The 280,310-nt window shown below is 44.0% G+C and overlaps 2 protein-coding genes and 1 pseudogene across 10 annotated transcripts; 2 read left to right on the forward strand and 1 right to left on the reverse strand.

Annotated features, from left to right (window-relative positions):
• The first annotated feature begins 30,083 nt into the window (after positions 1-30,083).
• On the forward strand, positions 30,084-194,690 carry MAP4K4 (mitogen-activated protein kinase kinase kinase kinase 4). 9 transcript variants are annotated; one of them, XM_064439168.1, is made up of 32 exons: positions 30,084-30,961; positions 31,355-31,420; positions 106,429-106,485; positions 134,169-134,294; positions 135,095-135,205; positions 138,068-138,158; positions 139,702-139,832; positions 142,149-142,203; positions 144,628-144,706; positions 146,690-146,865; positions 147,554-147,626; positions 148,086-148,296; positions 155,600-155,761; positions 157,867-157,953; positions 158,615-158,839; positions 162,131-162,292; positions 164,334-164,564; positions 165,507-165,613; positions 166,561-166,712; positions 167,415-167,512; positions 168,833-169,008; positions 169,419-169,539; positions 170,739-170,930; positions 173,390-173,507; positions 173,779-173,946; positions 177,995-178,138; positions 183,467-183,601; positions 186,542-186,642; positions 187,407-187,556; positions 188,324-188,483; positions 190,570-190,709; positions 191,466-194,690. In XM_064439168.1, exons 1-32 carry the CDS (start codon positions 30,905-30,907, stop codon positions 191,547-191,549), a joined length of 4,146 nt encoding a protein of 1,381 aa, XP_064295238.1. In that variant the 5' UTR covers positions 30,084-30,904; the 3' UTR covers positions 191,550-194,690. The 9 variants fall into 9 exon arrangements, with proteins under 9 accessions (XP_064295238.1, XP_064295247.1, XP_064295230.1 ...); XM_064439177.1 differs by having other exon boundaries at positions 30,085-30,961; positions 164,340-164,564; positions 173,776-173,946; XM_064439160.1 differs by having other exon boundaries at positions 30,086-30,961; positions 173,776-173,946.
• A 25,943-nt stretch (positions 194,691-220,633) lies between these two features.
• On the forward strand, positions 220,634-234,591 carry IL1R2 (interleukin 1 receptor type 2). Its single transcript, XM_064439246.1, has 9 exons — positions 220,634-220,664; positions 222,281-222,408; positions 222,505-222,763; positions 225,015-225,189; positions 226,625-226,799; positions 227,608-227,673; positions 228,906-229,041; positions 231,470-231,615; positions 232,922-234,591. The coding sequence occupies exons 1-9, from the start codon at positions 220,639-220,641 to the stop codon at positions 233,047-233,049; spliced, it is 1,239 nt and encodes a 412-aa protein (XP_064295316.1). The 5' UTR covers positions 220,634-220,638; the 3' UTR covers positions 233,050-234,591.
• A 5,581-nt stretch (positions 234,592-240,172) lies between these two features.
• On the reverse strand, positions 240,173-240,682 carry LOC104041319 (protein N-lysine methyltransferase METTL21D-like; annotated as a pseudogene).
• Positions 240,683-280,310: the final 39,628 nt, after the last annotated feature.

Genomic DNA, 280,310 nt, shown 5'->3' on the forward strand with positions numbered 1-280,310 from the left:
ACTTAAAATCTAAACTGTTTCTATCCTACATCTTGTCCTGAATCCAGACTGGGACATAGTTAGGATCCAACTTCTATCAGATGAGCCTGTAAATGGCTTCCGACTACTTTAATTTGTTCAGGCATGAAAATCTTGATGCTCTGCATTAGGTGAAAAGAAAGGACGTATGCAGAGGTGACTATGCTACTGTGTGCTTGAAGGGCAAAGCAAGGTTTCTTTTGCAGTACTGCAAGTACTGCATTGCCAGTCTTGGTTGTCAGTAATGCCAGTTCTCCTTCAGCTGTAGGAGGAGACAGGGAGAAGGACCAAAGCTTTATAAAACTACCAGGCTTCACTACTGCTTCCAGTGGGGCTGGTGGTGTGCAAGGCTGGCTGGAATCGGTTCCCGTAGCTCCAGTGACCAAGGACCAGGGGAAGCTGGCCCTAAAAAGCAGTCACACAAAGAGAGAAAATCAGTAGGAGCCACACAATGCCTGCTACTATGGAGTGAAATCAAACTTCAGCATGCTTGTTGTGCCTGGGAGCCATCCTTGAGGAAAAAAAAACGCATTCGCACATCATATTGGACATTTTCAAGCTGGATTTGTCACGGCACCCATGAAGTAAAGTGGCACTACTTGTCGAACACAAGAAATATAACAGGTAAGCGATCAAAACTTGCGGCCTACAGAAAAGTGCATTAGTTAAGCTGTGCTTCCTGAAGGAATCAAATGAGCATGTAGTTCCAACACGAGGGTGTAATCAAAGGGGTACCATGGTGGTACTGCTATCTTCACATCCACACAGCCATCTTCAGAGAGAGCTTTTTCAGCTGGGATTTCAACCTCAGTCTCAACTTGTTATTAATTCCCAAAAGGGATGACAACTAGCAGCAGCACTGCAGGATGCTAAGTGATCTCCTGTGACCATTAGATGAAATTATTTTTTCTGATGGTTATCATAAATAACATTTACTATTAAAACACATGACAAAAGCTCTATTACATTTTTTGTTCTTTTTTGGAAGAAATGCATTTCTATAGTTCGTGATCAAATCTGGCTCCATTCTGGAACGGAGCTTTTGTGATCAGACTGTTTTGCTGTAAATTGGAAAAGAAAAAAAAAAAGAAATATCTTCTTCATCAAGGGGGTTTAAAGCTGCCACAGTCAAAAGTCGAAACTTCTGCATAATCTGAAATGACCAAGAATATTTTTACAATGACAAAAACACTTCAGAAAAGTCATGTCACCAGACAAAATTAATTCAAAAGTGGTCACAATAATTTTCCTTTATTCTAGATGTCAGCTTCTTTCATAAATAAACAGATATGTAACTTGCTGGATGAATACACCAAGTCCTGCAAGTTCTAAAAATAGGCAGTAAATCAATACAGTAAAGATTTGGTTTTTTTAAATACAATATTTGGCTGACACAGTGAAATTTGCCCCTCCACTTCAGCCCCTATCTGCACCACCACACTTCAGCTCACGGGTGTGCCATCACATGTGCTTATTAAAATCAGTGCTGGTCACTGAAATGATCCAGCTTAGCCCCAAATCACGTAAGTGATTGCGCTGGTGCAGAGGAGAGGACGCTAACCTGCAAGGAAGGGATAAGAATGAGCCCAGTGCATGTATGTAATGTGTAATGTCCTAGCCCAGTGCACAGATGAGGATGGTGTTTTGTGGAATTACCCCTCTTCTTGTATTAATTAATTAGAGGGTGACAAGGACACTCGCAGCTGCTGGCCCTGGTCGTCAACACTGCCTGGCCTGGGAGTTTGGCCCAGGGTGACTTACGCTCTTGCAGCAGATTTGGGAGCTAGCACAGTTGAGGTTCACTTCCCAGTAGATACCCTGCTTTAGAAGTAAAGGGGGTTGAATATAATGGGTGTGGGCTGCTTCATCCCAGCTGGCCTTACCGACACAGAACAGTCCTGGATGGTGCTCATTTGTGAGGATGTCTGCCTACATACTTGTTCATCCACCTCTTGCCCATACTACATGATTTATAAAGGCAAAATTATTATCCACTGGCCCTCTGCGAACCCTCACTGGAGCTTAATCACCTCTAGAGGGGACACAGAGGCCCACAGCAGCCCTGCTAGGCTTAAGTTTGGCCACTCTTCAGCATCGAGCTGAATTTGACCCTCAGTCATTGAATGCAACTGAAATGGAAGCTGCAAAATAATCAGTTCTAGGCCTGGAAAGAGATCTTCTGGGAAATATTTCTGCATTGTTTGGGTGTAGTACCACCATCTTTCTTACTTAATACTGGTTTTTGCAATGAAACTGCTCTGCTTTGGGTAGAACTCAGAACTTCTCTGCTTAGAAAGACAAAATTGTGCTGATTTGTGGGTTTTCCTTATGCAAGCTGCCTTTGTTTGCACACAAGATACGAGTAATGAAGGAGTCTACAAAATTCAGTTGGTGAAATTCTATCAGAGTTTGCAAAAAAACAAAACAAACACAAAAACAGCCCATCAAGTAAAAATGGCTGATTGATGCAAAAGGCAACACAGATGGAGGTAATGGGGTTTCAAAAGAGGAATTAGAAGAGATCTGAACTGAGGCTCATAAATCTGCAGCAATTCAGCTTTGCCAAGAATTGCAGTGGGAAATCCTCATTACAGGAGATATTTCTGCGCTGTGCTTACCCATAAGAGCTTTGCTAGGGCAACCGCGGGGAAAGCATGATCTAATGGTGACTGCGAGACCCGCAATCAGCATTCCTGAGCCCTGCCAGGCTGTGCTGCTGACTCACGAGGCGGCCTTGAGTTAGTCACTCATTGCTAGATGCTTCGACCTGACCTTGTCAAGGTGCTGCAAACAAGGAAGCAAAACAGACCTACCTTTGGCGACTCTGGAAAACAGGTTTTATCATGTCGTACTTCAGCTTCCCCCATGCCACTAAGCTCTGGGCCACACCGGGCCATTTTGGGGGCTGGGGACGGTTGCCCTGGTGTGGCAAAGATGCTGTTTGTATCAGAGGAGGATGAGGAAGGCTCTGTGGTTGCAAAGAAAACATGAGGGCTGGTGGAAAGCTCTTTGTATGTAGGAAGTAGAGAACCTGGCTGGTGGAATGCTCTTTGTACATAGGCAGCAGAGAAGCTTGTGGCTCAGCAGATCCCATGGGAAAGACTGGTGAGACAGGAGGATGCAGAGCCCCAGGGACGGAGCGATGTGCATGTATGAAATAGCTTCATACCATGCCAGCTCAGCTGAAGGACTTGTCTACCTCTGGCTAGAGGCTGGCCTTAAGTCTTCCACTAAATGGGGAAAAGATCACCTGTCCTAAGAGCGGGCCGATGAATCTGGGAGGCCTGCAGAATTTGGGGATTTTTCTGGTTTATTCCACCAGTGTCTCACCAAAGGGCATGTCGCATTGCTAGTCTGGGAAGGGCAGTCCTTGGTGTGACAGTCTCTCTGCCTCGAGGCAATTGCTGTGACATCCTCTTTCTCTGCTGTGGGATCAGATGAGAGGTGCCTGATCTATGTTAGAAAAAGATTGTCAGGAGTTTCTGAAACGCTTCACTCAGTGTTGGTTTTTTCCTGAGGGTTTCTCTCTATAGTGCCTCTCTGTAGCGTGTCTTGTACCACCACCTCCAACCACTAATGCTGGGTCGGACTAACAGAGATTTGGCTTAAACCTGACTGGCAACACCTAAAAGAAGAGCTGAGACCTGAGTAGTGCTTGGTCAGACCTGCAAGCTCAGGGGAGAAGGACCTGTAATGGCCTTTCTCCCTTCCTGAGCTTCAGCTCCCCTCACCTCCCAGTGCTGGCGCTGGACCAAACTTCCCTGTTTCATCACAGGAGATAACTTTGTCATTAATCACATTGCTGCATCCAGTATTTATACATAGAAAATTCAACCTGCATTCCAGATTATTGAAAATCCCTCCTAAGTGCCAGCAGAGGGTTAGTTTTTGGCTGCAGCTGCCCAGATCCCATTAATGATCCTTACCTGTAGGCTGCAGGAGAAGGTTTTTAAGGAGGGGTAAATGAGAGGCTACACTGCAGAGCTGTAATCGGGGGTTTGGAGCCAGCCTACAACTCATAGAGAGCCTTATGTAAGTACCATTAAAGTCAGTCCAGGAGCTCCTGCTGCAGTAGGCAGCTTAGAGACAAGCAAGGGCAACAAGTCATGTCCTGAGCACCCCCATCCAGCTCCCTGAGGGCTCTGTGAGGGCTGTGAAATGTGGGAGGATTTGGGGTTGGTCTCAGCTCTGCTCTTCAGGGCTGAGGAGGGAAAGCCATTGTGAGTAAGCCATATGGTCCCTATTTTCTGTTACTGTGACCCTTCAGTGACATCTGAAAAGCTTCAGGGAGTGATTCATAAAACCGCATTTACAACATGCTAGCTGTGCTAATGGGGCTGTAGGAAGAGGTGGCTGGAAATCTTCATAGGTGCAGGCTAAGCCTAGCTATGTACCCCAGGCAACTCAGAAAGCCGTCCTTGTACCAATCCACAAGTCAGGTTTTATTCCAGGAGGTAGGCCTGGACCAGACTGAAGAGCCTCCTCCGCACTCCAGTAGTCGCCCAGGGAGGTGGTGGACATCCCACTACGTGAGGTCTCACCCTGCCACCACAAGGTGCTCTGTAAGGAGCAAGCCTTCATTCAGAGAGGGAGATACCTCGGTGCAGTAAGTGCCTCTCTTGTTTCTGCTCTGTGACTCTGTTGGAAAACCAGGCTAGTGAAACATGTTTGCCAATTTTAATCCCAGGATTGCAGAGAGAAGCCTTGTGTCCTTTATGCTGCTTCCAGCTACAGCATTGCTTTGCTAAACATATTAAGTGTTAGAACTTTTGTACTCTCTTGGTAGAAACAGATAAAAATAATACTTATGCTGGAGCTGGCCTATTGGAGTTAGGGAAATGTTGAAAACTCCCAGTTGTCTTTTAATAGATACATTTCAAAGTATTGCCCAAATACTTTGGAACAATATTCAAACCACGGTTTGTTTGTGAAATATTTTATTTGATGTTTGCAAAATATTTGACATCTGCAAGCTATTGGATTTGACTAGCAGTTCATGTTGAGTGCTAAGCCACATGTTTCATGATTGTAGGATGAAAGCTTCCCTGCTGACAAACAGTGACTTGCGCACCACTGTGTGGTTTTGGGTTTTTTTTTTTACTTTTCTGCAGGTAATGCATGCTAAATTCAGGAAGCATTTGCAGAATGGCTTCTGATCACCAATAGATAAACCATTATGTTATCCTAGAAATTGCAGTAAATTAAATTATACGGTTTTATTTGCTGTGCACCTAAACGCTTTATTTGCTCTTTGAAAAGAGCTGTAAGCTAAATTCCTCCTTCTAAAACTATTAATGGGTATATTTTCTGTTGCAGATGGAGTTGCATATGTATTACGTGACAAGCTGTCTTGTTAAATTCCTTTGACCAAACCTTCATTTAAGTGCCACACATGCAAATTCTTCTGGAGCCAGTGGGAGCAGCGAGTGCATATCGGAGAGCTGCATTTTGTCCGTTGAATCAAACTGCGCAGACCGTCAGATGACCAAAGGGGATGAGGGGAAAGATGCGAGCGATAACTTGTGGTACAGTGATGTGCTGGTATGCTGGAAGGATATGGAGGGACGTGCCTTTCTGGACACATAACCACTTTCCAGCGATGAGGAAAGCTGGGGAAAGTGAGGACATTTGAGAAGCCAGGAAAGAGATGTGGCAACTGAAGCTAGTGGGAGAGCATGACTGTACCCACTGTCAGAGTTTCAGTGCGCCAAAGCCAGGGTGCCTCACCCCATAATGACACAGCTAAATGGAAAGATTTTGTTTCTTTTGTGTCTCCACCCAGTTAGATAAAGGTATAGGTAACGAAAGCCAGGTCACACCTGTCTACTGGCACCTTTTCCTCCCTCATTATGTGTGTTACCTTCACAGATAGATTTATCTCAGCATAAAGATAAAGGGGGTTCTTTTTGTTTGTTTTCTGTTTTTTCTTTTAATTTTAGAGAAAGCTGTTCATACGTGAAAGGTACAGATTACAGCTGCTTTTACTTTCTCTGAGCTTAAGTCAGGCAGGATGGGAGCTGCTGAATCTGTTATGCTTGATCCACTTAAGAATTAACATGTAAATAAAAAGTTGGGGCAGCACAGATTATAGCCCTCTGACAATAGTCCATTAAAAGCCATGAAGTAAAACCAGCAACATCTTAAGTAATTTCATGGAATGAAAAATGTTTCTGGTTTTGTTTTTAATATTTTCACATCTTTTTATCTTTTTGCATATTATGATTTGAAGGAATTATATTTCACCTCAGAATACCTGTTAATGCAATGGAAATGCTTCAATGTCTAGTGCAATTGGTTCTAGACCTGCATCTTTCATCAATACCTTCTGTGGAGAAATCCTCCTTATTTCTAATAGATGACCCATATCAGGATAACAGAATTTGATCTACAATGAATTAGAGATGCAGACATGGCTCAGCTGAGAAAGCACAGGTTTCAGTTAATCGTGGATTATCTGTCCTGAAGCAAAAATCTTTCCTGAATGTACTGTGTGTTCAGATGATAGAATATTTTTTCAACTTCAAGCCTCCAGCAGAATGATAAAAGTCCTCATGTTGAAACTTTTACAGGTGCTTCCCACAACATTGAGTAAATTACTCCGGAGTGAGTTTGGCTGGGGAGAAGTGACAGTACTTTTATTCATTGCACAAACACCTCAGTCAGTCAGTCTGCTCAGGTTTCTGGAAACCTCTGTGGTCTGATTCACTATTTCCTTACTGTTTGTTCTGGGACTGGGAGTAACTATGCAAACATGACGTTGATGTAATATTGTAGGGAGTATCTAGGCTAATCCCTGCATTCAACTTCTGAACATGTTTGTTGAGAGCAAGGGGTTGGATTCCTTACTGTCATCTATCCTTTGCTGTCTGTAAACCTGTGGAGCTATAGCCACACGAAGAGTTTTACATTTATTTTCTAACTGTAAATCACCATGTACAAGCCAGTGAAAGAGGTAATTTCTAGTACCTAGTGGACATGTTCTGACAGTTGGCATAAGGACAAAGCTAGCACAAGAAATGTATTACCACACTCAAAATCTTTTTACAAATTGTCAGTTTCTGAGAAATCATCCTCGTCCTCAAAATCACCTAAGGTAGTCAGGCTAACACCTTGGTTTTGGTATTAATGGCTAGGCACTTTCAGGGAAGAATTAGAATTTGCTTCCCTCCAGATTTGCTCTAATACATCCAAAGATTCAGTTGTTCTACAAGGACTCTTCTGGTGACTCTGAGTTTAGTTGGAGGGCCAGTATAGGAGCCAGGAACAGGCTTTTAGAGATCTGTGACGCTTTTTAATATGCATTTCAGGCAGCATCCATCTCAGCTGACACTGAGCACTTTCACTGTAGACATCTACACCTAAGCTGGTCCTCTGTGTCCTGCTCCAGTAACGGTGAGAAACATCTGGCCTGGTTTAGATATCTACCGTGTGAGGAAAGGTAGGAAAGCCTGATTCCCTCCATTGGCTGCGAAGGGGTCCATGCAACGCACTCAGGTGTAGAAATCTGCAGCTAGTTTGGCCATGGGACATCCCACCCTTTGTGGCTGAGCAAGAAGCAGGATTTGGTATAAGAAGTAGCTTATTTACAGTAGCAGAATGTGCAAAAGAAGAAAAACCAGCAGACCTTCCAGACCTGCTTTCCAGTTCCTGATTCTCCAGGGAGTGTTGTGTTGTTTTTGGAGACGTTTATGAAGGAGGAGGGTTTAATTTTTCCTTTAAGGACTACAAAGTTTCTAAGAGTAGGGTGGATGGTGGTTGCACGCCTTTTTAGGAAAGAAAAGGTTGGCTTATGTCTCTCTGCAGACACTGCCACTTTTAGTTGCAAAGCAGCAGTATGGAGATCAGAAAGGTTTTCTGTTTAATCTCCCAGGCCAGAACTACAAAGATATGAAAGATGCTCTATAAAAACACAGCTAGAAGATTGCACTTCCTGGCAGTGACTGCCTAACATGCAATTGTATGCGGATGTGGTGTTTTGGTATTGTAAGATGTACATGGTCTGAAGACAGGCAGGACATAAGTCCATTGGACTTGTTGGGATGCATCTGAGGTTGCTGAGGGAGACAGTCATGGCTTTCTGCCATCTTTGAAAGGTTGTGGACATTGGGGAAGGTCTCCAACAACTGGAAGAAGGCAAATGTCACACCTGAAGGGTGAGAAAGGATCCAGGGCATTGAAGGCTGGTTGGCCTAATCTCAGTCTCTGGAAAGATTATGAGCATATCTTCTGGAAGCTGTGACTAGAAACATGAAGGACAAGCAGGTAACTGGGAACAGCGAGCATGGGCTTAGCAAGGACAGATCATGCCTGACCACTCTGCCTGCCTTCTGTGCTGAGGTGACTGGCTCTGTGAACAAAGGGAGAGCAATGCTCATTAACAAAGACGTTAAATGGCTCCGCCCCAGTACTAACCCCTGAAGGACACTAGCAACCAGCTGCCAGCTGGACTTTGTACCTCTGATCACAAACCTTTAAGCCCAGCAATCCAGCCATCTTTCCACCCACCATATAGCCCACTCATCCACTTCAGCAGCTTGGCTCTAAGGATGCTATGAGAGACTACAGTGAATGCCAAGCTCAAGTCAAGAGGCAACTGGCACAGGCTGCAACAAAGGCAATCCCATTCAGATAAAAGGGAAACCAAACCTCACAGCGGGGTTGCTTGCCCCTGAGATTCTGGAACCCCCCTCCTTGGAGGTGCTCACAACACAGGTACCCAAGGCCCTGAGCAACCTGATCTGAAAGAGCCCTGTTCTAGTGAAGGGGTGAACCAGTGGGATGAGAGGCACCTAGTAGGTCCCTTCTAAACTGAATTGTTCTGTGATCTATTCTGTGGCATATGTGTTTATATGTAGGCGTGCAGGAGACTTTCAGCACCATCTCTGGCCTTGTGTGGGAGGCTGTTTTGTACCTTAATCCAAAACAGTCATGTCTAGCTAACCTCAAGAGAAGAGACAACCTTCTGAGAGCTGATATTTTTGTTTCCACTTCTGTTATGGAGATGTCAGGATCACCAAAGTGCAGGATCACCTGCACTGTGTGCAGGACTAATTACCACCTATTTAGGAAAAGTAATATGGGGGTGTATTGCCCTCTTACAAGGTCAAGTGTGGAAGCTGTCTGGGCAATGGGAGAGGGCCTGTGCTTTCCGACAGAGGAAGGGTTCCAGGACAGAGCTGTCAGTCTACTGCTTATCACCCCCAATACCAATCTCTGGTTTGTGCGTGAGTTTGTTGTTTGTTCTCCCCTGCCCCTGCTATAAAATTAAAGATATCAGAAATCTGTAACAATATTTCAACATGGCCTTGCCACACAGAGGCAGCTAAAAAGGAATAACGGCAAGGATTGACCGATGGGGAACAGCAGGGAGGGGCAGTACCTACCTTCTCTGTCCTCTGGGTAGGACATGGAATAACCTTTAAGGACTCAGCCAACAGTAAACATTTTCATGACATTATCAGTATTTAATCTAATAAATTTATGTTAATATTGCCTCCAATATAATGAAAGAGATAATGCCTGTGAATGGATAGGAAGGCTCCACATTATGGGGCTACGTCCACGTATACTTATTGCCACCTGTGCTCATTCTGGGTCTTCTTAAAGGTACCTCTGGCAGGGCTCCTCTGACCCATTTTACAGCAAACTTATCTACACTGAGATTCTCTTTGTGGTCAGAGGAGAGATATAGGTATTTCCAGGGTGTTATTTCTCTCTTTCAATAGCATATCTTCACAATAGATGGTACAGCTTACTGGCAGCACCTGCTTCCTTCCAGCTACTGGAGGGGAAGCGTGGGTGACAGACTCAAATGCAGATATCTGCACTGTAAACATCAACGGTGAGGATTCAGCTCACCCTGATTTTAGAGTGTTAAGGCCCTGCGTGCCCTATAAGGGGTTTTAATTGTGCTGAGCAGCCTCCTACAGGGCCCCCAGACATGCACACTGTACGCCGTGTGCCAGGGGCTGCGTGTGAGCTCAGACCCTGGTGCCCAGTCCTTGCCCCAGCTATGTTGTAGGTGGACCTGTGCCCTCCCCTCCATCCCCTGCTGATCCTGCCTTGCTCCCTGGACTCCCCACACTGACTTCAAACCTGACTTCTTGCCTGCTGCTCCCCTCTGAAGGGCTTGATTCAGTCACATCAGCTCTGTGCCATTTGATGTTGGATATCCTGCTTAGCCTTGAGCTTCTGCTCCAGTAGTCTCCCAAAGGTCCTCCGCCAGCCTCAAGGGGATGTCACAGACACCCAAAACAGTCTGAAAAGGTGCCAGACACTGATGGGCAGGCAGCTGGACCGTGCCTCAGGTGTCTAAAGCATAAGTGTCTGCCTGGGAACAAGGCATCTAAGCTCTTGGTACAGTCGGTAAGGATCTAGACCATACAGTTAGTGGAGTCTGGAGAGCAATTTGGCTGACCAAGTGTTGGGGTTTACCTAAGGAGGAGGAGAGTAGCTTGCTAAGCTCCACTGACCATATCGGCTCAGTCTTCCTTGGCTGCCATGGGAGTTTAGGCTGTGTCTGTCATCCAGGCACTATAATTTAGGCAAGCTAAATCCCACCCATGATGACTAAAAAGAGAAGAAATAAATACATTTATGAGAAAAATATGAAAATGATCGCTCTTTGTGTTAAACATTATGATTTTCATCTGAGACGTACAGAAAGGCAAAAGCTTTGTGGATATTTAAGGTTCAGTCTCTGTGTCTGTACATGCAATCACACACTCCCAGTGTATTATACTATATTATATACACTCTCATAAAACATATCCTTTCTTTGTAGTCATATGGATTTTTCAAACACTCCCTGGAAGAGCAAGGAAACACTCATTGTATACAAGATATTTTTTGCTTCTGTAAAATATAAACATGGAAACATAAATAATAATTTTGGATATTTTGTGTATGGTTTTCTGCATTTTGTGATTCTATCTCTACAATGAGTAAATAAAAATATTAGTAGTCTCTAATGATTATCTCTTTTTGCCCAGTCTCCTCTGCTCAGTTCTACGGTATTGTTATATCCTCCTCTGTTGCCATAGAAATGATTGATATGTCCAATCACAGCATTCTTGCCATACCCTTGCCTCTACATACTATGTGTCTTGCTCTTTAAACCAGACTCTTCCCTAGCTTTTTGATATTTTGGTTTATGATGTTCTGCAGAGAAAAAAAAATATGAATGGAAACTTTGGCTTTTAGAAGGCTGAAACTAATCCAAAAGATAAAGTAACATATATTAATATTGTGAATCTCTATGATTTTACTGTAAGTCTTGTGGCATTGGTGCTTTTATTAACCCCTGACTCTGGCAAGCGATGACTTTGTGAGAATCTTAGCATATTCTCACACAAAACAAGTATTTGCATTGTTTAAAGCTTCATAGCCATGGAACTTGAAAAGGCAGAAGCAAATTTAAAGAGCTGCCTTCTTTTGGTGCGTGCTTATTTTAGGGGGAATGAATTATGATTTTTGCAGGTTTGGATTTCCTTCTTGAGAGAGCAGGAGAGAAAAATAACTACTCAATCTCATTCTTTGACATGACGCAATGAGTAGCGGCCAGATTGACCAATTTAATTTTGCTTCACATGTTTCAAAACTTAGTAATGCAGGCTGGCTACTTCCAGACTCGGATGTTCATTCCACAGCAGTTTATCAGCCTAAGAAACATCCTGGGGCGACCTGGGCTTCCTTTCTCCCGGCTCCCCCTTTGCCACCAGCAGTGCCTTAAGGGATATGGCACCAGGCAGACCTTCCCTTCCCCTGCCTCTGGACAATAAGCCTGGTTTTTTTCTTGTCATTCCTTTGCCCAGAGCCCCATGAAGGCCCCTCCGCAGTCTCCCATGCATCCTCTACATAGGCGAGAGGGCTTTCTGTTCATCTAAGGCATTTGCAACATGTGAGTGCTTTCAGCTCCAAGCGAGGGAAACCAACACAAGCTGGGTCTTGGGAAAGGGGCTGCATGGCTTTGCACCCCCTGCTACCTTCCTTTGAGATACTTAGCATTTGGTCCATGCCCTGAAGGATGCTTTAGGAACAGGGCAACCCAGCCGGCACCAGAAAGGGCTTTCACTGCAATTTGGACAAGACATGGAAGGACCACAGAGCTGCCATTAAACCTCTTTCTCAACCTCTTGCCTTTTTTGGGGGGGGCTTGTGGCCTGATGTTGCCTGTAATATCTATTTCTAGCAAATGCCACTAGGTGGCTCAGGACGGAATCCGCTACAGGCAACAGCTTTCAGTGGGATGTGCGTGTGTGTGGGGGAGGAATTTGGGAATTATCCTTGGGCGGTGAGCACCACCCTCATCGCTTCTGTAATTTTCTGATCTTGGTTGCAGATGCTGGAGGAGGGAAAGGGGCATCCCAGCAAACCCTCTGAAATGGGAACGAGCTTATTCTCATTTCTCACGTGAAATGAAACACTGGGAATTTTCTTTTGATTTATTCCTTGAGAATCGGGACATGGGATAGCCTGGAGCCTAGTAGTCCTCCCTGGAATACCAGTCACGCTTCCCCCCCACTAAAAGAAAAAAATATGTGTATTATTCTTCTCTTTTCAGGTCTATCAAAGGCAATTGTTACCATCATTAGTGGCTTATTTTGACCTGAATTTGCCTTGAGAACATACCATGGGTCAGAGGCCTGAGTCCGATGTTCTGAGGGAGAGAAGAGCTTTCAGAGGCCCAGCACATGACAAGGGTGATCCCCACAAGGATCACTTTTATGCCTGCCACCCTTCTGACCTCTCTTCCAGGGGTGCCCTGAAGGAATTGATTACCCCGTTTCTCACTTCCCTCCATACTAAACTTCTGTGTTTTCCTCCCATTCCTGTTTGCCCTTATTCCAGGGCATTCCTTGAGTTGCCCCTCCCTCTGCACACGGGGCTTTATGTGTTTTCCTGTAGCAGGAGCTCTGCAGGCATCTCTTTTCCTCCTCTCCCAGACAGTGCAGTTCTACTTCCCAGGAGGGCTGTGGTCCCCCTTCCCTTTCCCTCCACGATATTTGTCTGGGCATCAAATCTGCAGTTTGGTGCACACTCCCTGTGGTGGTAGTGGCAGCCCCAGCATCTCCCGCCACCCTGTCCTGCCTGTCACCCTGAGCTGCTCCAGCTGCCCGGGGGCAGGGGGCATGTGAGAGGATGCTGTGGGAAAGAGATGGGAAGAGCAGGGAAGCCGGGATGCACAGCTCAGCCCTCCCTGGAAAACCTCGCCCTGCTCCCTGGGGAGGCCAGGGCTGAGCTTGTCAGGGTGTCAACACCTCAAAGGCAAGGAGGAGGAGGGGGAGAGAGGAGATAGAGGCATTGTTGAGCAAGAAGGTGCAAGTGGGTGCCATCAGCCAGTTGTTTGAACTATAAACAATTGCAGAGATGCTGGAAGCTGTGGCTATGCTAAACAGTTGGCCCATCCCCCTCTTGTGGTGTTTCCATTCCCCTCTCCCTTCTCCATAGTCAACAGGGTTTTGGCCAGCGATACCTTCCCTGACATTTTGGATTTGATTTTAAAGCAACATATATCCTATGACACGCAGGAGGGCGAGCACAGAAATGCTATCAAGTCAAGCGTGTGGTCTCACAAGCCCTGAAGGCAAGTCGAACATCTTCCCCACCCCCTTATGGGCCTTAAAAATTCCTCATTTAGGGCCTGAGACAGCAAAGGTGGAAAACACCAAAACGCTCACCCAGCTCTGTTGTAGGCTGTGGAGAGATTTGATTTGGCTTCTGCACAGCTTCTACCAGGGCTCCCGCTAACCATCGACAAATTAGGTGCTTGTTTTAAAGTGTAAAAATATACTTCTTCTGAACTTTGTTTTTATTGAGAGAAAAAAAGGAATGGAAAATGAATTCATAAGCCCCACCTAAAGCCTCTTCCCCAGAGCTGGCTCTGCCACAGCTTCTCTCCCCACAAACACTACCTACCTCCCCCCCAGAGGCCTCCTCCTGTCTTCCTCATTTTTAGGGTGGAGGCTAATAAGCCTCCCCAGCCCTGGTAAGTCAGGATTAATTAACCTGCAGATCCCTGCAGGCTTCCAACACCTGCTAACTGAGAGAATCCAGCCAGTCTCTCACGGTGCTTTTTTTTTTTGCACACATGCAAGCTTTAGCACCTGGAATAAGGGAAGGTTACTATCTCTGGCTTTGCCTGGGTGCTTTACAATGAAGGGGGTGGGGGGGGTAAGAATATTTTCTAGGGTCTGTTTTCTTTCTTTCCCTTTTTTAAATTTAGACCAGCAACCTCTTTTGCATGGGAGGGGCATCCACTAGCAAGCAGCTCTGTTTCATGCCATTACCACCTTTCTGAGGCTGGGGGAGGCACTTTTAGCTGAGTTCTGCCTCTCTGCTAATGGGCACCCCTCTCTCCTGGCTGGTAGCTGCCATCTGTGGCAAATGTCGTAGAGCGTGTAGTCAGTCACTGTGGGATGCAGTTATTTGATGCAACGGCTCTCTAGGGACTGATTTAGGACCACTATAGTAAGGACAGTTGGGGCTAATTGGATTTCTTTTTCCCCCAACCTGGATTTCCAGACGTGACAGGGCAGTATTGCTTTATTAACCCAGCCATGTTCATCCACACTCCCTGTTACAGAGGAAGGGATCTCTTTTTTTTTTTTTTTTTCTCTTGGTGTTGAATCACAGCTTGGTGGGGGTTGTTTCCTGCCAGTTCCTGAACAAGAGCCAAGTGGCCTTCCTTGCCTGCTGGAATTTTACAGCAGGCACTGAGCAGGGGTGCCACCCTGCTGAACACTGGTGTTTTTTGTTTCAGCAAACACTTTTCGTTATCTCCACTAGTAACTGACTCACTTCAGTGGACCGGGCAAACCAGAAAAAAAAAAAATGGGTTCGGGCAATATTCATTCAGGTGGGTAAAGCTTTTACAAATTTCCCCTTATAGCTAACACAACAGTGGCAAATAGCTTGTGTGCAGAAGAATTAAGATGGTGTTTTGCTGGTTCCCCTCCTGCAAGAGCCTCGACCGCTCTGCCTGTGAACTGCCACCACCCAGCCCTTCCCTGCCTAGGTGCTTGGCTTGGTGCCAGCTTTGGTGCTCTCTGGGTCCTTGCCACAGCTACTTCATCATCCTAACCAGATGGAAACAGCGAGCTGTTTTCTGCTAGCACTTTGGCCCAACACCTGCCAGGCCATGAGGGAGGAGATGGGCCCACCAGGTTGGGAAGACATTAGATCTCTGTGGAGCAGCAGCCTCGGTTCGTCTGCCAATGCTGCCCACTGGCCATGTGTTCCTTTTCACAGCACCTTTCTGAGAGACCTGCTGAAGGTTGTAATACAACAAAAAGAGCTTCTCTCACAAGTTTTACTAGTGTGTTGTATCAAAAAATCCATAAAATTACTTGTATGCTATATTTGTTTAGATAATCCTATGCTTTAGATAATGGACAGCTTGGGCCCTATGCACTGTGATCCACTCATAGAGCAAAGGAGTGTGTTTCAGAGAGCAGAAATTATTTTCTGTCATGGCCATTGATCCTTTCTATTCTGCAGTTTTCCCCTGAGGATCTCTGCAGGAATAAGTGCTCCATCTTTATCTGTCCTGAAGATCTTTAAGAGAGGCTGAAGGCTTGCTAGTACTGTGCACAATATCACTTCAAAGCCATAATGGAGAACACCCTTCAGATCAGCATGGTAAATCTGTCTTCTTCATAGCCCAGGCAAGGGTGGTGGGGGCCACTTCCAACCCACATGTCTCCGGCAGGGTCCTATTCTTGAAAGGCCTCTCCAGCCACTTGCAAACAACCATGGAAGCAGCCCTGATAAATGTGGCTCTGGGTCAAGGACCACAGGCAATGCCATCTGCATAAATGTCATGTCTGCTCCATCCCATTGGAGACCCTGTACCTGTGGACACACCTGCTTGTGCCTGGCCACCACTCACACTTTACCTCTCTTCTTTTTCTTTTCACCCCATCTGCGAGCAACAGGGCAAATCTCCTTTTGTATGGAGAGCAGCTGCCCTTTCCTTACCACCCACCCATCAACCACAAGATCTTTTCCAACCTAAATGGTTCTATAATTCTATATAGCTCTTCTTTCAGTAGCAACTGAAGGCTGGTAGCAGAATAGTGGTTCTCCTTATGCGCTCCCTACCTGCCCTCCCACACACAGTTTCCCCGTGAAGCATCCGTCCTAGCGTGCTGTACTTGGCTTGCCTAAAGGCTGCAGCTCTTTAACTAGAAGACATGCTTCTGGCATTCCTGGGAAGCAAATTACAGTATTGCTGGCAGCTGTCCTCTGCCCTTGTCTATTGCAATAGCTCAAGATGATGCCAGCAGCCCCTGGGCTGCATTAGGAAGAGGGTCACCAGCAGGTGGAGGGAGGTGATTCCCATCTGTTCAACACTGGTAGGCACATCAGGGGTGTGGGTCCAGTTCTGGGCTCCCCAGTACAAAACAGACAGGAACTTAACTGAAGCAAGTCAGCGAAGGGCCATGAAGATGATGAAAGGACTGGAGCATCCGACATATGAGGAGAGGCTGAGAGAGCTGGGAGTGTTCAGTGTGGAGAAGAGAAGACTCAAGGGGGACCTGATCCATGTGTGTGAATACCCAATGGGGTGACTAACGAAGATGAAGTCAGACTCTAAGTGGTGCTCAGTAAAAGGACAAGAGGCAGTTGGCATAAATGGAAATACAGGAAATACTATTTCGACATTAAAATCCCCCAACTTCTTTACTAAAAGGGTGACCACCCAGACAGGTTGTGGAGTCTCCATCCCTGGAGATATTCAAAAGCCGACTGTATGCAGTCCTCAGCAACCTGCACTAGCTGATGTTGCTCTGAGCAGGGGTTGGACTAGACAATTCCCAGAGGCGCCTCCCACCCTTAACCATTCTATGATCCTGCTTGCTGATCCCCATGTCCTGTGGTCCAGTCCCACTACCCTTTATTTTCCCTCAACCATCTTGATGGAGTGGTGTTTGGCACTGCTGGATAAAGGGACAAATTAGCTCTTCTGCAGCAGATACTCAGAGACACCTGAGCAGCTGTCTAATGCACACCTGATATGGGAGTAGATGAGGAAAAAAGTCTTTCCATAGAGTGTTAAGTCCAGACAAGGCATGTGGGATTCGTCCCATCTAACTCTGGACATTTGCAGTATAACCATTTATGCCTGGGTTATGTATCTAGACTCCCTTCAGAGTCAATACAGAGAAATAGGCAGTGATTCATGTGACCTATTTTACATGAGATGAATCATGCCCAAGAAGTGCCTTTCTTTCTCTGCTGACTATTATGAAGAGAGATGTGAAGAGGTCAAGTTTGGACTTCTACACTGTAGACATCTTACAGCATTTAGGATGATTCCCACCTCTGATACTTGTTCAGAAGTCTATCTGTTATTGCCTAGAGTAAATTTTTACACACCATAAAATGCAGTCAAATTTGATGAACATCTCTTCGCCTACAAATAGGACTAAACAAACAGACAGCTGAAAAGGACAGGCAAACCCCAGAGCGCTGGAGATTAAATATTCATACAAGCAATCTAGGGGCAGCTTTATTATTCCAACCATGAGTATTTTAGGGGTACAGCTCAGGGGCACTTTGAGTCAGGGGACCTCATCTACCTCTCTAGGCCAAAGTCAAGGGCCTCAAACCCTACAGATTCCTTGTGTGGCTAGGCTCCTCAGCCCTGAGTCCAGGGGAGTCTAGGGAACTGGTTACTACTTGGTCAGCCCATGCTACCGTCTCTAGGGTTAACAGAGGAGAGCTGTGGAAAACTGCAGCCCGGACAAGATGGCGCAGTAGGAGATATCTTAGGTCCTCCTATGCAATTGTTAGTCCAGATTCCTTTGCATACATCCAACAACAGGACCTTACTGGGGCAGAAGAACTTCATCTCATTATGCTGTTGATTGAACTTTCTTAAATATAAACCATCCTTGGGCTGCAATGACAAGCAGCAAGGAGGTAATGTATGTCCTTGGCAGTGATAGGCCCTATGCTGGAGTGTCAAATGCTTGAAGGGCACTGCAAGATGACACGAGCTGTCTTGTTTCGTCTTTTGAAATATGATGAGGCAACATAGCGCAAAACTGTTATCCCTTTTTGCACAGGCTGGCACGCATCTGGACAGCATCTGGACAGAAGACTGATCAAACTTGGCAGAGGTGGTTTGGCCATGCATCATGATGCCTGTACGTGCGATAGGAAGCCAGATTGCTTAAACACACTATGGTTGCATGGGTGCTGGGGTGCAGTGTGGTCCTGGGCGCCTTAGACAGTCAGTCTAGGGAGCTTGACCTTAATGTTGCTGCAAGGGTTCTGTGAAAAGGCAGTACGGCTGCAGATTTCATCAGGCAAGTCATCTTTGGGCAAGATGCTTAGCCCCAGGACTTTTCAAGGGAATTTTTAGACATCTGCACACATTTGGGATGTTAGGATTGTAGAAAAAGAAAGGATTGAGAAAGAGTATATAAAGTCAACTGCCAAGAAAAGTGATGTACAAATGGGAAAGGAAATAGTTTGTCTGAAGTTAGGTACCCCAAATTATAAAGATATAAAAATAATGTTTTTATTATTTTAGTAATTAGTATAAAATATTCTGATGTATAGATATATATGTATCTATAATTTGATCTATAGATACATTACTATCTAACATTCCTATATTAGAATAAAAGAACCTGTGGCCTCCAACTTCTCAGCATTTTGATAAAGACAATAATCTATTTTATCTGAAGTGCTCAGAGATGTCAGATAGCTATATAAAATATAAGTGAAATTAAATGTAGATATTAGCTGTTGTCCTGTAAAATTTAGTATGTGAACATAACGGAAATTGCTGTGTGATGCAAGAAGAAGGTTGATGTCTAAATATAATTTTACACCTTGCAGTATAAAATTTTCATGATCAAAAACCATAAAGTGTTTCCATCCTATGTTATTTTGGTAGTGAGAGGAAAGTGACTAACTGTAACAAAATCCTTGGAATGCCAGACACTAAGGTAACTGGCCCTTATTTAAAACCCAGTAATTTCACCCACTTGGCATTGCATTTTCAGTGGTATGAAAATACATCTACATGTTATTTCCCAGCAGAGCTGAGGGAACACCAAGACTGGGCCTTTTTTTCTCTGCTGCACAAGTGTGCACCTTGGTGGAGATGCATGATCTCCACCACTTCTTGTGCTGGTGTGATTCCGTGGAGGTCAAGAGCCTTCCAGCTGCAGAAGTTTTTACCCCCAGCCTTGTCAAGATCCAAGTGCAAGGGAAAACTAGTTTGGTCAGAAGAATTTCAGATCCCAGCACTAGTGTAAAGATATCCTTTCTCTTCCGGAGGAAATCAAGGACTTGATCAGCAAGGGAATGCAGGCAGGGTTTTAGTATATCTGGCAGTGTCCTGGGGAACTCTGCAAAGTGCTCTTGCCAAGTACTTAGGATCTGATCTGGGGGAACGCCCTTATTCAGAAGTGCGCATTTGCATGCCATTAACGTCCCACCGCCTTCAGTACTTAAGCTGTCTTCTGAACTGGGACTTTATCCTGTAGTGTACGCCTTCATCTCATAATTTGTCCCTATGTATTTACACCTAGCTCAAGTAACGGCTCCAGTCTGGTCTTGTGAGAGAAGGGAACAATAGCGATCAAAGCAGCAGAAAAAATTTTCAAGTGCTGTTGGGAAATCATGTGCTGTTTTTCTAGTCTTTGTATAAATTTTCCTGCTTTTTCCATTTCAGAGCTAATTGAGCTGAGGGCAAATTGCCTATTCACCACTGCCTAAGAGCATACTTGTTTCTGACAATGACTGCTTATAGTAAATACACTAGTCTTAAATGGGAGAAGTTGGTCAACAGAGCTTCCATGCAGTTTCACAAGAAGAGGTACACTAATTCAGCAGTTAAGTATCTGTCCCTTTGCCTCCATTTCGCTAGTCAAATGGGTAAAAAACTACCAAAGCATGCAGGATTGCACAGCTGAAAATCTTAAAAACTGGTATTACATGAAAGAGCGTTGACTGGGACGGGATGCATGGGATTTGTTGCACCAGCCCGAGATGTCTTCGGCACAGGCTTCGGTGTCCAAACTCACCATGCCTTCTTTTTAGCCAGTGCTAAGATACCGTTCCTCTGAACCACTTTGTCTGTTTCAGGATGAGATGAACTGTCCCCTGAAGGTGCTTACTTCTTTGTGTAAACTGTTACAGGAAGCTTAGGTGATCAGCTTAGATATAGGCATGCAAAATGGACAGGTGAATCCCATGTTTTATCCAGAGATGATAGCTCTCTGCAGACCCTCTTTTATTCAGTGTTTCTGTTATGACCAGAAGACCCCTAAAAGCCTCCACAATTCAGAAGATTACAAATCAATACAAATCATTGTATTGCTTAGGAAGGTCTTCACTAATGGTCACGCTGAGGAGCTTTACCAAACTGCTGTGTCACAGCATCCCTGATAATTCACTTACATCATAGAGGGTAAATGTATCATACGGAGGAGTCACCTGGTAAATCAACAAGATCTAGAAGAAAAGGACAGAAAATGCCTTTTCAAGCCAAGCTGTAGCGACAATACTTTGCCCCACATCAAAACCCAGCAATGCCCCATAACATTCAACCTTTTACTATATTTTGATGACAACATTTTCTTTAAAAAAAATACCTGGAGGATTACTTTGTGTCAATCACCAGCCCAAGGGTGACTAATACTTTTCATTTGAGCCCTCTATTATGACCAGTGGGTGTCTTTTGTTAAATTATATGCTGCATGATAATGCCTAAAGGCTTTGTCTCTTCCCACAGACCTTCCCCTGGCATTTCTATTGACATGTCAGCAGCAGCTCCATGAGATCTTGGCTTTGCTGTCAGAGCTAACTTAAGAAGTTGCCAATGCCATTTCACCATTTCAGCCTCCCATGTGCTCCTCTTTGCCGTCACGGCCTCCTCAGTGATGCCACTGCAGTCCTCTGTGGGGTCATGCCAGAAATCAGAACTGATTCATGGTAAAAATCACTTCTTCTGAGGGAGTGTTATTTTAAAGGCCGTGTGTGGCTCAGCCCTGCAAACCCTTGTTCTGGCAACAGGAGCTGCCCATGGAGAGGGCAGTGCTCTGCGGTGTGAAGCCAGGTATGAGGTGCCAGGGAATGGAGGAGAAGGAACGTTTTAAGTTAGCTTCATTGTCAAAGCCAGAGTTTCATGAAATTATGGCCTCTGTGGACCTCATGCTGTATAAAATGAAAGGGAAACTTAAACCAATTAAGCCTGGGTATTAACTGTAGAAATCCTTATGTGGTATCATTTTTGTTCTAAGTTTCCTTCAGCAGCACTGGAGTTTTTAATTTTTCATTTGAAAGGGCAGTTAATTCTCACCTATGCTTTTTTTTTTTCTCCTTCCTTTTGCATTTTGGTGATAATTCACTCTTCATTTTTAGAGTTACTTTCAAAACATAACTCCCTACTCATTGTAAAATATAACACAAAATGAAAATCCCTTCAACATTCAAATAAAAGTCACTTGGAAACTGAAGAAGAAAGCTTTCAAAGGGCAGGCTTCAGAAGCCTTAATGTTTGATTAAAATATATGCTTTACACTTTAATTTTGATTTCTATAATTTACCTCACTTAAGCCACAGTCCTTAAAGATTTATGAATTCACAGGGAGTTTGCACAATACATGAAGTTCAACACAGGGATAAATTCACAGGATTAAAGGCAGCTGTAGTCAGACCAGGGACTATGGGAATTTATGCTTTCACAGCTTTCTTGCAGAAGCCCAGTGTTGGTAGAACCGCATTGGTTTAATTCTGGTAATGCAATGACTTTTGTACCATCTCAGGCCATGGTTACATGTTGGTTATTACTGGACCTGTGGGCTTTTAGGGATCAGCTTGCTCTGAATCATATGTAAGCACACAAGAATCTTCTTTCTGTTCAGTTAGCCCAAGTATGCAGAAATATTTCTGTGCCAGCTTTATGTTTTTTTTTTTTACCAGGTTTAAGATGGCTACAGAAGTACTGACAGTACCTGCTCCATCAGAAGATCTTTTGGGACAAAATGACTCCTTGATGGCTTTGCAACCTGCCACTGTGGCATTTCTGACTCAAATTAAGACTATCTTCAGGGCCATGCCAAAACAAAGACTAAGTTCTTCAAAAGTAATCCCACCTATCTCCTCAAGAGCCTGGTAGGCTTGCAGACTCAACTTGAACTGTGTTTATATAAGCTGGAGGCTTATGAAAGAGCAACCCAACCACCTCCATGCTTTCTGCTTTGCTTGTTTCTGCTCTTTCACCTCACTGTGAACATAACTGAGCTGGATAAAACAAACCAAAATTTGAAAACAAGGTCTATTTCTAATTCTGATCTGTTTGATCATCCCGTAAAGGCACCAGCACAACCACAAAGACAGCTCAGTGACAGGAACTGAAGACTAGGAGGAAGAGCAGAGGACACGTGCACATGTGCTCGGTGGAGAAGGGTTGGGAGGTCCTACAGGCAGGCAAGCACTGCCTGTAGAGAAACACCAGCAGAGCCACAGCCACCATCACGTTGGCAGAGCAGCTTTTCTTATTCCAGGGCACAAACGTGGTGTGAGCAGGTTGTCTCTCTGCCTTGCTTGTCACCCCAAAGCACGGATCTCAGAAACTCCAGGTGAGCAACCCCAGGTGCCCCGGGGTGAGACAAGGCACACCAAGACAAACGTGTTGTTTCCTCCCCAAGGAGTTCTGACTCACATGGGGGTGGGGAGAGGGGGAAAGTTTGGTCATAGTTACTAGAGATATGGCTCAGGTTCGCCTGTATAAGAGGCAAAATAAATGTCACAGTTAGGTCATGGGAAGATAACTACAAGCCAGCTTAGCTGCAAGCAGAGATAGCTTGTGACAGCCAGCCACACTCAGTCATTGCATGCTTTGTGTGATAGATAGCAGGACCAGAAACAGCTAGCTTGTTAAAACTTAGAGCACAGGCAGTGTCTGAAAATATACCCAGGATCTTCTCAATTAGCCCAAGCACGCAACAGTATTTTTATGCCAGGTTTAGGCATTTTTGCCATCTTTAAGCCTGGCTGCAGGACTGACAATTCCCTGTCTGATGAGAAGTGTGAGATCCTGGACTGTGCTGCGAATTCAGTCTGGGAAGATCAGTTATGGATGTGGAGTCAGAGAAAGACCATGGCAACGTGAAATCACCACCCCCTTGTCCTGTTCTGTTCCATGGATGGGAGCAGCCTCCTCAGAGAGGCTGTGGCTCCACAGATGTAAATCCTGTGCGGGTATGTTCAGAACCAGATTCAAAATGCCCCAGTTAGGTGATGCAAATTGCTGAACTTTACTCTGCTGGTTTGGATTTATTCACAGATTTGTCTGGGAGCACACTGTCCTGGCAAACTCCATACAATTTCAGCTATCAGCTTTCCATGTCCTACAGCTTTAGATGGATGAGGTACCCTCTCTCTTCACCACAGCCACCATAAAAGCATAAAGGTGAAATAAACACCCTATTATGTTATTTTCATAAGAACCTTGCATATGTTCATTTGTGACCTGGATCAGCTTAGAACTGCTGATGCTCCAGTACTGCACAGGTGTCACATTAATTATTGCAGGACTCAGGTTAACTTAACTTGCCTCCCTAGGCTGTACTGCAACCACAGAATCACAGAATCACAGAATCACAGAATGGCAGGGGCTGGAAGGGACCTCTGGAGATCACCTTGTCCAACCCCCTGCTTGAGCCGGGACATCCAGAGCAGGGGGCACAGGAACGCGTCCAGGCGGGTTTTGAATGTCTCCAGGGAAGGAGACTCCACACCCTCCCTGGGCAGCCTGTGCCACTGCGCTGGCACCCGCACAGGGAAGGAGTTTTTCCTCATATTTAAGCGGAACTTCCTCTGTTCCAGCTTGTGCCCATTGCCCCTTGTCCTGTCACTGGGTGCTATTGAAAAGAGTCCAGTCCATCATCCTGACACCCACCCTTTAGATATTTATAGGCAATGATGAAATCCTCCCTCAGTCTTCTCTTGTTCAGGCTGAACAAACCCAGGTCTCTCAGCCTTTCCTCATAAGGGAGATGCTCCAGCCCCCTGATCATCTTGGTAGCTCTCTGCTGGACTTGCTTGAGCAGTTCCCTGACCTTCTTAAACTGGAGGCCCAAAAATGGACACAGTACTCCAGATGTGGCCTCACCGGGGCAGAGTAGAGGGGGAGGATAACCTCTCTCGACCTGCTGGCCATCCTCCTTTTAGTGCAGCCCAGGACACTGTTGGCCTTCTTGGCCCCAAGGGCACAGTGCTGGCTCAGGGTCAGCTTGTTGTCCACCAGCACTCCCAGGTCCTTCTCAACAGAGCTGCTTTCTTTCCAGTAGTTCAGCCCCCAGCCTGTCCTGGTGCCTGGGGTTGTTCCTCCCCAGGTGCAGGACCTTGCACTTGCTCCTGTTGAATTTCATGAGGTTCCCCTTGGCCCAGCTCTCCAGCCTGTCCAGGTCTCATTGGATGGCAGCACAGCCTTCTGGTGTATCAGCCACTCCTCCCAGCTTGGTATCGTCAGTGAACTTGCTGAGGTTACACTCTATCCCTTCATCCAGGTCATCGAGGAATATGTTGAACAGGACTGGATCCAACACAGACCCCTGGGGAACACCGCTAGTGACAGGTCTCCAACCAGACTCTGCCCCATTGATCATGACCCTCTGAGCTCTGTTGTTGAGCCAGTTCTCAATCCACCTCACTGACCACTCATCCAACTCACACTTCCTTAGCTTGTCTATGAAGATGTTATGGGAGACAGTGTCAAATGCCTTACTGAAGTCAAGATAGACAACATCCACTGCTCTCTGTTTGTCAACCCAGCCAGTCACGCCATCATAGAAGGCTATCGGGTTGGTCAAGCATGATCTTCCCTTGATGAATCCATATTGACTACTTCTGATAACTTTCTTTTCCTCTACGTGCCTGGAGATGACCTCCAGGATGAATTGTTCCATCACCTTTCCAGGGATGGAGGTGAGGCTGACTGGCCTATAGTTTCCTGGGTCCTCCTTCTTGCCCTTTTTGAAGATTGGAGTGACATTTGCTGTCCTCCAGTCCTCCGGCACCTCTCCTGTCCTCCACGACCTTTGAAAGATGATGGAGAGTGGCTTGGCAAGAACATCTGCCAGCTCCTTCAGCACTTGTGGGTACATCGTATTGGGGCCCATGGATTTGTGAGGATCCAGTTTACCTAGGTGATCTCTGACCCAATCCTCCTCAACGAAGAGGAAGTCCTCCTTTCTCCAGATTTTCTCTCTCCTCTCGGGGCTGGGCAACAGACAATGCCATTTGAGGTAACTCTTTTGTGCCAAAATGACTTTTAGGACATAGTTTCACGATACCTAAATCTCTGTGCAATAACAACTTGAGGAATTCCTGGTCTCATATTACTGCCCACCACTCCTTCAATGGAGGGACTTAGTAAGAGGTTTGCAGGCACAACATAAAGAAAAAAGGTGTTTTCTTTCTTGCCATCATCAGTCCCACTATCTCACCACAGCGCAGGGCAGCTGTACCAGCACAGGTGAAAGAACGGCACAGATGTGGAGCCTGGCAGGGGATAGGGAAAGCTGAGCACCTCTAAAATGCTGAGAGTGCTGATAGTACTGTGCCTTTCTGCCTGGTACAGAGCAGCCATGGAAAGTGCTCTGCCCCTCTTTGCCGCTCTTCCTGTGCCAGCAGGATTGCTATATTTAGGCAGCCCCTGTTTTTCAGGAGTCCTTTCAATCCAGTCCCTGATCTGTTAACAGAGGAAGTCAGGGGGTGGACAGGGATGGCCTCAAAGCGTTCAGCTGGTGGAAAGCTGCTCCTTTTGGGCCCTGCGCAACTTGGTGCTGCCTACAGCAACATCTACACATGCTTCCCTCTGCTTAGGTCCAGCTCCTTGCCTGAGCCTTGGCTGCATGTCAGGGTGAGGGTAACGCATCTGTCCAGAAGGCAGTGCACTATCCTGGGGAGGGGGAAGCAGCGGCAGGATGTCACCAGCAGCAGTGCGTGCACAACTGGGCCACCAGAGCTGCAGGTACATGTCCATCTATATGACATTCATATGCAGCATATAAGAGCCTGGATGTGCTGGCAGTGCTCGCGTAGAGCAGCCCTCACATGGAGGTGTGAGATAGCGGTAGTGGAAGCAGCAGAGGAGGAGAGGAGCGTAAGGTGGAGGAAGGCTGATTATGTTGCATGCTCCTGTACACAATCTGCTCCCAGCACGTGTTGTATTCACCAGCATGAGGAGAACTCATCAGCACAAGGACAGCAGGCAGTCTTTAAAGCCTCCTAACCTTCCTCTGGTCTTGGGAGCCCACTTGCAGCAGGAGAGCTGGGCTGTGCAAAGCCTCACTCAGCCTCCTCGCTACTCTGTGCTCTGGTATTCCTCACCATAGCTTGAGCCTCCCTCATGGACTTCTCTGGCCAAGGCAAGAACCATTTCCCTAAACAGTACAACTTCACACTATCAAGTAGGTCAAAATCACTCCCATTTTCCACATAGGGAATGGGAGTGGAGGCAGGAAATGAGATGCCCCAAGGCTATGGGATGAATCAGTAGCAGAAACAAAATGAAAATTCAGAACTTCCTGTCTCTTTACTCATCTCCTTAGACATTGTTGATGATTAAGCTCTTAAAAAGTTAGTGCAGTTGATGACCTCTACATCTCTGGTCAGTGATTAGGGCCCCAGTGTATTAAATGCGGAAAAGAATGAAACAAAGACAATTTCAAAGAACTGGGGAAAAAAAATAGATGTCAAGGAATTTCTTTTGTGGCCAGAACATAAATGTTGGGTTCCCATTGCTCCCACAGTGCCGCTTCCAGTAAGGAAGGAAATTGCTGCAGTTCTACCCCTGTGGGTCCACAGAGAGTTGAAATTGGCTTTAGCCACCGCTACCACCAAGAGGCAATGCCTTGGTTACACTTCCTCCCCTGCATGCAGTTTCTGTCCTGCCTCCCTCTTGTCAACGCAAGTGCTCAATAGGCAGGCAGTGAATCAGCCTGGGGAACGGATCAATAGTAAAATTAAAAATTCTTTTCCTTTCCTAGGCTAGCTTTGCTATGAGTAAGTCCTGGCTCACTGCACAGCTGTACGAATGCTTATGCTGACATAAGGGATGTGGTGCCAGAGGATAGGAACAAATGGCCGGAGAAAGGGAGGCTCAGCCTCCCTCTTTCAGCGATGCTGAAACTGCTCGGGAAGCTATAGCTCATCTGTTCCCTCCGCTGCTGCGGACACAGAGAGCAGGAGTGGGTGCAACTGTGTCTGAGGGTGACAGAAAGCAGCATGCTGGCCCCGCAGCTTTCTTCTGCTTTGTTCCCGAACAGATGGAGCTGACTCAGATTTTTTGATGCTTGTACTTAGTGTGTCATTAGAAGACACAGTCATTTACTGCTCTGTGTGTGGGGCGACTATCCACAGGGCTGAAATTGCCTTTCCTTGCATTTCATCTGCAGTATGATTTTCGATGGCCATCTTGCTTTGTCTCCTTTGGGGTGCTGGTTCCACTCTGTGAGGAAGAGTTAAAACAGACCGCTCATCCTCTTTTCAGTGGTTTTATGTTTGGTCTTTTAACCTTTAGACTTTCCAAACTGGGCAAGCATGCTGTGCTGGTGGAGAGCATGATGAACACGTGAACAGAGTGGGTTTGGCCACAGCCAGAGAGACTTCTTCCTCAAGAAAGCAACCTCTTCATCCCTCTGCTTGTGTAGGAAGAAAAAGGCAGGTGAGGCAGCATGGTGCTTCATGCCAGGAACTAGCAGGAAGCTCTCCTGTGGCACTTACTGCTTTATGAAAACTATTTTTTCCCCTAAAGTTAGCGGATGCACCAGTTTTCAAGGATTCACAATCTTGTTGTTAGCACTTGTGCTTCTTTAGCAGTCTTCTGGTATAATACTAAATCAAACCAACGAATAAAACTCACTAGAATAAAATATAAGCTTAAAGCAGAGAGGGGAGACTATGGTGTCAGCATCAGAGCTATAATGGTGAAAACATGTATCCAAACATATGAGGCTCAGAGCCTCAGCTCTAAAAAACTCAAGACTATTTTTCAGGGGCACGAGAAAGGCGTTACATATTTGGTGTTACATATTGGGTTTGGAAAACTTGCAGTTCACAAAGTTTGGGCTTGAAAATCTTTGCAGTGCTCAGAAATGCACCGCCACAGTCTCTGAGCAGAAAAGCTCAATGAAGGGTGGGTATGGAATGGCTTCCATTCATGGTATCACTAAAAAGACCAGAACTTGCTAGCTGGGAAAAAGTGAGGGGGAACCCAAGAGAAGACGGTAAAAAAATTAATGTAGTGGACAAAATGAATAGGAAATGATTGTTGTGTCTTCCAACACAAGAACGAGCAGGGGCTTCTTGCAAACTAGCAGATGTTGGTTCAAGGCCAATGAACAGAGGTGGTCTTCACTCAACAAGCAGCTGGTTCGTCTGTGGAACTCCCTGTCAAAGGACACTGTAAGAGCCAGAAGCATGTACAAATCCATAAAGTAAATAGGCAACCTAATGGAAGGAAAAAATCACCAGAGAGTATGAAATGTGGTGACACCAAATGCTGCTGAAGAACTCCCTGAGCTGCAGAGGGCTGGGGGGATGCCCCAGGGAAGTATCACGGGATGGTTAAAACATCCCTCTGCTCTTCCCTCAGCCTTCACCACTGGCCACATCTGGAGCCCGGACACTGGCCTAGATGGGTGATGGCTTTGACTTACCAAGGCTGGTCTTACGCATAGAAAGGCAGTTATGTGTAATGCTTACCATACTGTTGATAATAAATCCTTTGTGGAAATCCACATTTCATAACTTACTGCATCTTCAGACCTGATTCTACTACTGTGTGCGTGCACTCAGACGGACCCAGCACCGAGCCCATTTGAAATCATTTGCCTTCTTAGGACTGTAGGCTCTTGCACAGACAAAAACAGTTGCCCAGTCCAGACCTGAGTTTCCTTTCTTTGTAACTACACTTTAAGTGAAAATGAAGTACACCATTAAGCTGTTATGGTAATTTATTCTTACACTTTCTGCTCAACAGGTTTGTTTCGTTTTAAAAGTATGTTTCTGTAATACTTATAGCTATGTATATGTAATTTTGTGGTTAAAATAGAAGAGACAGGAAAACCTTGGTTCCCACACAAAACGTAACTCGACCTCTTGCAAACAGGTAACGTTTTTGCCATATCAGTGTGATAAAGAACTTCAATGAGAGGCAAATCCTGCCAAGGTTCACACCTGTGTGCAACTGCCTGATGTGACTAGCTCCAAAGAGATTTTTCTATGCAATTCAGATTCTGCTGGAGGATGCTTCTGGGCGGGAGCGGGGACCGAGACAGTTCTGCCTGTCAGTAAACGATGCATTAAAATGCCCTCTCCTGACCTTGCTGGATCTGGTTCTGGAGGCCAGTATTTGTGTACACAGAGGTCTCGGATGGGGCAGGAACGTTTTTCCTATGGGCCTGGGGGTCGGGGAAGAGAAAACGAGTCTGCCGGTCGTCTCACCGGGGATGGAAAGGGAAAGCACCCCCGCGCTCCCCACCCCACGGGCAGCTCCAACCACCCTTGCGCACCATTATTATTTCCAACAAGCGCCTGGCGATGCCGGCCGTGGCCGCCTAGCGCTGACCGCGCCGTCCCCGCAGGGGCAGGGGCAGGGGCAGGGGCAGGGTGGGCTGCCCGCAGCAGCCTGCCCGGCGGCCCGGCAGAGACCCCCACCCCGCCCCGCAGCCCCGCCGCGGACACGCGTGGGCCTCCCCGCCGGCCAGGCCCCGCGGCGTCGTTCGCGGTGGGGCGGGGGCGAGCGAGGGCAGCCCCCCCCCCGCCCCATCGTCCCCCCGCCCCATCGGGGCTGCTGTTGGGCGGCGGCGGTGGGGCCGGCCGGGCTGCCGGGGCCGGTCCTTTCGCCGTCCTCCCTCTCTCTTTTCTCTCCACGCGAGTTTACCCAGCAGTGCTTTGGTGCGGGCGCGTTTCCGCCGGCTTTTCCTGTTGGAGAAGGGAAGGGGGAGCTGTTTTCTCTCTCCCCGCTCGCAGTATATTTTGTATCCCTTTTCTCCTCCTCCTTCTCCTCCTCCTCCTCCTCCTCCCCGGCTATCTTTGTCTGGCTCGCAGCACCCCGCTCCAGCCCCGCGCCCCTGCCCCGCCGCCGCCGCCGGGACGCGCAGCCCCTGCCCGCCGGTGTCCGGCGCCGTTTCATGCGAGGGCAGCGCCGCGGGGAGGGCTCGGAGGCGGCGGGGGCTCCGCCGCGGCGCTGGGCGTGAGCCCCCTCCATGCGAGAGCGGGGCCGCGGCTGCCGCTGCCGGCTCCCGGCGTGAGCGCCGCCCCGGGCCGGGCCCGGCCGGGCCGAGCCGAGCCGAGCTGAGCCGGGCCGAGCCGTGCCATGCCCGGGCGCGGGGCGCACCGCGAGGCTGCCGGAGGCTGCCGGACCCGGCGCCGCTCCTGCCGCCGCCGCCGCGACATGGTGTGAGCCCGCTGCCGCCGGGGACCCACCGACCCACGCACCCACCCACGGACCAACCCACCGGCCGGCCAGGGCACCGCCGCCCGCCTCGGGGGGACCCAGCCCCGCACCGCTCCGCTCCGCGGGGAGACAGACGGACCGCAGCACCCCCTCTCCTTCATTCCTCCCTCCCTCCCTCCTTCCCTTCCTTCACCTCCCTCTCCCCCCTCCTCCTCCTCCCACCATCCATCTATCTATCCATCATCCCCCCCGCCAACCCCTCCCAATGCTGAAGAGTTTCAACCCGGCGGGGCTGGAGTGAAGAAGGGAAGGGCGGAAGGGAGGAGAGGAGCTCCGCGCAATTCACGGCCGCTTCGGGGAGGGGGCGGCGGCGGCGGCGGCCTCGCTATTATTTAACAGAGAAGAAAAATAAAAAGGAAAAAAAAAAAAAAAAAAAAAAAAGAGACGGGGAAAATGGCGAACGATTCTCCTGCAAAAAGTCTGGTGGACATCGACCTTTCCTCCCTGCGGGTGAGTGCCGGGGCCGGGGGCCGGGGCGGCGGGGCGGGGGCCGGCGCGCCCCTCGCCGGGGCGGGCGGGGGTGGGAGCGGCCGGGTCGGGGCCGGGGTCGGGGCCGGTGCCGGGGCTTGGGGGTCCGGCGGCTGCGTGGGGGGAGCCCCGCAGGGGCGGGCGGGCGCGGGGGGGGGAGCGCGGCCCTGGGCTGCTTTTCCTTTGTTTGCATGTATTGGCATGTGCGTGGAAAAACAGGGCGCAACAGCTGCACGACGCCAGCAGCCGGGCTCGCTCGCCGGGCTCTGCCAGCAGCCATCGCCTGACAAAAATGTAACCCCGCTTCTCTTCTTCCCCCCACCCCCCCCCGCCCCCTCTCACCCCCTTCCCCTCCCCACCCACCCCCCCCACCAGGACCCCGCTGGGATTTTTGAGCTGGTGGAAGTGGTTGGCAATGGCACGTACGGGCAAGTCTACAAGGTTTGTGGCAGAATTTCTTTTCCTTTTATCGTTGTCATTTTTCTAGAGGTGTCTCTGCGGGGCTGAGCAGACGGCTGATGGCGAGCCACCCACTGTGGCAAGCGGAACAGTTGGGGATGATAAAAATGTTGTCCTTGTCATTGTTGCTGCCCGTGACAAGTTTGTCAGCCTCTTGGCCTCTGCTTTTCCAGAGGGGCACAAATTACTCTCCCAAGTACCCATCCTGAAATGATGAAATAGTCCTTTATTGTCCTTATTCCCCTCTACCCACCCCCTTCACCCCCGAGAAATGACCAAACCGAATGGACGCTGTCCGAGTGTGTCTGGGCTATACAAATAAATCCACGGGCTTATGCAAAATTGCTGCTGGAAGTCCTTATGGAAGTTGCTGCAGTGACTTTAGACAAAGGCATTGGCCTTCTGTTAAAATTGTCACCCGGTTTCCGTGTTGGAAACCCTTCAAAGTGCAGAAGCTGTCGAGTCGGGGGTGAATGGTGCTGCATCCGATCCCGCTGTGCTGCGCTCTGCAATGATGGGGGGGCCAGGGTGACAACAAAAAGCGATCGAAGAAGGCAAGCTTATTTTGTGAAAATCAGAATTCCCAGAATAACCTGTTTGACAAGTGGGTGACTTTAAAAAATAGAAATCGGAGAGTGCCCATGTGGGTGTGAAGCTAGCCTACTTTTTTTTTTTCCTCCCCATTTCCAGTGTGCAGTCAGTGGAACGAACAAATCTCGAGATTGCATGACTTTGCAGTGAGTGCTACCTACCAGGATGACTAATTATTCACACAGTCTTAATACTTGGCTAAAGACGGAAGGCTCTAGCCTTATATTCTATAGAAATGCAAGGCATATTTGCAGAGGGAAGGAGAGATAACTGAAAGTAACCGAGTATGCCTAGCTGCTTGCGTTTTTTTTTTTTCTCTTTTTTTGCTTATAAACAAGGCAGTATAATTAGTGAGTTTCCCTGATGGCAAGGTACTGCTGCTTGGAGCTCCAGTAACTAAATAAAGCGCCTTGGTGCCTCTTCTGCAAATCGAACACATGTCAGTTTGTTTTGAGGGCGCGAACCTCAGCTTTCGCGATGGAGAAGTAGCCTGCGCAGCGTGCGAGTTGCGTTTTAAGACTAGAAGTGGAATAACCAGGCTGCTGCTGTTGGCAGAAAGCTGGAAAAAATGGTGTGGCTCAAAAGGCCAGGAGAGGGGGGAGATGAGTGAGGAGCTGCACTTTGACACCACTGTGACCGTTTAATTTTTTTCGGACAAATTAAATGACACCTTTTTTTTTTTTTCTGTAATCCTTCTGCTCCCAGAGCTTGCACCACCTGAACCCTTTTTACAAAAACAAAAAAAAAAAGTAGAGTGTGAATGTTTGACTTGAAACTCTCCTGTTAATTATTGCAATTTGGTGCGTTGTCTCTCAGCTTACTTGTTAATGCTTTGACTTAATGAGCAAAGTCCTTGGTGGTTTAAAAGTCTTGGCATTAGAAATTTTAAAGTTCATTTTCCTTAAGTATGCTAGAACGCTCCCAGAATAGTTAGCATTAGAAATGAAACTCAGCGCATGCATTTATTGACTTGGAAGAGTGAACGAACACCTGAGCTCTAAGGACATCGATGTCACTCTGATAACAGGGGGAGCAGCAGACGGTTTCTGTCAGGGCAGTAGTTTTAGTGCGCGTCTGATGAGATTTCCCTGCCCTTCCTTGCTGGTTAGACAACGGTGGCAATGTTTCCTCTTGCCTGGTAACAGAGGGCATGGTGGTTTGGGTGCCAAGAATAAAGGACATGGGTAAATACTGCTTTGCTGTAGAGCCTTTCAGACAGCAGTGGGTTGACAGGTGTGTAAGTTTGGATTTACACTACTGCTTCTTAGGTATTTGTCCACATTTGTGTACACAGTCTTAAAATGTGGACACCTAACAGGGTTTTATGTCAACAAAAGATACCAAAACAAAAAATTTCCTTGCTGTGGTTAAGCCTCGGCTTTCTTCTTAAAAGACTGCAGTTATGTAAAAAAAAAAATAATCAGTGCAATATCAGTGTGATAGTATTTAACTTTTCTCAGCCGCTCTTTTGTTTGGAAGAATGCTTCAGGGACACCCAAAGATGGAACGGTGTGTGTATGTTTTCAGGGCTTTCTGAGGAACTGCATAACCGAGGCGAGCACAGCGTAACCACGTTTTGCCTTGTTGCCTTCCACTTTCTTCCTGGCCAGCAACCCCTCCTTGAAATCCCTCTTCCCAAATGGCTTTATTTCCCTTTTAACCGGTCTGTCACCCCAAGGGACTGGTGGCAGGTACGTTGTCTTTGAAGAGCCGTGCCCCAAGATCTCTGGGGCAGCGCTAGTTTGATGTACTTCCACGTTTGTGTATCGGCATCAGCGATGATGTCACCAGGCTGCGGGGAGCGGGATTGGCTGGCTACCTGCCACTGCGGGGAGGACGGAGGGAGCGGGAGAGGGCATGACGTTATCTCTTTGTCTAGCTCATACACCCTGGCGATGATACCGAAGGTCGTTTGCCTTGCTGGGGAGTCTTCTCTCTAGCAGTGGGAAGGAGACTGCGCCGACCTGTTGAAAAGTAGAAAATAGTCCTGATTTTCTCCTCTTTGCCTTAGCTGAGCTTGCTGGAAATAGCTCAGATCTATCTAACTAGTGGTATTTCTGTAGGTAGTTCTACCGTAGCTATTTATTTAGCTATATATAGGTGTATAGATGTGTATAGACGTATATACATGCATGAAATATGAGGGCAGCCCTTGGTTGTTTGGTACCTACATGCAAGCGGAGTTACTCCCTGTAGCTGAGCAGTGTGGATCTTCCTGGGTTTTTATGCCATTAAATGTGTTGGCTTATGTGGAGTGTACTCTGGGCCTGGGACCTCGGCGATGAGATATTAAAAAATACGAAGTTTTCAGCCGCTCTGCTTAAAGTCTGTAGAGTTTACATTATTTTCATCTTCATAACCTCACTTACACCTCTCCTTACGATGTAAAGGAGCCTTGACTTTCAAGAAGAGCTTGTTACACAGAGGAGATTGGGGAAGAAATCGAGCCTGAGGTTTCCTGGGCCCTGGGCGCTGAAAAGAAAAGGGATGGTTTTGGGAAATCTTTGCCCAGCGCAGGGGAAGGGGTGGAGGCAGAGGGGTGGCTCGTCTGTCCTGGGGCAAAGCAGAGCTCCTCTGCTGGTCATCTGAAATCCTGGGGAATGACAGGCCAGCCTGGAAGTTGTTCGCCCTTTTGCAGTTAGTTAAAAATCGATGAGTGATGGCATGGAAGGAAGGGAGACGCTTTTGCAAGTTGCATCGCTTGTGAGTTAGAAAGCAAAGGGTTAAACCTTGCAAAGTAGAGGGAGCAGAATTCCCTCTGAGCTGAGGGCCGGGGAACCCACCCGAGTCTGTAGTTTTACACTTTTAAGGAGCCCCACGGCCTCTGCTGGGGTTTAGAGAGAAATTTCCCTTCAACAGGTTGGTATCAGCTGATGGGAGCCGAGAGGCATGTGCGGGCTTGTCCGCCGCAGCGCCCTGCCTGCCCGCAGCAGGCAGAGCTGGCAGGGGAGCACCCCTTCCTGGGGCGCAGCGCCCCAAAGCCCTCTTCTGAGCACCAGAGGAGCGATGTGCTACCTTTAAGGAGCGAGGTGGAGCAAGGAATGATGTGAACGGCACAGAACTCGGCAGAAAAATGGTGTTAGCCTGTAATTGTGCTTTTTTTGTGTGCATGCTGCTGTTGTGTGGGAAGGCTGCACCTCTGGTCTCCTTTCCTCCTGAAGCCAATCCTGCTTTATCAGAGCACTTCGCTGTAACTGGAAATTGTAGCCAGCTTACCAAACGATTAGCTGCCGTAAAGACCTTTTTTGATCTTTTGCAAAAAGTGGAGAAGCATTTTTAGCATTGCTGCGATTAGATTTTACTTTTTCACATCCAGTGATAAGCTAAATTTGAAGTTTGGCTCGCACAAAATGAAAAGACTCCCGAAATTTGCCTCGAGATAAGATTCAAACTGGGTGTTTGCTTCCCTTTTTTTTTCTTTTTTTTTTTGTTAATGCAAACCTGTGAACTAAAGGCATTAGTTAATATTTGGCACATTTTAAAACCTCTACCATCTGATCCTTCGTAGAGGCATAAGGCAGATTAACTTCGCTATTGAGACTGAGCTGTGTCAACTTGTTCCCTCACTTTCTCTTTGGGTTTTTTTTTGGGTGTGTGTGCGTGTGTGTTTAAAGACAGCTAACACTTTAAAATAGCTGTTGTGAGCGCGCTGTTACGTCTCACAGATAGACATCGTAATTCCCTCATAGCAGCAATGACTGGGGGGAAGGATGTTTTTGTGCGAGTGAGTTCTGAGAGCACACCAGAAAGATGAGAATTAGGGATGATACTCCTAATTGCCCTCAGCACAGGCTGGTGTGACTTTCTAAGAGCCTTGTAATAGTTAATTCATAGTGAAGGCTTCTTTTGTTGATTTATGTTGCAGCCTTCCAAAACTGCATGTAAATGATGTGTATTGTCTAACTGCTGGCTCATAAAAGGAAATGATGCAAGATGTGATCGTTTAAATGCTGATTTGAAAATAAATTAAAACTTGGATAAATGTTTTCCCACGCTAAGGATACTCTACTTTTGTCTTAAAGGACTTTCTATCTTACAAGGTGACTGTGTTGGGGGATAGGAAGAGGAGACAGTGCTTGGTATTCTCTACTAACTCAGCTGAATTTCCCCCCCCCGCCCCTTTCTTTCTCTCTCTGCTAAAGGGACATCATTGTGGATTCTAATGAGTTTGTTAAACATGAATACAATTCCAGTCTTATCGCTATAAAGACAAACTGTGCTGAGGATCAGTGAGGTCACTGGCTTTCAGGAACTGGTCCAGACCAGCTCTCTTAAGTATGAACTGTCCTTCTTCCCTTCCTCCTCTGATTTTTTGTGTATTACTTTGCAAAGGGAGAGTTTGCTGTTGGGGAAATCGGGAAGGACCAGGCAGCGGCTGAAATACTGTCATTTCTCTGGTTCTGTGGCTAGATGTAGCCCTTAGCGTTGTTTGCACCCCTGTGCCCCCCCATCCTCCCCCAAATTGGCTGAACTTTTGACCAGTTCTCCATCACCCAAATCCTTCTTAATTAAATATACAAAAGCTAGGCAGGTGGCCAGTGGGGATTACTGATATTTATTTTTATTAAAAAAAAAAAAAAAAAAGAGAAAAGAAAGCAACCTGCCAATTGTGGGTAACCACATGTCCCCTCTCGTTCTTCCTCCCCCAGTCCATCTGTCTGTTTGTAAAAATGTCTTCTTTTTGTATCTTGTCTTAAATCAAATTGCAGCCTCCTGAAGCAGGGACTCCTTATTCCTGGAATAATTAGAAGAGGGCCCGGCACTCTGGGACCCGGGTGTGTGCAGGGCTTCAAGGTGATGGATGTAAAAAAATACAGCCCAGAGTCTTATGCTGAGTCCTAGGTAATTTTTTTATCATTCTGTAGAAAGATTTTTTTAACTGATGGGGGTAAAAATTCAGTTGAAATCGTCTCATACTCTCATTGCTTTTTGTGTGCGCGTGCTCTCTCCTTGTTGGTAATGGTAGGGGTCATTTCCCCAGGCTTGCAAAGGTAGGTGGTTTTGCCCATGAAGGTCTCTGCACCTCGCTCCAGGCATTGGGAAGGTGAGCTTTATTCATAAGGACCTGGATAGGGATTTTTAGTAGTTTAGGGATGTTAAAGAAAGAAGGGGAGAAACCCAGAAACATACACCTTCCCTTTCCTTGCTTTATTTTCGCTCTCTCCTGGTAGTGGAATTTTTAGTGATGTATTATCAACTTCCAGGCACCAGGGCCTCGTTGGTAGTGTGCAGAGGAGCTTTTTTTGGCCTCTGTGATGATGGCAGGTCTGCGCCTCCCACCCTAGGGGATGATGTAGAGGAATGTCCCCAAAGGGAATCCAGCATTACAAGAGGTGTTCACTGTTTGCATTTCCCTGCCTTCAGCGTATACATTTTTTAGTATAAATTTTTGGACTAGAATGCCAGCTGACTTTTCTCATGTGGTCTAGTGTGTGTTTGTGTATACACATTGTGTTCTAGTCATCTTCTTTTCAAGTGGTACGTTCTGTTGCAAGTGTGATTTCAGCTGGGTAGGTTGTGTACCTACCTTCTCGAGATCTGTTTTCCTTGGAGGAAGGTGGTATTTTTGCTTTTCCCATTTTACATTTCTGACTGTACGCTCTGGCTCCGCCAGAAGTATTTCTCCCTGCCTTTGGATGACGTTGATGTTTAAGCTCAATAGCATTGACTTGCACAATGTGAGCTTGACTGTAGTCAAAAGTTACAGTAAGATCCTTATCTGCGGCGTTATTTTAGGTCCCAGTCCAACTCCCACTGGAGTTGGTGGAAAAAATTCAACTCGCTTGAACAAGAGGTGGATTTGGGAGGGGATCTCATAGCTTTGCTCAACAGTTTTCTTACCAAATATCTTACATTTGTAGCATTATGGGTCCCTGATTGTTTCTCAGGTTGGCGCAGGCTCCAGAAAAGGTACTGTCGGCTCTAAAATCAGGCAATTATGGCAAGGGGGTGGAAAAATCCCCACAACTGGGCATACTTCTTAGGAACCTTGAGGTAGCTTTGAATGTAGAGGACTTGGAGATTTTGACATTCCATCTCAGTATTACTTCCAAAGTGTATTTTCTGCCTCAGATGTGGTGTGAAGCACTTGCACAGAGGCACAAAGTATGACAGTGATTACAAACTGCAGAGTGCTGCCAAATGATCAGTACGCTGTTGTGAAGTTCATGACGCCTCCACCTAACCCTCGTTCCTGGTCCCCTGTCCTTTTCCGAGCAAAGCCTGATGTATCTCCTGGGTGGCCACAGGGCCCAGCAGTCCTAACTTCTGTGGTGTCTAGTTCAGTGTTAGAAAAAGGAGGGAGCAGCTTTCCACAAAAGAAGCGAATACAGACTGGAGACACAATAGTCCTGCAGGCAGAGCAGTTCCTTGTTCTGCCGGGCTTTGCCATCCTGCAACAGAATGAAATCTGCTGTTCTCAATGTCATGAATAACTACAACTTGACCTCAGTGATGGTGATTTTAATTTACTGCTGATTGGGAAACCTGTGAGAAACACCAATGTAGAAGGATGAAATCCTACAGACTGGGGAATGGGGATGCCCACCCGTACAGAGGACTGGTACTTCCAAAGCACGTAGGGATCAGGTGGGCATATGGGTGGAGTGGGCTTCTCCCACTTTATTTAGAAATTGGTGCTACTAACTCCTATCTCAAGTGCCCTGTGCAACTCACTGTAGGAGGCATGAAGGGTGTTGCCGCCTTCTTCCTGGGTTTTTCCCATCTCCTCCTGCTTGATCTTGCATCATACTGACAAACGAAGGACCAAATCTATAGGAAGATGTGGAGTTAGGGAGAGATAGTGGGACAGCTCAGAGAAAAGCAGCCTAGTAAAGGTGAATTTACAGAGGGAATCAGAGGGTGAAGAAGAAGCTGGTTTAAATGTTGAGAATGAATTAGTGCATGATTCATAGTTGTAGGAAACAAAAAGTAGTGTGGAGTCAGGGAAGTGCTTAATATAAGAAGAAGGGACAGCTTAATTGTCAGTAGAAATACATCAGCATATATAATTTATATAATATATATGTGTGTTTCTGTATTATGAAAGATACTAGCTTTTAGCCATGGCAGTTCACCAGTTTTCACCAGCCAGCCAGGCTTTGGGCTTATGCACACCAGAGGAAGGTATAGTGACACAAGCTTTTGTGCTGATTTCAGCATGGCCCGGGCTGACAAGACCTCCCTCAGCCCACCTAGCTGTGTTGTGACTTCGTGCCAGAATAAGTGATGTATTTTGGGGGAGATTGTTTTAACATTCTTGGCAAAACGCTTCTTTCCCACCGAAGCTGCGCCTCCTTGGGTTGCTCCGCCACTGTAACTGTCATTATCGCCATACAAACAGGACATTACAAGTGCCAACAGGCCCTGATCAGCCTGTCTAGTAATAAAACAGCTAATGTGGTAAAACTCCTAATGTGGATGCAGTTATACTGGTATTGTAGTGCTTATCTGGTATGTCTCCGTCACCTCCCTTTGGAGCTGTCGCATGGTGCGTTGATAAGAGCTGCTCTCTGTGCAGGGATCGCAGTGACTCATGGATCGGTACCTGAGGCTGAAGGAGCCACGTGGGCTGTAGGCACGTGCTTCCTGGAGCAAGGTGGCACTGCCCCTGGAGAAGGTCTGCTCTGGGCTGGGATCAGCAGCGTGGCTGCAGGGGCTGTTGGTGCTGTGCCGTGGCTGCTCGTCTGCTTCCTCCCCTGCCCCTGTGGGCCTGGAGTGCCCCATTAACTTCCTGGCTCTCGGGCTGCTGGTGAGGCCCACTTCCCAATCCTCTTCCTGCCAGCTTGGCTGGAGATGTCCTAAAAGATCCCTCTGGGCGCCTTGCATTTGCAGCTTTGGAGGTGCAGGCGCTGCCCCACTCCTTACCTGCCTCCAAAGCCTTTCTTTCTAGTGCTGCGCTCCACATGGAAATGCTGGTCCTCACATCCATCCATATCACTCATCTGCCTGGTCTTTGGCTCCTCACTCTGTGTTGTATTATCCCCAAAAGTGGCTTTTCTTTTTGGTCTGTATGTAGAGTTCCCCTTAGCTTCACTGCATGTTTTAAGGCTCTGAAAATGGGGCTGGTTTTAGGTTTGAATGTTTGAATTATCATCTTTGTGTGGTATCAGCCCATGGTACTGGCTTATTGGCTGTGGTTGCTGTATCTGGCAGCTTCACCAGAGGACAGAAGTGAAATGGAAGGACATTACTTAGGTAAAAGAATGACAGCAGCTTGAAATATTCGGTTGCACCAAATCTGAGTTTTATTAACTTTCTGAGGACTACCAAGGCAATAGCTTACTCCTGCTGGTTTACCTGAAAGCTGATGTACTTTGTTTGGGATTTTTGCATTTGGAACTGTTAAAAATTACTTGAAGTCTTAAAAACACTGCAGTCAATTGCAGTTAAGCTCTGGTAGTTTCAATTGCATCTTCCCAGGATTTTATGAGAGTAGCTTTAGGGGATGACAGTGGGCAAGAGTTCATGATTCTGATTTAAGCAGTAAGCTTAAACCAAAATAAACTTGTCTCAAAGACTGCTCCCTATACTTGGAGCTATCTAATGGTACTGGGTTGTTTTGTTTTCAGACCCAGGGAATAAAAACTTAAGGTCAATAAGCCTTAATCTGTTATAGTAAATTGTACAGTGCCTCACTTGGTTTTATGTATCTTAAAAACAGAGACCCCCCCCAACATCATTGCAATTCGTTATTTTTCTTAATTTTTGTGTTTCACAAGGAAAATTCTGTAGAATATTGAAAAGGAAGCACAAATGTGCCATCTTACAAGGCTGTCATCAAGAGGGAATATTTGTAGCTGAGTTATAAGCTCTTGCGGGTAGGGGTATGAAATGCTGACGGACCCTTAGCTGTAGTGCCTCTAGCATATGCTGTTGCAATAATCAAAATCATTCCTGGGGGAACTGGTGCAGCACTGTTTGCATATAACGATGAGGTATTTGCTGACTGGAAGCCCTAATTGAGTTTGCTTTGTGCTTCTCAAAAAAACTGATAGCACTCTATCTCCAGTTATCTTATGGTGGCCTGATAGGTGAAAAATGCATTTTGTAGTGAGAGCTGCAGATATGCCCATCGGGTCAGTAATTTACAGCTTGTTTCTATGCAGTGGGCTGGGATGGTGCTTTTGAAAGGTGCTTAACTAGATGGGCTGCCTACTGTCTAAATCTGAGATGTGTGCTCTAGGACTCACAGTGGCGAGAAATAGGACAGGGGAGTGGCCTCTGGAGGTAGCTACCCTAAGATGAGGTAAATTGCTCTCTACCCGAGTCTTTGTCTGTTAAATTTAATGGGTACTTAGGGTGAACATCTCAGTTGTGTGTCTTCTAGACGTCTAAGGTTGGACAGGTTGACCCCATTGTGTACCATGTGTGTAATAGCTCATACAGTCTGTCTTTGTGGGATATATATCAGGAGTAAAGTGGATGTGTGAAGATGAATGACATGTAGGACCCCTCTTGCCCATCACTGGGAGGGAAGCATCCCATTTTGTGAAAGACTCATAAATAAATCACCTGGTTTTGCATCTATATACCAAGAGGTGAATGTGCTTGCCCTCAGTTAGTATCTCCACACTCTTATATGAAGGCTGGGAACTTAGATATAGACAGGTTTACTTCTGCAGAACTTCTGAGGGATCTGGTTGAGAAGAACTATGTGTGAAAAGCAGTCAATGCCTTGTGCCTTCTCTCTGTGCCCCCAGCAATAAGCTCTGGGGTCTTTCCTGTTCAGCTAAATTCTACTTCTACAGAGAATGCATTTATTCTTGGTTACTGTTTTTCAGTAGAGAATTATAGAAATACAGAAATACTTTAACTCTTTTGATGATGTTGATAAGGGTTATAATTAAGTGCCTGACATTCAAGCTGTTTTTTTCAAAGCTGTGCTTCTCTGCAAGGAGGTATACTTTCCCATCAAACCTGTTTGGGTTTTTGTTATTTTTTTTTTTTCCCCCCAGCCACGTCGTCGTGTTGCTTCTCTGTAGCTATAAGCTCAGCTACTAGAATTCAATCTGGTTGTGAATCTAATTTTTAAATCTCAATCTGTTGTAAAGCCAAGTATATTTTGTCTAACTAACACTTGGGGTTTTTTTTGAGGCAATATACTTCATGTTCCTTCAGCAGCTACAGCGGACGTTCCTGAAGTACTTGAAGTTTCATATTCTGCACCATTTGTTAAACTGAATTATCGATTGCATGGTAATCTCCCGTATCAACACAGAAGGAAGTGGAGCTCTTGTGTGCTGCTTCTCTGATACCCAAGTTATCCACTGTGCTTTACTTTGGAGTGAGGACGTGGGAGGGAAGTACGGCAGGGAACTGATGTAATTTATTCCCAGCCACCCTGGAAATATGAGACAGAGGTATAATCCAAATCTCTAGATGCGAAGTTCTGTTCTTTAATCGAAAGAAATATTTTCTTTGCCTTAGTGATAGCTGGGATCAGTTTTCACGCTTACCCAAGCCAAAGAGAGGGAAGACTTTGCATGTTGACCCTCTGTTCTCTTAAGAGCCGCCCAGAGAAATGAGCTAAATGTCCTTGGGCAGCTGGGCAGGAGGATCTCATAGGGCGAGCCTCATGGTACCTCTGCTTGTTTGACTTGTGTTTGCGGTGGAATTGTTATGTGCTCTCTTGCAGTTAGTGAGGTTTCTGTGTTTAAATTAATTTTGCAGAAAGCCCTGAACTGAGTTGCTCATGTTTAACTGTTGTTGCTCTCTGTAACAGAGGTGGGGCAGGTATTAGGATATTTTACCACACCTAAATAGCAGTGTTAAATCCTTTAAAATTGGTATATTGATGTTTATGAGCAGATATCACATTACAGTGATAGCTTCAGGGGCCTTTTGCTGCCTATGAGAGCTCGTGGTTGATTTAGAAAGCAAATAAATAAAATTTTAAAGCTACCCTAACACAATCAAGCATGTTAAACCAAAAATGCAAGGTGATGCTATATCGTTAGTTTATCCTGCAATCTGCTGTTATTTTGGCAGATTAAGTTAATGATGCACTGTTGCAGGAGAAGAACAAAAGATGCAGTGATGAGAACTATGGGGATGTCTTAGATGTAAAGGACCTCCCTGATTTCATGGCAGGTGTTGTGTACACCAGCGCCGTACCTTGCACCTGATGTGCTCACCCAGGGATGGGCTTGGAGGAGTCCCTGTGCCGCAGGGGCTGGGGCTTTGGCAGAGCTGGCGCGCCTCCAGACTCCCTGAAATTGTCACCTTCGCCTGTGTTTCTGGTGTGGTCTTGCAGGGGAAGAAAGAATGTCAGCCTATTAATAGTGACGGTGCAGGCTTTCTCCTCTTCATCTGTTAAAAATCGCTGGAATGCTTTGAATAACGAATTACTGAAAAATCTTTTTTTTTTTTTTTTAATTCAAGTGTTTGAAGGGTGCGCTTCGTTCCTTCCTTTCCCCCACATGAAGCACAGTGAAATTCTCTGATCTGACTTGTCCTTGGGGACTATGGAGAACACTTTATGAAGCCCCCCCTGTGCGCTTTAGGTTTTGGCCAAGAGTTAAATTCTGGAGCGATGACAAATGAATATGGAGAAAATGTTTCAAGTCATGTGAAAGAAATGTTACTTGCTAAATAACTTGAGTGTTAAAAGAAGGGATGGGAAAAGCTTTTCTTAGTCTTTGTGGAAGTCTTATATGGCAAGGAATGAAAATCTTTAATATTGACCTAATTTTATTTGCATTTAAGATCAAAGAGCTCCTGTGAATGAGTTGCTTGTCTTATATGTCACTGGCTTTATGGTTTTCTGAATGGCTTGAGGCAGTAAATCAGTCCTGAGTAATGCTACCTTTCCTTAGGTTTCCTCTGAGGTAATGGAAGAGCGTTCTGGTTTCCTCTTTAGGAATAGAAACGTATGAGTTCTTGAGCAGACTTCTTTCCGGCTAAATTGCTGAGTTTGGAGGTGCCTCCTCAAGGACCGAGTATTGTGGCAGCACTTGCACTGGGCTTTGGGAAAGGAAGAGAGAAACAGGCAGTGAAACTGCTGTCGTTGACACCGCCGCTTGGGTTGCAGATCAAGTCCTTGCTGCGACCGGGGTTTGACTTTGGAGCGTCCTCTTCTGCTGCTGCTCCGCACCTCTTTGCTTTTTGATAACAAAGCGTGTAGTCAGCGTGTACTGTTGTTGTAAGGAAATATGTTTTGTATACACGTGGTGTGGTTGCACTGGGCTGTATGGGAAAGGGGAAGGTTTTATTTTGTGCTCCCCACCAGTAGGATTTCCTATTGCAGAAAGGAGAAGGGAAGGTTAAGCAGACAGCTGAAACACCTTGGGTGGTATCTGGTTACTTTATTCCAGCAGGGAGAGGGGTCCTGTTTGCTTACACAGTACAGAGCTGTGCTGAAAGCACCGCGTCTTGGAGATACCTCGACCCACTGGAGAATCTACAGACCCAGTAGCACCGCAATGTAGGTTTTAATCTTTCTCTGTAACTTGGATAGGAGGAGATGGGAAAAGGGAATGTGAACAGCATTTCAAATCTGAAAAAGGTGGCAGCAACTTACTTTACAGATCCTTGGGAGTTTGGAAACAAAGCCAGTAGCCTTGGGTGTTAGTGTCGCGTTACTGTTGATATCTGTTCGCCCTGCAGGATCAACATGCTTAGGAGAAGAGGAGATGAAACTCTTTTTGTGGGTGCCATCATCTGAACTGTTGGCTGATGTGAAACTGCACATGTACATGAAAACCCATTGAAGAGGGTGTGGGTGGTACAGTACCTCTGAGGTGGTGGTTTGGTCTGCCGAGCCTTGGCTGCTCGTGAGTCTGTGTCAGTGGTGCTGACTTGGCAGGGCCTCTTCTCACCTCCTCTGCTCAGAGCCGGTGCTCGTGAGAGAGAGAGGTGCCCAATAAACGGGGAATCTTGTAAAGCCCTTGCGTTGCTGAACTTTACCAAAACCTGGCTTTTTGTCAAGGTTAGCTGAAAAGTTGGGAGCGTGTTTTACTTCCAAGAACTTTTGGTTTAAAGCTCCATTAATTGTATGTCAGTTACCATATGTGTTATGATAATAACCAAGAGTGGAAAGGACTGGATTTATTTCGGTAAACATTTCACCTAGTAAAAATTTACTAGCTTGTCCACCTTCAAAGGCCATTCCTTTTTTCCTGTGCAGACTGTGCACCCCGCAGCAGCGTTTCCCTGAGAGCTGTGTTTATAACCTGACCTTGAGAGGCTGCTCTTCCCAAGAGGCAGACAGGGCTGCCCCAAGGATGCTCAGTCCCGAGTTTCCTTGCAGTGTGCAGTTTGGGTTCACCTCTGCTGCGCTGAATTCTGTGTGTTTCTTGTAACAGTGGCTATGGTCAGCTTTGAAGGATGATAAAAAAAAACACGCTGAAATGACTAGAGACTCGCGTCTGAATCACAACCGTCAGCAAAACCACCTAGTTTCAGGAACCATTCTGTGTGACGGTAGAAAAAGTCTTGTGAGTGCCTGAGCCAAGCTTCTCTTCAACAAATACATTATTTTATGATTTGAATGTTTTGAGGGAAATGTTCTGAATGTCTTTGCTGCCTTAGGCTGGCAGGAGTAATGTCCTTAACAGATTATGCAGACTGCCTGTATATTTATAATTTAAGAGGCATAAATGTCATTTGAGAGAAAAGGAAGTGCAGTGGAATAAGACATGGTAGAGGTAATCCTTCTTACTGCAGTGTTCAGGTATATATTTGTTTAGTTTAGATTATTTTTCTAAAGCTGGAGGTACTTTGGCAGTCCAGGATCAGGCCCCACCTGCTGAAGTCAGTGCAAGTAAACTGGGTATCAGCCTGGCTCTGCAGCTTGGGGTTAGAGCCACGGACAAAGGTTTGTACATTTTTTGGTTCTAGGCAATGTTCCTTTGTCAGACTTGGGAGAAAAAGTATTCTTTCTAGTAATACCACTTTTTGGAAGTGCCTTGTGTCTTAAACAACTTTGACTTACTCTTTAATCTTTTCTCGTAGAATGAGTTTTCTATTTTTGCCCTTTTTTTAGTGGTGGTACGTTTTTCTCTCTCTGTGGTTTGTTTTGCCCTTCTCGCTCTCTTCCCTCGTACTCATCTGATGTGGGTGAATTCCTCCTGCCGCTCTCCCTTCCTCTAAACTCTGCATTCATCATCCTTTTCATTTCTTCCTCTAGGCTTGTCTGTGGCTTTTTTTCTCTTTCTTTTTTTTTTTTTTGGGGGGGGGGGGAGGGGGGAATAAAAGTAACTAACAAATAGAAGGGATATGGTTAAGTCCATGTGACCTCTGGTATTGGCTGTAGTTCTGCCAAGGTGAGTGAGGTTTGTTTGTTTTTTCATTAATGTGTTTCTCCACATGCATTCTGTACCTTCTTTAGATCTTTTTTTGTGGTCTCTTTTTACCTTGGCTTTCCAAAGAAATGAGGCTCCATCCGTTTTACCCTGTCCTCAACACTTTTTTCAACCTCACGTCTGATTTCATCTATGTTTTGGTTTGGGGTATGGATCTAAAATCCTTACAAGTGTCATGAAAAATAGATGACTACATAGATGGGAGTGAGAGAGCCTGAATGCTCTTCTCCTACCCTCTGCGTCCCCATGAGGAAAGCCTATTAAAGTCCCTCTTTATTGGGCATTGGTAAGACCTGTGCCCAAGATGAAGGCTTCAACCTTACCTCTGCTTGCAGCACTGTTTGCCTGCGAGGTGGAGGTGGGGGGTCACAGTCGTTACCTGTCAGCTGAGCAAAAAAAGAGAAGGAAGTGGTCTCTGGTCTGTCTTTTGCTCCACTGGGGTGAGATGGCAGGTGGCTATCACAAAATTTATTTATTTTCTTTCCCCCTGTCTTTCGGACAAAACTGTGGTGCCATCTCCTGAAGTTAGGGGCTTCCCTGCTGGTGGAGGTGGCAGTCGGAGGAGCTCTGCGGGGATGCTCTCTGCCAGGGCTGCTCTCAGCCGGGATTGAAGGTGTGAGGTTTGTATATGCTAACTAAAGTGCATTGAAAGGCTTTGTCTAGACAAGGCACACTGCCCTTGACACATGCTAAGTCCATATAGTTAAAGCCACGGGTACTTAGTGTGTGCTAACCTCGGATGGTAAATCCAGGGCCAGACAAGCCCCCTGAGGAGGTGGTGGATGAGATGGGGATTTCTTTGCATTAGTCTTCGCTGCAACCTCAGCGAGTGCCTGCATGCAAAACTGCTAATAAACAGTTGTAAAGCGTGGATGCTTTTTCTCCTGTCGGCTCCTGTCTGAATAGGGGCTTTTTTTTGTGACACGTGCTTGTTTGCTCATGTTTTTCTTTTAAGGAAAGCAGTTAAACTAGGCAATAACCACCAGTAATTCAGTGCTCTGTTAAGCATGTAATAAACCAAGCCCCAGATCCCTCAGTCGTGAGCCATTAGAGACTGCTGCCCTTTGTTTCTTTTGGGGGAGGAGGGAAGAAATGGGGCGCAACCAGTTTACTTGGCGTGGGCAGGACAAAGGGGTGGCTGGACGGGGAGAGGCACAACGGTGCGGGGCTCCCAGGATGGGGATCGCCGTCCTTCCCAAAAACTGCAGGATCGAAACCTGGCTTTTGCTCTGTGCCTGTGATGGCGAACTGTCCTGGTGTCTGCTGCAAAGTTGTTTGAAAAAGGGATTACAGCTCCTTGTGGCTGGTGCTGGACAAAGCACCGGGTCTCTGCTCACCCTCCTGAGCAAAGTGGGCACCTCTACTTGACTGCAAGGCTTGCTATTGTTTTGTTGAGGTTTTTTTTTAATCCAGGTGTGGCCCAGCTGTGAGATAGGCAGTAGCTGATTCAGTTCTGCACCGTTTGTATCCATTGCCAAAATACAGCCTTCTACTCCATTACCAAATAGACTTTGTTGGGATTTTTTTTTTTCTTGTTTGGGACCAGTTTTTCTTACAAAGCTACTTGGTGCAAGTGTTGGTAGAGAACGGAAAGAAAGCTAAGTCTTTACCCAGTTTGTGGGTAAATATTTAGGACAGGTATTTCACTGAGTTCTGAGAAACTTATCTCTGAATTGCCCCTTTAAGCCTCAAACCCAGCCTCTGCAAATCAGTTTGCTCTTTTACAAAGAGAATGGCTTCATGCTATTTCTCTGCATGATTTTGCAAAATGCATTTCCAGAGGGGAGCTTTCTTACACATATGCAGAACAAATCTTAGCAAAACATTTCACTTTCTTCTTCTTCAGACTTATGAAAATGAACTCCATCATGACTTCTCAAAGTGTGGGTTTAAGCAAAAGCTCTCAAGGCATTTCAGTGCTGATTCTGATGCAGCTGTTAGGTTAAGGAATCTCTTCTTAAACTGGAGGTGGCTGTTGATTATATTCAGGCGAGGAAAAGGCAGTATTGAGCTGGATAAACTGTAGTTTAGCTGATACTTAATTTGAGGTTGGGTGTGGCAGGTAAAAAAACCACACTGTGAGAAAGATAAAAGGAGAAGGAATGGTTTAAAAATTTAACACAACTGATTTTTAACACTCTTCTCTAAAATTTTTTCCTTCTGCCACATGTTTTACCAGCAATACTATCAGGGAGAGCACCACCCCACTTTGACTCCTTGGTTTTAAACCATTGCAACACTTCTGGCTTTCCAAAATTTGGTGTGACTTCTAGATGCTCAGTGCAATTCACCGTAGGACATTTAGTATACATGAATTTTGTTTCCTGGTTCTTTAGGTATAAGGAGGTGCCTAGTGGCTCTGTAAATGCCAAATGGCGGTATTGAAGACTGTAAGTGTTAGGCAGCTGGTAGAGAGAGAGCGGGGAAATGGATGGGGGGAGAGCAGGTCGTCCCTGGGGGTCTGACCTCAGCATGTTGGCTTGCAGCTTCCACGTGGACCGCCACCACATCCTGTCTCTGGTTCTGTGGGTTAGCCTGTGCGATCGTCCCCCTGAGACTGTGTGGGCATCACGGCCTTATGAAATGGTTCGTTTGATTCCTTGGGATGATAATAACATTTGGTGGGGGAACTTTAGATGTGGAGTGGCTGACTGCCCTTTGAGCCTGGAGCTTAGTCACTTTTCTTTGCCAGTTGTGCTTCTGCTTCCTGAATGTGGCTGGGCTGTCGGCTCCCTGCGCAGGAGTGATGCTCTCCCCTTGGGAGCTTCCTGCCCCTCTGCTTTGATTCAGACCATACTGCCCAGGAACTGCTTCCCTGCCCTCCCCAGGCGCATGGTGGGTGGGAGAGCTGCGGGACGTGCCAGGCTTCTTATACTCAGAGTTTCCCAGCCTGCCAGGTTTACCAGGTCAAGTAAAATTAGTTATCTATTCAAATTTTTCCCACCTTATGGATGAATTGAGGCATGCGTGCGAGCGTCTGTGGCCTTACGCCATATTGTGAGCAGCGGGGGACGAAGAAGGAGCTGACGTACGTCTCTCCAGCATTATGCACGCTGCTTGCCGCTGTATCCTTATTCGGTTTTTCAGGTGCTGGATAACAATGCAGTGGTCTTTCTGGTAGTGGCAGGCAACAAATTATGAAGATCAAAACTCTCCCACTCAGATATCTGTGATTTTGAATATACTCACATAGTGTTTTCTCCAGGAAAACTACAATTGAATCTATTGCTCAAATGTTTTTTTTAAGATTCCGTCCTTCACCCCGCCTCTCCTGACTCCCTTGATCTGTAAGGAGGCGACAGTTGTGGAAGGATTGAGCCAAGTCTGTTTTTTTAGGTATTAGGAGGTACTTAGAGGAGTTTCTGCTGAGACCACCATCTGGACAGAGATTCATTTGGTGAGGAGCTGCTCTGATTCCAGGGGAAAACGGTTCAGGTGGGGTACTGAACAGTACGGTACTAGCAGGCTGAAAAGGCATAAGGGAAGGTTTAGGCTGCTATCTGGTTACTTTAGGACTGTGTGTTTCTTGAAGATTTAACTGGATGAAAAATACCGGGAAGTCTGGGCAAATGGGCAGATCTGTTTCTTAGAGGGATTGGTGCTGACCTCTGTAATGCACTGGGTAGGCAAAAGGCTCTAATCACTGTTAATTGCTCCTATATGGCAAATTCAATAATAATAATATAGGTGCCGGAATACTTGGGAAGCACTCACTTCCCTCCATTGATCTGGACCCCTCCCATACAGGAAAGCGGGTTACATTCTTGGGAAGAATTGATTTTGCAGCAGATTTCCAACTTGACCCCTTGAAGTGTTTGGATTGCTAGAACAAAGTCGGGAGAGAGATGCTCTTGTGTGGACATGGATCCTGTTTGTCGTGCTCTGCTGAATTTAACCTGTGTGTTTCATGCTCTCCATGCTGGCACTGACTGAAGATTAGAGCCAGGGTGGGGTGGACAACACACATGTCCCACTCTGGGGACATTGCACTGCTGGAGCTTCACATTGAGGCACCAGAAGGATTAAAGGGCATGCTTTGAAAAGATACTCCTTCATCTCAGTGATAAGCAGTCCTGAACAGGCGGAGGGAGAGGAGGTTACTGCCCCTTTTACCTGGGTTCTGTTTAAAGAAAGGCAGTTGTTTAGCTAAAATATACATCCACAGTTCATGTCTGTTTAAACTGAAATTACTGAGTAAAGAAAGGCATCCTGGGAACAGATTAAGCCATATGCTAGGAAAGGAGCACATTTCTCTCGAGCTCGGTTGACAGTGGCACGCTTAAGGGTTTTCTGTATTAAATATTTGATAAATCTGTAGTAGACTTGGCTTCTGTGTGGTTTTAATTTTGATTTTTTCCTGCCTGCAGGATTCTGAGATTTTTTCTTCATCTTCCCTTTTATTCTGCCCCACGCCCGCCGCCCCCACGATGGTCCTGTTTCATAGTGGAATGAGCACTTGGGCATAATCGGCCACAGTCACATCCCAGTGATGGGCAGAGTGATCCCTGTGGAGCTGGCCATAAGGCTACGTTTCCAACTCTGGGAGGTCCAGAAAGCTCTGGTCCTGAAATTTATTGCTTCAGAAATATTTGATTAACTTTATTGTATTAGCGTGAGGTTGGTTTTATTGATATATCATATACTTTATTAAAAATCTATTATTTAAAGTGCAAACATGGGTATTTGCTTCTAATGACCCCTTTCTTTCTCTGCCATTGGCAGCAATTTGCTGGAGTGTTGTTACAGTGCATCCAGGGATGGTAGCGTTGGGAGGCAGGGGTGCTAGGAGGGCATTTGCCCCTCCTATTTTCTTTGAGATACTTTATTTTACGTTATGTTATTTGATAACTGGTTAGAAAATATTTAGGTAGATTTTGTTCTGGGCTGGAGAAAAGCTGATTCTCCATGTGCATTTTAAAGCAGGGTTCCAGATCTTCCTCTCCCGTTGAGTTATATCTGGAGGCTGTCTGTGGGCTGTGAGCATGTAGGTGCCACTGGCCGCTGTGCCTGTTTGCTTTCTCCCTCCCAGCTCCCAGCTGAGCAAAGGTCGGACCTTTCACCTGCTCCTCGCTTTGCATTTCCAGCATTTGGATAAACTTGTCTTGCTGGGGAGCTACAGGCACAGGCAATTTCTGCTAAGCAGATATACCCACATTATCTCCCCATGCGATTTGTGTTAGGCAGTGCAGTGGTGTTCCCAAAACACTGAATGGAGAGGGAGGTCAAGGGGAAAAAAAAAACCACCCCAGCCATAAGCAGTTGCTTGTAGCTGTTTCAGATAGTCTATTCTTGCTGCTGCGTTATCACTCACGTGTCTTGGGTCGCAGACTCTGGACTGCAGAGGGGAAAAAAAAATCCACCACAGAGAGAGCTTGGTTTGCTTATTCACAGTGCAGGTATCTTTCCTAGCAAGAACACAAATCATTAAGGGAAAAGCACTGGTCTTATATAAGGAATTGCGATATTTTGTTGTGAGGAATCAACAAGTTCCCGTGCAAAGCAGAGCTGCTAAAAATACTTTAACCTGGTTAGGGGTGCAGGCCGGTGATCAAGTTGACTGTCTTTCCCCATTCCTCCTTATTTTGACCAGGTCTGCAGTTGTTTGTCTCTTGAGAGACCCTTCCGGAGATGTTTTCTGTGATTTACCACCCCCACAATGGTATCTTCTTGGTCTCTGAGTTTTGCATTCTCCATCCTTCGGAATATTCAGTACTTGGAAAATTAATCTTTCTTCAGTCTGTTCTCCATACGGTTGTAGGTATTTAAGAAATGCCGGAGACAGCTGAAACAGAAGACCTTCCAGACAAAAAACATAATACAAGGCACCTGAGTAGCTTGATCTTCTCCGGCTGCCTGCTAGCAATCTTCCTTTTCCCTCAGCCTTAGGGCTTCCATGAAGTCTCTCCCCTCCAGATTTGCCAAGCACTCAGCTGCGTGTTAATCACCAGTAATAAAAAGCATGCTTAAGACTAGACAAGTGTCTAAAGATACTGGTTAAGGCTAAACGTCTCCTCAGTCTCTGCAGCTCTTCCCAGTAGTGGCTGTGGATGGAGTGATTTGTACCCCTCAGATGCAGCTGAGTGGGCAGCTCACCTGTGGGCACTGGCTCGGCCATTTCCCTCTTCTGCCTCAGGCAAAGAGGGGTAATTGGGCAGATCCTCATTTCTCAGGAAGCATCAGGGAGGTTATGTATAGTTAGGTAGAGGATGTGTTTGCTGTGTGCAAAACACTGGTGAAACTCCTACTGAAGGGCTCTGGTTCACCCCGCTCCTTACTCTGAGACCAGATTTGTTTTAAGAGGACTCTGCTACTATGGACAACGATGGTAAAGATGCTCCCAGTGTGGCTACAGGTCCCAGGGGCACGGTCACTTAGCTAATTAGGCTATATCTGTGTCAGGGCTTACATTAGCCAGAAATGACCCTCTGGCTGACTGCAGGTTTAAATGCTTATTAAGCTGAGGTGGGAGAGCCTGATGGTGCTGTCTTCCTCCATCACCTGCCTCTGCCTTGGCTTGCCAGCACCATGGCGTTGCCCAACGCCGGTTTAACTCCTTGTCAATTCATCTCTGTTATACAAGTCATTTGCTGACAAAACAGAGATCTGGGTCACTGCTCTTAAAATAGATTTCAGCATTAAGCAAATTGCTCAAGCAAGCTCTCCTTTCCTCTGAGAAGGCAATGTCAACCCAACCTCATAGGGATACCCCTAACAAGCACAGCACCCTTCCGCAGAGGCCCTGTCAATTTAGTGACGCTTGCCTAATGCGCATTTAAAATGCAATGTCCAGCTGTTTGCACAATTTTTGACTTGTGCCCAAGGGAGTAAGTTTGTTTTTTTTTTTCTTTATAGTAATGCAGATATACGCATCAATATGAACTGGTTTTTGAGGTGGTCTTTGCAAATTTTGTCTTTCTTTGTGCTTTGGTGCCTGGAAGTCTGATTGACACGTTTAACTTTCATCCGTAAGAGCCATGATAAATGATATCTGTAGAAGTTGATTGTTGCCCTTGCTCATAGGTAGAGTTTAGCAGTGCATTTCTTCTTGATAATAGTCATCCAGTAACCGCTTTAAACACGCTGTGCCAAGCCCATGTAGGGGTGCGCAACCGGTCAAGGTTGAATTACTCATGAAATCCATTTTTAAGGTCACAGACAGGCCTCCGCAGACTCTGATCCTGAGTTTATGGGACTTTCTGTGCCACGTGCCTTTCTGCCACAGTCCTGCAGACTTCCTGGGCCTGGGCTGCAGAACGTGCTGCCTGGAAGTTTCTTCTGCTGGTCCAGGGGATTTCTTCTACTCTGCAGAGGGCTACCGTCACTGGGAGTAGGGCTGGAAAATACACTGATTAAAAAGGAGGAACTGGAAAGTAGGATGTTGGTGGTTCTTGCTCATCAGAGTCCACCTCTCTCTGTGTTTATTGACTTCACTGTGGGCATGGGAAGCACGGTAGCCAGTCATTTGGTAAACTGGGAAGTCTGGGTGGAATTTCCAGTTGTGAGGCAAATGGAGTGAAATATGGTTTGGTGTCCCATGAATGGGTTCCCTGCTTGACCCCATGCCAGCGTGGGTTGGCAGTAGCAGAAAAGTCCCTCTGATGATAGGGGAAGTGGCAGTTTTCTACTAATTAGGCTGTAGAGAACATGGTATGTTTTTGAGGGAGGCACGACTGGGCAGCATGAACCCTCACGGTTCTTTCCCCACCCTTTTCTTAATGTTATGTTCGTAATATCTGTTCCATTTTTGAGTTAGACCCTAGGTAGACTCCAGGCAAAGTTACGAGCAGCGCCTTGCTACCATGTGAAACCATCACCACAAATTGTGCACCCCTACAAGGCTCTGAGGGAACAGATGCCTTACAGGTGGATTTAACAAAACCAGCCTGCTGACTGGGGAGCCGTGTACGCAGGCAAGTAAAATGCTGGTCAGAATTGTGTGCAACAGGGTTGTAACTGGAGTTTAAGACTTACCTTTGGGCTACAGAGAATCACTGTGCAAGGACTCTGCAACCGTGAAAGCAGCGTCACGAGCACTCACAAAACAGAGGGAATGCTGGTAGTGCTTCTGTAGTGTGTTAGAAAGAACACTTGGCTAGCTGGGAATTGGGATGCAAGCTCTTCCTCTGGGATGTGATCCCTTATCTCCTGCCCCCTAAAGGCTATTCCAGCCACTCTGCGTAGGAAAGTCTTGGTAGAATCCATCCCTTTCTTATTAAAATTTTACTACTTTGCATGAATAAATGTTTGGTTGGTTTGGGAAGGAGATGGTGTGATGCAAACAGCTTTGTGTGATGTATTATCACATACAACGTTTTCTAAGAAGTCCCAGATCTGTGCATCTAAGAATACCAAAATACTCTTCAGGTGAAAGAGAAGATGAAGGGTTGGTTGTTCATGGTAGTTCTTCCACCTGGAAGAGAGGAGATGGGGATGTTAGTACCTACTACAGCCCCTTCCTGGTGGTGTACTTTCAGGAAAAAAAGAGTGCCTCAGCACGGCCAAGGGGTGAGAGGGGAGGCCGAACAGAGGAGTTGCTGTTGATAATGTTTCTCTACTTGCCCATGATGAAGTGTTGCTTTGTTTGTGTTTTTTTTTTTTTTTGTTGTGTGTTGTTTTGTTTTTTTTTTTCCCTTGATGATGAGAAAACAGAAGTGGCAGCCAGTGCCTTTAAACTGCCTGCACCAAGGGAGGTTGCTACTTTGGAAACTTTCCTTTACCTCGCTATGCTGCCATTGGGGTTAATCCTGACCTGGAGCCTAGCGTTTGCCTTTTCATCTCAGATTCTTCCCACTCCCAAATCACAAATCTAATCAACTTAAACAGAAATTAAAAATGCTAAACTGGGAGAAGGCTTCGTAACTGTTTTCCTAAGGAGGCTAGTGCTTGCCCTGGCTTAGCTTTTGTCAGTGATGTGTTACAAGCGTAAAACTCTGTTAGTTGTTGTTTGCCCCAAATCATTAAGTCAGGAAGATGGACTGAATGAGGACCAGAAATTGGTTCAGGTTATTGTCACTCTCTTTATTTCAGCTGTTCTCAAGTTTTGCTGTACTGAGCCCAGCACTAAACCTGAGTGACTCTCAGCTGCTGCTGAACCTTGAACATTTGGTTCAGAAAGGTTGAGGGTTAGGACAGAGAAGGGTTGGCTGGCACTTGGGTGTACTTGTAAGATCAGGCCCAACGTCATTCACGTGACAATATCAAAATACTACAATGCAGAGTAGGGTTTTGCAGTGGGCTGATGCTTGGTTGCTCTACACTTCAGTTGCTTGCTGTATCTTTAGAAAACAGTTATCTCTGTTCAGCATTCCGTTTGCAAAATTACAGTAAATCGGGCTCAAAACGGTTTCTTTCTAAATCTGTGAGTGAAATACTCATGTGGGCTAGAAAGTAGCAAAAAGCAAATTAAAGTTTGCTGGAATGGTCTTGTTGCTTGTGCTGTGCTTTTAGGTATTCTTCTCTTTGCTGGAAATCTTGAGCAAAATCTTCACCAGGGTTTGAATGATAAAATCGCATGAAGTGCTAATTTTGACTCAAATTTTGTCTCTCCACAAAAGCTAAGACAACAAAAGGAAGACATAAAGATTAGAAAGATGGACATAATACAAAGAGGTTGAATTATTATGTTGAATTGAAGCCATATGTGGAATATTCCTATTCAAGCATTTAATGCAGTTTCTAAGAGCTCTCACTGCTGTGTTGTTGCTTGGTCTCCTCTGTGTCGTTCCCATGAATTTTTTAGTGTATGAGAGAACTGTGTGTGTACTGCACATCAGAATAATATAAATCATGCATGTTAACATACTGAAGAGATAATGCTAACTGCTCTGGCAGGCTGCTAGCTTCTTTAAAATCAGGACTTCTAAATCAATGCCCTCCCATTGACGTCTGGAGCTGTGACAGCTGTCCCTTGGACATACGTGTATGTGTATTCATTTTTATTTCCTGTATCAATCAGTAGCTTTATGCAAGGCTCGATCAGGTTGATAAAAGGCAAGAAAGGATCCTGTCTAATACAGCATATGATGAAAGTGGCACAGTAAGTTCCTCCTGCATGAACAGCAGTCCCCTGATGTATCAAGGAGACCTGATTATACAACAGGACTAATCAGCTCTGGATGCTGCCATGAATTATGGGTTGGCTTAAGTGCTGCGGCACGCATTTCTGCCTTAAATTGATGGCAGAAGCAAAACAGAAAACCCATACAGAAAGCCCAAATGTTGACAAGGCTTATCTTCTTTAGGTCTTTATCAGGGTTAAAGAAGAGGTTTGTTAACGTAATTATAACCTGTCTCTTCTATCCAGGCTAGCAAGACTAAACCGGGTTATATTGGAACTTCACTGCATAATGTTACACAGCTGTGCTTATTTAAATGTGACTATTTTTGTAATTTGCACTGTGCCTTGGTGGGGGTAATGGATAAAGAGTGTTGACCCCACTGAAACATAGCTGAATATAGAATTACAACATTTATGGAAGTTACAGTGAAATTTGGCAATTTTCCAATGTGCTTGCACTCAGGGCAGAGAGAAAGGTGGAAAAAATAATGAATGTTGAAAAAGAAAAATCATGTCTGCCTGGTGTGTTTGTATGCCTTTTCATTCTGTGAAGAGCCAATGAGTTATTTCCCTGTCCCTCTCTTTCTTTGCTTTCCATTTTTATTTTGCTAAATGCAGTGGTGTGATTTTGGCACCTTATGCACAGAGCCTCCTCGCTTTTGAATTTCGGACACCTGCAATTAATGTCCAAGGCTTACCTACTTATTCAGACTTGGTTGCATCTATGGTTGAGAGAGGACTAGGTGCTTCCAGGTGATTCATCTGACCTGTCTTAGACCCTGATCAAAAGGTGACTAGCTGAAACTATCAGTTAGATGCCCTGAATTAGGACAGATGTGTTCCTTCCTTGCACCCCCGTAATTTCCCCAGCTCAGATCACTTCGTGAAGAGGATGAGGAGGGTGACGTAGGTCTACCCCCAGTAATTCCTGAAACAAGTGCACAGCTGTTAGGTGAGTTCGGAGGAGAAATGTGCTTGGAAGGTGGAGGTTCAGACCAAGTGGCTTTTGGAAATAGGGTACAATACTGGCTCTCAAGTACTCAGCTGTTTCTTAGGTATGCTAATCCTCTCCCTCTGATTTGGCTGGGAGAGCTGGGTGTCTGCATCTCCTCATGATGAGATTGTTTATCTGTGTGGGGTTTTCAACATTATAAATTCAGACTGTACTGATAATAATAGATGGTATGGTTATTTCACAAACAGTGTTCCCTCTGCCATAATCGGCTACTGCACTCAAGGGCCTACGTGCCCATCCACAGCTTCCTGCCCTCTCACCATCTTTGTATTCCAGTTCCAGCTTTCCCCTCCTTGAAAACAGCGTTTTCCAAATATTTTTTTAAAAAAATAAAAAGGAATGCTGAGAACATCATCTAGTAAGGAGGAAATTATTAACACATTTGTAAGAGGCAGCACTCTGTTGCCTTATTTTTGTGCAGGCTGGGAGTAGTGAGCGACACAGCCCCGGTGACGTTCTAGGTGCGTCTGTGGAGGAAAGCTGGCACTTACCCTGCAGAAAATTACAGTCTAGGCAAGCTTGGAAAAGGGGCGGAGTGTGGGGAATAATACAGTTTGTGAGGGATTTATTGTTCAATGAAGTCGGCGTCATTTGGGTTCACATTTAGTTTTTCTTCTAGGGTTTTACCCTTGCAGGGTTCACGTCACAAAATAAGGGGACACTGCCACTCTTACGCTCCTCTTTAGAGGGGAGTCTCATAATTTAAACCCCAAAATTTAAATGCGGCTGTTTCTCAGGCATGTCTTTCAGCAGCAGCGTTGGCTGGGAGAGCTTGGCCCTTCCCTGCCGTCGTCCCCTCAGCTGGGCTGGCACAGCTCTGGCAGCGAACTGAACTGCAGCTGCGCAAAGCGGCACCAGCCGGAGCGGTGGGGAGGGAGGGAGGGCAGGAGGGATGCTGGGCTTGGCCCGCTGTCGAAACAAGTGCTTGGGAAACTGTGGCTGGAGATTGACAGTTTCTGAAAGCTGGTTTTAGGGCCTTTTAAAGCCAGATCAGAAGTGCTGAATCTTCACAATGCAAACTCACTCTGCTGGTTCAAGTCTGTTCGTGTTCGTATATATATATATTTTTTTAAACAGGTTATTTCCCACTGATGGGGCTTTGTGCCCCTTTGTGCCTCTTCTCCCGCAGCCAGTGGAAAGCTGGCAGGGAGTCTGAGCTCTGGCTACTGAAAGAGAAACATGGCCAGTCGGCTCCCGGCTTCTTGCTGGCATTTTGGGGTGGAGAGGTGGCAGGCTTTTTCCCTGTGTGGGGAAAGGTAGAGTCCCCAGCTAGCACGGGCACGCTGGCACAGCCTCAGCCACACAGTGCTGCTTGCATGGCTCGCCTCGCCCAGGGACAGCCGTGATGGCACGTACCCATCTCAAGGAGGGTTTTGCCCACCTCTAAGAGCATGTTGGGGATGCAGCACGTCGGGCTGGCTGACCTGGCAAAAAGCCACTCGTGCGGATGAGGCCTCCATTGCCTTCGCTGGGGCTCTGTGTTGGCTGGAAACTTAGCTTTGGAGTCAGAGCACTTGCAAGGACAGAAAACCTGGATTAAAAATGTCAGGCTGGAGTGTTGAAGGGAGGTCCCTCAAGTCTCACCTATGCCGTGAGGATAAACATCTAGGTCTCCTTCCCTGGAGTACAGCTCAGCCTGAATAAATGGTTGTTAATATTGCTGATCAGGAACACCCTGCAGCCATCTCGTCTACCTCCGGTCAGCTCAGGACTGCGCTCATAGACGCTTTCAGCTTTGTCTTGAAGAGTTTCAATTGTACGTTACTGTTCCTGAAGGAATGTTGCGTGGGCCATGTCAGAGTGAGGCGAAACCAAAATCCTCTTTACTTGATACTTTCTCTAGCCTCTTCCCCAAAGAGTGGCAGGAAAACCTGCACCCCTTCTCTTCCCTCCTCCGCCCAGTCCCTGTGTCTGTGGGATAGCGGATATACTGGCCATTATCATACCAAATCCACTCTTTTTTTGTTATTGTCGTCGTTTCTTGATGGTTGATTAAATCAAGATGCAAACCTCACATCAGAAAACTGGTATATCAGTTTTACCCTGAGGCTGTAGTAAGAGTATGCAACTTTCTTGATAGGATTTTCCCCGAGATTGTATTTTGTCTTTATAGCCCTTTTATTTGTTTGAACCAGGGATGCTCTCTCCTTCTGTTTACTGCCTTTTTTTTTTTTCCCCCTTTGCAAGCCAAACATCCCTCAGGTGCGCAGCTGAGCCAGCCTCGGGTGGGTGGGACTGAAGGCAAGAGGAGGACAAGCATATGCAGGAAGAGACATATTCTGGATTCCTGCTGTGGAGATGAGTAATAGCTGGAGGTTAAAGCAAAACAGGAGAGTTACAGATAGAGTTTTGTCTTTTCCTTTCCCCATCGGAAAGCTACGTACCTTTTAGTGACTAAGGTCCAAACAGCTGAGCTCCAGGGTTGTAGAAAAAGATGTGGGCTATCTTTTTTGATGGTATTGGGAAAACCTTGCAAATTTTCTTACTATTTTTCTCTTTTTACTTTGAACTTTGAAAACAAGATGTATAGCCAAATGCCAAATACTGGATTATCTGTGAGGGGGATTGTATAATTGTTACAGAGGACGTGAGGGTACTTGTGTACTATCTGGGTATGAGGATATCAAAAAAATCATAATTTGTTTTGGTAAGACTAAATTTGACTATGTAGTGCTTTGGGAAACACAAGGCAGAACTGGAGCCTACCAGCACAGTTTCTCAGCCTGGCCGTGGTAAGGGTTTTGTGTACAAGGCCATGAACAATGGCTCTAAATGTGATACTATTGATTTTCTTCCCTGCAGTGTTTCATAAATACTGTGTAGTTTAACTCAGCTTTTAACCTTGGATACAGGTTGAAGCATGAGGCTTCTCACCCGGCATCAGATGGCTCACCCAGTGAAAAATAAAAACTGCCCTACAGCCCCAATCCCATCAGCAGTTGAAAATGTGCCTGTTTTGCCATCTGATTCCCAGTGAAAGCACCTGAGTGGTGGCAGCCCTCCGGTGTGGTCCCTGGGAGGTCTTGCAGAGCTCACTGAGAGGAACATGAGTGCTGCAGCCTTGGCACTGCCTGGAGCCTCAGGCTGTAATCTTAGATGCCTTTGTTTCTTGCCTGGATCAGTACAGCATCTGTTTGGACCTAACAGGGCTTTGTAGCATGGCCTGACTCTGCTTGCTGAGTTTTAGAGTGCTTGTGGTACCCAGTGCTCACCTTGAAAAGGTGGCCATAGGGTGTTCTGAATAGAAATCTTTTAGCTAACTGAGATTTTTTTTTTTCACCATATGGTTACTATTTACTGAATATTGCATTTGCATATTCATTAAACAAAGTCCAGTTGGGGAGCTTCATACTTTTTAAATATTTGTAGTGTTCCCATTTTTCTGGATGTGCAGGTGTCTCATTTACATTCCTAGAAACACAGCCTTCGTGTTTACTTTAAAGTCAAGGTTTCTGATCTGCTGTACTTAGCTTAAGGCATCCTTGGCATTGCTCAGAAACACCTTTGAGAGGGGATTGTTTCACAACACGGTAACTGCAGGTGGTGACGTCGTGGAAATGCGAGCAAAAGAAAAATGATCAGAAGTGTCATTGAGCTGGGTTTCTCCTGTGCCGTGCCATCCATGAATGTGTCTTCTTCTGTGTTGAGTTTCTGTCGCAGCATGTCTTGGTTCACACCCATATGTTGGCGTGAATGCCTCTTGTACGGCCAAACTTATGGGCAGGTTCCTGTGCAGTTTCTGCTCCTGGTTGCGCAGATCTGGATTTGGTTAGTGCTACACTCCCCTATCTGACTTATTAATTGCTGTTTCATATGGTGGATCAGCAAATACTGTTGAAAGATGTGCTTGATGGCAATAGTAGGAGAAAAGCCAGTGCCAATCTTGTCTGTAGGTGGAGTGACTACCCCTTGTAAATAAGATGATTAACACACATGCACGCACCAGAAAAAACCCTCAACAAAAAAAGTCTTGAAATGTTCCCTTTTCCCTTTACACATCACTCTGGAGTTGCTTGGGGAAATGATCCTGTGGTACGAGTCTCAGATGGGTGACTCAGAAGGGGAGCTGAAGACAAAACACCTGCTTGGAGTTTCTGGTTACCAGACAAGCATCCTGGCCACTTCTCGCCTGCTTAGCCATCTGGCAGCTGGAGATGGTAGTTGTGATGCTTGCGTGTATCTGTGCTAATAAATGCCTAAACTTACCCCAAAAATGAAGTATATGCTGGACAATCAGTGGAAATGTAAACATATTTGTTTCCTGGAGTAGCCCTCTTTAAACTTCGGTGAAGAAGAAGGAGTGGTGGAAAAGGGACTGTATTACAAAGGTAGTACAGGGAAGGTTTTGCTGTAGGATTGGCAAAAGGTGGAAAGGTCTGACCCATAGCTGGTTGAAACGAGTGTTGGTTAAAATTAATGGCTGGAGGTTTACTTTCCTGTGTTTGTTAATAACCCTCCCCAATGCAACACTAGAAGAGAGAACATTTTTTTAAGGAAATGTTTTGGGTTGCCGAATCCTGGGCTAATCTGTAATTAGAGGTATCTCACAATGGTACACCTCAAAGTGTAATCAGTGTGTATGTGTGGGGGTGGTTGGGACATACGGGACCTGTGCACTCTGCGGATTGACCCATGTAAAGCAACTACAAAAAAATCCACAATGGGCAACTTTATGTCTTTCTGTTTTACACCTCTGCCTGTTTATACTACTGCTTAAGCTCACACAAAGCGTCTAATTGCAGGCATTGCTAAAAGACTCTGATACTGAATTGGTTGTAATGGAGAACTCCTCCAGGAACCAAATTCTTTCATTTTATGGTGGAAAGATTTTGCATGAGGGCAAGTGCTAGGTATCACTGCTAGGGTAAGTTAATTGCAGCCATTAGGGTGCTGATAGGTTGCTCCCGTGCTTCCAGACAGCATTGCTGTGGTCGAACCATCGCACTTGAATTCTTTGCATTATGGCAGCACTTGCAGTTTAGCTGTTGGGATCCTTCGGTGTACAGAAATCCCCATGGTGGGAAGGCACACAAGCAGGCTCTCTGCTGAAAAATCATTCGATTGATCCCCCCTCACCCCTCCTATGGAAAAGTACAAACATGTGCATGCGCTTTTGATGGCTATTTATTTGCCTTGCAGAGGGTTGACTGCAAAACCCTTTCTGAAATTATGGTCCTTGAAAGCCTCCTGAAAAATGGTGGGCTCGATCCAGAAAGGTCTTGTTTTACAGCTCTGCTGCCATGAAGGTAATCTAAGTGTAGAAAAAATACAGCTTAAATGCCTCAGATATTTATTTTGACCTTTCATTACACAAGCCTCCCCTCCCTCCTTACGCTGGGAGGTCAGGGCATGTGTGTGTGTGTGGCTGTGCTTTAGGGGGGAACCCTGCTGCACAGGCACTTGTGGGCCTCCTCTGGTTTCTGGCCCCCTTATTGTTTTAACAATTAATCTTTCACCCGTTTATAATTTAAAACACTAATAAATACACCCTTTTCTCCCCCCCAAATTCTCAGGAATCTCTGCAGTCTGCTGCTTGATTACAGATCTCTGAGCTTGCACAAATAAGTCCTCCAGTGGTGTCTAGCCAAATGAAACCTTGGAGGGATGTATTTGACCTTGGTTTGTTCAGCGACTGTACCTTACCCACTTGTAGTGAGGACAGAAAAGAATGTTGACATTCACAATGTGAAAATAAATATTTGAAGGTAGGTTTTGGTCTGCTCAATTTGTTCTGTCAGTATAAACAAAATCCTTCTCTTGTTCGCGTTTTAAGGGTCCATATTGTAGCCTTCATAATACTAGCCTGTATAATCCAAAAGCCTTTCATAGGAGGCATTCTAAATTGGAAGTTAAAAACCAAAGTTAAAATACCGATTTGTAGTTCCATGTGTGTGCATTTGCTCCCAGAAACTTGAGGATGAGACAAATTTGAGATTCAAATAAACCTGGTTGGTAGTTTTGTTCTTGCATGTTCCTAGGTGTGGTTCAGCCTTCCTCTCCTTTCTTTCTCTGTATTATTGAAAAAGTGTAAAGCCCTTGTCTTAGACCATTCCCTCATCCATTAGGGCCACCTGAGAAAGTAAGGAATGACATCCTGAATTTGGACTGGGCCGGGTTTGTTTGCCTGAGACCAAATCGGGAATTGGGTAGTGGGCTCTAGAGGAGTAACCTCTTGCAGGGAAAATGGTTCCTCAAAGGGTGGTGCTAATTTCCCAAAAATGTAGCTTGCAGGAGGTGAGGATGTCTGTACCACTGAGATGCAGTGCCTCCCAGGTGTCCTGGAAGAGTTGTGCCAGCGGGAATGGGCTCCTACTGATAGAGATGTGGCAGTGCCTCCCAAAACTCTCCAACTAATATTGCAAAATTTCTTCTGGAGTTTTGCTTTAAAGGCTAAAGGGGACCAGAAACATTTGGCATGGGGTCATAATGTTAAAATTATTGTTCTCCTGCTTGCTGTGCTTTTATATTTCTAAAGCCAATGTGAGATTGGTAGCAGTCTGTAGTATGTTTTGACTTGTTTTCAGGGTAGTTCTGGCAGTAGTGTGCCTGCTAGCACTATTGCAGACCGTCAGGATTTTGTTAGCTCCAGAGAAGACCATAGAAGAGCAATTGATAGTATCAGTTTCTGCGCTGAGAGTTGTCTGACAGTCTGTGATGCGTGCAATGACCAGAACTGGTTTTGATCTGATTAGCTCGATTATAGCTTGAAGTAGAAGAGCTGGAAACTGCCTGGAAGCCACTTTGCCATCCTTGTTTTCCCTGGCTGCTTCAAAATGCTGTTGCTTTTTCTCTGAGTTTTTCTCCTTATTGGGCACCCTTCCCACCCCACTGAAGAGGGACTGCCACGTTTGGTACAGTATTTGTAGAAGATCTAAAGTTGACAGGCAGTAATACATTTAAACAACTTTCCTTGAACCCTCTTTGTCATCTTTGGACTTTCTGGCAGGCTGATTGTATTCTGCAGAGCAGAGGTGTGGAGTCAGATTTCATGTTTTGGTTAATTTGCAGGTCATTTAGAGCTAAGGGTATTGCAGGGAGAAGACAGAAGAGCTGTGTGAAAAACATGGGGTTTATCACTTGCCTATGTTTTTTTCTTTTAGCTTACCAGGAGGAATTAGTTTTCCTGCCTTTACAGTTCATGCCCTAAAAATCACTGAACTTTCAATGAAGAAGTAAACCTGAAGTCAACAGATCGGCTTGTTTGTGTGTGTTTGTTTGAAAGAAAGTTCTAATTTTTCAAGGTTTAAGATGTGGAAGTGTAAGCAACCCTCAGTAATGGTACTTCCAGTGCCTCACCAATGCCCTTTACCTGGTGGCATCCCACCTGGAGGTGGTGCCCTGATGGGACTGAGACCTTGGCAGTGGTCCTTAAGGCAAAGAAAACTCTGTGTAGGACTACATCTGTCCTATAGCTTTTATGGTCTCTGCTGTAGCTCTGCTCTGGCAATGGTAAATGACAAATGTGATTCTTGATGGTGTGGGAGGTCAAAGAGGGCACCAGCTACTTGCTTTTTGGGGTGCAGATCACTGAGCTCCTGAGAGAAATATAAAATAGCTCCTTAAACTCACACCTTGTCTTTTGCTTATTCTTCTCACTATCAAGGTGGAAGTAAGGCAAAATAAGGTAAACATCAAATAAAGTTAGAGTTGTGATTCAGGAGAGGTTCTCTGTTCCTTCCAGTGCAATACTAACCTTGTAATGGTCTTTCAGGTAAACAAGTGCTGGGAACGATTCAGGAGCCTGAAGTCTGATCACTTTAGCCAAATCCGTGGTTGGAAACAATGACTGACGAGGGGATGGAGCTGGGGCTTGCTAAGCTGCTTTGCTTCTCTGGAGAATGATGGCTGGTTAATCTATCACTGCTTTGGGGTGCCTGGGTGTCCCCCAGTGGGACTGTGGACCAGGTGCAGGGAGTTTGTGTGGATCACCAGGCAGAATGGCTAAAGCAGGATGGACGGATCTGAGGCAGGAAAGTCCCAGCTCAGTACAGACAGCTTTGGAAACAGTGACATCAGTCACTGTCAGTGCCTGGTCAGAGCTGCATTGGTGACTTACTGATGTAGATAGAACATGCTCCCTTTGAGCAAGGGGAGGCCTACGTGACTGAGTGCCAGAGGCAGCCATTAGGAAGGAAAGACTGATAAATTTGCCTTTAGTCAGTCAGCGGTGGGGAAAAAGCCCTTATTAATTAAGAGAGAGAGAAGCAACCGGTTCTGAACTGCGTCCGTGCAATAGACCTTTTCTGAGGCACCGGCAGCTCAGCCTGCTGGCACTGGGAGATTGCATCTCACTTCAGCAGTGATGGAGTGCAATCCATTTTCCTACTGCTCTTGGGTTTTTCTGTATCGGTGTGACAGGCAAAACCTGGGAGAAGTTGAAAACCAGTTGTTGGCCTGTGAGATCTTACTTGGAGTCATTTGTGCTGATGGCTTTCATCTGCACAGGTTTGGGGGCTCTGATTAGACTTGGGGAATTGAATCAGCCTGTGTGCCTCTTAAAGTGCTTTTGTGTGTGGTTGTAATTTGCTTTACCAGAAGAATAAGTGTTTGTCCTTTTTAGCCTGCTAATTTTTTCTCCTTTAGTGTGGTGTTGGCCTGAGTTTTCCAGAACTAGTCCACTGAGAGGAAAAAAAAAATGGATGCGTTTAGGCAAATGAAGGCTTCAGAAGCTTAGTGCTTGTCTACATGGGGAAGTTAGTGCGCAGTAAGCTAGGGTGTGAATTTACAGCACGCTAGCTGCTCTGCACTAACTCCCCCTGTGGATGCTGAGTGTGCACTAAGAGCGCCTGTTGTGCAGGTTAATTTAGTCCACTGAAAGAAAGTGTGCTGAAAATTCACACTGTTGCTTCCTTCACCCTGACTTTCCCATGTAGACAAGCCCTTAGTAAGTCTAGGATAAAAAGTCCTTGTTCAGAGGTCTGGCTTAAATTCTTATTCTTTCCTCCTTATTCTTTCTTTCCTCCTTATTCTTTCTTTCCTCCTTATTCTTTCTTTCCTCCTTATTCTTTCTTTCCTCCTTATTCTTTCTTTCCTCCTTATTCTTTCTTTCCTCCTTATTCTTTCTTTCCTCCTTATTCTTTCTTTCCTCCTTATTCTTTCTTTCCTCCTTATTCTTTTCTCCCTTCAGCACAGATTAAATATTACTGGGGCTTTGTCATCCTAGTGAAGACTCTCTGTACATGTAAATTTGGGGGGAATGAGGGAATCACTTCAGAGGGAGACCTGAAGGTGTATCATGTGCAAGTGTAAAATGCTTCTGGAGCAGGTGCAGAAGGGAGCATATCCTCCAAAGCATAAGATGGGTTTGACTCAGTCTAAACAGCATAACCAAAAGCTACAGGAGCATCGTGATTTGGAGGAATGTACTTCCCCTTGCTTGGAAGATGAGGAGCGATTTATACAGTAAACTGTAGGTTTTGTAGATTTATTATTAAATGTGTTTAAACTTCAACAGTTAGGGACCCCATTAAAAAATTCTTGGACAAGTAGAGGCAGTAATTCTCTTACTGATTCCTGAGTTATCGGGGTAGATTAATGTTGTGGAAATTATGGAAACAAATTAATTTTTTTATATGTTGTACTCAGTGATGGTTATTTCCCTTATCACATCTCACTGCCTATTATCTGTTTATTTCCTCCTGGGAGGTATGAAGTATGAGAAGGAAAATTGTGTGATCTGGTACAAAATGTAGAGCCCTCAGTCATTTCGGTTTTAGGTATCGTCTAGCATATGAAATTTTGGCTGTCTAACTGCTTTTTTCCAGCCTACATTTTAGAGAAATAGGTGGTTCTGATGACTTAAGTGATGGAATGAAAATTTCTTCCTCGTAACTGGGAGGGTGAGAAGGCATGGTTACATACATGTGTGAAAATGAACAACTCTTTTCCAGCTCATCCCAGTGTGCTAAAATAAGCCCAGTCAAATGGGTGAAATGGGCCAGGTACAGCGTTACACCACACTGGCTCTTCGGATGTGTATCCTGGTTCATGGTGGAGCTTCACACAAAGCCTTTCCAACTTGCCTACCCCAGTCCCTCTTTTCGTACGCATGTGCTCACATACAATGAATGCACGTGTGGTTATGCTGGCTGCAGTCCATTTCATCCAGTGTTTCCAAATGCGAAGGAGGATGAGCAATTTGGGGGTAAAAAAGTAACTCCAGGGCTGGCTTTGATGCAGAGACCTTGTTTTAAGGATGTGCACAAACACTTGCTGAGCTGTAGAAAGCATAGGCTGGGTTCAGGGCTTGGTGTGGTGTGTTATAGATCCTCCCCATAGGCCCCGTCTACACTGTCTGAATGGTCCACCACTGTCTTTAATGGTCCACCACTGTAATGGCTTAGAGGCATCCCCGCAGGGCATGGAGGATTTGTGTTGCTCATCTTTCCCATTGCTGTTTGTGCAGTGCTTAAAATCAAAACAATTGTATCAGCCTCCTCTCTTCAACAGAGCATGTGTTGTTGATGTAGTTTGTCTTTAAAGAACAGAAATTACGGTGGTGGCTTCTGCTTGGTGTCGTGGCTGATGTGGCAGTGAGTTTCTGAAGTATGCCTTGGCCTCCTGTAGCATGAGCGTGATCATGAGCAGTAAATGTGGATCCGCTACTGCTTTGGGGTGTTTTGACTTAATTCTTCCTATTGCTGTTTCTTGTCTGCTGCAATATATCAGCTGGTAGTTTGTCAGCCTGTAAACATGTATTTCTTTATTTTATAGAGAGTTTATAAAACACAGGAAGAAGTTCCTGTAGGGTTTGGGAAGCATAAATAAACCCCCAATGTTATCTGTGCAAAGGAACAGGAGTTGTGCCTTATGTTATAATTGTAACATATTGTTGATGGCTGTCTTTTATTTAAACAAGAAAAAAAAAAAAAAAAAGACCTGCAACCTGGTAGATGCTTCTGTTGCCGTTTCTCTTTGAAATTAAACTGATCTATGCCCTTTTTTCCTTGCCTGGTATAACCTCGCTTAAATTGCTCTGAGCATTTTTTTTTTCCAATCCATCTGGTCATTTCCTTTCTTTTCTGGCATCCGTGGTGGGAATATGTCTCTGTTTAGCCGCTCCTCCCCTCCTCTCCATTTTTGGGAGACCCTTCTATAAATGTTCCCTGTGCCGGCCTCCCTGGGCTGCTGCTCCCGGCCGTGCCAAGCATCGAACAAAGCTGAACTTTAGCAGTCTCTTGGCTTTCCAGTCGCCTGCCAGCTTCTGAATAGCGGCTGGGGAGACTGACGAGGCACTGTTAGCCTCCTGCTTTGCTGCTCTTTGGCAAGACAAGGCTGGCCACCGGGACCGTGCCCTCCACGGGCTTATGAAGACATTACTCGCCTTCTTTTAGCCTGGGTTTGGGTTTGAGTGACTCCCTTCATAGCTAGCCTGGCACAGAGGTGGGATTGTGCCGTGGCTGAAAGCTCGGGCTCTGCTGAGGTTGGGGCGCTTGCACCGGGGTCCTTCCTGTTTTTTATGGGCGATAAGAGTCATTCAGAGTATTGCTTTTTCCCTTTGAGCATCAAATGCCTGAACGCAATTAAGCAGGACGAGAAAAAGGGACCCTCAGCCTCCACAGCTTTCCTGCATGGAGCTGGGAGGTGCAGGGGACACGGTGCAGCAGGAGCCACGGCAAAGCCTCGCGGTGTGGGGGACAGCCAGCTCTGCACGCTGGCCAGCCGGCTGGCGTGCCTGGGAGGACTTGAACGTGGCAGAGATAAGGCTTGGATCCTAGTAACCTGACTAATAAAAGACTTATTGCAACCTTAATAAGCTCCTTGGACAGATGGATTCTGTTGGACAGATGGATTTAATCTGGGAAAATGATTACATGGCTTTTGTACTCTTTAGTATGTTTGGTCTTGTATCTGTGCATTAATATTCTTGCAGTAGGTTGGTGAAAATAGGGTTGTGTAAACCTGCGCTGCTTTCTGCTTGCAGCAGTGAGCCAAGGTGCTTTTATGCTTCCCTTCTCACCCAGTACCTGGTGAACACATGTGCTTGTCTATGTAGACACTCAATATTCCGAGGATTCTTGCATGACTGAGGTGCAAACTTTTATTTTGATACGGCTGTGAAACCCTGTGTCCCCTGAAGGTGCAGCTGTAAGTGATTTTCCAAGCAGGAATATTCTGCCCCATGACTCGTGTGCAGCTACCTTTTTGAAGGAGGCTTGGCAGCTCTTCTAGATAGTGAGGGAGATCAAAGTTGGGACTGTTGGGTTCTCCTCGTCCCCAGTAACATGACAGACAGCAGGGTGGACCAGATGGTAGCTAAATAGTTTTGCAGTCTTCATGTAACAGAGGAAAGCACTTGCACTGGAGTGGGTGCATAATAGGAGATGGTTTGAGAATAATTAATGTTAGGATAGAGGACGCTAGTAAGCATCACCTCTTCCTAAGGTTTGTTGAAACAAGAAGCTATGGAAAAGAAGCTATGGAAGCACAGAGTGAGAAAGAACGTACCAAACATTTTGTGTTTGGACTTACTATTTTCATTGACCTAAGTGAGAAGTGCTTAATTTTAAGCTCTTAATTTTCCCATTATGGGTAGGTGTCATTTGCAGCTCTGGACTGGCTGGGGATGTTTGAAATAGCTGGAGCGTGATGAAATTTTAAATAAAGTCAGAAACTGAAACTTACAGTGGAAACTTTCTTCATATATTTAATTTACTACTTCCAGAGCTAGTGGAAAAGGGTTGGGGGCAGAGGGAAAGGGAAGAATGATATTAATGAATTGTTCCCTGAGTGTGTGAGTGGGTGTTTTAATGGGGGGTGGGAAACCAACCAACCAGAAAAAGTTACTTTCACAGGGTTTGTAAACCTACTCTGCTATAAACTGAAGTGGTGTTTGCCAAATATTTATTTTCTTCCTTCTCAGCACTTCATTTTCTTTTAAGTGCTTTACTAACGCTACCTCTCACGGAGGATTAGCTTGGCAGTTGTGACCGCCATTTCGCAGGCTTTGGAGGAAAGGCCATTCGCGTGGTGGGGAGGCGGCGAGTTTCGTGGCCTGCTGTGGAAGTCTGGGCCGGGTGGCTGGCTGTGCGAGGATGCGGGGTTGAGTGACGGCCGCCCTGTTGCTTCCCTGATGCAGGGTTATCCCGTGGGATAGGCAGCCTCCTGCTTCTGGTGTTGTCCGGGGGGATCCCCTTTGAAATACCTTTCCCTGTGGAGGCACCTGCACTTTTGGTTTTCATACAGAGCGTGCTAAGGCTAAAGTACTAGTATTTAAAATGTTTCCCTGCTTTCTCAGATGTAGCGTGCCCCTTATCTTTTCCTGCGAGTAGACGAGAATAGGTGAGCTGGGTGTCAGAGGTCCCTTGTTCATCCCTTTCCTCATGCTCCCGCAAGCTGCGGGGTGTGCTGTGGAAAGCAAAGACGGGGTGCTGGCAGCACTGGGTGCATGGCCCGGCAGAGCCGGGTGCTCTGCAGCTGAAGCACAGGGTGCAGATTGTGTTGGTGCTTACATAGCTTCCCTGCCCCTCCTTGCCATACTAATGCAGGTTAAGTGTTAAAATAACACAGACTTTTGGGTGGAAGGTGTGCATATTCGATGCTCTGATTTTGTGTGTGTGTGTCTCTGATGACTTGTTCAGCACTTATATGTCTAGACTTTCTTGTTGCTGGAAAAAAAAAAAACTGAATAAAAGACTCCAAAAATGATGTGCTCATGTTTCAGGGACCTCAGGGCTGTTGTGGGGAGATGCGCAAGACCTGGTTGCTGTGGGAGGGGGATGGGGTTGTCAAGCAAAGAGCAATTAAGGAGTTCTTCAGGGAACAGATGATCCCAGCTGTGTAATTAAAAATAGTGACCTGCTGCTGTCAGTGCTGTTTGGGTTTGCAGCTAGCAACGGAGCTGAGGAGGGCAGCAGGCTGCTGCTGCCTCTCCCAGAGCCTGGCTGTGGGATGCAAAGGCCCGGCTGCTCAGTCCTTCCCTCTGGCACCTTCTTTCCCCGCTGCTTTCCGAGTGCACCCATAGGGAAGCCCCACCGGTCAGGGGAGTAAGGGCTGGTGCCGATTGCTGTGCGTGCGCTGGGATGCGTGTTTCGGTGCAGCCTGCTTCAAAGCACCAGGCGTCCCCATGTGTAGAAAAACTTGTTCTCTCTATGTTCGACTGGATGCTTCGTGGGTTTCTCTGAAAAAAAGTGCTAACACAAGTCTTCACTTACAAATAAGAAACCACAGGAAAACGACAGCTGTGGAGCATCATCATTTATACTGGCTGGCATTGAGTCTTAGAAATTTATTTTCTCCCAAGTTATGGAGTTTACTTTTCTTTTTTGCCTTTTTTTTGTTCACTGCTGTGGGACTGTCAACCATGCAAGCGATTTTCCAGTATGGTGTACTGTGTTATAGATTGTGTTAATAAAGCACCTCCTAGATAAATGCCTTTATTTAGGGGAACTGTCCCCTTGGCTTCTCTCCTTTATCTTTTTAATGATGGTTTCGCTCTGATTTCTGACTGGTGCCATGAATCATGTGGGTGTTAATAGATCTCTGTTAAGGTCTACCTGCTCACAGGATTCAGAAGGGGAACAAATGATTAGATGTCTTGTAGATGAAGAACTGCGGTAGCTGTATTAGAGGTTGAAAACAAACAGAAAAAAAAACCCGAACCTGCTAGCATGAGGTTATTTTTCTGTGAGGAATGGTGATTGAAAAGACAATAGAAAAGCAAGTCTGGCATAACTGTGACCCTCCGATTCTTTTACTCTCATTTAGTCCAAGTGTGTAAAGGGATGCAGATGGCATTGGCCTTTTGACCAACCTTTTCTTTGCTTGCTTGTTACGGTTCTTCAAGGCTATTTGCATCCTTTGCCTGCTGCAAACCAGAATTTGCTTTTCTGGTGAGATTTGAATGACCCAAGGGAATTTCTGCCATAGTTTTATTTAAATTCAAAACACCTTCCGATTAATTGCATGAAGGGGGATCATGTGGCCAGTATCCTCTGTTTTGGTAGGAAAATCAATGCGCTTCCCATATTCAGCTTGCAAGGAGCGGTTGCTGGTGTGTTGAGCTGCTGGTACTCAGCTGTGACGGATGGTTCCGGGCTGCAAGATAAAGTCCTTGGACTCCTGACTAAATTCCTGAGCTCAACTTGTTGGCAAAGCAGCTAACCAAGCTAGCATTTGTGAGTGTCTTTTTAATTCACTTACAATGCACTAGGAAACTGAAATGTGAGGGGACAGCCAGGCACCTCTGTGAATGCTTGCAGATGAGCCCTGAGGGATGTTGCTGTGCTGCTGGAAGCACTTCCTTGGTGGCAGCTGGGAAGAGGGGAAGGAGTGCCTGCCCCGCAGTGCTCCAGTTTGTATTATCACACAGCTGTGGACAGAAGCAGCTGGAGCTCAGATGTCGCTCTGATGCAGAGCAGGCAAAGTATGCATGTAGGTGGGCTTCAGTAGGTGAGTTTTGCCACAGAGGCAGGGATGGACGGCCGGACACTTGTGATGAGGGAGGCCTTCATCTATGACCAGCCAGAGCTTATCTGCCTGGGCTCTGTTAATAAATGTGTTTGGGTAACATTGAGGGAAATGAGAAATTATCCCCCACCCCACAAAAATACACAAACCCCAAGTTAGTATGTCAGGTTTCTTTGTTCAGAAGTTATGGAATGGTAGATGCACAATTATTCTTGGAACAGCTTTTTTGCATCCTCCCTTTGTGTAGCCTAAAACATGGGCAAGTGGAGTGTGATGGTACTTTATCATAATACCAGTTTGCAGGGAGGCTGAATGAAAGCTTGTGTGGATAAAAGAACAGTCTCTGCAGGGCCAAAATTTGGGTTCAAGTATTGGATAGCTCCAGCACAAAGAAAAATGTTTCTGCTGTAGGTTTAGGGTAGGGGATGGTGAGGTTGTTTCATTTTTCAGCAGCTGTAAATCTGTCTGGCTTTGGCATTCCATGAAAAGTACTGTTCTTTCACAGCATAGCTGTCATACGCTTCCATTTTCTTCTGGTCTTTTAGAAATAATAATTCTTTAGGCTAATCTTGCTCTGAAGGGTAGGTATGCCTCTACTCTCCGACTCCGCTCTGGACTGTGCTGGCCAAATCCCAAATAATTCCCAGATTTACTGAGATCAGAATCCCAGCCCTGCAATTCAGCAGTGGGTTACAGGTCATGTGTGAATGCGCCATATATTGGATGGAGCTGGAAGCTGCTCTTTTTGAAATGTCTGTGCTTAATGTTGGTAAGCTCTTTGCCCCCCGACCCCTGTTCGCTGTTTCAGGGATGACTGTACGTTATCACTCTCCTTGGAGATTATTTACAGTGGTTTAAGCTATGCTGATTGCCACAAGTTGAGGCTGTATTATTTGGGGTGCCTTTGTAGCTTAAAAATGAATAAAAAGAAATATTTTTATCCTAGTCTGTATTCTTGGGAACTGCATGCACACATTAACCAGTCCCTTGGAAACACCTTCTTGTGGCAGGCACTACTGGGTAAATACTATAATTTCTGTTTAAAAGTGGCAATTTTAGTCTCTTGCTCCTTCTCCCTTATATTTCTTTTCCTGATATTTGTTCAGCTTGATTGATAGGGAGCATGCCTTTAGGCTGGTGTATGTAGACGGCTGCTATATGAAGAGTTATCTTTAGTTTTGGATGGATGTGATACTGAGGAAAATACAGGCATGCTCTCAAGTTTACGTTCACAAATCATTTCATTGACTAGGGGCCTAAAGGGACAAATTATTCCAATTTATTCATTACAATTTTGTAATCCTAGGATTGAAGAGTTTCCTGTTTGATTTAGATGCATTGCAAATGGCAGAAACCTGCATCTAGTTTATTTTGTGTACAGGAGAACTAGAAATGGTTGGATTTGGATTAGTTAGAGGAGCACTAATAGATTGTTTTACCTGTAGCTCTCAGACTTCATCTTGAAGAGCAGATTCATCACTGTGATTGGAGGTGACATGAGAACTGAGTCATGGATTCAGCCCCATCCAACACTTGCATATAATACATTTTAATTACCTTTAAATTCAGAATAAAAGCCCATCTTCTGAAGGCCTTTATTTTTATGCTAAGAGCACGTTTTGTGTTTTTATAGTATGACTGCATTTTGGGTGATCGCTGCATTGCATTTTAAGATAGTTTTTACTGAGGGTTTTTTCTAAAGAAGCTTGGCTTTGCATTTTTATTAACAAAATTAAAGTCTCTTACTTGTAGACTAACCTAAGAAATATTAAACGGAGAGATAATTTGCCTTGTCTTTTTTATGTGGTGTTCTTATGCCCTATCTTGGCTTTGAAGAATGTTACCTTTGGGTACACGGTGAAGTCGATGACAGGTCGATGAAGTATGACGACAAAGTCAGGCTTAATTTTAGTATATTTTAGACTCAGAAAGTTCACAAAGTTCTTTTACAGTCTGATTTAAATGCGTCTGTGAGTTGCTTAACCCATGTTTGAAGTGGAAACTTTTCAGCCGGGCAGAACGTGTAATCATGGAAAGTGAATAACAGCTTGTGATTATGGAATTGAAACTACTGGTGAGAATTTTTATAGTGGCATGTAGTTTATATAACTAACTGAATTAAAATTTAACCATATGCGAATATCTTTCCTCTTACAGAATATGTTTACTTAAAAAAAAAAAAAAAAAAGAAAAAAGAAAACAAACCCCAAAGGAATCCAGCAATTACATGGATTGCATTGCATTTGATCTCTTACCAATCTTTTGCTAATAGCATTTTAAAATATAAATTTAATCTTAATGCATACATAATTCTCTCCTATTTCCACTTGTTTGATTTGGACTGCAAGAACAGAACAGCAGCTAATATCTCTGTTTATCAATACCTGCTTCCATGTTGCCATCTCCTCAGGGTAGAGCTTTTGCTTTCAGGGCAATGTTTCAGAAGAACTTTTCTAAGCTCAGAGCCAAGCTCCGCTCCCAGAAGCTGGCAGGCTGGCTGCTCCTGAGGGGGTTGGAGGACCTTTTTAATTTACCTGCTGCTTCTTCCATAAGGAAGAAGACATCTGAAAAGGGGAGAGGAGTAGGGGAAAAGAAATCTGCTTTTTCCATTGAGCTGTACAACTCTACTTAGCCAACTTGATACTAAATCCCAATAAAGAGAAAACAGGAACTTTCTCCTTGGTTAGTTGCTTTACATCAGCGTTACATCCACTCAGCTGCACTTAGAGCTGGGACCCACTTTTTAGGGTGCCAATGAGCTGCCATTCTTGATGTAAAAGCCTGTTTCCAAGATCTTAAGCTTTTTCTACACAAAAATCTAAGTATATTTGGACTAGCCTAAGAGCTTCCATGTGAGATCAGACTACAGGTCTGTTATGCCTAGGCTGCTGTCTCTAAAACTTGGCAGTGATGGAGAAAAGGATTAAAATATATATACACAGAGAAAGAGAGAGACCTCCCGTAGGATATACCAGCCTTTGGCAGCTGATGCTGGGGGTGTGGGGTGGGTGCTTTCTCTTTTTTTTCTTTTTTTTCTTTTTTGACCTAGGTTGCACCTGGTTCATCCTCACTTAATAGCCCGTATAGTATAAACCATGTTTCCACCTTTGGCTTTGCTGGCATCCTGTGGCAAGGAGCCTGGCAGTATGAAAATGTACTGGTTGAACTTGCTGCCCAGTAAACAGTGGTAGAAGTGCAGTGGTGTGGCTTTTCTGGGTGGATTTCTCTGCCTGGGGAGGAGCACCAAAGAGCTCTCTACAGCTGGCACAGCCTCATCTTTTCAAGATAGCAAAGCTACACCTACACCTCGGCAGCTTGGTGACCTGTGTGTTGTGTTGCACGCACTCGCAGCCGGCTTCCATCTGCCAGGCGTAATTAATGATACGTGTGTCTCTGTCTATTAGAGTATCAGGCTAGTGTAAACAGTCCTTTTTCCTTTGGAAACACGGCTGCTCAAAAGCATGCTATCACCAAATTGGTATTTGTTTTAATCTACAAGTTGGAAAAATATGTTTTCCTGATTTATTAGGCTGTCATGAGGGCTCCGAAAGTCAGGCCTGAAGCTTGCTATCTCCTGCAATCTCAGCTGGGACTCCCTTCCAAAACTGCTATGAATCCCATTTTTGCTGAAACACTTGCACGTGTTCTGCAGTTAGAAGAAGAGTACTTTGGATGAGAATTTGTACATTAACAATGAATTCGGGTTTATGAAAATTATTTCAGCCTTAAAAATGTTCTTTTTAGCTGTGAAAGAAATCTTGCTCCTGAATTTCTGCAGTTCCTTTCACGCTTCTGAAGGAAGTATAGGATGAGTTTTATGGTGAATCAAAGTAAGTTTTAGGCATTGCTTGCTACATAGCGTTTGATGGATATAGTTTCTTAGCTGTAGAGTTCATCTGCTGTCATTTTCTAATTTGGTTTTCCAGCCTTTATTCTGAGCTTATGGATTTACTTGTAGATATACTTTCAAAATTTCATGTATAGAGTTTGGTGCTTTAAACCATTCTTTTCCTTTGTGTTATGTATAGAGGGAAGGAAGAACAAAGCAAAAATTGCACAAATAAACATTTCACGGTATATTTCTTATGTACACAAACTCAGATGTTCATCAGATCCATGGGGAGCAGGACTACTTCTAATTATGGTGTCCACCAAGAAATAGCCCAGCAAATTTGAATAGCCCAGGAAGACAGGAACAAAAGGATGTGACTCATGCAGTGTATGTCTTCCAGGGAGACCAATGAAAATGTGAAGAAAGACTGTGAAATTTTGTGTATGTTGTTTTTGGCATCTCTTTGTCCGGCAAAAAACTGCCATTTTTATAAGGAAAAATGCTTTTGGATATCTGTTTTTGTCTTCTAAATATTTTCAGCAGCCTCAGAAACCAGCATTTCGCTGAAAAAAAGTGTGGGTTATGATTCCTTTGCTCTTTGTTAGTAAAGAGTGAGTATTATGTTTTACTGTAATAAATATTTTCAGAATATAATAATCTGAAATGAAATATGGGATGCACTGAAGGTTTCCCAAAATATGGAATGCATTTTTCATATTTTTCAGAGAGTATGTAATCTTAGGGCTTTTTTTTTTTTCCCTGGATGGAGATTATTAAAAAAAGGCTTTTTTTTTTCCACACCAGCAGTTGGTGACATAGTTCGCCGAGCATGCAGTATATAAACAGATGAAAGCTATTTTTGATGTGTCATTGTCTCAGCAAGATGGGAATTGGCAGCACCGATGAAATGACAAGTACTTGGCGATGTCGACTTTACCACATGGCTGTCAGTCTAGCGATTAAAAAGAACTGGCAGGCGAGGATTGCTGTGGTTTAAGCAGAGGAGCTGATTTTCTACTTTAGAGCCTGATTCTGCACATTTTGACTCATTTTATAGCTCTGAAATCAGGTGACTGAGCTCAAGTGAGGCAGGGGTTGCATGAGCATCTTGCAGGATTGAGCTCCTCAGGACCAGGTCTGCCTCTCTGCAGACCCTCCTGGTGTACTGCAGGGCTTGCTAGCACACACGTACGCTCGGACACATGGACAGACATGTGCACACTTGCTGTCAGGGTGTGGCGTTTTGAGCCAGAAGGGTTCAGGCCTTGCATTGATCCTTGTGCAAAAATCCTCTGTGCATGTTTCAGCTCTGAACTCTGGGCTGAAGTTGTGTTTGCTTTTTAAAGCAGCTAGCATTGGACTAAGGAGGAGAAGTTTTTTTTTCACTGCTTTCTCTGAAGCGGGGATCTAAAATGACTGACTGTCCTCTTCAAGGAGCCATGGAGGAGTAATTTCATCCCTTAAATTAGCAAATTAGCTGAACACCATTAATGAAGAGCTTGATCTGTTGATACATACAGGGGGGCAGACAACGTGCCTAAATTTAGGAATTTTCTCTGCTGGTGGGTGTGGGTGTATGTGCCCCAGCCATGTCACTTTTTGTGGTATGGTGAAGGAGTAACATTGTTGCATAAAAGGTTTTTTTAATTTATTTTTTTTTTTTAATTTTAGTGTCACAGTTTAAAGGCTACTTGGAAGGATACTTGAGGCTGTGCAGAAATGCTTAAAGGGCTCCTTGTGGACAGCCCAGCAAAGGCCCTTTGTTTCGTGTGCAGGCTCCGGCTCGGCTCACGTGATGGCGGCGAGGGGATAAATAACTACAAGACATGTGCAAAGCAAAGGATTTACTTATCTCTATAGCCCCCCCCCCCCCCCGCCATCTCCCCCACCCTCACCCTGCTGCTGGCCCTTGGCTAATTTTTTTTGTTGAGCACTATCCAGTTCTCTCTTCTGCGGTTAAATTCGGTGCGGGGTGGGGTGGAAGGAGGATGGGGAAATCTCCGTCCGAGTTAAGACAAAATTGCCAATGACTTAATGCTGCAGAAAGGGCAATTCTCCAGATGTCTTTAGGGTTTTAATGAGCGTAGCTGATGGTTTGGTTAGGGCTTTTCTTTCCTTTTTTGACAGATTGCTGATACCCATCCAGGAAACCTAAATGCAAAAATCATTCATGGCCGCACCATTGTCCTCCTCCTCTGTTTCCCTGCGTCCAGACGTGCTGGCTGTGGCAGCAGGCATGGGTGGGCTGTTGGTAGAGGTCGGTGGGAGCTGGGTTTTCTGAACCAGTAAGGTGCTGCACACTGGTCCTGGTCACAGCCCCGCTTTCTGCTGATGGGCGTCTACCTCTGCCAGCAGATACCTGGGTGATGGGTGCTGGTGCCTGGGTTTCAGAGGAGCATGCTTCTGCCAACCCTCTGCATGAGCCATCTGTCTTTAATGACCTCTCTGGTGGGGTTCATTTTCCCCCCCTCCAGCCCCTTAGGGAAAATTTTCAGTATTGTGCCTGGCGGTTTCACGTTACAAATCCTCTCAGCTGGCTTCTCATTTTATTGGCCATTTTTCTGGCCACCTTGTACCGACTGTAGGGAATGGGGGAAAGCCGCCCTCAGGAGCTGAGGCTCGACTGCTGCCCTTGCGTTTTTAGTCTTTCCTACTTCTCCTCCTGTCTTTCAAGCTCAGTTTTAAGTCTCTGTTGCCAAACAAGATGGCTAGACCTATTCAAACCTGAACTAAGCTTATCAGAACTGTATTATGGGATTTAAACCACATTGCGATTTCAGAAGTGCAGCAGGTATTAATTCCCTGAGCTCCATCATTAATCTTTACGGAGGGAGCTGGACCACTGCACGTTTTTGACCTATGTTCCCTATATCTGATGAAAGGAAGAGGAGGTAAAGTACAACAGTTGTTTAGTGCCGGTCTTTTTTTTGCTTTGCTTTGTGGGGCATAAGGAAAGAAATGGGGGGTGGCACAGTGTTATCTGAAGCTTTTGAACTCTCTTGGAGGGAGGGAACAATACATATTATGTGAAGGGAGTATGAATTCTTGGCATCGGTGGTCTCAGTCTGGTTATCCAGGAGAGCTTACAGCAGCGTCAGAAAGCTGCAAAAGTACATGCTTTAGGTTGTACGTGTTTGGGTTTGTTGTTTTTTTTTTCATCCTCCTTCTAGGAGTTTAGGGCATGTCTTTGCTTTGTTTAAGGAAAAAATGAGTAGGCATCAGTGATTAGCCTTTCCCATGTTGCATACTTAACCAGATATTATGTAAAGCTCCTAGTTACTGTCTTTTCATTCAAATGTGAGATCCAACTTTTCCTCCTACCCCTGGCCTATAAGTTTTCCAGGTGTTTGAAAAGTAGCAGTCTTTTGGGTACAAGCTGGACTTACTGCTGTGCTCATGGAGTATCGTGGTTATTTTGCCCAGCACATCCATATTCTCCGGGTGGCTGGGCTTCTTGGGATGTCCTGAGGTTGCACAGCTCTGTGGATCCTCTCAACGGGTTAGGCCTGCCATGGGTTTTGGAGAAAACAGGCCTCTTTCACAGTGTTTTATACTGAAGTTTACCCAGACCTTCTTGTAACTTACGCTTTCAAAGCTTTCGGTTCTTATGGGAAGGTTTATGTTTTGGGGGTGAAAGCAGGCTACAGACCCTGGATGTTTTATAGGAGTTCCATCAGAAGAGAAAATACTCTGTGTAATCGTTAGTGTCTGATATTGCCAGTTTTTACAAATGCAGTATTACATGTTGCTATCCCTTGATGCCCTGTAGTTGTTACTGAAAGTGCCGCTGACACTGGGGGGGGGGCTTGAAATAGCTCCGGGTGATCCATTTTTGCCGCCGTCGAACGGCACTGCTGAGGTTGGCAGCTGTTGGCATGTATGGTTGCCTGCGTCCAGAGGAGGCTTGAAGAAGCGGCTGTGTTCAGGGCTGAACCCCGATGGGTAGGAGCAAGCTGAGTTTTTCTCCTCCTCCAGCTGCCCCAAGCTGGTGTTTGGTAGGCCTTGGCTTTCATTATGGGTGAATGGCATTAAACACGCTGTCTTCGTCGCTGCCCTTGTGTGAGAGGAACACATTCGTGCCAGATAAAATACCTGGCCGGTATTTTGGCCGGGCATGGAGGAGGCAGACTGAAGGAAGGGCATTTTTTTTGTGCATGTGCATGGCTTGGACAAGAAACCTTTGAGTCTGTCATGTAGGTTTTTAAATTCATTCCCCAAGGGTGTGGGGCCTGCGGCTCAAACTTTCAGATGTGACAAGTGTGAATTTTCACGTGCCCTCACTTTCTGGGACGGATTGAAGAAACTTCTTTTTTCTTTTTGGAGTGCACACAGTATCTGTCTTCTGAAAATCACTGACCACTTTTTTTTTTTTTAAACGTTTGAAGTAACATTGAGTGTTACCATTTAATCTTCAGCAGTGCTGATGCTGCCAAAATGCCACTGCCAGTGTGATACCATTCCTGCTGCTGTGCAAAGGGGCAGCGAGGTTTTGGGGGCAGCAGCTTACTCTCTTGGTTTCCCACCCTTCCTGCTGTGTGCTTCCTGGGGCACATTTACCTCTCCTGCCATCGAGAGGCCCCTTCGCTCCAGGCCTTAAGAAGGTGAAGTTGGTGGAGCTTTTGGGATGCCATTAAGGGTGGCGGAAGCCCAGAGGGGTGGCTCCTGCAGAGCTGGCACACGCAGTTCACCTCCAAGTACCCCATAGTCCTAAGGCCCTGGTGTCCTTCTGTGCTCTGGCATCGCCTCCAGCGAGGTTGCTGATGGCGCTGTGGTATCAACACATCTCCCATTGTGCTTGCAGTCACTGGTCTGTCTTGAAAATACCAGACTTCCTCTCCTGACTTGAGCAAATGTCAGCCTTTGTTACTAATCAGTTTTTTCTTTTTTTCCCCCTCTACTCTTCCTGTGAGAAGTCCCTGTGCTAGCCTTGAGAAGTGGATCAGTGCTTGAATTTTCATTCCTGTAGACATGGTATTCCCATGCACTGACTTACAAATCCCATTGAAGCTCCTGATGCTGTTATTTGGTTTTGAAATATTTTAGATAGGCTCTCATTGTCTCTGGCAGCATCCTTATTTATTTACTTACTTATCCAGGGTGCCCTTTGGCCGGCTGAAGGGCTTCAGTCATTTTTGGCTGCGCTTTGGTAGGTCTTTTAAGCCTGGTTAGCAAGCATGCTTAAGCACGGTTTAAAATTCTTACGGCTGAGCAAAATTACAGCACGCTTCTGCCAGCGTTGTGGTGGGAGCCAACTGGTGTCAGGGCTGTCTGAAAAAACATGCTTCGAGATTAGGGAGAGCTGTGGTGGAGATAGAGATGCTCTGCTGGACTGACCTGTGTTACAACCTGGGTCGGCCACAGCAGTATCTGAGCTCCACTCAAGCCTTCCAGCCTTCTGCACCATCGATAGCCGCTGACAGCTGCTCTGCCTCCCTTCATGGAGAAGGATGCTTTGGAGATGAGATGCAAGTCGATGGAGGATGATGGTTGATGGAGGGGAGGCAGGAGGAAGGAGCAGAGGGGCTTTGGGATCGCCGAGCGCAGTGTGATTCACGGAGCTGGACACAAACCGGCTTGCTCGAGCTGGCTGGCAGGAGGCATCTGTATTTGTCTGTGTCATCCTGCGCTTTCAGTAGGCACTTTCCATAAGTGTTTTTTATAATAGGAGGTTAACCTTCCTGAGGGGAAAAAAATTGCCTAGTGGTTTAAGAGTAAAAGTCTGGCTATTGTAAAAGAAAACATGTTTGTAGCGCAAATGGGTAATTATCTCCCAGAGTGTGGTCTTATCTATTCTCTATTCTCAAAGGATCTGATGATACCATCTCAGTGGCATTTCCTCAGGAAAGTTTGTAGCTCAGATCCCCGACGCCACCCTGGCCCAGCTGGTAATGCAAGCCCGAGCCACTGGGAAGGGAAGGGGTGGGGGGGAGAAGGGAGCACAAAACGGGCATGTTTTCTGAGGGGGACGGGAGACAACACAGGATTCATTGCCTCCTTCACCTCCGCCTCGCTCCCGAGTGCCCCATTGAGCCCGTCAGGCGTCATGGGGTATAAGCAGAGGATGGCGCACGCGTTCCCCTCGGCGCCTTTGCGGGGCACCACTAGCCGTCGCGTTCATGCGTATGCAGCGTGCTAATCTCACGCATGTGATCAGGTCTCCTTTCCATGTCTGGCCTCAGTTACTTAACAACCAGCAGATTAACGTTAGGAAGATTTCCCTTGGCTTGAGGGAGAAGCCTGTTCTTTTCTCCCTGAACAGGGAACTCAAGCCTTATGTAAGAGCCCAAAGGTTTTGGCCACAGTCGTTAGGTATGGGACGCGTGGCACTGTCTTGCTTTTTAAAGGTGTAAGTCATTTGAAGAGGGTTTGGACTTTTTTTTTTTTCTTTTCCTCCCAGGCAAGATCAGTCAGCTGCAAACTGAATTAAGGAAATTAAGCATGACATTGTCCCTTGCCTCCAAATCAACAATTTATCTGTGTTTGTGTATATACATGTGTGTATATATATGTTCACATATATGCATGCACAGATGTACAATCCATTCATATAAATCAATCCAGTCATATAACAGTAGAGGCAGAAAGAGTCTCAGATCATCCAGTCCTTCCCTGTGCCCTAAGACTGTCAAGTTTTTCCTGGGTAAACAGGGTATTTTGTGTAGCCTGTAGTCTCATAGTGCAGCATCCTCAGGCAACCTATTTCCGTGTTGTACTAGCTCTTACTGTTGAGGGTTTTTCTAGTACCACACCTGAATCTCTCCTGCTCAGTTCCTGATTTCTGGAGTTACTTCTGCCAATAAGCAGGACCCTGTAGCCTGTAGCAGCAGGCTCACGGATTTCCAGCTGATAAATGAAAACCAGCAGAAGTTTGTGTCTTATCCTCAGAAGAGACACTGTTTTTGGTAGGAATGCTGTCCTCGTTCACCCCCTCTTTTCAGCAAGCCCTGACCCTGCCTGCTTGCCTGCTGACAGCAAGCACTCAACAGCCTCTGAGCAATGGATGTTCATTTTCTTTTTCTTTACCTGCTCCTTGAGACTCCAAAGAAGTGATAGGAGTTTTCTGCTGGTTTAGCTCTCTGAACCAGCAGCTGCTGCTGCTGCTGTGTCCGAGCCTGGAGACTGGAGGTGCGGGGAGGGGAGCTGTCAGGCCGCTGCTCCTGGTGGCAGCCGTTTGCCCTTAGATTGGTTTTTATCCATATCCTTAAGTCACACCCACAGACATCTGCTCAGGTCTCATCCAAGCGAGGTGTTAACCACTGGTGCACTGGCGGTGGGGCGAAACATGGGTCTGGGCTGTGACTTGCAGCAGTACGGTCCGCCCAAGGTAGATGGGCTTATTTTGACAGCGGGGCCCTCATGAGGTGTTGGTGTACATACGTGAACTTCCCATCTCCACTGCTTCCACACCCTGCTTTCTATTTCCGTTCTCAGATGCTTTCTTACCCTTGGCTTTTGCCCATTTTTTTGCCTCTTCCCTCTTGCTCACGTAGCGGTTTCCCTGCTTTGCCTCCTTTACCTCCAAACAAGGATGGAAACTAACTTCAGGCGGCTTGGCTGAAGCTGCAAGCAAAACAGCCTTCTCTTAAACACCCACTTTTTTTTGGTGGACAAGGCTCTTTGAAAGAGCATTTTCACCACTCCTGCTTTGCTTTCTGGGAATCGATACTTTTTTTTCCCCCAAAAATCTGCTTTTGATAACTACTGAAAGTGATCAAATCACCCGTGTTTTTTTGCAAGTGATTCTGTCGTTTACGTTTAGAGAAGTAACTCCTGGCAAACTAGACCTTTTGGATTCCTTATGCACTAAAAAAAGGGGACTTGCTGTGCCCATAAACTGTACCAACCCTTCTATTTCCCCAGCTTTAACTAAAAGGTTGAAGTCAAACTAGAAGAAATAGTCCTGCGTTCATCTGGCTAACGTTAGAGAGCCTGCTTTCATAGCGGCATGTTTTGAAAAGGCTTAAGTTACTCTTATGTTGTCCTCAAAAAACAGAATTTGTTTTCATAGCTGAGGACAGAATAAATGGATTTCTTTAAATGACAGTATTTTTAGTAAAAATGCAGGGACTAGAGTTGTAATAAAACTGTCTGCAGCTGAGATAACATTTTATTTTATTACTTATCTGGTTTTTTTACTGGTCGAGAGCTAACAGAAGGCATTGTCGCTTCATGTGCACAGCAAAGAGGTGAGGTGCTAATTGCTGTTCTCCAAGAAAGGGACAAGAGCTGGAGAAATTCCACCTCGCTGGTGAGCTCCTGGTCTTTATTAGCAGCCTGTGATCTAATCTGCTTGCTCCTCTTGGTGACATGGTTTTCTTCCTCCCTACCGTGTTACAAGATTGGCCGGCCAGTCATCCATCCAGCCATCTTTGAAGTCCATAGATGTGGTAACAGAAGCAAAAGTCATGGGACCAGGAGTCTGCCTCAGCCTTTCCAAATTACTTCTCAGTTCCTTGGCACCTCACTGAATAGCCCCTGAGACACGCCTGGGGAAAGGTAGATATTCTTCTCCTGGCAAGGTTCATCACAGCTTCAGTCACACAGCACAGTGGTAGTTAATTGTGAAGCCACGCTGAAAGTGATGTCCTTGGCAGCAGTAAGTTTTTCTTGTTGAACTCCTTGGCATGGAAGTGGCTTTTAGCAACCCAGTACTCATGATTCTACTTCCTTAATTTATAAATATTAAATTAGAAGAATTAAATGTCTTCTGATTTTAGTCTTTAAGCTAATGAAAGTGAAGTAAATCATGGTTATGGATGAACTGCTATGTAAACTTGCTGCTGTAAAATACCCTGCCAAGTGGGATGCTATAACAAAGTAAATCCTATAAGCCCAAAGCTTAATTATTGATTTGATGTAGGCATATATACAGATACTAAGAAAATACTATAAATTTGGGTTCTAGTGTAAGTTGTAATTCAAGTTTTAAAACAGTTTCCATTATGAGCCTCAGGCTGGAGACCCTAAAACTAACTGGTTGGGTTTTTTTTCTTCCCTGTTTTGGCCAAAGGTTTATATCTGGCTCATTCTCCCTGGAGATTGCTTTGAATTTTTGGGCTTTGTGGTTTTATTTGGGCCTTGGAAATCAGGAGGGAGTTGGGAGGAATTAGTTCTCCTCATCTGATTAATTTTATTCACTTATTAGTAATATAATATTTATTAATTATTATCCTTTCTTTTATATTGGAGTATAGCATATATTTTAAACTAGAGGAGAAACTGGGCATTAGGGAGATTTTGACTACTCTTTCGATGTGGAAATATTCTTGTATTCACAGACCAGTCCTTCAGTGGGAGAGTGCCCTGGGAAACTGCCTCCAACAGAACCTCACAATATTTTCTTAAAACCAGGAGCGTAAATAGTATCACAGACCCTATAGGCTAGAAATGTGGCAGTCCTGACAAAATTACATTTATAGGGAGGCATAGTTGATTACAGCGGTCAAAATTTGGGGCATGGAAAACCTCCTTTGATCTTTGAAACGGGAGGAGCAAACTTCAAGCTAAATAAAAGTTGAGTTGTTTCAATATAAGTTTCTGTCTAAGAATTTGGGTTTTTCGGGTTTGGTGGTTTTGGTGGGAGGGTTGTTTTGTTGTTTTTTTTTTAAATATGTTTTTAAGTCGCATGACCTCTTTTTGAATACCACAGCTGCATTTTGCCTACTTTACAGAACTTTTCACTAATCCTTAGCAGTACCCTAGCGTTCTCCCTTCTAGCTTACCAAGTGGCTGCGAACTTGCGGGACCTGAGTGTTGGATACAATGCAGCTGGGTGAAAGAGCTGAATTTGCTGCAACAGTTTTTCAGGCCAGGTCTTTTCCAGACTGGTATTTCTTCCCTAATTGGGGCAGGATTTAACTCTCAGAGTATTTGCTGTCCGGGACAGCTTGAGTGCACGTGCTTTCCTGAATGAGGACATCAGCTCGTAAGCTGTTTGGGCTAAGCGGTTTGCCTATGTGGGTGGCTGAATGGTATCTTAACACAATGCTGCTTTGGTCATGATTTGAGGCCACCGAGTGGTACTGCAGTATAAATAAGAGATAAATTGTTGCTGAGCCGCACTCCCACGCTGAGCCTGCGTAAATCCATTCAGTCCCAACAGGCTGTTGTCCCAACTTTAATTAGTGTTTGGCGTGAGCTTCCCCCAATACCCAGACCACATTGGTAGCTGTTGGAGAGGCTGCAGCCTTATCTCTTCCCGCTTTCTTTGCAGAATTAGCTCTCTGGTTCCCTCGTGCTCCTAACTGAAGAGTTCCCATTGGGTTCCCATTGTGTTTGGCTCCTGTGTGCTCCGTGTGTGCGTTGGTGTATGCCTGCCCGAGCTCTGGGGATGCCATGAGCTCCTCTCATCGTTTGGACCGTGGCTCCTGTCCTTCATGTCGGGTCAGGTCCTCAGGATGTGGCTGGTGGGGAAATCGTATGGGCTGCAGGCTTCCTTGTTCCCCGCTGCCTGGATGACACTGTCCCTGTCTGGTTTTGACTGTTTCCCCTTGGGATCTGGTGACATCATGTGTATTTTTGGTGATACAGAAAGACTGCCTGGCAGACCCAGCCTTGTTCATTTATTCCTATGGACAGCTTGTACCTTAAAAATAACCTGCAGAACATCTGCATGCAGGGGTATATTTGCTCATGCTACAGGCACCAGCTGTGAAGCTTCTCCCATCTGTGCCTCTCCCTGGACAGCTTAATTTAATTTCTGGCTTGCTGCAGCTGTACCTGTGAATGTGGGAGTCATCAGTTCTACTCATAGAACCAGAGCAGGCTCTTGCTCAACCTCTGCTCCTTTTTCTAGCATTTTTTGAGGTTTAGGAACCTCTTTGATCCTCGACTTGCCTAGGAAAGAGTGAACTGTGTAAACCTGAAGGTAGTTGGTTGTTCTATTCAACAAAGGCTCTCTCTGCTTTTTTTAAATCTTTTTTAAAGTAGCTTTATTTTTGCCATGAGTTTTCCCCTTGCTCTGCTTTAACTGTTGGTGTTTGAACATATTGATATGAAACAGATAACCTGGAGGGTATAAAATATTTTATGTATAAATACTGCACCTGTAACTTCCACATTATCCACAACATCTTGCTATAAGCTTGGTGGTCTTTTGAAACGCCGGAAACCTGACAGTTTACGAGAAATGGGATAAAGCAGGTTGTTGGTATCAAACCCAGTTTTGGAAAGAGGCGGGAGGAGGAGTGTGGGGAGGAATTGCACTTGGACTTCCCGTTTGCATGTGATGTGAGGTCAGGTGTGTGTTTGCGCTAGATGGTGCTTTCGTGACCTTCCTCATTCTGTTGAATGACTAATCAAATAGATAGTTAAATGCCTTCCAGTCCAAGTTGTTAGTCCTCATTTCCCAAGGAGGAGAAGAATAACACAATTTTAGCCCACTGTGCTGCTCCCTACTGTGCTATAGTGTTGCCCTCGCAGGGGGCTTTATTTGAAACTTGGCACGGGGGGAGATAATTGGACTGCTGCTCTTTTTTTTGTTTTTAGTTTTTTACTGTTCTGTTAAATTATGATGCACTTCCCTCTAACCAATGCTCACACTATGTAATCTTGTAAACTGCCTAACGCTGCTAACTAATGGCATGATTATCTCCAGTTGTACCTTAGTAATACTTTAATGAACCAGAGGCACACAAAGCACCAGGCAGACTTTGAGTTTAGGACCTAATTAATGATGTGCTGAGTGTCTGCTGGTCCTAGATGAGGTGGGGAGGAGGGAGACAAGTCCTCCGAGTTGGATGTGTTGTGCAATTTCTTTAAATAGCTGTGACTGTTGCAGCTGAGTGGGGAAGGAGGATGAGGATGTCTGCCTACTGAAGGGTCATGGGAGTGATCGGCTACACCAAAGTGCTTGGTGGTCCTCCATCACAGTGTGAAATAAATCATGACACAGGGGTTTGAGGATCTTTTACTTCAGAGGAGTTCCTCGGGGTCCCACTCTGCCCTGCAAAATCATCATTCAAGAGGAGGGTTTAAACCTGTGACGAATGCTGGGTGGGTTGTGGGGCACGGGAGAGGGTCCTTGTGGGCGGAGGGTGCTACACGGCGCCAGGCTGCTCCTCATTTCTGGAACCTTCTTCCTTGGATTTGCAGAATTTTAAAATAATTTGGCATAGAGTGAGCCATCGGTTGAGAAGTGTGGGAGGAGTTGGCCTGTGTTTAAAGGCAGTCTTTTCTCACCACCCCTGAAACACAGAGCCTTCAGAGGATCTAGTGACTTTTAAATTTGGAAACAAGAACACCTTAGGTTTGAAAGTACACCAACAGCTCTGACTCTGAGCTGGGCAAGGTGCAGAAGTGACAGTGCTGAAGCAGTGGAGTTTTATCCTGAAGAACAAAATGTCTCTACAGAGAGGGAATTCAGAAATTTATTTTATTTTTCTTTGCTTTCAGGCTTATAGATAAAGATCTGCATTTCCTCTATATCAGCAAATCTCGGATTTACAGTCTCTTGAAGATGTCCAAATAATGCTGTTAATGTTTATTCAACAGCCCTTTCTTTAATAATATAGCTACTTCTTCTAGAGATTGTCTTAACCTACTCAGTCCCTTTTGCTGTACTGAAGAGAAGTGAAAGAATTAACGATAATCCTTCCTGTAACCCTTTCTGCCTTTCCAGATTTAACATGGAAAGCATTTACTATTCAGAAGCTGAAAGTTACAATGCATATACTCCTTGAACAAGGAGTTATACAAAAGTGGTATACGCCACCTTTGCAGGAATAGGAGATTTTTTTTTAAATTGCAGTAAGAGTGAAAAATTAAAAAAAGTAGAGGGATCATATCTCACGTGAAGAAATAGTAAACAGTAGCCTTATTGAATAGGCACTCCTCTCTTTTGTCATCTCCACTGCCACATTGTGGCATTGTTTGCGTGTGCCTTTTTGCGAAGGCTGGGAAGCCATGCATGCTGTTAAGCTGCTCGTGCATGCCTTGTTCCAGCCGTGTCGAGGCACTTTCTCAAAACCAGAGGGATTCCTCCCACTTCCAGGGGCCACTGCAGTCCAGCTGCCTTCAAAACCTGGGTGCACCCAGCTAGGACACTGTCTTCGAGCTGCTGGGCCAGGGGACAGCTGGTGGTGGCATCGCACCTTACGGGCGGTGAGATGGGACCCATGTCCCACTCTCCTCCCCACCACCCTCATCCCCTCTGTTCCCCTCTGCCAAGGAGAGGTATGCTGGAACATCCTGCCTAGTCCCCAGGATCTGCTTCAAAAGGATATAGATCTCTTATAGGTCTTGTGCTGTTTTCTGCCTGCTCTGGGATGTCCCACAAGACATCAATCACCCATATTTAGACTGCACGAATTGAACTGCAGGATGCCGGCAGTCCAGGCTCGGCCGCTTGCTGGAGGAAGGGGAAGTCTGACTCTGTTTCCTCGGTTTTCCCTCAGCACCTGTGATCTTGTTGCTTTTTGTGGTGTCGGCCGCTCTCCCCCAGATCTGGCGAGGCACCGAATGTGCCTGGCACTTCTGCTGGAAGCGTTGGCTGCTGTTTCCTGGTCTCAAATGGCTGCTCAGTACAGTGGAACCGCAAATACTTGTGTAAGGCACCAGTGCTGGTAATATTTAGCTGTTCCTTAATATGTGATCTATTTGTAGCGGCTTTTACCCAGGAATATCAAAGCACTTCTTTTTAATAAACATTAATGAATTACGCCTGTCAACCCAACTGTAAAGTTAGTTAGTATTTTTATAGATTAAAAAATACCAGAGGAAATTGAGTTACATGTTCAAAATTGTACAGGAAGTCTATGGCTGGAGTGGAAATGTGTCATCTCCTTCCAGACCTCTCTTCTTGACATGCTTTCTCCCACCTAACAGTATCTCATGGTGACAAACACCCCAGTTTAGTCTGTGTTCATGCATCTTCTTCAGTGTGCCTCAAGTTGCTCAGGATATCAATCACCTTGTGAACTTTTCTTCCCTGATCGGTTTTGAAGCTTCTGGTAGTTTTCATGGCAAAGCTGGAAAACTACATTTTGGGGGTGGGAATCAATGTCTGGAGTTTCTCCTGGGAATCAGCTGTCTTGGATCCTGGCAATGTTCTCACGTCCACATTGTCTTCCAAACCCATTGTCCATGGGAGGACCTTTGTGATGCTTCTGTGTTCTCTTGTGAGCAGAGGGTTAGAGCTGCCTACTGGGTTTAACAGGAAAAGAGATGGTTGGCATGTTTTATCTTTCAGAACAAAGACAAGATGCAAGTGCATGCTCTTTATCTACTGGATGGTAAGGCTGTTTCCTCTGTAGAAGTGGAAGGTGGTACAAGAAAGCCATCGCTTAATTTCTGAGGAGCAGACTTCGCAGGATGTGGCTTCAAAATAGTAGAAAGAAACACTTGGAAACTGAGCAGATTTAGGGAATTGGTCATAAGGGCAGAAACACAGATCCTATTTGGGTCAGACTGTCAGTGCAAGCATGAACTGAAGGAGAAATGGCAGCAGTGCTAATATTTAAATGCATATAGGAGTTTCTCCACAAATAATTTATATGTGCAGAGCTCCTCTGGCACAGCTGCTAGTTTGCGAGGTAGTCTGGCTGAGAGCTTATGATCTGCTAAAGAGATTTGCAGTAACATTTAATAGATATTTATTTCTTAAGTTTTAAAATTTTTGTTATTGGACCTTTTTATTTCAGAGGCCTTACCTATCTCAGTTTTGTAGATTTGGGAAGGACCTTGCATATTTCAGGTATTGCAGCAGACAAACAATAGAGAAATTTGGGTTTTGCCCTGTCTTTGAACATCAGGCCATTTTTTTACCACACTGAATTTGAGGTACCTGTATTTGAATGTTGACTTTTTAGTTGTAGCCGAACTGGTAGGAAGGACAAGTAGAGTCCAGTCTTGGAAGTGCTTGTGTCTAACTGCGGTGGAAAGAAGCGTCATTAACTCTCGTTAATGGCATCATTAAATGGATAAGCCTTCTTTAAATCTAGCTTTGAGGAACCAAACTATCTTAATCTTGTATTGGCAATAATTCACTGACACTGTTGAGGCAACTTTTTTTTTTTCCATTAGGAGTGAAATTTGTCGTTCTGAAGAGAGACTTTCCTGTGTAGAGAGCACATAGGCGGGAATGCTAAATGGTGGAATTCCCTCATCCTTATAATCTCTTGGGTGCACACTTGTTTCCTGGGCTTGTCTGCTATAATGGCCTCCTGTCACCTGTTGGCTTCCTAGTAGCGGCTAGGCAGGGATCCTTTGTGAGGGCTAATGGTGCTGGAAGCAGTCCCTTTCTCTTTTTCTTCCTCCCCCTTTGTTTTTTCTTTGGCTGTTCCTTCCAGCTTTCTGGAGTGGGTTCTACCCCTTTATGTCATGGTGTATCCATGAGACAGATTTCCTTGTCTGAGTTTGGATGTTTAAAGTGAGCAGAGATGTTAGGAAAGAAGCTCTGTTGGTTCCCCCTCCTCCCCAGTTGATTTTTGATTGCTTGTCACTCTTGCCTGGGCCATAGCCTTGTGAGTGTCACGTGTGATCCAGTATCAGGTAATCTTGATTGAAGAAAGAAAGGCTTTGCTCATCATTCACAAGGTGATTCTAGCTGGGGGAAATGAAACCCTAACAATACTTGAATTTATTAGATATTCGCGCTTGAGATACTGTTTTCTGAGATGAATGGAGTCGTCATCACTGGGAGTGCTGGAGATCTGATGTGGAGGAAGAGATGAAAGATAAGGCTGTACTTGCGCCTACATGCCATATCTTCAGCTCCCTTGCCATTGACCCATCCACCAGTAAAAATACTCTCTCCCTTGTTTGTTTGCAGTTGTTACCTTCTATCTCCCAGGGCTCTGCCAAAGCTGTAGCATGGCATGGTTCCCCAGGGTGGCCGTGTCAAGCCAGACGTGCAGACCTCCATCCTGGTTCCTCGCTGGGGCTTGTCTGTCGTCTCTGTCATGTTTCTGACCCACTCTCTTGGGGTCTCTTCCACAGGGCAGCCTGGAGAAACATAGCCCGAAGGCCTCCTTTTCAAGTGAATTTCCATGAAGAAATCAGACTTGATTCAAGCTTATCATGTATCTTGTAGTTTATTTGCTTGGAACGTATTGGCACAGACTCACCTATGCTTTGAATGACTTCTATCTCGGGAAGAGCTAAAACTTGTCATTAGTTAAGTGTGTAGTTACTGTTGAGTGTTTAACACATTCATGGGAGTCATAAAACAAATGAACTCCTGCCTGCAATGAACATGACAATGAAGACTGGAAAGCTGGAGTGATCTACTTTGAATTTACACTAGCAGGTTTTCCTGATAATTTCCAATTGCTTTTACTGAAGCTAAAGATGGATCTTAAAGATTTTCGTGCAGCGGTCGACTAGATTGTTCACTTTTTCTCACTTGCTGCTTCTTGTTGAATTTCACCCACTGATTTCAATGCTAACTATAAATGCAAGTGGCAAACAGTATAATTAAGTAGATTAAATCTCTCTTAGCTACAGGCTTATTCACATAATGGAGAAATGTTGGTTTTCTTCTTTTTTTTTTTTCTTTTGCTTTGGAATAGTGTCTCCTGAAATTCTTAAACTAATGAGCAGACTAAATCAAAGCTGTGCATTATCTGTTTTTAAATGTGTACAGAAGGTGGCTTGTAAGCTCCTGAAGCATTAGTAAACAATGAAAATAAAAAGCAGCATCACCAAAATCAATTAAAATAAAATTACGTACTTGCTAATTTTGCTAAAATGGAGTGCTGGCATTTGCCAGTAACTTGTATTTGCTTATTTTCTCTGCCTCTACCATTTGGTTACATATTGAGGAACCCTTGCTCTGTGTTCCCTGCAGAAATTTGGAGTTACAGCTCCTCAGTCTTAATTTTTCCGATCTTGAATGATTTTGCCTTTGATCCTGTTAGCTTTGCTTCTTTCTTGGTTGCACTTAGGGTTTGTGGCAAAAATCTGAAAAGGAAACCCTTGTAGCTTTCCACTGGTGGAAAGTACGAGCTTCCCTTCTTTTTTCAGTACTGGCCATCTTTCATGCTTCCGGCTTTGTATTCTCATGTTTATTTGAACTCAAGCCCAGTGTAATATCAAATTAAGCTTTTCGGGTTTTCTTGATGTTTCAGATGGAAATTCATTGGAGGCTTTGAGCCTGGCTTTGTTTGTTTATTTTCTTTCCAGGCATCTCTGAGATGTGCTGTAGCTGGACGAGGAGTAAGAGTAGCACAAGAACTCTGTTCTTTTTGCTTGTTTTTGACTAAAACATCCTCCTAGGCCCTGATCTAGGTAGAGTAAGACCTTTGGGACAGGCCTGTGTGTCTGTGGGGACTCAACTGCCCTCCATCAGGCTGTGTGTAGCTGCAGCGGGTGCCCCCGTGGTGCCTTTGGGAGGATCAGAAAGCTACCAGCTTTCCTTGGGAAGAGCTGGTTGTAGGAGCCTGCCTCCCTGCCGTAGACAGTCAGGCAGAGGTGAGTGCTGATGGAAAATGAGTTTTGGCATGTGCATGTGTGTCTGTGTGTATTTTTCACCTTCAGTGACAGTGGAGCAGCATTTCAGCGCAACTTTGCCAGAGGTGGGGCTGCCAGGGATTATACAGGGCTGTACCTTGGTGGCTGCCCCTGACCCTCCTTCCCTTGTTGCCCTGTAGTTTCTGGGTTTGGGTAGTTTCCCTGGGTGGTGAAGCACCGTCACCTACTGGGCTGGTGGGTGGGGTAGGCTTCTGGCTTTCATCAGGGTCTTGTCGCCCAGGGTAGGTGATCCAGGTGGTGAAGCGATGGTTGGTGCTTAGGTTTAGATCATCGTGCCATAGTCAGCCCTTAATTCAGCTGTGTGCTTGATGGGGCTGCCCCACACTTGGCATAAATACACGTCTCTGCGTGTGCGTGCCTTCAAACACGGCCCATAATTGCCAGCACGTTGCGCTAAATCTTATCTTGTACGTGCTTCTCCTGGTGATCCATTGGTTCAGTGAAATTGCTTTAAGTGTTAAGTATTACTCTTGCTCGTGTTTTGAAAGACAAGCCCTTGGACTTGTTATGAATTTTACTTTGACAGCAGTTGCAATAGCTGTGCATTGTATAATTGAGCAATCAATTTCAGCGTGCTATATTGATGTTTTCAGTGCAGACACATGATTATAATAAACTGTAATGCTCTTTCACTAATTAGACAAGTGGCTGTAAATTTAAAAGGCAAACTTTAAAAGCGATGGAACTTTCGGAAATCCAGTTTCATTAAAATCTAAAAAATAATTGCTTTGGTTTAGCTCTCCTCAGAGGGCTGTAATTCGGGACAGGCGCAGCTGGTGTACGTAGACCCCTCCCCGGCAGCTTGGAAATCCACTGCTGCTGGTGATACAGCATTCAGACTGGTGGAAAGGATTTTTTTTTTTCCCCTGATGTGGGGAGAAGTGAGTAGAAGAAGTAGTAGGGCAGCATCACAGCTGATTTAATTTTGTTTTCAGTGCATGACACCGAATGGGAAGATTGCTTAATTCTAGGAACTGCTGTTCTGCACCACCGTACCACATAATGTATTTAGGTCATAGATGTAGCGTTTGGTCAGAGTACCTGATTGTATTTAACATGACTGTTTTCCAGATTTGAGTGGTGGTTTATATAAATGGTGGGTAGCTTTTGAGGCAACATTGCTCAAACTTTCCTCTGTAGGTAGGTTTGCATACATCCTAGGAAAGTCTGGCTGGGCATATACCTTTAAAGCAAGTGTAAGGCTTCTACATTTTTAAGAATTTACTTATTTCCAGTCCCCCTCTCCACTCCTTTTAGTAAGGTTGGAAGTGGTGGAAAAGACAGACATCAAATTTGGCTACAGCTTTCGCATTATGTGTATTTGTGTTTGTTGAACTACAAATTTTTGGGTTTAAATTCTGAGTAGGGTTAAGCAGTGTTTTCCCTTGTGAAACCCTGACCAGAAACTCCTGCCTCTTACGGGAGGTTTCTGGGTTGTTTCCCACATGGGTCTGTCTCTGAGCCGCAGTGGCTGAGGCGACCGGTTATTTTGCAGACCCGTGCAGAAGGAGGTGGTGTGCTGGCTCCAGCTGTGCTGCGAACCAGATGTGGCTGGGTGCATCCCTTGCAGTTAGCTGTGTCTGCTCTTGGCCACACCAGAGTATGGGCAGATACGTGGGATCTTTCACAGCTGCCTCTTTGGAAAACAGCTGAGGATGGAAACTTTGGGTGTGTAGGGCGCTCCTGATTCCGGGCTGAATGATTGCTGCAGCAGTTTTCTTGGTTTGCCAGGGGCTGGGACTTCAGTCCAAACTGTTTACAGGCTTCCATTTCCATATCTATATTTAGGGGAGATGAGCTGATGGGCCAGGAGATGGTCAGCCTGCTGTAGTCATTGGGAGGGCTGGCTCATTGCTTGCTTCCCTTGCGTTGTGCATCTGCCCTCGGCAAGACTCAAGTATGACCCTGTCCAGGCTCATACTGTGTTCCCGTTGAATCTCCCGCTGATGTGAGTGTGGCTGCCAGGATGCTTCTGGGGTCAGAGGGATGGCCTTTGCTGCCTGTGTTGGGGGGTGGTTTGGGGTTGAGGCACCCGCCACCCCTTTCTTCCTTCCCCTTTGCTGCCTGGGAAACAGTGCAGCGTTAGGGAGGTCAGATGGATGGTGATGCTGAAATAAGCTGCCTGGCTATAAGCAATTACAAAATGTATTAGTCGTCTTCCACAGCTGAATTTTGGTCCTCACTCCTCTTTTGCAGTCCAGGGCAATATCGAGTTTTCCTGTTTGTTCCAGCTTGCTGAATGATTTACAGCCAAAAGCTTGGCCTTTCTGCCTAACAATTTTTGTATTACATCTAATGACAGTTGTGCTCCAGAGTAGTGACTAGTGGTCTGCAGGAATAGCTGGTTGGATTGTGAGCTGAATAATACTTTTGTGTAGTGTCATGAGAAAAGATCCCCCCTCCTCCAAGTAGAATTGTTATTAGAAATGCTAAAAAAACCCCTAAAACAAACAAAAAACCCACCAACCCCCCCCCAAAAAACCCAAACTGTAATATATATTCTACCTACAGTTACAGAAGGCATGTGTATTTGGGACTTAAAGCTCACAAATCCTTCTGCACCGAAATAACTTTTGCTTAATCTGCATTATATTTGTACCCTGAGCAGACTGCGGGGCGGGTGGGGACCGGCTGCAATGGCACCAGCACTGTGGGCTTGCTTTACAAGTCCTCCTGAGGAATTTCTTCCCCTTTTTGTTTGCCACAACTTGGTCTGTGAAGGCCCGTAGTGTGTTATTTAAGAGCGGTGAACATGTTTTGACTGGTTTTTGTGAAGCACTTGGTGTGTTCTTGAGTACTCAGTAAAAAGTAATAATCGGAGAACGTGCAGGCTCCCTTTCCTTGATGAATGCTGTTCTTTTCCGTGGATTAACCTGTGAGCCGAGTGTGTTGCATAATGGCTTTTCTGTCGTGTGGCCCTTTCAAATAATAAACATGGTGGCCACAGGCTTTGGGAATGCAACTTAAATACTACCCAGGTAGCAACCAAGAGGAAATTCTGTTTGTTTTGGTCCTTCTTTTTCTAAATAAATAAATAAAGGGCCCCACGACCTCTGAGGTTGGGTTTTTGTTGTTGGCAAGTCTGGTACAGAAAGGGTTGTTAGTACAAGCTTGGATTTCTGAGTCAGGCTCCCTTGCTGACAAAGCAGAAATAGTTTGAGGTCTGAAAATACTGCCTGAGTATTTGAAAATAGTTCGTGTGGACACAAAGCTGTTTACAGATCACTCACTGGCCATGTGCCAGTTTCTCAAGGACAAGGTGGGTTTTCTGTTTTTTGGGTTTGGGGTTTTTTGGTTTTGTTTTTTTGTTTTTCTTTTTTTTTTTTGTTTTTTTTTTTTGTTTTTTTTTTTTTACTTTGAGATCACAGATGTACTTGGCAGGGTATCAGAAGATAAAAATGCTGGAGAGAGTCTTCTTGTGCGAGTCCTTGTTTAATTAAAATACATATAACTTTAGGCTAAACGTGTGTTTTGCATCTTGCAAACAAGTTGGGAAAGTATTTCTTAATTTGCTCTTATGTACAGGGTCACGGTATAAAACATGGTCCCCATTTGTGGGGCTGCTATGCTGGCTGGTGTGATATTTTTTAAGAATGCCTCCTCTTATAGTACTTCCCCAGCATATCTGGTTCGCTAGAAGATACATTTTAGTTTCAGGGGTTGCTGCCTAGTAAATTATGGCTCCCTAGTCTGTAATGGCGAGGAGATGTGACGTACTGGAAGTGGTACTCATGATGTCTGTGCTGGCTAAAGGAAAGAGATGCCAGCCAGTGTCTGCTCTCAGCAGGAAAAGCAAAAAGCCCTAAAACACACACTTCCAGCCCTTCTTTGTTGTGTGTTATAGCACTGGAGGAGTATTGACAGTGGGACTGGAATTTCATTTTCTATATACATTTTATATATTTAAGAGTTCATTAACTTTTCTTCCTTACTGCTAAAGTTCAGGAGTTTTTAAAAGATCGTGGATGCGAAGCTTTCCATTTTAACCATGTTGAACCAAGACTCATTACGCAGCTGACTGCTCTGCTCTGCTCAGCTGTATTATTCTGCTGGGATGGTATAAATGAAAATATTTTTCCGTCCCCTTGCCCCTCGTTAATATTAAGTTGTCCAATGATAGCTTCAGATTCTCCACAGACAATGTGTTTCTTAGCATCTTGTGGTGCAGCTAAACAAAAGGCAGGGACTGTCCCGGTGGGGATGGCCGAACATGGCAGTGTGTTTATTGGGTTCCTCCTTGCCCAGCAGGCTGAGTCAACAACAGCAAACCCAAAAACATATTAAAAAGGAAAATAAAAGCAGCAGAGCCAATCGTTCTCCCTTTTCCCTTCCCTTCCCACCATGTCTTTTTCATTTATAGTGAGGTTTCGTACCTTCCAGAACAATTCCCCCATCCGTTTAGTGTACCTGAAATTAAAGTTGATTTCTGTTTAATACCCCTCCCAGTGCTCGCTGTGAGGGAGACTGGTGGATGTTGTGGGATGACGCCCTCGGGCAGCCAGGCTCCCGAAGTGGTGTAGCCAAATGCACGCTGTCCGTGCCTGCTGGATGCCACCCGGTGAGGGACATTGTCCCCTCGCTGCCCGGGCTGGGCATCGCCGGTTTCTTGGTTGGTGTTGGTTATAGAGCTGCGTGCTGCTCCATGGCTCTTTCTGCCACTGTTTTTGGCAGTAGGCTGAGTGCAATAAGGCTGGTAGGGTGTACGTGGTCTTGGTTTTCCTTCTGTCATGGCGTATGACCTCTGACACCGCCACTCAGGAGAGTGCAGGCTGTTGGTGCATGGTGGGGCAGGGACTAACTATGGTTTTGATAGTTTTTTTTTTTTTCAAAGAAAAGTAAGTCTTTTGTGGCATTTCTATGTACTTGATGCTTAAATACCTAAATCTGTTGGGGGCATCTTGCCTCATGTTTCAGAATGCGCGTGATCAGCACCGAGGTGGTTTCTCAGCAGCTTCTCGGCAGTGAGCAGAGTGAAATGGGCCCAGGCTTGCCTGGGTTTGCAGAGGGCCTTGGTCACAAGGTGTAAATTGCTCCATTTGGTCGGAAAGCTCAGATTTGCATGTCCAGGGGCGATGAGTTAAATGTCGATATTATTTCATTTAGAAAGCAAACAAAGAGAGGAGGCCCTGGGTTCTTTTCATCCAGGCTTATTTCGATGTCATTCTGGAGAAACAACCGGGAGACTCTGCCCTTTATCTGTCTGCCCTGCTGCAGGGACTTGCTATGGCCACACCACCAGACTGGGCCTGCCTCTCCTTCTGTTGGTGGCTGAGATCCAACAGAGAGTTTTTGGTGATGAAAGTGGCTGCTGAGGTGTAAAGTGAGAAATCATCTGTATCTGTCGCCCATGTAATTGTGTATCTACAAACACATGTTTTATCATTTTGGTCTAAATTCTTCTCTTGATGTTCTCCATCTGGCCTGTTTTTAATTATAGTTGCCAGAAAGAAATTGTTCTGCGTAATAGAGACCATTGCAGGGGATCCAAAGAGACAAATCAGTGTTAGAAGAGGTGGATTTAGTGGCTGGTAAAGCCATTAAGGTAGGGTGAAGAACTCATCTGAATGAAAGCCGGACACAGCAGATTTTAGCTGACCTTTCCAGAGGAAGCCAGATATACTTTGAGCCAACTGTGTCCGTGTGGGAGGTATACCTGTACTCTGGTTTAATTCTTTTCTTTTGTTTTAGTTTGGCATGAGTTTTTTTATGTCTTTCAGTAATGTCCCAACTGAATTACCTAGATAAGTTTAAAACCAGAAAAAAAAGTACAAGCAATAATACAGTTAGAGGCAGCTCTTCCTCATTTTGGAGAGGGCTGAGGGTGGGGACTCCATTATAAGATAAAATAGTTGATGGTAGTGTTTAGTGAAGGTCACTAGATCTGGACATAGCCTAGTGGTGGCTGGAAGAATGGGATGCTGACTTTGAGGATGGCTTGTGAAGAGAGTGTTTTCCAGGCTGGGGCCTTAAGCTGGTTAGCTGAAGTGTCCCTGTAGAAGCATTGAATCTGGAGCAGGAAGCACTGGGTGGCTACCTACAGAGCAGCAAAGCTTGATCCAGTGGCCAGGGTGCTGGGAGTAAGCAGAGATGCATTGTAACTCTGAGCTCTGCTAGTGACCTGTTGTGATCCTGGGAAAGTTTGTATGTGGCTCTATGCCATGGTTTTCCCACCATCCTTTTTTCCCCCCCTTTTCTTTCCTTTTTCCTATTTAGGCAGTGAGCTGTTTGGGAGAAGGAAATGCCTCTGAGTAATGTATACCCAACATTTTTCAGAGCGGGAAAGGTACCACAGCCTAGCAATCGAAGTAAAAAAATCAGTGGTTAGGACTTGTTTTCCTTATTAGCAGGTAACATCTTTTCCCTCTGTCCCTGAAAGTACAGGACTGATAATAACTGTGTGTCTTTCATACTTCACAGAGTGTGGTACTATGCATGAGTAAATTGTCATTATTATTTCTTCAATAGGCAGCTAGTGAGCCTGTGGATATCTAAAGCAGGATAGAGAGTATGTTGTTTTCTATTTTGCTTTCCAGGCATTTGATGTCAAGAGTTAGACAGAGGGAAAACACAGAACCACGTCCTGTCTTTGACTTAAACAGTAGGAGTCTTTAATAGCTTCTGGTTGGTTTGGGTTTAGAAAGCATCTAACAGGAAGAAAGAACATTAATGTTGGCCTTTTTTCCTTCTTGTGCATTTCTGCAGTGATTTGCCAAGCTTTTGTCCTGAGTTTGTTTGCTGATTTTTATTCTAGGAGGAACTTCCATGCCAGATAAACATTATCCCTTTTTCACAGATTTATCTCCATTGCTGGAGCCTGTGATTATTTAGTTTACAAAATGCAGTATCAGTAGGAGCAGCATTATTTTGGCTGCAAATGCAACTAGGTAGACTTTTTTGCTTAAAAACATTTTACATTTTATTACTTGTTTTTAACTTGTTTCACTTTGTGCCATTCTGTCTTTTTGCATGTCAAAAACGCAAGTTCTGTTTCCTCCACAAGCATTACTCCCATCACTTTTCACAGGGTAGACCTAGTCTTTCTGGGGAGTGGGAAGAAACGTCTTGTTTCTTGTAGTCTAAGTATTTGCAATGTGAAGTTGGTTGGTCTGCAGCTTTCTGTGTTGGCAAGTGACAAAAAGAGCTGATGGTAAACATGCATTGGAATAATAAGGTATCATTTATTGCACTGGTGTGTGCAACCTAATAGCAGAGGATTGCTCCGTGGCCTATTGCCTCAGGCTGGTAGGAGTTTAGAGTCAACTAAATGAGAAGCAAATTGAAAAGTTCATTTTGGCATGGAGGCATTGTACAGCACTACTAAGAGGTGATACCCTGGTGAGCTTTCACTTGATAGCATGTTTAAATCTAGCCTGCTGCTGCTGTGTACGTTGTAGCAACTGAAATGTGAATTAGGAGATTTTTTTTCCAACTTAGTTGCACTTCTTTACACAGCTGTCAGCATAGTATACTAGAAGACTGGAGAAGTTTTCCAAAGACTTGATTGTGTACAATGCACAGGATAATCCAAGCTTGCAAGTCATGAGTCATGCATGCCGCCTTCCTTCCTTAATGTGTGATGTTGCCCCATATTCTACTTCCATGCCGTTTATCTGGGTAGCAAGCTTCCAGCAACAGTCCCCCAAAAGGCACATTAATACACAGGCCGGAAACTGTGTTAGTAGGAGAGTAACATTACTGTGGAATGCATATCTTGGATAGTGGGGGTGGGGGGGTTGGAGGGGGTGGTAGGAGGTAAATGAGCTGATAGGATTTCCTTTGCATTTAATTTGCATAGTTCTTTGATAACATTAAGGCATCTTAGGAGGAAAAAAAGCACCACGAAAAACAGTACATAACACCACTTGCCTTTGAACCTTTCCAAAACAAAAATTTTACAGTAATAATGTGTGCAGAGGAAGAAGGAGGCAAGAAGTAGGTGTATTAACTGACTTGGAGAGTGTGGGTAGGCTTGAAATTTATAATGTTCTGCAGATCTTGGCAGTCTACCAAGGATTCCCCTTGTCCTCTCTGCTTTTCAACATGCATAAAGCCCACTGACATGAGAAATAAACAGCATATTGCTATCAGACATGACTGGGAATATGCTTCAGTAGTGGATTCAGTTTAAGATCCAGTTAAATGATGCAGTGTTGTGTTGATGAGAAGAGCTGTATTTTAAAACCCTCCATTTGTAAATGAACTTTCTGTCATCCGCATGAGAAGAAACAGGACGAGATTTGGGGTCAGCAGGCTCAACTCCATTGACTTGCTCATCCCAACAGGCCATTTAAAAATAGAATGGTGCAGTAGTGGTAATGTCAGAATATTTGTAAGCTTCCTTGGGGGGATAAAAAGTGTTTTAGTATGAATCTCCCTTATGAAAAGAGGGAAAGAAAGGCAGGGAGGTTGTGTAAGAAATTACAAGGAGTTTGGAAATTTTGGTTAATAAACATCTTAACATGGTCTATATGATAGGAATACATTGGTGGGCTCTTCTCTGTGGGGGTGGGAGCCAGGCTCAACTGACAGTGCTGACGTTTTGTTGTGGCCCCCAGCCCAAGACCTAGTAAGGGGCAGACTCTTGCTCCTGGGATGATGTAACCTCTATTACCTGTTGCTGCTATGCAGTGCAACCTCTGCAGCCTCAGTCAATTGGCTCTGGAGACAGTCATCTTATGCTTAACAAGACGCATCTAGGTTGCTGTCATCTTCATTGCATATTTCATATCCGTACTTAACTTTCTGGCCAGCGGACAGTTATCCTGTGATCCCCAGCTTCTGATATTTGTTATCTAGCAATATTTTAAGAAACTGCTGTTTTCAGTTAGCATGGGTTGAGTTTTGCAATCTTGCAGTGGATTTCAGATACTGGGATGGTAATTGCTGACCGGGAGAAACAAAGCTGCAAGAATGTCCGCACGCCCTGTGCCCTGGGGATGGGGGAGCCTGGGATGCCCCGAGGGGCCGTGACTCCAGACAGTACTAAAAAAGGGGCCAACTTCTGCAAGAAAAATGCTGTCCCACCAGAGTGCTAGCGGGTGGTGTTGCTGAGATGGTGTCTGGATGGGGCCTCACTCATTACCACATTGATGAAGTGCCCTGGGAGTTGGATTTGAATAAATGTTAATCTCAGGAGATTGAGTTCAGAGGGTTTCTCCCATCTACGACTTCTGCAGTTCTTTTGTCGCATTCAACCACTTTACATTATTATTATTATTATTATTATTATTATTATTATTATTATTATTATTGCAGACAAATTTTTTCCAAAGGAAAAGCTGGGTATGAAAATCTGAAGATTGGTTTCTGAAAGAGGAATGCTTACCCATTTCATGTTGCAAGCAAAATTATACCAGCATGCTAATAGTTTGACAAGTCTGTTCTTGAGCGGAGCTGTTAAACAGATAAACAAACAAACAAAAACTCTGCTCATGCTTATATGTTGTGCTTGTGATGTTTGTTTTTTCACTCCCTCTAAAAATGTTTTTAATGAAAAGAATGTGGCTTCAGAATGTCCTTTTACTTCTCTCATATAAATCAATGTCATGCAAGCCCCCCTCCCCATATGGTGTAGATGCTTAGAATATGAAAGCTCCATACATTATGAAAAATGTATTTGGAGAATTTTTTAACAATATTCTGAAATGACCAGGGTTTAAATTTGGCCTGGGATACTGAGCAGCCCACACTTCCCACAGTCTGCAGTTCCCTTGCTTTCCAGTCCCTTAGGAGGGTTATGGAGAAGCTTTTCCCATCCCCGCTGCCGAAACAGCAAAGCAGACAACAAGCAATCGCTGCGCTCAGCTGTAGCTGTCGCAGCCCAGGTTTTGATAGGGACTAGTGGAGGTACCAGCAGGATCCCATAGGGCTGCAGGGGAGGGATGGCTGGGCTCGTGCACATTAGTCATTCCGAGTGGGCCAGGCTCACAGGGAGGAATGGTGTCTTGAGAAAAGCTGTGAAGCTGAGCCCTGGGAAATTTCAGGCTTTTCTCTGGAAATAACAAGCCCACCAGTAGTTCGTAGGTTTAAAAAGACAAACAGAGCAAACTTTCCATAAGCTTTGTGGCATCCTGTGGACATCTTGCTACGTCGCTCTTCTTTGTGCCATTTTTTCTGCTTGGAGTATGTTGTGCCACCATTTTAGCATCCCTGCTTTGCTGCGGAATGAATGGTGAACTGTATTTCAGTGTTTTTTAAAAAGTTTTTTCTTCCTCGGTCTCCTAGTATTGTGAGCTTTTTTTGCTCTGAGATGTCCTTGTTCCTCTATTATCTTTAGCATATTCTTTTTGTACCTCAAACTGTGCTTCCCCTTGTCCTTGGGCCTTTTTGTTCCTTTCACAGAGCTGTGCAAAATAAGGGCAGAGCTGAGAGGAGGCATTTTTCTACCTCGGTGTAAAACATTTTCCCTTCCTCCCTTGGTGGGATGATAAGTCTTGAGGAGAAGACCACAGGCTTTTGTCATTAGGCAGAGGTCCAGGGTGGGAAATTGGAATTGCATCTCTCCTGGGCTTGCTGAAAGGCTTTGGTTCAAGAAGTAGTAAGGTCAAGGTGAGGTCAGTCTTGGCCACTGCACACATGTTATGACCTTAACTTTGTTTCAAAATTAAAACCAGCTTAAGACCATGCTGTAAAAAGAAATGCATGCAATAAAGAGTTTACAGAGCTGGCAGAAGCCTGAGTACAGTAATTTATAGAAAGCATGTGGATTGGTCAGTAAGGGGGGAGAGCGCAGCACAACACAAGTTCTAAAAGAAAGCGAAGGCTGTGAATTCTGCAGCATTTCATCCAAGTCCGTTCTCATGCACCATCAATGCCTGGCCATTACCTCCATGGAGGGCATCATAAGGTGTGAAGGGGTCAAGATTTCTTTAAAGAGGCTAGTGGTTTGGGGTGCTTCAGTTCTGGGGTGCCAGTCTCAAAAGAATCTGTAAAGAGGTTAAGAAGTTAGTCCAGGAAAAAAATACCCTATTGATGTCCATCAGCTATAGCGGATGCTATCTATGTATAGGTTTCTGCCTGGGAAACTTAAAAAATTGGTGAGGAGAAGGGTGAAGGAACTGTGATTTCAGTGAAATGTTTTGTTTTGGTTTTTTTTTAATCATTATTTGTGACAGAAGCGAAGACGTGTAGAGGGCATACCTCTTGCTGGAGATCTTGACTGATTCAGAGAAGAGCCTTTGGGGGTGATGCTTGGGAAGGTGTTGGGACACCAGGCTGTTTGATTGGAAGTCTCGGGGCAGACTGCTGGGTGTTAAGCAGAGAGCTGGAAAACACTAATAGTAGAACCATTTCTAAGTGGCTATTTAGAAAAAAGTAAGGAACAGCTCACTGTTACAGCCCCACCTCTTGTAAAAATACACTGGAGAAAAAAGGGTTTTGTCAGAAGTCAGCTGAGGCGAGTTAGAGCCCTCATGCTGCCTGCCTCCCAGCCATGCGATCCGCCTCCTGCCAGCTCTGGCTCTGCTCTGACTGCAGAGAGAACCAGTTTAATTTCCCGATCTGCAATCCCCCACCCCACCCCGTGGTTTGCTTTATCTGTGTTAACTTTCTGCCATTTTAGTGATCTCAATCAGCTTATCATATGATCCGATGAGTGCCAGAAGGAGCTCAATGCTCCCGGGAGAAATATGTGACAGGAGGCTGGAGGGAGGCAGGGGAAGGAAGGGTAGGAGCTCCCCGCTGCAAGAGCTGGGATCTATTAATTCAGCTCCAGCTGTACTGAGAAACCATACCCTTATGGTGGCGTAGCTGAAGGGAGACGTCTTGTTCTTGTCTAGCTATCGTGAGACAGGCGAAGAGAGCTATTGCAGGTTGATGCATCGCTTTAAGAAACCTCACCTTTTTTTACTAGTGAAGACCAAAGCAAAGAGAGATGTCCCTTTGCAACCCCCTAAGCATGCTTGCATTTACCTAGTAATATGTCACCCAGGTACCAGGCATTGGTGCATAGAAATAAAATACGCAATATGTGGAGTTTAACTATTCTGGCATGTTAATAAACTATCACTACAGACTATCAGCTTTGTTAAGGTAACAGAAGGGGAGCTATGAATGTAATCTGTCTGTGCTTAATCTTGATAATCATCTTTTTAATGTGAAGAAATTGGTTCTAAGATTTTTATAAGAACATTTTAATAAAAAAAGTTTTTTTTAAAGCCATCTAAAGTATTTGTTGGTTTTCCATATGAAGTATCAGAAGGGTCCAGCATAGCTGGGGAGAACCCAGTGGCCGGAGCTCTTGTCCAAATGTTTTGCTCTGTATATGCTGAAGGGATGGGTGAGATGCAGGTGCTGACAGTTCTCTCTATTTTTCAGGGTCGGCATGTCAAAACGGGTCAGCTGGCAGCCATCAAAGTCATGGACGTTACTGAGGTGAGTAAAGGAACGTTCTGCTTTATTAGCAATATGGGTAAAATTTAATAATGAGAGATGGCCTATGACTTACCTTGTACTTATGTTGAAGAGCATGGTCTTTGGATGTGAATGTTTGCCTTCTGTTTGCAGGACTTGACCTCTCAAGCCCATCTGCCCTTTACGAGATTTTTGTGTGCTCGTGCGCAGGGACCTCTGGCCTCACAGATTGCTTTGGCTGGTCCCAGGATGTATAAGCATGCGTAGCACTCCCTTTTCAGAGATTTCTCAGCAGACGGGGGAAAAAAGCCATATTCCCTACTTCCCACTTTTTTTCTCTGAAAAGTAGCATCTTGCTTTTTACCAAAAAAGAAGGTGAGGAGGCTGCTTGACACAGAGGACAGTAGTTTCCCTGGTACATTTGCAGCCGAAAAAGGGTATACATTTATTCAAAGGAAATGGAAATGCAGAAACATCTGCAGGCATGATGAGCAGATTGCTGGCAGAATTCAGCAGTGTAAAGTAGTAGTTGTAACTGACCCAGGGGAATTTACTGTGGAGCTTTAGATGGGAAAGACGTGAAATTAACCCAGCCAAAGAAATAAAAAATAAACGCCCGTATTTGAATCCTTAGATGTCTCACAGTTTATGCTGTTCAAAAAGCAATCAGTTTAAATTAAGTCTTCAAAACAGATCGGGAAAAGCATGTTTTTTTCCCCTGTTGATTCCATTTCTGTTTTATAGAGTTACATCTGCAAATTAACACAACGGCTTCAGAGTTAAAATCAAAAGACATCCTTGACTGATATGGCACTTCTGAAGAGAGGTTGTGCCTCTTGAAACAAAGCATCTTACTTCTGTGAACGCCTCAATCTTATATAGGTATTAGCGGAAAAATAAAGTTAACATGTGCACACCGTACAAAGCAGGGGGTCTTTGGCAAGCTTGTTATATTAAGAAAAACTCCTACAAGGGTGTTGCTGCAGAACGTTTTATATTTTGGTGTGCGTATGGTCACCAACAATTAAAAATGGCCTAGGACACAAGCTCCTAGGCGAGTGGCTGGGGTGTAATGGGTAAACAGGCAGGAGAGGGAGGAAAACAAGACGGCAGGGTTAGGTCAACTGGTAGGACTTCAGTCATATCTCTAAATCTCCTTGTGATCGATAGGCAGTGTGACTGCTGCTCTCTAACTTAAGCTGTTCTGTCTGCCAAGAGCTAGGCGTTCTTGCTTTGGAAGATGGCCTGATAAAAATCAATTTTAGCTGGAGATTTTCAAAGGCTGCCTTCATGACGAGGCAGTGCTATTTTGCTGCAGTTAACAAGCAGACAAACTAGAGGAGAATGAAGGTGTGTTGACATACAATGAATGTTCTTTGCACAGCAAATGTTTCCATTTGTGCAGCGGTTTTACACAGGGCAGCTTGCTGGACTGTGCACAACGAAGGCTTCTTCCATGAAGATTGGCTGTACTGCACACTCCCTCTGTTTTAAATAGCATGTATTAATCACAAACAGTTGTAATGGAGAGGTTGCACAGCAAAAGGAAAACAATTGAAAAATGATGTCTAGAGTATGGCTGAGCTCATATTGCGGGAGATGGCTTATATTTTGAAACTTTGTGTAATTTTTGGCTGGTTTTGAAACGCTATTTGTATATTGGCACTGTCTATCTTTTATCTCACAAGCTCATGCTTTTTTAGGGGATGAAGGGCAGTCAGAGGGAGGAGTTTGGAGACGTTAGCCCCATGCAGCTTAAAAGTGTTGTCGTTCCTACCAGTGGAGCTCATGTGTTTTTGCTTCAAAGTAATGAGCCTGCGGAGGCTAAAAATGTGGTGTAAATTCTTCCAAGTCGTGCAAAGTCAGCTCTGCTCTTTAACAGCAGGCATGGATGATACTGTTGCTAACACCAGATATGGGTGATACCGTTGCATGCACCATTTTCTCAGTGGCAGATGTGGCTGTAGGATATTCCTGTCCGCTCTCACTTGCTGGGTCCTTGCCTGTCTCCCAACACTTGTGCCAGCACAACTGCCCCAGGGCCAGATGGTGACCTGGATCAGCGAACAGGACCCGGTTCCAGGTTAAAAATACCTTCACTCCTCTCTTTCCCCTGGTTATTTATAACCTGGATCGGTTCGTTGATCTAGTTCAGCACAACGAACAGTTGTGCCATTGCTATGAAGAAGGTGGCATGAGATTGGAAAAGAGCCGCCAACAGCCATGGGGGAGAAGGGGCAGTAGCGCAAATTGACGTTGCTGCTAGAGGTGGCCATCAAGCCATGGCTTCAGTTCCTCAAGGGATGGTTTCATGAACACCTCCTTTTGCTGGCAGACCATGCAGCTCCATCCTGGTTCTAGCTCACCACAGCTTACAGGGACGGTGGGAGGAGAGAACGTGGGGACAGTGACTGCCACCCTCAGCACTGCCCTGAAAGACATGCTGAAGGAACCACAGCCTCAAATGTACTTTCTCCGCCTGCTTTAAGAGCTACAGGTAGATGAACTGCTCTTGCAGGCTAATGGTAATACTGTGTCCATGCTCCTGGGGAGAGAGGCTTGGGTGGAAACTGCCACAAAACTGAAATTGTGATTTTTTTTGTTTGTTTTTGATGAGCAGCTACTGAAGCTGTAGGTGATTTGTGCCTCTGTGCATGTTTTACTGGCAGTGTTATGCCTTTATGCTCAAATAGAAGCAGTGTCTGACCTGTGTTGAGAACAGACACAAGAGTTCCTTTCTTCTGGGATACTTCTGATCAAGTGCTTGCTTTGCCAAACTCTTAACAAATCAGAAAGCCTAATGTGTTGGCACGGTCTGTGGGCACGCCCCAGATTTTCAGTTTTCAAGGCCCCAGTTCTGCAATTCACACATTGCTCGGGATCAGTGAGGTTACATCAGTTCTGGGCTGTAAAGCTTTGATCACCTGAAGGGGAGGGATGTTGAAGTCAGAGTGGAGGCTTTACTTAAGAAGTTTTGGTTGGCATGAAGAAAACGAGGTAGTGTAACCTCCAACTGGAGATGTTGGAAGAAACATTACAGCTCTGTAATGTACATGGCACTGTGGAAATGCTCTTCATCCTTCTCAGCTTTTCTTGTGGTTTTCTCTTCAGGTTTTAATTTTGAAAAGAATGGTGGTAAGGATGAGAAAAGAGGAGGTGGGCTGAAGATATCAGCTTGATCTTTGAATATATGATGACTAGTTAGTACTGCTGCCTGAAATGTTGGGGGGGTGTTGATGTGCATAAAACTTTGCTGTCTTCTACTTTCCTCCTCTCTAAACAAATTAAGAAAAGACTTAGAAGATTGTATGGATCTTTATAGGTCTTTAGATCTACAGCAAGCACTAAGATCTGTAAGATCTAAAGATCTATAAGTCTTCCTAGAGAATGGTGTATATGTAGGTCCTATTTTTACTTTCTGAGGGTGAAGCTAGAGCACATGTAGGGTGAAAAAATATCACTGGAGTGTAGAAGAAATAAAAAACAAACACCAGTCCTCATCAATTGAAAGCTATTATGTTGTTGGAATGAACCCAATGACCGTAAAAGGGGAACAATGCAAACTATCAGCGTATACATGCTTTAAAAATTATTTTCCAAAATGTACTTATGTAGGATGAATCTCAGGCTGCACGCATGTTGGGGGGGAGGCATTATTTGAGGGATTCCTGTAGTCTGTCTTTAATCTTTTTATTGTAGAGTCTTTGTTCCTTTTGGGGCGTTGTTTTGGAGAAGGCGGTTTTCAGTCCGTGTTGACCCCTTCCACTCCCTGACCACGCGGTTAGGTTTCCGTGAGCTCCTTGCTGCGTACTGGTGTGCAGCACTGTAGCACACCAAATGAGCCATGACTGATGTTATCAGATGCAACGCAAGTATGCTGTAAGATTTGGCAGTCACTGTGTAGTTAGAAGAATCCATTTTCTTGTGAAGCAAATAACATTTAAAACCTTAGCAAAGCTTACTTGGCAGATCCGCCTGCATCTAAGCTGTGAACTTGCATTACACCCTAAACAGATGGCTTGACTCTGCTTAACTCTTTTGGAGGCTTTCTTTGCAGCTGCACGGTTGTTTCCAGTGTCACTCCTGTGTTCCCCTTCCAGCGATGCTTTTCTCTTTGAAAGGTTTAGTAACTGGTTTTGAGGGAAAAACACAATCCCTACTTTTCTGTTTGTTATAACGCCTGACGCTGCTGCTTCTTCCTCCTACCTCTTCCCACACACACTCTTGGCATCCCTTGGGAAAGTTTTCCGCATGCCTTTTTAATAGCAGCATTTCTCAGCTCTTGTGCCCAGTGTTTCATGACTTGTCCAGTCTAGTCCGTGTAAAATTATGCTAAGTAAACAACTGGATACTGTATCCTGCTGATTTATGAAAGAAGCTGGATTGCTTTTAGTGCTTGCCTGTCTTGCCCTTTCTGTACGTGCTCTGCAGAAAAATTAACAACCCCAAACCAAAACCTCCAGGCCTGCAGAGAAACGTGGCACATCTCCCGTACCTAGACAGGAAAGGTTACCCCAATTATTCATTGCCATCTTCCCGACTCTGCTGACTGCTTTTTTTCTGTTGCAGTAGGCAAGTCACTTTGATTCTTGTGAATCCATATCTCATGGCCTATGTGGTGTTATAAACTGTGATCATGTGGAAGATCTATCCATCCTCTGTAAGAAATACCAAAAGCAGTCTCCAGAAAGATGGCAGATAAATAAAAATGTGTGTGTGTTCCTACACATGCAGGCAGGCAAAATGAGGGGAAAACAAAAATAATAAACACCAAAAGTTTGCCTGAACTTCTATGTGCGGGTTTTGATTTTTTTTTTTTCATGAAAACCCAAAGACAGTCAATGGATTTTGATCTGTTTGGAGGTATAAATTGAAAAAGTTGATGCCTCACTCTAGAAGACTGGGAAATGCAGATCGTCATGGTACTGTGCAACAGGGCTGCGTCAAGTCAGTCTGGAGAAGCTGAGTATGGGCTGGCCTTTTAGTGTGGAGACATGAGTGCACTGCTTTACCTGGCTTTACTTGGCTTAGTGCAGCTGTCTGATAAAGTCCATATATATCAGCCCATGGCGGTACTTACTGTGAAGTTAGCCAAAGCAAACCTGAAGCCAGTAGAGGTACCAAAAGCCTTTGCCATGTCTCTTCCTCTTGCTATGAATTGAGGAAAATGCATCAGGGACCTGAAAATCCAGATTGTCCCCATGGGGAGTACTAGCACCCTGCTTGCATGTCCCTCAAATGTGAGGTTGCTTACTACTAGTGTGTACAAAATTTTGTAGTCTTTGGTTAAACAGTTACACGGCAAAACAAAGAATTGTTCTGTGAAAGAATGAATAAATAAGAAAGGTATTTACAATGTGGAAAGCCCTGCTGTCCAGTCTCTCCTGAAGCTGATTAACCCCTGATCTCTTCCAGGGATTAGGTGAAAATAAAAAAAGGCAGAAGGAAAAAAAAAAGAAGCTGCTGGGAACTTTCTATTACAGTTCAGATTAAAACAGAGCTGGACAGAGTGGTCCCTTGAGCTGTAACGTCTGGTTTTGGAGGTCTTGCAGCCAGTGGGGCAGCCTTTTTTGAGCTGCAGAGCATTTGTATAATTGACTGATTCCCTCCTTAATTTGAGATCCCGCACCTACCTCTGCTGCATGCCTTTGTCCAGCAGCTTGGCACAGTTCTTCCCCCTGCTTTACTACGGCACTGATTTCAGGAGGCTCAGCCCTGCAGTGCTGGCAGGGTCTGCGGTGCTGGCTGATGTCTGTGCGGGACCGGGTTCTGCTGCAGCCCCCATCAGCTCTGTGCTGCCTGTTTTTCTGCAAGACACCTGTTCAGGTCGGGCAGAGGTGGTCCTGTCCATCTTCAGGGCGATGACTGTGCCATAGGGCCTTGCAGGGGGGGCTCACGGTGTCAGACATGTCGCAACACCCATCTTTGGATGGCAGAGCAGTGCTTAGCCTGCCAGCTCATAGTCCTAACAGAGTAGAGTGACGTTTAACTCTGGAGAGCCCTTTGTCCTTACAGTCATACAGGGAGCAGTGACTTTATCTTCCAGTAAGGCAAATACATCTAACACCCGGCCTGAGCAAGTTCTGTGATTTTTGGGTGTGATCCAAGAAACTTTCCTGGAGCAGTGCTGCCACTAGTTTGGATGAAGGGCAAACTTTCACTCTCTTCATCTGAGTCCTGGGGTGGTGAGTAAGACTGTCGGGCTGGAGAAGCTTGTTTGGGAAGGGGAGGATCTCAGGTTTGATGCCGTTGCAAGAGGGAGGTTGAATAGGGAGCTCCACATGCAGTTTGAGGTCAGGGCAGAAAGCTGTGGCTGTTACCAAGCAGCTTGGGAAATGATACGCAACATGAATTGACTAGAGGGAGCTGGTGTTGATCATGAAGGCTCTGCATTGCTGTGTCCCAGCAAAGAGCAACTTCACACTGATACCGTGTGGTTGGCGGAAAAACTGGCAACAGGGAGAGAAAAAGAGAGGTGTAAAACATTTGTACGTGCTTGATTCTCTATCTGCTTTCTTCAGCATATGGTTTCTTCTAAGAGCAAGGTTTCCACCTGAGTGGAAGGCTGTTTGCATGCATAGCCCATCATCAGTTGTCCTCGTAGGTATACTGCTCTATATATTTTAACATGCTTGTTTTGGAACCTGGCGGTTTCAAGGCTGGAAGAAACCAATGCTTCCCTCTTGCCATGAAGATCCTTGGGGGCACCATTGCTGCCTCACCAGCATCTATTATCTGTCAACAGCAAAAGAGCTTTGACTGTGAAGTCTTAGTGGTGCTCATTTAGTAGTATCCCTGTTACATGGCTTTTTAGCTGAGGACGGGAGGTGGCTTCATACTCAAGATTGATTGTGGATCACTGTGTTAAGAAAGTGCAAAAAAAGCTGTGTTCCCCCTGCCTTCTCCTCATCTGTATGGTTATGAGAGGTCTGATGTACTAAGTTTTTGTCCTATCTAGCAGAAAATGTTTTGCCAGTGCTCTGTAAATTGTAGTTCAGATTACACAAACTGAGTTTATGGCCACATAAAGGGATCTTTGCTGTAGCTTGGAGCGCAAAAGGATCTCCTTGCTTTAGGGAGACAGCTTTAAAATTTTGCCTACCTGGCTGTAAGAGAACCAGATAACACTGCTGTAGCACAACAGATGATGCTCAGGATATACTCCTCAGCTGTGGCACTGAGATCTGTAATTGCTCATCAGTATGTGAGAGTACATGTTTAGTACTGAAGCATAATGGAAGCTAGAAGGCTGTGTAGGCTACAGCTGACTTCCACTGGTGGAAGGGCAGGATTGCTATTAAGATTTCTCTGCAAGTCTTGAGCTGTTTGGACAAGTCTGGACTTTTTCTTTAAAAATTTCTTCCCTTTGGTCTGATGGTGCAACTGTATTGACATACTCAGAAGGGAAGGATAAGTCTTCTAGGTGAGCTACTGACATCTGCCACCATCATTGTAATGCGCAGGACAGGTGCTTGAATTCCAGCTTTGGGGCACTGTTTATCAGTCCAAGTGGGCAATACTCATGCATTTAACTGTAATTCTGTGCCTATCTTTCTCCAGTCCTTAGGCTTGGTACCTGCAGTCATCTGGAGACCTATTGTTAGCGTTGTCAAGGAAGTCACTAACTACAGTGTGACTTCATACGTATGAATGACTGCTAGCATCTATCTATGTTAGGGAAATCTGGACCCTAATACTAGCAGTAGTGAAGACTCAGTGTGGGTAGCGTACATATTCTTTCATATTTGTGGTATTTAACCTACTGGTCATACTTACCTGACGCTAATTTGAGCAATAATAGCCTGCACAAGTTCTAGCGATGGATCATTTCTTCTGAGCTGAGAGGAACATTCATGCAGGTGGCCTTGACATGGGCATTTCGCTGCTGCCTTCCTGAGCACTGAGCTCTGTTTGTTCAAGCTGTCTGAGGAGATTTGAGTTCTGATGGGAAACAGAAATTTTTGTGTGCAGAGAGTAGCAAAAAGTACGGGGCTGCATTGTGTATCATTTCTGTCAGATGCACAGCACAGCTCAATTTACCCCCCGGTAAATCAGACATATTGTCTACTCAAGGAAAACAAGGCAACCCTGTCAATACAGGGTTAGAGCATGTGTGACCTTGCCAGTTTGGTCAGAGTAAAACCAACGAGGATTGTGACAGAGCATTGTGGTTTCATTTTAGCAGGCATCTAGGCTGAACCCAGGTCTGCAGTGTGTATTCCTCCTGCCTGAGTAGGCAAGCAAGAGATCCCAGGTCCAGTGAGAGCTGCTGTCTTTCAGAGGTGCACTTTAAAATCTGGCTTGGCATTAGGATCAAAGACAGGAGAATTAATTTGCTGTTTATATTAAAGGGGATGTATCTGCTTGAAATGTAATCTTTCATGACTGGGGTTTAATTGGAGTTTCATAAACCGCACCTGCCTGTGGGCTCCTCCTGTTTCTGCTGGGACATTCCATATTTTTATCTTGACTTCCTAAGGAAATGAGGCTTCTTGGCGATAGTGTGTGTGTCCTGCCTTCTTTTCCAGCTAATACCTTTTGGATCTGCTGGCCAATTTCTGCCAAGTTTAATGAGGAAGAGAAATTCCAAAGATATAAAGTCCCGACAAGTTATGTGAAAACTGGCAGGCTGTGTGGAGAAGAGAGGCTGAAATTTGTATCATCTTGTTTGGGAATGGTAGGCAGACCTTAGCCACTGTCTGTTATCAGTCAGCTGGCCACTGTTTTACAGTAAATCAGGAGGAGGAGGTAGATTACTTTTTCTTAAATAAAAAGTTTTGATGCTTGGCTTTCAAGAGAGCGCTGCAGCTATAGGAATGTGTGCAGGGTAGCACATGCAGACTATTTTAAGAATTTTAAAAGCTCCCTCTGGTTCTTTCCTTAGTTTACGGGTCCACAAATAGTATTGTACATTTGAGATTATCCTGCATGATCTCTCTCCCCCTCATTCTTAACATGTGGATATGTATATATAAATATAAAATAGATGTTATTCTCCAACATTTAATGAGACAAAAATGTTTGCTGTAAGTCCCTTGACAGTGCTCTTTTTTGCAAGGCGCAGTTTGAGTGATTGTGTAGGGAGTTGTTGGCTAAAATACAGTCTTAAAGCCCAGCTCCTAAAACTAGAGATTACGGCAGCAAGTGCTAATGCGCAAGGACCTGGGAATTCATTGTGCTCTAAGCTGACTTGTAACCACAATGAATGCTCCCCTTGTGCCGAACAGGAACGTGTTCTTCTCCCCCTATGCTCAATCCCTTAAATATGCAATGGGAAGCACACGGCTGAGATAAGTGTTAAAAGAGCCATGAAGATGCTGCACAAACTAGTTCAGTTGATCAGTGTAGGAGAAGATGCTGTTTGTCTTCTGAGCTTAGAAACGTCTCGAGTCCTTTCCAACAAGGGGCCGGTGTATATTCCTCTAGATACGTTTAATCCGAAGGGGGTTAAAGCCCACTGAGCGCATGCTTTGTGTAGCCTCCCTGGCAGAGAACATTTTCTACTGCTAAATAAAAGTGCAAAGGTGTTGTCATTAAATTACAAAAATTGGTGCTTCATAATAAACACACAGTTTCGTTTTGCTTTCTTCTCTGTCCTTGCCATCTCTCTTAAGACCCTGCTTCAAGCAGGTATAGACCGATGGGAGTCTGGTGAAGGAGGCATCTTTTTGTTCTGATGATTCCGTGTTGATTTTTTTCATGTCAAGCTTTATTTCTCAAATGTTTTAATCTGAAAGGGGTGTCTGCAAGGAGTGAGTGAGTTAGCTGCAGAAGCAGCTACTGTTCCTGTGCGGAGAGCATGCTGCTGTTGTGTTTTGCCTGATGCTCACCAGGTAAAATGGTAGTTTCTTTACCCAGCACATCACTGGTGCAAAAGGTGTGGTGAGAGTTCAACAGCCTGCTCTCTTTTGTGCCTAGTTTTGCAGGATTATGGGGGACCTTCACAAATGTCTCTGCTAGTGGAGAGGTCAGTTCCAGAAATGAACTTTCAGGTTTTTTGCATGTCTGTTGATGTATGTATGAGGTGCTTCTGCAGTGTTTCACTAAAGCAAGGATATTTTCTGCTGTAGCTCCTTTTTTCTGAACTGAATTTTATTGTTTGCTTCTAGAGTTCATGGAAAAAGTAAGTGGAAATCCTAGCAGCAGCCCACAGACCTTCAGATAATTGTTACCAGCCTGGCAGAGCACCTTGGCTCTGTGTGCGAAAGCAAGAAAGGACAGTGTCCGTGATTCCTGAAAATTGGTTTCTTCCATGGAGTATTTTACGGCATGGCAATGTAATTGGGCAAAGAGACCACAGGCAACAGGGAGGGCGAGCATCCCAGGGGCTGGCTGGCTGCTTGGCACCCCTGCGCTAACCTGTCCTCCCGGCTGGGGCTGTGGGCAGCCAGGCAGCCGTGAGTCACTGCTGCGGAAACAGTGATGCAAAGGCAGCACCATTAAGGAGGGTTTTATTTGTCTCTTGCATATTTTACCTCAGCAGCCTTTTCTCTAGCATTTACTGGTGTTTCCTCTCTTTGAGCCTGTGAGACAAAAACTTGTTTCTATAAATGTCAGACGTTTTTCACTCTGAATTTTTCTTTTTGCCTCTCTTGCTACACCGCTTTGCAACAATTTGTTTAAATGTAAAGCCTTGAGTCAATTACAAAATGATAGAGCTGCACTGATTTGTAGATCAGAGGGGGGTGTATCATCAAACAAGTCTCCACTCAAATTTGAGTCCATGAAGGTGTAGTTGATTCCTATTTCAGAATTGCTGCTGCTCCTCAATTCTGGTTAAAAGAGTTTGGGAAATATACCTAGTCTAGTCTTGATTTGCAACATAAATTGTTGGAGTTTGCACTGTTGCTGTAAAAATGGATGGATCATGCATGTAGATGCAAACTCATTCTCTTTCCCATGCCTACAAATGTAAACAAACATGCCTGTAAATTCAGGAAAGGATTTCTCCCACTGGTAGGAAAGAAAGGAGGAACAGTTGCATTTTCTATTTGTAAATGTTCAGATGGGATCCTTTTGTGATAGCAGTGCTTCCTCCTGACATAGGTGTCTGTGGGTTTTCCCTATTTTCAGTTTACTTCTCTCTTGAGATGTGGTTTTCCAATACAGCAAAGCCAATTTGATGTCTGGCTCCTACTGCAGGGGCAGCCGTGCCTCTCTTCCCTCCCTTTCCCAGCTCCCCTTGTACCAGCATCTGTCCAGTCCAATTCTTCAGAAAGCTCCACTGGCAAAGAAGTATTTTCTGGTTTTTGTTTTGTTTTGTTATTGGTTGGTTGTTTTTTTTAAAATACAGATCAGATTTCTACTGGTTTTGCCCCAGCAGAAGCTGGCCATGGGGTGGGTGAGAGGGGTCGAGGCAGAGCAGGGAGTGGGAGAGGCTGCAGCCAGGAGCTGGCCCACAGCATCAGCAGCATCTCCTCAGGGTTACAGCTGTGAGGCTGCCTGGGGAACCTCCTCCCCCCCCCAGCCATCCCTTTGCAGCGTGAACATGGGAGGAAAGCTGGCTCCGATGCCTTTCTGACATCCTGGCTGCATCTTCCTTGGCCACCTGCGACGGCTGCTGAGGGACTGTTTGTAGTGCTCCACACCTGCAGATTTAGAAATAAAGAACGGAGTGTAAAGGTCTTCTGCAGGGATTCCCCCACCCTCTGATTCTTTCCACTGTGCAACAGGCTATTTTTAGTCTGCTTGCTTGCCTCAGAAATTACTTCACTTTCTGCTTTGGACCATTTCCATAACATTTATTGTGATTCTGAATTCCAGTGTTCAGGATAATGTCAGAGCAAAGAATTGCTGGGTGGCAAGCTCGGTTCCAATGGTGGAGCCAAAAAACCCGTGCTGAGGATGTGTGATGCCAGCTGCCTCTGGTCTGGTGACCCATGGGAGACTGGTTTAAGTGAACCACATTTTGGACCATGGTCTGTATTTGCTGGACCATGTCCTGTATTTGCAGGCAAAGAACCTTGTTAATCCTGAGTTTAATGATGCTTTGGTTTGTGAATGGCAAAAGAAAACAACCCTTTAGTGGGCTAATTCAGGTAGCCAAAGTAGATTTACCTCTGAATGACATCTGCTTAAAGTGCAGTCCTGAATCAAAAGCCCAACCCACCCTTGCTATGTATGCTTGTGTGGTACCATGGCTAATTCACTGGATATCACTCTTCCTTCCTCCAGATACTAGGTGTGATTTAAATCAGCAGTTTCTTTGGCAGTAAAGTGGTCTTAAGATATATAAGCTGTTAGAGCAGACTTTACTGTGGGAAACAGTGCTCATTTTAACACTGTTGTATATGAGGCATCTAATGATTTGTCACTTTGCGATATAAAAAATATATAACTATAGTTCTGTAATAGGTGAATTTCATACAGCTGGTTGATAAAGCAGAGGAATGCAAATCAGTGCTGTTGGGCAGAGTAGTTCCACAGGAAAGGTCTTCTGAGACAAGTAGTATCCCTGAGGCAGTGCTGGATCCAGAGGGGGATGACGACTGGCTGACAGTTAATAGGAATTTTTCTTAGAAAAAAAATGATGATGTTTCTTCTACTGGTCTTCTCTGCAGCCCAGTAATGCATGGGATGACTAGAGTTGTGGAGACTCAGGTATTCAGGAGCTGTATATTCAGTGGACCGCAGAGATTTTGCCTATTGCTAAGGCACAATAAAGACCAAAAAGTTGGGTTTCAGGGTTTGAGGTAAAAAGAAAAAAAAAGACATTTAGTATCAAGTCTACATTCTTGCCAATTTTCCACATTTTTTTCCCTGGTTCTTAATTAAGAACTACTTATGATAGATTGATGCCTGTTTTGGGTTAGGGGTGTAATCCATGATTGTTCACAAAATACCCATACTCATCAGCCTTTGTGGGACAACTAGCTACTTAGAGTGTGGATAAACAGTCACAAATGCTCTGCTTAGCGTGGCTCCAGGAGTTGTTACGTGCTCCTTGAGACATCTTGGCCTGGGGTGGCTGATGAGCAGTGATCTTTTGTGCAAGGGTTTGTCTAAATTTTTCCTGCTGGTTGCACTCAAAGCGAGTACTTGTGTGATTGCTGTGGTCTTGGCTATCAGTAGAGGGCTTCAGAGCGAGAAACCTGGTTGCCTTCCACATGATGTCAAGACCCAGAAGTTTCTTCTGAAACCTGATACGTAACAACATAACAGAGACCTTTGAGTTATGGTAGTAGGAGCTTACTGGCATTCAGCAGTTTATTGCATCTTCCATTCAGAGAACTTTTTTCATCATTATATTATTTCCTTTTTAATGGAAAGGTATGGGCCAAGTAGGGCTGGTGGGCAGCTAACAGCAGATAAAGGGTTTTGAGGTGTCCTGCGCTTCCCCAAAGGGGAGATGACGGGACATGCAGGTTGTCAGTGTGTGCGGGCACGTACGTACTCTCCAGGCCAACGGAGAGGTGGCCAAAACTGGGTTGTGACTGTTGCATGGCTGTACATGCTATGGCTCCTGGGGAAAAGTGTCTGCTCACGAACCAAAGGCGTGAGGGAATAAGGGCTGTATTGTATGAAAGACAACCTTAGCTGGATGTCTTGCTTTGAAGAGGTTTGCCAGTGAGTTGGAGAGCTGCCCTTAGCCAAGCCCGCTTTCAGTGAGGAAGTTTTATAGGTCGTGAAAAGCAGCAACGTCCTTTTTTTCCACTGTGCCTTGCCTTTATATGCAGTAGCATACATGCACTGCCATCATCCCTTGTGCTTTGGATCGGCGGCTCGGCATTAGCCCAGGGAGAATTGCGAGTGCCTCCGATTTCTCTCCATGGTGTGGGAACGCTGGAGCACATAATGGCTGCGATTCAAAGACAAATGCTAGCACTTTGCTACTGATCACTTTGGCAGAAACCCCCAGATGCTCGGAGACTACAGATGGAGCTGATTTGGGGAGAGTTGTCAAAAAAAAAAAAAAAAAAAGCACCCACAACCTTAGAACTGACTTTTTTATTTTTTTAATTATGTTTTGCTGTCTTTGTAATAGCCTCCCTGTTCTTCCCTTTCCTATTCTGCACCCCCTGCCCCATGCTTCTTAATTCATGCCAGCCACAGCACAGCTAAAGGCTTTTCCTAGCAGAGTGTCATTTGTTAGTAAACCAGCAAAGACAAGCTTAACCAATTTAACCAATATTTTCTGTGAGGCTTTCCTTTTTGACTGGGCTTTGGGATTTCTCCATGTGCCTGTTGGAGGGACGAGGCTGCAGGAAACCGCAGGAGAGGAGCCTCCAGCCGTGACGGGCTTTGTTCAGATGCCTGTAGTCTGGCAGAAGCTGACCTCCACAACACATGGTCTTTCACTTAGCTGCCTCTCTCCAACTATTGGAGAGGTCTGATTTACTGTGTGTGGGATTTCTGCTGCTTCCATGCTGCTTAGTTATGTTTCCAAACCGACCGGTGGATCCTTGCTTCAGTGGCAGAGCTGGAGCTGGCATGGTTGCTGCAGCCTGTCCCTTTGAGCTTGGCTTCATTGTCACTCAGCTCTGCTCTGAGCAAATCCGGTGCCTTAAAGCATATCCTCCTGAATTTTGAAGCTCTCCAAACAATCCAGGTTTCCTCCTTGGGGTGTAAATGGTTCCCCCCTTCTTCCCCCTTTCTTCCCCGCCCCAGCTTTGGCTAGGCTAATTGCTCTTTGTTTGGTTTCAAATTAGTGTGATTAAGGGAAGATTTTTCAGACTGCCACTTCATCATGTTACAGCACTAGCATAATAAAACGTTGTAATATCTGTTGGGGGTGAGTACCCTGAGCACAGAACTATAACGCTTTTCCTGCTCATGAATCATTTCCCCCAGAGACCCTGTAGTGATAGCATTACTTTTGTTTTAAGGGAAAAGTCCCTGAGAAGGAAACCATTTATTTATCTGGACAAGAGAGGCTGTCTGGCTTTTTGTTTTGGTTTTAATTTTTTAACACGTAACTTCTGAATTTATCCTTAAGGAAGGTGCTGCTCCAGGCATTAGAGGTGAGCCCAGCTCCCATCGGATGCTGGCTGGCAGGCGTAGCTGGGCAGGCTGGGGTCATGTTTGGCACAGGAGAGATGTGGTGGCTGCTGGAGGCTGGTGACACTGAAATGATACTCTGAGGGAGATCAGATTATTCCTGTATAGGAGGATTTCAGTAAAACACATTAGGCATGCATTTATTTTACAGTTAAGTTGCTGAGTGTCGCTTTTTAAACAGTGGCTTGCGGTACAGGAGCGGGTTGCGCCTGTCTGAACTGCCTGTCTGAGAAGAGGGACCCCAAAGCAGCTCCCAGCAGGCTTACAACACGCGCACCCACACGTCCTTTTCTACCACCTTTCGCTTTGAAAGCGTATGATGCTCAGTGACTGGAATAAACAAAGAAGTGACCCCCTCACCACAAGCCCAAAGGAGCGACGTTGCCCTTTGCCACCGGGGGAGGGCTGCAGCCTGGATGGGGAAGCTGGTGTGCTTCCACCTCTTCCCTGCCTGGTGCAGGGTTTTTTCTTTCTGGGTGAGGTGGCCTGGCCTCTCAGGTTTTTCTTCCAGACTTCGTGGTTGATTTAGGGAGAGTTTTGGAACAAGTAAACCTCATTTTCTTCTTATCAGCACCCAGCTGTCGATGCCTGACTCTGTTGTCCCTGCTCAGGCTGCTTTCTGCCTGCTGTGCATGTGCATCCACTGCTTTAAGCAGCTCTCTGACAATTTATTATTTCTTGTCCCTGTAGCCCCCGTGGGTCCCCTCCGCTAGTCACGGTGCACTCGCAAAAGGCAAGGCAAGGCTGGCAGGTCGGGGGCTGGCGGGAGCCCCTGCTTTGCAGCATGGCGGCAGCAGGGCGAAGGGCAGCCGAGCCTCCCTGGGAGCTGGTGTCGGGACATGGGCTCCTGTCCCCAAACTCCAGCCAGGGCTCTCAGGGTTTCAGCTCAAGAGTGAGAGACTTGTGCAGGGATCTGAGCTATTTGTTGTTAAACTGGAGAGTAAGATGCCATAGTGGCTCTGATTTTTAAGGTGAAATATTGTTTAATAAAGCAAACCTGTTCAGAGGCCAGCAGCAAAACCAAACGTACCATAATATCTCGACAATTTATATTTTCTCCAGTCCTATTTTTTTGGCTGTTAATCATGGTCTCTTTGTCACCTGCCCAGCTAAGGGTAAATGCAGCTGGGGTGTAATATTTCCTGCAGGCATTTGTTGCTTTTATTTATCCTGATGGAGGCAGAAGGGCTTTTCTTCTTGGGCAGGTAAAAAATTAGCTGGCTATCAGCGGCTTCCTTGCTCAGAGAGGGGGAGGAAGGGGGAGAGAGGGCCGTGATGCCACGTCTGATAGATGGACACGAGCATCTTGTGGCTCTGTTCATTGTTGATTCACTCCTGCAGCACCGCTCAGCTGTGAGGTTTCCAGGCGTGCTTGGCAGCGCCGACAACGAAAACATCTGGTCCAAGAATATAGTTCCCTTCTGCTGGCAGCTGCATGAAAATGATTTTGTACATAGTGGCGTAACGCCAAATGCACTTACTTGTGCACTAAAGTGCACGGCCTTTATAGAGCTTTGGCAGCGCAGGGCGATTTTAAATGCTGTGCATAAGTCAGCATTAATCTACCAAAGAAAATCAAAACCTCAGCAACCGATTTTATAAAGAAGTCAACTTATCATGCTTGCCCAGACGTGGCCATACCTTTGTACCTGTCTAACAGCTGTTCCTGTCTGAACACACAGGAAAAGCCTTTTGGTCTCAGCCCTGGTTGTCATCTGTCCTCTGAAGGGGTTTGGCAGAAACACGAAGGGAAATTTGCCCCTCACAGGCTTCCCTGAATTCCTCTCGTCAGCAGCTGCATTTGTCTATTACTAGTAGAGGTTGTCTGTCTCCTGTCTTGTTGTAGGAAGGACCCAGTGCATGCTGAAGAAAATATTAGCTGTGAATCTAGTAGTTTGTGTGTCTCCTGGTAAATTGTAATTGGAGTGATTGGACCCGATAATTACAGAGTCATCCTCATCATCTTGTCAGTCAGTTGTAAATCATTCTGTAATGGATTTCCTTTTTAAAAAAGAGCTGTATTTCTGAGCACAAGTGTATTTTAGAGGTAAAATATAGTATCTGTGTTCCTTCCTGCTTTGAAAACCCTTAAGGTTATAAGAGTGAATCTCATTCTTATGTGAACAAGCATGTTGAAGAGAGGTCTTTGCTCTAGCAAAGCTGCTCTCAGCCCATATATTTCTAGTTATTTCTTTTCTGTTCTTTCCCACAGAGTAGTGCTTTTTCACCCCCAAAGCTGCTGTTGGGTTGTAGGTTTCAGGAATGCTGCAGAAGAGCGTGGAGGAGCAGAAACTCTGGGTCTGGTCTGACATCAGTCATGGGCCTCGGTTTGCCCTTTGCAGATGGAGCCCGTTCCTCCTCAGGAAGAAGCAGGTGGTTTTGCGGGCTTGGACAGGGTATTTCCGGGGCTGGCGGTCTCACAGCTACTGACCTGATGTTGATCCTCTGCTCTGTTGCTGCTGGGAGGAGCAGTTCTCACCAAACCAGATGGAGAAGGAAGAGAAGGTGGAGAAGGTGGCAAAGGGAGGAGGAGCAAGCTTCCTCCTGCCGGCTTTTGAAGCGGTCTTTGCTTGCAATGCTGGTGAAAGAAACCAAAGGTATTTTCTGGTGAATTTTTAAAACTGAAAATGGAATTCAGCAGGCCTGTAGGGCTTGGTCAGATCTCTTCCCTCCTCCTCACCCCTGCCACACATGAGCTGCGCAGACAGTATATATTCAGCCTGTTTCTCAAGCACACTATGGTGGGCTGGTGTTGCAGTGTTCTTTGCAATCTCTTCTGCCCCTTGTCTGGAGAGAGGAATGGGACTTTGAACCCCTTGGGTCCCCCATATTCGTGCCTGGCGTATTGCATTTGCAGTGCTTTATTTGCATAAGGCAAGGGAGAAGGTTGAGGATTACCGACAAGAGGTTGAGCGGTGACTAATATTGGACCAGAGGAACTAAAGTGTTTAACCTTTAGGCAAAGATTACCTGAAATTAAAACTTGTAAGGACTTGTGCACTCGCGCTGTGTCATTCAGTTGTGTTTGTAAGACACATGTACAGATCGGACGATTCCTTTTATTCCTGGGTAATTTACATATTTTGGCTGCTTCACAAAAGAAATCTTCTGTTGACTAAGTCAGATCATGATCTCACACTAGTCCTTGCTTACAAGGAGTTTTTTTGGAGGCTGTAGTGTAGCACAGGATTTGAAGTTTTCCTTTCGTGGGTGTAAAACAAAGCATAGGTTACCAGCAGCACATACAGTGGGTACTAAACATGGGTATTAGCTCCTACGCCAATATATTACCTTCGATGTTGGGAGATGTAAAGGCTGTTAGATGTAGTTTCATCTGGCAGGTGTACCTCAGACAGAGGTCTACTCTTCAGAAAAGAAGAGTTACATCTATTTCTTCATAGTAATGGGCTAAGTGAAGTATGTCACTTTATAGAAGTGGATTGGTGGGCTGCAAAGAAAATGCAGTAATTTTGTTTTCAGGGCTTTTCTTAGTACTAATTTTCTGACAAAATGCAGGGCTTTGTTAGTGTTGCAGACAGAGTTTTAAATATTTGGAAGGAAAAACTGCAGCACTTGCAACATTTTAATGAGGAGGGTTTGCTTAATTAAAGCCTAGAAGACTTAGGGAATGTGGACAGCTGAAGGATTAGCAATGTGTTACTTCTTCCACCTACCAGTTGATGTGGGTTCAAAAGTGAAAGTCGGTAATAAAACTTGTAGTCTTCCAGTGGCTGTTTGCTGGCCTTAACCATTGATGCTAGCAATGTCCAAAGCCTGTATTCATTCTGTCTAATTTTAGGCACGTAGTGATTGTGCCGAAACCTAGAGCATAGCTGCCCTGGTGCCTGCAATTTAGCAGGGGGGGAAAGGTGCTCATAAGGGGACAGCTCTGTCCACCTGAGGTGGAACTCGTCCCATAGAGGAGTGAAGGTCACCGGTGGGACTGTGTCTTCTGGAAGTGCAAGGTACTTTCCTTGTAGCTACCAGCTGCTCACTGCTGGCAGTCATGGTGGTGCTTGTTCATGCTCCCCCATATTTTTGTAAATCTTTATTTTTCAGCATATGATTGATTTTTGGAGTACCGCTGCCAGTCTGCTCCCTCTGCTTCTCAAATCTGTGCGTTCATTTTTGCCCTAAACCATGTTACATACCGAGCAGTGCCGAGTCCTCCATCACTGTCAGGCGAAGAAATGACGGCATGTGATGGAGCTTCTGAATTTCTCTTGTCAGCTACTTTTCCAGCCCCATCTCTTTTTAATAAAGATTCCTATGTGAAACAGCCCCCTGGAAACATCAAAGTGGAATTACTTTTTCCTTCCTCTCCTTTGTTCCGTTCCTGTTCAGGTGTGTGTGGTGACAGCTTTTGGGTTCACAATCGCAAACTGTTAGGGTATTTTGTTTGGTTTTTAGCATTTGGGTTTCCATTCAGTGTACAAAATGAAAGAGGGCTTGTTAGTAAATCCCTCTTCACTGTTCATCCACAGGCCTTGCTGGTCAGTGTGGGTGTGAGGCTGTGTACTGAATGAATCTGTCCTGTAAGGGAATCAGTGTCTTTGTGTAATTACAGGTTTTCATGATGTATGTACTAGAAAAACATTCATGTTATGCCTGAACTGCTGTTTTTACTGTATTTTACCTTCCCAGCTTAAATTTCTGCTCAGATAGCTTCTGTGTGGCATTTGGTACATGGGAAATCCACTTTCAGTCATTTCAGCCTTTTGTTTCCTCTCTTCTCTAAAATGTTTGCCTTCTGCCCACCCCCTTCAAAGTTAAAGCTTAGTCTCAAACTAGAACTCCATCTCATTTATCGTTTAATTTCTCCAGCTGCATCAGACCTTCAGGGCTCAGGAGCCTTTTCCATCTCGCAGGTCCAGACTGTGGCCCAGCAGTGTCTGGACTGCGCGCAGAGAGGGACCCATGCGTCGGTCCCCTTTAGAAAGGAGACCTGCCCTCCAGTGGGAGTGGTTGTATACTGGGGCTTCACGCTTCCTGAGGGGAACAGGGGCCAAGCAGTGGGCAAATGCCTCCCATGGCTCTGTCACCCCCAGAGGTATTGCTTTCTTTGGCATCACATGCACACCGAGATTGGAAGTAGAAAAGCTGTGCAACTTTTTGGCTTTGTACATAAGCCAGTTTTCTCTCCAGCATCTATGTCTCCTCTTATTTTCTGAGCCCAGAGCTTTGCATAAAGGAAATTGTTTTAATTTCTTTCCTTTACACACAGACTTATTTTTCATATCTGCTAGTAAGGGCTTGTTCTGATCACAAAAAAAAAAAAACCAAAACCACCCGAGACTGGATATAGAACTGTGTAGCAACAAGCGTTTTTAGTGTAAATAATAGTAATAGAAGTAAGGTACTAAACCTTGCCTCTTTTATGAGAGCTCTGAAGATGTCAGTATAAGGCTAGCTTGTTGCATAACTTGTAAATAATTTAGGCTTGATGAGGATGGACGGTTGAATTGTATAGCTGGGATAAACACGCAATCTGAGCAGGAAAGTCTTTTAAGTAATCATGCCCAGGAGGATTGAGGGACTAGCCTTGGAAGTGGTTGAGGGGATTTGCCCTCAGGAGGTCTCTCTCGGTTGTCTTCAGAAAAGACCGTGGCATCCTGGGGATTTACTGGGGGAGGTCAGCAGCAGTGCAGTCTCTGTGCCTTCAGTGCAGCTCATTCAGTGACCGGCAAAGGCACCAGGGGCATGTCAGGCAAGAAAGAAAATATTGTTATCAGAGTGATTGGCAGAGGAGGTGGTTTGAGGGGAGACAACAGACAAGTATTGTCTTCACGTGGTTTTTGGCTCCTTCCTGCTTGCACGTGATTCCGTCTCCTGTGCCTGCACAATGCTGCTACACAGGCTCCTTGGGGCAGTGCTGGGACCCTGCTTAAGAGCTAGCCGTCCCTCATGCCTTTTTGCCCAGTTAATTTAATTGTTGCTTTATGGCTGCAGCCTCAGCGATGGCACTGTTGAGAACAATTTGGCTCATTTTCTCTCTTGTTTCAGATGGTGCCTTTAGCATGCAGTAGAGAGGGTGTTGTGCCAAGGGGAGACAAAGCAGCCTCTGTTTTGCATGTGTTGGGAAGTGCGTTTCTAACCTGCTTGATGAAATCTTGTGGCTGAAGGTAACCAAATGTGGTCATAAGGACAGCCCTGTTCTCCCAGCCGGTTCTCACAAAACTAAGATTTTTTTGACCCTTGAAAAAGCATCGCAGCCGTCTTCTGTGATTGCTCTGCCTGAGCAGAGCGTTGCCTGTCTGCTGCTTCTGTCAGTGTGGCTCTGTGCCAGCGGCAGAAGTGGCTCGCAGGCTGGTGGGCAGCTCACAGTGAGAGGATAGGCTCCAGAAAGCTCGGATATGGTAAAGCCTGTGAAGGGCCATCTCTGCATGGGCTGCATAAGTGGACAAGGGTCAAACTCTGAGAGGCACCCTCACAGCAATGGTGGGGTGATGTTCACCACCCATGCTATTGCTTTCTGGATGTCTAGTGGTCCTTCAGTGTTGCTGAGTGCGTGGCGTGATGGACAGATTTTCTTAAGGGCAACAAGTCTGGAGGCTTTTGAACAAGCACGTGTTTGGAAGGACTTGAAGGACGGTGCAGAGAAATGAACGAGCTGGTGCCAAGAGGGGAAGAGTCTATGGATAAGGTGTCCATGAAAGAGACACCTTGCCCATGAAGTGGGACAGGCAGAGTGGATGCCGGAGGTGAGAAGGTAACAGAGGAGAGAGAAGGGAGATAAACTTGGTCTTCAGCTTGAGAGTAACAAAGCTCAAAGGCTCCATAAAAGACTCTCAAGAAAGGCAGGATGTAGTAAGAAAGCTGGAAGTTAAGATTTAGGAGGGACTGTATATGGACTTGTTAAATGTTTACTGCACACCTTGATTAAAGTCTTTTAAACAGTTTAGCCTTTCCCTCCCAAGAAGCCTGTGTTTGGTATTTTCTTTTAAGAACTATTTAGTACCATATTCCCAATTCCGACACACTGTTGTGGCATTGGAGAAGACTGTGTTTCTCTGTGTTGCGCTCTCAGCACTGCTAGCTGCTCTGCTTTATACGAACTTCCTACCTTGTCAGGCACTGGCAGGGACTTGCCCGGCCCTCGGAGTCTCATTGCCCTTGTGGTTGTGGTTAGGTTCCTCCCAAAATAACAATCTCCTTCCCGGCTTGGAGGCAGCGCCACAGCTCCCGGTTCAAGTGCTGCGCTCTGTGCAATACTGCCCCAACTCTTCTCGCCAAAGCGTCTCCCTCATGTGTGAGAACTTTATTAACGAGTGTGCATATTGTGGATTCCAGCGCCAGAAAAAGGTCACCTATTGTGCTAGGCACTATTCAGACTTTCCCTGTCCTGTACAGATTCAGCTCCGAATGGATGCTGGCCAGGTCTGGGGTGCAGGGAGGATGTGACACACAAGCAGAATTGTGGTTTGCAAAAGTTGGTGTAGTGATTTATCCAGGAAGACTTTTGTTTGCATTTGGTGCTTTTTAGGACTCTTCTTTTTTTTTTTTTTTTTTTTTTTTTAAATGTGGGTGGAGAGCAGAAATGAAAAGTGAGAGGAAGCAGAAAGGAAAATAAACTGTGTTTCTTGTGGGCTTCTCCTGTTTTTCTTCAACTTGCCTGTTGGGGGGAGATGGTGAAAGAAAACCTGTGTCGCTGTGGTTCTGGTGTGTCTGAAGGCAAACCAGTTCCTCCACCACCACTCTGGGCATCTGTGGGTTAGTGCTCCCTTTCCCCTCTCGGGCTGAGGCTGCTGTCTGCTCATCCACACAGATCCCAACTCTCCTGTGACTTAAACATTCCAAAATCCCACAACCCACTGCTGGAGCTCATGATCCTCAGCAGCTCAGCTTGCTCTGAAACCCCCAGTGGAGCATCGCCAGCTACCATTCTCCAGGCAGTGAGGCTCCCTGGCTATAGGCAGGCAAAGCTGCAGGGGAAGGCAAAGGAAAGGAGACTTGGAGGCTTCCCTTCTCCCATCCCCCTTTGCCTGCATGTTTAGCTTTCACTGATGGGGAGTGGTGTTAATTCTTATAACACTTGGTTGTAGTTTAAAATCACTGAATGCTGTTTGTGCAGGGAGAGCTGAGATTTGTCACTGTCTCGTTTCTTAAATCAAAAAGGAAGGGACCAATTTGTATTCCTCTGCAAACTCATTTAGAGCAGCATATAAATGATGTGGTGGGATAGCTAAACTTGCTCTTACCTTCATGACAGAACAGTGTCTTGCTTTATCCTTGCTTGGCTGTGTTTCGTCATTCATACTTCCCCTCATCGTACTACTAGGGTAAACAAAATCTTCTGAAATTGTCCTGAATTTCCCCTCCCTGACCTGTGCCATCCCTTGAGAGGAAAGAATGAATGGGTCAGGCAGTTCTTTCACCCGAAGGAGTGTGAATGGAAAGTCACCATTTACATGCTCTGGGATACTTCCTCACTGTACCTTTAGGTGGGTTTGGGATTTTTGTTCGTTTTGGCTTTTTTCTTTTTTTTTTCTTTTTAAATTCAGCTCCTGAAATAATTTCCTTGTACTACAGAGCTTGGAAAACAGTGTTATTTCCCCCCCCTTCCTCCACTGGGTCTGTTTCTCAGAGACAGATTTTCATAGGGGTCTCATACTAGTTGGGGTGCTGGGGCAAGTTGGGACTGTCTTGCTTGATATCCTGAGACGCTTAGACAGCGATGTTTAGGGAAGTATATACAAACAGGGCAGGCATGGAGTGATTTTTCTTTTCCTTTCGTTACATCCTCCCTGCTTCTGGCACTTCCAGAGCTGTAGTTCCCTTCCTCTCCCTCCTTACCGTGATGTCTGGCAGGATGCTTCTGAACTCCTCATCTTCTAAGAATTTGTATAAATGAGTAGGATTTTCTTGCAATAATGATTCGGGGGTGGGGGAGGGTTACCTTGGAAAATGTGCTGAAATTGCATAATTGAGCTGCCCAGATTAATACTCCTTACATGGATCTACTCTAGTAGCTTTTATTTGACTGGAAGTTACTCCAGTGGCAACCATGGTCAGATACTTAAATCATTCAGATACTCAAATCATTACAGTTTTGCAAATGGTGATGTAATGAAAATAACAAGTCATTGATTTGCTGTCTGGAAAAAAAAAAAAAAGAATCTGATGTTTAGTGTGCAATGATGAACGGAAGAGCAGGCAGTGTGGAGATTTTGTGCTACAGCCCTAAGCAAGCTGGTTGGGTGCCACTAGGTGGCACGCTGAGAGGTAACGCGCCTGGTTTTATTTTTAATGTGCTAATTCAGCTGGTTAGAAATGATCTTTATGTATATAGGTGGATTTCTGTGCGGGCGTCATATGTGGTTTTTAATCTTACAGGCAAAGCAGTTTTGACAAAACAGCGTTGCAGTTAGAAACCCCTAGAGATGTTGACGCGTCCATTTAATCTCTGAAGGGAAATGCATAGAAAGGGAGAGGAAAGCCGCTCCAAGCTTGATTTAACCACGTGAGTCTTGCAAAAGTATAGCTTACTGCAGAAATTACTAGTAATCAGACATGCTGTCACAAACAGACAGCTTATGTGTAAGTATAAAACACTTGCACCAGCCCCATCACAGGACAGACAAAGAAGGTTTCAATGGGAGTTTGTATCCACAGATAATGGCTTAAAGTGGTAATTGATGCCAGCTGCATAAAATCACTAGGAAGGGCTCACCAGCTGCCTCTCTCCTCCAAGAAAAAAGGATGTACTTTTGTATTCCTTCATGAGAATGACAGTCTCTCGCCTCAATTGATTTTAATTTTCCCCTGTTGTGATCCTGGTGCCTCTGCAAATGAAGGGCTGGTGGTGGAGGTGGTGCAGTATATGTATTGTCAGGAGGAGGTGAGGGACCTTCCGTCCCTCAGGCTGGCTCACACGTCTAAATCCTGGCACAGCCACCGAAACACCTCCCTCTGCACAGGAGGGTCCCTCTGCAGGCAGCAGCAGCCTGCCCTCCCTGCGGCACATCTGTCCATAAGGAGACCTGTGCGGAAATGGTCTTATCCGATGAGATTTTTGGGTGGGATTCATCTCACCCTGATGCGAGACATCTGCAAGACTGGTGTCTGGATCTTGGCTAATGACCTCATTCTCCTTTTGTACTTAGTGGGGAGAAGTAAACACCGGCAGGGCACACGTTGTTTGGCCTCTTTCAGATGTCCCCATTAGGATGAAATCGGTTGTACCCTGAAAAAAAAACGTTTCTGAATCTGGAACAGAACAATTTTGGTCCGGCCACCTTTTTTTTTTTTTTTAATTTCTTTTTATTTTAATCCCACACCAGTTGCTGTACCACAGTGGTACTGCAGCCTTCTCCGTGCTGATTAATCTTCATGATAGTTCCTGTCGCCACAAAGTCTTCAGGACTCAGTGCCAGGGAGTTATCGATCCACACTAAGTAGGTGGAGTCCTCCAAAATCTGGCAAGAATTACTGAATCAGTTTATTTTTGTAGGCTGGAATTTGGACTGGGTTGAACTGTAGGTGAGATGCTGTTAGTGTTGTAGACAAATGCTCAATGACAGCTGAAATAGGAGTTTAGGACCATTGTTAGCCTTAGTTAAGGGAGATGCTTGGGGTTGCTGCAGGCCATTGAGCAGGTGCTTTGACACAGCCACAAGGAAGAACTGAAAGAGCAGTAGCTGCATGCGATCTGCTGGGTCTATGTGCACCTGCTTTTGCTGTTGGTTCTTCTTTGGGGATTTTTTGGGGGTGGGGTTTTTATTATTTTATTTTTCAGAAATAGATCCTGCCTAAGCATTTTCATTTTGGCTGTCGTTACAATACGTAAACATGAACAACCTTTAGGACATCCTTTAGGACATCCTGCCCATTGTATTGTAAAAGCTATTGTGTTCATGTGCTGAGGGTAGGAAATAAGTTTTATATAAAAAGTCAGTACAAAGTAGCAGATTAATCCAATTACACATATTAACCTATCAGCGATTAAGTCCCAGACCATTAAGCTTAACAAAGCTCCCGTTACAGTTTTTTTTGCCTAAATTCAAAGTTCAGTGTGGTAGTTTCTAGTGTAAGTGTGTATTACTATTTTTTCTTTTTTTTGTGCATATGGTCTAAAGAAAAAAAAATAATCACACAACAGCAAGGACAACAGAAGCAGCTGAGGAAGCACTGAGTTAACTTTTGGTTCAAAAAGCTGTTTTGATAACACTTCCTCCCAGGGCTCCTCTTCCTGGGAGCCTTGATCTACAAGATTATCTTACTGGTTTTTTCAGTGTTCCAGAACTACACCATATTCTACTTTAAAGATGCGCCATGAGAAGATTTAAGAATATTATTCCTGGTGCATTTTGGGAATTCTCTCGTAATTTACGAGTAAGCACTGCATCTCACTATTAGTGTATTTGAACTAATTGTTTTCTTTGTAGCAAAGGGTGGTTTCTTTTGCTAAAGCCGTGCATACCAGTGTGTATAAATAGTTAACATGTACTTAGTATTAACATCTGCATATGTTGTGAATAGGATATTTGATTGCTAGTGTGGTACAAATTGCAAGGAAGTTTAAGGCTTAAAATTTTCTCATGTAATCAGCTTTGACATTACAGGATAATCAAAATACATGCTACCATTTCCATCAGCCAGCCACCCTAGGGAACAGAGGTTTCGGTTTCTTCCTGGAATCAATTTGAGGTAGACATTTTCCCCCTGGATATCTAAGGCTAGAAGATTGTGGAATGAATAGAGATGGTGCCTAAAGGGGTAAACCAGCTGCCTTTTTGGTCGTTGCTTTGAGAGGTGCTAGATGAAGGCTCCCACTGCCTAGGTGGGGTGAGAGAGAGCTGGGGGTGGGGCGGCGTCTGCTCCTTCTTCTGCATCTGCCGGCTGCCTGATCAGACATCACCTCAAAGTGTGCATAGATCCTTCCATGCAATGTGTCCTACTGTCGGGTCAAAAATGGATTGTGGGTGTTTTTAAGGAGTGGTTGCATAGCATTATGCATTTCAGCTCTTTGAAGGGATGACCTCCCTTCACCTGAGCTGCTCTCTGCTTGGCACCTCACTGAGGCGGGGGGAACCGGGGGAAATCCTTCCTCTGCCTTTGTGTCCCAGCATCCTGTTTACCGCCTGGGCTCCCAGCCCTCTCTTCCTAATGCACTTGCTCTTCCTCCACGGAGGCAGATGGAGGAGGAGGAAACTTGTGCACGAGGCGAACGCCTTGTCCGTGCAGTGAGGGGAATTCCTGATCTCCACCTCTGCTTTCCTGTGCCAGCCCCGTGCTGGCAGTGAGGAGGGGCCCTGTGGTCCCACCATGAGGACACACACCTCAGAGGGCCTGCTTTGGCAGCTGGCTGCACCGAGCTACTGTCTGGCATTTAAATAGAACTGGTTGCAAATTTCAAAATTAAAGGAAAAAAAATGAGGAAGATGGAAATAATACTTCTCTGTGTTTAAATTCATGGATTTTTCTGGTTTTCTGGTTCTCTGGGTTACATAGAATGAAAGCCTGCTAGCACTGTATTTGTTTAAGGTATTACAAGCACAGGGTTTTTAAACAGATTCTGTCCTGTTCCATTATTGAATAAAGTCCAGTACATCCTTCATTTGCTTTTTTTGCTGAAAACTTGGGATGGTGAAGGTCTGTTTTAGACCATCTCAATAAACAGGATTTTGAGGGCATGAACGTAGAAAAGAAGAGGAAATAAATAATTCACGTGCTGTATTAAACATATGTTTTTTGGTTTTTCTCCAAAGGACGAAGAAGAAGAAATCAAACTGGAGATTAATATGCTAAAGAAATATTCTCATCATAGAAATATTGCAACATATTATGGTGCTTTCATTAAGAAAAGTCCTCCAGGACATGACGACCAACTGTGGGTAAGCAGATGTTTCTCAAGCACGTTCATAAGTCTTTCCCTTTTGGATATAGTTTGAGGATGACAGAAATATCACATTATGGAAAGACCAACTAATAGAATTTGGTGCTTGTCTGAACAGATAGATAAGTGAATCACATAGGCTGATCATGCATCCTTAAAAGGATGGCTGAACCACGATTTGCTATTAGCAATGGATTTGCTCTTTAAGTAACTTTTTTTCCCATTTCCCAGATGGATAGAAACATGTTTCTTGGGAATAAGGCAGATGAGCTGAATGGAGAGAATGTGTGGCTGTAAAAAGAAAGCTGCACTTGAGAATTGTACCCATTACATTTCTCATCCCACCTCATCTCACCCTCTAGGGGATTGAAGTTTGGGTTTGAAATGGCACGGTACAGACATTGGTGCATGTTCTTCCATAAATAAATGGGAGTTAAAGAACAAGATGTGTTGCAATGGTGTGATCAGTTTGATTCCTTCAGCATTGGATGTGCTCTTACTCCGGTTGCTGCTAATGCATTTTGCATAGCTGAGCAAATCCAGATTCCCAGCATTAAATTACAGTGATTAAATCAGTCCTTGAAAATGTGGTAACTAACGTGAGACATATTCCATATATGTCTGACACACATTAGAGACATTTGGTTTGCATCCATTTTCCAGGCAGAGATGTAAAATAAATTATATTCTCCGCTTCGTGAGGGTTTCCCAAATCAATCCTGCAACCTGATTATTTTGCTTCACTAGACAGCTGGAACTGTGTTCGATGTTGGTTGTATACTGATATTTGTTCTGCAGCTTGTTATGGAGTTTTGTGGAGCAGGCTCTATCACAGACCTTGTGAAGAACACGAAAGGGAATACTCTGAAAGAAGACTGGATAGCATATATCTCCAGAGAGATTCTCCGGGTAAGGAAAATAGTCTCCTACACTTGAAAATACAGAATCAGTCTTACAGAGATGTAGCCTAGCTTGAGGGTTGGCAAGAAGCTGTTTCTGATCAATGCTGTTAGCCATGTCATCGCTTGGACAGTGCGTAGGAGCAGATCGATGTCTGCTCCACATCATTTAACTCAGTGTGAGTGGTACTGTATTGTAACAGCAGCCTTGCAGAAAATAGCAGTTTTTAGTCATGAGAAGCCAGCGGAAGAACTGCTGACCTGAACTGTTGTAGATGGTGTGAAGCAGTGTCCATAAGACACTCTTTTTGAGAAGCCTGAGGTTGTCACAGTGTTGTAACACAATAGGGTGCAGAATGGGCTTTTCCAAACGTGCTTGCAGACATCTTTCTCTGCTCCTAATCAAGTCTGTGGAGGAAGGGAGTTATTGGCTCAGGCCAGCAGTCAGGACTTCTGTGCTGCGATGTGTTCGCATACTTCGTATATTCCTGCAGTCTATCTAGAGTAAGCAGCTACGTCGTATGTGGCTGTGTGCTGTGGTGTGCTGGCAGACGGCGCTGCAAAAGTTTCTCAGGAAGAGGGATGCTACTTACCAGTTTTTCTAAAACTGAAGCTTTAACTAATTACTCTTCATATTTAATTTCCAGTTGGTACAGTTTAAGTGCTTTTTGAATTGGCATTTGTTTGCTGCGCTAAGTAAATCTGGTATGGTTTTCCTCATGCTCCTTTGTAAAACAAATTGCCTCCTACCCATACCACTACACAGTATGTTTGTTCAATTGCCTCATCATAAATGAAGTTCTGAAGGGCTTTATGTTAAAGGAAACCACCACTGGCTCTTGCATAAATCAATGCTGCTGTTGTCTGTGTTACACATCTGCTCTGCCTCGGTGATTTTAAGATGGTGAGAGAGGGAGACATGATTCTGGTCTCTGGCTGTAATTCCAAACGCTAGGAGAGAGTCCAGCTGCTGGCATTTGGGCTGGCACATTTTAAGTTGTTTGCGAGGGTGAAGAAAAGTTGAATACCTACTGATGGTTGTATTTCAAATCAAATGGATAGCATGCTTTATTATGAGGAAAGCTAACTTCTGCCAGACTGCCCTTGATTTGAGAACTTGTGACCTTGGAGGAATTGCATGCTAGGTTGCATTCATCCTAGGTTCTCCTTAGGTAAAGTAGTCATGCTCGCTGAGAAGAGGAGAAAATTATTTCCCTCAGAAAAGGGTTAGGTGAAAGCTATTTTCTCATTCCTATGAGAGATTTGCAAAAAGAGCCTTAATTGCTTGCTAGAAGGAACTGGAATATCTGGAAAAAAAGGAATGCTAAACTCACATAGCTATGAGACATTGCAAAACCTGACTTGACACCGAGTTTGTCAGAGATGGAGGAGAGAGGTTGTGTAACAGAAAGTTAAAATGAGCTAAAGTGCCAAACACTGGTGCAGGTGGAGGCACAGGTGAGGGTTGACCCAGTGGATCCCTGTGTGGTTGGAGGGGCCGGGGGACTGCAGGAGAACAGAGGCGTGCCCGTCTGTCTCCTCCCTTCACAAATCCAAATGTGTTTTTTCAGCAAGGTTAGATGGTACTCTGGAGAGAACAGACAATTATCTCTCTGGCTGGGTCAGTATAGCAGAAGGCTTTAAAAAGTATCCAGTGTGAAGCTGTGGAAAAGGCTTCGTTCCTGTGAAAAATGAGACCACACTTAGGCTTAGCAGCCAGCAAAGGGTCTCAGGGACATCAGCCGTTCACTTGATTCACTTGTGACATGTGTGGGGAGGAGCTGTGGACAGTGGGGGTTTTTTTTGTCACGCTCATTAGCTGTTTTAAAAAAAGAAAATAGCCCAATGGTTATGTAGGCAAACTGGTAAATGATCATTTAATGAAGAACATGTGTTAGGAAATATTTCTCTACAGCAACCACTACTCTCTTAACCTCTTGCAGCTGTAAAGGTTCTATTTCTTTATTTTTCATAAAACACAAAAAGCCTATGAGGGCAACACGAACAGGCAAGACGATCCCACCGGAGACTACAATTTTCCGAGCAGAGAGCTGAGGAGAAACCAAAATACAGGCAGTTGCTAAGAGGGTTGCCTGTTGTTCTCCCAGTTACATTAGAGAGTAAAATGCAACATATGTCTTCCTCAGCCCTCCCTCCACATGGCTAACGCTTTGGGGCATGCATCCAGGTGCTGTCTCAACAAAAAGCACCGTATGCCAGGAGGTTTTGTTTCCTTTGGAAAGTATAATGCTCATGCCTTTTTTTTTTTCCCTCCATGTTTTTTTTTTTTCCTGAGGAACAATTATCTGGCTTCATATTTATGGAGGCTACAGAAGAGAACTGCAGCTTTGCAGCAGAGTTTTTGTTTGTTGTCAGTCATCCCTTGCCCTCAAACATAATGGCCAGTCCCTCACCCTCCCACCCCCTTCTCGGGGGTGCATATATGCATGCTGATGCTGCCTCCTTTCTTCCTCCACCCCTCTTGCCTGGACTAAATTCTGTGTGACCTTTTATATGTCAGATGTCAGTGACATACGCTGACACTGATGCCATTTACAGTGTCATTGCATGGAGACTTTCTGGGAGCTGAACATTCTTCATGCAATAGCTGAGAGGTGTTTGCACAGTGCAGATGTTGGGCTCCCTTTAGGTACAGTGTGTGCATGACCCAGGAGCTGTGTCTCTGCTCCATTACCAAAAGCTGTGCAGGCAGTGTGCTGCTATAAGGCTCCCGCAGGTCCCGTTGCACCCAGCCTCTGACCAAAAGCCCAAGAGCCAGTGCCATGAGCTTTGGGGGTGCTGGGTATGGGTAGTCTGTTGCTAAGCCAAGACCTGAACTCTGAATGTCCTCTCCCTCCTCTTCTTAATGCAGGGGTTGGCACATCTTCATGCTCATCATGTGATTCACAGGGATATCAAAGGGCAAAATGTGTTGTTAACAGAGAACGCAGAAGTGAAACTTGGTAAGTAGACGTGCACGTCCACTTCCTCATTCATCCAACCTTTGTTTTCTGATGTTCCCAAATTGACTTTATCCTCTAAGAGCCCTGCGACATGTTCTGAAGCATGTGCACTCTGTCACTGCTCCCATGTGAATCAAGGCCCTGCACGCCTGCACATATTTCCTCTTGATTTGGGAAGATGGCGTGCATTTTGTTAGAACATGTTGGCTTTCATGCCGGAATTGGTGAGGGGACCGTTTTGTGCCCCCCACCAAGCAGAGCGTGACTTGGGTTGGTTCTGATTCCCTTTATTCTGGACTGGGGAAGTGATGGGAGTCACTCTTTTATTTGGCTTTAATTAAAATAGCACCTGCTGTGCAGATTCTGGACACAAAAATACGATCTGGATGGCACACTCAAGGGAGCTGTGGCATTAAGTTCAAAACGTGGTTCTGATGTGCCTGCTGAAAACCATGCTCACCCCTGGCCTCTTCTCTCCCTTCCAAGTGAACAAACACTTTTTTTTCCTTATCTTTAATCTGTCTCTTCCAGTTACTGCACACTTTAACCTTCTGTGTTTGTATTGCGCTACATTCACCACCTTTTTTTCGTTAAATATAGAGCCATGCTGAAGCCCTCCCACCCAGCCCACATCCCTTCTGTTTTGCATTATACCTTCCTGCAGCACGAGGCATGGGAAGATGTCCCGGCTGCTGGAGGAGGAGGCTCTTAGGAGAGCTTTCCTCCTTTTGGTCCACAGTGGAGCACAATAGATACCAAACCGTTGCTCCTACCAAGCTCATCTACAACAGTTTGTCAGTGTTGCTCAGGTGACGGATGCAGTGAAGCTGACACAGCCTTCCTAGAGCACATGCGGCTACTGGTATAAAAAGGCATATATCGCTGTTGTTGTGAGCAGGAGAACTGAAGGAAGGACAACACCCTTGTAATGTAATTGCCCTGTAATGAAACGGGCATCTCTTTTGCAACCTGTGTGCATATGTGCTCGAAGTTGGCACCTCTTGAATAATCCTCATCTTTTGCTCCTATCGATGCACCTGCTCTGTGTATTAGAGCAGAGAGCAATTCTCTGAGCAACAGATAAATTTTGCTTTCCAATTTTAGAGCAGAAAAGGTGGACAGCCGAAAAGGAGACGTGTTCACGGGTATGGTTTTCCCATACCACGAGTGATACCTTTGGGAAGCAGCTCCCTCTCTATAGGCAGGGGTGCTTGGCTTTACCATTTGGGAAGGGGGATAGCCCTTCGTCAGCCTCCCAGGCAGTATTTCTGCAGCTGTATGCTCCCTCCTGTACAGGCAGGCCAGTGGGAGGTGCAAGAGAGGTGGTCGTACGCTGCCGTGTCTCTTCATGCTTGTGGCCCAAGCATGTTGCATGTGAACCACAGGGGCCCGGCTGCCTCATTATTAATCATCATATTTCTCCTCAGCACAGTCCTCCCACGTGGAACATCTACAGGGTTTTATTTCCAAATCACCTTACAGAAGTAGTCGCTGCATTTTTTTCCCCCCCTCTTATTTTATTTTACTCTTTTCCTACCCGCAGTGGATTTCGGTGTGAGCGCTCAGCTGGACAGGACAGTTGGCAGGAGAAACACTTTTATTGGAACTCCATACTGGATGGCTCCAGAAGTTATTGCCTGTGATGAAAATCCAGATGCTACGTATGATTACAGAGTAAGAGAGTCCTGTTTGCAGAAAAAACCCACCCCAACATGCAAAAACCCCTACACTTGCAGTCTGAACGTCTGTGAGCAATGGCAGTTTTTGAGACTTCTTATGCTTTGTAGGATTTATATTATTTTGTGTAGGTATATTGTTATTACAGGAGTACAAGGTATAGGTCACTGTCAAATTATGGCCTTTAACAGTTGTTACTTTTATTATTGTACCTCTGAGACATAAGGAGTAGGACTTCAGTGTGCTGTAAGTGCTCAGAGGAGGCAAAAAAGAGTTTAACTGGAAATGCTCGTGTTCTCAATTTGTATAATGATTGTACTTTAAATTGTGTTAGACTATGTCCCAGTTATTGTAGTAACCCAGAACAATGCGTTTTAGGTGTTGCCTTAAATAGAACCACCGTCTGGAGAGCCAGTGAAGTACAGAAGGAACTCTTTTAAACTGTGCCTATTCCTGATTTCAAGATACATCTATACACGTTGATAAAAATTTATCCATCACAACATTTCTCAGCAAAGATCATTTTTTACATAGTTTGCCGCAAACCAAAGATTTAATTACTGCAAAACCGTAATTGGCTTGATGGCATTTGCACTACCCTTCAGAATATTATGTATGTGTATTTAAAGTTAAATTTCTCTACTGAAAGCATCCTGTAATCTTAAAAGTTCTTCTCAGCCTGCTTTAATGAAAGCATGGAAAGAAAAGAAAAGGAAAGAAAAACGTGAAAATATGCTTTTTAAAAACTCTTCACTTAGACTAATGCAGTTGTTCCAACTTCTATCCAAAAAGGGCAACAAAGATATCAGAAGGCCTGTGATTAAGGCCTTACAATGAATTTTAGAGCTGAATATCAATTATATTAATTTGTTGAGATTGATAATGGTGTTAGCTATCAGTACATTTGTGTATGTCTAAATCTATTTTAAAAACCCAGATTATTTGAATTGGTGTTTTTGTACCTTTTGACTAAGATTGATCAGATTGATCCATTGATCCTATTTCTCTTGATTTAATTGCTTTTTACTAAAGCGATTTGTACTGAAGGTAATGCCTTTTATCTTTGCAGATGCAGTTATTAGGAAGGAAGGGTGGCTATTAAATGATCTAATAAAGGAGAAAAACCTCTCTGCAATATTTGTTAATGCAGTAGTGATGTGAAAAATAACTCATCCTGCCTCTGAAAATGCCTGTTTATTGTTCCTGGTGGAGCCTGTAGGGTGCTCTTCCCCCAAAAAATTCATGGTTGAAAGATTTTTGTAAGATCATGAGGCTGTGCAATTTAGCTCAAATGGCTGGATTGGACCAAAAGAAAAGGTTGCCTTGCTGTGTCTGAAAATGCGATCATTAGAAACGCTTCTCTGCTTGTAGCACAAGAAGAGCTTATTTGCTCAGTAGTTTTGACTAATTTTTTAAAAAGTAATTTTGTGACCAGAAGTGAAGACTGCTTTGCTCAAGGACAGCTCTCTTTCAGCAGAATCCTCCAGTGTTTTCTCCTTAAGCTGCGGCAGTCTCTGGAGTTGGTTCCTCTCCAGGACTCTTCCAGCCCTTGCCCTGTGTGTGACCCTCCTGGCTCTCGCCCCGGCGCTCCCTAGTCGGGGGTGCTGGCCAGAGGTGGTACCTTGAAAGGCTCCCACTGAAGGGCTCTTGTTCCGTAACGTTTCAAGCAAAGCTGAGGTGGTTAGGGAAGGAACGTTTGCTTTGGCTCCAAGCAATCTGTCCAACAGAGGCTTCTTGCAAGTTTAGCAGTGATGGCTATTCCCCTAGATAAAACTATTATTTGATTATTGGGACTAGAAACAAGTTCAGGACTGGGTGTATTCCACTAATCTGGATTTGTTTATTTTCTGGTTTAGACACTGAAAAAGACCTGCCAGGTTTGGGTTTTTTTTACCCTGCAGTCTTCATATCTCCATCTTTTATTTGGGGAACGGGTACAGTGTTTTCTGCAGACCTACTATAGGGAAATGTTCAGTCCATTGTAAACAAGGATTGAAAATTATGTTGTTTCATATACTTAGCTTAGGGGCCAATGTATTTTTCATTATCCTAATGTGAGTACATTTTTATGTGTTATTAGAAAGGATTGTTCGCATACCCTGTATGAATACGTGTGTGCATTTGTGTATATATAGGTATTAAATGACAAGTAGGATTTATTGATACTGTTACAGAAAAAAGTAGCTTATATTATTTAAATAGCCTTGGTATTTGGTTTCAGTCTCACCTACAGGGCCCCTGTAAATAGTCCTGCCTTACTCTCTGAATGGGTAAATCCACCTACTAACATATGGTCTCTCTCTTTTTATGTAGAGTGACCTTTGGTCATGCGGCATTACAGCGATAGAGATGGCAGAAGGAGCTCCCCGTAAGTGATACGTGTGCTTCTCCAGTGGGCTGATTAAGACTGAAACATATACTTGGGAGATGCTGGTTGTAATCTAAGCCTAGTTTTGAGGTTTCTGAAAGTATCCTCATGTTATTTCTGTTCTCTTTGGTTTTGCCTGCCCTATAAATATAAAATCCCATAAATAGCAATGCTTTTGATAAAGATAGGATTGTGTTTAAGCACTACAGTGCAGACTGCAGTGATTTAATTTGTACAGCAGGAATATTTGGAAGCTAATTGAGCAGCGGGTTTCCTTCCTATGGGGAGTATATTGTGTTCTGGAGTTGTGTCCCCAGTCTGTATATGGCCTGGCCGGGGATGCTGAAACCTCAGCTGGGGAGAGGTGCAGTGAGGCCTCGAGAAACCCAACCTTAATGAAAAAAGCATCTGTAGCAATTGTTTCTGTGTTGGGTTTCCATCGGTCTGGGCCGTGCTAACACCGCTTCCCCTTTTGTTTCCACTGGTCAGTGGGTGGTGTTGATCTTCCTTAGCAATGGCATGACTTAAACTGTAAATCAATTTTCAACACAGAATATTGAACGTAATGCTCCCTGTTGTAGAATGCTCATCAGCTGATATGGGTATTTTTGAGACAGAAACCTGCAAACCAAGAATGCACAACTTTTTATAGCATATTTTCCCCTCACTTACTTATTCTTTCTGAATATCAAGACAAACAGCAGATATGTGCAAGGAAGACAGGATTTAACAAGAAAAGAAATTAGGCCTGATGTTTTGGCTTTCAGTAGTAATTTTTATGAAAAACCTTATTGAACTAGCAAATATGCTTATCCTCAACCCCAACTGGAGCTCTGTATTTAAAAAATAACAGCCTAAGGTACCTAAGAGTGAGTTAATTAAATATTTTTACACATAAACAACCACCACACCACAGCCTAGCTTGAAACCTCTGTCTTTGAAATAATCGTGTTGAAATGAAGTATTGATATTTTCCTAGCTATAAAACATGGTCATTTCGTTATAGCTGCTGCCTGATTTTTTGTTTTGTTTTGTCGTTATTAATGTAAAATTTCTAAAACTAAGAACAATGCTCTTGTTTTGACTGATGTTTCAGGAGGTCTGATGGTTTGGTGTTCCCCCCGACCCCCCGACCCCCCCCAATTGTATGTTTGTGTGAATGCCCGTGTAAGAGCTGCTCCCAGGACACCTCAGCCAGCACTGTGTTAACAGCGTTTCAGCTATCACTTGACCTCCTTTTTGCTGTACCTTTTTGTTCAGTGCATTGGGTTGCCTGGGTGGCTTTCAATTAAAAGCTGTGTCTGTGGGTTTTGTAAGCACGGAATTGAACAATAATATTTTTTCATTTCCAAACCGAAACAGAGCTTGCCCCTTCTTATTGTAAAAGCACAAGAGGGGTATTTGAGCAGTAAGCAAAGATCCAATGTAAAAGCTGAATAGCTCTTGCCTTGGTCTGTCCCCTGGCATGTGGGCTCTGCCTCCTTCTTCCGTGGTGGCCGAAGGGTCCATCTCTAAGCTTGGTGGTCTGATGGGATCCACAGGCATCCAAGGGACTTCTCTGCCACGGTTGTGGTCCCTTACTTCTGCATCCAGAATCCTCTTCACATCAGTCTGTTTCTCCTGAATTTCTGCTGTGTTAAAAATGTTACCTCTTCCTGCAGTCATTATTCAGGCTGAGACTGGTGGTGCAAGAGGTCAAGCATAGGAAGATGGTAAAAACAGGGGTTATGCTTCTAGCATCCTTTCTTGGGCAGCCTCCCTCCCCGCTCCCTTGTTTCGCTGTGTTGGCTCTGCTGTGGTGCTTTTGCTGTGGAGCAGGGGGAAAGGCTGTCCTTAATGGACTCCCACTAAGTGTCCACTGAAACCAAGGGTACTTCTTTTGACAAAAGTCGTAGGTTTGCATTTTGGTTCTGCAGGGAATCCTTTTTTTTGGTACAGACCCTCCAATGCTTCAAAACCTTGGAACAGAGAAAAGCTCCAAGTCTGGAGAAAAAAAAATGAGGCATCCTGTTTTAATTGCCTGCATAGTGGGAGAGGAGGGCAGGTGGAGTGAAGTTTATTTGAAACAGTAACTGTGTCATTCTTCCCTTCTGCCATCATCTTCTCCCAATATTTTATTGACCGGAACATAAGTTATATGACTTGGGGCTCGAGGAGGGCTGCGCACAGATGTTCCCATCGTGGTTGAGTCTGAAGGTTAATAAATGCCTCGATCTCTTTCTCTTTTTGGGGCCGCCCTTGGCACATCCAGCTGTGGCATTTTCATTTCAGGCTAATTCCATTTAGTTGTGTTGCCGTTTGCATCTGCTGCATGTGTGGTAGGGATGGTGGGAATGGCTGGGGAAGCTGAAGCCTTGGTATTGACAGAGAGCAACTAAGCCAACATCTCTATGTTCCTGTTCGGTTTTGTTTTCGTTCCTTCAGCACTCTGTGACATGCATCCCATGAGGGCACTCTTTCTGATACCCAGGAACCCTCCCCCACGGTTAAAATCCAAGAAATGGTACGTATTAGTTATATCTTGTTTGTAGCCCTTTTTTTTAGTGTGATGTTCCCTTGTGTCTCATCGCATGCTGTTTTGTTACTGCTTCCACAGGACTGTAAAACAATTTAAGTTAGCAAAAATCACTCTGTTGTTCTCTTCCGTGCCACTGAATCAAACCATGAAATAAAAAGCGTGCATTGTTTATTTAGTTCTGTTTGTCCTGGAGAAATTTTATCTCGAATTGCGTGAAAATAAAAACCCAGCTTTTTGTCTTGACGGAGCAGCATCCATATTAAGGTGACAAGTGGATCCATATTTTAAAAAATAAACTCCCTCAGCACTCTTAATATGCCGTATGTTTTCTCAGATGTATCGTAACACAGAAACAGAACAGTACTATAGTGTTCTAGTTGCTAAGTTGAAAGGAGCTGTTAAAACTAATGAAGGCTTTTACTATAATTATTGTAAATGATTGGAATTGAGTGTGCTCTTCTTGCCAGCTGAGAAGAATCCATTAGTATCGGAGGATTTCCTCTCAGTTACTGGTTGCAACTGGTGTGTATGAAACAAAAACACTCCCTAGAAAGAGGTTTCGTATAGATTGAATGTGATCAAAGGATGCTGTGATCCTGTCAAAATAATGAAGTGATTTGACTGCCTCTTCAATATCAACATAATATAACCTTGGCTTGCTTGCTGGGCTTGGTCTTTGCACGGATTGACTTATTTATGCACTTGTACTGTGAAGGCATCCCTCTCCCTCTCTCATACTTGCTTTCTGCATATTAAAGGAATCCATTATTTGCATAGGCCTTTCGTTGACCTTTATATTTAGAGTAATAACACTTAAGGTGTGAGAAACAAAAAAAAACCACAGTGAAGTTACCTTGAATTCAGCCTCAGATTACAGTAGGAAAGCGAAGCAATTGAAAGAAACCGTTGTTTTTGCACTTAACCATGTAGTGGAGGTGTTCACCACCCAAGCACGGGAGCAGGTCGAGAGCACCTAGCAATCAAAAAGTGACTCTGGCCAAAGCCGGTGCTGCTGTGACTCAACTGTTTTGATAGTGTGCTCAGTGGCAGGTTATGAGAAGATAGGACAAATGATGAAAAATGCAATTTTGAATATTTCCATTGTTGGCATTTGGCAAGGCGGCTGTTTGGTGACTTCTGTCTGGAGAGGTCCTCTTTGAAGGGTTCAAATGAAGTGCAAATATAGGAAGGTGGTGCTCCAGCTTAGCTAACTCCCATACCCTGTCACTTTATGCGGCGTGCAGGAGGAGCTCAGTTCGGTACATGCCCTCAAATTGCGTTGCTGAGAATTTGACCCCAAGTGCCTGTGTTGAACAGACAACATTGTTCAACACCCACCTGTTGTCCTAGGAAGACTTTTTTGTGTGTAGCTCTTCAGGTAAAAAATAAAATGATCTTAAACTCTCACAGACCTATCTCAGTGAGCCCAGGCATGTACAAAAGAGCACGGTGCTGCCTGTGTCGGGGCAATGTTGGCCACAGATCTTGCGGCTTTCGGCACGGCTGTTCTGAAGCAGACGTGCCTTTAGATAGCACGGGCAGGTGGAGACACATCAGAGCTGCCCTGACTGTGCTCCAAGCACGCTGGATGCTACCCAGCTCCGGTCCAGAAGCAGCAGAGCTGGGTTTGCGTGATTTGCCTTTGTGAATAGATCCTGCCTTTCAGGGTAATTTTGCCTGTGAAAGAGGGCACGTTACTGTGAGGCTGTGCCTAAACACTGCAGGTATGTTGGTATTGCCCTGTGCCCATCCAGGCCTCTGTCCATCAGCCCAATGCTCAGCTGGAGCACACTCGGCTCCAGCATGCAAGGAGGCATGCTTGCAGACAGCACTTTTAGCATCCTCTGGGATGTGATGCTCTTTGAGGAAATGAATTCAATTTTGAAAAAGAACAGAACAAATGTTTGAGCTGAGTTTTACCTGTGATCTTGTTTGGTTTTGGTGTTTTTCCCCTCCCTTCTTTCTCAGGTCAAAAAAGTTTTTCAGCTTTATAGAAGGTTGTCTAGTGAAGAATTACATGCAGCGACCTTCTACAGAACAACTCTTGAAACATCCCTTTATACGTGACCAACCAAATGAAAGGCAAGTCCGAATCCAGCTTAAGGACCATATAGACAGGACCAGGAAGAAGAGAGGAGAGAAAGGTATGCAGCTTCTAAAAATCAAGTATTGCAGCTTGTTAAAAATACATATTTTTGTCCTGCTTTGCAGTCTAAATTCCCATCCCTAGAAAAGCTCCAAACAACCAAAACCCTTGAAAGGTTCTTTTTTAATTCATATTTTGACTATCTGCAGGCTTGTAGGTTTTGTTCTGTCCTCTAGAGAGAAGGTATCAATTTCAAGTGTCTTATTCTCAGATAAGTTAAATTTACACACTTCTGGGCCACTGCCTCTTCCATACAAGCATTAAACAGTATTTAGGAGGCTATTGGCATATATGCCTTTCCTTTTTTTGGTCTGTGGTAGGTTCATTCCTGGAACGGTGCTATAAATCAGGAGTCTCAGGAAATAACCCATCACAAGAGCTATGAAGCAAATGTCTTGGGCAGCCTGTTCTCTTTATTCAGGTGGTGCTGAGGTTCTCCAGTTGTCTTGTCTTACACATAAAACCTGGTGTGGTTCAGGAAATTTGCTGAAAGTCTGCTGCAAAGCACTGTGCTGCTTTACAAGTGTGGGAAGATGGGCTTGTGTATGTAGAATGAGTTCTAGGGTCCGCGATAGATCTTCTCACTGAAGGGGATGGGAACCGGTGCACTAAGGTGCTAGTGCAACTCCCCACTGTCCTAAAATTAAAGATAAGCATTATCTAGGCTTTTGTTTCTTTCCCATTAGATGAGACTGAATATGAATATAGTGGAAGTGAGGAAGAAGAGGAGGAAGTGCCTGAGCAAGAAGGAGAGCCAAGGTAATAACTGCTTTTGGGAGGGCTCTGGGCAGTCCATGCCAAGTAAGTCTAAAGGTCTGTAACTATAAATCAGAAGCACGCTAAATTTCTGTCTCTTATTAAGCCACACAAATCACCTGGTATTCAAACTGAATACCTGTTCTGTAACTGCTAAAAGTTCTAAAGCTCCCCTTCATATGGCTTAGAGCCAGGGAGCTCTGGATGGAGGGGGATTTATGGCAAATGTGATTGGTCAGGGGCTCCATAATGTCAGAGTTGGTCCTTATTTTGCTTGGCCTCATTTCGCGCCTTCCACTGAGAGCATGTATTTGACATGCATCCAGTGTCTTCACTCTGAAAGAAACGAGATTAAAATTTAACCTTATGCTATATTTTATTCATGTTCCCCTGCCTTGAAGAAAGTATTTAATGGCCCATCAGGCTTTATCATACGGAGGCTTTAACTTCCTCTTGTTGCAGTTCCATTGTCAATGTGCCTGGAGAATCAACCCTCCGACGTGATTTCCTGAGACTACAGCAGGAAAACAAGGAACGGTCCGAGGCCCTTCGGAGACAGCAGCTGCTGCAGGAGCAGCAGCTCCGCGAGCAGGAGGAGTACAAGAGGCAACTGCTGGCAGAGAGGCAGAAGCGCATTGAGCAGCAGAAGGAGCAAAGGAGGCGGCTAGAAGAGGTAGAGATGGGAAGCTGGAGCTTGGGGGGCAAAAAAGCTCCTCTTCCACTTGTGTTTCCCATTCCCATGCCCATTTAAAAAGAGTTCCCTGTAGCCCCAGCACATACCAGGAAAGAAAACACGTGCAAATCCACTGGCAAACGTAGAGCAAAGCACTTAAATCCATGTCTGGCTATTTGAATACAAGCCACCTTCCAAAGCATTTGAATATCCAACAGCTCCTATGGAGATAACAGGAGCTTGGCTGTTTGAAGGTATCTGGGGGAGGCTGTGTCTTGGTCTCTGTTCCAAAGAAGCAGCAACATGTCTAGACTTTAGGTAGCTGTAGAGAAGGGGAGACATTAATTATTCCCAGATGGATTTTTTTTCTCAAGGTTACTTTTTTGGGGCCATGACATGCTTCAAATTTCCTTTTAAAGCTTTCTCAAACATCTGGGTTTGGCACTCATTCATGGTAGGTAGAAGCCTATTTTTTTATGTATTACTCTCTCATGCGTAGACTAAAAGCCACCTAGATTTAGAAATATGATTTATAAATCAGTGTTAAAATTATAATTCTGCAAAAATTACAAATATGTAAATCATACTTTTGTGATATGGTAAGTATGCAATTTGCATACACTACCCAAAGATAAAAGAGAATGAATGTAGATGCACAATATTGTTCTGTCATACTTTTCACCTCCTAAGAGCTTGTGTGCGTTTATGTATATGTACATGGAATATGCAGTGTGAGCTTCAGAGGTAGGAGGATTTCAAAACAGTTCTTCAGGCCAGAGCTGAGTATGACACAGAGCTGAAATGAAACCAATCCTCTGGCTCCTCAGGAAGTGCAGGGTCAAATTCCAGTTGTCCTTAAGTGACCTCTTGCTTGAGTCGCTGTTTCAACTGTTCACTTAGTAATGATGGAAAAACTACACCCAGTCTGGTTTTCCAAATCCTGGTGATGTTTAATGAGGATGCAACCAGGACCAAATGTTGAGTTGCATCCCGTGACGTGTTTACATAACAAATAGTACAAAATACCAAATAGCTTTCCAGGTCACTTTATGCTCCTTGTCCCTCTTTTTCAATGTGCAAGTGAGTTTAGTGCTGCTGTAAAGAGGGATTGGTATCAAAGACTCAGCCACACATGAAGCCAGGAGGAGGGACAAGGGGGAGGCATAGAAACTCTATTTCTCTTCTGTCTCTTCCCCACCCTTCTGAGATCGCCAATATAAACATCATAGCTCTTCCAACTGCTTTTAGACTCTGGCTCTGTAGTGATTTTGCGGGGGGAGCAGATAATAAAAAGAGGCTAGGAAAATACGAAAATAAAATATTTTACTGATATTGTCAAAGGTGAGCAAAAGTTGAGTTACTGCTTAGCCTCTTAGTATGGAGATCAATGAGTTCTTTTAAATGCCCCTTTAATCTCTATGGTTGTGCAGGCAGTACTTTTTGGCAAAGAAGGGGGTTACGATTAAATTATTTAGGTCATTTCAGTCATTGGTGCAACCCTTAAAATCTGGAATTTCTTTTTGAAATAAAGGAGATGCTGCTGCTATTAATGGAAACAAAGCAACACACCTCTTTCCTGCACAGGGTTGAACTTTTTGGAGATGTTGCAGAAATCATAATTTAATGAGCAATTAAAAAAAAAGGCAGTTACCTGAAAGTTATGTTTAATCAGTCTTGCTTTTTAAAATACAGAACAGAACTAACAACTTCAGCAGCCACAAGGCGGCATGTAATGTAGGTTGATATCTTACTGAATAAGGTTACACGGTAAACCATGTAAAGTTCGTAAGAGAAAAACTTCTTACCTTTTATTGAGTCTATAACCTCAGCCTGGTTCCCTTAGAAACATAAATATGAATGGAGAGCTATAAAGGTTTCCTTTTGCAGGTGATGGGTGGGCATCTTGTTCCTAAAGTGTATTAAAAAAAAAGGCTCACACTGAGTTTTCAAAAAAATCCACTTAGTTTGTTGGATCTTGTGCTGGAAAAATGTATGATCCCAAGTGATAACTTTTTTTAACAAAACAACAGCAAAAACAAGATCTTTAAGATGGGGGAAGGGTGGTAGACACGTATTTAGATAAACATCAGTGTTGTGACACAATTGAAGGCCAAAATACTGAAATGTTGTCACTTTGTCCTTAACTCACCCGCCTGTTTTGATGAAGCCAGTAAACAATGAAAAACTTGGTAATGTGAGTTAAGGTTAGTGTCGGGCATTGAATCTCTGGGCTTCCATCAGTTTGTTGTCATTTTTAGGGAGCCTTGCTTTCTTGTAATTTTTCCTTGTGTAGAGCAAGCATGTGTTTCGGTGTACCTGTTTGACATTCTTTGGGAAGAATTCTGTGCATTAGATGGTCTCTCCGGACAAGTTGCTTATACTTTCCCCCCCCTTCTCCCCCCTCCAGTTTCCTAAATGAAAATTGAGGGCTTGTTCTTACAATGCTGGCACAGAGTCTAGACAGTTTTGACCAAGAGTGCAACAGGAACGGTGTTTAGGACATCTGCCAAAAACTGTAATTCTCAACAGTATTAGGAAAAGATTACTTTTTAAAAGTCGTATAGGTTGACTTCTAAATATTGTTGTTGCAGGAACCTTATATTTTGTGTATTACTTAGGGTGGAAATGATACATGGTCAAAGTGCAGAAAATTACCTGAAATACTTTGGGAAGGGGATTACTTGTCGCTGCCGCACCGCCCCCTCCCCCCCCGCCTTAACAATCATGTAATGATTAGTTGCATGAATATCAGCTATATGTCATGTAAGTTTTTAGATGGTTAAAACAAGAAATCTGAGCTGTTCCAGGCTGTTCTAACATGGGTCTGTGTTTCTGTTCAGCAACGTGTAGACACCAGTGCTCAGTGTGATTGGTATGGAAAGGCATTTGAATTTGTACTTCACAAAACTGAGTCTGGTTTGGGAAATTCAGAATGTCATGGTGCAATCCCATTCTGTGCAGACCTCCACAGTTCAGGATAACTTACTTTATAATAAAATATTAATATGTTTTGTTTTATATTTATTTTATAATTATATATTTATTAATATAAAATATTAATATTTTATTATCACTTAAATGATGTCTCTGTCCCTGGTTATGAGAATCTAAGATGGATGTTTTTGAAGTGGTAGGTTATAGCTCCATTGGCAAATAGTACAGTCCAGTAGAAGCAGATTTGTGGAGCACAATAATTAAAATGCTGAGGACCCAAAGACTTCACTCCATGTGTTTGAAGACAGGAGGCGTTCCTTTGGATTAGCTGAGGTCTAGACTGTGTGCCTGCTTGTGGTTGGAGTGCATCTGCCCTTTTAATTTCATCCAAAAGGAGTGGTTGGCACTCCAAGACATCTCCAAAATATGAAACAAAACCTGGTAAGTGGAGATGATTGGATGATTCACTTCAAAAGAGCACTCCTGATCTGAACCAAGATGCTAATGTAGGTGTACCTGCAGGCGATTTCTTCCAGGGCTTTGTTTCTTTTACAGAAGAGGAGTTTATTCATATCTACTTAATTTTAATTGCTTGCAGTTTGGATTGGTACTGAGTAAGAAGTTCTACTTCTGCTTTACCTCTAGTGTGGGCAAAGCAAAAGTATCTGTTAATCTTTCCAATCCTCTTCCTAAGCTGATACTGGGCTACCTAATTCTTTGTGAAAGAAGTAATTAATATATGTATTTATCAACCTTCATCTGAATATAAGAGAGTAATAATATTTTATTAATATAAAATTAGAGGATCTATATTTCTCTTCAGCATTTCACTGTATGAAGGAGGTCCTGAATTTGTTGGTATACACCAACTGCATGTGTAGTTGCATTGCCCCCTCCTGGTAAATCATGCTCTACTGCATGGTCTTCCAGTTTGGAGGTGTTGGGTACCATTATGACATCATTAATGTGCCCTAAAACTGGACAAGGATCCAGAATATTGACACTATATTTTCTGTATGGTTCTTTTTTTTGTTTGTTTCGGCATAGTAAATGCCAATTTTGTGAAGCGCAGCAATTTGAGGCAGTGTGGGCTCTCTCAAAATTCTGTTTTGGCACGTCTGAAATTTCTTTGAAGAGTTCCTGCCCTTACCTTCTGGTTAACAGTTAGCTCCTTGAAAATAAGCTTTTCATCTGACATTTGCAGGAAAGTTGGTAATACCATATCCAGCTAAAGAAGGTCTGGATATGCATCCAGAATTTCAGGGAATCCGGATCTATATCTGTTATCTATTGGGCATGTACAGGAACAGTGCTTTACATCAGACCTTTTTCTGGTGTGTGGTAAGCATGGTAATATCCAACAATCACACTTACTAAATTCAGAAGTGGAAGTTTTAGAAAGAGAACACAGTGACCAGGGCTTTTTAGGGTGTCCTTGTTGAAGAGTTGCTAGAGGTAGTCAGGGAGCTGACCTTGTGCAGAAAGGTGGTAGGAAGTCAGCTAAAGGGCAGCTTCTGAAGCCAGCTTGGGTCAACGATGACTTGCCACCAACCAGCTTTGCCACTGCTTTGACGAGACGTGGACTAGGACCTGAGAGATCCTTGTCACTGTAGGTTTCCTTCCCTGGGCTTGTTAAAAGTAAATTCCACTTTGTTAGTGGCCAGTGGTTTGTTTGTTGCTGAGGTTTCAAAGGCCATGTGCAAAGGAAGTGAAGCCTTTCTCATATCGCTAGGGCTGGGAATAAGCGGGTTGTGTGGGGTGTTTCTGCAGGCTCTTGCAGTGCCGGGTGCTTCCCTTCCTGTCCGCCTGATGAGGGGCTGAGGCGGTGTCTGATGGGGAGGCGGGAGCGATGTCAAGAAACCCCATCTCTCTGTGTGCTTTGGCCTGTAGACAATAGCACATTTGTGCTTTGGAGATTTGACTTAAATGCACACTGGTGGCAGAGAATCTCTCCTTTTTTTTTTTCCCCCTTTTTCTTCTTTTGCTGGGTAATAAATATCTGCTCTCGGTGCTGAGCTAGCAATCTGGCTGTCTTTTTAACAGCTAATTTTGTTTATTTCATGATGCCATGGAAAATAAGGTCTCTTAGTCAATTTGCAACTTATTTTTCTCATATTAAATTCAGTTACTTCTAATTGCTGAACACTTCTCCATTGATTCAAGAAGCAATGAATTTCTTTCATCCGAAAGACCTAAGCTCTGCCCATCTTCCTTGTAGAGGGAATGATGCCATCCCAAGATCTGCAATATATCCACTTAACAATGTCAACACAATATTGTTAGACAGACAGGCTTCATATGTTTAAGAAGTGTTTGAGTTGATGAATGTGCGTATTAACCAGTCAGCAGTGTGCTGTCTCTTGCATCCTCAGGGCAACAGAATTATTGCACTTCACATCTTAGTTTTCTTAAACAAAGAGCCTGTCAGACTTGATTAGCCAAGAGGCACCTGAATATATTGACTTAAATATAGAAATTGGTTGACACAGACACCTATAATCAGAACTGAAAGTGCCTAGTTAATCCTTTCACAGTGCTTAAAAAATGAAGGAGAGGAAGCAGTGAAACCTATGAAACGCACCCTGTGCTGTAGCTGACTAGCAGCACTTTTGCTATTTTTGTATCTACCTTCATTGAAGAGAGCTTGCTTAAGCAAGAGAGAAAAGGCTGGTAGGTGCATTTAGTTAGGAGAGGAGATGCAATAGCAAGGAAACTGTGTTTCTGAGAAGATACAGAAAATGCGGGGGAGAAACAGCTTATTATGTCTTCTGGCACAGGAAGGGGGTAGCGAACCCAGGATGACGCTATGGGCCAGAAAGGAAGATGTCATAGTTAGAGTGGGTGTATTTGAACAGTGATCTTCCAGAAAGTTCTATGTTTCCCGAAACTGCAGCTAGTTAAAGGAATGGGAAAGCAGCCTGTTTTATTTAAGTACTACTATTCATAACCATCTTTTTTTTTTTCTCCAATGTTTCTTCTGCACTGTCATGTCAGTATCAGTTCCAGAAGATGGAAGAGGCTGTTGAGCTTTCAATTGCTTCATAGTCATGCTCATCCTGTGAAGTAACACAGAGTGTACATTGTCATTTTGGTTGTTCAGGAGAGCACAACTATGAAACGCATACCAGTAACTGGATTTGTTAACTCAAATAAAAGCTTAGTCTGAGTGCTCTTGCAAGACTACTCGGAGTGCCTTAAGACTGGCAAATCTGTGGCAGCTTTGCTTCAACAGAAATTGGTGATAGTATTAACCTTCGCATAAATGTGAAAAGGAGTAACCAATGTAAGTTTGCGTTTTGTTCTTGGTATTAAATTTGAGTGTGCTTTTTTTTTGGTTTAAACATCTTCTGTAATTTTTTAGTAAATTATAGACATCTATAATGGGAGTAAATGTTGTAGAGATATTCCCTGTTGATGGCTGAACAGGAGACAGCTGGGTCTTTTGACACTTAGGCAGTTGTGGGAGGCTGCCTGGGATTTCGAGGTAGGTGGAGTAACTGGATGCTTCTGTAGAAGTGCTGGAAGAGTTGGTCACGACTGTATGGGCATTTAAAATGTCTCCTCTGAAGTCATACGTGGTGCTCTATAGACATAAATGAGTCAGTACATGCTTTCTAGAGCTATTTTCCAAATTCTTTTCAGACTTGAAGACTTATCGGCACCAGTTTTTATTTTTTTATTTGGGTCATGTGTGAAAGCTTATCTGTGTAAGTGAAAAAGCTTAGCTCAGCTGTTTTTCCTCTTTTACATATAGGTGCTTTTGATGTTCTGGGAGGGGCCGAGGTGCTGTTGGTCAGCCTTCTTTCTCTCTTAGGCAAAGTTTTGGGCAGTGCATTAAATCAGGCTTGGTTGTTGGGCCAACACCATCAAATTCTTAGCTGACCATCAACTGTGTTAAGAGAGAAGCTGCTTACCAAAAGCTCAGATAGTTGACATTTGAGTTTTAGCTGATTCAGTGGGGCAGATAGTTCCCTTTTGGCAACATTAGATGATGCGTTGAAGTCAAGAAAACTGTGACTCTGATTAAGGTTTTAGTTCAACAGTTGTTCAGAGATTGAGATTTCAGTGTGAGCCTCTCCTGAAGAGCAGCAGTGAGCTTCCACACCTCGGATGTCGGGAATATGGTACGTGACTTTGTGTGTATGTGTGTGAAGAAACCAGAGAGAGTAAGAGAGGCTGCTTTTAGGGATAGTTGTGTGCTGGGTATGAGTTAGTTTCCTGGTGGAACACTTGCATAAAACGTTTTGTCACTCAGTTGCAGAGCTTGCCAGTCCTGGTACATCCCTCTCTTCACAGTAGGAAACAACCCCACCTCTTTCTTTGATAACAACAAAAGTAAAACTTTGTGGTTTCTTTTCGCTTTTTGTAGCAACAAAGGAGAGAACGAGAGGCTCGAAGGCAACAAGAGCGTGAGCAAAGGCGGAGGGAACAGGAAGAAAAGAGACGGCTGGAAGAACTGGAGAGGAGGCGTAAGGAAGAGGAAGAGAGAAGAAGAGCAGAGGAGGAAAAGAGGAGGGTAGAAAGGGAGCAGGTGAGTCCGTTATACAGATATATCCGCAATAGGTTTGTTTCTTCTAAATTCTATTTTAATTTTTAAAAAATTAATAAGCCTAAAGCAGCTTAGAGGCGACCTAACACTGACCCTTTCATCTTTGTTCTCTCTGACAGCAAACGCACTAACATAGATTGTAGGGCTTTATGGAAGATTCTGGCAGCCTCAATATTCCCTCAGAAAAAGAAGTCTTGTTGCAATACTCAATCTAAATTCAGCTCGTGCCCCTGGGCTTGACTAAAATCCTTCGGAATTGGCGAAATCATCACTGGGGCCGAAAATTGTTTCTAGGCTTGTCTTGCTGGATCAGTGGTTCTTGCAGGACATGCCCCTGTTCAGAAGGCCTCCCAGAGAACGGCAGATCTGTTGCGTGTCAGCTTGTGGCACCCAGAATTGGTCAGAGGCTCATCATAAACTTTGAATATTCTGAATTGGAACCTTTGAGCTGCAGAGGGTTTTCCTTCCTAAAACTTAAATATGCAATCTCTGTCTCTTACTCTATTTAAAATCAGCTCTAATAACGTATGCCAGTTCAGGCAGCAAGTATATCTTAAGTTATGTCAGTGTGTCCTTAATACACTGAAAGTACAGGTGAGAAACCTTTTAAACTGTGAAATTCAGCTGCTGTATTTATGCATGAAATCTGCATGTTTTAAAATCCTTTAAAAACTTTAATCAGGGTGATAATCAGGGTAATAATTACTGTGCATGCACTACAAAATACTGATCCCAAATAAAGGGCCAAAACTACTGTCCTAGAGGCTGATTTTAAATTTCCCATTAACCTCAGGAATGCTAGTTTTGGCCTGATATACCTTCGTTTTTTCTTATGTAAAGTGACTGTGTTTGAGATCATTGATGATCGTGTTACTGGGGAATTTTATTGTGTTTGTATGTTTCAAAGACTTCTGAGTCAAAACGAGAGAAGACTAACCAGTGGGAATAAATATATGGAAAATCTCTAATTACAGCACAGCAATTTGCTTTTGGGCAGACACCGGGTATTCCCCCAGCTGCTTTTTAAACTGTTGAAATGCTAATTACGCACAGTGCCAGTAATGACAAATCGTTAATTGACGTGGCCAAGCTGAACCACTCTGATTTTTTATTTTTTTTTAAGAAAAAACATGCCCCCTCTTAGAATTTTTGTTAACCCGAACTACGGCTCAGCCAATGTGCGTAACAACAGTATAGTATAGTGTATCTCATCAGTCTGTCACAAGACTTCCTATAGCTCCCATCACTGTATCACTGATCCATTAATTTCTTTATGCATACACTGTAAATGTGTGCGTGTGCTTGTGTGTGTGCGCGCATGCACATGTTACATACTTCCATTAATTGCATGATAGGATGTTACCAGCTTGGGGGTTTGGTGCTTCAGAGTTTGAGTTCTTCTAGGGGGTCAGGCAAAGCAGTGGGTAAAAGTCTCGACCTGTTGAGGCTGCAGGTGAAGAGATGGCTAGATCGCAAGAGTAAGCGAGTTTGGTCTAATATCTGTTTCCTGGTGGATGTTTGTTTGTGTCATAACCATCGCATAATTCAGCAAGGCTGGCAGCGTCTGCTCAGGACAAGCTTCTGGTGAGGGCGGCAGGGGAGACGGCAGGGCAGGTCCCAACTGCAGTTGGCAGAGCCCCTCTCGGGGGGAGCTTGCTCCAGGTCTGCCTACACTAAGCCTGGCTCTAGCTGTTGCTAACAGTTCATCGCACCAGTGCAACAAACTAATGTTTAATACAACTTGCATGTGACTTTGTGTTGGCTGTGTTGAGTCAGACTTGCTGTGTTTTAACTTTCCAAAACCTTCAAGTGCATTTTGCTGCTTCTTGAAACCACTTCCAAAATATGTAAATGAGCTCTGGCCCGTGCCGGCAACATTTGCAGGAGTCCAAATTCCAGAATGCAAGGGGCCAAAATCCGATGCTCAGGAGGCAGGGCTGCCTAAATTGTTCTGCAGGCACTAATCCATCCTGAAGTGCGTTTCTCGTAAAAGCTGAACTGGGGAAGTAGCGTGTGGTGTTCCACCCAGGGGGTTCTGATGCATTCCTTTTGAATAAATTTATTGCTGGGTAATTTCTATGTGACAGGAGTATATCAGGCGACAGCTAGAAGAGGAGCAGCGGCACTTGGAAATTCTACAGCAGCAGCTGCTCCAGGAGCAGGCCATGTTACTGGTAAAGCACTGTATCTGTTTTGTTCAGTAGCTATAGGATCCATTTATCCGGCCAGTCCTAGGCTTCCCTCAGTCGGGCACAGCTGCACTGACAGTATGACAACAAAGGAGCTTGATTAAAAGGCCATTTATGCTAGTGTCGTGGGCTGACAGGCACATATGAGAAGTGCTGTATGGTCACACTGCTTTCTGGGCAGTAAGAGGAGGCTTTATGTTAAAGTGGAACAGTTCTGGTGTGGTGGTCGAGTTTCTGAACAGACCTTGGCATTCAGTGAAGAACTAGAGTGCTTAAGTTGCAGATCAAAAGCACACATGATATGTAAATCCACCCCAGGATACAATGGCCTAGTGTTGGTCTAAATCATTGTTTTATGAACTCTATACTGGATTTAGTATAAATGACTGTGGCTTTTTTTTTCCTTTAATAAAATTCAGTTTTGACATAACTCTCCAATCATGTCAAGCTTAGCAGTACACTCTCAACTTTCCCAACACGAGACATATTGGTCTAACTTAGCTCTTGGTTACACTTTAACAATGAAACAAACAAAACAAAGCAAAAAAGCAACAACCAGAAAGGTGCATTTTTAATGGGATGGATAGGGACACATCCACTGTGCAGTCAATGTCACGTCTTGAATTACTCACCCGTTCTCTCAAAGGAATACAGATGGCGAGAGATGGAGGAACACCGACAGGCGGAGCGACTCCAGCGCCAGTTGCAGCAGGAGCAAGCCTACCTCCTGTCGCTGCAGCATGATCACAGGCGGCAGCAACAGCAGCAGCAGCAACAGCAGCAGCAGCAGCAGCAGCAAGAAAGAAATAAACAAAGCTATCATACCCCTGAGCCAAAATCCCACTATGAGCCTGCTGAAAGAGCGCGTGAGGTAAGTCCTGGTTGTGGGCAGGAATCTGCTACCTGCTCCTCTGTCGCTGCCATTTGACATCATCATGACTGTGATTCTGCTATAGTACAGTCAGAAGTCAAAGTGTCACTTACGGGGCAGGATATTTTAAAAAGTTGGCCACTGTTTTCCAAACCTGAGGGGAACATCTGATACTTCTGCTGCAATCACTGGAGTTCAGAGTTTGGTCGTATCAAGGGTAGAAAGAAATTCTGGAAGGCTGCAGACTGTGGGGACCTGATTTTGGAAGCGTCACGTCAGGAGGTTAATCTCATCTGCACTTCATCAGACATGTTTTCATAGGAAGCATTGGTGTGGTTGGTGATCTGTGCCTCTGGCACGTACTGGCGATTGGAAATCGGGAGGCAATTGGAAAACACAAACTCCCAGGGATGCTTGCACACAGCACCTGTTTGCACATTTGGTGCTTTAGCCCATGCTCTTAGAAATACCCTTCTCGTGTACACAAACCTGAATTTCATTAGTTTCATTTCTATGGTGCTGCCTTCTTGGACTTTGGGCACTCACCTGTTGATCTGAAATCATCAGAGTGCTGTTTGTTTCAGTGAGTGGTCCCGTCCTCACTGGCCCACGGGTAACGTTGCTAAGCAAGTTATTGCCTCTTTGATGCATACTTGGCTCTCTTTCAGCGGTCTTGTTCTTATGTTTCCCTTGAGCACCATATTGCCCACAAACCACTAGACTGGGCAACACTGGTCAAAGCTCTTAATGAAATTCATCACCAGCATGTGGGAACTGGGCAAATGTGTTTTGGAACAAGAACAAAAAAAATCCTTGGGGCTGTTGAACATGATAAAATAGCTTTCAGTCCACCTTCGTCCACTAGCACTTCGTTGCCTTTGAAGTATTGCTGTTTGGGCTTGGTGAGCAGAAACTCATTTTCTTGTAGATGCTATTGTACACGTTCTTCAGAAACCATGTTTGTGCTATCTCATCCATTCCTCTTGGTGATTAAAATATCTGGTATGTCTCTCTCTCCTGGAATAAGTTCAGACTTGTCTGGTATGTGGTGGTGCAGGCGTGGAACTATCCCTCTTGTCCTTGTTCCTGGCCCGCCTCGGTGAAAGTACAGTGCCAGTCCAGCACTCCTGTCCAACCTGAAGGCTAGCTTTGGAGGGATGCAGAACCATCTCTGTTCCTCCCATTTTCCTTTGAGTTGAAAAGGAGAGAAACCCCTGAAGATTCAAAGTGTTACATCCTTTAGCAGAACCACTGACTCAGCTATTTTTCTGTCATGGTCTTTTTCTTTTGTGATTGCTCTAGCTAGAAGAAGTAAAGTGAAGGCACAGAAGAATTGTTTTAGTAGTCAGATCTTCCCAGAGATTGCTGTGTATGTGTGGTAGAAGTATAGCCATGATATCTTGGTGCCTGGCAGTGGGAGCAACACCAGTTAGCCTTAAAAGCAAGCATTAACTCTTAATGTCATTCTTGACATTGGAGTTGGAGAGCGAGCATTCTGTGCCTCATACTTTCAGGTATACTGCTGTCTGGAGACAGTCTCCATCTATGGAGACTGACCATCAGGGTGATAAGCCAAAGTGGGCTATCTTTCCTGTTCTGGCAAAGTCTAATGGGGATTAGAGGGGGGTTTTGCCATTCCAGCAGCAATGAGAATATAATGAAAAGGACTTCTAAGATTGGCTCTGGGAAACAGTGGGCAAGATGAGAGCAAGCAATGAGGCTTAATACTGTTTTCTGGTCCAGACAGTCAGATGACTGGAACAGGGCCTGCTTCTGTTCAGGGCTGCACTGGCTATCTGTCTCCTTCCCACCTCTTGCCTGGTTTTAAGGACATGTGGCTCGTGCAGTTTGTGTGCTTTGTGGAGGAAGCCTCCTATCATCTACAGCTAGAGACATGAAAGCCTGTTTCTTCAGACAGAAAGACTTGGGGCTTTTCCTTGTTCTATTCATAACAAGGAGTCTGTCCTGGTTTTTCAACCTTGAAGGACGGCTCTGTGAAGTTGAACACAACGGTGAAAATTATTGTGTGGTGAAGATGCTTGCCTCCCTTATTGTTGCATTTCCCAAGGCATGGTGTATTTTGTATAGACCTGGCAGAAGCTTGTCTGCTTGTTCCCATAGGCAAACTGTTGCTGTCCTCAAATTTTGGAAAGCAGAGGCAGGTTGGGTTTGTAAAGCAGCCCAGCTAAGGAATCCTGGAGACTTGCCTCTGTTTTCTGACATGGCTATATGAACAGCCAGTCTCTCCAGACCATCACTACTAGGGAACAACTAGGAAACCACTCCAGTACTGGTTTTGTGCTCCAGGCAAAAGGGTTAAAGCAAATCTTGTGAGCAGAATCTCAACAAATGAAATCAGCCCAACCTGCCAGTTTGATCTTTCTGTGACGCTTTGATAAAGTACTTTTAGCGTTCCTCAGCAGCAGCTCCCCTGGCAGAAACGCACACGCTGCTCTAATTCCAGCAACAGACTGTCTTAAGAAATGGAAGGATATTTCCTTTCTGCCTGGAGCCTCCCTCCATCTCTTGCCCTTTATATGTCTTGCTTTGTTTGCAATGCTTTGGCCTTGGAAGAGGTGATGTTTCTGCATCGGGACCTCACTTGATGTTCTTTTGATGACCGAGTACTTTCTGACTTAGTCTTCTCCTCAGCAAGCTCTTGAGGTTAGTGTATGATCACTTCTGCACCTCCCTGAGAACCAGAAACAAGCTGCTGGGGCTGTTGGGACTATCTGATAAAAGAGAGGATGACCAGTCCTACAGTTTTGTACCAAAAGCCAAACAGCCTCCAGTATTACCGGGTAGAGAAGCATATTATATTTCTTCTTGCATTGGCAAAGAGACAACACACGAAAGCAGATAATCAAATAACATGGAGTAAGGTGGGTAACTACAGTAAGGGATAGCAGTGGGAAACATACTTTTATATTGTAAGGTTGTTTCTGTTTTCATATATCCTTTTTATTGTCTGTGAGGAAAATACTAGTCTAGGCAGAAAGAAGCCCCATAATGATTCTGTGATTCTAATGGTCTTTTGTCATATCACTTCACTTCTTACTGCCTGCTGTATCCTCTCTTCCTAGTATGGACTCTCCATATTGGCATACTTGCCACTTTGGTGTACTTCACTCTGTGTTTCACAGTGCTGGTGAAAGTGGTAGGGGAAAAATCCTACCAAGCCCCAAATGTATAGATTTCTTTATGTTAAAGGGAAGGTGGTACTCACCTTCATATTTCCACTGTAATTGGTTTTACTGACTCCAGGCTTAACCTCCATTTATTTTGGCTTAGGTGGAGGAAAGATTTAGAAAAACTAATCAGGGCTCCCCTGAAGCACAGTCTAAGCAGATGGGCAAAGTGTTGGAGCCACCAGTGCCTTCAAGATCAGAGTCCTTTTCCAATGGAAACTCAGAACCGGCTCAGCCTGCCTTGCAGAGGCCAATGGAGCCCCAGGTAAGTGCCCAGAAAAATCCTAGTAAGCCTGGAGGAAATTCAGAAGTCCCAGCATGTTTCCTTCAGATTTGCAGATCTGGGTACTTAGAAAGCCTTATGTAAAGGGTAGCGCTGTTACACAAAGCAGCTTATTCAGTAGATTTGCTTTTTGTCTGTTTTTGCTTATTTTATTGATTAAACTGATGGATTTGTGGTTTTGGTGTTAGTTTTTGGTTTTGTTTTGTTGTTTGTTTCTTTTTTTTAATATTAGAGCTAGATTAGAACTGTTGCATTCCATTACTATCTGTGCAACAGTGGAATGGTGGGCTAAACACTGGTGACACAGTGTAGTACACTCTTATAATTCAGAATTTGATCAGTGCAAGATATTTACTATTGAAAAGGATGCTCAGGAAAGTAAGCTTGCTTGGTTTTTTAAATTCTTGCGGTAAAAGTTAACTAAACAAGTGGTTTTTAATAGTATGAGCACTGCTTCAGAGAGATTTACAAAACATGACTAAGAAAAGCAAGTTTGTTGTCAGTAGGCTTACAGTTGCTAAACAGAGCTCTGTACCACCCCTGGAAAATCAAAAAGAGGTTGAAACCATTGAGCTGTGTGGCTGCCATCATTCTGTTGTTTTCTAATGAAGAGCTTCCAGATCTTGGTATCTGTATCTCATAGGAATTATAGCATGAATTTAAAAAGTAACCTTTGTCTAAAACTTAGACATAGCCCATAAATTCTGAGCAATTTAGATATGCTAAATTAAACGGTATAGTTCTGCATTCAGTTCCTCTGTTTCCATGCAGAATTTTCTTCTCCCAAATTAAGTCTGCTGATGACAGTGCAAGCTAAAACCGTCCCTGATTGTGACTAGGTATTGCAGCTCTTCTGGGCAACAGGAGAATTTGAACAGACGGGAGAGTGGGAGAAATCAGGACAGAACTTCATCTCTTACTCATTAATTCCTGGCTTTTATTCAAACCTCTATGACTATTTCAAAATATTGGACTTGTATCTTCATGCTCTCTGTGCCAGTTACTTTTAAAGTCTGGGTCTTCCACTCATATTAAGGATAATCAGGCTCTCCAACAGCTGTGTGTATTAAAATTGAGGAAATAATAATCATATAAAAACAAATACAACCAGCCTACTGAAACTGGGGTTGAAAGCAAAGTTTTGCTTAATTATTAGGTGTGAAAACAGTGTGTTCTTCAGTTATGACCTTTCCTCCTCCTTAATTTCAGAAATTAACTCTGAAATGCAGATTTATGCACAAGGAGGGAGTAGGCTGAAGGGTCAATATGGATTTCAGTGGAAATCCCAATGGATTTTTGACTCTGCAGTTACTGTTGTGCCTTCTTAGTATGTATAACTGAATATGTGTGTGTGTACGTGTGTGCTTAGTTTGTGTATAAATATGTATATATGTACAGTATATGGTACATATATGATGTAAGTATATTGTACATATGTATACTATATACAATATATATTACAGGTTTTTTTAATATATGTTGCAATGACCGTAAAGGAATAAAGGCTTTTGTGTTATGGTCTTTCTCCAAAAGTTTGGAACTGTATCTAGTTCCTAGATTTATTAGGTAACGTAAACGTCTGTTGGTTTGCACATTTTACAGCATTCTTTAATGTTGTACATTTCTTCAATTGGGTATCTGCTTCAAATTTCCCAGCCAGCCAGTGCTGCCATGAGACCTGACCAAAGCCCACTGAAGGCTGGGGAATGGAAGGCAACTTCTGTCTTGAGTGGCCTTCGGACTCAGACTCATGGTGCAGATATTAGGTCCCCTTTTCTTCTGGGCACCAGTGTATGTGTATGTGGAGAGCGTATCTCACAGAAAAATGCATATGTGCTATATTTTCAGTCTGTTACGTTCTTTGGGCGCTTGCCTTGCTTTTAAGTGCATTGATTCCACCCCACGCTTACCTAATGCCATAACCAATTTGTCTCTGCCCGCCCCACCTGCCTTTATTCTGTGTTAATTGGAAAGCCAGTTATACTGAGCGCATTGAATGTTTTATGTTTTGTTTTCTTGTAAGGTACAGTGGTCCCATCTGGCATCTCTCAAGAACAATGTTTCCCCTGTCTCGCGATCCCATTCCTTCAGTGACCCTTCTCCCAAATTTGCTCATCACCATCTTCGTTCCCAGGACCCATATCCACCTTCACGCAGTGAAGTGCTAAATCAGAGTTCTGACTCTAAGTCGGAGGTACCCGACCCCACCCAAAAGGCTTGGGCTAGATCAGACAGTGACGAGGTGCCTCCAAGGGTAAGGAGTAGAAAGACAGATGTGTGCTTTTTTTTTTTTTTATTATTATTGACTATTACTTTTTTAAGGATGTGATACCCTGGGCACTGGGAAGACCATGCCCTTGTGCCAGCATTCGTAACAGTGTATTAGAAGGCAGATCATAACGTAGGTGTTCAGTCAATGGGTTAATGATAATCAACCTTAAATACAATATTGAAGCTTCATATAAAATTGGCAATTATTTATAGAATGCAGCTTTTCAGAGAGACAATTTATTATGCTAAGTTAACAAATCATTACCATATTCAGGAAAGAATTTAAAATATCCCTGAGGTTATTGCTCAGAGTTAATTTTCCTCTTCATCTGTTAGCAACCCAAACTATGAATCATACACTTATTTAAAATTGAGATGGAACTGAACAAAAAGGAAACATTCAATATACTTCCTCCTCCTCTCCCCCTCCCTCCCGCCACCCCCTTGCCCCCCTCCCCAAACTCCCATCCACTGGGATTTGCTTCTTCTGAGTATATTCTTGCTCCCCCACCAGTCTTTGCCTTCTGCTGATCCATTCCCGGGCATTTGTTTGGTTCCCCTAAGCTTATTCTCCTAATTCTCATGCTGTTTCAGCAAATTGCTTTGTGCCTCCCCTGCTTCAGTCAAAATGCCATATTCTTTTTAAATGTGTCAGGTGTTAGAGTGTAGCAGGGTGTGTATGTGTTCGTGTGGTAACTATTAAACACTAGTCCATGTTAAGACTAAACTTTGAGTTCTCTTCAAAATCTGAACAGCATCCCAACTAAGGCTCTTGATTTTGTGGGTGTTTGTTTAGTGCTTTTGGTCATTGATGCTAGCTTGGACTTAGAATTAAGTGTTGTTAAAATCTTAAGAATATATTCTGTAGCAGGAGACTTCTCTCTCTCCTCTTCATGGGCTTAACACAGTTTTTTTTTCTCCAAAGGTACCTGTGAGAACAACATCCCGATCACCAGTCCTGTCCCGCCGTGATTCTCCACTGCAGGGTAGTGGGCAGCAAAATAACCAAGCAGGTCAAAGAAACTCCACGAGGTTTGTAAGCCTACATGTCTTCGCCTTTCTTACATTGGAAGGAAAAGGCTCATGGGAAGCCAGGCATTTCCAGAGATCTTTTGGCATTGTCTGTTGGACATGAGGGAGGATGAATTTGGATCCCATTTCGGTAGTGATTAATATTAATTTCCCTTGGTGTAGCACATATGCCAACAAACACTGGCAAAATTTCTTCTTCCCTCTCCTCCTTTGAGTTGCCTGCCCTATAACTTTTGCAATAATGTCAAAATATCCTCAAGATTACTAAAAAAACAAATGTGGCCATTCATGAACGTCTTGCCTTTTGGTGCAACAGGTCATCTTGGGCGTACTGTGGGGATTACTGGCAGGAGAAGTGTTTGTAACATTGGAATTGGAGAGATCTCAGAAACTTTCTGGTCTCTTAGCCAGAACCAGACTTCAAGAGGGGGAGAAGTGTCCATGAGCCGTGACACAGAGCATCTGAGGTCAGGAAGAGGGAGAGGAAGGGGCTGCCTCCAGAGCTCAGCAGAGCACTGGGGACAGGCCACGCTGGAATTAGCTTACTGGACAGGGGTGAGGGTATTCTGAGAGGGGAAGACAGTGCTGGCTTTTTGGCTTTTGCTTGGGTGACCAGAGCACTTCTGAGCTGATTTCACACTTGCTGCATGTACGCTGAGAGAACTGTCTGCTTTAGATTAGATACATAAGAATGGCAGGTAGTCAGTTCCAAATAAAAAGAATAGCTTACACCCACATAAACTTTTTTTAACTGAATAAGGAAATAGGTATTTCAAAGGGAGCCACTGCTTGGGTTGTGAAGCATCACGGATGCCCTCAGCTCAGTGTTAAGTGCTCTTTCAGATGAGTTATTAGCAGAAGACTGAGGAAGAGTGGTGTTTCAGTTTGGAAACGGGAATCTGAGACCGAAGTGCGTGACAAAGACTTTCCTCCCTCCCCTGATACAGCAATATAGAGCCTCGTCTGCTGTGGGAAAGGGTGGAGAAGCTTGTACCAAGACCGGGCAGTGGCAGTTCTTCAGGTTCAAGCAACTCCGGCTCACAGCCCGGCTCCCACCCTGGCTCTCAGAGTGGGTCTGGAGAGCGGTTCCGGATGAGATGTAAGTCCTTCCCCCACCTTTTGCAACATCATGTTTATAAATTTATTGAGTCATGCAACACTCAATAATGACGGATGATAACCCTCACTGGGAAAGACCTTTGAGCAGGCAGTATCAAAGATGGGTTAGCTTCCAGTACCTCCCTTGGCTGTATGTCCTTGCTTGGGAAAGACAGCGGGTGCAGAAGTTGTCGTGAAAACATTTGTGTTCTCTGATTTACGTTCTGTCACTGCTGCATTTTCCCATGTGCAAACAGCCCAGTCTCCAGGCTGTCGTAGCTCCCTGCCCCCTGTGTGCAAGGGCACCTTTTGATGCTTATTGCCTATCACCTCGGTGGTTGCTGAAGGGGTGCATACTGATACGGATAGGTCTCAGCTGGGGTACGTTGGATGCTGGTGCAGATTTTCCAGCTTATGGCCACACTCGAGTTACCCTCTTTGATTTACAGCTGTATGACATTTTACTTTGTCTTCAGTTCTAGGTCAGCTGCGCCTATACAGGCCACAGCTTATGATGTTTTTTGTATAGTTTTTCAGGGACAACATAATAGTGAACCAGTGAAACTTATGTCTTGCTCTCAGGCAGTGCCTGACAGCCTTCTCACCTCTATTCCCCACTCCAAAGTGAAGTAAAAAAACCTATTCTAGCTCACTGCTTAAACTGATTTGTTCTGTGTTCCTTTCGGGGTTTTGACATATTCAGCATCATCCAAATCAGAGGGTTCGCCATCACAGCGTCATGAAAGTGCACCTAAAAAGCCTGAAGAGAAAAAGGAAGTCTTCAGACCTATCAAGCCTGCTGTAAGTTGCATCCACTTTCTCCTCTCCCCCCTGTTTTTCGGGTAGGCCCACAAAAAGTACAGTGTGAGCTTCCGTTCATGATGCCATTGGGGATGAACTTCAGCTCGAGTTGGGGTTTGTATCTGTGGGCCCAGCAGCATGTCCTGGGCTCTGCAATCGCCTGCACACATCAGAGTATTCTAAGCATTAGAGAGTGCTTTGCTTCTGGAATTGGTTTCTGGTCTCTGGTCTTCTTCCTTCGTAACCTTTGCCTTTCTCTCTTTCAATACTGTGCTTCCTTCCTGGGGCTGGACCAATGATCACACATTTGACCTGAATGTGCCAATGCTGGGCTGAATGGTGCAGGGAGAAGTGGTAAGGCCTTAAACTGTTGCTATTTTCTGTGAAAGATTTCTGATGTGTTCTTTGTCTGACTGCTGTTTCAGTCGTTTACAGCTCTATGTCCTGGTGTATCTGGGTGATCACAGTGGGTTTTCGCAGTATTTCCAGCTTTCCTTAAAACTTCTTTCTCTTGCCATTATGATACAGATATGGGTGCTAGTACAGTCAGTTAAAGCTGCCTTCTTAAGGAAACATAGAGGTTAGCCCTTCACTTCTGATAGTACCACGTGTGAAGCATTTGCCATAAACTGTATTCAGCTAAATAAAGCATAGCTACACAATTGAGAGCAGGTCGCTCTGACTGCAAACCTGGTTTGCCCACACTCCAAGCTGCAGCCAGAAAAGCAGCTTATGTCCCATACTATTTGACAGTCATGTGTGACTGAGCTCGTGCTAATGAGTCTCACTTCTCAGGTGAACTCCTTAATGCAGATCTATGCAAATGGAAATGGATCAAAAGGTTTCAAGGAGATCAGCTCTATGCAACTATGCCTTGGGTGGCTCAATAAGTCTTTGGATCTTTCTGCTACCTTGCTGCCTAGATTTCTTCTGGTGGATGCTATTAACCTGCAAATTTTAGGAAAATAAACTGCAACAGTCAACCACTGTGTGTGAGTGGGTCTTGGTGCTTCTATATGTCCTTCAGATGGTATAATGGGATAAGCTGAAGCCATAATCAGGATGGTTCGGATTCAGAGTATACACATTTTTCTATAATATGACAAGGCCTTCTTAGGTTGAGTCTTTTGGTGCTTTAATTTATCAGAAAGTGAGTTTTGGTTACTATCAGGAATGAATAAATCAAAGGAAACAATACTGCTGTGGCTATGGAAACACAAGGGTGGACAAGTGAGCAAACTGGGGCACTAATCCAGTGGGGTTGCCTTGCAAACTGTTCTCTTCCTTGCAACATTGTTTTTTTACTCCCTCTCCTATCAGGATTTAACTGCATTGGCAAAGGAATTGCGAGCAGTGGAGGATGTGCGGCCTCCACATAAAGTGACAGATTATTCATCCTCAAGTGAGGAGTCAGGGACGACAGATGAAGAAGACGATGATATGGAACAAGAAGGAGCAGATGAATCTACTTCTGGACCAGATGATGTCCGAGCAGTGTTAGTTCTTCTGTGTTTTGCTTCTGTTTTCCCTCTTAGAGGGCTGATGGAAAAGGACGTTGGGTATTCTGGCTTGTATGTTAGTTCTTTCAGCTTACAACGATCTATGAGCAAGACATAGCAGCCTTGTATGTTCACATTTTCAAACACTGAGGGTAATCTTTTCAAAAAGTAGGCTTGGATAAATTATGTCCTTTCCCTCTTCTCCCTTTGATTTGTTGTAAAACAGAAGCGGTGTTTAACACACACCTGACCTTTTTTTTTTTTAATAGAGAAGTCTTTTTGGGCAGGTTCTGTAAATATTCTGCTCTGATCACAACATAAATTTGAGTGTGCCTTGGTGCAGGGCAGCTAAAGCTAGGGCATGAATGCTGTTATCTCACTCCAGTTATTTCTTGTCCGGCAAATAGGTCAACATTGAACTTGAGCAATGGTGAAACAGAGTCAGTGAAAACCATGATCGTCCATGACGATGTGGAGAGTGAACCTGCCTTGACTCCTTCTAAGGAGGGCACCTTAATTGTCCGACAGGTATTGCTTTTCCTTCCCTGTGCAGTGCTGCACCTTTTCTGTGCTCATTAACCCACTCGCTCATTCACCCATGCTGTTTCTACATTATATTTGTTGTTCGTATTATCAAGACACAGCTGTAGTGAATTTCAGATGAGCAAGTTGTTCGATGCATGCAGAGGACAGTAGCCCTTCACCCCTTGCTACTGTTTTGCATGCTTTCCAGTGACACCCATGGCAGCACCATGCAGCATACCTCAAAGTCTGTGGGAGAGAACGTAGTAAAGCTGCAGGAGTGTGGAGCAAGTACCTTGAGCAAGAACTTTGTGTAGCATACCATAGAACCAAAGATTGCTTTCAGGAGTGGGGCTGGGAGGGAGGCTGGGGGGGAGCATTCAGGAGGGTTTTTTTTAAATGGTTTTGAAGCTGTAGTTGAGGGCACACAGACCACCCAGATGACATACAGACACACGCACGTACATACAGATTCATGCAACAGTTAGTGTGGGGGAACAGAGAAGCAAAGTAGGTGGCGAGGCAGAGAATGTGGACAGAGCTAGAGCGCTGTGTTGTTGCCTTGTGATTCCAAAACTATTGCATTCTTGTGCCTCTGAAAGATTATGATTCCCTGCTTTTAAATGAGCTTGTGTGTTAATGAGCGTGCTAGCTTATAGGAGTTTCCTCAGTAATCGCATTTCTGAATTTCACAACTGAATGCCAATTTCTTAATTGAGCCCTCTGGTTTGAAAATTAAGATTTCATGCTTATTGTTTTAAATAGTTAGCTGAAGGCATTCACCAGACAGTCCAAGCTGGTATCTGTGTAGGATTTAAGTTAGTTTTAAACAGAACAATAGGGGAAGAAATCCCACCCCCCACCCCCCAAAAATGTGCTTGTCCGCGTTGCGGTGGAAGACTTACCAGCGCAGTTACTCTTCTGTTAATTAGTGGAACTGGCTGTGCAAGTCAACCACAGGAACTAAGCTTTTGCTTGTCAGAAGAGGTGGGAATTTGCTGAATTCTAATAGCTCTGCCCACTTTCCCTTTCCATCCAGGCATCAAGGCATGGATTATCAGCTTATATTTTTAAATAAATAAATAAATCAGTAACTAAATGTAAAAAGGTAGGAAGCGAGCGAGGGAGAGAAGGAGAGAGGTTGTTAGGGATATAGACCGTTAAGCAGCACTTGAGCAAGACAAGTGTGCCTGTTTTTTCTACAGAGTACAGTTGACAAAAAGCGTGCCAGCCATCATGAGAGCAATGGCTTTGCCGGTCGCATTCACCTCTTGCCAGATCTCTTACAGCAAAGCCATTCCTCCTCCACTTCCTCCACCTCCTCCTCCCCATCCTCCAGCCAGCCGACACCCACCATGTCCCCACAGACACCCCAGGACAAGCTAACTACTAATGAGGTATGTCTTACACCACAGCTGGCTGCTTTCGTAGGGTTATAGCAGCATTGCCTAGTAGCTAGTTTGCAGAGGAACTCCAGCCAATCTCCCCTGCTTTTTTTTTTCTGTCACCTTTGTTCCCACCCCGCAAATAACACATTTCAGTTCTGTGTAAGAAGCCCTTAACTCTAGAGCAGTCCCACGCCAAACTTGCCAGTTTACTATTTTTGCTTCCTCTTAGTGAGTCATTAATTGCATGGCGTTCATTTTAAACTAAACTTGACTACTGCATTTTCAAGCCAATCCTCTTTTATTTTTTAATTCTGTTTTATTCTGGGAGCAGGCTAATTGCAAGCAGTGTGCCTCTTAAAAATTAGCGGTTAATTTTGGCTTTGTCAGTAAAGGCTGGGCTAGTAACTCCACACGTATGAGGAGCTGCTTGTGGAAACTCTCCCTTTGGGAGAGGGAGAGGAAGCGGCAGCGGCTGTGGAGGGATTTTGCTCTTAAAAGCTTGCCACGTGGGCTGGGTGAACAAATCAGGTGTTGCCCAGGAGGGTTGTAAAAGCCTGGGGTATCGTTGTTTTGGAATATAATGAATGGGGGAAAATCTTTGGGTTTTTTCCAAGTATGTGTGTACTCTGAAAAGCAGCTGCATAAAGATGACTGGTCTCCACCAGTGCTGGTTCTGTCCAGGTGGAGAAGCAAGGCTTTGCCATGGGGGAAGCTCCCTCTGGCTGCCCTGGGCTGATCCTGGGACGGTGCCTTCCCTTACTCACCAAGTGCTGGTGGACAAGCCTGGTCCTTCACGTGTGCGTAACCTCGTGCTGCAGAGGAGATGCACACATGTGAACAAAGGGCATGGTTCACCCCATACCAACCCTAGCAGTAAGCGAGGAACCCGGTGTGGTGGCTCCACTCCCGGCTGGGTGGCCAGTCTGGCTCTTGGGGAGAGCCCCTTCCTGTATGCAAGCAGGAGTGGTACAGGGGGAGCAAAACTCAGTGAAAAGAAGCTACTGCTTCTCAGGGTAGAGCTGTCCTGCCACGTAGGCAATCAAGTGGTGTGATGAGAAGGAGAGGTTGCGGTGAGCTGGGTAGGCTGATGGCAATACGTGGTTACCACAGGATGAAAATGCTTCTGAACCACGTAGCAGGAGGGTGGGTGGAAGGGTTTCCTCCTAGAAATTCAGTTAGCATAATACTTAATTTTCAGCTATGCTTCATTGGTCTTTGATCTTTCTAAAAGCACACTCTTGTAGGTTATAGATATCAGTTGATTGATCCAGAGATATGCTTGCTCATGACTTTGATCTAAGCAATAGCAGGGTTCAGTCAACTCAGCTTAGGAAGTGGCGGCTGTGGCAATGGCTGGTGCCAAAGGAGCCTTTTAGTACTGAGCTGCGCAGGGGAGCGATATACTCCTAAGACCCATTACTATTTTTCTGCAGAGAGTAGAGACTTAGAAAGATCAGAGGTTGAAGATTGCTTGCTGCTGATGAAGTATCTCTAGCTACCTTTGCATAAAGCTGAGCAAAAACCCAGTACTGCTTGGTATAACTTACCCACATGCACACCATTTATATATATATATATCTATATATGTACACACACACACACCTTTTTTTCCCCCACTTGTCCCATTCTGCTTCAGTATGCAATGTTGTCACTATAATACTAAACTGGCAAGGGTTTTTAAGTCATTCCATTTCCACTTTTAACACTTCATTGTTTCACTTGTCTTCTTCCTTTCTTATATGTTTTTTCATGTTTAGACCACATAACTCAGCAAGCACCAGTGATCTTATCCACCACATACTCATAGCGTCATATCACCATTTGCTACACCTTCCACACTAATGAGCCCCTTTGTTCGATACAGGTTTAATATGTTGCTTTGTCAAATAAAGGTGGAAGAACCTGCTGCAGCTTTCTGGCAAGAGGCTCAGGTTAAACAAAATAGGGAGAACAAACAGTAGGGGACATTGAAACACAATCCATCACAGAAGTGAATGCTTGATCCCAGATGATTCTGATTTTGGTGCACAAGCCAAGAAATCAAACTTCTTAATTTATTAAACTAGCTCACTTTAGGAGATGCTTCATAAATTCAAGAGTTGTAGGTAGTGGACAGCTTGCAGATAAGATAGTATACATACATTTAAGCAGATTAAAAAAAAAAAAAAGAAAAAAAGACATTCCCTTACTTTGTGCCTGATTGTAGTGGCCAGTCCTAAAAATCTTCGCTAGCAGCTGAGGTGACAGGGACGATGATTTAGCTAATTACATTCTGCTGTAACATGTGCAGTGTGCATATGTATCTAGTTCAGGTGTGGTGCCTGCAGTGCGTTGTGTATCTATAAAGGAAGTATAAAAGCTCGGGGAGGCTCTGTAGCATAATTCTGTAGTGACTTTAAAATGTTGGTTGTTGTTATCCGTGCTTTTTATTGTCATTAATATTAATAAAGTTGAAATTTACATTGCAGACTCAGTCCGCTAGTAACACACTCCAGAAACACAAATCTTCCTCCTCCTTTACACCTTTTATAGACCCCAGATTACTACAGATTTCTCCATCTAGTGGGACAACTGTGACTTCTGTGGGTAAGTAAAGTAGCTGAAGATGACAATTGAAAAAGAGTTCAGTGACTTTAGTGGCTCTTTAAAGTACTTATGAATGTTACCATCATGCTTTTTATTTGATTTGCAATGGATTGCATAGTTTATTTCTTTCTCCATTTACATTTCTTACAAAAAGAAAGACTTGCTCAATATTCTCAGTTACTGATTTGGGCTGTTTGGTGTAAAGAAAATATGGCCAGAATTTAGCACCTAAGGGTTATTACATGCACTTTACTTTTCTTTTTTTCAGTAGGATTTTCTAGTGAAGCAATGAGATCAGAGGCAATAAGGCAAGACCCTACACGGAAAGGATCAGTTGTCAATGTGAATCCCACGAATACACGGCCACAGAGTGATACCCCAGAGATCCGGAAATACAAGAAGAGATTCAATTCTGAGATACTGTGTGCTGCCTTATGGGGTAATGCAAACCTGTTCCTCCCTAGTTTCCTGCACTTCTGAAGTGCAGGCGTGCCAGTATGGGCTTCCAGTCTTTGAGAACGTATCTTTGAAACCTTAGCTGTTTCTCTGCATTTATTCAACGCTTGTTTACATCTTTTTATTGCAAAAGCTGATTATTATTATTCTGCTTCTGCTTTAATATAACTTCCCACTGCTGTATATATGCTTCTGATGCACAGTTCAGACTTCGTCCAGCTGATCGGGCTGTCTTTTTCTCTCTAGCCCCCATTAATACACCTCTTGCAACGTTTGGGAACTTGTGGTCGTTTTTGCATTGTACACCTGGTGCACATGGGGTGCATCGTGTTTGAAAAATAATCATCTTCTTGAGCCTTTTGCTAATGCATTGCTGCGGAGCTTGGTTAAGATGTGTTTCATAAGACTACTTTCCACCTCAGTCATCAGTTTGTGTAGGAAGGAGGAGGGGAAAGAGAAGGGTAAGAGGGATGTTTTCCAGTGTGAGACTGTGGCTTGGTTTCGTTAAGAGTGGTTAGTGCAGAGGGAAGCTGGGTATGGGATGTCAGCTGACCAAGCGTGTCTGGCCTCCTTGTCACAAGGGATGATTTATGTCAGTGTCAGGCAATTAGTCAGGATCCTACACTGGTGAAAAGCTTAGAGCAGTGCCTGTTACTTGCCACAATGTGGAATCACTGCTGTGACACCCAGTGAAAGCTTTTTCTCTGCTGTGTCATTTCTTTCTTGGCCACAATCTATGCGGTCACCTGAATTTTTTCATTAACTAGATGTTAATAGATGATGCTTGTGTATATTATGTACATATTTATCTAGTATCCCTAAACTTAACAGACTGTAAATGCACATGCATGTCATTTAAAAAAACTATGAAGAAGAGAGTTGGCCATTCCCAAGTCACGCGATGACTGTATAGGTAACACAGTGCACTTTTGTTGTTTACATTTTCACAGGCTTTAGTTCTCTCTTGGGGTTATTTCCAGCATTTCTTGATTCTCAGAACAGCACTGTTGTCCTATCCTTTTTGCCTGCAAAGCCATGTCAATTGAATAGCTCTCCCAACACCTTATCTTCCTATCTGCTGTTTTCTTTATTTCCAGAATTTACTGGTAAGAATTTTTACCCCAATGCTATTTCTGCATGTATTCATACGAATAATTCTCTGGTAAAATGAAGACTTGTGCAAATGTAAACTTCCAGGCTGTGAGAGGGTGAAGGCAGAGAGAAATCGTATGGGATCAGTAAAGATGACTCATAATTTCTCTGATCTGCCTTGTTTTGCCAGTAGCAATTTGTGTTAATGGTTTTACATTTCTTTGATCTACGTATCTGACTTACGGCAGTTTAAAGTATAGGTGTAGAATCCTAGAAGTGTTTTGCAGCTTTAACAAAGCACTTCCTTGTTGAACATTTAGGGCTAAACTGATGGTGATGCAAGCTGGTACACATGCTTATTTCTTGATAAGGTTTAGCTTCCTTTACCTTAAGCAAATTAAGCCATTTCATGGTGATGTTTCTTATTCAAAAAGAAGGAGGCTTGCTTAGCTTTTTTTGCTTTGCCTTTACCAGTGGTAATGTCCTAGTATCTGGCAGGTTGCTGATTGCATTAAGTCTGTGATGCTGTTTCTTCTAGTTCTGAGTGGTGAAAGTCACTGTGAATGACATGGATGCAGTAGCATAGATTTTTACACCCAGCCTCCACCGAGAGCCCGTACTTTTTCAGGAAGCATTTCCATTTGCTTGAAAGAACAGAACTGCTTAATTGTAGGGTGGCGGTAGAAGAGCTCTGCTGGCTGTGAATGAAGACAGCGCCTGCATTTTAAAATACAGCCACTGCTTGCTGCCAGCATAGCACCATATTAGTTTCATCTCAAAATGCATATAGCTAAGGGAAGGGGTTGGGGACGGGTGTGCATATAAACTTGAAGCAGAAACAACTGCACTGCAAAGGCAGCAGAAGAAGAGATGAGGGTGGAGGCGGGAGCAAGTGAGCCTTGATGCACAAAGAGGGGAAGGGATCCTGAGGGGGCAGTTTGCCTGTGGCTTGCTTTGAATTGTAATCCATGCTGGAAAAAATACAAAAATACGTGTCGAAGCTGAAGCACTTACAGCTTTAGTCAATGGGTCCTGGAGCTGCAGGAAGGAGACCGACTGCTGTGTTCTTCCTTGGCTGGTTTGGTGCTGCTGCTGCCTGTGCCAAGCCCGGATTCAGTCCGTGTCTTGCTCTCCCTGCTCTCTTCCGCCGGTTCCCAGTTTGAGGATGTCTCCCAGTATGGGAGATGGTTGATGTGAAATGCCCCCAGGGCCTGTGGGATGGGAGCTAGCAGATGCAGACTCATGTGGGGGGATGCAGAGGCAGGAGGAGGGCAGGAAAGGAACAGAGGAGGCGTCAGTAGCTGAAGGAGAGCCCAGCAGGGGTGCGTGCCCCCTCCCACGATGGTCTCTGTGCCTGCCAGCGTCCGCAGGCTCTGCTGCCTGGAGGAGGCAGAGGAGGAGTAGCAGAGCAGCAAATCTGAGCAAAGAGGAGGTGGTTTGTGGGGACTGCTGTGATCTCTGAAGTTTCCTCACTGAAAAGGCAAGAGGAAAATTGAGATGCATGATGTTTTCTGACCTCTCTATGGGCTACTTCTGTTTTTCTCATCTGGACAGAGGCTTTTCAGAGTGCCCCAGCATCAGCAGCATAGGCCCCTTCCCCATCATTACCTCGTCCCGGCTGCAGCTCTGCTCCCCTCTAACACCCTTGTCCCCTTTGGGAGACACCTCATACCCTCTGGGTTAGGGTGAACATGCTCTCCTTCTTGCAAACTGCTCCTGTGTCTGGTAGACAGGGTGTTGTTTAGGTAGCATTCCTCGTCCTTGTGAGCAATGCCCTTTTTCGATACTGTGAGAAGGCATGTCCCTGCTCTAGCTGCAGACTGCACCAAGACAGAGATTCTGTGCTTTGGGCCCACGTGCCACATTAGGAAAGGTTTTTACGGGATCAGCCCGGATGGTACCTCCACTGGCACCAGTATAGTTATATGTGGGGATTAATTGTCTGATTAGGGATTAAGGCCGTTAAACAATATAAGTATGATCACCTTGTGTGAGTTTCGCTTTTCTTATTTCATTACTTTATTGTGCTTAAGGATGACAAGTTTTACATTGGGATTGCAACATAGAAGTCTAATAAAGCGAGTCATGCATTTGGTTTGTTTTCCATTCCCTGTATCATATATGACCTCTTTCTGCACAATTTGTGGGGTCGTAGGCTGAAACACCATTGCAAATAAATAGTCATGAAATTTAAGAGTGATAATATATTGATAGGTTTTTAAAACCTAGTCTTATATATATATTTATTAGTAAAAAAATTGGAATTGATTTTAAATACTAAGGTTTTGTGGACTCTTGGAAAGTGTTACAGTAGATGTGGTCCTTTGTAGAAAGTAACTAGCCTACTGACTTTTCTCGTCTGTATTTCCTTGATCTTTAGGAGAAATCTGTGGAAACACAAGATTACTGTAATTTCTCTAGTTTTAACATTCAGATGGAAAAGATTGTTGGGAAGCTGAGGACCAGTCGTGTGCCTATCCTTTTACAGGAGGGCTGCACCAAAATCTCTTTCTCCCAGTGGGGACCAAGCCCCTACCACTGCTTTTTTGCCATGTCCTTGTCAAGAGCATCCTGTTACCAACCCTCCTACCAACAGCTAATACATCTTCGGAATACATAAGCTTGGGTACTACTTTGTGCCTCACCCCTTCTCCAACATTAGTGTGCCTTTTTGTTTGGGAACTGGTGCTCTAGAAAGCTCTCCATGGTCTACCAGTCTCACTCTCTTGAACACTGCAATTTGGTGTCTCTAGTCACTGTGAGCAGGTAATGAAGACAGCCTCTACTTCACGAGATCTTTTAGGCTGCAGGCAGCTGAGACCCAACCAGCTGTGGTTAGACCTGCTCAAAACAAAACAGTTGCTATATCAAGTATCACTTCATCAGAATATGTGGAAAATCTGCCTACTAACTTGGATCTCTGTTTTTGTTTCTTCTAGGAGTGAACTTGTTAGTGGGCACTGAAAGTGGTCTGATGCTGCTAGACAGAAGTGGTCAGGGGAAGGTTTATCCGCTCATCAATCGAAGACGATTCCAGCAAATGGATGTACTTGAAGGGCTGAATGTCTTGGTGACAATTTCTGGTAAAGTTAACTTTCAACATGATTTTTTTCCCCCTTCTGGCACGGCATGGCAGAACGCTTTTCTTGGCAGGCTGTGTGTTGAGGGGGAAGTCCTGACTTGACTGAAGCCAGTGGGTTCTCTGAGTCTACAGATGGTTTCTGCAAGTGAATCACTTTCAACAACAACGGCCTGTGCCTGCTTGCCCCCTGCCCTTCCTCCTGTGGCGTGGCTTTTAAAAATGCTGCATGGGTTGGGGAAAATGTCGCCTTTGTTTGTTCAGTGTTTGGGACCTGTAAGTTAATGTTTTGTGAAGTTTGTAAAAATGGCATTCTTTCCCCCTGTCATGATTACTTTCAGCCTGGCTTCTTTATAACCAAAACATGATTTGCTACTTGGGTTTAAAGACGGCTTTTGTGTTAAAATCTGTAGAATGGGAAATGCTCTTGGCAAAGTAGGGAAATAAGAGTGATGTGCAGCAAGTGTGTGTGTGTTTGAGGGAGGGGAGTACAATGTGTACATGATGTGGGGATTACCAGTGTGAGAAGGCAGATCGGTGCAGCTTTTGGCCTTGTCTCTTACTGGATGCAACTGCAGGTGGCAAAGCAGCGGGAGATGAAGGGTGGTGGTGATTGTTGTGTTTGTTTTGTGTGCACCAATGAAAAATGTGTTTTATGAAACTTGAGGTTCCAGACTCTCTGGCTCCAGAGAGTTATTGCATAAGGTTATTCTGCTGTTAAGCAACTTGATGTGGTGGTTCACAGTTAATCTTTATTCACAGGTGTCATTCAGCCATTTACCTTTCCTTTTGTTTTAGTTTGTGAAATCAGCCTTTGCTATGCTGCGCATGTGTGACAGAGAGAGGATGTTACGTGAGATTTTGCTTAGTGGCCCCTGTGTTGTTGTTCAGAGTCACCCAAAATTTTGCTGAGGCTCCAGAGCCCCTCTGACTCCACTGGAGGAGCTCTCTAGCTCTCCCAACACTTGTACAAAAGGACACACACTTAAAGAATTTAATGCACTAGTGGTGTTATACTACTACAGGTCCAAAGAACTGTGCCCATGCTGGTGTTGTCAACACGGGACTTCATTTTTGTCTTCAAAAAACACATTTTATTGGCTTGTTGCTTGCTGCATTCTCAGCTACAGCTATGCTGTGAAATCTTTAAAAAGAAAAGATGAATCATGGAGGGTTTAAAAAAACACAACCTGCTGTGTGTCCTTTTGATGTCTAACACTGTACACTGAAATGTAAGCTGTTTGAAAAGCACTATTTGATAGAGTTTATGCTATAGTAGACCTTATAAACAAAAATATTTCATAAGCCAACTTGTGTAAAATCTGTTGGTTTGAAGCATATCCTACACAGATGACAAGTATCTGTGATTCAGTCTTGTGTGTAATTGTTTTAAGTTTATTTACATTTATTGTCAGTCATGATCTGAGTACCCTGACACATCCCGTTTTCTTCAAAACTATTGCTTCCTCTGTGGAGACACGCTACACTAGCCCTTAAGGGTTAGTTAGCATCAGCTGATCTTTGGCTGGTTTATGCCTTCATCTCTGTCCCATCTCATGCATTTTGTGGGAGGTTACTGGAGTACAAGGCAGGAAAGAGGCAACCCTGCCCACCGAGAGGCACGGAAGGGGGGGCACACTTGGTGAAACCGTGATGCTTTTATGCTCAGGCCCCCCTTACTTTCCTGTTCTGCCTTCTGTGCTTCAGTGCTCAATTTAAGCCACCCTCGTGCTCGACTTCTCTTAGTGTCTATTTATAGTGAATTGCTCCACCTCTCCAGGCAAACTGGGAACACTGACACAGAGATCTGTTTCTGCAAATGGTGCGTTTTGGCAGCTTGGTTACGAAGCTGCCTCCCAGCTTTGTCCCAGGACTGCTACTGCTGCTAGGAGCATCGTTCAGCTCCTACGGCGCTCTCAGCCGTACGTTCCCTTGGCGTTTCTGGGAAGTGATGTGCTGATGGTGGTGAGGTTTGAAAAGCGTCATCACACTGTGCGAAGAAGTTGCAGTGCATAAGGATTTCAAGGGGATTGTCACCTAAAATTGCTTTTAATATACACTCTTTTGAGTCTGGAAACCTGAAATCAGTTCTTCTCCCAATATATATCTCAAATATAAAACTTGCTGACAGCAAAGTTTTTGATACTGAGATACTGAGCTGCTACAGCTGGTGCAAGAAAACTTGGCAGGCCAAAGCAGGCAGTTAATCGGTTCTTCAGTTCATACTGTTGGGAGGCAAAACCATAGTTTTCAGTGCTCAGGTGATACAGTGTTGAGAGTCATAAGAGCGCTGGAAGCAACGACGTGCATACAGAACGTGCTCCGCTTGTAGCTCCCTGAGGGTTTTGCCAGCCCAACGGGCTGATGGTGGCACTTGGGAAGGTAGGAAGGGATGACAGAGTAGAAGAACTGGTTGGGATCTGCCTGCTTAATAATTAAAAACCATAGCGACAATAAAAACAAAAACTCAATGTAGGAAAAAAGACTTTGCATTTGAAACGGCATCAATGGGAGAACCAGAGCAGGGAGCTCTCATAGAAGTCACTGGCTGTTCAGTTTTTGTGATGGCTGGAGCAGAGTTTGCTTTCTTATTTCACGGCCATAACAAGGTCCTGTTCTTTTCATATCAGGCTGCTAAAAGGCAGAGGAATTTCCTGTCCTGTGACTTTCCTTGTGGTCTAGACACTAAAGCACAATGGGAACACACTTGAGATATTCCTCTGTTGTTCTGAAAAATGTTTCTGTTTGGAGAGAAATACCCTGGTGCACATCATGTGAACCAGAAATAAAAAAAAAACATTAGCCACGTGCTGGGAAATTCCCATGTGTACTGTTTGTTCTGAGTCTTCAAGTTTGACTAAGCTACTGGGGAAGCTAAAGCCATGAAAATATCTGAGGGAGAATTTGTCTCCCAGTGCACAGGGACTTGTGATGGTTTTAAAAACATTTGATGCCTTGTACTGACCTTCAGGTCTCCTGTGCCCTCTGAGCTCTTCCACGCCCAGAACTGCAGTGCCTTCTGGTCTGGATTGTGTTCCCTATTTGAGTGTTTCTAAGTATCGTTTGCAGTATTTTTATGGGAGGACCTTTCCTTGGCCAGCTGCGGGACTTCTGGGAATACTGTTTCCTGCTCTGGTCCCTTTCCCAAATATTACAGGGCTATGGCAGTGGCGGGGCTTTATTGCTTTATGAAACTTGGCTTAATAAATGTGAAGTCAGGCAATAAATCAGGGTTCTCATTTACTGCCAGATCTGCTGTCACATTTGTAGTAGGGATAAACAAAGGACAGTGCAATGTTACTTCACGTTTCATTTGGTGCCATCAGAGCAGAAAGGCTTTTAAAATTAAATAGCAGGTCCCGTATTTGAAAATGGATCTCCAATTCCACTTCAAATTTAAGCTCAGTGAACAAATTTTTCACTTTGAAACTGCCTCCTCTTTTTCTCCTGCCCTTCCCCGTCCAAGTAATCATAAAAAGATCTTTTAGGCTGTGTGTCTTCATAACAGAAAGACTTGTGGCGCTCGAGCCCATGGAGCAGCCTGTTTGCAAGCTGTGCTTCCCCATGTGCTGCCCCAGCCCTTGCAGCTGCTTTTCTGGAGGAGCCCAGCTCTTTAGGGGATCTCTTGCCACCAGGGTAGGGGCTCTGTGCCAGCTCCAGGACCCCAGGGCAGAGTTGGCTGGGCACAGTAGGATGATTTCAATGCTCGGGCTCCGCATCTTGCCATAACCTGTATCCCCTGATGCTGTACGCTTATCCGCATCTCCAAAATGAGCAGCCATGGTGAACTAATCCATTGGCTGGCATATGAAAACTGAAAACACAAATTAAAGATGTTAGCTAACTGCTATAGCTGGATCTGGCTGGCAGGCTGCCAGGTGGTCCATCTTAACAGGTCGTGGCTTTCCACAGCACTGTGTCACTTGGCCAGCCCAGCACTGACTGCAGGACAGGTCAGCTGTCTCCTCTCAGCTCCAGGGGCCATGAAAAACTGCCCACAGTCACACAGCTTCCTCATTGTGGCTGGTGAAGCACCGGCATGGAGCCACTCCATTGACAAGTTGGGTCCCTGAGAGCATCTCCTGTTTCCTTTCTGAGTTCAGGGACCTTTTGGAGCCTTATTATAAGGCTCCTAGTCAAAGCAGAGACAATCTCTCTTCTTTGCCTCCAGTTTCATCTGTGGGACCCTAATGGCTTTGGGCAGCAAAGCAGCTGGCAGAAGGAGGATGCAAGCTTTGAGTATGTGCACTAGGGCCACCTTCTCGCTAGTTCAGCAAATGCTTTGCAGGCCGTTGGTTGTTGAAAAATCACTGATAAAATTTATCATGAACCTCGCTCTGCATTCAGGAAGGCCTTCTGGTATTGAGAGTCTAAGCTGTGTTTTGATGACCGTGGCAGATGCATTGTCAGTTGAAGATAGGGCAGCCTGGGCAAGCAGATTCTCTCACCTGTGGAGAAGAAACACCTCCTCCAGCTTCTGTGTGGAGCCTGATAAGTATTACACCCCTTGCAGCACAAGGGAAGGGCTGCTGACAAAGCAGTCATCAGCTTTTAGCAAGCAGATGAACTTTGCATGGGCCGTGCGAAATTCTCTCACTGCTATTTCAGATATTGTACATTTTTCCTTGCAACAGAACTGGTATAAAGTGGTTCAGTAGTACGGTTGTTGAGTGCTGTTGTTTGGTGTGCTTTTCCACCAGGGCAATAATGAACAATCTTAATAAAACTTGTCCAGTTTGTGTCTCCAAGAATGATGTAAGGGATGAAAATGTCCTGGTCACTAACTGGGAAGAATTTGTAAAATACTTTTAATTACCATATCCTCCTTTACTTTTGCTTCCTCCTTTCAAACCAGTCCTACTCTCTTCTGATAGCTTTATAGATAATTTCGGGCCTCACATTCTAGCCTGCTGCTGTCCTACAGTGTTGCACAAAAAAGAGCCGTTCCGACTCAGCTATACATATATATATATATTTTTAATTCTTTTTTTCATCCTGGTGCATGACTCTCTGGTGCATTTGTTGTGGGAGTATAACCCTTTTCTAATAAAAGTTGTTTGCATCCCAAGAACCAGACAACTTTCTCTTGAGTTTGTCATTTTATGTTCATGTGGTAGTACCACGCGTTTCTGTCATTGATTATCGGGAAAGTGTGTAATTGGGTGGAGTCTGGAGTATAGCTGTTGTGGTTGTAAACACTGCTGTGGTTGCAGCAGTTTCTCCTTCGTTGTAATTTTGGTTTGCTCTTTGGGGCTTTCTGTTTGCTTGGGCACGGTTTCTTTGCGCTTACCTTCATATGGAGACAAAGCAATCTTTTTCATTTTGTGGCCAGGTAAGAAGAACAAGTTGCGAGTCTACTATTTGTCCTGGTTAAGAAATAAAATCCTTCACAATGATCCTGAAGTAGAAAAGAAACAGGGCTGGACAACGGTGGGCGACTTGGAAGGCTGTGTGCACTATAAAGTTGGTGAGTAGCAAATGCAGTAATCAAATTGTTGGGATAAAACCATCTGAAAAGGGAACTGCAGTGTGTGTAGCTGCTCGGCTTAAGATTTGGTTTTATATCTAGCTGTCTTCCCTATCCCTCAGGGTGAACTTTTCTGGCAAGGCACCAGAATAGGTGGCAATTTACTGGGTTAAACTGAATATGTGAAAGGTTTTGTGGTGGGATGCTGGGCTGTGAACCAGAGTGGGTACAAATCCCCATCTATCTCCTTCTCGTGGTGGATGCAGCTTCCAGGAGAGTGCTAATATGGACAATGAGGGCTGGTAACGTTTTGCCACCTCTGTTAGACCCTTTTGGTAACAGAGGGACTCTTGTCAAACAGCAGCTGTTCTCTTCACTGACAGGTTTCCCTGATTTACCATGGTGAAATCACATACTAGAATGGAATGAAAAAAAGTCTCCTCTTTAATGCAGACCTTAAAAACTTGGGGGGGGGGGGGGGGGGGGAAGGAAAGGAAAGGAAAAGAAAAGAGAGTGGGAGGAGAAAGCAAGCCCAGCTAGTGCATGAGCTTTGGAGAGGCATCTGGGAACAGAAGCATATGTTTAACTTCAAGATGATTCATTGATTCCCCTTAGCTCATGAAAATTTCTAGTGCTGTCTTAGGTCGACTGCAGTACACTTATGGGATGAAGTGTGTTTTCACTAGGCAGGTGCCTTTGAGTGGTTTTAAGTCATTTCAGTGGATTTGGCATAGAAACTTTCACGAAAACTAGTGAAAGACATGTAGCATTCACTGTCAGCAGAGTATGCAGTGAGCGCGCTGCCCTGCAGGTGGGGATATGAACCAAGAGCTCTTTCTCCTGTGTCAGTCTCATGATACATCTTAATGGGCCCTGGATGTTGCCTTTGATTTGGTTTTCTCCTAAAAGACAGCTCGGTTCCTTTCCAGCTCTGTCAGTCAATGTGGAACAGCAGCAGTTGGACTGAGCTCAGTCTCCCCCTGTCACGTGTGTGCTCTTGGAAAAACCTGCTAGTGGGGCGTAATCAGGATGGCAGTAAATGACTGCTGAACCAGGAGTTTGACCCTCAAACCAATTAATAATGTATTTCTCTGGTATCATACCCCAGGGTGTCAGCAGCATAATGAAGTGGCCTGTTAACAATACATTAACAGCTATTGAAAGGAGGCTTTCCAGCAGGGAAGCGTGTGAAACAAAGAGCATTCTCTTCCAGATGAAGAGGGGTTTGTTACCCTGGGCTGCAGCCTGGCACTGAACTTCCCTCTGAACCATAGATGACTTCTTCAGGTAGTGAGAGGCCTCTTTGACAGCTGCGCTTCAGTTCCCAAGAAGGATGAGCTCTGCCAGTAGTAGGGCTCCCAGTCTGGAGGCTGCCACCGAGGCAGCTGGCAGCGATCACTTCCTTGTCTCTTTGATGCAACAGGGATCTTGGACATCAGGGTGAAGTGGTATTTGTGGATCTCGGTTGCTTCAGGCAATTTCTGGCTCCTCTGAATGATAAATTGCTCTTTTGAAACTTAAGATTTGGGTGAATTCCCAGATAGCACCCAGAGCAAAGAGTAAGGATTATCAAAGGTTTCCTTTCACAGATAAGGTGGTTTTGTTCAACAACCCCCTCTTCCCCGAGAAAAAATTCCAAGAAATCTTGTAAGCTAGACAAGACTGAACAAAAGCTCTGTTTTTTCAGTCAGTACAGCTGTGGAGGTTGAGAGACTTTTTTTTTTGTCTGTTGAAAAATTGTCAAGTCCTTTAACACTTAGAGTACAGTAGTCTTTCTTCCCTGCAGAGTAAACAAGGAGCAAGTAGTTGCTTTGTCTCCCTGTTACCTACCAAGAGACAGCAGCTGCAGGCCTGTACAGCAGTAAGATATCTAAAAGTCATTAAAATAGTATTTATTAAAGAAATGTTGTTCTCACAAGATTTTCACTCCTGCCATCGTTCAAAATCAGTTTTGCTTGGGAGACATAATGGCAGAAGGTGAAGGTGCACAGAATTACTCAGTGATTTGGAAAAGTGTCATATTCCCCTAAAACTTGGGGTAAAGAGGCAGAAACCTCCCGGTGTTTCTTGATGTCATCCAAATGATAATGATTTTTTTTCTCCCTTCTTCCCCAAAAAGAACGCTGGAAGGAGGTTTACAAAGCTCAACATTTGGAAGTCTCTGTGACCTGTTGCTTCCCCAATCCAGATGGAAGTGCAGATCCAGCAACATTTCTTGAATAGCCATTTCTGGACTTTATCAGTTCCCTCCTGAAAACGGAAGTAGTGAACAGGGCTTTTTTTGATGGTTAATTTAGCCAGCTGTTTGAACATGGGAACAGACATATATTTGAGAATTTGTGGATCGGCTATGTCATGACACCTTATTTCTGATAAAGTCTTTGGATTTTTTTTTTCAAATTAGTTATCGCAGGCTTTAGGGACAAAGAAAAGTGCTCCACTAGCAAACTTCCCATTTGCTTTTGAAATGGACTTGTTTCTTAACTTTATATTTCAGTTCCCTTTTTTCCTCCTTTCCCATCGGCCATTTGCCATCAGCTCTAAATACTGCTGTCAGTGCTGTGACTGGAACTGCCAATACGCTCTGCCACAGTCATAGGCTTATTTTATTGGAAATGTCCCTGTCTGAAAACCAGCTTTCTTGTCTTGATGAGTAAGCACTGTCTGATGTGGAGAAAAAAGAAGTGTAAATAAGTGTATACCAACTAGGTAATTCAAAACATGGTGATGGGTTCGGTTACCGATAAGAGTAATTATTTTTGTGCATAAATGCACCAAAATGCTTAACTACATAGAATTAGCAATCCTAAAATACAGCGTTCCTAGAAACCTCCAAATCTATGTAAGCATAGAGAAATATTATCATTTTCTGCTTTCTTGAAATAACTGGAATGACTTTGGAATTACTGCTGAATTCTTTTTTGTTTGTTTTAATTTCAGTAAAATATGAAAGAATCAAGTTCTTGGTAATTGCATTGAAGAGTTCTGTGGAAGTCTATGCATGGGCACCAAAGCCATACCATAAATTTATGGCCTTTAAGGTAACAGTATATTTCAGCTGTATGTAGGACTTTCATATAACCACTTGCAGTTACCCCTTTTACAAAAATGCTCTGACATTTTATCATAGCCATCTTACAAGTTGTTTGGTCGATCTGCCATGAACTTTGTATTACATTTTAATTGAAGAGATTTTTAAGCTCTAAGAGGCACTACACTTAAAGTTCTAAATTGTAACTGAGCGTAAACTAATAATCAAAATGAGACAATATCACAACTGTTTGTTTCATCTCTATAAATACAACATGAGGCAGAGAGAAGTGAACTGAGTCTAAATGACTTCATCTGAGCAGACCAAGTCATTAAGTGAAACTTGTCATCGTTATTTTTTTTGAATGCAGCATGAATGAAGTTAGCTGGCTTGGTATGATTACCAGGCTGATATGCGAACAGTCAGTTACTGTCGGTTGTGCAGATTGAAGTTATTGCTATGGGAGTGTCAAACTGCCCTGAACTTTGGGGAAAACAATTCTTACTAAAAACCAAACAGACCAACTGAAGTAAACCCCACAGAAAATAGCTTACAATATGTGACTGAAATGCAACAGGTTGCAGAGTGATCTGCCCTTGTCCATGAGAGACATGTTAGCCTCTGTGGTCTGGTGGATGGTGGCCAGAGGGATGTGGGAGGGATAAACCCATAATATGTGCATTAGAGCACATGTTGTTTTTATAAACAATGTTTTTATAAAACCAACTGTGGTTCTAAGCAGAAAGGTAAATCTCACTCATGGTTGTCTTACAGTCATTTGGAGAATTGGTACATAAGCCATTGCTGGTGGATCTAACCGTAGAAGAGGGTCAGAGACTAAAAGTGATCTATGGCTCCTGCGCTGGCTTCCATGCCGTTGATGTGGATTCAGGATCGGTCTATGATATTTATCTACCAACACATGTAAGGGCTGCTGCTGGGGTTGGGTTTTTTCTTTCTGGTTTTTCCCCCTCTTCCTTTCCTCAGATGACCAATGTGTCAGGCTGCTCTGTGGATCGCTGCCAGATGCTAGCAGCGGTAAATTGGGTGGAGGATGTCCAAGCAGATGCGGCCACCTGTGAGTAGGGGCTTGTGCCTCACTCTGTCTCCTCTCCTCATGGTCAGAATGTCTCCATGGTTGGGAGCTGCCCACTCAGATCTGATGTGGGCAAACATGACAGTTTCTGGGGTAGCAGTTAAATGGCCGAGTGCGTTGCAAATGCCCAGCAGAGTCTGCAGGGAAGATGGCAGTACAAAAATGACATGTCAGCCCACTGTTGGCAAAGGCCAGGTGGCCTTAGCTACCAAAGTTTCCGGTTGTTCCTTGTACACAGAGGTTTCAGATGGGCCTGCAGCATGTGATGCACCTCCCCAAGCACTATTCACTACAGTGCAGAGGTCTGAGGTCTGCATCTGGGCTGCTTGCCCCAGGCTACCTTTCTGCCCATGGAAAGGAATGGGTACTCCTGGTTTTAGATGTCTGCCGTGAGATGGGAGGGTTTGGGCCTCAGAGGTTTCCAGGTCTCTGCTGCGTAGGGTGTCTAGCTTGGGGAGAGCAGAGCTAGCGCTTCTGAAGTGAGTGAATCCCCAATGTGCTGTCAGCCAAAATAAAAAGCCAGCCCACACTTTCTCCCAGTGCAGGCTTTGTGGCATTAAAACAAAAGGCTTCCTCTTCTCTTCCATCTCTGTAGATCCAGAGCAGTATCCAACCTCACGCAATCATCATTCTCCCAAACACGGATGGGATGGAACTACTGGTCTGCTATGAGGATGAAGGAGTTTATGTCAACACGTACGGAAGGATCACCAAGGATGTGGTTCTGCAGTGGGGAGAAATGCCAACTTCAGTTGGTGAGTGCTTGGGCAGAGTCAAATACAATGTGCCGTTATGGAGCGTGAATGTGTGCATGCGGGCAGAAGGAAGGTGCATCAGGTTTGACTTCAGATTCAGAAGCAGCGATGCTGTAGTATTCCTGGGAAACAGCCGCACAAAGTGGAGAGTAATCATATGGATCTGTTTTCTATTGAGTTTTTAAGAATAAAATCCAAACAAGCAAGTTGTGAAATTCAGGAATGAAAAACATTTAATAAACAGCAGGGCCTCAGTGGCAGCTACAGACTTTTTGCTGGACAGCCACAAAGTTGTAGAAACCTTTCAGTATAAAGTCATGTAAGGTGGCAGATGGGTAAGATATTATTATAGGTAATTCTATGTCGATAATGGCTGTATCTTGGATTTGAAGTGTTTACTTGAATTCACCCACAGATTGCTCATCTATCCTAGCATGTTAATTCTCCCAAATCTCTCCAGTTCAAAATAAGGAAGTCTTGAGATTGGGAGCAGTGAGTGTCATAAAACGGGCACAGATTTGTTACAGACACAAGAACGCACCAGGATCCCTCTTACTGCCTGTGCTGTTGTATTTTGATGCTGAGCGTAGCATGGGCTGCGGTCACACCCTCCCTTTGGGAGGCAAGCACATTGAGTTTTACGTGCTTTGGAATGGATGCATGTATTGGGAGACGACTGCTGATAGCTGTTCAAGCAACACAAACAATAATGGGGAAGGAAATCTAAAGAAGTTTCATGCACAGCATGTCCATCCTGTGGTGACTGACTCTTGACTAGATCTAAACGGAAGCAGCATTTATCAGCTGGCAAGTTGCAGAGCTGTTGGGGACTGGAGTGCCTGTGAAGTAAATGGCGCTGAGGCAGCCAACACCATCTGAATATCTCATCTGACAATTTTGGAAGCTATTTGGCCCAGTTACCACTAGTGACACATTTGAAAACGAGTACATTTCCAACATGATGGTATGGGCAATGTTACAGGTGTGCATTACACTGTCGTAGGTAATTTGATTTAATTTCACTGAAAATTTATATGAGAAAAAGTCTATAAAATGGAAGCACTACAAAATTAAATACTTTTTAATTTTGCTTGCTAAAAGCTATTGTTCTTCTTTGTATTTTTCTGTTAAGTATGCATGCAAGTCAGAGGCAACAGCTTATTCTTCATTAAGTTCCCATATGCTGTTCTTGGCAGCGTTCCTAAGACTATCCATCAAATTGCTTTTTGAATATACCTTTTCATAATGCTGGTGACTTTCTCCTTTATTTTTTTTTGTTTTTGTTGTTGGTATTCTTTTTTTAAACTGCTATCAAGAACAGATTTTTTTCCTCATGCTACTACTAATCTGTTTTCCCCAGTGACACCCTTAAGGAAAAATGCTTGATTTTTTGCTTTATTTGTGCACAGAGGAAAGCGGTGTGACAAATAATAGTATTTCTACTTGGAGAGCTTAATGTGAACCTCTTAAGATATACAGTGTACTTTTGAGACCAATTGGCTTTCTCAAGAAGGAGAGCAGGTTCTTGAAGTATTGCTCCTATTAAAGGAAGCTAGCGCTTTTTTTTTTTTTTTTTTAAGTTTTTCCTTTCCCTCTCCCCTTTCTCTGTTTTTGCTGACAAACTCCTTCAAGGAGGGAAAATAACACTGTAAGACACAGAGCTGGTACTGGGGACATACTGGATTGGATGGGTTTAGTCTGTTTAAACCTTGGGTTCTGCTTTCTCCTTGCCAACACCTAATTAGCCTGTCTCTTTGCCAAACTTGGAAGAAGAAGCCTGTGTAAAAACTCAATGTTCCTTCCATTTAGCGGAAGGTTGGAAGGTTCCCATTGTGTCATGAATGCTTGGGCAAGACATATATTACTAATGTGGAAAACCCATGGGGAAATAAAAAAAAAAGGTATTTTTAGGCATTGTGAAGATGTTGAGGACAGAAATAGCACTCTGAACATGTGTGTGGTTATAATAAGTACATGCAGGTCATTTTTAACTAGAACGTGTCAGTATATTCCTCTGCTTTTTCAGTTCCTCCACGTTGCTCTCTACCTGTCCTAATGGTCTGTGTGCTGTGTTTTCTTTCCAAAGCGTACATCCGATCCAACCAGATTATGGGCTGGGGAGAAAAAGCTATTGAAATACGATCGGTGGAAACTGGACACTTGGATGGTGTGTTCATGCACAAAAGGGCACAAAGACTCAAGTTCTTATGTGAGCGCAATGACAAGGTATAACTCATCCCCCCGCTATTTTCTCGCCAAGATGGTAAACGTGTACTTTAACTGGGTACTTCTGGTGGGTTGACCTTGACCAGCAGCCAAACACCCACCCAGCCTCTCTCTCACTCCCGTTTCTTGTGGGGTGGGGATAAAATAGAAGGAAGGCAAAAGGACTCATGGATCACGATAAAGACGGTTCAATACGGGCAGCCAAAGCTGCACATGCAAACCAGGCAAAATGAGGAGTTCATTCACGCCCTCCCGTTGGCAGGCAGATGTCCTGCCACTTCTTGGGAGGCAGTGGTTCAGCACACGTAACCCTTTCTTGTGAAGACAAATGTTCGTCACCACAATGTCCCCGTCCCCCACCCCGTCCTCTCCCTTTCCCTGAGCTTTTATTGCTGAGCATGATGTTACATGTTATGGGATATCCCTTTGGCTGGTTTGGGTCATCTGTCCCAGCATTGTCCCCTCCCAGACTCTTGTCCGTCCCTGGCCCAGTGGCCTTTGAGGGGCAAGTGGGCTGGAGAGAAAGCCTTGATGCTGTGCAAGCGTTGTTCAGCAGTAGCCAAAACTCTGGTGTGTTAACAACACTGTTAAGCCACAAATGCAAAGCCCAGCACTCTACAGGCTGCTATGAAGAAAGTCAACTCCGTCCCTGCCAGATCCAGCACGGCACTGCAATTACACTATAAATGTCAGGAGCAGTAAAGGCAGATTAGAGCCTCTGTCCTCCCTGTTGAATTTACCGATCTCTTTTCACAGGTTTTCTTTGCCTCCGTACGGTCGGGTGGAAGCAGTCAAGTCTATTTCATGACCCTTGGCAGGACTTCTCTTCTGAGCTGGTAGAAGCGGTGGGATTTGGCGAGGAATTGCTGACATCCAGAGTCTGAGATCTTCATAACTCGGAATTATTTTCAACTGGAGTACAGACCTGCACTAATGCAGCACTCTGTGTAAATGTGTGTGCAGGCATCACTGGTGTTAGGTTTCTTTTTGTTTTTCAACTGAGGCTGCGACGCAGCTGGTGCTGTAAAGATATTGCCATCAGGTGCTACAATGTCGTTGAGATTTGGGATCACGCTAGAAAGCTACAGGTCTTCTTTTCCCTTCAGCTCCAGGATTCCTAGGCTTTGAAGGACTCTGTCTGTTAGTGGTAAAACAGAGAGGCGGAGAAAAAGGCAAAAAAACCCAGACTTGCCATGAGCATGCTGTTGAGAAGACAGGAGGCAGGCAAGAGAAGGTGATAAGTGGTGTAGAGAGTCAGACTGGCTGAAACAGAGGGCAGATCTAGTCTAGTAATGTTAACAATGTATTTAATTGACATTTCTTTTTTTGTAATGTGACAATATGTGGACAAAGAGGAAGGTGGAGGTTTTAAGAAGTTAATATTTATAAAATGTGAAAGACACAGTGACTAGGATAACTTCTTTTTGGGGACAGGGAGGGTGGGAAGGGGCTCGGGGTGGAATTCTTGGTTTTATTTGTTTCTGCAGTTTTATTTTGGCCTGGCCAATAACTTTAGTAATTTTCTGTGTACCAGGTATTGCCTGAAACATGTGCAGATGATAAAAAAGGAAAAAAAAGGAAAAAAAAAAGAAAAAAGGAAAAAAAAGAAAAAAGATTTCATTTTCTATAATGATTCTGTGTTAGGCCAGAACTTGGTTATGTCACAGTATTAGCACTGCCTCAGTTAAAGGTTTAATTTTTGTTTAAACCTAGAAGTGCAACAGCAGTTTTACCACAGTCTGCACTCGCAGAACTTAAAAAGAAAAAAAAAAAAAGAGAGAAATAAAATCCAAACTACATATGTTTATTTTTTGTGCCTACCTCATTGTTTTTAATGCATAAAATAAAAGAGGTGGTTTAGTTTATACATTTTTAGATGAAAACCATTAATGTCTAATTTAATCTTAATACCAAAACTACCAGATTGAAAGGTTTCTGACTGTTATTGTGTAGCAAGTTTCAGCAGGAGGAGAGAGTGGTCCGTTGGGGCACTAGTGGTAGCGGTATGGCAGTGAGACACTGATTAATGTAATTTGCTTACAAAATTTGGTAAAGCAAGCGTTTTTTTAAACCAGTTTCATCTTTAACAGAAGTCTGAATTTAGCCTAAACCAGAGGTTTTACTATTCTAACATGTGGGCTTAGTAACAGGCAGGTAAAAATAACTAGGCTAGTTCTATAAACTGTTAAATGTTGTAGGAACCATTTTGGGGCGGTGATGTTTTTCTTTTTTAAGAATGCAATGCACTAAAACTCTTTTAAGAATGTAGTTAATACTGCTTATTCATAAAAACAGCGTATACTTGTGTTTAGATGTAAGATCCCAGCTCTGGCTTTTTTTCTTCCTTTTTTTTTTTTTTAAGTCAGTTTTATTTTATGAATAAGTTCTGACATTTGTAATAAATGTCTTGAGAGTAATAATTTGTTTAATGGCTACATGTTCATTACTTGAGAAACCTTGAGTGTATAATAATCCGTTGGTGTTGTAATAATGCGCAGTGTCATGATTCAGCCATTTTCCTTTTTGTTTTCACTTTTTTTTTTTTTTTTAATTCCTTTGATGGGGTACTTTGTTGACAGCTGCCTTAAGCTGTTCATTCAGTGAACAGGCTCTCAGTGTTTCATGGGCTTTGTCTTCTGCTGCGGTTAACTTTCCTTCATGGCATGACAGGTAGGGCTTTTCAAACACGTATTCTTCAATTCAGTCAAGCTGATGGCTCGAGCGACTGGTCACACAATCAAGTAAGAGCCAAGAGCACCGAGTGTGCAAAGCTCAGACTCGACAGACCCTGCTTTTGGTGTCAAATCTGACTGCTGTAAATCCTTCAACCCCAATCAGCGTTGCTGCTGAAGACTCTCCTTTGAGCATCGTAGATGGTTGAAAAGCGAGCAGTAAATGCGTACCGCCAGCGCGCGCACGTGCACACACACCCCACACGCCCCCCAAAAGAATAAAAACTCAAGAAAGCCTTACATTTGCTGGCGGAGGAGTACCTAGAACTATTTTTTTTTAATTGTATGACTTTCGGATAGCGTTGAAGGTGAAGGATGTGTTCTTTTCAGGCCCAGTGTGGTCAGCCAGAAGAACGATCAACCTTTTGTACTATAATGAACTAAAGGGGACTCGGAAACGCAACGTGATGGTAGATGTGGGTGTAATCACACAGCTGCCCTGTAGTGTAGTTTGCCGAAGCTGATTCAATCGAATGTCAGTCTGCGTGATTTAAATCTTCCAGCGCTATGTGGTCAAAAATTAATCTAGTCCTTGAAAGCTGATGCTATTCACCTAGAGGAAGATGCTCCAGTACTGTAGGGATGCCCAAGTCACGGATACATGCTGTTGAAGTTTTGAGGCTCCGGGGAGGGGGAAATCTCCTTCCCTCGGTGGGGCTGCCTGCTGGCGGCTTCTTGCCTCCACAGAAGTGCCAGCACGGCAAGGTAAAAACAGTATTACAAAACCACTACATATACCAACATCGAACTCTTCAAACAGTGCTTTTGTAAGCAAAGAAGAAAAGAAAAGCTCCTAGGTTTAGTTTTAAGCTTTAATAAGTAATAATTTTCTGTATCTTTAAGTCAAAGTAACCCTAACTTGTATGACTGCAGTGTTTTTATTTTTTATCTTATGCACATGTTATGTTGGAGAAAATGTTTACAAAAATGGTTTTGTTACACTAATGTGCATCACATATTTATGGTTTATTTGAAAGTGATTTTTGTGGGTTTTTTAGTTTTTCATAGTAGTAGTAGTACACTTTTTGTGATTTATAACCCCAGACTCTGCTGATTATAAAGATGCTAAACAATAATACAAAATGACAAACTGCATTAAAATTACTAATCGTAGAGCTGCAAAGCAGACTGGTGACAAGTAAAACACTCAGCCTTTTTTTTGCAGTGCTATCTAACTTGTCTTCTGTGTATTATGGAAATTACTGTTTTTTCCCCATTTTTCCTTAAATAAAAGTCAAATTGACACCTATTGTATGTGGAAAGTATTTTGAATATCTACTGGCTGCAGAAATCAAGCTGCATGTCGCCTTAGTTGCATGTGTTCGTAAGAACAAATGCCTTATTGTCAAATCTCATCATTTTAGAGACTTTGACAATAAACGTGGGCTTTGGAGGGTTTTTTGTTGTGTGTTTTTTTTTTTTTTTCCTTTCCTTAAAGCCCTATCTCCTGGTGCAGTTGCTCTTTTGAGAATTACAATTTTCCTTTAAAAAATAAAGAGTGAAAAGCTTAGAAGCATTAGCGAGTGCCCCGTGGTTCAGAAAGAAGTTGCACAAAAGAGCCCGGGTGCATTGTGAATGTGCCCTCTCACTGTGCACCGCTTTCAGGCACGTGATTTTTGCGAGCTGGCATTACTTATTGCCGAGAAAGTATGATGGACAGGAATCCTGAGCTAGATTCTTGCACGGCATAAAAGCGTGGGTCCAAAAAGCTCAAGGCTTTCCAAGGCCTTGAGCTGTGAGTATGGAAAACGTTTGATGTAAAGCTGCTGTTTGCGCCCCCGGGGTTCTTATTGGCCTTTGCCCGTGTTTTTCCACCATGGGCTGTGTCTGTTTTCTGAAGTGGAGATAAGCCGTAGATGTTTCCTTCCAACTGGGCTGGTCTCTGTGAGAGGAGGAAGTCTGTGTTCCCGGGCGTCTGCCTTTCCTTGCATTTGCATCTGCAGAAGGCAAGGGATGTGGTGTAAGTTGAAAAATATTTCAGCGTTTCACTTGCTTCCTATGGACAAAGGTATCTGAAATCCTCAAGCCCCTCAGCTTTTCCGCCTCTGCAAGCGTAGATACTGACCAAGCTTAAAATACCAGCAGGACCAGCCAACTGCCAGTCAGGCTCCTGCCAGCTCCGTTCCAGTTGCTGCTCTGGAGCTGCTGGTTTTCTTCAGTCATTCTTGGCCTGTTGAAGACTTCCCTAAGTTAAACATACTTAGCATAGTTGAGCACTTTAGCTGGTCATGAAGACAGATATGAGATGTTGCTCATTACAGTAAGTAACTGAAAGCAGCAACCCCAGGTGTGAGCTTCACGGTGGGCGCTGGCACAGGCAATAGAGAACGTGCAAAACCCTCACGCTCCTATGAAGAAAGACACAACTGCAGTGATTTACAGGAGGGAGGGGAGGGATGTACGCAGGGCAGAAGAGAAAAAACTACGCAGCAAAAGAACATGTGCATCTTCAAAACTTAATAACTGTAGTAGTCAAACCAGAGGAAGAAATTATCTGACACCAAAAGGAGCATTTGAAACAAGTTTTTTTTAAAAAAAAAAGCTTTTAAATATGCAAGTTAAATATTAGTAGTGAAAAGTACAGAACACTTGCCCAGGAGATTGAAGTCAAAAACCTGCAAATTAAGAAAAGCTGCAAAGAGCAACCCCTGCTCTTCGGGGGGTAGCTTTGCTGAAATGCATATGCTAGAGCATTAGGATAGTATAGGACCTTATATGAAAGGGGGAAAGTCTAGTTTTGTGGGCTGCTGCCTCTTGTGCGAAGAGCTTGTGAATGCTTCGGCTTTTACCTATACTGTGGTCTGGGATGAAGACTGTAATATTGCTAACAAGAACTGAAGTTGTTGGGGAAACAACTCCGAATGCAAGAAAAGAGCGTATGGCAGAGGGGGGACTCAGCACCGTGCATTCAACGTGGGCCTCGGCTCTATCAGGGTGCTTCAAGGCAGCAAATTTGCTGACAGTAAGGCGAATGCATTTCCACCTCAGTGTCCAGTGCCCTGTTACCCACCTGTGAGCTGCAGCATCTCAGCCCAGAGCTGTTTCTCTCCCAGCTTCACCGACGAAAGGTCAGGCAGTGCAGTATTCCAGAGGCACTTGTCACGGCCAGCCTGTTGTACTTGCTGCTGGCTTTCACTTTGCCTTAAAATTCACAGGCAGTCCGCAGTGAAGAAAACTGTGAGAAGGCTTATTTTGCCACATGAGGAACATGCCTTTTGGCCAGGATTTCAGCTGCACGTGAGGGACATCCCTTGCCTGTGGGGCTATTTTGGTGCATGCAAGGGACACAAGTTCAAAGAGCTGTGTGTGCCCAGCAACTCTGAAAGTGTTGGCTGCGGCTCTCTTCCAGTACGTGCAAATTAATTGCTGAGCTGCAGCCCCCAGATGTTGGCCTATTTCCAACCCATTAAAGCCGGGAAAGCTGGTAACAACTGTCCTCTTTCAACTTAACCTCCTTTTTTAAGAGTATTTTTTAACACGTTGTGGTGTTGGTGCTGCTCAGGGAGGTGTGGAAACGCAGGGTTGCGTGCCAGTATCGCTGCATGGACTGCTGTGGAGGTTACTGGTTGGGGGAGTTAAAGGAGAATATCAAGTAATTGCAGTCACTTAATTTTCACTCCGTGATCATGTGGCTTCACACAGCGTATGCTCCAATAAAGGGTAAGGACTCTGCTCTAGAAATACCAATTATCTTACTCCTCCACGCCTCCCTGATTTATCCCACTCTTACTATGATTCAATAAAAGTATGCCCATTCCAGCTGAGGAAATGACAGGGTGGTTTTTTTTTTCCTTTTTTTCTATGTTAAATTATAACAGGAAATTCACTTTAACGTCTGATTCTCAGGCTCTCATGGTTCTATGGGGTAAACAATGTGGCATGGGAAAGTCAGATTAATTTGTTCCAACTGCTGTACACAGCTGAAATTTTACTTGCCCTCTGCGTGAAATTTTTATTGCACAACCTCACATTTGTCATTCAGCATAATTTGTCCATTAAAAGGCATTACCACACTTCCATTTTATTTTAACATTTGCATCTCCTAAGCAATTTTGCCCATGCCACCTTAGCCATGTGAAAAAAATGCTTTTCTGGCTGTGAAACAACTGTTGGAATGAAAGGGTTGTAAAATACTGTTTGCCTCGGCTCTTGTCACGGGGAGACGACAGACAATTTTTGGTCCCGTTGGTATAGTTAGCAAGATTCTAGTCTTACAAACAGTCCAAGCTGAAAGACTGAAGCGAGTAAATGATATGTTTGGGAGCTTTTAGTGTGTCAGAGAGATAGTAAGAAAACTGTGATTTTAGTCTGAGATCTTTCACCTCAGCCATTAAACCATCTTATACCCTTGGGGTACGGCTGTCTTCCTTGGTGTTTGATGAAGGAGGCAGAGTGTAACCCACACGGTCACATTCCTGGGCCAGATATTATTATTAGATTACTTATTAACCTTTGGCGATTCGGACAGAAAGCCATTAGCAAGGCTAGACCTGTGCGAAAGCAAAGCATAGAGGGAATTTACATCTTCTCTTCTGTTGCAATGATTTTATGAAATTTTTCGCCGGTGCTAAGCAGACACTTGCATGTCTATGGCACAGAGCATCCTGACTTGCAACAAGGAGGAGTCCTGGCTTTTCACAACCCTGTGTCTCCTACTGGTAGTACCACGAGGTAGAAAGTGGACCTGGGTCCTCCTAGAAGAGCCTTGTCAAGACCCTTGTCAACCCCACCGCAGGCTTAAGCATTTGTTTAACTTCAGACACAACATAGACATAATCTAACCTCTCTTTTCCTGAGCACTTAGTTGTGTCCTAACCTTCAGCTAATGCTTAAATGTAGTCCCAAACCTAAAGGTCATCTTCCTGTCAATGGATCCTACCATGGTGCCGAGACTGTACAGAGCAGCTGGCAGAGCCAGACTCGTGTGCACCTACAGATGCTCTGACCTAAGAACTGGCTCACTGGGCTTCATTAAGTCCCAAACCTACCAAAATCAAATCACAAGAACTTCTGGAAAATTCATACGGATATTTTCTTGATGTTTCAGTAATGAAATTAACTGAAAGATAAGAGAGCACAAACTGTCATAGAATGTTAAAATGCAAAGTATGTAATTATAGACTCACAGTTGTAATGACTCTAATGGATATCAGAGACAAGTATAAAAGGAGAATAAATTATTTCAGGGCATAAAGAATCAGTTATGGGTAATTAAGCTGCAATTATCATTACTGTGCTGCTATGATAGGGGTTTTTTTAACCTAATTTTTCTAAAATGGAATAATGTAAGTTAAGCATGAATTCATCTATTATCTGCCGTTCAGACAAAAACATTTTTCTAGTGCTTTTCAAAATGTGCCAGTGGGACAGATCTCAGTTCTACACTATTGAAAACACCAGGGATTTTTATGAAGTGTTTTATTCCACATCACACAGCTGTTCAGTGGCATTGTTTAAACTCAGGCTCAGTGAAGTGCATAAACCCACGTCTACTGCCTATCATGTAAGCCAGCAATCAGGGTTCTTCACATGCTTAAGATGAAGTGATTTGGTAAATAGGTAATCCAGGGTTCTAATGCAGAGCAAGGATGGCAAGTTTAGAGCAGCCAGCAGCATTCTTGGTTCAATCCACAGTGCTGAGATGGTTGAACCTGGCAATGAGCCATTGAAAACTTTCAGTGTACAATATTGAGATCAAAAGTCATTGACATCACCTTGTCTTAAAAGGGTCCTTGTAAAATGTGGCAGGTGAGCAGGTGTGGTGTGTGAAGGACCAGTAGTCCTGCTCATGAATTCAAAGATCTGAAATGGCAGTGGTGTTACAAATCATGAGCCAGAAAGGCAGTGGGCCACCTTCTCTCCATCTTAAGGCATTGAAGGCTTTGCAGCTGGAGAGTAGCTCCATACTAGTACGAATGTATAAACTCAGAACAAGTGACAACACAAAATTCGGACCGGGATTGGCTTTGCCTATGTTTCACGATAAGCCACACAAAGGAGAAAGGAAATGATTTCTAGGTTTGCTCCTAGCCCTGTCTCTCTACATGTGACTCGAGGTAGTTTGGGGTATTTGCAGAGGGATTACTCTGGGTCCCTAAAACCTGGATGCTGATAAAGAAGTGTTGGGGCTCTCAGGGTGATGAGGGTGTCTCAGATACCTTGGAATCTGGAAGGGAACTAAATGCTTGGGTTTAGGTACATCAGAGGTTTTAACGCGTTTGTCATGACGCTAAACTCCTCCGTGCAGAGCTTGTCATCCATTGCGTGTGTTTGTGTACCGCCTTGCGCAACTTAACCAGTTGATGCTGTAATACAAACCTTTAGGAAAAGGATTTTTTTTAAAAAATGCTGAAAAATCGGACAACACCAGGGTTTAATTTCCTAACTTAAACTTAACCCAGACATCTCTTACTACTGCTCAGCATTTAATTACATTTATAGACTTTTTCTTGAGTTGCCATACTCAGTCTACAACAGATGGTCCTCATGGGAGGCATGAGTGTTCAAAAACTCTCTTTATTCTCATTAATTAGTTTGGAGCTTTGTGTACATCTTACTTTGTGTCATCCAAAGTGCTGGTTTTCTCATAAATTATGTCAACTTAGTATGGTTCACAAATACTAATGAACATTTCTACATCCCCATAAAGTGAGGGAGGGTTATCATTACAAGCTTTTTTTTTTTTTTCTGTTAGCCCTAACTTGAAATAAGGAACAAAAGGTTGGAATTTTTTTATGGAAGAGAATTTAAAAAGCATTTTGTTTCAGAAAAGTCAAAGTGAAACATTTCAGTATTTGGTCAAAACAAATTTCTTCACTTCCAATGACTGTAATGTTTTGCTTGCTGTAATAACCACCAGCGTGTCATGATGTTAACTGTAATTTGATTTTTTAAAAGTATTTTTACGTTGCTCCCTACATCCATCATCTCTTTATGTGGTGCTTTTTGAATGGACAACTTCTCTTGTGGTTCTACTCACAAAATTTGTCTCCGAAGGAAATGTGTTACATCAGGTTACATTTACATTTTTGAGGGGTTGGGTGTACCTATAAAAACCCGCATGCTGGGTGAGAGAAGGTGCTGATAGGTAAATGCTTTATAAATTTTATGGCATCAATTAAATATTTCAGCGTGTATCAAACAAAATAGTCTGTCTTGGTCAAACTGACCTCAGAAAAAATTTACCTCTCACCTTCCTTGATCAGAGTAGGTGTATTTCACAAGACTAGCATTTTCCCCATGGGAAGCATCAGTTAAATGGCAAATTAATTTTCTGATTTACTGATCAGAAAGGAAAAGATTAAGACAGAAAATGCATAGCCCTCTGTGATTTTTTTATATGAAGTACTGAAGCAACATTTTGTCCAGCTGGCCAAAGTTTTCACTGGCGAGCTGCCCCATGGCTTGCTATCTGCCCCACGTGAGAAGCCCCTCATTGCCTTCAGGCCACGGCACCCGCAGGTCTCAGATGCAGACTTGTGGACAAGCAAGTGCCAGTCACACGTGTTTTAGGTAGATGCCTTGGAGTGATGGTTTTAGTTAGAACAACTGAAATTTGGGGGGAGGAGGGAGGCAACAACAACTCAGAGACTCTGCCAAGCATGCAAGCCCTTCCTCAGGTGTGCTAAACGCAAGCGGAGAACAAGTTTGAGTTCAGCTGGCCGTGTCTACAACTCACTGAGGGAAAAGAGAGCTTGCAGTAGATGAGTGTTAAGTAGAGAGGAGAAAAGCTGGTTGTTTCTGAAGGAAAACCGTGCCCAGTAGAACAAAGAGAGGTTTAGGCTGAAAAGGAGGGAAAAGGGTGATTGTGCTATGCTATAAAACCAGTGTCTACAATGGGGCCCTGATTTCTGGTGCACGTTTCTCAAGCTTGTCTTTGGAAGATTACTTATTCACTGCCTCTAAACACATGTCTTCTGCCTAAAAGGACAAGGTGCATACCTTGATCTTTCTTTTGTGAAGACAGTGCAAAATAGATTTTCCCACAAATTCTGCTTGGGGGTTTTTAAAGAGTGATTCATTGCATCACTGACGACATGGGAGGCGGGCACAACCCCTCATGCTGCAGCATGCGGGCAAAAGCAGTAGATCCCTTTGTACTCCTTGTTGCGCATGTGCATGTATCTACAAATCGAACAGAGCGTTATTTAGCACTGTTGTTCACCCTTTCACAGAGAATGTCTCACAATCATGTTTCTTAACTGAGATCGATCCAACATATTGATCCCCTGGGATCAGTTTGCAGCTGAGATTCATTGCAGCAAAACATTTATTCCTAGAAGACCAGTCAGAACAGAGGCTCTAGAGAACAGCTAACAATTAAATATTCCTAGGGTTTTTTTTTCCAGACAGAAATGTTGTCTGGAAGAGAAATCTGTGAATCTGGATTCTGCAGGAACTTGGATGGAGTGTAAACCAGAAGAAATCCACTCCTCTCTAAAGTCAACCGCACTCCAGGTACCTCAGCATAATGAAAGTGAGTTCAGGTGAACTGTGAGGAAATGGGCAATGGAGAGCTGCCTTCTGCTGGTAGAAGGTGGTGAGCTCCATCTTCTGATCTCTGATTTTTATGCACCCTCTGACCACAGTACAGCCAGCAACTGCATTGCAGTTACTTCCAAACCCATCTTCGAGTTCCTGTATGGACCAAGGCAAGAGAGCAGATGGCCCCTACAAACATCCCTGTGCCTGGGATCTGCTGAGTTCTGCTCCTGCAGGACAGACAAACGTCCTTCACCAGACCCGTTGGAGCCAATGCTGATGGGGGGCTGGCCAGCCCCTGGCCACAGAATCACACCAGCAAGCCCACCTGGGCCTTTGCTGGCCCTCTTCATGGAAGGTGGTAAAGTGCTCTTAGGCTTGTGTGGTTCAGTGGTCTCCTTACATGGAACTGCCACAGTGGGTGACCTAGGCTGGGGTGAGGAATCTGTTTTTGCCGCTCAGTGCCCTGGGGACCCCGAGGGCTGGCCGTAGTGAGCTGTGCCGTGCCTGTTCCCCCTGCCAGCTCCACTGTGGAGAGTAGGAAGAAGAGCAAGAGGTCATGAAAACAAAGTGAAGTTGCTGATCTCTTTTTGCCCCCCTTCTATAAATAGAACCAACCCTTTTAGTTCCAGTTTTATTTCTAGAATGGAAAGCATCATTTTCTCATTCCCATTGCTGAAATGGCTAAAATGGCTCCTAGGCCTTCTTCCCATTCCTTTGCGATAGCAGGACTGGGTGGAGGAAGATGTGATTTCCCAGTGTCTGGAAGATGTTTGCACAACGAGGTCAAATATACAAGAACTCAAGTTGCTCTCTCAACACCTCTAAGAAAGGGAGCAGAGACACCAGGGACTGCATGCCAGCGGAGCTGGGGTTGGATGCTGCCTGCGGCTGTGCCCCATAGCCAGATGATGCAGAGCCTGGGAAGGCTGGTGAGACTCTACACCTGGTGCTGCACCTTGGGGCTTGCCAAGCTGGCTGCCCCCCCCGGGGGAAGCTCGCTGCAGCAGATACCACTCCTCCGTGAGACCTGTCGTTTAGGATCATCCCACACCTGGCTGCATCTGCTGCAGAAGAAGCAGCTTTCTTCCCTCTGGCAACAATGCCTTTAGGGCCTGCGGGACGTGTTAACTTCTCAGAAGTTTGAGAGGCTTGTAATTTTGCAGCAGCTGTAAATTCAATCTTACTTGGAAAAGTGTTATTGGGCCTATTCCCTCCTCCGTTTCTTGGCCCCTTTTTTTCTGCTGTCTGTCCTTCCTTCCTTTTGTACGTAGCTATCATACTTCTTTTTCTGCCCAAAACAATGTTTGTCTTGCAATGTAATGGGTTGAAGCAACACACTGGAGATTTTTTCAGTGGCTGCAACTATTGCTACTTCTAGCAAAGATGTGACTGTGAGGCACCGGGATTGCATTTCTGCACTGCAGTCTGTAACTGTGCAAGTATCTCAGTGCAAACTGTCCCAAGACGGGCAGAAGCTTTAGCATTTAATTGAACAGCTTTGGGCTAATATGGAAATTTGTGCAAATAATAAAGCATTTGCACAAAGGGTTGACGCTGCAGAAGAGGTTTTGAACAGGCCAAATCCAAATCGTGCTTCTAAATTGGCCATCTGTTTGCAAAATGTATATCAGCAAATGCTATAATTTCACGTACGTGACTTGGTTTCGTTGACTGTGGTAACTCTGAGGCTTGACTAATGAAGTTTTGTAATAGCCGTCTTCACTACTTACTCTGGAAAGTGGTGTCTGTGCTGACATTTCTCAAACACCGAATGCAAAGGACTAGAAGTTCCTTTTGGATTTGAAATATGGTGCTATTAAGCAAGCCCATTTTGCAAGTTCTAATCTCACACCAGGAAACACCATTCTTGTGAAGAGGTGACCATCAGAAAAGTGCATCCACTTTCCTTCCAGTAAGACCTGGGCTGAGCTCATATCTCTCAGCACAGATGCTGAGTGCTTGCTGGCACGCAAGATAGGTTGTTGTGGGAGTTTTGTGCCATGAGAATAGATTGGGAGATGCTCAGAAATCCGAGGTTTGCAGAGGCAGTAAATATTTTTTGGAGGTTGTAATGGGTCAGAGATAAAAAAACGGAAGTGTGTCTTTGTCAGGTGAATAACATTGATGCTGTGCATGTAAATACTTCTAAGCATGATGTGCAAATTCTTCTTGCAGTATCTTGACCACTCTGCGTGTTGCAAATATTTCACATTCTTTTTTTCACTTTTTTTGATAAGCACATTAAGCTAGCCAACTTCAAGTCACAGTCTAGAGAAGCTCCCATCTCAGGTAAAGAAGGCTTCATTGCTATTTCACAGTAAGAGTTTTCATGCAGGCCATGGAGACTTGAGAGTTGCTTGGAGCTGAAAATTTTCTTATCAGTGAATATGTGTGGTGTTTGAGGCATGCAGGTATGAAGAGGCTGTGAATCTAATCTTGGAAAGTTTTAATGATTGAATTTATTCTGAGATTCATAAAATTTTAACATTTACGCCTAGCTGAAAAAGGCCTCCAAGAAACCCCAAATTTCCTTTACCCACAGTTAAAAAGCAGTTCAATTAGCACTTGGGATTTCTATTGTGATGTTCCTAAAGTAGGGAGGCTTTTCCTGGAAGGACCTTTGAGTTGACTGCTGTACTGCTGCTTTGATGACTAGTTCAGGTAAACTCCTAGTAATGGCTAGCAGGGAACAATCCTTTTCCCGTAGAAATACAGTGCATCATAAATGTACAGTCTTAGTGGAATGTAGTCATCTCCTTACTATATGTTTTTAAGATATACTGTGGCAGAAAATTTCAAGAGAGCGAGCTGTTAAATGCCAATGCACTTGTGGCTCCTCGTTGTTTTCCCCTTCGTACTTGTCTGAGATTGGTGGGACAACACTGCCTGCAGAAGCTGGTGGGGAACAGCCTCTGAAAGAGCCATTGGGTAAGACTAGAGACATCCTCTTAATTTATCCTTTAGATTCCTCTTTCTGGCACTTCAGAAAAACCCAAAACACCAAAAGCCCCAAAGTTTTTGGCTAAGTGCTATCATTTAAATGTCATAGGAACCCATTTTAGTGTCTTCATCTGTTAAGAGATTAAAATTCTCACTTCACTACACTTAAAAGCTTCAGCCTACTTCAGCTGAGTATGATCTGAGTGTCAAAGCCATCCAGTTTGGGAAGGCATGGTGCCTAATTTTGCTGAGGAGAGCAGGCGAGCTCTTGACATATTGACTCGATGTGCTGTTGACAGCATGCTATGGCACCCAAACACTGGCTAACCCTTTCTGCTTTCAGCAGAATGCATTAGTAGTTGGATTTCTTCATGATTTGAAACAGATGGTTTGTAGTCCATTTTTCTGTCGTATACCAGAGGGGTCCTCTTGAGCTACCATAAACTTGTATTTTGTTCTCTGCTAAGTCTCTGATCTCCAGGTGTAGTAAGTAGCGTCTCTGTTATTTCTCAAGCACTGTAAAACTGTGGGTGTATAATTTCACAAGTTGATGTTAAAATAGCACAAGTGTAAATGTCAGTAGCTTTTCACATAGATACATTGCACTTTTTATATCGCTTTACTTTTTATAGTTCCATATTGCTTTTTTATTGCAAGAAAATTGATATTAAGCTTATTTATGATATTTAAAAGATATTGCAGGGAAATGAAAATGCTGCCTAAATAAACCCTATCTAGAGACCTAGACTATTCCTCATTGAAAGACTATGTCTGAATTGTTTAGGCCGCACAACAAGCACTGGACTTGAGCAAACGCATTTGGCCATGGTTGACTGAGGTTTCCCCGTTGGCTGGTGCAGTGCTGAGACAGGTAGTCTTGAGGCAGCGTCAGATTCAGATGTTGTCAGTCCACAGGTTTGAGGTTGTTTAGGCCAAATGTCTCAGTTTGGGTCATCTCTTTTTAACCTTTTTCCATAGGTTTTGTATGCAGATACGTGAATGGACCCATTTTGCCCCTCAAGCCTGTGCTGGTGTGTTGGGACTTAATTAAGCTGATGAAACCTACTTATTTCACCACTGTTGGGAATTATTTTTTAAAAGTGATGTATTTGAGACATATTTAAAGGAAGTATGACATCCTTGAAGTGAACAGTGTGTGATATGTGAAAGGAGAGGAGGGAACAAGCAGCTAAAAACAGAGCTAGTTAAGTTAGCAGTGTAAGTGCCATTGTGCACAGACAGATGGGTACCAGCTGTCTTTTTGGTAGATAACAAGATGTACTGTATGAACTGAGGAAGAATGTAGTTTAACTGAGCACCGCTAACCTTGTAGAATAAAAAAGATCTGTAAAAACCTTCATGAAACCTAGATTTCACACCCCCCAAAATAATTAGACCCATATTTACTGTAAAGTATATGTTTTTCTTTAATAGTCAAATGGGAAAATATTTCAAGTTGTTTCAGTCTCTAGTACTGCAGAAAAACCTCTGGATACATGAAAAAATGAATATTTATTGTGCATATCACAGATGGGGAAGGGAACTGTTATTTTTGGAGCCAGGCAAAAATGATACATGTTTTTTTTTTTGTTGAAATGTTGATTAAACCTTTCAGAAAAAGAAAACTGGCAGTGAACCAAAAAAGTACAAGACCACCCATTAGAAAACATTAATTTTGTATCACATATTCAAACTTGACAAAGTGGAGAGAACAGTCCCATTCAAAAAGCCCCAAAGAAACAGAAGAAGAGTGAAAAGCCAGGGCAGAAAGGACAGGTAAGTGAAATACTGATGTGACAAATTGCACTTGTGTGACACTTCTGCAGCTGCCTGGCCTGCTGTACTGGCATTCGTAGCACAGACTTGGTTGGACGCACAGATATCGATTCAATATTCATAACCTCACCAGCAGGAATCATTATAGAACAGTATATTTCTTCAACTCCAGCTGCTGGAAGGAAATATTATATAGGAAACTTGGCATGTAGATTTTGTAAAAATCCCACCATTCTGCCTTAATTCCTTGTTATGCTGAGCATCATGCTACCACCCAGCCTAGTTAACAAGAGCTCTGGGTCATATTTAGGGCAATATTGACATAACTGTCATTCACATTAACCACCCTGTTGTGGTTCTCAATACTTTTGTGTGGAGGACAGTGATGACTGAGGCCATCAAAAGGAAACACTTCCCACATCGAACAAACTTGGAGAGATGTAGCTTGGAAGCATCCTACAATGTGGAACAAATTCCTTGCCGTATTTGTTAGGAGAAAAAACAAGCAGGCAATGTTGGTCGTAATAGATGTCCTGCAGAATGTCATAATTAGTAAGCTAAGCCAGGATTCCCAAACTCCTATACCCTAGGACTGCAGAAAAATTTGAAAATATACATCAGCAGACCGCATTAAACTTCAAGACATGACTGATTATAATGGCTGTTTGCCTTGGTATCTTCCAGAATGTATTTCCAGATGTGAATTCTAATTATTCGCTGGTGCTTTCCCCTCATCTTTGTTCCCCAGCATTGCTGACTTGCTCCAGTTGAAAACTGGACCAGTTCAACCAGGATGAGCTTTTTGTTGTCAAGGGAGCAGCAAGCTTATCAAAATCAAATTCGTAAAGAGGAAGCAAGTTGAAGCTTCTTGATGTGTGGCAATTTTTCCGGAACAGGGCAGGCAACATGCAATCTGGGACAGCCCCTGAGGACAGCAGATCAATGAATACTTGCATGGAGATGTTGCCTAAGTAAACACAGTCACAGGGTCTTATTTCACAAGCGTGTCTTCCTATTACTTGAGTAGTAATAGGATGCTTTTTGTACAGTGAACTCTGGGTACCTTACAGCTACCTCGCTCACCTAGAAAACCTGAGATCTACAACTTCATGAGCCAGAGTGCAAAGCACGAGGTTCAGCATGAAACAGATGCAAGGGCTGAATTGTTTTCAAACATGAGGTTGCCCTCAGGGGCATATCTACATCTTCAGCTCCACGTTTGTGCTGGAGCTCCATATGGTTGCGTGAGTAGTGCACGTACGGTACATTTTGTTCTGCAATCAGTGTCCATAGGTTTCATTTCACTATGTCCCACATGAACACAGATTGCCGATAAGTCCTTTGTGTTATGGTCAGCTGTCCCATCAGGCATTGCTCCAGCACCATCCCAGATGTTTTCAGGAAACCTGTGCAAGTTCTGCACACTGCCCTAGAACGCACAGGACATCATGGGGCTACCAGCGTCATTCCTGCAACCTTACCACTCCTGTAAATGGGTGCCTTTTTAAAATTCTGCCTCCTTGCATGGAGAAAGCCTTGACATACTTTGTGGTCTTTGCAGTCAGGCATATAAACAGGGGACTGGTGAGCAGCTGAATTTGAAGGTAATGAGAAGATGTAAGCTATCAGCTAGTCCTACCTCTGGAGGTGGATCAACCGAAAGCAGGCACAGGGGTGCAGCGCTGGAGGTCAGAGGGATGGGATGGCAGGGAAAGACCTCCATTACATCAAAAGCCACTTGCCTCGGGCCGTGGAGAGAGCTTGCTGCAATGGCCTGCCAACGTGAGAACTCCTGCATGTAGACCTTGCTCTTTGCAAATTCACTGTCTGTTGTTTGCTAACCCACTTGGTAGATGATGATGATGCGTGACAGGGGAATGTGCAATGCCGCCATAAAGCGCCTTTGCCCAGCACTACGACTAAGCAGCAAACGGGAAGTTGTTCGTGACTAGACACAGCTGGACTTCTGGGGCTGCACGGTGCTGGATGCAACCAGTAGGAAGAGAATAAAGGGCACAGCAGAAAATATTGTTACAGAACTTTTAAATCTGATATTGCGCACACGTGTGGTGCTGGTTGTCCTACTTCAAGTGGGGTGTAAAATTACAAAACATACACACGTGGGCAGCAAGAATGATAGAGGACCCAGAGCTGTGTCCACTACAGCAAGGTTAGATACCTGATAGCACAGACAATAGTTGGCAGTTAGAGGATAAGGCCAGGGCTGGAGGCTGGAGGTATTCTAGATTCCTGGAAGCCAGGTGGTGTTGGAATCGGTCCTTTCTGGAGGATCTTAACTGCTGGTTGCCAGAAAATAGAAGGGGGAAAATGCACACTACACATGCCATGTTCTTATGTCTCCTTCAACATCAGCTGCAGGTTACTGTCAAGACTGGATACGGGGCTACGCGGACTTTCAGTCTGACCTACTGTGACTGCTCTGACATTCTTATGGTTTCAGATTCCCCAGCTGTCATGGACATTTCTCTGTGATGCTTACGGTTGGACTTGATGATCTTAAAGGTCTTTTCTAACCTAAACAATTCTATGATTCTATATTCTACGATCCTTGACTGTTGGATGGCCTATGAAGGGTCATAGGGTCTGTGGAGGTGTTTTCCACTACTTTATTAAGAAGCTTTTTCCCATACATGTATGTGTCGCTTTTCTCTTGATGTCCCGAAGGTCCAGACAGTTTTTGTTCTTGGCTTACAACGACTTCTGCTAGCAAAAGAGTTAACTATTTCCTGAGTAAGCTGCAGTGTGTACATAGGTTCATATATGCACACAACGAAGCATGCATCTGCAGGACAAAATAGTAAAGAGAGGGTCTTGTGATCTAGGCTGAACATTGCTGAGAAACTTCATATCATGAGAGCTGCTGGCTGTGATGCAGGCAGCCTTCAGGAATGAACCTAATTATGGTTGGACTTGATGATCCTAGAGGTCTTTTCCAACCTTAATGATTCTGTGATTCTGTGAACCAGGTACACGGCTGAGAGGCATCTCTGCAGTGGTGCAAAGGTGGAGAATGATACAGCTGAATTCCTTATGGTAACAACAGCCTCTCCTGCATTTGTACCACTCTGTGCACTGTCCTCTTCTGTGTCCTGGCCCTATTTCTGTTCATGATCTACCTTTTACTGTGGCTGTATCAGTATGTAATTTACCTCTGTACAAAATAAAGCTTCTTTTAATAGCAAAGAATAATAAAGTCCCCCATCTAAATACGTGATCTGGTTATAGCAGTGTCAGTGTGACTGATGAGGGCTCTGGGAGGCCAGAGGTCTGCAGAGAGGTGAGGGTTATGGAGGAGAGCAGGTTAAGAGATGGACAAGAACATATGTCAGAGGCACATCAGAATTTGGCTCAGGGTGCAGATGAAATGACATCCACTTTGCTGCAGGTAAGCTTGTCCCCTGTCTAGAAAGATCTGTTTCTGAAAGGGTCTTGATAATGCGTGTGAAATACTACAGGGTTTGCAATCCCTGCACTTTGTTCACTGCACATGACACAGCTGAACCCAAAGCAACTTGAATTTACCCATGACGGATCCTGAGTCAGGCTCAAGCCCTGCTGAAAACACAGCCTCTTCAGTTCATTATTCTTCCTGTACACTAACTTCTGATGAAAAACCCTCTTACAAAAACATCAAAATTGGCACATTAACAGAATCCTTTCCTCAAGGTGCTGTTTCTTCATCTTCTCGAAAGCGCACCCTCAAGGAACAGTTCAGCCAGGCGCTTTTCTTACAACATTACAAGGTTTTGAAATGCTCATTTAAGTAGAGTGTTAGAAAAGGTGGCTGCTTACATTGTTAAGAAAACACTGCGTATCCCTCTTTGGCAGACTGCAGTGCCAGGAAATTTCAGACCTTTCCTCTGTCCCACCAAGCCCTCAGAAATAAGAATAGTTTGATGATTTGAGGATATACTAGAAAAATTATTCTCTTCTATTATAGCAGTGATTCTGGAAAGTAAAGAAGTAAATTTATCCAAAGACGAAGAGACAAATGGTCTAAGCAAGCTCCGGAGGGTGTCACCCTGGTTCTGATGGCTCCGTGAATGCCTAGATGCAGGAGCCCTGCAAGAAGCTGTCAGCCTCTAATAAACATGGTATCACCAGCAAACTCATTAACCAATTTTGACCTAAAATGACACAGCACTGCTGCTACTGAATTTTTTAATGTTGTAGAACTATATAAAGCAAATACTTTTTAATGTAGTCATTGGGTTCTCACTATACATGTAAACTTCACTAAAATGCTATTAGCTGTGTTATTAATAACTAATCTTTTTCTGGCTGCTGTCTTGCTGTAAAATAGTTTTGAGTTTCCACAAACGTTTTCCAGTTTACCCTAAACAGTTTTGACCAGCTTACTCTGGTGTCCCCTGATGAGCACAGCCAGCATCCTGTAGCTGTTCCACTTTGGATGGGGCAATGAAAAAAAGGAGAGCAGAGCAGGAACAGAAACCCTGCAGGGCTTTCATTTCCACCCTTCTTCTGAGGACTTTTGCAATTGGAATATAGCCCTTTCCTCTCAGCAGGTGGCAGCCTCTGTATTTCTCCATGTATGGATATGTATTTGTCTCTTTTTTTTTTTCATTTCTCTTTGTCTCAATCTATCTATTGAAAGAGAGAGTTTCTAATCAGTCTAAAAATTACCACTGGAGTGCCAATGAGATGTACCTTCTTATCTCTTCTCTGCAGGATTTCTCCTGGTTATTTTAAAATCCAGCAAAAGATCCTGTAACTTCTGCATCAGATATGTAATTACAAGCCTCTCATCTCAGGCCAGTTTCATAAACATGTCGTGAAGCAGGCATCAGCCCTGAACTTCTGAGGAGCAGCAAGATACCCTATTGCTGAGTGTCGTGTCCTTGCTGTGTAGGGCTGGCCTGTTGCAATTTCAAGGGAGCCAGCGGTGCTTAAAGGTTCCAAACAGTGCTGCCATATCATTATGGTACTAAAAGGTTAAATTCTGTTCCCCATTTTCTTTTTGTTCCTGTGGCTATGGTATCAAGCCAAGAGCTGTACCAATTCATACATGCATTCAATTCATACATACATGCATACAATCATTCATACATCCTGCCTAAACCACTCTCCCTGGGAAGCCTATTCACAAGAGCATGTACATTAATCAAAATAGTAACTTGTAAAGATCCCGAGCTCTTACAGCTTTCCATAAAGGCAAGTGAAATATCTCAGCATTTATGAGAAGATCAGGTTTGATAAGCTGTACTTAAAGTAAAAGTGCAGGGCTCTGCTGCATCCCTGGTGAAATAAATGCCCCTGAGATAACAGGTCCTTGGAGCTACAGCCAGAAGGACCAGCAAGGATATCAGTTTTGTTGGGAAGAAAGCTATCAATCCAGGGATGTTTTGAAGGAAAAAAACCACCACTTTCCTGCAAACTTCATTAAAGTTACCCAATTTTTCCTGTAAATGATAAATCCTCATGCCGGGTTCTCCCTAATTCCAATTAACTAACCCCAAATGAACATTCTTCCAGCTTGTGATTAAGGAAAATTTGCTTAGCAAAGCAATATTTTTGTTAAAAATCCCTTCTTTTCTTTTCAAAATACAATTGATATCAATTATTTAGACAAATAACATTAAATATGTCTTGACTTCCCATCATGTGTAAAATCCTCCCAGAGTCTTTAAAAAACAGTTGCTGAAATGATGACTTCCCTTTTCAGCTGGTACAGGACATCATGTGCTGGAGAAGGGCTTAACTTAGTGCATCTGAAGGCTGAAATCCTCCTAAGACTAGTTTTGTTACCCCATGTGTACTTGTACTCCTGTTACATGGTCAGCATTACGACTATAACAGACCCCTCCAAGCTCAGCTGATGGTAACTCTTTTTATTAAGACAAACATGTTCATTAACCTGAATGAATGGTACAAAAGTCTTACTTTCTTCAGTGCTTCACAGTGTACGTGCACCAACTGAACAAATAAATAGAAGATAAAAAGAAAGACTAAGACTACCTCATCTTTATTGCAGGCAGATGTATTTCTTCTTTAGGAGGACAATGGTGATGTTGGGATTGGCTCTTCTTCCTCTGAACTGACTAGATTTCTCCTAATTCCTGTATTCAAATATGCCGAATATGTATTTTCCCCCATTGAGAAGCAGTATCTGTTGCATCTAGTTATTTGTTATTCATTTATTTGTAACACCCTCTCCCATTATATCACTGATACAGAAAAGTCTATCTTGCCTTATTTTCTCTCAAGCAATTCTTGATGCCAGTCAGAATTGGTGACTTTCGTGACACTAAACACAGCATGAGTACTAAGGAGGAATGCCAACTACGACTGAAACTTTGGTGTCTTTATTTCTATACCATATGCACTGCCATATGTTGTGCACTGTGTCCCCCATCCCAGCCCCCCACAACTCCTGTGATAATGAATTACACATCAAGGTAGAGGAGTAGGAAAGAAATACCTTGGGTAACCGTATCCACTAAGTGTATTTCATACTTCTGCTTCTTAAAAGAAGTGGGTGAAATATACTTGTGTGCCAGAAGGATAACAAAACTAAAATAAATGGGATTTACTGCCTGCACTAAATAAATTACTTCATCTTCTTGGTGAGACAAAGATTTCATTCAGGAACATGTAATAAAAATGAATGGTTATTATTATCCTCCCAGTACACCTACAATAATGTATGAACCATACTAGCTCAATTTTTCCTAATCATAGGACATGTATTTGTCACTGTTTTTCATAGCTATGAATTTACTTTTACCAATTAAATTTAAGATCAGCTAACAGAAAGGCAATCGTGAAGAAAAATCTTTGTCATCTGTTTTCCTCTTTGCTTTGGAACTCCCTGTTTGCTGAGTTGGCTGCTTAAACCAAACACCACAACTGATGTAGAAATGCAATATTGTCCCTGTTGTTCTGGCTCATGTAACTCTGTATGTCTTTATGCTCCCTAGCTGGACACAGTTCCTTCCCTGTCTACTGTTACCATGGGCTTTTTGTAATCAGTACTGTGTTTTTAAATCCCCCTACACTTTTCAGATGCAAGCCCACAGAGCACATTATGTTGCTTCACATATAAAAAGACTGATCATGACTGCAAGCAAACACTGTGATTTTGGAAGTGGAAGGAGAAAAAAAAGCTACTCAGCAATTTCAGGTTTGTTTTTTTCTAGCATGTCCCTAGAGCCCCTACTGACTCACCGCTGTGGTCTGAGAAGATACCATAGATGTGGGAGACATCTGCTCGCTGTTCTCCTTGGCATCGTTAGCTCCCAGTCATCGCCTCTGGTCGGCCCTGACATGGTGTGACCGTGTCGGTGCTGCAGCTTTGCCTAAAGCCCTGCACTGAGGCATGCCAGATAACATATGCTGTAGGCTTACTCCATCCAAGCAGTGCAGGTGGCTGGTAGCTTGGGGAGGTGCTCAAGCTGAGCTGCAGGTTGTGGTCCACCTGCCCTGTCAGTCATCATCTGCAGACCTGCAAAGAAGTACACATGCATTTGTGCTTGCTTTTCAGCAGTGATCCTACTGAGGTTTTACACTAGTGAAGCCACTGTTTGACACATGGTGAACAAAATTCAGCACACTTATACATAATTCTGTTCATGAAAGAAGGAAGAGCAATGAGAGACTTTTTTTTACTGTTATTGTAATTTTAGAGAGGCATTTGTATATGGTGATGGCAAGACTATCACTGTTCAGCAACTTAGATTGCCCTCTCTAGTTCAGTGTATAGGGACAGAGATAGCACTTTACCTCTACAATGTTCAAGACTCTGCTTTGCAACAGTCTTCCTTCACTGCTTGTCCGCATTGCATCATATGTCATGTAGACTGTGCCCAAAGATGGTTTTGTCCCTTAAATAGAAAGCCAGCAAATCCCACCTTTTTAGAAATCATTTATTTTACCTGTCTACAGCTGTGCGTCTCTGCACAGCCAATTTTATCTGCTGTTGGCAGTCCTTGTGCATAACTAGTGGACAAGATAAACACCTTCCAGTGTCCCAGGCAGGTACTGCAAACATGGGTGGGATGTTTACATCCCGGATGACTGATACAGGGAGAGTCCCCTTGGTCAAACAAACTCCATTTGTGGTGAGGGCAGGCGAGGCACTTTTTTTTGCCTGAAGTACTTCTGGCCTCATTGCTGCTGGTTCTGGGCGTTTCTAGCCATTACTTTGTCCCTTGCAGCCTGTTGACTTCTGCAAAGTCTCCTCCTCCCTGCCCCTTTCAGCCCTTGAGAGTGCGATTATTCTTCACAGCCTGCCTGGTTTCTTTTGCAGTGAAAGGGTCTGTGTTATTCCCAGGAGCCCATAGTGGGGAGGCAATCTGTAACCAAGCTGTCATTGCGCTGGCCAAATGAGCCCTCACCCGTGACAAAGTGCATGTCTCTTGGCCTATTTTCTCCTGTTTCTCCCAGTCAGTCATATACAACTAGTGCATGACAGCAGTTATTTCTCTGCATAAGCATGCAAATTTCTGTATCCTTGGCCTCTGTTGTGCATTGGGCTAATTCCTCTGTTTAGTCTTTCTCTTTCTGTCCCCTCTATTTGGTGATTCTCAGAGTTGAATAGCTCCTTTTCTTCCCCCTCCATTTCTGCACTTCCCAAGAGCCCATCTGGGAACTGTGCATGAGGATATTATAAATTATTAAAACCAGGTTTGCCCATATCAATAAGCCCAAGAACATGTGTTGGTGCAATAGTTGCGGTTTACTTTCCATCTGCTTGCCAGTCAGCTTTCAACATTCAATATTTCTTAATGCCTCACCACCTTATTCTTATGTGTACCAGAGACATTTTCTCCTATTTTTAATTGCATGAAGCTGCCCCAGCCAAACTGAATAACAGAATAAATAGCAAAGGCGATGTGAGTGCAGTTTCTGGATACAAAACACCATCAGCCACAGAGCCACTTGGATGAGTTCATCCAGGACAGACAGCATAACCTGGAAGTTGCTAGAAAAAGCTGGCACCTTAACTGTCCCTTATAGAAATGGTCTCATTCCCACTCCATGATGCCTGAATTTCTGTTCCCCTTCCATGGACTATGGATAATGGACAGACATGCCTTGCTTATGGAGGCCTTTTGCAAGCCTCTGTTGCAAGGGCCTGTCAGAAGGTTAAATATTACTTGAGATGCTGGTGATTTTATTGGGATGGCCTAGGAGAGCAAAATCCACCCAAATGTGGCGAGGCAGCTGTGTGTACCCCTGGTGTGGGAAACAGCAATCTAGTGAGATGAGCAATGGGTGAGACATATGGAGAATAGCATGGTCTTCAAGTTAGGAATTTCACAGCTAGACTCCAGCATCTTGAGCTGTATAAATGAATCATCAGCACAGCGAAACCACAGAATGACACCAGCTTCCCTAAAAGAGTGCCTCTCTATATATAGCTGCTAGACTTGCATATTTCTGTTTATAAATACTCAGTAATAACTGACCGCAAAGTGACATGGCCTTCTCAGCAGGCAGCCCCTCAAAAAAATACTTGTTCTATCTGTTATTTCTTCCTGAGTTATATTAAACCAGACTTTTGCACCTCCAGATATACTATTTTAACTTAAGGTCCTGGTTACTGGTGCATTTGATCAGAACATTTTCTGGGTAAAATGACATCCAGGACAGAGTTCTTCTGAAGAAAGTTGATTAAAAGTGTCTATCATTGTCAGATGTAACTGAAGATATTACGCTATCTGGGAACTGCACTGCTACTCCGTATCTATTTGGTTTTAGTTTAGTTTTCTAAGGCAGGACAGCATATGTTACTGCACTATCATAGAATCATAGAATCATTAAGGTTGGAAAAGACCCTTAAGGTCATCAAGTCCAACCGCTAACCTATCACTGCCAAGTCCACCACTAAACCATATCCTCAAGCACCACATCTACCCTTCTTTTGAATACCTCCAGGGATGGAGACTCCACCACCTCCCTGGGCAGCCTGTTCCAATGTTTGACAACCCTTTCAGTGAAGAAGCTTTTCCTAATATCCAACCTAAACTTCCCCTGGTGCAGCTAGGGGCCATTTCCTCTCATCCTGTCGCTTGTTACTAGGGAACAGAGACCGACCCCCGCCTCGCTACAACCTCCTTTCAGGTAGTTGTAGAGAGTGATAAGGTCTCCCCTCAGCCTCCTCTTCTCCAGACTAAACAGCCCCAGCTCCCTCAGCCACTCTTCATAAGACTTGTTCTCTAGACCCTTCACCACTTCGTTGCCCTTCTTTGGACATGCTCCAGAACCAAGAAGTCCTTCTTGTAGTCAGGGGCCCACTCACTTTGCATTGTTTAGCCTGCTCCATCGGTATTTTCCAAGGGACTGTGTTTTCAAAGAGTCTGGATTTGTAGAAGTGTGATGAAAATGGGTCACTGGTGGTGTGTATAGATGGGACACCCAAAGCATTGCCTCATGGAGGGAAAGTCAGGCAGACCCCAGTCCTTACATGTTGATGCGCACTGGCAAGTTGACCAGTTGGGATCAATATAGTTGTGAGCAAGCCCAAAGATGTGCTGCACCTCGCCTGGACAAACTAGTTATCAGTGAGGTGGGAGCAGAGGACATGAAGTGGTGGGGAGGAGGGGGGCTGGAGTGTGGTGGGAAAAGGGCATGAGTAGAGAGCTGGAGTGGCTGAAGTGGAAGGTGTGTGTGCATGTGTATGTGTGTGTCAGGGGCATGGGGCACAAGTCTACAGAAAAGCACATTATGCTAGTTCTGCTGCTCATTGAACAGCTTGCTGTTGGATGGCTTTGCTCAGTGAATGCAATGAATGTGTTTGCAGCAGTTGGTAGGTACAATCTTTCCAAAGACATCAAACCTCATTTCCTGCAGTTTTGCTTTTTTTGAGTCTGGTAAATGTCTGGGTTATTTGCTGGGAACATGACTGGCTTTTATGACTGAGTTTACCATTAAGGACTCCCAAGTCTACTGCGTAAGTCATTCATATAGTAATAGCCTGAACTTAGACTTAATATATGTCACCCTATCCAACAGCCTTTCTCTCTGGTTGCCATACAGTGGACTGGAAAAGGAAGGACTGAAATAATTTTAGAGTTCATGAGGTCAGATTCCCAGAATGAAGTGCAGGGGCTCCAGAAAGTAAGACCAGTGGTTTTGTAGCCAAAATGTGAGAGTTCAGCATAGAATCATAGAATGCTTCTGGTTGGAAGGGACCTTTAGAGGTCATCTAGTCCAACCCTCCTGCAGTGAGCAGGGACATCAACTAGATCAGGTTGCTCAGAGACCCATCCAGCCTGGCCTTGAATGTTTCCAGGGATGGGGCATCCACAACCGCTCTGGGCAACCTGTTCCAGTGTTTCACCACCCTCATTGTAAAAAATTTCTTCCTTATATGCAGTTTAAATCTACCCTCCTTTAGTTTAAAACCATTACCCCTTGTCCTGTCACAACAGGCCTTGCTAAAAAGATTGTCCGCATCCTTCCTATAGTCCCCCTTTAAGTACTGGAAGGCCACAATAAGGTCTCCCCGCAGCCTCCAGGCTCAACAACCCCAACTCTCTCAGCCTGTCCTCGTAGGAGAGGGGCTCCAGCCCTCGGATCATTTTTGTGGCCTCCTCTGGACCTGATCCAACAGGTCCATGTCTTTCCTGTGCTGAGGGCTCCAGAGCTGGATGCAGTGCTCCAGATGGGGTCTCACCCAAGAAGGGTAGAGGGGCAGAATCATCTCCCTCGACCTGCTGGCCGCGCTTCTTTTGATGCAGCCCAGGATACGGTTGGCCTTCTGGGCTGCGAGCGCACATTGTTGGCTCATGTCCAGCTTTTCATCTACCAGTACCTCCAAGTCCTTCTCCGCAGTGCTGCTCTTAAACCCTTCACCCCCCAGCCTGTAGTGATACCGAGGGTTGCCCCACGCAGGTGCAGGACCTTGCACTTGGCCTTGTTGAACCTCACGAGGTTCTCATAGGCCCACCTCTCCAGCTTGTCCAGGTCTCTTTGGATGGCATCCTGTCTTTCTGGCGTGTCAACTGCACCATGCAGCTTGGTTCCATCTGCAAGCTTGCTGAGGGTGCACATGATCTCACTGTGTCATGGATGAAAGTATTAAATAGCACTGGTCCCAGTATGGACCCCTGAGGAACACCACTTGTCACCAGTCTCCATTTGGCCATCGAGCCTTTGACCACTACCCTCTCGATGTAACCATCCAACCAATTCCGTATCCACGCAACACTCCACTCATCAAATCTGTATCTCCCCAATTTAGAGAGAAGGATGCTGTGTGGACTGTGTCGAAGGCTTTAGAGAAGTCCAGATAGAAGACATCCATTGTTGTTCCCTTGTCTACTGAAGCAGTCGCTCCATCATAGAAGGCCACTAGGCTGGTCAGGCAGGACTTGCCCTTGGTGAAGCCGTGCTGGCTGCCTTGGATCACCTCCCTGTCTTCCATGTGCTTTATCATAGTTTCTAGGAGGATCTGTTCCATGATCTTCCCAGGCACAAAGGTGATGCTGACAGGTCAGTAGTTCCTTGGGTCCTCCTTTCTACCCTTTTTAAAGATAAGCACAATGTTTCCCTTCTTCCAGTGCCCAGGGACTTCACCTGACAGCCATGACTTTTCAAATATCATGGAGAGTGGCTTGGCAACTACATCAGCCATCAATGGAGATGAGTTCTTTCTTTTCACTGAGAAAATGGAGCACTACAGGGCAGTAACTAACTTTAGTTGTATTATAAGCCAGGTTTATGGACAACAGGACTGCTTAAGGCAAACTGGGCAGCCATGTGTGGGGCTGATAGCTGTAGAGACCCTTGCAAAACTACATTGATCAGCATATAGAAACTGTGAAGACCATTACAGATTGAAATATGGAGCTTTGTGATTTTTTTCTTTTTGTTTATTTAATGAAGTTTCTGTAATATGGTGGATATTGTCTCCACAAAAGAATATGTGCAACCCAAGCATATGACACATCCCCAAATGTTGCAGTATCTTAATAGACATCATCACCTATACATTTCTTCTCTCCATAGTAGATGGCAGCATGGTCTCACAAACTGATAACTGGTCATCTCTTAAACAATGTTCTGAGGTCTCCAGTATAACCAAGGCTGATATTACTTAAAGAAAGAGTTAATGAATTATGTTAGGTGCTCCAGACCAGGGCTGCTCAGCTGAGCTTTACAGAATCTGGGGAGAGGAGGTCTGCATTTTACTAAGGCCTGCTAGCAGAGACCTGCTTGCTGACTCCAGGTCCGGCGCGTCAGCCGGACACCACACACTGCCTTCCTGGGCTAGCAATCAGGCAGTGCATGACAGCTGCTCCCTGAGGCATCAAGTGACTGTAAGAAATGCAGGGTTGCCTAGATCGCCCTCTTCTAAACAGGTGGAGGCCAACATTGCCACAAATTCATAACCCACTTCTTACCCCTTCTGCTCTTGAGCCTGGATGCCATAATCTGCTTATATCTGCTAATTCTTTATACTCCATTGCAAAGAGAGCCTTAATGTAAGCTGTGATACTAAGATGGATGTTACGGAAGGAAAGGGGAATCAACCGATTTGTGATTCACAAGTGATCTGGGAAATGACAAAAGGTTTATGTTGTCCATGAAGAACTTGCTAAACCACATTATGTGAAGACTGCAATTATTTAGCTGCTGACTATGCTGCAGGACACCTTTTGTTACCCATGAGAATTTTTTTATTTGAGGTAGAGCGTAAAATAGTCATGTGAAGACATGAGTGTGTGCAAACTACCGTTCGTCAGAAAAAGGGAAATTTAGTCATATATTTAGCAGTCATTTCCCCTTTTTTAGAAAATCCAAATACATTTTTTTTCTCTCTCTCCTGCTGTGTCTCTGTTTCTCTCATCCTCGCTCTACGGAAGGAAAGAAAGTTGGGTCTAAAATGTCATTTGGTTCTGACACAAATCTGATTGGGCAATGAGAGACAAATTTCCGTTGTGTGTTGAGCTAAACCCTATATAAAGTCCTCACTACCAATTTTCAGTCTTATATCTTTTCATGAGAAGCTAATGGCTGAAACACTGCAGAATCACAGGTAGGTGAATCTGATGGGAATTTGGGAATGAAAACCTCCCCTAAACCCTCAGATTCTCTAGGGTTTATGGAGATCGGTAGATACTAAACCAAAGGGAATGAAAAGCTCTGAACAAAATAACAAAGTATTTTGATCGGGCGAGGGATCTAACGAGAAAGAAACTCCCCTGTTACAGGGTATTACATGTGAACCATGGGGCTTGTTAACACTGCAGACAAAGCCACGAGCACCAGTCCAGGTGTAGCCCTGAGAAGGGCTTACAGCTCCATGCCAATGCCCTGGAAACCCTTGCAGATCTAGTGGTAGGGGAGATGGCCTGTGGTTATGAAACACTATTATTGAGCAAGAGGTTGGCTTTGCGGTGTTATAGAGATGACAGTGAGCTGGAAATAGTTTACTATAGTCAAACTATCAGATGCCATGTATATATAGCTACTAGAATGGGGCGAAATTTGGATTAAAACCACATTATAAGTATAAGCGTGAAGATGCCTGAAGGTGAGTACCTATGTCTGGTCATTTAATATTCATCCTATGGGGCAATCATAGTGTTAGGCTGATGTTAAATGCATGAAATTCACATTTGCCTATATAAAATGGAAATAGTATGTACCACGTGCTTACGTGTACTGTAATGCAGATAAATACCTTACATAGAGCATAAACTGGTCCCTCTATATAGCGTGTTTTATGTATTTTTGCCTGTGGTATACTGAGGTAACACATAATCAGTCAACGGAGTAGCAGCAGCTGAAGCCTTGTGACAGACCAGAAAGCATTCAGTGGTGTGGCAGAAGCTGCTGTGCCCATGCCAGGTCAATACAGATGACAATTAATGAGTGACTGGCAGGGGATAATTTTGTTTTCCCTTAGTGTCACGGTGTGTGATTTTTAGGACAAGTTATTCAGGGTTTTCCTCATCTTTTTTTTTAGCACAGATGGTAATAGTGTCCATGCTGAAAACTCACTTGCGCGCCAACAGCAAGGTGGGTGTGCATGCCATGGGAGCCAAAGTCTTTTGTCCCAAGAGAAACATCTGTTTGAGACTTTGAAAGCTTGGCTCTGGTTAGAGCAGGAAGTTTGCCTGCAGCCTGATCTACGCTAGCTGGCCTACTTTGGTAGCCACAGGGGGGAAGATAAAGTGACAGAGGATTTAATGAGGTCCATGCAACCTTGGGAGACACCTGAAGTCACTGCTTAAGAGACCTAAAGTCCATTCTGCTGCATCTTTGCTCCTGTGTTCACCCAAGCTACGATACTAGAGCTAACTCAACGTGGCTGACCCGTGCCTTAGTCACATCTTATTGCAAAATAAGTAGAGCTGTATTTTTCCACCCGTAGCTGTTGCACATAAAAGCTGTGGGGACAGCAGCATCTTGTGGTATGTTGTTCGCATCTCCTGGAGTGAAAGGAAAGGGACAGAAGTGATGTGTTTGCGCCAAGCCAGATGCTCTTGTTCCACAAGTCAGCCCCTATAAACTAGGGGTGAAGAAACCTTCCTTCTCACTAAGGGTGAACCAAAGCTCACCAGGTTCAGCGTGAGGAAAAGAACAGCTCTTTAGTTAACGCTGAGCATTTTCATTGTCTCTTCTGTCTTGTAATAAAATTCCCTGTAGATTTCAAGACACTTTCCCTTGGTCGTCTTCTGATTTCCTCTGGGGAAGAATGCGTGGGCTTTTCTTCGTCCTGGTGATGTGCACAGCAGGTGCCTCTGCTTTCAGACTCCGGCAATTCAAAAGCACAGGTAAGGGCAAGAGTTTTGGTCTTTTTCTGCCTCCCTCTCCCTTTGTTTTAATGTGCCTGGCTAATAGTAATGTAAAAACATCTCTGATTTATATAGAAAACTGCCCAGATCACACCGTGTTTTTCAAACACTACTATGAACTGCATGGAGAACCTGTGGTTCTGAAATGCCCTTCCCCCAGATACAAACATCTGGATTTTTCTGCCTTGACCCCTAATATCACATGGTATAAAAATGGTTCAAAGCCCATGATGTCACGAAGAGATGAAGATCCAAGAATCTGGGCAAAAGGAGATGCACTCTGGTTTTTACCAGCAATGCTAGAAGACTCAGGAGTATATATCTGCATCAGAAGGTGGGTATTTGAAAGAAAATCCAGTGCACTAACAAGATGACTATGTCTAAAATACATTAGCTTGATTCTAAACTCCAGTTATGTTCAGAGCATGTCTGAACATAAGATAATAATAATAATATGATAATAATAATATAATAATAATAATAATATAATTTCCGCAACTACTTTATTAGAGAAAAAAATATGGAAAGTCAGAACTCTTAAATGCATTGTGTGTCTCCTATAGATATATATACTAAAATCTGGATAAATCATGACACAGTATTTCCGCTCTGGCTATGGTCTCATGCGGAAATAGTGTTCTAGCTTTTCTATGAGCCAGTCAGGGCTATGGCAAGCAGGGACATGCTGCAGGCAGGGGATTCTGCAGAATGCAAACCTCATGTTACAACTCCAGAGAAGCAAACAGCCTTGTTTGCACTTCAGATTGCCTTATGAAGCATACACCAAGGTGGTGTGGCTCTGCAGCGGCTTCTTTCTTCCCTTTTCCTTATCCCTGGTCTTTATTTTTCTTCTGCTTCACATTTTAAACCAGAACTTGATTGTCTTGGTATTGCTGGAAGATCTTTCCTGAGACCCGATGTGTATTTACTAGGCTGGTACCAGACTTATAGTATTGCAGTGGATTGAGACTTGAGCTGTGCCTTTTTTCAGCCCTACTGGTCATTTTTTTCTCAGTGTTTACAGTATGACAGCCCACTGTAGATTTTAGAAAAAGGTACCAGGGTCTGGATTTGTGGGGGACTGAGGAAGGCAAAATCTCCTGTAACCATTAGAGCCTGAACTCCAGAAGGTATCCCAGGTCCTTGCCCCCTGCCAGCTCCTCTATCCAGTCAGCCTCCCAGTACACCCCCGGCAACAGGCACTTTGCTCTGGGGTCTAGAGTGTAAAACGTATCTCTACATCCCTGGAGCTGCCTGTGTAAAGCACAGTTTCCTTGCTGGCAAGGTGCATCTTGTGAGTGACATGTGTCAGCAGTAGAAGAGGTGGAGAGACAGAACTCAAGTTAATAAATCGTGCTCAGCATATTGGGTTGGCCTTTCTGTATGTCTCAGCTGCGATTGCAGTGGTGAGGCAGAGAAGACGACTTTGATAGTGAGGCCAGAATAACAAAAGGTTACAAATATTGTCCTAGAGCAGAGAGTATTTGCCTGAAATCTTCAAGGGTGTTTTTTAATCCCCTTTTTGGACTATTCTGCTTCAGTTCCTCAACCTATAACGCTGTGGTACTGTTACTGACAGCTATAGTAAAGAGCTGTGAAACCTGTTTGAAAAAGATATGCAAGAGCCAAGTACATAGCTACATCGCTGGCATTATTACAGGATTAATAAAGTACAAACAAATTGTATTTCCTTTGCAAATCATTGCACAGGGAAGCCACCACCTTTTTTTTTCAATAGTCTGTAAAATGAGGGTAGAAGCAAATTATCACAGATCTCTGCTTCTGCTGAGCAAGTATTTTGGATTTAGATGTCTGACCTGTAGGTGACAGCCAGTCACAGAGCCCCAGCAGTAGTGCGAGTCCGCCTGCTCACAGCCCCCAGCTGCGCTCCAGGAGGTTGCAGCCCGGACCTCCTGGCTTTTCTGGCCCCCACAGGGGTCAGGCATTGCCCTGGGTGAAGGCATATCAGAGGCAGCCTTTCAGAGATCAGAAAGGACATGGTTTAAGCACCTATCTCCCCCAGTTTGGTCCTCCTTGAGACTGGAAGTGGTTGTCGCTTGGGGGCAGAAAGAAAAGTTAAATATTGTAAAACTTCCAGGGGAGGAATGCCTTTTTTTCTACGCAAAATAATATGCACTCATAGAAATGCCTACTGGTTGTGCAATAGTAATTGCAGATGTATTTTAATACATGCTTTAAGCTTTCTATTTCATCTTTAGGTTTTCACAGTCAAGACCTCTTTCAAGGAAGTCGTGGAGGGTTCATGACACACCTGCTCCTGTTCAGGCAGACCTGTTCCTGCTCCTTGCATAATTAAAATCATGCCTTAGCCTAAGGGTGCACAGCAAACCTGGTGTACAAAACAGAAAAGACTGAAGCTCCAAGGCAGACGTGTCAGCAACATATTTAGGTTGTGCCAAAAAAACAGTACCAGTGATTTTCCAGAATCCCTCCTGGTATGATCTCAGTCTTGGCCTCTTAGATACGGCTAAGGAGGGAAACAGAGCCAGGAGGAAAACAAGGGTGTCACTCAAGTTCACCTCATTGCTGGTGGGCGCTCACATCTCCCCACTCTCTGTCTGCAGGAACTCCTCCTACTGCACCGCGGTCTCCATCCACCTCACAGTCGTGGAGAAAACAGCTGTTCGGGAGATTGCCTATCTCCAGGTCCTCTTCACTTTCACTGCTGGAAAGATTGTTTGCCCTGACCTGTGGGATTTCACACCAAATAGGACAAGCCTGGAGCTCAAGTGGTACAAGGTAGAACATTCACCTCCTCTTTGCGCAAAGCCCGATCCCAACCTGTTTGTAAAAGCAAATACACCTCCACTTTCTGTTTCTCTTGAACATGATGTTGTTAAAGCCTTGAGCACGGCATTAATACACCGGGAATTTTGGGGCAGATATATATGTTTTAAGAAAAGTTCTCTGGGGTGGACTCAGCACAGGGTGAAGTGCTCCATGTGTTACATACTCTCACAGGCAGTCTAACTATTTTTAAGGCTAGATTACCTACCCTGACTCCAGGGTTTGCCACTTCAGATCAGGCCCTTCTCTTCAGTGCTATGCTTCTTTTTATGGCCCCTCTAGTGAATCCCTTAAAGCAGGACTTCCCAGTGATGCTTCCCTCATGTGAGCTGTTCAGATGGGCTTTCATTAATCAACTGGAATACAAAATTTGGAAATAGTAGGTTCATCACACAACACTTATAGGTCTCTTGCCTAACTTGCCAGTCCATGGCTTTTCCAGTGTGCAAGGCTGGGTTTGCCTGTAAGGTCAAATAACCTTCACTTGATCATCCTCAGCTGTACAATCTCGCACTGGACAGCACGGGATTCTTCTTATATTTTCATAATAACTTGGTTTAGCATTTATATACATTCCCAGTATAAGCGTATGCTTTGCCTTGTGCAGCTATCATTCGTACCATAGGGTGCAATACCAGGGCCAGCTTCGTATAGCCTATGCTGTGATCGGTACCATACCAGCAAAATGTCTCTGCTCAGGACTGCCTTCAGAAGCAGGCTACAACCCACTTACTTACCTAAGTAAAAGGCTGCCCCGCTCCAACATGGTTCTTGCTACAACCATCAGAAAGGGCTAGGCTCCTTCATGGAGAAGGAGCATCGTTGCTCCTAGTAGCGCTCCAACCTGTGTATGAACAGAGCCTTAATGATACAGAGCAGGAATTTATCACAGTTTATGAGATCATGTAGGGTAACTAACAGTTTTGTGAAACCTGCATGATTACTAAAATGTGTTTATCTTAGAAAAATGGCTTAGAATATTACTCTTATGAGGTCATGTATGGAAAGTAATGGTGTTGCATGGTTACTAAAATGGTTTTGTCTTAGAAGAATGTGATAGATGCCTACTCTTAAGAGAAATCAGTAAAAAGCCTATTATATCTTTTTGATCCTAAGATGTGCATTTTATTGAAAAGCTATACACACACAATATAGATAGATTAAAATAGTGATTCTTCACACGTCATATAGTGCCTCAGAGCATTTTAGAGACAGGTACATGTTTGGAGAACTTGTCGTTTGGTGGGGAAGTGGAACTGCTCAGATTTCCCAGTGATAAGTGAACTTTTCATAACAGACAAGGGTAAGTAATTTTGTCTGGCCATTACATAGAGTGTAACCACACCTATCATCTGAGTCATAACACCAGTTGCTGTCCTTTCTGCAGGATGGTCTGCCTTTGGAAGACGGCAATGAAAAATTTGTAATTCTGAAAGGTTCGACTTCTCTGTTCATGACTTCTGTGCTACCAACAGACGCTGGCTACTACACCTGCAAGATGCCATTGCTGTATGAAGGCGTAGTGTATGAAATCACCAGAACAATTCAGCTGAAGACTGTTGGTAAATATTGACACCCTAAAACATTGCTGCACTTAAGAAAATGTCTTCTCCGTTAATGAAACTCAGGGGAGGTACTCACACTCGGCCTCTCAGTGCTGCCAAAGGGCGGGGGGGGGGGGGTGGGGTGTGCCATGGGTGCTTGCTTTGCCACTGATGAGTTTCCCACAGCACCCTGGAGGGGCTGGGGTCACCCCTTTGCCTGGCTCGCAGCAGATTTGCGGGAGGCAGGACCCGATGTTGCAAGCGCCTGTGGCTGTTAAACCGAATAATTTGTGGCTTGGGGCGAGGCGGGGGGCGGGATCACTGCAAATGCCTTCAGAGGGCTTAGGAAATAAATCATTTAATGCTCACTCGGGACGGCTGAGAGCCGCAATTTCGCAAACGGGTGAAACGGGTTCGCCCTGCGGGGCCCGGAGGGGCGGGGCCCGGCGGGGCGGGGCCTGGAAGGGCGGGGCCCGGCGGGGCGGGGCCCGGCGGGGCGGGGCGGGGCGCTGCTGCGCCGAGCGGCCAGCAGGGGGCGTGCGTGCCCCGGCACTGGCGCCCGCTGGGGACGCGCGTTCCGAAGCGTGAACGCGTCGCCGGCGAGGGAGCGCGGAAGGTGTGATTTTCGGCCGAGCACGCCTCCCTTCTCTCCCTGAACCGGCGGCTTTTCTAATTTCTCTCTTTGCCAGTGGGTTTAATAATCAAATGTTTCACTGGGAGATGAAAGATGTGGAGCAACGTGGCACATTTCTATTTATAATTCTGGGATAATGCCCAAATTTTCCGTTGTGCTAGCACCGACTCTCTGTTCTCTTTCTCGCTCCAGAACAAGAAAAGAGAATTACCCCAATAATTGTGTATCCAACACAAAAGACAACATCAGCTGCTCTCGGTAAGGCCCAACATTATCTCTGGAAACAGCTAATCAGAGAAAAATTAGAACAAGCCCTCTTACAGTGTAATTTGTTGGCATAAAATGTTGTATTTCTTTTGATTTCAATTATATTAGCTGAGGGTCAGTGCTGGAGTATTTTTTTCTTCTTACTGTCTATAACTAGACACTATCTTTCATGCGGGAGGAACTACAGAAATGCTGTAGATTTTAGCCTCTAACAAAGCAAGACAACCATGTTGGTAGCCTTAGCTCAGCTCCTCAGAGCCCCCCTTCGCTAAGGACTGTTCATTTTCAGTACTCCCTCAAACTGATCTCGGTTATCTGGTGGCTTTGAATGAGCTTTCATTGCTTTTTGTTGTTTGAACTAAACAGCTGTTGTTAGAAAATACCTAGGTAGGATCTCAGTTTTTCTTTGAAGACTATGTTATGACAACAAATTTCTGTTGCATTTCCTCTTCCCAGAAAATGCTAGGTGTATTTTACATTAAACTTTTTTAACTTGCGTACTATACACAACAGTTGTGTCCTATGATGTCTTAGTTTTACCTGCCACTTTTCTTCCCATCAGCATAGGACCACCAAATTCTTTTTTTTTTTTTTTTTGCCTGTCTAGCTCCATGGAGTGGTTTATATCCCTTTTATCACCATCTCCACAGATGTAATAATAAAATTGTATGCATTATTGAGCCCCATGTTTTCCATATAATATAGATACACACCAGTCTGAAGACTCTGTATCCTTAGCTCTGAGTTACAATAATTAGAGCAAAATTTCTGAATTTTTGCATATCAGTTTATCTCTGGAGGTCCCATCTTGAGCTGAAGGCCCTTGCCCACAGCATCTCTGAGTGAAGCTACACTGCTGGTTAATGCAGTCAACCCAGAGTGGTAAATTACACGGTACCCTTTGGGCTGCAATAGATCAGAAGGAGCAAGGCCACAAGGACACATCTTTGCCTCCTGAGGAATGTGCCTAGTGCAAGAGTTGCTAACTGATGCAATAGGAAAATAATTTGGTTAGCAGCAGGAAGGACTGCCAAACTGAAGGGTCTTGCTGCCAAGGAGTAGGGGATCAAAAGCAATCTGGGGCTTAACTTCAGTTTTGAATGTAGTGGTACTTGATGTGTGTGGGAACTTGATCTCCCACTGGAGATACTGGTTTTCACCAAGAAAAAGAGTAGTTCTCCATACGTTTCCAAATGTTTTTTTAATTTTCCTTTTACCAACAGGCTCCAAGATGACTCTCCCATGCAAAGTGTTTGTTGGCCTGAGCAGCCACATCCATACCGACGTGGAATGGCTAGCAAATGAAACCATCATTGACGTGGTTTACAAGCAAAACAGAGTTAGAGAGGGGGAACGACAGTAAGTCTGGCTGAAAGTGTTTCCTTGTGCTTGTTGTTTTAACCTGCAGTGTTACAGGGGTTCTCTGTGCAGCTGAATGCCAGGTAATGAAATGGGGTTTGGCCAGATCTGAAGTGAGGGGGAGAGCTGAGAAAAAACCCAGGCAGGCAAGCAAAAAAAACCTGAAACCCAATGCAGGCAATGTTAAATCAATTCTTTATCTCTGGTTTTTATTCATGGTATACTGCGAATGAGCCTACTTCAAGGCTTAAACCTGAATCACATTTTCATGGGCAGCTGAGCTGATGTAAGAGCTGACTGCGGTGGAAAGCAATGGGACTTGATCCTTCCCAGTGCTTCTCTTATCTCTCTCCCTGCCCTGTGCCAGCAAAACAGCAACATCCTCTCCCTGACATTCATGAAGTTCTCTGACCACACTAAGACAACAGAAAACTATGCAGTGGTTTGTTTTTCATTTGTTTGATTTTTTTAAGATATCATTGGTTTTCCCGTTAGACTTGTTCTTTTCCACATTAGTGAGTTAAACTGACTCACAGAGACGCCCAGTGAGTGCTAGAGCTGGCGCCAGGGAAGCACTGGTGCCTGGAGGAGGTGCTGGTGGAAGGGAGAAGCAGGATGTCCCACATCCTCTTGCAATGATCCATTGTCTCTCCCCATCTTGCTGAGCCTTCTCTTCAGCTGCCTGATAGCTGTGTGCCTCAAGGCTTTTCCAGCTGCCTCATAGCTGCATGCCTCAAGGCTTTTCCCACTAGGAAAGGAGGGAAAAGATCTGCTTTCTGTACCTACCACATGTCACCTGAGCAGTGGTACCTCACTACATTCAGGCATGCTTCTAGTGCTTTGCAAATGTTAGGTAAACTTACCAATTGAAATCCCTTCACTGAGGTCAAAGGCAGCATGTTTTATCTCTCATTTTATGAAGCTGAAAGTGTCCACAAAGACCATCACCCTTATCTGGCCGCAGTGGCTCTGTCTGTACTGGTGATCAGAACTGGGAAGGTTCCTGGGCTGTGGGATGCCATTGCCTCTGCTGCTAATGGTTAAACTGGTCACTCACCAGCCAGCACCTTCCCAAAGAGCTTCTGGCTATCGATTAGGATTTAGCATGGGGCAGGGACCATTTCCAACAGAGTTTGGGGATGTGGCATCCCTATTTCCAGGGACAAGAGTGTTTAACAGTTATGGATGTGAGCGCGTGTTGGCCATTTTTGCCCATCAGTGCCGGATAACGTCCTGGCCGTGTTTAGCTTATTGCACAGCTGCAGCCAGGGGAAACACTGTACCCCAGCTGTACGCCCAAGCCCTTACATATTTTCACATTCCCCACAGCATGATTGGGACCATTAATTTATAATGTTGTTTACATGGATAAGTGACTGCATTAACCTGTGGCCGGGACCCATAAAATGTACTGTGTCTATAGTCTCTGCAGGATTTAGAATAGAGCAGCACATGTACTTTCTTACTTGGACTTTAAAAAATATTTTTATTATTACTATTATTATTACTTTTATATATTATTATACAATTGCACAAGAGCAAGGACCATGCCAGCTAGGGCCCTTATGGAGCCCATGGTGTACGTACCATGGGGTACGGAGCCAGTTCTGCTGGAAGCCCTCAGAATGGCAGCAACGCAAAACAGGTCAAATGCCACTGGGAAAAAAAATTCCCCACAGAAATCTGTGGCAAAGCACCCACCACCATGTTGCTGCCTTCCTGTGGTACAGTCCCAGGAGGAGTGCACAGGGAACTCCATTGATGCAGCGCATAATAGACTCGTGATCAGATCATTAAAGAGCAGTGGGACAACTGCTCCAGCAACGACGAAATGATATCAGGAGACAGTGTTTGACTGCAGCTAGAAAACCACTTTTAAATAGTTGGACTGATGAAACAATCAGGTTGAAGGAAGCTGGAAACTTCCTAGACAGTTTCTTGTACTGGGCTCTTGTCTTTGGGCGTGTGATAGACAGGAATGGTGGTTCAGTTTGCTGACTGAGCATTTGCAGGGTTATGTTCTTCATATGTCCTCTTCCAGCTGATAGTAAGAATTAATCTCAGAAATGAATAGATGGTCAGAGAGAAAGAATTACATCCTCCCACAATGCTGTGTAGAGAGCTCAAAGATATACAGAATTCTCCTTGTCTTTCTTCCCTCCTTTTTCTTTACTTTTGCAAGACAAATCCAGATCTTTTTTTTCCTGGAAGATTCAACAAGTGCAGGATGGATACTGACTTCTGAGACTCAAATAGTTGGCACAACTGGGCTATAAGACATAACTGTCCTCTAATGCTGAGGGGCTAGTTCAGAAATGAGCAAATATCCAATGCATTTTCTTGCAATGTGCTGTTAGAATGATCACATCAAGTAGAGAAAAGCCAGCTTATAAAAAGATTTCACATTAAATTTTGCTTTTTCTTCCAGAGAAATTGTAGAAAATGGTGAAAACTTCATTGAAGTGCCACTGATTTTTGATCCTGTCGAAGAAGTAGATTTTTACACAGATTTTACGTGTCTGGCCCAGAACAGATACGGCTACCAAGTACTGCCAACAAGGGTCAAGCAGGAAGGTAACTAGTTTGACTGCTTATTTGCGATAAGTGTTATCATTATCCTAATGCTAAATTATCATCCAAGCCTTTTATACTGTCAGAGCTAGTATTGGGATGAATTATTGCCTGGGAAAAAACTGGTTGCCTCTTTCACCTGTAGACTTTGGAATAGCCTGTTCACAGAATATACTTTCTGCGGGTCATTCACTGACATTTTCTGCAGGGATAAGAATCTGTGCTGGTATATCTGTTCATTCGATAGGGCTCCAATTCAGATACACTTTGTGAAATGATTGCTCCAGGGAGACTACTGGCAAACTCCCACTGGTTGCAGCAGGGCCAGATCTCCTCTGGTTCCTCAACAAGTAGTGAAAAAAAGACTAGAAGACAATAGCAGAATAGAGATCAGAGTGTTCCTTCTCCTCACGCACAGACTGCTGCCAAAATAACAATAAGTGTTAATTATGATGGGTGTTGTTATTTTGGCTGCTAGTGATGGGAAGAGAAGCTCTAAGCTCAGTGCAATTAATGTTGCACTGTGATAGACCATTGGCCAAGAACCAGCTGCAAAAACAATGTGAAGCAATGCTAATTGTTTCTTTGCATGATGTCGATGAATCACCAAAGCTTGCTCACACTGTCTTAGAAAGGCACATAAACGTTTACAGTCTTCGTTATGAGTTAGAACTCCTGACTCACTCCAGCATCCTATGATGAGAGATTTGTACTCGTTTTCTAGATGATGTGTTGCCCTTGTCTTCCACGAGCTACACAGGTGTGACTACAGAGGAGGCCATCCATCAACCAATATAGGCTGGAATGATCCAAAATGGTCTGGATGGACACTGGTCTTGGAAATTAGCTGCATTTTGGGAAAAAGTACAAAGTCTTGGCTTGATCATTAGTAATTTATAGGCCGCTCTGTGTGAGAAAATTCGCCACAGAGCTTGGGGCGGACTAGCTGTTATGTACCCCCTCTCCATGTGGTACTTTTATTTCCTGCTTGGAGTGTCTCTGCTTCCACCAAATTAAGATAGAAAGCACATAGCCACCCTGAGCAGGGTTCGGGAAGGACGGGAAATGCAAAAGGACCGAACTTTAAATTCTCACCCTCTACCGCTTTCCAATTCTTCCTTCCATCTTCATAAACCCATTTCCCAGAGTGCTTTATCAGTAGGCCTCTTCCTTTCACAGGTGATCAAACCTGCTGGAAGGTTAACTTGCAGACATCCTTTTTATTGTGATTTCTCCTCTTCCTACTTGAACTTAGAGAACTATGCTCCTGAGAGGTTTATTTTTTGAAAATATTTCTTTACTTTTCCAGCTGTCGGCTTGTCCTGGTACATTGCAATGATTCCCTTTGCATTGGCCTGTGTGATCGTGGCGGGGATATGCATACAGAAGTTCTGGAAGTGGAGAGCTGATAAAGGATACACAATAGCAAAGGTTTAAAATCTGCCTTGTTCTTCAGCTGCCAACGGAACAAAAATCATCCTGGCTATCTTTCACGTGAGACACAGAGAGACATTTCAGACCAAACCGCTTTCCCAGTGGATTGATATGTCGGCTGTTTTCCTCTTCTCCAAGTCTTCTTTGATCCAATTGAGTTACAAATATGAGTTTGCATTTTTATGCTGCCTAGATGCAGGAAACCTGCTTCTATTATTTCGCAGCTAAGGTGCAATCTGTAGCATTTTGGAACACAGAATACCAGAAATGTGCCCTGGATATGGGAAGGTTAGGGAAAGGGAGGTGCTCTCGCCCTTTTGTAATGCCGATAGTCTTTTGTTTTAAAAAAAAAAGTTAAAGAAAAACCCTATAATCTAAAAACAGAAGCTAAGAAAGCTTGCTACAGAAGGACTATTCCACACCAGAGTTAAAATGAGGTTTTCTTAAGCATTCAGACTCATTTTATTTTACTTCAGTCTAAAAACAGCCACTTTTTCCCCTTTTCCAGAGCCAAATACTGTTGTCATGGCAGCTGTATATGTATAAACTTTTCCACAGAAAATCTAAATTTTTTCATCATTTGGATTACTCTCGGCTTAAATGGACTGTCCCAGAATATCCCTCCCCCAGAGATAACTACATCAGCATAGAAGACAATTGTACACTGGAGAATTCAGTTCTGGTTTATCTACCAGTATCTCATAGATAGAGATTCATAGGCAGCTGTAACATGTTGTTGTCTTTATCAAGAAAAGAATTTGGAGGGGTGTTTTAGTGTTTTGAGAGTCATTTGACTAATACAAAGTTTTATTCCTGGAAGTGATTGGACAGATTACCAGTAATAATGTACCGTCTTGCCCTTCTGTGCCTCTAACTCTTTCATGACTGGCCTGATTCTCCTCACTGATATAAAAGTCTGGCATAGATTCCCTTAAAAAATGAGTCTGCACCAGTCTAAATCTAGTGCAGCTTCAGGAACCTTGTGTTCTTTAGATGGAAGTATGCAAATTCATTACTCATGGTGCAAAATGTTGCCCCTTAGTTTAATCTAACTGGATTTCAGTCTTGACATAAATCAGAAGGGAGTAATAAACAATCAGTGACCATGTTGTACTCTGAGGATCAGAATGAGTAGAATGACTTGGTTACTTCCTCTTCCAAGAGATAACACTTAACAATAGCTGACAAATAGTTCCATCATATATAATGTGTATTATCTTCACCTGTAAGGGAGGGGAAGACACCCAGTCTTAAGGTCTAGATTGATACAGACCCATAACTGACCCCTTTCACAGACACTGAAGATAAAGCTTTTTGTTTGGGTAAATCAACCCAGAGGTTTTCAAACTCTGTAGGAAAAAAATAATGAGGAAAAAGTTTGGCTCCAAAAACCAAATTGTAAAGTAAGAATGTTAGAACTGTGTATGGTCCCACAAACTAGAGCAATGAATTACTTGTGTGCACCTGGGCGAGGCCATTATCCAACTCCTTTCCACCATCGTTTATAGCTGGTTTTGAGTTTAGCCCAATAAATATTTGCAAGGATTTTAAAGACTTGGATGTGGCTTGAATTAAGAAACCATTCAATCAATTAGCAAGAACCTTCTCATTTTATGGGATTTATGCCTAAGTCTCCCTTTAAATATTCTAAGTGTTTGCTGTGAAGATACAGGTACAGAGATTAGATTTCTGACACAGTCTGAGTCAATGACAAGCAAACAAGACTACAGGACTTACTGTTTCCAAGTGCTGGGTGTTAAAGATGATGATAAAAAAATACATATATTTTATGTATTTTATGGGAAGATGGGAAAAAGGTGGCTGTAAGTATGGAAAACAGTCAATCCACTTGGATATCCATTCTTTGAAGGAAGAAAACTATAGACAAACTGACCATTGCTGGAAGGAACATGAAAAATGTTTTAGGTACATCAGGAATGCTCGTTTTTACCAAGCAATTGCTAGCCCGTAACAAGAGAACAAATTAGGCTTGCCAATAAGTATAACCTTTCAAAACGTGATTTATTCTTCCTATCCATCTGTGTCCTCCAAGAGTAGTGTGATAGCACATCTGGCTGTAGGCACAGAGTTGGATTTCACTAAGAAATGGACAAGAAATAGAACTTTTGGTATATACTGCCATAAGAAAGTTGAATACCTCAGATCCTCCTCCAAACTAGAGAAGGAGAAAGAAATGTGAATGTGAGATAAAAATTAGGCATACAGAGAACTGATATTAGATACTTAGTGGTGTCTTGAATACAAAGGGAATGTGAAGAAACAAAGGTTCATCTTTTATGAAGTGATATTGGCTTCTCTGACTACTGGTATATTAATATTCTGAAGGCTTTCATCATAGGTAGACTTGTTCAAGTGAACTACATAGTGTAAATGTTTTACAGGTAGGCTTGAACAAGTGACCTACATAATGTAAATGTTTTACATTGATTTGTATTCTTATAAAGAAAGGTAACACAGTCTATATTGGTTTTGAAAATGTTATGTGAAAAATGAAAAAAAAAAAAAAAACAAACAAAGTGCTGGTGTGTGAGTTGTGTGGGCAGGAAGATGTGGGGTGGCCACTCTTTGGGGGTGGCAGCTCTTTCCCAGCGAGGTGTGACTTTTCTAGCACTCTGCTGCAAAGGGGCTCATCCCCTGGGGGCGCACGCAGTGATCCCCACTCTGCAGGGCTGCGGGATGAGCTCCGTCCTTCAGCCACTTCTGCTGTCACCCTGCAACTGTGCCTTGTCACACCCAAGGCAGACCAAACCCTGATGGGCCAAGCTCCTCTCATGACTGCCACCACATCCATGGCTGTCCTTGCTCCCCAGTCCCCTGAGAGTTTGGGCACACTCTGGGCAGGTGGTATTGGGTGGTCTTTCTCTCTCTGGCTACCAACTGTTGAAGTATTGGGTCCCTCCACTGACTTCTGTTGGAGGGCTTCTGGAAATGTAGCTTAACACAGACTGTCATTGTGGGGATGTGAATTTAGCAAGTGCTCCCAAGGCAGGGAGATCTGTCTTATTTAGCTTCCCAAAGGTAAAATTTTCATCTCCTTTTTTTTTTTTTCAGTTAAGATTAGAGAGCTCCAGTTGTCACTGTCCTTTGGTAGGTCCATCCTGGGAAGTACATTAGCCTCAATGTACTTTGAGGAGGCAATGCCCTAAATCTCAAGGCAAACTGAGACTGAAGGTTTGTACCAGTTAATAATCAGACCTGAAAATAAATACAATATCAGGAAACACCACTTCACATCAAGATTTCAGGACTCTGCACCACAATGTTTCTCTTCAGAAAAATTAATGATGTAAGGAGGACTAGGGTCCCTTGTTCCTGGGAGCAGGAACTTCATTTGCCAGAGAGCTTATTTATCTGCAGCAACTTCAGAGGAACACCTACAGGGGGGAAGAGACTACTGTCCCATGGTCTTGGCCAGAGTTAGTACCCAGAAGAGCGGCTGCTCCTGTGGAAGTAGTTCTTTTCAGCAAAAATGGGTTCAGTTAACAATTATTTTCTTATTTTACTCAGCATTTCTGACCTTGATGTCAGCTATCCATCCAAATAGACAGCATAACTAATGCTTGACCAGAGTAGCACCTAAAAAAAAGCAAACATGTCATTTGGAAAGTACCAAATAATTAGATCTCCTAGTTCCCAAGCAAAATCCTCAAATAAATGTGGGAGAAAGTGGAAATAAGAACTGGATCTGCGCACAGAGCTGATGTTGACAGATCTGGTAGCTGGGGAGGGAAAGTGTGCATGCAGGAGGACAAGAAACATGTGAAATATCATTGCCAGGAATAATGCTTTAAATATGAGAATAGCTGATAGAAGTGTTTGATGATTATTCTGACTCGAGTCTGCAAAGCAAGAGACCCAAGAGAGCAAAACAAAGTAAGGAATAGATCTTATGTTTTGGAGCTGAGAATTCCCTGTCCACTCATAACCTTGTGGCTGCTAAAGATAGCCTAGGGTGGGGTGCCTCTCATCCAGCCTTCATGCAGCCAAAAGGAATACAGCTGGTCCAAGCTAGCCATTGATGTTTCCTCTCCACTCAGTGGAGAAAGAGTTCTCTCCAGTGCCTGAAATAAAAGGGATGAATTGCCCTCTAGAGGTGGCTGGTTTTTTCCACCAGTTAAAGTGAGATGAATCCACACTGGATTATAGAAATGATTGGCTGTGGACCACTTCTTTCAGCTTATTGGAGAGGAAACAGATTTAAGCCCAGAGACATGTAGTCAAGGTTACTGGGCTTTCTTGGAAAATGACTTTAATGCTGGCAGCTCCCCGTGCAGAGCAAGGACCCGGGCTCAAGCTAAATAAAAATACTGTAGGCACAAGGGTAGGTATTGTGAGATCTGATGTCAGAGACAGGCTGACAGTGTCTGGTCAATGCCTTGGAAAAATGTTTGTGGCTCATGGACCATGTGGTCATGAAACGCCACAGCTATTACAGGATGAAAAGAAAGCGCTGCCGTGTGTATGTGAGGCTGAAGTACCCAGAGCCTCCCTGGGACCAGCATGAAGTCTGCTATGTGACTGCAGGCAAGCTGGGGGCTCTCGGTGCAAGCACGGGGCAGGGGGACTGCCGTCCCTTCCATGGGGCTCAGCCAGCTCAGGTCCCACTGCAGCCAGCGCCCGCTGGCTCCTAGCAGGCACTGCTGGGCAACAGCAGCAGACCAGAAAAAATATTGTTATCTGCAAACAAAATACCATAAAACTAGCCTGCTGCCAGTGGACAAACACAGGCTGTAGATAAGAAAACCACTAAAAATATATATAACTCATTAGTCTGCTTTAGTGTGTTTATTGCCCTGGAAATTATTGTCCATATCAGTCTATACATTAGCTAGTATACACCTTATAAAGAGCTTAATAAAGCAGATGAAATATAGCACCAGCCAGTTTTCAAGAAGGACATACCATTTTTTCCCTGAAGTTCCTCAAGGGAGAGCCAGGCACGTAATAATAACAGGGAAACTTAAAAACTCACATAGATCAAAGCTCACTTGTTAGAACTTTGGAAATTCATCCATTATTGAATGTTTAACTGCAAAGTATAGTTTGGCTCTCATAGCTGTGTGTCCCTCCTATAAATTTTAGGGTTTTGCACCAATCTAAATTGTCTCAGAACCTGACAACAACTTCAGGTGTATACAGCAAACTCCTTTGTAACATGTTGAAAAAGTCAATCTCTCAGTCCTGACAAGAAGTGAAGGTCCTCTCTTTCTCACTGTTTTTACTGTTTGTCATCTGTTGCGTAGTGCCACAGGAACTTCACTTCTATGTACTTAAATTTCATAGAAATGTGAGTCTTGATTTCTTTGCAGATGATGAGGCATTACCAGCATTTCTGTCTCACAGGGTTTGAACAGTACTATTCGTTTAAAGCCTTAGAGGTCCTGTTTGGCCTTGATTATAGAGGATTCATCCAGCTGCTAAGCTGTGGGATAAATGAATCATCCTGTTTGCTTGCTTTCGCTCCCAATGCACTTCTTCATAAGTGCTAGGGAGGCCAGACTATGACTGGAAATAGTTGATGCTATATTTGTTTCCTTGCAAAAAAAACCCCTCTCAAGTAGCTTGTGGCTTTAAAATTTGGGACACAGATGAACTAAGTAATTTAACGGTATTGTTACATGTACCCTCAATATGTTGCTATTACTCTTTTCCTTTTGACTGGGACTTACCATGGCTTGCCTTCAGCCAATTTGAGAACTCTCCAGAAGAGACAGTGGGCAAGCCACGGTCATTTCTCAGCTTTTGTCATTGTAACCCAGCTAGCCTGTGGATGCTGGAGACCAGGGCCCCCTTCTTTAGAGAAAAGCTATCAGATCAGGGGAAAAACATATGCTCTGCCTCTGATCACAGCTGATGGGTAGTTTACCTGCTGAATCTAAGCCAGTAAAATGCAGGAGAAAGCACAGTAGAGAAAGATCAGAGATTCACATCTCCACCTGAGTGACAGAGTTGTATGACTGACTGCTTCTTGCTAGATGTCCTGGTTTTGGCTGGGGTAGAGTTAGTTTTCTTCATGGTACCTATTATGGGTCTATGTTTTGGATTTGTGCTGCAAATAGTGTTGATAACACAGAGAAATTTTCCTTATTGCTGAGCAGGGCTTACACAGAGTCAAGGCCTTTTCTGCCTGTCACCCCACCCCACCTGCGAGTGGCCTGGGGGTGCACAAGGAGTTGGGAGGGGGCACAGCCAGGACAGCTGACCCCAACTGACCAAAGGGATATTCCATACCATATGACATCATGCTCAGCACATAAAGCTGGGGGAAGAAGAAGGAAAGGAGGACGTTTGGAGTTACAGCGTTTGTCTTCCCAAGTAACCGTTACACATGATGGAGCAGGCTGAGCACCTGCCTGCCAATGGGTAGTAGTGCATGAATTCCTTGTTTTGCTTTGCTTGTGTGTGCAGCTTTTGCTTTACCTATTAAACTGTCTTTATCTCAACACACAAGTTTTCTCACTTTTACGTTTCCCATACTCTTCCTCATTGCACTGGGGGGAGTGAGTGAGTGTTTAGTTGCCAGCTGGGGTTAAACCATGACAGTCTTTTTTGGCGCCCAACATGGGGCTGTGCGATTGAGCCTGCTTGCAGGTTTCTCCTCACAGAGCCTTCGGTGGAGCGTCCTCCAATCTGCTCTGTGAGCACTTGGCCAGCTGCCTGCTGCTCTGTGGCTGCCCAGCAGAGATAAGCAGAACATGCACCCAGTGCTGGTCTGGGTGAAGCTCTGGTTCCATTTTCTGCCTTCCTCTGCCTCAGCCTGCAGACATCAACAGCTCACCTCTGTCCTCTTGGTATGCACTATCAGTGGATCTAGACTAATGACCCGCTTCTGGGGCCTCATGCCAAGTCCACCACTGAGAAGCCTTTCTGTAGATCAGTCACAAACAACACCGGAGACAGTCCCTTTGTGGTGTTATTCTATAACCTCTCCCTCTTGTCCAGAGCTCTACCAGCTGCTAGAGGACAGACACTGTGGTCAGCGATCTCACAATGGAAAATTCATTTGTTTCCTGTGGATATTCACGATATGAACGTCTTCACTGCAATACTCCTCATCATGCCTGTCCAGGGGAGATTTTCCAGCTCAGAGTCCATCTGAAGCAACTTATTTTTGCTCAATTTCATGATTCTTTCCCACAGTCCTCTGTTCATAACAGCACAAGATGCATGTATCAGGGCCAATAAGGTCTTTCAGTGTCTCTGCTAATGATTCTAACGACTCCTCATAGTAAATGCAATCAGCCATTAGTATATAATTGGAGGGAGGCTGAAATTATGTTACCTCTTCACCCCATTTCAGTACCATGGCTCAGACTGACCCTGTGACCAGATGTTTGTTGTTCTCTGTATTAATCATCAACAGCTTCTGCAGCTCCTCAAGGTCGGTGACCATCACTTTTGCCCCCAGCGTGGCTGCCATGATGCTGACGGCGCTGGTGCCAGTGCCTAGCTTGAGGACATTGCGGTGGGCAAAAGGTCAGGTGCCGGTCTCCAGGAACTTGGTGAGAACCAGCATGGCACCTCATACCATGCAGCCCATGCCACCTACCACCTGCTGCTCCAGCTTCAGCACCATCTTGCCCCGCCACCCCAGCTCCCACATGAAGCCCTCCATGGCCACTGCAAGGCTGTGGAAAGGCAAAGACAGGCCATGGTAACTGCCCATAAGCACATCCAGTGGGAGAGTAAAAAAGGAAGAACATGTAATTATTTCTGCTAATGAAGGAGACTGGGATGAAAAATGCATAACCAAAATTAAGTTGGCCACTAATGACTCCAGCAGTGAGGTCCTGAAAGAGCTTCTCAGCAGGGGTAATGGCTAGGAAAAGAAATGACTTTTAACCTGGAGGTGGGTACAGCTATGAAAGGGATTTGATGTGTGTGACAGCATGGGGTCTTCCTGCAAGGCTGCATCGAGTCCTCTGGCTTTGTCCTCTTTATTTCCATTGTAAAAGGGCTGGACAGCTGAAGATAAAAAATGCCATCTATGAGTTTAATTATCGTGTTATTGTTATTTCCTCAGTTAAATCTCCGGAGCCCATATTTACAGCCCTTTCAGGCCTGTAAGGACTGGAAGATCAAAGAAATTAAACACTGAACACAATTGCTGGATATGTCTTTGTAGACATGTCCAAAGTCCTAATCTGCTTTAAACTCTGCCAGCAGATGCCAGTTGCCCCTGGAAAATAGCACTTAATGAGATTTGGCTTTCCTACTGGAGGGAGTGATCCAGTTTCTGAACAGAACTGTGTTGTAAGAGATGAGTTAGCTCTTCATATGACCAAGCGTCTGTGTTATAAGGAGAATAGAAGGAAGGCAGCCCTTAAATGCTGCTCTGTCCTTTTTCACTCAGACTCATGAGTGTTGTTTTCTATTTATTTTACTGCTTAATGGCTGCTACTGTGGCATTCACTCTTGGCCATGCACTGGGAATCAGGATGGAGCAATGTTGTCCCAGTGAGGGTTGCAGGAGCTTCCCAGCTAAGGCCAGGGGATCTCTCAGATTGCAAGCAAGTAGCAGGAGTAAAGTCTCTGTCAGGAATGGCAGGTCACTAGAGGCAAGGAGCAAAGAGTGCAGTAATGATAAGTGGCAGTGACATCCAACTCCCAGCCCTGGAAGAGTGCTTTGGGACATAGAAACCAGCTGCTGACATATGACTGCTGGAGGCGTGACAGAAATACTGTATAGCTTATGGGATCACATTTCAGGATTAATGCCTGTGCCTGAATATTGGGGGTTTTTTTTAACTTCAATTATAAAAGCAGAATGTTGATTTAACCAAATGTGACCTCCTCACCTCTCCTTCAAGCAGCAACTCAAGTTTTTCCCCAACTGCTCACCCAGTATGGGACATGCTGGTTATGCGGAGGCAGTCTGAGTCTGCATATACATCAGTTACAACTTTGTACTTCAGATTTAGTGCTTGTAATGTGTAACACTGGCATTCGTTCTATTTCCTTTTGATTAAGAAAACTAATTAAATCCTGCTTTTACAATGATCTTTAAAAGTGGATCATGGGACTTTAGTCTTGTTATTCTTTAAAACAAATTATTATGAAGCAAAGTTTTGAGGAGGTCTGAGCATGCCACAGCTTGTTTGCACAGGCAAAACATAATTTATAGAGATTATCCTTGATCTGAGGTCTCTCCAGGCAATTGCTCCAGTTTCAGCACTTCCTTTTTTTTCCACCTTCCTTTCATTTATTATGCTTGTAGCATATATTTCAGGAAAATGGATGCAAGGGGACCAACTGTACAATAGCCTGCTCAGGGTGGTGGGATCGGTTAATTTTCTTCAGCTGTGTACCTTTTCCAGTGTTGCAAATCCCCACAGTTTTCCATGTGGTTCATGAAGCTTCACCTGGAGCTGGTGCGACTCTTACGTGACAAGCTCTGTGCAGGACTCTTGCAGATGAGCTAAGGAGGGGTAGGAATCCTCTCTGAGTGGATACTATCCCCATTTACCCACCTCCCACTGAAGAGCAACCATTCGGAAAACCCAACAGAAGCCAGCAGAAGTATTCCTTTCCCTCCTGCTTGAGGGCTGTTTCAGTATGGGGATGGGGAGGGAGAGTGAAGAGACCAGTCCCAGCCCAGCTCACCTGCAAGCGGTAGTCCTTCTGCTACTTCTCTTCCCAAGATTTCTTGCTCAGGAAGGGAAGAAAGAAAACTCCACTGCACCTTCTCACACCTCTTCCTTTCCTCTGCTCTGTGAGGGCAGAGGAGAATGGGAGAGAGCACATGGTGGGACCCAACCTTCTGCATGGGGGGAAAAACCAAGCAGAGCAACCTGCATGGTGAACGGGTGGAGACCTGAGTGGAGATGTCAGGTCTTGGTGTTTTGGTGTGGCACAGACAGGACCTCATAGCCCAAGACCTGACAGCCTTGTAGGTGCTCTCCTCAGCTCTTTGGAGCCCCATCGCTTCTGGGCACTCAATTTTCCTCTTCAAAACAAAGCATTTTGGTCAATCATTGAAAGAAACACCAGAGAAGGAGAAAAAGGATTGAAAAACAAGTGGCCTGCTGACATAGGCCTATTGGACCATAACGTCACTGTAGCTTGAAACAAATATACTTTTATACTGGGACAAGCACAACCACCCCACCTCCCATTCTCTTACATCCCACTTCTCACGGTGGCCAGGGCACCCTGCCTGCCCTCCAGACCCTGTCTATTGTACTACCTCCTGTGAGAAAGGGGAAAGCCCTGTTACTCCCGTGGCACATCTCTACCTCTGTGGCACAGCCCTCTCTTCATTTCAGGCTATTTTCTCTGGTCAGACGACAGGCCTGGCTGTTCCTCTCCCTGTGTGGGTGTTTGGATGCAATTACTCTGACTTCAGTTCCTAATATAGGGATGTTTTCCTCAGGGCTGAGGCAGTTCAGATTGGCTCACAAGGTGGACCCTTTGACTCCTTGATATATGTCTAACAAGAAACTGGGCACATAATTAATTTTTTTGACACCAACCAAAAGATGTCACTAACTCATGGATGTTTGTGGTCATATACTGTCATTCAGCTTTTCCGTGTGAGCTGAGTAAAGCTTTCATGCATGGGCTCAGAAACCATGAAGTATTTGTGTATTACAATAAAATAATGTGACCCGAGGCATTTTTAATGGATTTTTTTAAAATGCAGATGTTGATAGTATTGTTTTTTCAAATTTCTGCATTTCTCCTGACGTTTAAACACTGTAAGAGTGATGACTCCAGGTTCATGTGAGAGAGCTACATTTAGGTCATGAAATAAATGCCAGACTCCTAATGAAAAACACTAAGTTTTTAAGAAGTGACTAATATAGTTGCAGCTTTTTCACTTGGTCTGAACTTGTCCTTTTAGGACAAATATTTAATGTGTGCATGTTCTGGTTGAAGAAAAGGGCAATTTTAAAGTTAGCACAGTTATTTTTTGCCACGTGATTTATTTGCTCACCTTTTCACCTCCTTGCATTCAAAAGCTGTTGATTTTGCTTACATTTGTATTCATGAACATAGCAGAATTCGACTAAATCCAACACTAGAGCTTGGATATTTTAGTTTGGCATACCATTAGCCTGAGGGACATATGCTTCCCTCTGAAGTATTTTAGACTTTTGCAATTTGCTATTCAATAGCATAATACATTCTTTCAAAAGAAACTAATGAACTTGAGTTATCTGTTGCACCCTCATAGGCCCCAGACAGCATTTCAGAATATCACAAATGCTTGGGTCTCCTGAAGCCACTGCCTGGACCTTGTGGTTCTCCAGAGTTTAAAGGCAGGGTTTCAAATGCTGTTTTTCAAAGCTATGTTTGCTCTATGGGCTTGGGCAACCAATTCCTACACCTCATAATGAATACACATAAGTGCAGGATGGAAAGAAAGAAAGAAGGTGTCCAACAGTTCTCCTAATTTTTGCCTAGATGAAACTCGTCAAAACTTTTCTGTGTGTTTTGGAGGTTGTTTTTTCTTTTCTTTTTTTTTTTTTTTTTGACAACAGAATAACTGATTATATGCTACTGCAGAATAAGAAAGAACAAACCTCAGGAAAGCTTTCTTAAAGTACTCAAAAGTATGGCTTATCTGCAGTGTCTTTGTGTTTATCAGGGACATTAACAACCAGCTGTCCATTCAGTAATACATGCAGCTAACCTTCGTTGACCAGTAAATTCAAAGTTTCTTTGCTGCATCACTTGCCAGAAATAATTTAATGATCCAGCTGGATGTCAAAGGATGGAGTCATTCATAATCACCCATGTGTATTTCGTTTAAGTGACTTGTTTGTCATTCCACAGGAGCTGTGTGGCAGAGCTAAGGGTGAAATACGATTCTCAAAGGCAACATTCTCATCCTTAAAAAAAATAATCAGTCTTCTCTTTCTTTTCCTCCAATCCCTGAATCACCCCTTACTAGCTTCCAGCTTTTGCCATGAATAAGAAAGGAATCCTACCACAACAACCTCCTGTACGGTGCAGGCCTGATTCACTTCCATGGCTTGGTCCCTCCTGTGCTCTGCAAGGTGGGGAAAAGAATATAAAGCATCATGTATTTGCAGAGTGAATCTTAATGTGTCTGAATCCTCAATTCCTGCGTTGCCTAATTTCAGAAGGCTTGATTTTGCAATCTTATTTATCTTCTCCAAACACTTTTTTGTGTGTGTATGTTTTCCTAAAATAGCTTTTTGTTTGTTAAAAATCACAGTGGTAAGTTGAACGCTAGTCAAGCCACACTCAGCTGAAGTCAAAGGAATGGAGGATGTCAGTTAGAGAAATAGTACCGCAGTGTACAACACATTTATTGTGGGTGAACACAGAAAAATACTGCCATTCAAAGTTAGGGATCATGGTGTTATTTCTACTGTTTGCCTCCTGCATGATGACTTCTTCCACCAGTCCTGACCCCTCTGCTACTGTTTATGACTCTCTGCTTTGGTCCACTTCTGACTGCATCCAGCCTCAGCCTCCACCCTGACATTTTTCTCATCTCTCCTTCCTGTTTTTGGGCTAGCTGTCTCTTGCAATTTGGCTATGAGGAGATAAAATATGAAATCATGCCATATGTTCTCACTCAATATCTCGTACTGCTCTCCTGGCTTCAGTTGAGAAGGAAAGCTTTTCCACAAACAGCTGCCAGCTGATGACTGCTTAAATTGGAAACTAGCTCCTCAGTTCCCATAAAGAGGTACTTTTCCTTTCCCTGCCTGGGAACAAACCTACACTTTTTCTAGGAAAGGCTTAAGCTAATGCTGAAGGCCACTGGGTTCTTCAGCTGTTTTCTTCAGAAGTTATTAAGCACTTTTCATCTTAACTTGCATCCTTCCACACTGCATATACAGTGTGTCTCTGCACATACAAAGAGGAGAGATTGTGTTTGGCTTTGAAATATATTCTCTCATCCACCTCTCAGGACAGAGGTCATCTGTCATTCTACATTCTGACTGGCCAACCAGACCTATAGACTGAAATACCATCTTTTTCTTTAAACGTGAACTTGCAGCACGTCTAAGCTCTGCACCTTGGTCTGTAGATCCAAGACAACTACTCCACCTCCTAATTTCCAGCCTTTTCTAACCCTCCAGGTCTAATTCTATGTGGCCTGAAAATTTCCTAAATGCATACAGTTGGACGCTGATGCATGCACAGAAGCGTGTGTTGCGAAGCTATGTGCTATTAGAGCTATCAGACTTCTGCAGGGAAACATTTGGCACCAAGGGGCAGCCTGAAAAGACGGACTCTGATGCAGCTGTAGGTGTCGGTGTCTCCTGCCTTTGCATAGTACTTAGGATGCACAGCTTCCCCTGGGAGGGGGAAAGACCAGATCTAAGCTGGTTTTTAGAGTGAGGAAACTGGAACTCCACCCCAGAAGAGTGCCACAGCACTCCAGACTGCACCTGCCCAGACGCTGAAACAGTCAGGGGAAAGGGCAGGGGGACGCAAGTGTCTGGTCCCACAGCTGTCCCAGCTTTCTTCTGACAAACAGTTAATGTAGGAGGGAGGCTTATCCCAGGGAGTGGGTAGAGGAGCTTCCCAGCCTTGATGCTTCCTGGGAAGGTCATCTCACTCCCTCTCCCCAGGCTTGCTTTTGCCTGTGTCCTGGAGTGCAGCATCGCCCTACCTCCCTGGAAGGGGGAAGCATTTGGGAAGGATAGAGAAGGGGCAGGCCATCTTAGGTCTCCTTCCCCAGCCCTTCACATGAAGAAATAAACTAGTTGTGCCTCACTCTGCCTGTTAGCTTTTCAGGTTTTATGAATGCAGACTGTTTATTTATAGCCATGGCTGTTGATCCTGGTTCTCATCTTTTGCATTTGAAGCTCATGAGAGAGCTCCTTATGCGACCTTGTTGGTCCTTACCTACCTTAAAACCTTCCTTTGTCTGATGGTATCGTTAGTTCTGGCAGCTCTTCCGTACTCCTTATTTTTTGTTAGGAAAACCTTAGATTTCCTTCCAAACAGATATTAGGCTGATTGCATTCTTTTAGATCAAAGATTTCCCCAGTCTCCTGCAACTGGTGATACTGATTTACTTATGTAATTTGTAACACCTAATGACACAATTAGAAAAAAATGGTAGAAATGCAAGGAATATATTTTGTGTTAGCTAATTTCCTGCTCACAGATTGTGTCAGAAAGCTAAATACGTTCCACATGATAAAAGTCTTTCAAATTAAACATTAAAAAAAACTTTAGTGGTTAATATATAATTTTAAGCAATGATTTAATGTTCCATTATTTCAAATAAAGATTCCCTCTGATTTTATTCTTGTTTATGTACATATACTATAGAACCACTACAGCTATATAAATTCATGTAAGATACAATTTATCCCTATATTCTCTTGTACTTTATTCTGCAGTTCCATGTAATCCTTCCTCTTCTCTTTTTCTCAATATACTGTGAGATATTTTATTGCAGTCTTGTCAGTTAATAACATTGCTACTTTATACTAGGATGCTGCTATACAAAGGTATAGGAGGGAACAAGAAAGGCACGTGAGAGGTTTTTGGCTACACAGTCAGATAGTATATGATTCTTCTGAAGTCCAGAAAGAGATGGAAGGCAGACTTGTTCAATGTTTTAAGTAAAAATAAGAAGGGAAAAGAAGAAACTCAGTCTCACAGTCAAGACAGAGTTAAGGATTTGCCAGTAATGGAAATCTGATCTATTCAAATATCTTGGGATTGAAACAGAGGAGGACACAGATGATCCAGCAAGTTCTGGGAATGTGTTAGTGGCAGCTTTTTATTGTAGAGGCAGAGGAAGTTAATAGATAAGGGACAGTAATGATATCTATTTGAAAATCTATTCAGCCAGAGGTCAGACAGTAATGGGAGTTATAGGAGACCACAGAACAATAGCATTCCAAATAAAGGAAGGAAACCCCGAATCGATGTGAGGCAGACAGGTAGGAGGATATCACTGGAAGAAATTCCAAGGAGTATCTAAGGAACAAGAACACATGTAAGGGATAAAAATCTGATTAAAAACAAGGGGGGTTTGCCAAGAACAAAACATGCCTTACCAGTACTGTTTCCTCTTTTCCAGGATAACTGGCCTAGTGTTAAAGAGGGAGCAGTAGCTGTGATATATCTCAGATTTAGTAAGGGGTTTGAGGAGTGCCAAGCTAGGGAAATGTGGTGGAGATGGTGGGAATATAAGGTTGATGCTCAGCCAGTTGGAAAACTGTACTCATGGAGTAGTCAACAATGGACTTCTGTGAAATGGGGGATATGTCAAGGCAATGTTACAAACATAATGCCTGGAAATGTTTTGACCCTACCTAATCTAATCATTTAGGTTAACAATGTTGGTGATTGACTAGGGAACAGTTCCATGGATTTATACTTCAAATTACAGTACAGTAAGAAAGGGTGGAAGCACTTTGAAGACAAACAGCAAAGGTTAAAGTGAGTCTGGTATGTTCGGGTGATGATACAAAACTGATGAGCATAAATCCAAGAAAGAAAATACTAAGAAAAAAAGTTTAGTGGTTTTTGGGGAACTGATTAGGCACTAGCAGCTCAGCAAGGCATATCGAAAGCAAAGTAAACCAGAAATTTAGCCAATAATGCAAAGCAGTTACAACAAAGATAATTTGTATTACCATGTAGTAACAGAGTTCTTGCATATAATATGAGAGGTATTCATTCTACTCTATCCTTATTGGGAAGAACTTTCCTGGCATTCAACTTTGTCCAGATTTGGAATCACATTTTGAGAAAGATTCCAATAAATTGGAGACAATCCAGAACAGAGATCCAGGAAGAAGAGTTTTGGAAAATGTGATTTATTGGGAACAGATTTAAACAACTGAGTTTGTTTAAATAAGAGAAGACTAAGGGAATACTGATAACATGATAACAGACTTCCAAAATGGCAAGAAGATAGCAAACAGTTGTTTTCTGTGTTCACTGGATTAGGGCAAACAGTAATCTCTTCAGTTTTGCATGGGAAGATAAACATTTATGTACTGTATTAGGGAAACCTGGTTCTACATTAGGAAAAACTCTTCAGCTGAAGCAAGTTTTTCTACTTTAAGCACAGAAACAGACTATGATGGGGGGGACTATGAAATCTTTATGAGTATGTTAAATATCCATCAGGATGTTGCAGATCTACAAGCCACACTTCAGGACAAAACCACACATTAGATGACCTTGTGAAGTCCCCTCAAGCTACATCCCAGCTTTTTCCTCCATGGTCCTGTGCAAGGGTTTGTGGACTCTTTCCGTCTTTCACCAGGCAGCAACGTACCCGTGCGTCAGTTTAACATGTCAGGTCCTTCTTCAACACACTTCTGTCCGTGGATCCAACAGCTAGAGTTTTTGTAGCCTATTTCAGAGTTAACCTTTTCTCTGTGTTCACTGAAGTAGAGAAAATTTTGATTCTTTGTTACCCCTTTAATCCATTGGAGCTTGTTCTGGAGTAGGCTGGAAACATTCCCTTAAAAGAAAAGCTTAAGTGAGCAAAAAACACTCAACCTGCAAGGGAGAGCTGAGCACTTTCCAGCAGCCTAAGTTTTCCTGTCAGTTCTGGCTAGGGACAGATGTGTGGTTTAACTTCTTCAGGGAAATACCAGGTGTACTTTTGGTACTCTGGGGCTGCATTTCATTGCTGAATGTTTGAACTCGGTATGGCATAAAATCTGGGAGGTTTTCTTTGGAAGCCCTCAGCGACCTTTACAAAGAGCAGCATGCAAAATGAACCTTAGCACCTCTTCCGCAAGCTACCTTTCTAAATCTGCGGACACAAATACACATTTTATATAAACACATAATTCAATTTATGTTCAGGTTCACAGATCAAATAACAACATAGCTATATAATTAACTTGTGGTTTTCCATTTGCAAAAGAATCTTTATTTAACATTTCCTTTTAACATTTTTTTTTTCTGTATAAGTTTCCACCCTATGTAATTTGTTTTAACCAGGGAAGCACTGTGGTTTCTTTCCTTCACTGTTTGTTTTTTGGGTGACTTACACAATGGCTGTTTTGGCTGCAGGAATTTGGACGTCAGCAGCTAGTTAACAAATGCTTTAGGTTATTGACACTGACACCTGTATCGATCATGCGATCATGCAGCCCGCACAAGTTGCTCAAGGCTTTTCTATTGAATTTGGGTTCTGATTGTCACCCTGTAATTGTGTAACCAGTTTTAAAGAGGCACATTTGCATTTTCAGTTACAGGTACTGTGAACCCCCTGAGATTACTTGGAAGAAATGAAAAAGAAAAAGCAAGAAAAAATGGTTTTAAAAAAATAGAACTGAAATTCATAGTTCAGAACTACAGGGTCACAGCCAGTGTGCAGGTTTCTACTGGTTATGTCATCATAAGAAATATCTTTGCTAATCAGATCATTGCATGAATATTTCCTAATAAAGCTAATTGTAAAGCAAACTCCTTCAATAAAAGTCTTTTATTTCCCTTGTTTTATTTATCACATCTAGTTGATTTATGGGACTTTTACATGCCAAAGTTGAAAATCAGCTGGAAGAAACTCAAGTTATATTCTAGGGATAAGCACAACTACAATGTGATAAGGAAAAAGAATTTTTCCTCCCCTTGCCCCAAGCCTTCTGCGGAGGCTCAAGTGATAGAGGTTGGCCTGTGGTTATAAAGCTGCAGATGATATAAACCATGAGCTCCCACCTGCATGTGGAGAGAAATGCTGTGTCTACAACTGGCACATCAGACTAAGGGTCTGAAAGAAGCTGTTCTGGAAAAGCCCTGTAATGGGGAAACAGGAGATGGAGCCTCCAGGGACACCAAAACCTCCTCCTGTCTGCATACGCTTTCCCTGTGCATCCTTGCTGACTATACCATAAACATACCAGCTGCAAGTACATGGCTTGGCATCCAGCCACACTGGTTTATACGGGGCTGAAATGCCTCTAAGGATTAGTCAAAGGGTGGGTGAAGTTTGCAGTCATTAGCAGCTGAGTGCGGTGCGATGCCGTCCCCCCCAGCAGCAGTGGAAAGAACTAGGTGTGAGAGCATCAAGCAGCTTTTGACTAAGCGATGCAGATGGCAATGGTGTGTGCTGGGGAAGATCCCAGAGTCTTCAAGTTTTCTCCTAAAAAATTAGAACTGTGACATAAGATGTCATGCAGAAAGATTGTTTCATAGTTATTTGGCTGAAGGCTAACTCTTCAGTGGGAGTTTGGCCTGAGACTAATTGGCCCAAACCTGAAACACACTGAGATGAGAAGCTCCTTCTTCATTTCTGACAACTTGCCTTTATTCCTAAGTACACACAGTGGCCCTTTCAGTACCTCCCTAGTCTTCTGATTGTTGTTGACCAAAATGTGCCTTTCGTTCACGCACTGCTCTACCCTGTCCTAGCAGAGCTCGGAAGTCTCTTGAGCTGGTTTTCTTTTTCAGAAGCTGTGGCACTTTTGAAGGCTCTGAGACAGGGACATGTCACTCTGACAGCTTTGGCAGTAGTACCTAATTAAATACTTCTGAGATGGTACTGTTCAAAGTGTGCTAGATGTGGCCGGGCGGAACAAAACCAGCCCCACCCAAAAGCAGAACACGATTTAGTATGGAATGAAAGAAAAATTTAGAAAGTGCTGCCCCGAGCTGCGATTCTGGAAAGAGGCAATGCCTGGAGGAAAGGTTGGCAGGAGCATGATGAGAGTATGGATAGCTATAGGTTTTCAATCAGCCCCCTAGGGAGATTTTTCTTAGTACTCTCCTAGCTTCAATGCCGCTTCTTTTCAGATAAAGAACTCGGTGGGTATATGAGCTCAGTGGAAAACTTGAACCCAGAAGTGAAAGTGTTTTAAAAGAGCCAGGTCACGAAAGACATGAAGTGAACAAGGGCTGAGAAAGACATTAAGTAAATAAGGGCTGAGAAACCAGTGGAAACATCTTCAGCAGAAACTCTGCACATGTTTCCAGCTGAGCATCAGATTCTCAAGAGCAATTGTGGATTGTTATTGTGGGCTGCAGTTGCACAAAATCTATATACAATAGTAATTGCACTTGAGCAGTCTCACAGTTACTCACTATTTCTGCTGTGTTAATATCCCAAGTGGCATCAGGGTTGCCTTCTGTACTTCACAGAACATGAAGGAAAAGAGAAACTGATTTGCCTTTATACAGATGCACATATTTCTGGGTCTTTTCAAACATATTTAAAACTCCAGGCATTCCTAGGTGATGGGAGCCATTCCAGTAACTTTAGCCAGAAGCAGATCAGGTCTCTAAGTACAAGAAGCTGCATGAAAGACATGCACTCTTCACTGAGATACATAGCACTTTCATGTGCAAAGAGGAACTGTGCAGGGACCGTGGCTTTCAAAAGCGAAGAAAAAAGGCAAATAACAATTTTGGGAGGGAGTTTTCCTAAAATGCATTTGGTTGTGCCATACGACAGCTCTTCCTTTAAACAACCATTTCTGAGAATTATAAGCAAGGCTTGCAGATGCCTTTTCCAGTAAATCCATTTGCCCCAAACTCTTGCACAAAAAGCTCAGAACAAATAGGACTCATGCTGGAGAACAGCTTGCTGAAGCAGTTATTGTGTAGGAGGGGCCTAAAGGTTTGTCTCCATAACTAGCACACGCAGTCAGCATGTGCTCCAGTTTTGCTCCCAGTCACTGGTATGTCATGTGAGCAAATGTCACATTGAACCTGAATGGAGCATACAGTTTTCAGGGATGGATAATACTTGAGGTATGCCTCAAGGTACAATCCTACTCCCACTCAAAAAAATGGTGAAGCTTCCATTAACTTCAGGCTGTTATCCTGCATGCATATGCACAATGACAATTCCCCTGTTGGCAGATTTTGACTCTGAACTGGATATGTGACAATGAGATTGCAGAAAAGCAAGCATTCACTTGACGTATGCTCCCATAAATGTGGGTTTGGCAGCTTCCCACTTTTCATTACAAGCCCTTGAAATACTTAACTGTTAAGTTCCTACTGCATAAAACTTGTAGCTAAGCAAGAGGATGAAAGATTTCTTCCTTAAGGACAGATGATTGCTCCTCCAGGTAGGCTCAACCTTCCATAACATGGGCTTGTGCACTGCAAACCAGAGCTCCGGTTTTGTTGTGGCTCATTTAAGGTCCTGATAATTCATATTGGAAGGAGCAGATCGTCCCTCAGTTCATTTTTCTCCTCTGTATGTCACTGTCAAATGAAATAAATGATAAAAACACAGAGAGGACTGTTAAGGCTTTGCAAAGGCAGAAGCAGCTGGCATCAGCGCTTAAGCAGTTAGGATCATTTTTGGCTACATACATAGTACAATGAGTAAATATTGGTATGGCCAGGCTCAAATTGAAGCTGTTCTGACTTCACGTGCTTTAAAAATTTAGTGAAGAGAGAAAGGAAATTACTTAATTAGGCAACTTCATAAAATAAGGTGGAAAGTTTTTCTTCACTGTGAGAGAGGCCAGTGTAATTGGAGAACAGAGTTTTCTTGATTCAAGCTTTAGTCACTGGAAAATGCTGATTTATTAACACCTAAACTTCTTTAAAAAATGAATTAATTTTGGCCACAGTATTTTCCAGGAAGAACCTTTGCCTGGGGTGTGGGAGAGTTCTTTGTCCTAAAGCAAGTGAAGCATGAGACTGAGTCCCTCTCACCACTGCGATTTTGGCTTTTCTTCAGGAGCTAAGATGTTCTTTAGGCTTTCTGGTGGAAAACTCTGGAAGATTTAGTCTTCAACCCAATGTGCTAAGAGAACAAATATCCAGCTCTTTGCTATCTTCACCAAAAGGATGTTTTTTTGTTTCCTCATGAATTATTTGGATTTTGGAGTGAGAGTCCACAGGCATTTTGAACTAATCGAGATAATTCTCTGGTAGTTGCTCTTCCACTTCACATCCACATTCAAGGAATTATTGGAATGTGTGGCTTGCCACACATCTTTTTGGATTTCCTCTCAGTCTGTACTGATAAAGCAATAAGAAAAAGCAATGTTTTCACAACTCACTTGGCCTTTTCAGTCTGAGAGTTCATTCATAGATTGTAATAGCTGGAAGATTTCTGGCACAGACCAGGAGCAGCTTCAGAGTGTCACAGTGTGAAACACTGGTGCTTCTTGCAGCATTGGACCCGGCACTTTCATATGAGTCAGCTGCAGGACGAGTGCCATTCACACTAGGACAGCTTATCACGTTGATCACAGAGCTCCAGAAATACTATGGGAATATGATTTCTGTGATACCTTGGATATTGCATGTTACCCCCTTATTTCTTCTGTCTAGCAAGAATTTTTCTCCATCATCTGTAGAGTAACAGGGGATTGATCTCCATCTGACCCTGAGACAAGTTGCAAAGTCCTACCACTTCTAGCGTGGAACCACTTTTCTTCTTCTTGAATGATAGCACCAGCCTCCTACAAGGGAGAGAAGAGACGGGCATCCTCTTTTCCTCCCAGTGTTGATAGGAGTACTTCAGTCTGCAATTTCCAGTCAAAAACAGTGGCATATCACACTGTCTGACTTATGCTGGTTCAGGTCACTGGTGCTGTGAACCTGCCAGGAGAACTCTCAGGGGGATCCTACAGACATCTGTGCTGGGGTCTGGGACTTTTAGCTTGTTGCTCTCAAAACGGTGAGGTGACAGACTTTGGGTGTGCTACAGAATTATTTAGGTTAGTCAAACACATTAAAATGTGCAGTAACAGCTATGGAAGGGTCTTATTAAGTCTTCTCACAGGATTCTCATAAAATGAGAAACTTAGATTTTGTGTAGAAGAATACAAAGCCTTTTTGCGCCTGTGGAAAAACAGTGTTAGCCATACCAACAGCTGGCTCTTCATTAGCTGTCTGTGTTCAGGAAAGGCACATTCTTATTGCTGTGACTAGTTCTCTGAAAGCATCAGCTCAGTGATGAGCAGCAGTCTGTCAGATGGGCTATCTGGTATTCTTAGGAAAGGAGTGGAGAATGGCACTAAAAAGGTCAAAATTCAATGTAGGGTTAGGTACATTGAATAACATTAGGTGGTTGCATCAAAGCAGGAGCACAGGTGTCTTAGAAAGAGGATATAGTTCTCGTTCCTCCTATCACCAATGAAATGTAGCACTGAGGTGGGTGTCGCAGATGATTGGTGGGGTGGGGTGGCTTTGCTAGAAGGCTTTTCAGCTTGGAAATGCTAACAGGGTCCTTCGAGTCATGGACGATAATGGAAAAAGTGAGCATTCTTTCTCATGCAATTAGAGAGAAGGGAGCCTAGCTAAATTATTGAGTGGCAGACTAAGAAAAAGCAGCAGGGTGTTGCTTTTTAATCACAGCATGCGGTTAGTGTTTAATGATTAAGGTGCAAGTCATTTCCATGGGATGTCACGGACGCCAGAAAGATAAGAAGTTTAAAAAGGGACTAGTCAGAGCTATGGAGGGAAAGTTAATTAGTAACTACTGAATATGGGCATGACCTTTTGCTGACAGGATGCCTGAAATACTATTACTGGAAAATAGGAGAGTATAGAAAATACAGACAAACTCTCATTAGCGTTGTTCATCTAATATTTTTACAAGTACCTGCAGCTGGCCATAGTCAGAGCAAGAGGTTGTCTCAGGGGCTGTACAACCCCTAGATTTGGCCTTACATATCTGTTCTTCCGCTACATTGGCTCTAGCAAGTGAAAATTTTTAATGGCTTCTATTTTGTTAACCCATAAGCTACTATTAATAACAAATGCAGGTCAATGATTTAATCAGCGACTGCTGGAAAAAATAAGGATTAGATTCACTAGAAACAATACAGAAGCAGCATGAGATCACATAACGCCCTATCTGTGCATATCAACATAAAGGGAAGTGGGAAGGCAGTGCAGTGGAAAGAAGATAAAGGTTCAAATCTGCATTAAATATTAATGCCACAAGTCTGTGTCTATAATAGACCCTTGCTCAGTTATTCAGTGGACAAGTAAGATAATGAGGTTAAAACAACATAATGTGCTGCTTCCTGGTTATCATAACATAACAAAGTCTTCTTCTCTGCCACCTTCTGGGGCTCCTGAGAGATATGGCTGGCTTAGTTTCCTGTTTGGACTTCCGAAAGGATACAAGCAGTAAATGACGAAGCATAATGGAGGGGTTATCATCTGGACAGTGCTTTCTCTTCTGCTTGGGCTCTTAGCCAAACATGACAATAATTTTTAGGAGTCACAAAAGTGAGACAGTGTGCTGTCTATGGGCTTCAATATCTGGACTGAACAAGTTTGTGCACAGGGCATTTTGATCTTTACCAAATGAAAGGGCTTTGTCATGGGCTTGGTCATCACCTTATTTCAAAGGACAAGACACAGCTCTGCATTCTTCACTAGAAGTTAGACCTGTCACACAAGAAAGAAACAATGAAGTGAAGATACAGATCCTGTTCTACTTGTGATAAAATGATCTTTGCATTAGGTAATGTTAGTCAAATGTTTGATATTTTTGTCAGTGTTTCTAAGCTGCCAAGCTTTTTATGATGTCCTCTGACTCCTGGCTAGGAGCTAAAATACAGATTACACAGTTTAATTTATATTCTCCAGTGATTGCTCATAACAGGAATATAGATCTAATTGGCTTAAAAGAATGTGCATGACTTTTGAATGGGAAAAGGCAGAGTAAAGATAGTCCTCTATACTGCAGTATGAATACCTGACAAATACACGAACAGTGAGAATGATACCAGATATACCCCCAATATCTGCTGGAGTAAAATTGTCATCTCATGACAGCTGCTGTCCAGGTCCTTTGCTAAGACCATCACTCTGAAGAAACACATGGAAGCTGTTAATGGGGTTTTTGTACATCTGCACAGTGAAAACCAAACAAGCCATGAATCTACACTTCTCTCTCAAATTAGAAGCAGCACCCTAGTGAGCAAAAGATGCTCATGGTCTTTCACATGGTCTTTCACAGATGTTGGACAGGCTGACCCACAGGTGTTACAAAAACCATGCTATGGGAGAGATTTAATGTCAACTGCACCATTTTCAACCCCAAATTGTGCATTGGATAGACCAGAGCTGCAGCGCTGCGCAAGTTCACATACCTCACCTTCTGTCAGCTCAGATTTACTCTCTGTTTTCATTTAACTATAAACACATTACTATGTTTAAATTGTCATTGTAGCATAACCTTGCAGCTGTGTTATTAAAATGCACAGAACAATGCCACGATAACTGCTAATGCAAGTTCAATCTCACAAGCAATTGAAACTTTATATTCTGGTTCTTGGTCCCCATCAAGTTATCCACGGTAAGGGTGAAAGCGTGAACTACTTCATGTAGTATAATAACAACCATAATTTGGCTAACTACCTGAACTCTTAACTAACTAACCTTTTCTAGGTTATCTTTTCTGAGCTCCAAACTAACTAACCTCTAGACTCAGAGGAGGCACGTGCTGTGCCACTCCCTTTAGTTCTGGATTTCTGGGTGTTTGTACTGTAAATCTGAATAAAGGAAGGGTATCACTTTAGCCCTCAAAGTGAGGTTTATTTTCCATAGAAAATAAGGGATGGGGGGTCCTTACCATGCACTGGGATGTCTCCCTGATATGGGTTCAAAGCACAGCTGAGGCCTGCAGCTGGACCACATGGACCCACCCAGATCTCAGCTGCTGAAACCTCAAGTCTAGAGGCAATAAGCTATAGGGTCTTCACAAAACCAATGTAAAAAAATAACTGGAGTCAGGGGGAAGATAAAAGTAGTTGGAATCTAGGTTTAAAATAATTTTCACAAATTGTGGTCTTCTCCACAAGAGCCAGCCCACATTTCTCAGGAATCTTTAAATATTTGCAGCTATAACGTGCTCTCAGTTGCCACATTGCGCAAAAGAGTTTCTGTTCCAACAAACCTTTTTTTTTTTTGTCTTTCTGTGGCTTAACTGGTCCCATACTGTAATATCTTTACCTTATAAAATTATATGTTATAAAAGCTATGAGCAGAAAGAAATGCTGCCACCCCCATGGGAATATGCAGCACAGGATGATGGTAGTGTTTGAGCCACCTTCGTTTTCCATTCTAGTTTGGGGGGGACTTAAGATCACTTTATCTCTTGAAACTCCAAAAATAACCTGTACAACCTCTCACTTGTGTTGCTTTTTTGACCTACTTGGTTAACCAAAATGCAGCGTCCTGTGGGTTGTCTCTATCTGGAGGAGAGGTTGATGATGGACTCAGATATCTTTGATGTACTTCTGTTTGTTCATGTTCTGCAAAAAAGTCGTATTTCCTGACCGCAGAGTGCTTTGCATAGGAAACCGTTCCTACTCACAGCTCCAAAGCCTCTTTCAGTGAGTTTTATTAGAAAGTTTATTAGATTTATTCCCAAACTATACATTAAATGTATTTGTGCATTCCAGATTTAATTTAACTATGTGCTGTGTATCTGCTATATAACTTCTTAACGATTAACTGAATTTTGATGGTCGTTGTGCTTGAACAGTTTGCAGGAAAGCAGAGCTTTAGACAGGTCACTATTACTGATCACTATTTTGACCCAGTGGGCTGACAGAAAGTTGCATCAAAACAGGAAAACACCTTTTGCAAGCCTGTGAAATGAGACTGCCCAACAATGCTCTGCTGTGGAACAGCAGACGCAAAAGCACGGGTTGTCATCTAGCAGTATTTTATTGAAAGCAGAAAACTAGAATGCCTGCAGCACTGAAATTGTTGTCAGAGTCATCAGGAATTGGCTGCAGAACACAGAAAAGGCAGAACAAACGGTCTGCCTTAACCCAGTAGGATCTGGCATCCTAAGAGCTACAGGCATTTCCTGCAAATGACGGAGAGGGTATCTATTGCAGCAACCGATGGCTCCACACAGCACTGTTGACCTGACTTACTACCTTCTGTTTTTATAGAGCTGACACTTGGCAGGGAGATATATTAGAGAAGGGATACTGAGTCTATCTGCTTGTCTGAGAAAATCTGTACAGCGGCATCACGCATTCTTAAGAATCTAATCTAATTCCTGTAGACATCAAACATTCCTAAATCTGACAGCTCACCTTTCCTGACAGACATCGTCTCTACCTTGTCACTTGCATAGGTTTTGTGGTTGCTTCTTAGCAGTGTGAGCGCCATGAGCTATTCCCACAAATTTTATGCCTTGCTCTTGTGTGACAGTTTCTACACACTGTGTGGCATGAGACCATACAGCTGAAAGCATGACTATAGTGTTTGCTACCTTTTCCTGCAGAGCTTTTCTAAAAGTCTACCTCTCTGTACCACCTCTCTTTTGTAAAAAGAGAAATAATGTAGGACACAGAACTTTGGGACTGCAGAAAGTAGTCTCTGTGCTGAAGCTCTGCTAAAAATGGGTAAAATACAAGAGCACCATGTAGGGACAAGGTTGAGTCCCAGAGTCCGCCATTCAGCAGGGCTTTCAGGCTGGGGGGGGACAGCTGGCAGGGGTTAGAAACTTTGTGACCACATTCAGCAGACATGGATTTGAGGGCATGGGGTGTTAAGAGAGTGATTGCTATTGCAAGTGTACGTATCCTGCTGGAGCTGGAGGCAGAATGAAAGAGAGACCTTAAGGACTCCTGAGTACCAGGTGCTCCCACCTTGTGGGCTGTGAATATATTTTCCCATGAAGTTCATACACTGCAGAATCAGGATTGCGAAAGAGAGTGGAAGAGCTCCAAGGATGAATAATCAGAGAATTTCAAGCACATGCTGTCCAACAGGAAACTCCAAATCTGAACCCTGAACAAAGTCTGGGGGAGGGAGAGACTAAAACCATGGGGTTTTAGCTAGGAGGAGAGAAAAAGTGTTCAAAGGTCAACTTAAAAATGGAAAGAAGCTGAACATAGCATAAAAACAGTTCTCCCGTCACTCTATTCTTCAGTGGGGGCTTCTGTGAGCAAAAACCAGACATGCAGGCTCTAGGGAATCTGTGGGCATGGCAGAGCAGCAAGGGCTTCTTTTTGCTGAATGATGCCCCAGTGTTTTCAGAATTAAAACCCTGAGTCTTTGGAGGAAGTCAGAAGAGATCAGATGAAGTACTAAAGGTACTTAGATAAGAAAGAAATGAGATGGACGGTTGCAAAATGAAAAGTGTAGTACCCCGCAGGGTTCTCTGCTAATTTTCAATAGGGTTTTTTTCTGGGATTTTGTTAGTTCTTCAGTTCACCTGGATTCACAGGTGTGGGGGTGGAGATGCAAGCCCTGCAAGTCCTGAAATGACTGCATGTTCTGTACTTCCACTTCTTGAGATTACTCTTTTCTTCCGAATGCCAGAAGGCTGCTGCCTGCCAGTGCTCTTTCAGAGCCTCTCTCCCCTTGTAATCAAAGGCAGACTAGTCATTACCTTAGTTATTTTTAACCTTCAGCAAGGAAACTCCTAAATAAGTTTGAAACACCGTGTCACATGAAGTGGAATAAATGGGGCAGATTTAAAAAAAAAAAAAGGTGCTTCAAATGATCTGATATGTTTTTTCCGCGTAAATCTTTCTTAGGCTGTATTTAAATATACAGTTCAATATGTAAACTATACATTGAAACCTGTATTATTGTTATACGTGTTGTTTACATATTATAAGCTTTTGTTAAAAATACATCTGATTAGAGAGAGACAGTTTACCTTGCAATGTTCAAATCAACTGGCGGACTGGAACTCAGAGTCTTTGAAAGATGCTGGAATAGTTTTGTTCTTGGGAAAATGACATTTCTAGTTCACCCTGTAAAGATGTGCACAGAACTACTGTGCTTAACGCAGGGGAGTCTGGTTGTGGCAGTGCTCTGTGCCTGGCTGAGGGCTCTTGGGAAGGCACCAGACTCAGAGGAGATGCCAACATTGTTCTTGCATCTTAGAAGCACTTCAAACTCAGCCTGAGCTCAGGCTATATAGAAATATGGCACATTTTTATGGAGGGTACCTGGAGATGCCTTAACCCTTTCCAAAACAACTTTTCTAGCCAAGAAGGTTTCCCAAGCCATCCTTTTTGTCTGATTTTAAAACAAAGGCAGAGAGAAACCATACACTCTGCATTCTGGGAGGCTTGAGCACTGGTCACACATGACATTTCCTCTTGGGAATCCCAGAAATTTAACTTTAAACCTTCTTGCATGGCATTCATATCATCTTCCTTTCTAAAATTAAGAAAAGATGTTTTTAATTGAATACTCAACAAGCTTTCACAGTAGTGCGCTGCAGGCAATGAACTGGAACTGAAGTCAGATTTCAAGTACGGTGTATCACATAAATCTGAGTTAAAAGGGTGAGAGGCAAAAACAATGTAAAATGAGGAAAAATTTTGAGGTTAGTGAATAAGCTGTTTTACAAGGCTTAGGTGCTGATTCTGATCAGCAAGACACTGGTCATTCAAAGATATAAAAATAAAAGCTTGCTGTGCTGAATGTCTTCAAATTGTTAGACTCAACCAGAAAAATAAGCAAATGGTTCATAAGCTTGCCCTGTATATGCAAAAATTCATTTTATAATTTGTAATTCATTCATTTATGTTGTAATTTGTATTAGCTCTGTGTTAATAGAAGTTACTTTTCAAAATATAGAAAAAAAAAATTAAAAAGAAGAAAACCTAAAATTCATAGCTATGTACAGGGATGCAATTAAAAGCAGATGTTATTTCAGATGAGATGATGCTACCACTTACACAACATAGTCCCGTGGCTCTCATGGTTAATATACATTTCATGATTACCTCTGTAGGTGTTTTAATCAGTGAAGTAAAAACAGATGACCAAAAATTATTTATTATTTCCGACTTTCTTTTCCACCATTCCTCCGTTAAGATGATTCAAAGTTCTCCAACTTTCATTTATCTTGCTGATCTCAAGCAAGAACTCAAGACAGCCCAGTGACTCATTTCAGATAGCTGTTTCAGCACCTAACTGGGGAAATCAAGGTCAGTCAAGATACACTATCCTGAGTGCCTCTGTTACAGATTTGGACTTGTAATTTCTGCTGTATGTGATGCCAGGTTAAAGTTTTGATATTGCAGAGGCAGCTTTATACTTATCACCTCATTAAAATAAATTAAAATATCAGACCAGCATACTCTCTGGCTGTGGAAGGAGACCAGGAATGACAAGATTTCTTCCATGTCTTTGGGAAAGGGGTTCATTGGTTTTTTTTCATGTTTTTCATAAGGAAGAAATCAGCTTATTTGGGAATTAGATTATGTCACGTGCAGAGCAAAAGTATCTGGTGTATTGCTCAGAACTGAATTGATACTGGTTTTTTTCTAAGTTCCTCCTATTGAAGGAGCACAAACAAGTAAGTGTTTTTCATGCTCTCTGTGTGCTTGTTTAAGATATATGAAGCTCTTGGCAGGGGATGAGGAGGACATCAGGAGTTTTATCACTTCCTGACATTTTTCATATTAAGCCAAATTACTCCCTTCCCATTCCATTTTTAAACAGGCTGCAGCGTGACCTGACTCCTGGTTCATTACCAGCCCGCAAGAAACACATGGGGTTATTATTTTGATTTGTGTTGCTTAACTGCATTTTTCTGTTTGTTACTTTCTCTACTGGCACAACACAGAGCAAAATTGCTGCTCACAGCAATAAGGGCACTGCCATAGCTTCAGCTGCTATGGCTTATCAGCCTTTAAATATCCTTTGGACAGGCATCAATAAACTTCAAAATGAAAAACAGAAACATCTTAAAGATTCAGTACACGCCTATTGCTCTTTATTTTTCATTCTGTTGTATATGAAAAATTACAGGTAAAAACCTTTGTTTGAAAGGTTATCTGGTGGTGTTCAGAAATCCCTTTTGAGATAGAGAGCCTACATATGGGCTCATGAATGGAAGTGGTTCATGGCAGAGGCACAAGCACTGTCCCACGGCCATCTCTTCTGCCTGCACGTTCCCTGGCACACTTCTGGCCTGTGCCAGCTAGCACTGCAATAGGAAATACCTGCTGTGGTCCAGGGACTAGCCCAGGCTAGGAACTTTTCCCTGTCAGAAGTGAAGCTGAGGACACTTTTCTGAGGACACTCGTTGGAGTTCAGTTTAGCCACATGGAGAGAGACCTCAGACAACCTGTTCTCTGGCCCATTCATTTATTTGTGCTAAGATAACTGGGGGTTGTCATGGTCAATCGGGATCTCTCAAATTTCCAGGACAACATACCCTATAAATTAAACTTGATTTTATGAGCATTAGGAAAGAAAAGAAACAAACCCAACAAACAAGCCTCATTCCCTTTTGTACAGACTAGTCTACTGTGTGAATTCACTGTTTCATCACTTAATTCATGATGTTTCTAACTCACAAGTTCTCTGATTCATAACTCACAACTTGTTACTCTTGCACCTATGAGCAAAACAGTTACCCAGCCGATGGTGAAAATGCTCATCCTTCCTCCCACATGATGGTGTGGATATCCCCTGTGTCACACCAGGAAGCACTAAAGCCCGAGCAGTCCAGCTGCTGTTGGATCTGCCTCAAAAGCTTTTTTGGGGTAAGCTAATGTATTTATACCTTCCAGCTTGGAAGTGTGTTCTCTGCAGTTTCTATGAGTTACTGGATTCTGAAAAACTGCCAGAGAACCAATATGCAAGGATGATGGCTGCAGGAGACAGCAACCTGAAGGTGACAGTGGCTGCATAACGACCTTTAGCCCTTCCTGGCCACCGTGTCCTGCCTATGCATTGCCCTTGCCTTGACCTAGTGGTGCTGCTCCCAGCATACATTAGGCCTTAGCATGAGCTGTGTGTTAGCCCATATCTGAGCAGGAGTTGAGTCAACAGTCACATGGATGCTGGTCTGTGGAGCAGTTTTCCAATTTTGTTGAGAAAGCTGTGTTTTCTTATGGCAGAAAAGATAAAGGGGCAGGGCAAGACCATGGCAAAAGGTAAGAAATGCAGCTTTGAAGCCAGCAACACGATGGTCCTTCGGCTGGAAAAAGCTGCAACTTCCAAGTAGGGATGAAGAAAAGTTTTTGCATCTAAAGATTTGCACTGTGTGCTACACTGCTAATGTAGACCCACCCCCAAACTCCACACCATTAATTACACCAGCATCCACCTGGAGTAGCATTAAGTGCAATCAGCATCTCTCTCATGTGTGGTAAATTCATTCTCTATAGCCTTCATAAAGGATATGATGATCTTATTAGTCAGTTGAGGTGCGGTCAACTTTGCCAGTATTGGGCTATCAAGGCACAGCAGAGATTTTTGCTCAGCTTCTTAGGGTGTGTATACAAATACCTGCTAGGAGGTGCAAATATTCTTATCAATTAGATGCAGTATTTTGTAGATGGCCCCTGCTTCTCTCATAAGGCTCAAGCAGGTTATGAGGAAATGTGCGGTGATGCATGCCCTGATAGAGGCAGTGGGACTAAGGAGCAAAGTTGTGCCTGGGAGTGCCGCTCAGCTGGCAACTTGGGGACACCTCCAGGCCTCCTCATTGAGGCAAAGATGTGGAGCGTGAGGGGACAAGGAATACTGAGCCACTTTCCCATTTCTGAAGTTGTAAGAGGACTAAAGAAATACCTGTAAGGGATGTGAATGTTGTGAGAATTTGGAAAATATTTAGGCACACTGGCAATTTTTTAGGCAGCTAGGGAATTGCTCTCAAGTCAAATGCTATTGTTTGAATCTAAAAATATGCAGAACTTGAAAACAGAGGAAGAAGGTTTGGCAGCATCTTCTCTTTTTCCCTGCCACACATGAACAAGGAGATAAAACAGGAATCTCCAGCACATCCCTTTATTGTTAGATATTTTTCCAATTGCCTGGAAATGAGGGAGACAAGCACAGAGAGGGAGAGCCAACACGATCTCAAGAAACTTCAAAACAATCTTAGCTGCTCATAATTTGATACACTCATACCACGTAAATGACAATTCCAGCTTCTCAGGGATTTATAAGTATTTCTAAATTATAAGTTATGTATGGGTTAATAAACTCCAAGGCATGAAAGAGAGAGATGGGAAAAGGATAAGGTGGGGAAGGAAAAGGATGTATAAGGGATGGAATGATGACAGACAATACAGGCACACTTTTCAAGGTTTAGCCAAAATCAGTTGAGCATTGGCAATGTCATGTCTTGATTTAAGTAGTGCCTATTACAGGCTGGACAGAATCCTTCCCTGTTGAAGGGCTGGATTTTATATTGTATAAAAATGATCTCATTTAATTACCTGAAAGTTTTGTCTAATGTGGTTTGCTGTAATTCTGGAAGAAAATTCTAGATTTAAATGGCCACCATAGTTTATATTTTAATTATGTAACTTCAACCTTATGCTCACTGGTATACACAGGAAGAGCTTTTGAATCTTTTTGAGTGGACTTTTCCTCTCCTCCTGGGTTCAGACTAAGTGATGCCATCCTTCACAGCTATTTCTTGTAAAATTAAAGTAAGAAAACATTTGTATTTGAAATTGGCTCAACTGTTTAATCAAGACTGACCTACTCAAGTGAACAAAGAATCTGATCTGTAGGTCAAAGGAATTCAGAAGGGGTTTCACCTAATGAAAGCACCATCTATTATTTTTAGTAAAGACTTTGTGAAGTAAGCACTTATTCAGAAATACTGGTTCGCTTAGCACTGTGTATAAGAAAATGCCCCAACAAGCCACCTTCAATAGAAAGCACCATCAAGCATCAAACGCTGCACAGCTGTATTAATATGTGTAAAATACCGATTATATTTAAGACAGTGATTTATAAAAGCATATTTCCTGCCTACTAATAAGGTCAATTTCCATTACTAATTGGGTCAGCTAACCACAAAGGCACATGCTTCACTTCCTCTTCAAGCATGTTCTTTGATGGCTTCTCAGAAAGTTACAGGTTGTGTACTTTATGGCAATACGTTGAAACACTCCAGAATCATTAATGTTCCTTTTATATCCATCACCTTCCTTCTGTTCTGTTTTTCTCCTCTTTATCTCAGTTATTTCTCCTTTCTATCACCTTAAAATAAAACTTTTTTTTCAGCTTTTATATGTTCAGCTGCTACTTTATATGAAATTTTAAATGTTTGGTTTGGGTTTTTTTTTTTTACAACGATATCTTTTTCTGTAACTTCCTCAGACAATTTTTTGTTTCTGGCTCTTGCTTATTTCTCTTCTGTGTTTTATTTTGTTTCTCTGATCAAGCTACACACACATGGTATTTCTCCACTCATATCCTCATTTCTTTACTAGTTTAAATACTCTTTTTCCCTTCTCCTTTTTTACATCAGGTTTGGCTTCCCATTCTCCTTCTCTAATTTGTTTAATCTAGCCTCAGTTGTTTTCATCATTATGAGAAATTAGGAACTTTGAAACTAAAACACCATAAAATACTCAGTGTTGATAGCTCATCTACGAGATACATTTGAGAAACATGGTGAGATGATGTCAAACGTTAAATGTCAAATTCCTGCCTTTATAGAAAATGGAAAATTCCACAATACAGCGTTCAGGAGAGTCTTCTGAGGTTTGGCAGCCTACAGCTATGAAGATTTCAGCCTTACTGAACACCCTTCATTGCTTCGCAGCTGTTAGTGCTGAGCAGGCAGCACAAGTCTGTGGAGCAATAGGACCCTTCAGGACCCTAGGAAGAAAATTGGACATTCCTTGCATTTACTTTACTACCCTACAATGAAGCTAGACACTACTACTGAGAGAGGGAAACCTGCCTCTCCCAGCAGCTGTCAGTGCCCACCCTGCAGCTGGTAAGCAGGCAGCAGGGATCGATCTGCATGAGTGCACAGGGGACTACACGTGGGCCAGAGGGGAAGGAGTGGAGAAAAGAAGTATGTGGTGCATCTCAGAGAAGAGTTTGAGAGACGTCCCTGGGGAGTGGGAGAACTGAGGCAGGATGGACATGGAGCATAAGACTGTGAGTTGGACTAACTCCCGTTAAAGTTAGACTAGGATCAAGTGGTTCATACTCTGCTGAGTGGCTTGAAGGAATATCAGAAAATAGGTAAAGGGGGTAGGAAAGAGAACGTGATACAGAGAAGAAGTTTTTGAAAGACATGGAGATTGTCTAGACAGGGAGACTGGTATTAGCCACTTTTGTGAAAGTGTAAGAAAATAGAGACTGTGACAAGAAACTCCAGGTGCATCTCGTAAGACTGAGAAAGCAAGCAAAAAGGAGGCAGACAAATCTCAATGTAGGCAGATGTAAGGTAATGCATATAGATAAAAATAATCTACACAATTCTGAACACAGAACTGGCACTTACAGCTCAATAAAAAAACCCTGATCATTGACAGTTCTCTGAAGGAATCACCTCAATGTGCAGTAGAAACTAGAACACCTAGGTAAATGGGTTGAGAATAAAACAGAAAGCATCAGTTTTCCAATATATAAAATCTTGGGGCACCTTTGCAGGGTATGGTTTTGAATAACTGAGTATCATACAGTACCCTTACTTCAAGATACAGGTGCACTACACAAAATTATGATGAAGGGTGTGATGCAGCTGTTCCATGAAGGGAGAAAAAAGGCTGAGACTTTTTGTTTTACAGAGAAGGTGGCTGGTGGGGGAGAAGAAGGGTATTGTTGGGGCTTACAAAATTTTGAAGGCAATGTGTAAGATGTAGAACTTTTATTCACCAAATCTTATGGTACTAAGATTAGAAGATTGTCATTGCAACTGGAACTTGGCTTAAAAAAAAAGACAGTACTTTGCACAGTCTTTACCGATCTTCTGGAAATGGTTGCTACAGGTCTGTGCTGGTTTTGGCTGGGGTAGAGCTAATTTTCTTCATAATACCTAGTATGGGGCTATGTTTTGGATTTGTGCTGAAAACCGTGTTGATAATACAGGGATGTTTTAGTTACTGCTTAGCAGTGCTTACACAGTCAAGGCCTTTTCTGCCTCTCACTCCACCCCACCTGTGAGTAGGCTGGGAATGCACAAGGAGTTGGAAGGGAAACAGCTGACGCCGAGTGACCAGAGGGGTATTCCATATCATACGACATCATGCTCAGCACATAAAGCTGGGGGAAGAAGAAGGAAGGGGGTGGGATGCTTGGAGTGATGGTGTTTGTCTTCCCAAATAACCGTTATGTGTGATGGAGCCCTGCTTTCCTGGAGATGGCTGAACACCTGCCTGCCAATGGGTAGTAGTGCATGAATTCCTTGTTTTGCTTCGCTTGTGTGCACAGCTTTTGCTTTACCTAAACTGTCTTTATCTCAACCCAGAAGTTTCCTCACTTTCACTCTTCCAATCCTCTCCCCCATCCCACTGTGTGGGGGGAGTGAGTGAGCAGATGGGTGGCGCTTAGTTCCCAGCTGGGGTTAAACCACAACAAGGTGGTTGTGGAGGCAGACAGTATCAGCAGATTCAACAAGGAATTAGACTAATGGTCTAGATACTCTTGGGGAAACACATCAACTTGCCCTCTAATTCCCCAGCGGCATTACTCCCTTGCATGACTGTTACTCCCATGACTGGTTCTCCCTGCTGAACTCTCTTGTGGGTCATGGTCAGGATCCCCTCAGATGAATTGAGGAGGCCTCTCCCATCAGAGAGGGCCTCAGCATGCAATTTATGCTTGCCCCGAAGATGGGATTGCACTGGCTACCAGGGTCTGGGCCAGTGGTCTCAGCTTAGGGGTCCTGGGTGGCAAGACTTGAAGAGGAAATGTCAAGGGAGGGAGCCATCTGCCCTTATGAGCAGCTTGCTCTCACTTTAGGGTGTCCCTTGTAGACCCCTCCCCAGGGACCCAGGTGCTTCCCCACTGCAGGCGGTTTCAGCTGAGTTGACCTGCTTGTGCTGACCCCATTACCTGGGTAGTGCCACAGACCGAGGGGACACCCGGGTGTGAAGGGGCACTGGCAGTGTTGTAACTAGGGCCTTCTTTTGCCACTCCTCCTTCCTGCGTCATTGGAGAAACCCAGAATTGCCAAGAAACCCAGCAGATGAAGGTGGGCGGTGGTGGTAGCACTCCACCCATGGGAAGCCACCCATTTGCCATGGCGATGGGAGTGGGGTAATCCCAGGAAAGGGGCAACATCCATGTGTTTTTTCCAAATGCAAGGCAGGAGGAAGGGAGGAGATGGGTAGGATGAGGGAGATCAATTCCAACAGCTCCCAGCAATCCTGGATGTCAGGTTATATGAGACGAAAGTACCACAGGTAGTGGCCAGATTTGCACAATGTCCCTTAATAGTATCTCCCATGGCCACTGCTGGAGACAGAGTGCTGCGCCAGAAGGGGCATTCTGGTAGGGTCTAGCTGGGCATTCCTTTCATTCTCAGAATATTATCAAGATTAACATTATCAAGATTTCAAAATTAGTTATTGCTTAAAGTTGCTTATGCAGTCTTAACGTATTTTTCCTGTTACATGTGCTACAATTGTTTAGTCACATACTATTTTACCTCCTAGGAAGTCTTTAGTGCTATTGGGAAGAAAGAAGGTACTTTCTTTTAATAATCATGTAGTCAGGACATTTTTTTCTCCCTGGTAATTCTGTGAGCATCCGCATGCCTTATTTCTTGTCCTCTATTCAAAGCCAGCTCAGAAAATATTTGTTTTTACATGGATTTTTTTGGTGCTCAACGCTTGATTTTTTTTTTTCCCAGCACTGACTTTGCAGTCAAGTTCTTTTAACATAGTGAGTTCACATTATAGATTCAGTCAGGACAAGATTCTGTGCTAAATGCAATTTTTTCTTTTTATAGCTGTTGACAATACCGACAAAGAAAAGAAAGGCACACCATAAATCTGCCAGTAGAACGTACATATTTCAGGTATCTTAGCATCAAGAGACCTATTATCAACTAAACAATAAAAACTAGGAAAGGCCAAGCAAAAGTGAGATGCATGAAACTCAGGGACTACTGGTGGTTGCTGCCTCCTCAGAATGGCAGATGCTCAAGAAATATGACTTCAGGAATGAAAAGGAGCACCTGCCCGTAGGTCCTAGCTGCTAGTCCTCACGTGGATCACATTCATACTGCACATGTGGACTTGACCCAGAGTAAAGCATAGATGTGAACTAACTTGCATCTGTTGTAGATAACCAGGGTATTAGCATCCTGTTTGACCCAGACAGTCAAATATTACCTGAAAATCTAGAACAAAAAATATTGATAAAATTACATCCCCTCTTTAACAGAAAACAAACTTGCAACATCTGCAAGTGCTGATGTTACTTCTATTCTTTGTCACAATTACAGTTCTTCCTTCACTGAGAGTTAAGGGAGAGGCAGGAAGCCTGGCAAACCACAGAAGTATAAGCAAAGTGTGCTGGTACCTTTTGAGTAATGTTCCAGTTGCAGTCAAAGCTGCTGTAGTGCTGTCCTGATTGCTGCTATGCCCAATATTTGATGTAGTAGACATTATTGCCTTTGTGTAGCTTCTCTTGTGGCTGAAACCCTCTTGAATGAGAAATTTGAAGTGTGTTCTAGTGGCTTTTGTGGAAAATTACTTGTACACTTACAGTAAGGAGCTGTTTTCCCTGAGGTCTACTTTTTTCTAGGTTTTCAAAAAATATTTTTTAATCGATACAACAGTATTTTCAATCTAATCAATCTCCTTTGAAAATTATTATTACTGAACAAAACTAGTGACCACTTCAACACTGCAACAAGTGTAGGCTTCCAAAAGCACTGTGGGAGGCTCCTTCAACTACTTGCCTTATCAGGACGAAAAAACTGGTTTTTAAGGAACAGAATTGCTGTCTAGCTCACTTCAGTGCAGGCTTTGCTAGAAATGTTTTTCAAAGACTGTTTTTCAGGTAGCCATTGCAATGAAAATATATGGAAACCCCCAGCAATCTTTCATTTGCACCTGATCTGTAAATAGAGCGTATTGTGGCCAGTTTTATTTCAAGCTATTATAACTGGCTGGCATTTGACTTCAGAAGGGGAGTTACAATAGCGATTGTAATTAATAGGTAGTATCATTGATTGATAGTAACACCATAAGTTTCTGAGTGAGCTCTTTTTAATATTGTTAAAATTATCCCTTTGGACAGAGATTTTCTATGATTCATAGTCATCTAAATTTGTTTCTAAAAAAGGAAGGTCACCCAAACCATTCAGAAATTTGTAAAATGAGGTTAAAGAAGAAAAACACTGTGCCTGCATGCTTTAAAGCCATGAACAGAAACATAGCCTTTGTCAGGGACATGTAGCTTGCATTTCTGTGAAGCGCTATGTGGATTTGCCTAATTTATAAGACACTGCATATTTCGTCTCTCACATGGTCATATTTGTTAAAAGTTTTGAATATTTTTCTTTTAGGATGTTTCATCTGATTTCTGTCTATGGTCCAGGAGCTTGGTTTCTGTGCCATGAAAGAGGAAGTGCTATTGTTATTGCAACATCCTCTTCATAAGGCATCGATGCCATCCCTTTCCAGACAACCTAGAGAATTCTGGGTCCTAGGTACTAGTGCAAGGAAGGTGAGGAGACAGCCTGCGACTGCTCTATCCAAGGCCAGCTGGGGCCGCAGGCGATTTTCTCCTACATCTTAGGGTGCCTCAGAGAGCTGCCCTAAACTGTAGCTCCTTCAGATCAGTCTGTCAAGGCCACTCACCTTTGCTTATGCTTTTTCTTTTCCCTTCTTTACTCCAGCTTTCCTAATGACCATACCTCTGAGGTTAACAGCTGGTACATACAGCAAAGGTCATGGGGAGGTCCAGAGGAGGAATCCACCAGGCACAGAATCCCCTGGAGAGGCAGGAGGCCTTCAAGTGGGGCACAGCCTGCTAACCATGCTCCTTCCCCTCCCCGCCACTTGCATTTGAGCATTGATAAGCAACTTCACCCAGCTGGCAAAAAAAGTATGTGTCAGGTTTGTAATGGTTTCAGTAAACTGAAAAGTGTCCTTGGAAAGCTGCTCTTGAAGAAAGCAAAACAAGGTTTGAGAAGTTCCTGCTGAGTGAAACAACACGGGAAAATACCAGTTTTGTAACTTGTTGGACCTGTGCACTTACCTTTCTAAAAATGGAGACGAGGTCTGTGCTACAATGAGATCTGTGTTGGAGACAGCTTATCTGAAGTACAGATTTGGCTTATTTTCTTTAGCTCTGTTCTTCCCCTTGTATCCTTTGACTTATTTGCTCCTGGTCCCAAGTAGTGTCATTCTGAAACCGTTCCCTGCAATGCTGCCAAGCAACACAGTACAAACACCACACAAAAGAGGGGTGGGGAAATAGAGCTCTTACTGTTGAATCATGTGAACAAAAATTACTGTTTCCAGCTTGCTTGTAATGTGAATCCCCACCCTCCACATGTCCTGCTTAAGAAAAAAAAAAAACAAAACAAAAAAACCCAGAAGAAAGCATAGTGCTGTGGTCTGACAACTCTTCCCTCCTTCAGGCTTCTGCTGAAGAGCCAGAAACTGAAATCAGGAGGATGTGAAGCTTGCTTGTCACCTGGAGGCATAAGGGAGGCTGGGAGCTCAAAACTGCTTCTACCATTTACTCCAGGGATGGAAGTGATGTTTCCCCCCACGGTATCAGCTTCCCAGCTCTCCAAAGAGTCTCCAGAGACCCCGTGGTATGAATTTTTTCATGCATCCCAAACAAGCATTAAAAAAAGCATAGCTGCTCTGTCCATTTTAATTCACTTTCAAACTCTATGCTTAGCACTCACAAGAGGTTTATATTACCAGTTTAATAGCTTGAACCACCATCAGCTCAAACCACCCGTTTAATACTACTTAAATGGTAGTCCCTAATCCAGATTTTGTGCCTTCTCTTTTATCAGGCATTCTGGTCATCTGCATTGTTTAAACTGACAGCCTCTCAGACAGTCATTTAGCACCAATTTTAAGGAATGCTGCAAAGGAGAAAGCCTTTAAGTGGCTTGTGCATTCTCTTCTGTTCTCTTAAACTGGTTATATTGCTCGGTCTCTCACAGGCCTGGACCCTTCTCACCTCAGTGTGGTTGCTTTGAGCTGGACAAACATCACGGCTGCTGCAAGCAGTGGTGAATGAGGTGGCTCTGAATAGATTCCTGAGTCTTGCAAAGAGAGTTACATTAGAAAAAGTTGATTTCATAATAGCAGTAAAAGATAGCAATTATTGTTGAATGAAAGAAAGCAACTACTTCATTGGAGGTTACGAGGTTACATCCTGTTGCAAAATTTCTTTGCAAAGGAAACATAAAAAAAGCCTCCAGCCAAATTCACATCAATCATGATGTCCTTTTAACTGCTTTGGATCCTGTAAATAAGATCAGGCCGCCTCAAACAGTATTTGCTCGCACTTGGTCCCCCTGATTATTTAACAGCTTTTTGATACTTCATGTAGACAAATAATAGCACCCTGCAGCCCAAATCCAGAGAGCTCAATTGCCTTGAAGTAAGCAAGAAAGGGAAAGAGTAACAAAGCTCAGTGACACGTTTCTCACTCTCTCCAGCTACACTTGCTTGTACAATAGTGGTTAACCTCTGAGCAAAAGCTGCCGTTGCTGTTCACACTGCTCAAGCCCCTGCCACAGCAGCCCGATGACATTTGAATGACAGATTTGAATTAGGATTTCAGTTGAAACATTTGTCACAAACTTTTTCTTAAAACTCATGTTGGGTAAACCATGAGGAAACTTTTCTCTACTTGCAAGCACAGCCTTGCTATACCTTGTAATGGTATTTCACTTCATTTCTCTTAATCTTTCTTCTTGATGTGGCCCCATAAATCTGGCCCATTCTCCTTTCTTCCACTCCTTTCTCTCTGCTGAGACAAACTCTCTTCTCAACATTCACTCAGCACCATAATAACGTCTTTTTCAAAAGACTGCCTGACTGTTCATGCAGGTCCTGCTCACATTTTCCTCTTCTTTATACAAATCTGGTTGATCTGATGAGCCTTGAAGGTCTAAGACAAAGGGTGGGAAATAATACTTTCTATAGAATTAAGATATCAAAACATAAGCAGATTTATCTCAGAACACGGGGCTTGGAACAAATTCCATTGTCTCCCTTGGAAGATGAGAGGGAGAATTCTTATTTACTGTTATTGCCATCTTTGACCCCCCATATAAAAATTTCTTTGTAACATCCTTTAATTTTACATGTATCCATGCTCTTTTGGGCAAAGGTGTCCATCACGGCTGTTTGCCCATTGCTTTACATAATGGGACAAGACATGACTGGGATGTGATATAATAAAAATGATGATCATAAATAATACACATAATGTTAAAAAGGCAAGGGGCACTGGAATCAGAAAGCTGTATAATTAAGGGGACTCCAGCACTTGAATCTCTAACTTACTTTCTACTGTGTTGACTTAAGCTGCACCTAGGTTGACACTTTGCTGCAGAAACGTCTGGGTGTTTCAGAGGAAGCTGTTTCCTCCGGAAAGATGCTGGGAGGCAGGAAGCCTGGCAACAGCCTTCTTACACTATCACCCTCTATTGTGCCTGACTTCTCATTAAAAACAAAGCTTCAGCTGTAGTGGAGACAAATCTAATTATTTGAAGGATTTTCACCTGCTGTCACTATGAATTATTTGAACTCAGGATGCACACGGGATGTGTGTTCTCTTTTGTTTCTAAAACTTGTACAGTATAGGAACTTGGTACTTGGAGCTTGAACTGACTTGATATACCATGAACAGAAGAAGAAAATAGTTTAGTATAAGATATGTTCTTAAGTTTAACCTTAACCCTGTAAGTTAAATATTAAGCTGCTTTGTTGTTTTACCACCTTGAATGCCAGGGCATAGAAATAAACCCACAGATTTTGTATTTAGTCTGATTTACTGTAAAGAGATAAGAAGCCTCTGTCTGGCTCATTGAAAAAAAAAAGCTTGGCATTAACAACACAGAATTCTTCTGTCTCAGGATGTTTCTTAGGGGATGTGCTTTTTAAAAATATAAACCAGCAAAATCACGGCCAGAACTTCTCAGGAAACCACAGCCTAAGACAGCCCCAAATGGTTCCCACTTTCCTTCCCTCTTTGCTCAAATGAATCATCTTCAGCCTTTGCTTTTTTAAGCCAAATACTATTTACCTACCACATTAATTTTCCTCCTATAAGTGTTATCAGAAGACAACCATTACACGCAACTCACTCCCATCAGACAATGACTTGCTTAAACCAGGCACATGAACTGCTGAAAATTGTAGAACTACTCTTCATCTGTGTGGACCATGATAGTCTGGGACATGTTTTGGGGGCAAGGTAGCATGGATACCCCTATTCCTTGTTCCCAGGCTCAGCTGCCACCAGAGACATCCAGATTTTGAAAAGTCACTTACCATGGGAGAGGATTAGAAACATAATGGAACTGTTTGTTGTTGTTGGTATCCACAATAGCACAAGATCAGTTTAGGCTGAACAATCTCTGACTGCCTATTAAATACTCTTCAGAGAGTCTAATCATTGCTGGCTGGTTGCAAACAACACTTAGGAAGTGTATTAGCAAAAAGGGTATATTTACAAAGCTCTGAAAGAGAGGCATTGGGAACTGCCATGAGCACAGCACGCTCTCTCAAATTATTTGTCTGTCATTCTGGGCAGCCCCTAGATATCCCTCTGAGTTTACCTAGGAGCTTCTGAAGGCACAATGCGTGCTTGGTCTTGTGAGCTCTGGGTGCTGCCCTCCATCTGTGGAAGACACCATGCTTGACATGTTGTGGTCTCCACAGACTGGGAAGCTGGTCTGGAGGATGGTCCTGGCAGGCGCCATAAGATGTAGTATCAGATGTACTCAAAGAAATCTTCTAATCTTGCTGGAGAGGCTTTATAACTGGTTTAATCTCCTTAGTGCAGCCTAAGTGCCCCCTTGTCGCAGGTGAATTATTAAGAGAAGTCGTCGTTGTGGGGTTAACTAAAAGGGGTTTATTAATGATTAAACCATGCTCTAATGATAAGTAATCAGTAGAATGAAAATTAAATGGTAATCAAATGCTGATTAAGAAATAATTGAATGGTAATTAAAAATTATTTTACAATGATTTGACAATGATTTAAATGATAATTTAGATGGTGGTCAAACACTACTACTTACTACACTTCTAATAATTATGCTATAGGTGGATATATAAATGTCACTAGCATACAATATACTTTTAGGCCTAATGTAAAATGTTGCTTACCTCATTCTAGATATCAGGTGCCAGGTCAGGGGTCTCTGAGCCTTGAGAAGTAACCTTGAGAGGTGTCCCTTCTCAAGGGGAGGTCACCACTCTGCAGCCTGCTGCTGTACAGGAGAGCTCAAAGAGCTCAGGGCGGAGGGGAGCTACAGACATGTAAAGCATAAAGTGATTGACTCCCCATTTGGTGTATGGGCAGAAGTGCAGCTGTGGCAGTTTTTAGTTTTGCCTAGTCCCAGCTCAGGCTGGTACTGTTAGCTCCTGCTAAGACACGGCGTAGACCCCTTAGTCCCTGAGAAGCTAAGGCTTAGCACAGTTCTCAAGGTTTTCACAGCAGGGCTGATTTCAGTCAAGTGATTTCAGTCAGTGATGCCTGAACCAAAGAACTGCTCACCCAGTCAGAGTGGGGGCATCCCTCACACTCTACCTCTTACACCTTGTGCCTTTGAGTGCTCCTCTCCTCCACTTCACCACACAGGTAGAATGGAAGTTCTGACAGCCGGTGCACCTGACCACAGCCACCACAAAGGCAACGAAGTAAACATACCAACAAAGATATCTTCTTAGTCAGAGTCACAAGACAAGCCTGATAAGCGCAGCCCCTGATAAGATCAGCCTAAACCTCCTTGATCCGCAGGGCAAAGGAACCCTGATGGGTGCAGGACAAAGAAACTGTGATAATGAAGTAACCTTCCAGGAAAACAGGAGTCAGCAACGACTATTCCTGGAACTGATGTCCTACACTCGCTTATGTGTCTACCAAAAAGGTATTTATGCCAAAAACGTATAAAAAGTAACTTGCTACCCACCCAAAATGAGCTTCTCTGCAAGAGATCTCCCGGACAGACTGGACCCTTGCCTGGGACACCTAGCTTACTCTGGACTCTGTGATGCGTATCATCTTTGAAGCGAGACTCTTTCTGTCATCAATTAGCCCCACCCTTGGGAGCGGTTTTGTGAGTGTCATACTGGTAATACCTCGCATAAATACGTATTTATAGGTGCGCACACAGGTAAAGGTTCATAAGTATATACTCGCTTCACTAGTTGGAATTCTGCAATAACTTTTAACATACATATATTAATTTTACCCTTGTAATATATATACACACATGGTAATTTAGTAGTGAATTGTAACATATATTTATATTAATATTTATATCTTTCTATATCTATATTACTTGTTTTTATTAATAGTAGTTTTGTAGTAATTTGTAACAAATAAATTTTCAGAAACCCCAACCTCTGTGTCCTTGTGTAGTGCAGAACCCTGAGCACCCCACAGTCACCATCTTTATACACCCGTGGGTCAGGTAACCCCCACAGGTCATGACCATGACTGCTACAGTACCCGTCTCTGAGAGTACTGACATGCAATCTACAGAAAAGACAGAGGACAAAAAGAGCACACGGAAATCCAGAGAAGGAAAGCATTTGAATTCAAAGAACTTCAATATGAATGTCATTTATTTTGGAACATAGCAGCTTACTGTACCATCTGCAGCTGTATTTACTGTGGGTTGAAAGCTGGTTTTGATTACCAGTATCCCGGCAAAATACTATCCATGGCCCAATAACTCCATGAACACAGCACCAGTATTTTACCACAACTTTCACATCACAGGTCAGTTGCTAACATAGTTAAGCAAGGACCATGGGAACAGAGGTAACTAGCTGGGCAAAAGGATACACACAATATTTTTTCTTCTACTCCCATAATAAGTTAGTCCTTGAGTGACTGTCAATAAGAAAAATGAAGAAATGTTAATAAGATTCAGCAGAAAAGCTCTCTGTGGCTGTTGAAAATAACAATATTGGGGTTTTTTCCTGTTTTTTTTTTTCTTTTTCTTGTTTTTTTTTCCCCATCTACAAAATGCCAATTTATAGCTGTGGTCCAGTTGTGTTTCATAGCAATAAAAACACACAAGAATGAAGGTCTCCAAGGGAGAAAGCATAATGCTAGTGGGAGCTGGGATTGATTAACACCACTGTTAGCATTTGCCAACATGTTTTTAAAAGTTCCACTGACAGAAAACCAGCTCATGAACTACTTCTGTATTCCACATTACTGTTTGCTTTCTTTTGGCTGAGGAGAACGCCAGGTCTTCAGGCAATGGAAAGTTTCAGCAGAGAACAAAAGCTCCTACAGGTACTTTCAGAAGCAACAAGATATTAGTTCAAAATGTAATGCAACCCATGAGGGAAATTGTCTTCCTTCTCTTCTATAACATGATCCAATAATAGGAATTATCATAAATTATTAATTAAAATGCATAAAATATATTAGAGATGCTGCACACTGTTCAGGCACATCTGAAGCCTGGATAAATCTTCTCCAGTGTAGACAATCCGCAGTACAGACTGAGATAATTGTATGGCTGAGATAATTTTCAGGCAGACAGAGGGGAGCAGGTCAGATGACTGCTCTTTGTGACTCTTGCTGACCACAGATGGATGAACTCTGCTGAGATGAACTCTGGCCTAAGTGCTCAAGTCAGGCTTTGCAAAAGCCTGAGAGACCTGGAAGCTGAAAGTCCTGAAGAGTTTGCCTGGAAAGGAGGGTTGTAAGGAGGAATGTGACATGTATGGCTGGGCAATGGGAAGAAGGAGAATCTAAGGAGAGGAGCGTGGCAGGGAGACACTCTGACACCTTGGCAACAAGAAAGCTGGAGACTCTTTTAGTTTCTGCTGAGGGCTGTAAGACCAGGATAGGATTTAGGAGCTGTTGTGCTGTAATGAGTTGGTCTCCTTGATGTAGGATGAGAGAGAATTGCAAGGTTACTCTTACAAAGCCTGAGCTAATGTTTGTGTTTGAAGGACATGTGGAAGGAAAAGGAAAGGAGCAAACCCATCTGGGTAGTGTTATGTATGCTGCTGATGGGTAAAGGCCTGCTGATAAAATAGGTGTGTCCTGATCAGTGTGCTACAGTGACTGAACAGGGATGCCACAGGGAGGGCTCTGTCATAGCTTTTGTTTATATGTGGAATGGCAGTGAAAATCTGCCTCGTAGGCTTTAAATCTGTCCATTTTTAAGGTTGATGAGTCTTAATTAGAACTAATATGCGAGCACGGAGCAAAAGCTATGGCATGACACAACCATAGCAGTCTTCTATTTAAAGTGGTTTTGTTTATCTCCCTCCACCTGTACTGCTAATGAGATGACTGAAATCCAGGTTCTGCTTATTTCCAATCTGACTCTTTCCATTGTCCTTCCTCTTTCTTTGACTCCTCTTTTTGCAACCTAGGTTTATGATAGGGTGGGTACACAGTTGTGGCAAAGAAAGATCTTGGTGTCAAGAACTGTATTTTGGACTTTACAACATGCACTAAAGAACAGTGGATAGGTGTTATTAATAGAGAAATAAAAATCTAGTAGGAAGCATAATTTATGAGCCATTTTCCCCAATCAGCCTGAGACTATCAAATTTTTGAATGAGGGGGCATGTTGTAATTTCAGCTGTGTTCACCACTCCAGATTACTTGGGCTTCTCCTAAGACTTCCTTGCAATGAGGCTAGTGTCGGATCCCTATTCAGTTTGTGCACAAATCTTCTGATGACTAATCAATTAAAAATTACTAACAATGGCAGTACTGCTTATTTGTTATGTCACTTTAGCCAAAACAGGTGAGAAAATAGGAAAACCAAAGCTTCTGCAAGAACTCAGCAATAATGCCAGCACAGGACCCCTAAACACACATACAGCTGACAAAAAACCCGACTGCTTGGCAACATATTAATGAAAGTACTTTGCCTAGCCTCTAGAAGGATTTGACACAGCACTTAGCACAGTGATTCATGTTCAGCCAGTTAGAGCTCAGCCCTATGAAAGATGGTAAATTACTCTCCAAAGGCAAAGGGTTCATGCTCCAGTCACGGGAAATCAATTGCTGTAGATAATTAATTATCTTATTTTATCATGAGTATTAGCTTCCACACATCTGCTACTTTGGTTTTCTTACATTTCTGCTGCAAGGAATGTCATAGCTCAGGCAAAAGTAGCTCTGTATTTTGTTTCCTATGTCTCAAACTGTTCTGAGCTTTTACAGGTGGTAGGAAAAAGCAGCAGTACGTTAATTTCTACGTGCTTCTAAGGCAAATCATCCTTCCTTCTAATCCAGGGTGAAATCACCAACATACCCTAGTGCCTCCTGAGAAAAAGGCTTATTTTTCAAAGCTCAATCCACTGAGAGTTACTGCTTCTAAAGATTCTTTTTCAGTCACCATATTTCAGGGTCTGCTGTAATTCTGTGCATCCTTTTTGTGCCCTTCTAGCAGTTTAAAGACGAATATTCTTGTATTGGTTTCCTTAGGCTATTATGTTACT

Source organism: Phalacrocorax carbo, chromosome 1 (assembly GCF_963921805.1).
Source record: "Phalacrocorax carbo chromosome 1, bPhaCar2.1, whole genome shotgun sequence".
Lineage (NCBI taxonomy): Eukaryota > Metazoa > Chordata > Aves > Suliformes > Phalacrocoracidae > Phalacrocorax > Phalacrocorax carbo.

Excerpts from the sequence above, each read along its gene's own strand:
- MAP4K4 (XM_064439160.1), top strand. The coding sequence starts at position 30,905 with ATGGCGAACGATTCTCCTGCAAAAAGTCTGGTGGACATCGACCTTTCC. Across the intron at positions 170,931-173,389 it reads ACAAGCTAACTACTAATGAG|ACTCAGTCCGCTAGTAACAC; the intron begins GTATGTCTTACA and ends TTTACATTGCAG. Across the intron at positions 183,602-186,541 it reads CTGTGTGCACTATAAAGTTG|TAAAATATGAAAGAATCAAG; the intron begins GTGAGTAGCAAA and ends TTTTAATTTCAG.
- IL1R2 (XM_064439246.1), top strand. The coding sequence starts at position 220,639 with ATGGCTGAAACACTGCAGAATCACAG. Across the intron at positions 220,665-222,280 it reads GAAACACTGCAGAATCACAG|ATTTCAAGACACTTTCCCTT; the intron begins GTAGGTGAATCT and ends AATTCCCTGTAG. Across the intron at positions 222,409-222,504 it reads CCGGCAATTCAAAAGCACAG|AAAACTGCCCAGATCACACC; the intron begins GTAAGGGCAAGA and ends TGATTTATATAG.